At 42.7% G+C, this 288,358-nt stretch overlaps 1 protein-coding gene across 2 annotated transcripts; it reads left to right on the top strand.

Annotated features, from left to right (window-relative positions):
- The first annotated feature begins 86,062 nt into the window (after positions 1 to 86,062).
- LOC126279089 (carboxylesterase 5A-like) lies at positions 86,063 to 281,204 on the top strand. Of its 2 annotated transcripts, none has more exons than XM_049979552.1 (13): positions 86,063 to 86,170; positions 121,481 to 121,582; positions 140,778 to 140,939; positions 148,430 to 148,627; positions 165,196 to 165,340; positions 180,939 to 181,124; positions 206,920 to 207,119; positions 226,459 to 226,633; positions 234,654 to 234,734; positions 234,819 to 234,919; positions 258,332 to 258,449; positions 261,159 to 261,279; positions 280,293 to 281,204. In XM_049979552.1, the coding sequence occupies exons 2-13, from the start codon at positions 121,553 to 121,555 to the stop codon at positions 280,528 to 280,530; spliced, it is 1,755 nt and encodes a 584-aa protein (XP_049835509.1). In that variant the 5' UTR covers positions 86,063 to 86,170; positions 121,481 to 121,552; the 3' UTR covers positions 280,531 to 281,204. The 2 variants fall into 2 exon arrangements, with proteins under 2 accessions (XP_049835509.1, XP_049835510.1); XM_049979553.1 differs by lacking the exon at positions 86,063 to 86,170 and adding an exon at positions 92,703 to 92,753.
- The last annotated feature ends 7,154 nt before the right edge of the window (positions 281,205 to 288,358 follow it).

Genomic DNA, 288,358 nt, shown 5'->3' with positions numbered 1-288,358 from the left:
CCTGATGTTAAGTATCTCTCTGTTCTCATTTCTACTACTTCTCATTACCTTCGTCTTTTTCCGATTTACTCTCAAACCATACTGGGTACTCTTTAGACTGTTCATTCCGTTCAGCAGATCATTTAATTCTTCTTCACTGTCACTCCGGATAGCAATGTCATCAGCGAATCGTATCATTGATATCCTTTCACCTTGTATTTTAATTCCACTCCTGAACCTTTCTTTTATTTCCATCATTGCTTCCTCGATGTACAGATTGAAGAGTAGGGGCGAAAGGCTACAGAATTGTCTTACACCCTTCTTAATACTAGCACTTCGTTCTTGATCGTCCACTCTTCTTATTCCCTCTCGGTTGTTGTACATATTGTATATGGGCCGTCTCTCCCTATAGCTTACCCTTACTTTTTTCAGAATCTCGAACAGCTTGCACCATTTTATATTGTCGAACGCTTTTTCCAGGTCGACAGATCCGATGAACGTGTCTTGATTTTTCTTTAGCCTTGCTTCCATTATTAGCCGTAACGTCAGAATTGCCTCTCTCGTGCCTTTACTTTTTCTAAAGCCAAACTGATCGTCACCTAGCGCATTCTCAATTTTCTTTTCCATTCTTCTCTATATTATTTTTGTAAGCAGCTTCGATGTATGAGCTGTTAAGCTGATTGTGCGATAATTCTCGCACTTGTCAGCTCTTGGTATGACATATGCATGGAAATACACTCCTGGAAATGGAAAAAAGAACACATTGACACCGGTGTGTCAGACCCACCATACTTGCTCCGGACACTGCGAGAGGTCTGTACAAGCAATGATCACACGCACGGCACAGCGGATACACCAGGAACCGCGGTGTTGGCCGTCGATTGGCGCTAGCTGCGCAGCATTTGTGCACCGCCGCCGTCAGTGTCAGCCAGTTTGCCGTGGCATAAGGAGCTCCATCACAGTCTTTATGACTGGTAGCATGCCGCGACAGCGTGGACGTGAACCGTATGTGCAGTTGACGGACTTTGAGCGAGGGCGTATAGTGGACATGCGGGAGGCCGGGTGGACGTACCGCCGAATTGCTCAACAAGTGGGGCGTGAGGTCTCCACAGTACATCGATGTTGTCGCCAGTGGTCGGCGGAAGGTGCACGTGCCCGTCGACCTGGGACCGGACCGCAGCGACGCACGGATGCACGCCAAGACCGTAGGATCCTACGCAGTACCGTAGGGGACCGCACCGCCACTTCCCAGCAAATTAGGAACACTGTCGCTCCTGGGGTATCGGCGAGGACCATTCGCAACCGTCTCCATGAAGCTGGGCTACGGTCCCGCACACCTTTAGGCCGTCTTCCGCTCACGCCCCAACATCGTGCAGCCCGCCTCCAGTGGTGTCGCGAAAGGCGTGAATGGAGGGACGAATGGAAACGTGTCGTCTTCAGCGATGAGAGTCGCTTCTGCCTTGGTGCCAATGATGGTCGTGTGCGTGTTTGGCGCCGTGCAGGTGAGCGCCACAATCAGGACTGCATACGACCGAGGCACACAGGGCCAACACCCGGCATCATGGTGTGGGGAGCGATCTCCTACACTGGCCGTACACCTCTGGTGATCGTCGAGGGGACACTGAATAGTGCACGGTACATCCAAACCGTCATCGAACCCATCGTTCTACCATTCCTAGACCGGTAAGGGAACTTGCTGTTCCAACAGGACAATGCACGTCCGCATGTATCCCGTGCCACCCAACGTGCTCTAGAAGGTGTAAGTCAACTATCCTGGCCAGCAAGATCTCCGGATCTGTCCCCCATAGAGCATGTTTGGGACTGGATGAAGCGTCGTCTCACGCGGTCTGCACGTCCAGCACGAACGCTGGTCCAACTGGGGCGCCAGGTAGAAATGGCATGGCAAGCCGTTCCACAGGACTACATCCAGCATCCCTACGATCGTCTCCATGGGAGAATAGCAGCCTGCATTGCTGCGAATGGTGGATATACACTGTACTAGTGCCGACATTGTGCATGCTCTGTTGCCTGTGTCTATGTGCCTGTGGTTCTGTCAGTGTGATCATGTGATGTATCTGACTCCAGCAATGTGTCAATAAAGTTTCCCCTTCCTGGGACAATGAATTCACGGTGTTCTTATTTCAATTTCCAGGAGTGTAGATCTATGGCTGCGCAGTCGATCCACACGGTGATATCAATGTATCACTGCGAGATGCGCCGTCGAGGCGTCTTTGTGATTTTACTACAGAAATTGCCGGATTCCATGATTTGTCCAAGCTGAAGGCGCTATCTCTATTGATTAAATTCGTTGCCAACGGAATTTTAATTGCTTCCTTCACTATTGAGTCCGTGAAAGATGAAGTGGAGACTAAAATTTCGATGTTATCAATACAGTGCTCTGCCACCGCAGATTTATTAGGTTGTAAGTGCCGGGTGTACCTGCGGTGCTCTGTGCGTATCTCCTGGAAAGTACGTGATTCCAGCGCCTTCTTCTCGAAGTCCTCCATAAAAAAGTTGGCCATTAAGGGCGACAATGGACTACCCATCCTGACATCGTGAGTGTGTTCATAAAATTCGTTACTGAACAAAAAATGTATCGAGGACAAAGCATGTCCTTTGTCACCTTTGGTGGCTAACATTTTTATCGTGGACTTCGAGAAGAAGGCGCTGGAATCTGCTATCTTGAAGCTTACAGTGCTTTGGAGATATGCTGACGACACGTTTGTAGTATGGCCCCATGGAGAAGAAAAGTTAAAAGAATTTTTAGATCAACTGAATTCCATCCACAGACAAATTCAGTTCACGGTGGAAATCCAAAAAGATGAATACCTTCCATTTTTGGATGTGCTGGTACGGCGCAAAATTGATTGCACTTTGGGACACGCAGTGTATCGAAAACCCACCCATACGGATTTATTTTTAATCCCAAATAGCTGCCACCATCCTTCACAGACGATGAGTGTACTCAGAATCCTAGTTGACGAGAGCAGTCTGGAGGACTACCTTCTACCTGAGAAGAGTTTTTGAGGTCAACGGGTACTCTCAAAATCAGATACGCAAGGCGCTAAAATGAAACCATATGTGGTTATAAGAAAACCAGAAGAAGACAAGGAAACTTTTAAATGGATTTCTTTTCTGCCATATGTGGGAAGCCTATCTTCAAAAATACAACGGATCCGCAGAAAGCATAATGTGAACATGATTTTTCGCCCTCCACTCCTGGGTTCCGTTAAATACGATATATTGCTTGGGAATCCTGGGGTTTATAAGATTCCCTGTGAATGCTGCCGTTCATACATCGGACAGACGACACGTACTGTCCAGGAAAGATGCACAGAGCACCGGAGCTACACCCGGCTCTTACAACCTAATAATTCTGCAGCGGCAGAGCACTGTATTGACACTGGGCACTCTGTGGTATAGATAACGTCGAAATTTCAGTCTCCACTTCATCTTTCTGGGATTCAGTAGTGAATGAAGCAATTGAAATTGGGTTGGCTAAAAAAAATGGCTCTGAGCACTATGGAATTTAACATCTGAGGTCATCACACACATCCATGTCCGAGGCAGGATCCGAACCTGCGACCGTAGCAGTAGCGCGGTTCCGGACTGAAGCGCCTAGAACCGCTCGGCCACCGTGGCCAGCAATTGGGTTGGCGACGAAAGGATAACGTCTTCATCTTGGACGAATCATGGAATCCGGCAACTTCTGCAATAAAATCACAAAGACGTGACGGTGCAGCTCGCAGTCATACAGTGATATCACCGTGCGGATCGACTGCGCACCCATAGATCTATTTCCATGCATATGTCATACCTCGTTGGTGCCGATTAACGTCTCTGGCGCTTGGTGTATCTGTGGGCGCGTGCGCAGTGGTGTTGCCCACGGGTTTAAAAGGATGGAGCAAGTGCCGGAGCGTCAGTGACCTCGGTTCACCCTGTAGATTGCTGTACGCTATTCAGCCGAATTATTAGAAGAAGTCGAATTTATGCGGCTGCACACCAGAATTTTTATGGATCAATATCAGTGCACTCATCACAGAATTTACCGCAGAATATTTATGCACCTCTGTTTTTCTTGATTACAGAAACGAACTGAACTGTATCACGCGTTGCGTTTCGTAGGTATCAACAATCTTACATGTAGTACATAAGAACTTCATACGATATTGTAATTACCATGCAAAGTTACTTTTGACAGGCATCGTAATCCGAATAACACAGGCATTGCCATATCTAATTTATCTGATGATACTGGGCAAGTGATTTTCAAGTACAACGTCTGATCAGTACGGGAATATACATAATGGATGGACGAGTACACCTCGTAGACGCATCGTTGACGACATATGGTGGTTTGGGTCGGACCGTGAGTCGGGCACGGGTAGCCAAATGATAAGCCGACCGCTCGCGATAAATGGAAGACCAGGGTTCAAGCCCCTGTCCGGCACAAATTTTCATTGTCGCCATTCCATTCTACAGCTGATGGTTGGTCTTTATTCGCTATTGCGTATTCATTACGAACTACAACGTCATTCCTGCAACTCGTTTCAAGCAAGCTATTTAACGCATTTGCAAATATATGATTAATGTTTCATTTCATTACTTTACAGTTTAGATTTATATAGAACTAAATAGTTAGAGGCCTTAACTGATATCTTGTACTAACGTACGTTATAAAAACAGCGAAGAGATGTGTCTACAGTTTAGGCAAAAGTTGTGTGTGTATGAATCAACTACGCTGTTTATAAATGTGAAAATGCATAAATAAGTAGAAGCAAGAAGATATAAGTATAGCCTCTTTTACAGCACGTCCTATGTCTTAAATTTTTCATTTATGCTACTGGTAAAATCTTCAAGGAAATAGTACTGAGGAATCGCTATTATCTACACATCACGAATGGCACAACAACGTGAACCATTTTATTATACTGAAAAATGTAAAATGTTCTTTGGTGATCTAGGATTTCCATGGAAGGAATATACCCAGAAATTGTTTGTGGTTTCCCTCTTTATCATCTTTAAACTTGTGTACGTAACAACCTAGTCGTTTCCTGGATACCTTTTACGTTCTAAGGTACCCTATCCAACCTTATGCAGAACTTAAAGTTTTATTCATACATGGCGGTTCTTCTAAAACTGTGCTGTAGCTGATATAAATCCAGAATTAAAAAGGAAAGACAAATGGGAACAATGAACCCCCACTGATAGAGGAGATGTATATCAGAACCACTGATTGCAAGTACTTAACTACCGTATATTACATTTTCACTCTCACCGTAAGTATGTTCACCCAAATAGAAGGCCACCATGGAAACGTATTGCTCTAGGTTGTAAGCAAGCGGGTGCACAGCAGGTCAGCGGCCAGGGAAGGCTGCCCCAGGAGAACTTGTTGGAAGCAGCTACCGGCAGCTCTGAGGTCCAGCCTTATGCAATCAGACAGGTCTCCACTTTGAGGTAGGTAGCCCTGGGTACTGGAGGCTGCGATTCACGATACAAATGCTGTACCCATGCTGCTGGATCACCAGTAGAGCCTGTTTTAACAACCCGGAGCTGGAAGGAGGAGATGTGCCATTTTTGGCATGGCCCTGAAGAAGGTTTTTCTGAATAGAACCTCAGAAAGCAGTGACTGCTATATGATGCGTCATTCCTTTCGACACATCGAAATTAAACTCATAACCAGTTTGTAGTTGCCAAACACTTCTTTATTACAAACACATGCTGGTGATGAAATCAAGAATAGCACGACTATAACAAAAGGCACCAGACCTACAGAACCAGCAGCAGTACTCACATTGGAACATAAATGCATTTAAATGTGACAGACCACGATCTCTCAAAATTTAGTCACGCAATTTTCGCTAATGAAAAAAAAAACTGAAAACCCCATTAATAAAATTTAACTGACATAACTGAATGCTTCATGATTGACATAGGAACTGGCTTGCATATCAAATACTAAGCTGCTTCCATGGACTGATTTTCATCAACTGTAACAAATTAAAAGTATTATCAGATCAATGCACTCGACTAAGTTCCTCTTTAGTATTACTCACAGATACAAACTTCACAAACATTTCACGGCCAGAATATAATAATAGGATATTATGGAGCCGTTACTATTTTTACGTTGAAAATTAGTGATGGACGCGAGCAGACCGAGAGGCGCTACCAGATAGAGGAGATTCACGGACCAGAAGATAAAATGGAACTATACTCAACTTTGGGCTACAATTAAGCTTCCAGAAAACCAGAACGCTCCACCGGAAAGATGTAACTGCGGGACACTAACAACGTAACCACAGACACTGATCCAGGTCCTTAAATTTCCCTCTTCCACCATGATACTCCGATCGGAGTTTGTACCACTGCCAAATATCTGAAACATAAACACATCAGTGGCAAACAACATTCTGGCGCATCAGATAGACAAACATACCTGCACAACTGGCACCAGTGAACACAAGCGGGACTAACCTACGTGACCACTTGCCCAGTAACGGTTCTTAAAGTTTGATTAGCCAATGCACTAGAACAAAGAAATAAATAATAACACAGGAACAGGAAATAGGAAAATTATTTCGGCAGGCTTCTAAACGCCAGGCACAGACTTACGCACTGTTTGGCATAACCTCTAGCTACGCACTAAGCAAAGCTTCATGCCTGTTTTTTGTCCCCTTAAATACCATCGACATATCAGGCGCCCAGACGAAGTACAGTGACAAATAACTGAACCAACCAACATAGTTTTCAGTGCACTCATGTATTGAATTGACGTGAACAGGACCCATCAAGAAACAATTCGACGACTCCAGTTCGTTCACTTTCAGTAACATCTAACAGACGCAAGGAAGTCTGTCCCTCAGATCTCCAGGAAATCCCAGTCACCATCGGCAGCGGATCTGCATTCAAACGGTGAAACACGCCGCAGCTGCTGCCCACGCTCCTTCGTTGTTTGGACTCGGCCACTCGCCAGCGCCACACGTCACTGTCGCTCACACAGCTGATACCCGGACGCAAGCCCCATCAGAGAGCGCGCGCCGCAGTTAAATAGCCATCCGCCAAAGCTGCGAAGAAAACAAGCAGGCATCGAAAATCGACTCAAGACGATCGGGATGACAATCTATGGAGACTGTTGCCAGCAGCGAACCAGCTTACTATAGATAACATCTGAAAGTGGAGTGAGAACCAAGACGGTAGGGCACCTTTGAGGGAGTTGTGTGCTATCGGGCTCAGGCACTGCCTGGCAAATATTTTTAAGACATTGTCATAGCTGCAATGACTGAGTAAAATAAATAATTAACAAGTCAGAGAGAGAAATACGACTGTGCGACAGAGGTCCAACTTAATAGGCCTTAGGGAGAGAGAGAGAGAGAGAGAGAGAGAGAGAGAGAGAGAGAGAGAGAGAGAGAGAGAGAGGAGGAGGAGGACACAATTTTTCAGGCCCTTGTGTTATGTAGTGTGTTACTGGAGAACTACCTGAAACGACACTCAAGGGAGGGGACCAGTTTCTTTTAAAATATCTTTTCACTGATCGGTACTCATCATATCCATTGTTCAAATACTCAAAATGATGTGACGAACGAAAAACGCTTGGATGTGAATCTTCCGTTCACTAAGAAGATGGCAGACGATTTCTTCTTCTCTGGCAGGACTCTGCTCCACTATACTTAATTCCGTACACTGAGCTGAGCTTCTCTGCAGCCATATGCCTTTCTACGCAGATGAGCTGGTGAATTAGAAATTTTCTGGCTGATCTGAATACAGATCTGGGTGATCTGATCACAGACGGAAATTGTTGATATAGAACCAATGAGTGATTTACCAACCACTTCTGCATCCACCTGTAGATTAATATGGTGATGGTTCAAATTGCTCTGAGCACTATGGGACTCAACTGCTATGGTCATTAGTCCCCTAGAACTTAGAACTACTTAAACCTAACTAACCTAAGGACATCACACACATCCATGCCCGAGGCAGGATTCGAACCTGCGACCGTAGCAGTCAAACGGTTCCGGACTGCGCGCCTAGAACCGCGAGACCACCGCGGCCGGCGATTAATATGGTGAGATCCAGCCACAACAGTGACACGAATTGTAGGGAAAGTCATTTTTATGTAAATGGAAGGGATATCACTGCTGTGACATTAAGCAGTATCAGCGGCGAAAATGTGTACCGGACGGGGATTCGAACCTGGAATCTCCTGATTACTAGCAAGTGCGGTAACCACTTCGCCATCCGGGACACAGCGTTATCGCAACTACACGGACTGTCTCGGAATGCCTCACGACTGATCCACATTCCCAACGAGCGCCACCTATTAGCACTCCCTGTCGTCCGCAGCTCGTGGTCGTGCGGTAGCGTTCTCGCTTCCCACGCCCGGGTTTGATTCGTGGCGGGATCAGGGGTTTCCTCTGCCTCGTGACGACTGGGTGTTGTGTGATGTCCTTAGGTTAGTTAGGCTTAAGTAGCTCTGTTCTAGGGGACTGATGACCATAGATGTTACGTCCCATAGTGCTCAGAGCCATTTGAGCAGTCCCTGTCCATTATACACCCGATCACTACTCAGATTCCCATAGGAAGTCGGACGTATTTGTGATCCATTGCCCAGCTAGATTTATCAAGTATCTTGACTGAGTGATGACTGCTCTTTCGGACATGTTATTTTTAACGAGTTTCAAAAATTTGGAGCATTATTCTGAAGTCTTGCTTGCAGTTTAACGATCAATATGGTTTCCACCCTGCCCATAGGTGCAAGTGCATACAGTTCTACACTCCTGGAAATGGAAAAAAGAACACATTGACACCGGTGTGTCAGACCCACCATACTTGCTCCGGACACTGCGAGAAGGCTGTACAAGCAATGATCACACGCACGGCACAGCGGACACACCAGGAACCGCGGTGTTGGCCGTCGAATGGCGCTAGCTGCGCAGCATTTGTAAACCTCCGCCGTCAGTGTCAGCCAGTTTGCCGTGGCATACGGAGCTCCATCGCAGTCTTTAACACTGGTAGCATGCCGCGACAGCGTGGACGTGAACCGTATGTGCAGTTGACGGACTTTGAGCGAGGGCGTATAGTGGGCATGCGGGAGGCCGGGTGGACGTACCGCCGAATTGCTCAACACGTGGGGCGTGAGGTCTCCACAGTACATCGATGTTGTCGCCAGTGGTCAGCGGAAGGTGCACGTGCCCGTCGACCTGGGAGCGGACAGCGACGCACGGATGCACGCCAAGACCGTAGGATCCTACGCAGTGCCGTAGGGGACCCCACCGCCACTTCCCCTGCAAATTAGGGACACTGTTGCTCATGGGGTATCGGCGAGGACCATTCGCAACCGTCTCCATGAAGATGGGCTACGGTCCCGCACACCGTTAGGCCATCTTCCGCTCACGCCCCAACATCGTGCAGCCCGCCTCCAGTGGTGTCGTGACAGGCGTGAATGGAGGGACGAATGGAGACGTGTCGTCTTCAGCGATGAGAGTCGCTTCTGCCTTGGTGCCAATGATGGTCGTATGCGTGTTTGGCGCCGTGCAGGTGAGCGCCACAATCAGGACTGCATACGACCGAGGCACACAGGGCCAACACCCGGCATCATGGTGTGGGGAGCGATCTCCTACACCGGCCGTACACCTCTGGTGATCGTCGAGGGGACACTGAATAGTGCACGGTACATCCAAACTGTCATCTAACCCATCGTTCTACCATTCCTACACCGGCAAGGGAACTTGCTTTTTCAACAGGACAACGCACGTCCGCATGTATCCCGTGCCACCCAACGTGCTCTAGAAGGTGTAAGTCAACTACCCTGGCCAGCAAGATCTCCGGATCTGTCCTCCATTGAACATGTTTGGGACTGGATGAAGCGTCGTCTCACGCGGTCTGCACGTCCAGCATGAACGCTGGTCCAACTGAGGCGCCAGGTGGAAATGGCATGGCAAGCCGTTCCACAGGACTACATCCAGCATCTCTACGATCGTCTCCATGGGAGAATAGCAGCCCGCATTGCTGCGAAAGGTGGTTATACACTGTACTAGTGCCGACATTGTGCATGCTCTGTTGCCTGTGTCTATGTGCCTGTGGTTCTGTCAGTGTGACCATGTGATGTATCTGACCCCAGGAATGTGTCAATAAAGTTTCCCCTTCCTGTGACATTGAATTCACGGTGTTCTTATTTCAATTTCCAGCAGTGTATTACGCCATCCGCCTGTTAGTGCTAACCTTTCTGTGGTGTTACCTCCAGACACCACACCTATAGGTGGTAGCCTTTAAATCGGCCGCGGTCCGTTAGCATACGTCGGACCCGCGTGTCTCCACTATCAGTAATTGCAGACCTAGCGACGTCACACGGCAGGTCTAGTCTAGAGAGACTCCCTAGCACTCGCCCAAATTGTACAGCCACTTTGCTATGGATAGTTCACTGTCTACATACGCTCAGATATGCAGAGCCGACAGTTTAGCATAGCCTTCAGCTACGTCATTTGCTACGACCTAGCAAGGAGCCATTTCAGTTATTATAATTACTATCTTCAAGAATGTATTCTGAACAGATAATATTGTGAATAATGTTCCGTCAAGAGCGACGTTCATCATTAATGGATTAAAGTTAAGTATCAAACTAATTACGTCTCCTTTCTGAATTCTCATTCCTTGTCATGTTCCAGTCCTCACGTCAGTGTCGTTCTTCCCTTCTCATGCCATCCTGCGTGAGCTAAAACGCATGCATTTCGGCCTCCACACGTAACACGGTGTTGGCTCTTCTGCTATCACAAAAATTTCGACATACGATATGACTTCATAAATATAATTGTTGTGTACTGATATACGTTTATTACAATCACATCCCAGACCCCATAAATAGCATTTTCAAAGCGTTAATATTTGTCAGATCATTTATCATGCACTTTAAGTGACAAACTGAATTGCCTGTGATTTTTGTTTAAATTCGTATGTAGCTAATTTCTTCTTCATTATTTTGGAGTGCCCCCCCCCCCCCCTCCCCATGAACCATGGACCTTGTCGTTGGTTGGGAGGCTTGCGATACAGATAGGTACAACCACAACGGAGGGGTATCTATTGAGAGGCCAGACAAACGTGTGGTTCCTGAAAAGGGGCAGCAGCCTTTTCAGTAGTTGCAAGGGCAACAGTATGGATGATTGACTGATCTGGCTTTGTAACAATAACCAAAACGGCCTTGCTGTGATGGTACTGCGAACGGCTGAAAGCAAGGGGAAACTACGGCCGTAATTTTTCCCGAGGGCATGCAGCTTTACTGTATGATTAAATGATGATGGCGTTCGCTTGGGTAAAATATTCCGGAGGTAAAATAGTCCCCTATTCGGATCACCGGGCGGGGACTGCTCAAGAGGATGCCGTTGTCAGGAGAAAGAAAACTGGCGTTCTACGGATCGGAGCGTGGAATGTCAGATCCCTTAATCTGGCAGGTAGGTTAGAAAATTTAAAAAGCGAAATGGATAGGTTAAAGTTAGATATAGTGGGAATTAGTGAAGTTCGGTGGCAGGAGGAACAAGATTTCTGGTCAGGTGACTACAGGGTTATAAACACAAAATCAAATAAGGGAAATACAGGAGTAGGTCTAATAATGAATAGGAAAATAGGAATGCGGCTAAGCTACTACAAACAGTATAGTGAACGCATTATTGTGGCCAAGATAGATACGAAGCCCACACCTACTACAGTAGTACAAGTTTGTATGCCAACTAGCTCTGCAGATGACGAAGAAATGTATGATGAAATAAAAGAAATTATTCTCATAGTGAAGGGAGACAAAAATTTAATAGTCATGGGTGACTGGAATTCGAGTGTAGGAAAAGGGAGAGAAGGAAACGTAGTAGGTGAATATGAATTGGGGCTAAGAAATGAAAGAGGAAGCCGCCTGGTAGAATTTTTCACAGAGCACAACTTAATCATAGGTAACACTTGGTTTCAGAATCATGAAAGGAGATTGTATACATGGAAGAACCCTGGAGATACTAAAAGGTATCAGATAGATTATATAATGGTAAGACAGATATTTAGGAACCAGGTTTTAAATTGTAAGACATTTCCAGGGTCTGATGTGGACTCTGACCACAATCTATTGGTTATGACCTGTAGATTAAAACTGAAGAAGCTGCAAATAGGTGGGAATTTAAGGAGATGGGACCTACATAAACTGAAAGAACCAGAGGTTGTACAGAGTTTCAGGGAGAGCAAAAGGGAACAACTGACAGAAATGGGGGAAAGAAATACAGTAGAAGAAGAATGGGTAGCTTTGGCGGATGAAGTAGTGAAGGCGGCAGAGGATCAAGTAGGTAAAAAGACGAGGGCTAGTAGAAATCCTTGGGTAACAGAAGAAATATTGAATTTAATTGATGAAAGTAGAAAATATAAAAAACGTAGTAAATGAAGCAGGCAAAAAGGAATACAAACGTCTCAAAAACGAGATCGACAGGAAGCGCAAAATGGCTAAGCAGGGATGGCTAGAGGATAAATGTAAGGATGTAGAGGCTTATCCCACTAGGGGTAAGATGAATACTGCCTACAGGATAATTAAAGAGACCTTTGGAGAAAAGAGAACCACTTGTATGAATATCAAGGGTTCAGATGGAAACTCAGTTCTAAGCAAAGACGGGAAAGCAGGAAGGTGGAAGGAGTATATAGAGGGTCTATACAAGGGCGATGCACTTCAGGACAATATTATGGAAATGGAAGAGGATGTAGATGAAGATGAAATGGGAGATACCATACTGCGTGAAGAGTTTGACAGAGAACTAAAAGACCTGAGACGAAACAAGGCCCCTGGAGTAGACAACATTCCATTAGAATTACTGACGGCCTTGGGAGAGCCAGTCCTGACAAAACTGTACCATCTGGTGAGCAAGATGTATGAAAAAGGCGAAATACCCTCAGACTTCAAGAAGAATATAATAATTCCAATCCCAAAAAAAGCAGGTGTTGTCAGATGTGAAAATTACCGAACAATCAGTTTAATAATCCACAGCTGCAAAATACTAACACGAATTCTTTACAGACGAATCAAAAAACTAGTAGAAGGCGACCTCTGGGATGATCAGTTTGGATTCCGTAGAAATACTTGAACACGTGAGCAATACTGACCTTAAAACGTACCTTAGAAGAAAGATTAAGGAAAGGCAAACCTACGTTTCTAGCATTTGTAGACTTAGAGAAAGCTTTTTACAATGTTGACTGGAATACTCTATTTCAAATTCTAAAGGTGGCAGGGGTAAAATATAGGGAGCGAAAGGCTATTTACAATTTGTACGGAAACCAGATGGCAGTTATAAGAGTCGTGGGACATGAAAGGGAAGCAGTGGTTGGGAAGGGAGTAAGACAGGGTTGCAGCCTCTTCCAGATATTATTCAGTCTGTATATTGAGCAAGCAGTAAAGGAAACAAAAGAAAAATTCGGAGTAGGTATTAAAATCAATGGAGAAGAAATAAAAACTTTGAGGTTCGCCGATGACATTGTAATTCTGTCAGAGACAGCAAAGGACTTGGAAGAGCAGTTGAACGGAATGAACAGTGTCTTGAAAGGAGGATATAAGATGAACATCAACAAAAGCAAAACGAGAATAATGGAACGTAGTCGAATTAAGTCGGGTGATGCAGAGGGAATTAGATTAGGAAATGAGACACTTAAAGTAGTAAAGCAGTTTTGCTATTTGGAGAGCAAAATAACTGATGATGGTCGAAGTAGAGAGGATATAAAAAGTAGACTGGCAATGGCAAGGAAAGTGTTTCTGAAGAAGAGAAATTTGTTAACATCGAGTATGGATTTAAGTGTCAGGAAGTCATTTCTGAAAGTAATTGTATGGAGTGTAGTGATGTATGGGAGTGAAACGTGGACGATAAATAGTTTGGACAAGGAGAGAATAGAAGCATTCGAAATGTGGTGCTGCAGAAGAATGCTGAAGATTAGATGGGTAGATCACATAACTAATCAGGAAGTATTGAATGGGATTGGGGAGAAGAGAAGTTTGTGGCACAACTTGACCAGAAGAAGGGATCGGTTGGTAGGACATGTTCTGAGGCATCAAGGGATCACCAATTTAGTATTGGAGGGCAGCGTGGAAGGGGAAAAATCGTAGAGGGAGACCAAGAGATGAATACACTAAGCAGATTCAGAAGGATGTAGGTTGCAGTAGGTACTGGGAGATGAAGAAGCTTGCACAGGATAGAGTAGCATGGAGAGCTGCATCAAACCAGTCTCAGGACTGAAGGCAACACCAACAACAACATTTTGGAGTGGAAAATATTATGTCAGATAAATAGGGCCATTTTGCTTGTCATTAGTTAACATCCAAACATTATAGCCTCATATTTTGTATTATAATGTTCTAATGTACAGTATTCTAACTAGAAGCCGCTGTGAATGAGATGTATACGGATGAAGGGTGGTTGTTCATTAACCGGTTGTGCTTTCTTCAACAGGGTATACAACTTACTCACTGGAAAATATACACTCAAGTCTTTAATTACTACGCAGTCTCTTCGAGCTACGACACCTAATGAAATGCCAGTAGAAACCAAGCCTTTCATTTACGGCACCCGTTTAATAGTTTCACTGTACTGCAAAAACCGCTATTCATTTGACCCTTTAACCCCTGTTCTAATTAACCTTTGCTTTGCGCTGACGAGTAGGTCACAAGTCGCCCACGACTTGTGTGTATTTGTTATGTTCAGGCAATTCACTGTCATCAGCTGTGCACGTACAGTGATTAATTAGCAAGTAAACCTATGGTAGAAAATTTAATGCATGTGACTGTACGTATCAGCTTTCTATCACTACCCTCAACTGAATTACGGATGATTTACATTATTTCTGCTTGGTCCCCTGCTGAATGACGTGAAGATGTGTATCATCTAACACTGCTCCTATATAATGCAAGATGCCACGCTGCAAAATATGATATTGATCGCTCAGGTTTCTGGAGGAAACTTCGTTATAGTTTTTACTATTAGCCCCTGAACACTGTTGCTCTCTATAAAATTTCAATAATAATTTGAAATTTCATATGGACATTGTTCAAAGGAAAGTGTATTTAGACTGTAACTTGTACACATTTCCCCGACGAATATTTATAAAATAAATCTCTAACATATAACCTCATAGAGAGTTAATAGCATGTACAACATAGGAGAAAGTGTTGGGAGAAATGTACTTAGGAACAAATGGTATTTCCTCGTTGATGTTTATATCTTGTGACTGAATTGAGAGACCCTTGAAGGAATGCACACTAAAAATCGCCATTAAGCAATTTCCGGAATTTTACTACCGTTTTTGTTGTTATGGGACATGAGATTGTGTTTTGTGCAAACTGAAGTGATATCAGGTGTTCCCCAGGGAAGCGTCCTGGGACCTCTGCTGTTCCTGATCTATATAAATGACCTGGGTGAAAATCTGAGCAGTTCTCTTAGATTGTTCGCAGATGATGCTGTAATTTACCGTCGAGTAAGGTCATCCGAAGACCAGTATCAGTTGCAAAGCGATTTAGAAAAGATTGCTGTATGGTGTGTCAGGTGGCAGTTGACGCTAAATAACGAAAAGTGTGAGGTGATCCACATGAGTTCCAAAAGAAATCCGTTGGAATTCGATTACTCGATAAATAGTACAATTCTCAAGGCTGTCAATTCAGCTAAGTACCTGGGTGTTAAAATTACGAACAACTTCAGTTGGAAGGACCACATAGATAATATTGTCGGGAAGGCGAGCCAAAGGTTGCGTTTCATTGGCAGGACACTTAGAAGATGCAACAAGTCCACTAAAGAGACAGCTTACACTACACTCGTTCGTCCTCCGTTAGAATATTGCTGCGCGGTGTGGGATCCTTACCAGGTGGGACTGACGGAGGACATCGAAAGGGTGCAAAAAAGGGCAGCTCGTTTAGTATTATCACGTTATAGGGGAGAGAGTGTGGCAGATATGATACACGAGTTGGGATGGAAGTCACTACAGCATAGACGTTTTTCGTCGCGGCGAGACCTTCTTACGAAATTTCAGTCACCAACTTTCTCTTCCGAATGCGAAAATATTTTGTTGAGCCGAACCTACATAGGTAGGAATGATCATCAAAATAAAATAAGAGAAATCAGAGCTCGAACAGAAAGGTTTAGGTGTTCGTTTTTCCCGCTCGCTGTTCGGGAGTGGAATAGTAGAGAGATAGTATGATTGCGTTCGATGAACCCTCTGCCAAGCACTTAAATGTGAATTGCAGAGTAGTCATGTAGATGTAGATGTAGATGTTTGCAAATATAACGAGTTCTACATATTAAATTGCTGTGTAATATATTAAAGCAATTTGGTGGATAGTGTTAATTCTTCAGTTACAGAGCTTTATGGTGAATAAAATTGTGTGCATTTTTTAAAGATAGTTACACAACGTGTGGACTGTTATGTCGTACTTCTTCGATTGTGCACCTTATACCATGAAACGGAAAGATTTCTTCCATGGAAAACATGGTATTTGCAAGGATACTCAGCTTTTTTAATGCCTTAACAACTTTTCCTATCTTAAAATGTTTTAACATAGTAGCTGGCTTTTCATAGTACTTCGTTCCAGTTTGATTTCATTTACTGATTATTCGTGTGCAGTAGAGTAATAACACACAGACCATTATAAACAGTACTGCCAAGATTTTCTTGATTGCAACACTGTTCAATTTGATTAGAATATTTGTTCCTAGGCACATGAAACTTGTAACAGTTTTTCACATTTGGAAAAATGTTACTTTTCAGCAGTATTTTTTATAACTTCAGAGACAGACTGCAACATACATAAAGAGAATGCTGTCTCTTCAAACTGGAATAAGAAGGTGTATTAAACTTCCACCAAAGAGAAGAAAGTTTTGAAATTTATGGCATACTAAATAGTTATGACATACTAATATTCATTCCTCCTCAAATTCACAAAGTAGGACAGAGTTAAGGAATTTTACCAGGAAGGTTAGAGAATGAAATTGTTAAATTCCTTTACGAGAAAGATGATAGGAATGATTTCAATTATTACCGACCTTTCAAACTGTCGACGTCATAAATTTTTAGCTTTAGATAAGGTAATACAGTTTAGTATAGTATCCAACACTAAGAGTAAAGACATATTTAATAAACGATGCTATGGGTTGCAAATGGGTTCTCAACTGACATTAATATTTACGTATTCAATCACCAAATTTTACAAGAACGGTATAACCATATGGGACATGTTATAATTGCCTGAGACTTGTCATTCACAATATTATGTTAAAAAAACGGAGGTATTACGAACTCTATAAACATGTTGTTCACATCATACTTAATAAAGTGAATTCGTAATTAACAGACTAGAGTAGTACTTCATTCGTGAGAGAATAATGCTGCTAATGAAATCAATCAACATTTATCTAAAAAATGCCTGAGAGGTAGGAAAACTAAATTCAACAGTCCTTGGTTAGACATTTGTGTAGTTTTAAGCAATTAACGCGGTTGGAAACCTGAGAACATTTTATTCACTAAACTATCGTGTTGCATGACGACGTACGACGGCTGACAAAACCAACCAACCACCTAAACAATTCCCTTCCACCCGATCAACAGCACGACAGCCAAAAGTATCAATGTAGACGAGGATCGCAGCACGATTATGTCTTAATAACTGGCGTATAAACACGGTGAAGTCACAATGAACACTCAAAAGAGAAAAGTGAACAACACCAAGCTGTCGAACTACACGCTGTGCCGGACAGCATCAACACGGCGAGGAAAACTCATTGCTACGAAACTACGCTAACGACCAGGGCAGGTAACCGAAACGATAACGGCCACAAGGCAGAAGATACCGCTGGTGCACTTCGCTAATAAATTATAACCATTTCAAATATTAAACACCATACAGGGAGACAGCTGCAAAATTATGCCTACTCCAACACACCATCAAATTGCTGCTTATGGGGACAGTCTAGGATGCAACAACCAGCATCAACGAAGAGATGTCACAACGGTTGAGCTCTCACGACAGGTTCCCTGATTGCTCAGCTGCAGTATGCAGGTGCGGTGGGTGACGAACTTAGCAGTTCTCCCAGCTAGTGCCACCAACCCCCAGCGCGCGTGCACGCCGTCAACGGCCCCGGCTTGATCAGCCGCCGCAGAGACTTCCTCGCCGCTCCGCCGCAACCGACTAACTGCCCTACACACCAGGACACGGAAATATAACTGCCACACCAAAGAAGTTATAGCAGTACTAGTATCGATAAACGCTGCTGCTGTCACTGACGGAGGCAAGTGAGCAACTCGTTCAAATAGTAACTGAAGGAGGAATAAGACACCACTCGATGGTGACAAAATGCCCAAATGGAAAAACGGCATTAAGGCGAGCCGACCACGGCTCACCCTGCAGTAATTCGACACTGTTAACGGCCTTAAAACTACACTCGGGTCAGTATCGTACGATTTCTGACGCCTTAAGTTTTCTTTGTAGCAACCACGTGTGCTCTTGAGGGATTGCTGTTTTTCATGAACAGATCACTATCCCCATCCGGATGAACATTCTGACTCCTCTGTAATTGTTCTGTTTACTTGGATATAGTGATGTTATCCTACGAGGGGCGTTCAACAAGTGATGCAACACGTTCGTTATTCTGAAAGTAGATTGGTTTTATTCAGGACTCCAGTACACCATACTAAATCTCATTCTTTTGGCTACAAAACAACGCGTCTTAACAAATTTTCTTTTCGCCATCTTAATGCGAGGGCTGTAAACCACCATATACCCGCATGGTACCACTCTACTGCTCGACGTCGGAGACAACGGAGTGCAGAGTATGTAAACGTCCCATCACCAAAGTATTGCTCTCACGGAGCGCATACGTTGTTGGGGCAAAGAGGTGGGAGAAGGAATGTGGGAGATTCTGGCTGCAGTATGATGGGGAAGAAGAGTCCAATGAAGTTTTGTGAACTCTTCGAGAGTGCACAGATTTCTGTGATGCCTTGCGTTGTCATGGAGAAGTAGAAGTTCGTTTGCATTTTTGTGTCAATTAGCACACAGAAGTCATTTTTTTCATTTTCTTGAGGGTAACACATTATACACTATTGGCCATTAACTTTACTACACCAAGAAGAAATGCAGATGATAAACGGGTTTTCATTGGACAAATGTATTATACTAGAACTGAGATGTGTTTACATTTTCACGCAGTTTGGGTGCATAGATCCTGAGAAATCAGTACCCCGGACAACTACCTCTGACCGTAATAACGGCGTTGATACCCCTGGGCATTGAGTCAAGCAGAGCTGGGATGGCGTGTACAGGTACAGCTACCCATGCAGCTTCAACACGATACCACAGCTCATCAAGAGTAGTGACTGGCGTAGTGCAACGAGCCACTTGCTCGGCCAACATTGACCAGACGTTTCCATTTCGTGAGAGATCTGCACAATGTGCTGTCCAGGGCAGCATTCGAACGTTTTCTGTATCCAGAATGGCCCGTACAGGGCCTGTAACATGCGGTCGTACATTATCCTTCTGAAATTCAGGGTTTCGGAGGGATCGAATGAAGGGTAGTGCCACGGGTCGTAACACATCTGAAATGTAACGTCCACTGTTCAAAGTGCCGTCAATGCGAACAAGAGGTGACCGAGACGTGTAACCAATGGCAGCCCATACCATCACGCCGGCTGATAGTCCAGTATGGCGATGACGAATACGCGCATCCAATGTGCGTTCACCGCGATGTCGCAAAACACGTATGCGACCATCATGATGCTGTAAACAGAACCGGGATTCATCCGAAAAAATGACGTTTTGTCATTCGTGCACCAGGGTTCGTCGCTGAGTACATTATCGCAGGCGCTCCTGTCTGTGATGCAGCGTCAAGGGTAACCTCAGCCATGGTCTCCGAGCTGATAGTCCATGCTGCTAGAAACGTCGTCGAACTGTTCGTGCAGATGGCTGTTGTCTTTCAAACGTCCCCATCCGTTACAGCAATGCGTATAAGATCCCTGTCATATCGACTGCTAGTGATGCGAGGCCGTTGGGATCGAGCAGGGCCTTCCGTATTACCCTCCTGAACGCACCGATTCCAGATTCTGCCAACAGTCATCGAATCTCGACAAACACGAGCAGCAATGTCGCGATAGAATAAACCGCAATCCTGATAGGCTACATTCCGACCTTTATCAAAGTCGGAAACGTGATGGTACGAATTTCTCCTCCTTACAGTAGGCATCTCAACAACGCTCCACCAGGCGTCGCCGGTCAACTGCTGTTTGTGTCTGAAAAATCGGTTCGAAACTTTCCTCATGTCAGCAAGTTGTAGGTGTCGCCACCGGCACCAACCTTGTGTGGATGCTCTGAAAAGCTAATCATTTGCATGTCACAGCATCTTCTTCCTTTTGGTTACATTTCGCGTCTGTAACACGTCATCCTCGTGGTGTAGCAATTTTAATGGCCAGTAGTGTATCATGTTTAGATACGAGCGACACAAATCGCCTAGCCAGGCACAGGCTGAATCGACTCCAGTATAAAATCAGCAGGACAAAAGCACGCGCAGGAAGCGAACTTGTCACAATTACCACTCCCACAGCGGGGAGGGAGACCTGTCTTTACGAATGCAGCTTGGTCTGAAGGAACGAATTAAAAGTAGCTCACAGAGCATACAAAGCTGCCGTGGGATGAAAAACTTGGAAAAACTCTGACCTGCCAGGAGATGCGCGGATGACGACGACCCTCCGCTTGCCTCCAGAAATGGCCGGCCGAAGGAGTAATGCGTCCACTTCCGTTTCCGGCGCACGTCCCTCATGTGCGGAAGACGCTATGCCAGACCAACGTGGAAGTCACACGGGAGTTAGGACAAACTCTCCACACATGTATTGTCCGTCCTGCTTCACTGGCTGCCTCCCTCTGAAAACGGCCGCAACGGCACTGCGGCATACGTGTCATTCTCCGTTAGCACCAAAGAGTGTGTTCCAGGAGACGTGATACGAACAATTGATTACGCAACGGTTCAGACAGCAATTCTATTGAAATGGAAACAACAATAATGAAAGGCCGATTATGCCTGTATCAATAGTGATTCTGGGTAACACACTTATTCACTTTATATTCTTCAGTTAATTTTAATGTGTCTACGAACTGTGACTATTGTCATAGCGAAAACCAAAATAATTATCTGTGCTGTGGTATAGTTCCCACACCGAAAGCGATAGTTAAAGAGGCTTAGAGGTGGTGGATGTTGGTTGTTCAGTTAATGGCGATTGCTTATAGTGACAGGGAAGGAAATTAATTCTATTTATGGTGGCGGAGGCGTTTGGTTTGGGTATCAGAAAGTTCAGTTGAGTTTTCTTGCCGCCAAGATCGAGTTACTCCGACAGGAACTTCTTTTTCTTATTGTGTGAATAAGGGCGAATATTCTGTTTATTTATCTTTATATGTAGCTACTCTTAGCAAGAGGCTATTGTGGTTCATATTGTAAAAGATTAAGAAAAGGCAAACCTACGTTTCTAGCATTTGTAGACGTAGAAAAAGCTTTTGACATTTTTGGCTGGAATACTCTCTTTGAAATTCTGAAGGTGGCAGGGGTAAAATACAGGGAGCGAAGGGCTATTTACAATTTGTACGGAAGCCAGATGGTAGTTACAAGAGTCGAGGGGCATGAAAGGGAGGCAGTGGTTGGGAAGGGAGTGAGACAGGGTTGTAGCCTCTCCCCGATGTTATTCAGTCTGTATATTGAGCAAGCAGTAAAGGAAACAAAAGAAAAATTTGGAGTAGGTATTAAAATCAATGGAGAAGAAATAAAAACTTTGAGGTTCGCCGATGACATTGTAATTCTCTCAGAGACAGCAAAGGACTTGGAAGAGCAGTTGAACGGAATGGAGAGTGTCTTGAAAGGAGGATATAAGATGAACATCAACAAAAGCAAAACGAGGACAATGGAATGTAGTCAAATTAAATCGGGCGATGCTGAGGGAATTAGATTAGGAAATGAGATACTTGAAGTAGTAAAGGAGTTTTGCTATTTGGAGAGTAAAATAGCTGATGATGGTCGAAGTAGAGAGGATATAAAACGTAGACTGGCAATGGCGAGGAAAGTGTTTCTGAAGAAGAGAAATTTTTTAACATCGAGTATGGATTTAAGTGTCAGGAAGTCATTTCTGAAAGTATTTTTATGGAGCGTAGCCATGTATGGAAGTGAAACATGGTTGATAAATTGTTTGGACTAGAAGAGAATAGAAGCTTTCGAAATGTGGTGCTACAGAAGAATGCTGAAGATTATATGGGTAGATCACATAACTAATTAGGAGGTATTGAATAGAATTGGGGAGAAGAGGAGTTTGTGGCACAACTTGACAAAAAGAAGGGCCCGGTTGGTAGGACATGTTCTGAGTCATCAAGGGATCACTAATTTAGCATTGGAGGGCAGCGTGGAGGGTACCAATCGTAGAGGGAGACCAAGAGATACACTAAGCAGATTCAGAAGGATGTAGGCTGCAGTACGTACTGGGAGATGAAGGAGCTTGCACAGGATAGAGTAGCATGGAGAGCTGCATCAAACCAGTCTCAGGACTGAAGACCACAACAACAACATTGGAAAAAACACCGTTATTATGCTTCTAAAGCAACGTAATGATATTTCACGTATCATCAGGGGATACATTTTATAGTTGCGTGGTAAGTCACTGTGAAACGCGTTCCTACGTTTGTATTTCAACGTTACCGCTATATTCTTCTGTCACAAATTTATAATTTTTTATCTTTTCTTTTCGAATACCTAAAGCTAAGTCGATATCTGTTACACGTGTCGATTTGCGCACTATGTCTTCATTTCTTTTTAATGAGTTGTTATTATCTAAGCGTATGGCGACTTGCTAGATGACCAATCGAATGACTTCTCGGTCTGGGGCGAGTCTGCATCCGGTTGACAGGACTGTGGGGACCAGTGGACGTATCCGTCTTTCAGTCAGGCTGGGCTCCATTAGGAATCGTTGTGCTCAGAGAGTCGGAAATGATTGTAATCACGGATGAACACAGCGCAACGTCGCGTATCAACTTTTATTTTATTGCAGATTCAACTAGAATTTAGCTGCATCATAGCCATTGTCAGTGAATTCAGAAGAGACTCATATACACACAGAAAGCACGTACCAAGGTTAATTTAACTAACAAGAATACTCATTAGTAGAACATCCACTTGCAATTACAAGCTAATCACCATTTTACCTACTATGTCTACAGTCTTGACGTGCATTAGTCACCGTCAGCTGACCTTCTGTAACACGTAATTTGTGCTATAAATGCCATGTGGCACTCGAAATGGCGTCAGGAGGACGATTACAGAGTTCAAAGTAAGTGATACGATCGATAAACACTAATTGACATTCTTATCACCCCTTTTCGTTCCAGGCATGTGACACAGATATTTCAGAATCTGGCATCTGAAAGTGCAAAAGCAAATTGTTACGTTTCTATGATTAGTTGGTTACCTGAAAGTGCATAATAATGATAATGATAAATCGGCATCGGAAAATGCATTTCTCAGTACCTCATATTTCTTACCGTATCTGTCATTATTATTTAATTTTGTTTCATTTCGTTACTGTTATCTGTATCCTGTACGTAAATATCAACTCTAGGAGTATCTCTTCAGCCATATTATGAATCAACAGATTGCTCAAAATTAAAATTTTTAGAATAGAATGGTGCCTTCCGTAAACATGTTTTTCTTCACAACTCACACATACCTCTGTCAAATCACATTTAATGTTTGCGTTACATGATATTCGTATATTTAATGTATTACGGTCATTATATTCACAACACATTAAAGACATATGTACCGTAATAGCACTGGCTGGCTCCGTGGTCTGAGACGACTTGTCATACACTGCGCGGATCCTACCGACGTAGGTTCGAGTCCTCCGTCGGACATGGGTGTGTGTCTTGTGCTTAGCGTAAGATAGTTTAAGTTATTTTGGGCAGTGTTTAAGTCTAGGAACCGATGACCACAGCAGTTTGATGCATTAGGAATTCTTGCATATTTGATTTTAATTGTCTGTTGTTATCAGTGCAGGCGATTTTTTTTTTTACAATTTGTCGTCTGCTACTATTAATGATTTGTCTATAATTCATTACTTATACTGAATGCGAGTGTTGGGAGTAAAATGAGACAATAGTTGATTCTAGTGCTATGTAAGGTTACTGGAACTATTTACATCTTACAACTTACTGTCAGTGTTATTTTCACCATCGTTTAACTTTTGCACTTGTTTTCAAAAAGTTTTCTTATTATGCCTGTGAGCATCTGTTACATGTGATGGGCTTCGGAAATTGGCTAGTGTATATATGGGGAAGAGAGGGGACAGGTGTATCTTATTTGTCTCTGCTATAACTTACACGGGAAGTTTCTTGATAAGAAATAATGAGACACAGCTAAGCAAGAACCAGACTTTATTAAAACCACGGTAGAGGAATTTAATAACGAAGGAAAAAATCATCTCGCTAAAAAATAAAATAAAACTTCTCAGACATTAACAGGCGTACGTTTGGAACACACAGTGAATAAACGTAATGGGATGTGTCGACTGTGCCAGTGATAATGTCCGCAGCTCGTGGTCGTGCGGTAGCGTTCTCGCTTCCCGCGTCCGGGTTCCCGGGTTCGATTCCCGGCGGGGTCAGGGATTTTCTCTTCCTCGTGATGGCCGGGTATTGTGTGATGCCCGTAGGTTAGTTAGGTTTAAGTAGTTCTAAGTTCTAGGGGACTGGTGACCATAGATGTTAAGTCCCATAGTGCTCAGAGCCATTTGAACTATTTGAGCCAGAATAATCTCAAACGATGGAGGCCGAGCGTTTCGTGTAGTTGACCGAAACGTTCGTCTCAGTTTATATCTGGAAAGTCGTAATTCCCGGGCTCTGACTGATGGGCTGCTAAGAGCCGGTGCATGATATGGACCTGATATCCGGTGGAGAGAAGCCGCCGACCGATCTTTTTTTTTCTTTATTTTATTTTATTTATTTTCATTTTTATTTTTAATTATTTTATCCAGGTTGTGGTACAGCGTCACCGGTGTAGAGCGGGCTAACTGTGTTGGTGGTGGAGTAATGTTTTTCTAGTTTACAGTGACAATATCATTGCCGACGATTTGGCTTGCGCCGTCCTATGCAGGCGAGGCGCGGAGGAATTCTGCACGCGTTGCACTGCGGAGAAAAGAGATCCATGCCACGGAGGACCTCTGGTGGCATTTGTCCTACCGTCTGCCGTCCATGCTGTGATCGATGCAATCCGAGGAGGCAGCGCCTTGCGTATATGCAAACTGCTGATGCTTTAGTGTCTGAGGGGTTGCCGATCCCTGTACGTGACCGGGGCGTACATGCCATTTCTACCTTCTCTACGGGGTCGGCTTGGCAGCTAGAAGTCTCTTCCTAAAAACAGAACTAATTCCCTTTTGCCTCGGTGGATGAGGGAGGATGGCAAGTGAACACTTGGGTTGGAATTCGGATCAATGATGTCGAGTTTGCTTCATCGACAATTATAGGATTTGTTTTTAACACCAGCATTAGTTGCAGAGCGTATAGATAGTAAAGAGTCCAAGAACGCCTGAGACTTGTTGTGGGTTCATAAGATAAAGTGATGTTGAATACCTGTCATCGCTAATGAGAGTAATTTCACCGCTGTGCAGCATCGTGATAAATACCTCCATCCTCTCGTCCATCTCCACAGTATACATTTTGTGGTTTTCTGTCAAACTGCGTGATGAGAGAGCCTTTCGCTATTTCATAGCAAGTTAAAAACAACCTTGTAATTGTAAAAATTCCTCGACTATACCATGCTCAAGCTGCCGATAAAGGTATTCCTCCCCTTCTTTCTACGGTGAATATCACCCCAGAACCTGTAAAGTAATAGAAGTATCTAATATTATATGAATTTGTGTTGCACGTCTTCTAAATTACATTCACTTTCTGGAAATTTATTTGCAATTCCACATTCTCCTTTGCCTTTCCTTTTCATCCATTTTATGAAAAAATTAATAGATATAATAATAACACTCGGCATTATTTCAGTTTATTGGCATAGTAACTAACGTTACAATTGAACAAAGATAAATGAATGTGGACTCGATCCCACGACAGGCTGATGGCCGTTCTGCACTCTCTCCGCTGCACCAACTTCTAACTTCTCTACGGAAACTACGCCAACATGAAAGGCTCTAGCCTCCTACCCCCCCCCCCCCCTCTTGCCAAATACTATTTTCTTCTAAGGCCTTGGTCATCTAGCTCCCACTTTGGTCACTTTCGTTTGTGGCTAAGCCCTGCATATTCCATCAATTGAAACGAAATTGACCTTGACGAATAAGAGCGGTGCCCTAGTAAGGCCATGTCGGTGAACTCGACTGTCTTCTTCCCACAGTAGACATTGCTCCATGGCGATGTGTTGTCTAATAGCAGAGCTACTGGTCTCACGCCGGCCACGTCGTCCGTGAACGTGGCGGGTTCTTCGGTGGACAGGCCGTTGCTCCTCCACAGATGAGCTACGGTGAACTTTGAGGCTCCAACTGCAACTGGCCACTAAGCCGTAGAGTGGGGTATATATCCTGATTAGCCCTGTGATACAAAGCTGCAGACTGCATGTTCCGCGCGTTTGCTGGCTTGCAGCTTAGTTCACTTTAGGCTGGCTACCACTGTAGGAGGCCGCTCGAGTTGTCCGTGCACTCACTCCTCTTTGGATGTAGCCTGTTCTGTGCAGACGGCCTTGCTAGAGGTAAGGCTAGCTTATCGTGGTGTTACGACCACACAACTCGCGGTCACAACAGCACTCTTGCTCTTTTTTTTTCATTTACACGCCAGATAATACGTTATTCTATTATAATATTGGTCTTATTTGATCTTTGAAGGCACATCCTTAAACTTTGTTTCGTAAATTCTTCACTACCTTCTTCAACAATGTCATTGTTCTGTTAACTTCCTTAAAGTCCAAAATTCACTTCTGTGTTTTCAAATATGTCTAGCCAGTAGTTTGGAAAATGTTAACATTGTAACTTTCCGTATTTTGTAATTCATTGATCTGTGTATTATGCCACAAATCATTTCTACATATTTAAGGAGATGTTTACTATCTTTGGCCCGAAAAAAGCATGTTCCATGTTCCTTGAGAACGTTTTCTCGGGATGTGTTATAGATATTAATGTCAAAGTTGGTCAAAATGTTTACTGACATTTCCTCTACAAACTGGAATTTTTTTCGGCCATAAATGTCGAAAAGCAAAGATGGAAGTGCCGTCAGAACGAAACAAAATTTCGATGTAGACCTCCACACGCGGTGTGTCACATGTCAGCCGGCTCGCTTGAAATCAAAATTGAGTTGACGTTAGCGAAGTATATAAGATTCTTTAGGAGCTGTACCTCGCTTAAGTCATTTGAACCATGGGAAACGAAATGGCGGCCATTTGAAAAAAATTAGGTTTTTTCATCGATTTTTCTACTTCGTCGGCCAAGTAAAAATATTGATAGTTGATGGATCGGAATAAAAGTGGTAGAACTCCTAGACAATTTAGTTAATTTCTTTGGAAACAAAGAATCACAGCAATCGGTTCAGTAGATTTGAAGTTACCACACCGCACGATAAAAAGAACGCCATTTCAAGAAAAACGCTTTTGAAGTTTTGACTACGTATAAATTCAATGTTATGCAACTTACGTTCAACCGTTTAATCTACTATTCCGGGTACGTAAACTAGTCCCTCCTCTTCCTCATAGAGGGTGTTCTGCTCGATCTGGGCCATCCTAAGCTGCTCCAGAGCCGCTCGTACGGCCGGTGACAAGCGGCTTTCGGCTGCTTGAATCCGGTGGTCGTCCGAATGCTTGGCGAACTGCGTCGAAGAAAGTCCCAAGGTGACGTCCATCGTTGTCATGGTCTTCACAATCGCTGAATACCCTTCGTTGAAGCTTCTCACTGCCAGGAAAGTCGCAATCTCCACGGTCTACGCAACAGAATGCCAATGCTTGGGGGGCTAACATCCAAACACGGGGATTTAAACTTTAATTTTAATTTTGTGTTTCATCCCAAGCACCGGTACAATAACTCGTCCTCTGAAAGAAAAAAAAACTTGTGCGTGATTTCAGGCAGGTGCTGTTTTTTGTTCAACCGCGAGTAACAAAGATTTCCGTTGCGAATTCGGAAAAACCGTTTCAGGGGTGGATTCGAAACATTTTTATGGATCCAAAAATGCAATTAAAAATCGATTTCTTGAACCAAAAGATAGTAAACCTTCACTTAATTTATTAGTAAGACCGTTTTCATTCTCACAGTTTATGTCACAGCGTAAAAGCTGCAAATGCCGGGATGGTTCCTTTGAAAGGGCACGGCCGGCTTCCTTCCCCGTCCTTCCCTTATCCGATGAGACCGATGACCTCACTGTCTGGTCTCCTCCCCCAAACAATACAATCCAATCCTAAAAGCTGAAGATGTGATATCTGTTCTGTTGATAGCTCATTTGGCCATATTTTGGAGTTACCTAGAATTTACCCTTTGAACGCTATTACTTAATATCTTTAACTGAAATTTTAATATGCTATTTGTTACATATTTGATTCATGTGATGTATTTCTACTGGAGGCAATTTCTATCATTTCGGTAACTAATTGATCATCATCAAAGGGCAGAGTATTTGTGTGCGTATGTGTGCGTGTGTATGTTTGTATCCTGGTATTCATTTGACATGTTGTTCAGCTTCCAGTTATCGCTGGCTAACGATGTCGTCTATGTTGAAGCAGCGGAAAAGTGCTCTTATTGGCACATAAAATATGCTAATCTGTTCTTGTTTATTTAGAAGTCTCTGACTGAAAAGTAAGGTACGAACTGCTTCATTCGGTTTCCTTCAGCACCTTTAAAATTTTTTCCCAAATATTTTGGCATGCGAGCGTAATCACACTCTTTTCAACATGCAGTTAACCACTATCTCCTACAGGCTCCCATAAGCCGTAACGTGCTCACACCCATTAGTCTATTGCTTAATTTTCTCATACCCATCCACATCCACATGCCCATTCACACTCACTCATTCAGCCCAACTCATTGTCACTATCTCCTGTACCACAACTTTAGAATCTTTCGTTCTGTTCTACTACTGCTGTCTCCTTTCTCTGTGACTGTCTCTGTCTTGCTCCTTCTTAATCTCCTATCTCATTCATTAATTCATTTCTCTTCTCACTGTCACTATTTGTTTCTTCCTCATGTCATGTCATAGACTGCCTGTTAGTATCACTGGCTCTCAACCACTTCCAGTTTCTCGTTCTCTCTATTCTCTCACTGACGTGGCACGATCTCCTCCACTCCTTTCCTAGCACTGTTCTTTCACTATCAACTACTGTGTCACTCTCTTTCACCCACATTGTCATTGCCTCCTTCGCTCTTTCTATACCACAACCACTGTCTACTATTTAGCGGTATTTATCCCTTTTCAGACACTTTCCCGATACCACTGTCTCCATCTCTCTCAGCATAAAAAAGCTTGTACATGTTTACATGCCAAAGCCACTGGGAACATTTTTAAAGGTGCTGAGGACGGTAGAATCAGGCAGCTAGTAAACTCACATTTCAGTCAGAGCCTTACTGATAAACAGGAACGTATTTGCATTTTTTCCGGCAGGAGCATTTTTCCGCTGGTTCCAGTCTTTACCCTGTTGCAGTATACTATGCCATTCATATGAAACGAAATATATTGGAGAATAAAATTTTGATAATTTACTTACGTAAAACTGAAATAACGAAAAACTAATTTTACATATCAGACCGGATTGTAGGTGTAAAAAAAAACCCTTATGATAATAACGGAGACACCTTTCAGCATATTTCTCCGAGATACATCGCTTTATAAACTATGTTTCCCCCTCACAACGGATTTTACGTTGGTATTTTACGTGTAGAAGTAGTGTAATTTTGAACATCAGTATCATGAAAACCAATAAATATATGAAGAAAATTTTCAAGGTGGGTCGAGATTGGTATCTTAGGAACACATAGTAAAAATTCAAGCCATTTTCTGTGCATAGCTATGATGGAATCGGATGATCGGTTTTGGTACGAAAAATGGTGAAAGAATGGCTTTTTTTTAGATTTTGTAAAGGAATAGCCCAAGAACGAATTAAATCTCCAAAGGCCCACCACAGACCATATCAAATGCAAAAGGAACCAACTTATTTGCTCCATTTGCTTAAAATGGCATAAGTGTGTAAATTCGTACGCTGAACCTGTGCAGTATGTTAGTAACAATGAGGTTAACTTTCGTTCGTTATATGCATGGTCGCTAGTCCAAGGTTTAGCCAAAACCGACGTCTCTATCACCAACCCAGACTTGAGGTACGTGCACTGGGAGAGTCCCATTTTTATGTGCGGTGATTTGTAACGTATTGTTAAGCATGCTGTTGCATGTGCACCGATATAGTAGGCATACAGACTTCAATTGCGGCAACCGCTGTCAGATTTCAAAATTTTGAGTGAAATGATCAGCACTGGATGTAGAAAGTTTTTTATTAAATGTCACGACGGTTTTTCGTCAATTAAAGATACCTCGTCTCATGGGGAGTGGCTCCAAGGCAATTACCTTAAGGCGATGACTTGTTAAAAAGAATGTTTCTCACCTAAGGATGCGTCTTTAATTGATGCGAAACCGATCGCCATTATTAATAAAAAATATTCTACAGCCGGTGTTCATCATTTCATTCAAAAGACACACTGGTCAGCGAGAACATTATTACACCTACCTAATAGCCGGTATGTCCACCTTTGGCACGGAGAACTGCGGCGTCACGTGAATGCCTGGAAGCAATGAGACCTTGGCAGGTCGCTGGAGGAAATTGGCACCACATCTGCACTGACAACTCTGAAGCCACGTTCAATCACATCGCAGATGTGTTCGATCGGGTTCACATCTGGCGAGTTCGGGGGCTAGTACATCTATTCGAACTCGCCACTGTGTTCCTCGAACCACCCCATTACACTACTGGCCTTATATAATGTGGCGCATTATCTTGTTGAAAAATGCAGCTTCCGTCTAGAAACGTGATTAGATTAGATTAGATTAGATTAGATTAGAGATTAGATTAATACGTGTTCCATAGATCATGAATACGACACTTCGTAATGATGTGCAACGTGTCAGGTTAATAAAAGATGTCTGTACAAGATATTACATTACACAAAATATTGCGTGACACTAATGTTTAAGTTTTTTCCCTTCATTTATATCTAGAAATTCAGTCATTGAGTAGAAGGAGTTGTCACCTAGAAAATCTTTTAATTTATTTTTAAATTTTAGTTGGCTATCTATTAGGCTTTTGATGCTGTTTGGTAGATGACCAAAGACTTTTGTGGCAGCATAATTTACCCCTTTCTGTGCCAAAGTCAGATTTAACCCTGCATAGTGAAGATCATCCTTTCTCCTGGTCTTATAGCTATGTACACTGCTATTACATTTGAACTGGGTTGGATTATTAACAACAAATTTCATAAGTGAATATATATTCCGTGAGGTTGCTGTGAGGATCCCTAGATCCTTAAATAGATGTCTGCAGGATGACCGTGGCTGGGCTCCAGCAATTATTCTGATTACACGTTTTTGAGCAATGAATACTTATCTACTCAACGATGAATTACCCCAGAATATGATGCCATACGAAAGCAGTGAATGAAAGTAGGCGTAGTAAGTTAATTTACTGAGATTCTTATCACCAAAATTTGCAATAACCCTAATAGCATACGTAGCTGAACTCAGACGTTCAGCAGACCATCAATGTGTTGCTTCCAGTTGTTGGTTTTTGGATATTGTTACTACACTTGTATCATCAGCTAAAAGAACTAACTTTGCATCTTCATCAATGTGGAATGGTAAGTCATTAATGTATATCAAGAACAGTAAAGGACCTAAGACCGAACCCTGTGGGGCCCCGTACTTGATTTAGCCCCCCCCCCCCCAGTTTGAGGAATCAGCTGTTATTTTAACATTACATGAATCACTTATTTCAACTTTCTGCGTTCTTCCAGTTAAGTATGAATTAAACCATTTGTGCACTACCCCACTAAAACCATAATTATTTAGCTTATCTGAAAGAATTCCATGATTTACACAATCGAAAGCCTTTGAGAGATCACAAAAAATACCAATGAGCAATGTCCACTTATTCAGAGCATTTAATACTCGATCAGTAAAGCGTATATAGCATTTTCTGTTGAAAAGCCTTTCTGAAAACTAAACTGACATTTTGTTAGTACTTTATTTTTACAAATAATGGAGGCTACTCTTGAATACATTACTTTCTCAAAAAATTTTGATAGTGCTGTCAGAAGAAAGATTGGGCAGTAGTTGTTGACATCCGACGTATCCCCCTTTTTTGCGATGGTTTTACAATGGCATATTTCAGTCTTTCGGGAAAAACACCCTGCTCCAAAGAGCTATTTCATACGTGGCTAAGAATCCTACTTATCTGTCGGGAACAAGCTTTAAGTACCTTGCTGGAAATGCCATCAATTCCGTAAGAGCTTTTACTTTTCAGTGAGTTTATTATTTTACTGATTTCAGGGGGAGTGGTTGGTGGAATTACAGTTGTTTCAAACTGCACAGGAATGGCCTCTTCTATTAGTAGCCTTGCCTCTTCTAATGAAGATCTCGATCCTATTTTCTCCACAACATTTAAAAAATGATTTTTGAAAATATTTACAATTTGTGATTGTTTGTTAGTACACTTATCATTCAGTTTTATGGCACTAAAGTCTTCCTGTGCTCTTGGTTGCCCTGTTTCCCTTTCAATAATATTTCAAATGTCTTTAATTTTATTATCAGAGTTACTGATCTCAGACACGATACACATGCTTCTGGACTTTTTAATAACTTTACTTAGTACCGCACCATACTTTTTATAACAGTGAACAATTTCGGGATCAGTACTCCCTCTTGCTGTTAGATACAGTTCTCTTTTACGGTTGCAATTTATTCTTATTCCTTTAGTTAGCCAAGGTTTTTTATATTTTTTTCTTGGGATTATGTTTAACTATTTTCTTGGGAAAATAATTTTCAAATACCGTTAAAAATGTATCTTGAAATAAGTTATATTTAAAGTTTGCATCGGGTTCTTTATACACTTCATTCCAGTCTAGCTGCTGTAGGCTTTCACTAAAGTTTGCAATATTTATATTGCTAATTGAACGCACTGCTTTGAAAGGCTGATTTGATATACTGCATGGAGCTATGTCATGTACTGTAAATAGCCATGAAGGAGTGTACGTGGCCTGCAAGTAGTGTACGATACACTTTGGCCGTCACAGTGCCTTGCACTAGCTCCATTGCACCCATGGATGTTCACGTGAATGTTCAGCAGAGCATAATGGTGCCTTCGCCACTTGTCTCCATCCCGCTGTTCAGGTATCCAGGAGCTGTTCCTGCATAGGACGACGGATTTGCGCCCTCATACCGGCATTATGAAGAAAATATCGGTATCGATCAGACCAAGCAACACTCTGCCACTGCGCCAACGCCGAGTGCCGATGGTGACCTGCCCATTTTGGCCGTAGCTGCCGATGTCGTGGTGTTAACGTTGGCACGTCCATGGGTCTTCGAATGCAGAGAACCATTATGTTCAGACACACTTGTACTCTGCGCAGCTTTAAAGTCTTATGTTAGTTGCACCAAAGTTCAACAACTCTCGTGCTTTACCGGTCTGAGCAGCATACGACACCCTTCATCTTTTAATGCTGAGTGGTCGCCCAGCGCCACGGCACCTGCACGTGGTTTCACTTTGGTTTTGCCACGTACTGAAAACACTCTCCACTGCATTCCTCCAACACCGGAGAAGTTTTACGGTTTCAGGAATGCTCATGCCGAGCCTCAGGCCATCCCAAACTGCTCTCGGTCGAGTTAAGGAAGATCGAGCTATGATGACGGCCAAGCATTGTTGTACACTGGTTGCAGACCACGTACACTCCTTCCCCATTCAACATTCGGAGAGCACGCAAACCGATTCAACATGTGCCCTGCGTGTACCTTGCCAGCAGTCATTCCTCGCCAGGTGATTCTGCTATCGCGGGTTTACATTGATAGGAGATGCGTGGTCAAATGTTCTGGCTAATCAGTGTACGGTAGGCAACATGCAACGTCCTTGTCGCACTCATCTATCGATCTTTATTGGTTCTGTCTCCTTTTCCCTGTATTTATTATAATTTTTATGTGATAGTAGAGTAAATATCACGTACAACAGCGTTTTAGCACGTCGTTTCAAAGCTCGCTTCTGTTTACTGTATCGAAATATTAATACCCAGGTAGTATTCACATTGCTTTTCGGTTAAGTGGCACGCAACTGTGGCGTTATCACTACAAGATTGTCCCTTTCTAAAGCCAATTTGTTCTACCATTAGGAGGGCGTCAGCTAATTTTCTCATTCTATTGTGAACATGTAGAGCTTGTAACAAGCATTTAGCAGGCTCATTCCTCTGTAGTTGTCACGGACATTTCTTTCCAAATTTCCCCCACGCTGGCATCACCTCTGCTGTCTCCCACAATCCAGATAACATACACATTTTATTTTTGATTCTATTTTATTTTTGTTCCAGAGTGAAGTCGTGCTTTCATTCCCTTCCCACACGAATTCACTAATATGCAGGATGTGTACAACTATTTATGGAAGCTTCGACGCTAAGAAATCGGAAGAGATTTTGATAAACGCATAAGAATTATCATTTAATGTTTCCGCGAGTATGTGGCTCCCACAATAATTAATCGTTGCAACATACCACTTTTCCTGAAGATGGTGTAAACTGTACAAATCAGACTCAGTATACAGGACAACTCCCATATGCATATGACTCTGAGTTGGGTTGGCAGCATTGGCGGAGATCGCACACGCTTGAATATTAAGCTCGTGAAGATAAGTAATTAATTCTATAATAACTGTCAATTAAAATAATATTACACTGTAACAAAATTAATTAGAGTGTGTTTTATATTACCTATTGAACGTTTTTCTCGTTTAAAAGTATTTTTCGAAAAAAAAGCACAACTTAAGGGCCGGTTTCAGCATACTTTAGACGTATGTTTACTTACAAATTTAAGACATTTCCTTAAATATTAAGTGAAAAATTTAAGTTTATTTTTCGTTACACTTATATTTGCTAGTGCCGCATCTACTCGAGCAATTTAAGATTTTAACTCCTTTCAAAACGCGTAAAGTAAGTATCGTCCATACACGATCTTAGGCCATATTTTTCGGGTATATAAGTTTTGATTTTTTAACGTTAGTTTAACTACATTAAGTTTCTATGTTAATAGTACATACGTATTTTAGTGTTCCACATAACTTAAGTGACTTACGTGATCTGTAGTTAATAGAATATTACTGTTGTTGCCTAGATAAATGTTGCAAAAATATTGTAAACAACCATGAGCGAGAGGTGTTTGAGCTGCCGTTGGAAAGTCAGTTGTGGCAGATGGTTCCACTGGGGTAAATGTGGTGGCATGGGAATCGGGGAAGTAAATGGGTCGCTTCCACGGTATTGCAGATTATGCTCAAGGAATAGGAAAATAGCAGAATAGGAATGTAAGATTAGAGCCCTTCAGGCCCAACTGGATAGTGCTAGGGAGGAGCTGATGAGGTTAAGGGGGGGGGGGGGGGAGAAGAGTTATGACAGGTGGGAAGTGGTAGCAAGGAACAGAGGCTACAGAAAGAGAACAGTGTCTGACAGTTTCATCATTGGCACAAAGAATAGATTACCCTTGCTACCTCAGTCAACTGAGGAAGACCCTCAAGTAGGTGTAAGTGTAGTTAGCAGTCCACAGACTTTCACTAGGAAACCAACTGTTGCAAAAAAGCAGAAACTAGGAGAAAAGTTCTGTTGTTAGGTAGTAGCCATGAAAGAGGTGTGGGCCAGATCCTGCAGGAAAAATTAGGTGACTGGTGCCAGGTCACAAGTATTTCCAAACCCAGTGCATGTCTTCGCCAAGTGGTAGAGGATATATGATCACTGTGCAAGGGTTATACAAAGCAGGATCATGTTCTGATAGTGGGTTTAGTGGGAAATTGCGATGATAGAACACAACATTCCATTGGAACTACTGACGGCCTTGGGAGAGCCAGTCCTGACAAAACACTACCATCTGGTGAGCAAGATGTATGAAACTGGCGAAATACCCTCAAGAAGAATATAATAATTCCAATCCCAAAGAAAGCAGGTGTTGTCAGATGTGAAAACTCCCGAACAATCACTTTAATAAGCCACAGCTGCATAATACTAACACGAATTCTTTAGAGACTAATCGATAAACTACTAGAAGCCGACCTCGGGGAAGATCAGTTTGGATTCCGTAGAAACACTGGAACACGTGAGGCAATACTGACCCTACGACTTATCTTAGAAGAAAGATTAAGGAAAGTCAAACCTATGTTTCTAGCATTTGTAGACTTAGAGAAAGCTTTTGACATTATTGACTGGAATATTCTCTTTCAAATTCTAAAGGTAGCAGGGGTAAAATACAGGGAGCGAAAGGCTATTTAGAATTTCTACAGAAACCAGATGGCAGTTATAAGAGTCGCGGGGCATGAAATGGAAGCAGTGGTTGGGAAGGGAGTGAGACAGGGCTGTTGCCTCTCCACAATGTTATTCAATCTGTATATTAAGCAAGCACTAAAGGAAACAAAAGAAAAATTTGGAGTAGGTATTAAAATCAAAGGGGAAGAAATAAAAACTCTGAGGTTTGCCGATGACATTGTAATTCTGTCAGAGACAGCAAAGGACTTGGAAGAGCAGCTGAATGGAATGGACAGTGTCTTGAAAGGAAGATATAAGATGAACATCAACAAAAGCAAAAAGAGGATAATTGAATATAGTCGAATTAAGACGCGTGGTGCTGAGGGAATTAGATCAGGAAATGAGACACAAAGTAGTAAAGGAGTTTTCCTATTTGGGGAGCAAAATAACTGATTATGGTCGAAGTAGAGAGGATATAAAACGTAGACTGGCAATGGCAAGGAAAGCGTTTCTGAAGAAGAGAAATTTGTTAACATCGAGTATAGATTTAAGTGTCAGGAAGTCATTTCTGAAAGTATTTGTAAGGAGTGTAGCTATCTATGGAAGCGAAACATGGACGATAAATAGTTTCGACAAATGTGGTGCTACAGAAGAATGCTGAAGATTAGATGGGTAGATCACATAACTAATTCAGAATTATTGAATAGGATTGGGGAGAAGAGAAGTTTGTGCACAACTTGACCAGAAGAAGGGATCGGTTGGTAGGGCATGTTCTGAGGCATCAAGGTATCACCAATTTGGTATTGGAGGGCAGCGTGGAGTGCAAAAATCGTATAGGGAGACCAAAAGATGAATACACTAAGCAGATTCAGAAGGCTGTAGGTTGCAGTAGGTACTGGGAGATGAAGAAGCTTGCATAGGATAGAGTAGCATGGAGAGCTGCATCAAACCAGTCTCAGGACTGAAGACCGCTACAACAACAGGGATCAGGGCTACAATATTGAGTGTGATCTGGTAAAAATAGCATCTGCAACAAATCATACAATTGTTGGCTTTGTTCCTGTTTTCAAGCGGTATAATCGTCCCCAACTGAACAGCTCTGTGAGGAGGGTCAATATAGAGCTTGATCAGGGTGTAAGGCACAGGTTTCGTTCCTGTTGACGGTATTGGTAGGGGGGACTTCACAACACATGGCCTGCATCTGAATAGGAAAGGGAAGTGGAATCTGGCTGGGATGAAAGCAAAATCTTTAAGGGAGGGGACACTCAAACTCATGGGTGTACTTTTTTAGGCTATGATCAGTGCCCAATCATCCTACATTGATTGAAATTAACCTTAAAGAGAAGTTCAGACAGGCAGGTACTGGAATGTGAAAGTATTACAAGATTCTCATAAATGTACAATAAAAAATAATTATTGTGTCACAAAATTCACATAAAAGCACAGTGAAAAATAATGTTAAATTATTGCATTAGAATATGAAGGGATTAAAAATAAAGTACATGAGCTTCTTGTTTGTTTGGATTTAGAAACTGAGGGTGGAATAGATGTACTTTGCCTGTCTGAACATCATATAGTCACAGGTCTGGAAATGGTAAATGTGGGTGGATATAAGCTTTCAGCACATGTAAGTACGTAGAGACACTATGGTGAGAGGAGAAGTTGCTATATATGTTACAATTTTTCATAGTGTGAAAAATTTGGAAACTAAAACTTTTTGCATAGAGTAACATATAGAACCATGTGCATGTCAGCTTAAACTAAATAATGGCACTTTTATAATTGTAGCGATGTATAGGTCCCCACTGGAAAATTTTCAACTATTTTTGAAAAACTTGTATTCATTCGTACGATCTCTGTAAGACAAAGAAAAGCAAATTATTGTTTGCGGGGATTTCAATGTAGATTTTCTTAAAGATTTCGATAGATAGCTTGATATTGAAGTATTACTTGGTTCTTTCAATTTGACATCAGTGATTGATTTTCCTACCCAGGTGGTACAGGAAAGCAGCACACTGATAGATAATGTACTCATAGACCAAGATAAATTTAATCAAACAAAAACTTTTCTTGTTAAGAATGGTCTGTCTGATCATTACGCACAGTTAGTTACAGTATATGATATAGCTCAAATACAGTAACGCATAACAATCCACGGAAATAGTGTGTTCAATTAATGACTTCACAATTCAAAATTTTAGATAAAGCTTGCAACATTTCAAATGGTTCAAATGGCTCTGAGCACGATTGGACTTAACATCTGTGGTCATCAGTCCCCTAGAACTTAGAACTACTTAAACCTAACTAACCTAAGGACATACACACATCCATGCCCGAAGCAGGATTTGAACCTGGGACCGTAGCAGTCACGTGGTCCCAGACTGAGTGCCTAGAACCGCTAGACCACCGCAGCCGGCTCCAACAGTTAAACTGGATGAGGTGTACAGCAAACATGATGCTAATTTAAAATTTAACCTATTTCATGATACCTTTGGGAGTAGATTTGAAAACAGTTTCAGAAAGAAAACAGTTTCAGAAAGAAAACAGTAAAATATAATTGTAAGCAACCAGGAAAAAAACCATGACTTACTAAAGGGATAAAAATATCTTGTAAACAGAAAAGGGAAATGCGTCTTACAGCTAGGAGGAGTAATGTTGCAGAGACAGTGAAACATTATAAAAACAACTGCACAGTATAAAGAAAAGTTATTAAAAAGTCCGGAAGTATGTCCATTATGTCTGAGATTAGCACATTTGATAATAAGATTAAAACAATTTGGAATATTGTTAAAAGGGAAACAGGGCAACTGAGAGGACAGCGAGACTGTATTTCTATCAAAACCACTGAAAAGTTTTTTAACAAGAGGTCAAAGGTAGAAAATATTATTAATAATGATTTCTTAACTGTTGCAGAGAAAATAGGATCCAACTATACATTAGAAAATACAATTCGGTATGTGGAAGAGGCAGTACCTATGCAATTTAATAAAATTGAAATTAAACCCATCTCTCCTACTGAAATTAGGAAAATAATAAATTCATTCAAAAATAAAGCTCACATGGTACTGATGCCATTTACAACACAGTACTAAAAGCTTGTTCCCGACAAATAATTAGAACTCTCAGCCACATATGTAGTAGGCAATGAAACAGTGCATTTTTCCAATAGACTGAAATACAATATTGTTAAACCATTGCATAAAAAGGGGATACATCTGATGCTAACAACTACCACCCAGTCTCTCTTCTGACAGCTTTATCTAAAATTCTTGAAAATTAATATATTAAAGAGTAGCATCTCATATTTGTAAAAATGAATTACTAACAAAATGTCAATTTGGTTTACAGAAAGGCTTATCAACAGAAAATGCTACATAGGCTTTCACTGATCAAATATTAAATGCATTGAGTATCTGAACATCACCCACTGGGATATTTTGTGATCTCTCTAAGGCTTTTGATTGTGTGAATCATGAAAGCTTAGCTTAAGTATTGTATAAGTGGGACATTGCGCAAGTTGTTTAATTCATACTTAACTGGAAGAATGCAGAAGGTTGAAATTAATGGTACAGAAAGTCTGCAAAAACCTGAAGGGCCCTGCAACTGGGGAGGTATCAAGAATAATTTCCCACAGAGCTCAGTCTTGGGTCCCTTATTGTTCTTAATATACATGAACGACTTGTCACTCTATATTCATGAAGATACAAAGCTATTTCTTCTTGCTGATGAGACAAGTATAATAATCACACCCAACAAGCAAAAATCAGCTGAGGAAATGGAAAATAATGTCTTTCAGAAAATTATTAAGTGGTTCTCTGCATATTTTGAGAAAACACAATTTATACAATTGCATACAGTAAATGGCATAACACCATTGATAAATACAGACTATAAGAGAAGTCTGTGGCTAAGGCAGACTACTCAAAATTTCTGGGTGTGTGTATTGATGAGAATTGGAAGAAACACATCGATGATCTGCTGAAACAGTTAGGTTCAGCTACTTTCTATTAACGTTATTGCAAATTTTGATGATAAACATATCAGTAAATTAGCCTACTAAGACTGTTTTCATTCACTGTTTTCATACAGCATGTTTTTATTCACTCCGTTCATATGACATCATATTTTGTGGCAATTCGTCATTAAGAGAGAATATATTCACTGCACTAAAGAGTGTAATCAGAATAATAGGTGGAGCACACTCAAGATCACCTTGCAGACCTTTATTTAAGCAAATTGGAATATTCTCAGTACCTTCGAAATACGCATATTCACTTATGAAATTTGTCTTTAATAACCTATCCTAGTTCAAAAATAACAGCGAAGTGCATAGCTACAACACTAGAAGAAAGAATGATCTTCACCATTCTGGATTAAATCTCACTTTGGCACAGAAAGGGTTAAATTTTGCTGCCCCAAAACTCTTTGGTCATTTACCAAATAGTATTAAAAGTCTGACAGATAGCCAACCTAAATGCAAAAGCAGAAAAAAAGAATTTCTGAATGAAAACTCCTTCCACTCAATAAATGAATTCTTAGATATGAAGTAGTAAATGTGAAAGTGACAATTTCGACTTCATTACGAAATTTCGTATTATGATCTATGGAACAAGGATTAATGTATGTATGTATGTATGTGTGTATGTATGAGATTAAGGTATTTCCATGACACCTAATAATTCTAATTTTCACCTTCATTAGTCTTCCAGAATATTTGCTGTTACGTTGTAGTTAAATATGGAACAAGCTGAAGACGATCCCCTGTAATTATGAACGCTTTGGAAATATGCTGTTAAATCACGGTAGTGCCACATGCACTAAGATATATTGGATGCGAATAGACGACGTATTGTAACAAAATGCGTTATGTGTCCTGGAACTTGCCTGTAATTTTGTAGCAGTATAGCAGTAATATACACACATCAACTCCTGAAGATCGAATTGACTCTAGATGTTGTATCACAGACACAGTCCCTATGATTGTACAGAGATGTCACTAAACCCGCCCAAAGATGTAAACAACCATGCATGAGCAGCGGCTATTAGACGTAGGGGGTCCGACAGCCGATCATTTCCAGTCATTCTACCAAGAAGGAGGTATACTGCTATTGTTGTCTGTAGTTCAACCATGCCCAGACGTTCAACACCGCCTTTCGATGGGGTCTGCATTGTTACTTTGTGCCAGGAAGGACTCTCAACAATGGAAGTGTCGTCACGGAGTGAACCAAAGCGATGTTGTTCGGACGTGGAGGAGATACAAAGAGACAAGAACTGTCGATGAAATGCATCGCTCAGACCACCCTAGGGCTACTACTGCAGGGGATGACCGCTACATACGGATTACGGCTCGGAGAAACCCTGACAGCAACGGCGCTGTTGGTCATGGAAGGCGCCGTAACGGCTCTATGGTACGTGAGTGCCATCCTCCGACCGATAGTGCAACCATATCGTCAGCATATTGGCGACGCATTCGTCTTCATGGACGACAGTTCTCGCCCCCATCGTGCACATCTTGTGAGTGACCTCCTGAGGGATAACGATATCGCTCGACTGGAGTGGCCAGTATGTCATCCACACATGAACCTGGGATAGATTGGAACGGACTGTTTATGGACCCACCAACCACTCTGAGGGATCTACGCCGAAATGCCGTTGAGGAGTGGGACACTCTGGACCAACAGTGCCTTGCTTAAGTTGTGGACAGTATGCCACGATGAATACAGGCATGCATCAGTGCAAGAGGGCTTGCTACTGGGTATTAGAGGTACCGGTCTGGACCACCACCTCTGAATGTCTCGCTGTATGGTGGTACAATACGCAATGTGTGGTTTTCATGAACAATAAAAAGGGCGGAAATGATGTTTATGTTGATCTCTATTCCAATTTTTTCTACACAGGTTGCGGAACTCTTGGAACCGATGTGAAGCAATTTTTTTTTATTTGTGTATTAGCCTAATTTCTTTTTCATTTAAATACGTGGAAGACGCTACTTAGAAATTGAAGTGCGACCCAAAACCACACTGACTTCAAGTCCGAACTAAAGCGATTCTACTACTGTTCACGTAGCTACTGTTTTATTACATGTAAATCATCTTCTTCCATTTGCCCCATGTTCTCTTCTGCTTAATTTACCGATCTGATTCACTGTTTGTCCTCGTGGATTAGTTATGGTTCCAGTGTTTATGTCATTTCTAACAGTTCCTCGTTACTGTTGCTGCTTCCTCGCCAAAAACGTAATCTATATTAATGTAAAAGTTATTTTGTCTGTTGTATATTATTTCCGCTACACAAATAACAATCATTATCGTTAATGTTATTACTTTCATCGCTGTTGTTATATTTAATATTGTTACTGTCTTAGTATCTTACTTACTAACAACATAATTAGCTGTTTTCAGTGTAATATCAAGAAGAAAAATGGTCAGGTGTAAGGGAGGGATTTAAGGGCCTTGAGTTGGTACGCTGCTGGCGCCAGTCTCCATCGATTGTCATGCCGATCGTTGTGAGTCGATTTTCGATGCCTGCTTGTTGTTTTCGTATCTTTGGCGGATGGCTGTTTAACTGCGGTGCGCGCGCTCTGCAGAGGCTTGCGTTCGGGCATCAGCTGTGTGAGCGACAGTGACGTGTGGCGCTGGCGAGTGGCCGAGTCGGTACGACGAAGCAGTGTGGGCAGCTGCAGCGGCGGGTTTAGCCCTTTGAATTCAGATCCGCTGCCGACAGTGATTGGGATTTCCTTGAGACTTGAAGGACAGATTTCCTTTGAGTCTGTTACCTGTTACTCAAAGTGGATGAACTGGAGTTGTCGAATTGTTCCTTGGTGAGTTCTGTTCACGTTAATTGAATACCCGGATGCATTGGGAACTATCTTGATTCTTTCTCATACTTGTTACTGTATTTGATCTGGCTGCCTGATATGTTCATGGTATTTAAAGGAGTACTGGCTACGCACAACAAACAGACGTGAAGCCGTGTTTACTGCGTAGATAGAGGTCAGGCCAAGTAGTACATAAGCCTGACGTTCAAGAGCGGGCCGAAATATTTTTTCCCATTTCCCTTTTTTATGTTATTATTTTATTTGTTGGTTCTAGAGAACTGGATAATCAAATGTTAAGAGCCGTTACTGGGCAAGTGGTCACGTAGGTTAGTTCTGGTTGGTTTCATTTGTGCCATGTATAATGAAAGGTTTATTTATATCCAGTTGGGCAGATATGTTTTGTGTATCCGATGCGCCAGTATGTTGTCTGAAGCTGATGTGTTTATGGTTCAGATAACTGGCAGTGGTCAACGCTAGCAAACTTCGATCGGGGTATCACGGTGGAAGAGGGAAATTTAAGAACCGGGATCGGTGTCTATGGTTACGTTGTTAGTGTCCTGCAATTCCATATTTCCGGTGGAGCGTTGTGGTTTGCTGGAAGCTTAATTGTGACTCAAAGTTGAGAGTAGTTCCACTTTACCTTCTGGTCCGTGAGTCTCCTGTATCTAGTAGAACCTTTCGTCTGCTCGCGTCCATCACTAAATTTCAACGTAAAATTGGAACGGCTCCATTTTAAAACTATTTAATATGTTATTATTATATTCTGGCCACGAAATGTATGTGAACCTCGTACCCATAAGTAATACTAAAGAGAAGCTTGGTTGAGTCTATTAATCTGATAAGACTCTTAATTTGCTACAATTTCTTAAGATCAGTCCATGGAAGATGTCTTAGTTGTTGGAAGCAGTTTTAGAACTTGATATGAGTTATGTGAAAGCCAGTTTCTGTGTAAATCATGAAGCATTCAGTTATGTGAGTTAAATGTGGTTAATGGTGGTTTTATGAACATTGTTTTAATTAGTGAAAATTGGTTGAATAAATTATGGAAGATCTATCTCACTTAAATGCATTAATGTTTAATCTGAGCTCTGCTGCTGGTTATGTAGGGCAGGTGCCTTTATTATAATCGTTGTTACTGTTGGTTTCATTAACAGTGTGTGCTTGTAACAAAGAAGTATATGGCAGCTACAAACTGGTTATGTGTTTAATTTCGATGTGTCGAAAGGAATAACACATCAGGCCTAATCCTCCCTGGTGAAACAAATCCACAAAAATAAAAGTAATGCGAAATTTCATGCGCGATACATGCTGCATTGCTAGGTAACTGATTGCAATATAGTAGTCCTATTTATGTAGAAGCTGCTAATTTCTGGTTGCTGCTTGTTCCTATTGCAACAATTTGCTGCTCTCTATGTCAAAGTATAACGAACAGCTGCAGCTAAATAAGAAATGGGGATCAAATTTGCCTTCGGAAGTAACCTCAAGATGTAAAGCTGATGTTTTAGATGATCTTTTTTTTTTCTTTTACAGTCAACTAACAGTGAGGCAGATGTTAGCTTCTTCTACCACTGCACATGCCGAACACAAAATAAGTGAACCAACCTTTATTTCAGAAATTAATTTGAAAACTCCAGAGGTGTTACAGAAATATTATCATGTGTCTGTTACACAGAGTGCTTATAATAGATTATGGAACGTACTCTGTGTGGATATCTGTGGTCATCATGTGTGTTCACCTCCTATGTAAAGAATCTCTCGCACAACATCAGTCCTCCCCACACTGTGATGCTTCGCGCTGAATTGCGCCAGCAGTTTCAGAATCTGCAGCGACAGGGAGCACGAGGAAACCGACGATGCGGCGGAAACCACCAGCCGTCCTCCGTGTTAGGCACCCCGACTTCTAGAGGAGCCACCATGTAGCACTTCGTCTCCGAAGCAGGGGTGAGTGACTGCTGCTGCTCTTCTTTCTTCTGAAATACATTACATAAATATTCAATAGAGCAGGAAATTGACATCAGGAAGAATAAAAATTTGACGTACGACGGGTCCATTATGTGAAATAATGGATTTAAATGGCTTATCCTTCGGAAATTAAACTTAAATCGGCCAATTAAACAAAACAGTTATTGACTACTAGAACAGCAAGTCACCTCAATCAACTGTTCACTGTTTCTGATTTGGCCCCACTATCAATGGTTACTGTGATCTAGGGTAGCGTCTTTGACTTGTTACCAGAAGTGTTCTGGATCTCGGGTTCATTTCCAGCCACTGCACAGACACTCAGTACAAATCATAGGCAACGATAGCGGAAAGCTTGCCGTAATAGGAGTCACCCTCGTTCTGCCAAAGGCCTCGATTAGAATAATAAAACTAAAAACGTTTGTATTCTTTCATTTATTGGGCCGTAAACAATGAGCTGCACCTCATTGTCATAAGCCACTGCAATCAGTAAGAAGTAGCCAATGATCACAGAAGAAAGAACCAAAGAACCATAAGACTGCTGTGCAGTACATACGTATTTGCCCAATGAATATGAACTAGGACGTCTTCGAGGAAACTGCTCACGGCACGTGTTTGTCCTACGATACAATCTGCAACGTTGGACAAGATTGGAGGCACAAGAACTGATTCGGTCAAGTACTGCAAGAAGCAACACCGAGAATACCATGGAATCCCTCTGTTTAATTGAAGAAAAATTCCCACCCTTGAACAAGACACCAGCAACGAGGCGCCTTGCATCGGTTCGAGCGGCTTCCCCCGTCGGAGGTTCGAGTCCTCCCTCGGGCACAGGTGTGTGTGTTGTCCTTAGCGTAAGTTAGTTTGAGTTACATTAAGTAGTCTGTAAGCCCAGGGATCGATTACCTCAGCAGTTTGATCCCATAGGAACTTACCAGAAACTTCCAAATTTCCACGAGAAAGGCACGCAAGAATTCAGACAACGACAAAAGGATAAAACCGATCAAGACCTGTCTGCAACCACTGTCCAGAGAAATAGCTACACAGTCCATGAGATTTCTACTCAACAGCAAGAAAGCGAAATAGACACGGAAAATGAAAACTCCTTCTTGTTCTCATCCAGACCAAAAGAAGAAGAAACGGTCGTTAGAAAAGGGGAGTTCCAGCTCCGAAGAGGACCCTGAATAAAAATCGACACACATACCAACGAAACAGAAGTTCATGAGTGTTACAGCAATACAGGGTGGACCCGGATTCGGATGGATATTCCAGTGGACACAGATAGTTTTCAGTCCCGACACCATTCGTAACGAGCCCCTTGAGCCGCTCACAACGTGAAAGTAAACAGCAACCAATACAGGAAAAAAACATGCCAGGCGACAACAGAGGAACAGCTGCGTGACGTCACAGCAGGTAGGAATGGAACACGTAAACAGGATGTTGAAGTACTAAATTGTACGGAAACAGCTTCCAGTATCACCACACGATGTGCTAAGCACACAGTTAACGCAGCAGAGTGAAGTATTAGCGACCAGAAAGCTATAAAATTTCAAGGTGTTGAGAAGACGTCAAAAGTGAAAGAAAAACGAAATTTAAATGAGGCACTTCTGTGAAATAAGAAAGATGCGGAAAGAAGAAATGGAAAGAGAGGCTACTGGAAACGAATCGGGACAAGTCAGTTAAACAGAGAAATATGAATGTACCCAACTACACGCACTTGTCTCTGCTGTCAGTCACGAGAATAGACAGAACTAATACCACAACAGGAATAAATGTATGGATCTATGAAGAGATCTCAGTCAGCTTCCCGGTTGGCCATACATTTTTCGTTAAAATAAAAGCTCTGCTGCGGCCCAACGAAATACGAAAGAGATACTGGAAATTAAACTGCTGCCTGCTTCTGTCTGAGCAGGCAAAAACAAAGGTTATCGAGAGTTATCGAACGTGGGTTCATTGGAAATATCAAATGTGTGTGGATTCCTAAGTGACCAAACTGAGAAGGTCGTCGGTCCCTAGACTTACACACTACTTAAAGTAACTACAGGGTGTTTCAAAAATGACCGGTATGTTTGAAACGGCAATACAAACTAAACGAGCAGCGATAGAAATACATCGTTTGTTGCAATATGCTTGGGACAACAGTACATTTTCAGGCGGACAAACTTTCGAAATTACAGTAGTTACAATTGTCAACAACAGATGGCGCTGCGGTCTGGGAAACTCTATAGTACGATATTTTCCACATATCCACCATGCTTAGCAATAATATGGAGTAGCCTCTGAATGAAATTACCCGAAACCTTTGACAACGTGTCTGGCGGAATGGCTTCACATGCAGATGAGATGTACTGCTTCATCTGTTCAATTGTTTCTGGATTCTGGCGGTACACCTGGTCTTTCAAGTGTTCCCACAGAAAGAAGTCACAGGGGTTCATTTCTGGCGAATAGGGAGGCCAATCCACGCCGCCTCCTGTATGTTTCGGATAGTCCAAAGCAATCATACGATTATCGAAATATTCATTCAGGAAATTAAAGACGTCGGCCGTGCGATGTGGCTGGGCACCATCTTGCATAAACCACGAGGTGTTCGCAGTGTCGTCTTAGGCAGTTTGTACCGCCACAAATTCACGAAGAATGTCCAGATAGCGTGATGCAGTAATCGTTTCGGATCTGATAAATGGGCCAATGATTCCTTTGGAAGAAATGGCGGCCCAGACCAGAACTTTTTGAGGATGCAGGGACGATGGGACTGCAACATGGGGCTTTTCGGTTCCCCATATGCGCCAGTTCTGTTTATTGACGAAGCCGTCCAGGTAAAAATAAGCTTCGTCAGTAAACCAAATGCTGCCCACATGCATATTGCTGTCATCAATCCTGTGCACTATATCATTAGCGAATGTCTCTCGTGCAGCAATGGTAGCGGCACTTGAATTTTGTATGGATAGAGGTGTAAATTCTGGCGCATGAGACGATACGTGGACGTTGGCGTCATTTGGACCGCAGCTGCAACACGGCGAACGGAAACCCGACGCCGCTCCTGGATCACCTGCTGCACTAGCTGGGCGTTGCCCTCTGTGGTTGCCGTACGCAGTCGCCCTACCTTTCCAGCACGTTCATCCGTCACGTTCCCAGTCCGTTGAAATTTTTCAAACAGATCCTTTATTGTATCTCTTTTCGGTCCTTTGGTTGCATTTAAACCTCCTTTGAAAACTTCGTCTTGTTGCAACAACACTGTGTTCTAGGCGGTGGAATTCCAACACCAGAAAAATCCTCTGTTCTAAGGAATAAACCCTGTTGTCCACATCACACTTGCACGTTGTGAACAGCACACACTTACAGCAGAAAGACGACGTACAAAATGGCGCACCCACAGACTGCGTTGTCTTCTATATCTTTCACATCACTTGCAGCGCCATCTGTTGTTGAAAATTGTAACTATTGTAATTTCGAAAGTTTGTCCGCCTGAAAATGTACTGTTGTCCCAAGCATATTGCAACAAACGGTGTATTTCTATCGCTGCTCGTTTAGTTTTTATCGCCGTTTCAAATATACCGGTCATTTTTGAAACACCCTGTAAGAACAATACACACACCCATGCCTGAGGGAGGACTCGAACCTCCGGTGGGAGGATCCGCACAATTCGTGACATGGCGCCTCTAGCCGCGCGGCCACTTTCCGCTGCCGGGTTCAATGGAAGCGGTTGTTTAGTAGCTTTCTTGAATGGTGGGATAAAATGATCATGGAATTCGTGAACTGTACAGAAACGTGGCGTAAAGGGTTAGGTACACTACAAGGAAAAACATAGAATTTTATGAGATGATTGTTCGAGAACTCCGATAAAAAGTGGATAACTTCGAAGAGGGTCTCTGAAAGGGAGAAATTAAAAAATAGCATCGTAGAACTACGGAAAAAATAACTCGAAGGTAATATAATCACTTGAAAAGACGAGGGATATATTCCAAACCAACAATGGCACATCTATCACCTCATTAGAGAACGGGAACTGTCCAGACAGAAATTTATCTGAAATATAACATCCTGTGGCGGGAACGATACTGCTAGTGTGGAAGATATTAAGGATCATTTCAGGAGACAGTTCCGAGAAGAACCATGAGGTGCTACCAAAGACAAAAAATTTGATACGAAAATGCACGACTTCCCTTATGAGCAAAACTGTCGCTGTGTGATAGAGACGATATCCGAAGAACAAATTACAGGCATTATAAAACACTTACAAAGAAATAAAAGTGCTGGGTTCGACAGCATACAGGATGAATTTTAAAAAGTCTTTTGATCAGTTATCTAAGAGGAATTCACGGACCTCATGAAAGATAAACGAAGAATGGGTCGAATATATTCAGCAAATGAACCGAAAATTTTATTTCTTATACCCAAAACTTCGAGACCAAGAAGAATAACTGTTTATAGTTCAATAACTTTATTATATGCTGAGTCAAAAATAATACCTATGATAGAAGCAAGACAGTCTCTTCCAGAGATAATCGGACCTGGTCGAACGTGTAGTGTTCCCAACAGGAAGATTATTGTCGGACTTTGCTCTCCCAGTATTTCTTTGTATTACAAAAAATTGAAGCTAAATGTATGAAATTGGTGTTTCACTTCTAAGTGAGATGTATGTTAGGGTATGAAAGTTTCTATAGAAATATCACCAAGCCAACGCAAAAGGTATCATTAACAATAACTTTGAACTCCGGCTACCATAACTGCTTTATGGTTAGCAATACATTCGAAAGAAAACGTTTCTATGCTCTTAATTAACGTGATAATTTACAATGTGCCACAATTTGTGGAAAACATAAAAATTCGATGAGAGGAGAAATAAAAGAAAAAAACGTCGAGGACGATATAATCTATGCGAGTGAAGCAGCCAGCACTAAGATAGTTTTTAATATACAGCTCTCATTGTGTGGTTCAAGTTTTAAGTTTTTGTTTCCTTAATAGAAAATATGTCAGTACCACCTCTTATTTACAGTGATATAATTAGTGATGTAGGGGGCAACTTCTGTTAATTAAACCCAACAATCCTGGTACAACAGCATTGCTTAGATTACTTTTTGACACAAAAAGCAGCTTTCGAAGTAGTAGACGCATATTAAGTCCGGTATCTAGTTTGACTGAAAAGGTGATTTTTTAATTAATGTCGATTGAATCATTATTAAAATGTGTCAGTTAAATTCTAAATACGCCGACAAAATATTGTGTCAGATTTGTACTACTCTAGGAAAACACGGTTGTTTTTTGGCGTTTTTGAAGTGACTGTTGTTTTTGAGTCTTTTTCTACATCTGCGTCTACGTCTACATGATTACTCTGCAGTTAATGCTTAAACGTCTGACAGTGAGTTCATCGACCTACTTTCCAATTTTTTGAACTGACTGTTGCTTTTATGTGTTTTTCTGCCATCTGCATGTACATGGCGTCTCTGCAATTCATGGTTAGGTGCATGGCAGTGCGTTCATCAAACCACTTTCAGACTGTGACTCTGCAGTCCCACTCCAGAACAACAGCTGGGAAAACCGGATAGTTATGCATTTCCATGCAAGTTCTGATTTCTCTTATCTGATTACAATGATAATTCCTTATTACAGTTTTAGCATGCCTCTTGTCTTTAAAAAAGTCTTTAAATTGATTTAAATGTCACTGTATGTGCCCAGTTAAGTTTCTGATGCGTGTTACCATTAGTTTGAGCACATTATTTTATGCACAGCTAAAAAGCTTTTAAGAGATGTCTTATTTTATTAAAAGCCTATACCGCAAGATTACGAAATTTTACTCTCAAAATCTATTGATGTAAGGAATATTATTATTATTATTATTATTATTTTTTTTTTACATTTTCATCATACTTAAATCTTTGCCTCGCAGTGTTAATAACACAGAAATTTGTAACTATAACCTTTGGTTTTGAGGGTCATTCTTCTAAATTTGCTGATTTATGTGTAACATTGTAATCTTAATAAACTGTAATTCAAATGTGCATTTACGAATGATATTTAACCTCAATTTATCCTCCCTAGTAGAGGCATATTGTGGAATCTGATAACTGGTAGCAGCACATGGTTCCCTTTGGTGGTACAGTTTGTGATTGAACGTCTTTCTCACATATCTGGTACGGTTAGCAATTAAAGTGAAATTGTTGTTTCGTCAGAATCTAATGGTATAGTGGTTTCCAGGCGCACTTTGAGGAAAGGTGGAGTCTCGAGCGTTGATGGGGGTTGCCTCGTTGAAGAAGGCACTGCTACAATACGAAATGCGCAATCGGGTCCGGCAGGGAAAGCGACGTAGCAGAGGGCAACCGCCCTTCCAGCTCAGGTAACCGTTAAATTGTGAGTAGCGTCCTTGCGTGCTGCCCTGCTTCTCTGTCTGATAAGAAGAAAAACATCGCCATGTTAGAAGGTAGTTGCCCCTCCTGAGCACAAATATATCGGCGTAAGTGTTAAATGACCTACACTACTGGCCATTAAAGTTGCTACACCAAGAAGATGACGTGCTACAGACACGAAATTTAACCGACAAGACGAACATGCTGTAATATGCAAATGATAAGCTTATCACTGCATTCACACAAGGTTCTCGACTGTGACGACATCTACAACGTGCTGACATGAGGAAAGTTTCCAACCGATTTCTCATACACAAACAGGTGCTCTCGTTGGTCGAGATCCAATGACTGTTAGCAGAATATGGAATCAGTGTGTTCAGGAGGGTAATACGGAACGCCGTGCTGGATCCCAATGGCCTCGTATCACTAGCAGTCGAGATGACAGGTATCTTATCGGCATGGATCGTGCTCCCACGTCTCCACCCCTGAGTCACCAGATGGGGACATTTGCAAGACAATAACCATCTGCACGAACAGTTATACAACGTTTGCAGCAGCATCAACTATCAGCTCGGAGACCATGGCTGCGATTACCCTTGACGCTGCGATGGCGTACTCAACGACGAACCTGGGTGCACGAATGGCAAAACATCATTTTTTCGGATGAATCTAGGTTCTGTTTACAGCATCGTGCTGCTCGCATCCGTGTTTGGCGACATCGCGGTGAACGCACATTGGAAGCGTGTAATCGTCATCGCCATACTGGCGTATCACCCAGCGCGATGGTATGGGGTGGCATTGGTTACACGTCTCCTTCACCTCTTGCTCGCACTGACGCCACTTTGAACAGTGGACGTTACATTTCAGATGTGTTACGACCCGTGGCTCTACCCTTCAGCCGGCCGTGGTGGCCGAGCGGTTCTAGGCGCTTCAGTCCGGAACCGCGCAACTGCTACGGTCGCAGGTTCGAATCCTGCCTCGGGCACGGATGTGTGTTATTTCCTTAGGTTTAAGTAGTTTTAAGTTCTAGGGAACTGATGATGTTAGATGTAAAGTCCCATAGTGCTCAGAGCCATTTGAGCTATTTCTACCCTTCATTCGATCCCTGCGAAACTCTACATTTCAGCAGGATAATGCACGACCGCATGTTGCAGGTCCTGTACGGGCCTTTCTGGATACAGTAAATGTTCGACTGCTGCCCTTGCCAGCACATTCTCCAGATCTTTCACCAATTCAAAACGTCTGGTCAGTGGTGGCCGAGCAACTGTCTCGTCACAATACGCCAGTCGCTACTCTTGATGAACTGTGGAATCGTGTTGAAGCTGCATGGGTAGTTGTACTTGTACATGCCATCCAAGCTCTGTTTGACAATTCCCAGCCGTATGAAGGCCGTTACTACTGCCAGAGGTAGTTGTTCTGGGTACTGATTTCTCACGATCTATGCACCCAGATTGCGTGAAGATGTAATCATACGTCAGTTCTAGTATAATATATTTGTCCAATGAATACCCGTTTATCGTCTGCATTTCTTCTTGGTGTAGCAATTTTAATGGCCAGTAGTGTATTTTTTCATCCACGTGGGAGAGCTAAGGAGGGGAGCCTCAGACCTGCAGGCAGCAGTTGAGGTTAATGAATTAGATTTAAGTCATTTGTTGCAGATCAAACTGAGTGCCTTCGTATATTGTGGGAAATCTGGTGGCAGTAGAAGGGATAGTACACCTTTATTGGAAAATTCAGAACGTTTCTACACTACTGGAAGGTGATGTGGAAATAGTGAGTTACGTCATTTTGCGAAATTACCTGTTCCCTGTTGAAAGGTACGGAGTAGCATACTATCGACTCAGTGCAACGTTTGGTGCAATTTTTGTGGGTTTTGGTAAATTTAGAGACGCTGGTTAATGTATTTAGTGTTCTGGGGTGGGGGGTGGGGGGTTAGTATTTGAAATGCTATACACACTTTTTCGCAATTCATTTGACGATATGGTTAGTGTTGTACTGTCGAAGCTGGGGAGTTGCGCAGCAGGATTCTGAGGGAGAAGTTCTCAGTTAGGGGTGAGAATGACTTGTCCAATCGGTAAGTCTTCCATGTTCAGTCTCGTGGAGATCAGTTGACGGAATAAATTCGAGAGGTTCGGTTGACATCAGTTGCCTCTGACGTACAGCTGTCAGTCCGAAACAGTGGCCATTATCGTGCACGGTATGAAGCCGGAGGACCACTGTCGTACGCTATTCGCGGGAAGCCATCCTCTATAACGATTTAGATCGTTTGGTCAGCAGTATAGAAGGAATTACACAAGCCGATAGGAGGCGGGGATGGGAAGAAAACCTTGTTATGCACAGTGATGATTCTGCCCTTTTGCAGTGTTAGCCACAATACGTGATGTTGGTATCGCTGTGAACAGCCAGGCCACCTTGCTCCAGATTTTTCGGTGGAAGAAACAGTCGAACAGCTGACACCAAGAGAACTTCAGCCAGTTCGTATCTCGCACACTGCTGAAGACCTGTAATAAGGTTAGGGGTATCACTAGTAACTCTTTACCCTTTGCGTGCGCTAACCTCAATCGTAAACCAGTATGCAAATTACTAGATTCAGGCAGTAGTATTTCATTGCAGAATTATAAATGGTACGTTAGGTACTGACCAATTTGTAAATGCCCTAAATTGCAATCCATCAGGTGCACTTGCATTGCTACTAACTGTCAACAGCTAGTTGCGCTCCTCTTGTAGCACTGGAGAGTTTTCTGGGCCTTGGAGGTGTCAGTAGTGAAGGGTTTGAGTACCATTTTCCTGTTAGGCTGCGATTTTGTGAAAAAGACTGGATTAATTCTGGATTATTCGTGTGGGGTTTTCTACTTCAAGCTTTGTCCTTCGATTACGTTCCACTTATGTAGGAAAGGTGATTTTTTTGGGCTTTTAATGTGTATTTTGTTATCAGGGTGGCTATGTAGTCTATCACTTGTCCGGAGAAGAAACTCATGAGTTACTCAAGTTTTTGCAACAGCTTCTGGAGGTCTTCAGACAAGTAGTTGATTATAAGGATTTGAATCGGAAGGTAGTTTTGGAGTCCATACCCTTGACTGAATTACATGTTGTTTTACTTGGTACTCTGGAGCGCGATATTTTGCCAAGCTGGACCTAAATCAAGCTTTTTGCCAGATATTACTGGTACAGGAATCTAAGATGGCGATGGTATTTACCATGTATTGCAACTTAATGAGTCTAAAAGGGTGTCTTTTTGGTTGTCAACCGAGCAGCCGTTTTATCTGGGCTTATCGATTCAGTGTTCGCTGATATTAAGTTCCAGCTTATTTATATTTACTTGAATGATGTCGTGGTGTATAGTACGTCTATCCTGAACATGTAGCTGAAACTGATTGTGTAATACTTAACATACTTTTGGAGTATTTTCTCACTGAAGTGAGGTTATCCTCTTCTCTAGAGGCGGTGTTTCGTGTTACTAGCAGGATATCTCCTGAGGACGAGAATTCCTTTATGGTTTTCATAAAATATCTTGCATGACTATAGATAATTTAATGACAAAATTACTATTTATTTATTTACTGTCATGTCAGAAGCACTAAGTCAGTTTATACATTGTGTCATCAGAAACTGGCAACACCGCATGGAGTTTTGTCGCCCTCATTATGTATTTCATGGTGCTTGTGGCTGGAGATGAAGAACGCAGGAGTAAATGTTAGCCAGTCTGTACAGCACCATATTCTGAAACAAAGTCACTCAGTAGGAAGGCACCATTTCTCCAGGTTGATACTGCATCTCATGGTTCTAGAGCCTAGTCTTTTCAGAGCCTTCCATGTTATCCAACTCTGCAGTTACTAAGAAGATATTTTTTAGTTTTATCCGAGGAAGTACTGGCTGATGGCCATGTAAAGGGTCGGCTTCCGGACTCATATCCGTGCTTTCCTGGCATCTAATAGCTATGTCGCATCTAATTTCAGGAGGTCCTCTGCCAGCAAGAGAGTGGAATTTTTTTAAGGATGTGGGTCTTAAACAACCAGCGTTAATGCGCTAGGTCTCATTAAGCGCCACATTTATGTTTCTGCTATGGCTGGACTGTATCATGCGAGTATGCATATTCACACAGCACACAATGCGAAAGGGCCATTTTTCACAGTGCACCGTTGAGTTCTCCAAGTGATTGTGAACTGTCAGTTTCTGCGGTATGTTGTTTCTGGTTGACACTCCCTTCGTCATGTTTAGGTAGCATTTGTTATTTGTAAGCATATGGTCCAGAGTCACTGGTAGATATTTCGTGTCAGACAGTGCTCAAGAGTAATTCCTTCCTTGACGATTTGTAGGGTCTTAGTTCCTGTTTGTTGCTGAGGCGGAATACACAGGTCTAAGTTTTGACAAGATTCAGCTACAGGTAATTCTAGATACATTAGGTGGAAAATTCTTGCAGGTCATTAGACGTTATTTAATTAGTATTGAGATCTACCGATTACTATATGCCATTTTATAGCGCCCCCAGTAGTGGAGGCCTGAATCCACAACTCCCAAAGATATACTTACAGTAGTTCCGGTGTTACAAATAACAGAGAGACGCCTCAATATACCTCTACTAAGGAGGACAAGGAAGTCCTGGGAAATGTGAATGGAACATCATTTGTTAAAGTACATTTGAATCATAATTTATTAAGATTACAAGATTCCACATAAATCAGCAAATTTAAAAGGATGGCCCCCAAAAACCAAAGTATTTAGATACAAAATTCTATTGTATGAGCACTACAAGGAAAAGATTTAGGCATGATGAAATTTAACAAATATTATTTATATCAATGAATATTTCAGATTAAAATTACATAACCTTAACGGTACAGGTTTTCAGTAAAATCAAATAACTCTTAAGAGATTTTAGCAGTGCATGGAATAATGTACAAAAGCTCGCAGTAACACCCAACTGAATCTTGACTGGGCGTATCTATTGACATTTAAATCAATTTAGAGAATGTTTTAAGAAAAGACATATGCAAGAATTGAAATAAGAAATTTTTACAAAATATTCTGAGCTACCCTCTGGTATTGCAATTGGTTTGCACCAGGTGGTACAACCTGTGACATTGCACAAGAACGTGATCAAGTGGGCCAAATTAACTTGTTCTAAAACATACACAAGTGTATTATTCCAATCACAATAAAATTAACACGCGCTTTAATGTAGCGTGGCAACAAAGAGCTGAATGTCACACTCTAGGGTTTACACACATTTGTGGATTAGCTGCACCCCTTCCTTCAATACTACCCTGTTTTACAACATAAGAAATGGCAAATAGAACTTTTCTGCTACCAAATGATATATCAGAGAGTTACAATAAGTTTACACAATGTTGCTTCATTTAGAACAAGTAGTATTTTTTTGATTGGAAGACCCACACTAACGGTCTTAAATAAACTATCCCATTAATACTCAGAGAGTCCAAGCTGGGCCAACTCCATAAGACTGGGTACACGAACACAGGTGGAGCGTTAAAGGTCAAACTAAACTTTACGTTGCTCGCAATGGCAGAATTTACTGAATGTAAGGTCATATTTCCTTCCCACTTGTCTCATCAAAGCATCAAGGCAATGAACAGCAAGCATATAATTAGAAGGAAGTTTTACCATGGGAGAATGAACCTTATCAAACAAATCAAATGATTTGAAAAGTAAGATGATAACTAGTGGTTTTCGGCTTCTTTCACAGGTCCACTAGTTAACGAGCATTACCCAAGTTAGTGCACCTTGCAAGACACTCAACTGGTGCAACGTGTCGTAATTGCAATAACAACAGTGCTCCTTTACTGCTAAATGCAAGCAGCAACTTCCAGCTCCTCACTGGCTTTTAACGGAGAGACGTAAATATGGAGTCTATGGTTCTGCGGCGGCACGTAGAGTAGAACTCTGGCACAGATAGCGGTTTGCAGCACCAGTCCATAGACCGTATTCGATCAAAGCCCTCTTCCAGTCGCTTGAGTTTCGTGTTTTGCAGTACTGAGCGCCAAATTAGCCATGGCAAGGAACCGTCCCACTTACCTTGAACTTCCACGTGATATATAAGCAGCGCTGTCCTGAGATTTAAAGTAAATCTTTTCGCTAAGGATGGATAGGGAAAATATACTTCCGAAACCCCCAAGAAGTAAACGCTGGACCATTACAGCTCACCAGAACATTGAGAGGCACAATGAGTGTAAGTTTGTTACCCAGATACTTAATACTGACATCCGCCATAACCCCTCTACTCGGCAGTAACCATTCAAACAGAGAAAAGGCACCGACCACCACGAAGATGTATCTGTGATCTGCTTGAGTGCGAGGCATCAGTCCGACATCATCAATAAATAAATGCTCTGTTGGGCGCTCGGCCCCTAAAACTGACTCAAGATAACACCGGAACACAGATGGGACCAGCGCCCTTAGAGGGTAAAATTTTTATTGTCTGTCCGTTTTAGTACGCAAACGAAGGATGCCCTTCATTAGTTGACACCCTGCTACATCCTCGCCGATTTTTTATTTTTTTTGGTCATCAGTCTACTGACTGGTTTGATGGAGCCCGCCACGAATTCCTTTCCTGTGCTAACCTCTACATCTCAGAGTAGCACTTGCAAACTACGTCCTCAATTATTTACTTGACGTATTCCAATCTCTGTCTTCCTCTACAGTTTTTGCCCTCTACAGCTCCCTCTAGTACCATGGAAGTCATTCCCTCATGTCTTAGCAGATGTCCTATCATCCTGTCCCTTCTCCTTATCAGTGTTTTCCACATATTCCTTTCCTTTCCGATTCTGCGTAGAACCTCCTCATTCCTTACCTTATCAGTCCACCTAATTTTCAACATTCGTCTATAGCAACACATCTCAAATGGTTCGATTCTCTTCTGTTCTGGTTTTCCCACAGTCCATGTTTCACTACCATAGAATGCTGTACTCCAGACGTAGATCCTCAGAAATTTTTTCCGCAAATTAAGGCCGGTATTTGATATTAGTAGACTTCTCTTGGCCAGAAATGCCTTTTTTGCCATAGCGAGTCTGCTTTTGATGTCCTCCTTGCTCCGTCCGTCATTGGTTATTTTACTGCCTAGGTAGCAGAATTCCTTAACTTCATTGACTTCGTGACCATCAATCCTGATGTTAAGTTTCTCGCTGTTCTCATTTCTATTACTTCTCATTACCTTCGTCTTTCTCCGATTTACTCTCAGACCATACTGTGTACTCATTAGACTGTTTATTCCGTTCAGCAGGTCATTTAATTCTTCTTCACTTTCACTCAGGATAGCAATGTCATCAGCGAATCGTATCACTGATATCCTACCACCTTGTATTTTAATTCCACTCCTGAACCTTTCTTTTATTTCCATCATTGCTTTCTCGATGTACAGATTGAAGAGTAGGGGCGAAAGGCTACATACTTGTCTTACTCCCTTCTTAGTAATAGCACTTCGTTCTTGATCGTCCACTCTTATTATTCCCTCTTGCTTGTTGTACATATTGTATATGACCCGTTCTCCCTATAGCTTACCCCAACTTTTTTCAGAATCTCGAACAGCTTGCACCGTTTTATATTGTCGAACGCTTTTTCCAGGCCGACAAATCCTATGAACGTGTCTTGATTTTTCTTTAGCCTTGATTCTATTCTTCTGTTTCTTCTTCTATCACATCAGACAAATCTTCACCCTCATAGAGGCTTTCAATGTATTCTTTCCACCTATCTGCTCTCTGCTCTGCATTTAACAGTGGAATTTCCGTTGCACTCTTAATGTTACCACCGTTGCTTTTAATGTCACCAAAGGTTGTTTTGACTTTCCTGTATGCTGAGTCTGTCCTTCCGACAATCATATCTTTTTCGATGTCTTCACATTTTTCCTGCAGCCATTTCGTCTTAGCTTCCCTGCATTTCCTATTTATTTCATTCCTCAGCGACTTGTATTTCTTTATTCCTGATTTTCCCGGAACATGTTTGTACTTCCTCCTTTCATCAATCAACTGAAGTATTTCTTCTGTTACCCATGGTTTCTTCGCAGCTACCTTCTTTGTACCTATGTTTTCCTACCCAACTTTTGTGATGGCCCTTTTTAGAGACGTCCATTCCTCTTCAACTGTGCTGCCTACTGCGTTATTCCTTATTGTTGTATCTATAGCGTTAGAGAACTTCAAACGTATCTCGTCATTCCTTAGAACTTCCGTATCCCACTTCTTAGCGTATTGATTCTTCCTGACTAATGTCTTGAACTTCAGCCTACTCTTCATCACTACTATATTGTGATCTGAGTCTATATCTGCTACTGGGTACGCCTTACAGTCCAGTATCTGATTTCGGAATCTCTGTCTGACCATCATATAATCTAATTTAAATCTTCCCGTATCTCCTGGCCTTTTCCAAGTATACCTCCTCCTCTTGTGATTCTTGAACAGGGTATTCGCTATTACTAGCTGAAACTTGTTACAAAACTCAATTAGTCTTTCTCCTCTTTCATTCCTTGTCCCAAAGCCCATATTCTCCTGTAACCTTTCCTTCTCCTCCTTCCCCTACAACTGTATTCCAGTCGCCCATGACTATTAGACTTTCTTCCCCCTTTACATACTGCATTACCCTTTCAATATCCTCATACACTTTCTCTGTCTGTTCATCTTCAGCTTGCGACGTCGGCATGTATACCTGAACTATCGTTGTCGGTGTTGGTCTGCTGTCGACTCTGATTAGAACAACCCAGTCACTAACCTGTTCACAGTATCACACCCTCTGCCCTACCTTCCTATTCATAACGAATCCTATACCTGTTATACCATTTTCTGCTGCTGTTGATATTACCCGATACTCATCTGACCAGAAACCCTTGTCTTCCTTCACTTCACTTCACTGACCCCTACTATATCTAAATTGAGCCTTTGCATTTCCCTTTTCAGATTTTCTAGCTTCCCTACCACGTTCAAGCTTCTGACATTCCACGCCCCAACTCGTAGAACATTATCCTTTCGCTGATTATTCAATCTTTTTCTCATGGTAACCTCCCCCTTGGCAGTCCCCTCCCGGAGATCCGAATGGGGGACTATTCCGGAATCTTTTGCCAATGGAGAGATCATCATGACACTTCTTCAACTACAGGCCACATGTTATGTGGATGCTCGTTACGTGTCTTTAATGCAGTGGTTTCCATTGCCTTCTGCATCCTCATGTCGTTGATCATTGCTGATTCTTCCGCCTTTAAGGGCAATTTCCCATACCTAGGACAAGAGAGTGCCCTGAACCTCTATCCGCTCCTCCGCCCTCTTTGACAAGGCCTTTGGCAGAATGAGGCTGACTTCTTATGCCGGAAGCTTTCGGCCGCCAATGCTGATTATTTATCAAAGTTTAGGCAGTGGCGGGGATCGAACCCGGGACAGAAGACGTTTTGATTATGAATCAAAGACGCTACTCCTAGACCACGGGACCTTTAATAACCCAAACTTGGCATCCTGTTCCTGCAGTTCCCCTAAGTCATCAACTTCTCCCCCAGCCTGGGTCTTCGAAGGAGGCGGACTTTTCGTTTTCGAACATCCGACTAAGGGCGTCCGGCATCGGCTGATATGCTTGACAGAGGACTTGAATGCCAAGATTCGTACTGCTCACGAGCGATACGCCCAATTTTCCAAGGAAGTGCCAGCACCCATGTGAGGGCTTGATTGTCCATTTCGGGGGTAAATTCACAGTGATAGAGGTAGAACTTATATTTTGCCTTTGGCAAACAACACAGCAGAGGCCTGAATCTAATTGGCAGAATATCTGCTCTCACTAGGAGTTAACGATTATGAGGCATAGGTCACAGATGGAAGCTCCCCATTCATCTCTTATAACAATATACTTGAAAACTCAGAGCTAGACGCAACAGTCTGGACAATAAAAGTTTCGTCATAATCTGGGACAGTAAGCATGCGGGCGTTACTTAACACAGTCTTCAGACCACAGAAGGCTATTTTCTGGCTCTCACATTATTTAAAAGGATGTGCCTTCCGACATAACAAGGTCGTAGGAGCCACAAGTTCCGCAAACCTATGTCTGAACTTAAGCAAAAATATTATCATACCCACGAACCGAGTTATTCCTTTCATGGCAGTGGGTTGTTGGAAATTACGAGGGTTGTTTTTTAAGTAAGGGCCGTTTTTATTTTTTAAAAAATACAAATATTTCTGTAAAAAAACTTTTATTTTCTGATTCTACACACTTTTATCTATTTTTCTACATAGTTGCCTTGTTTATGTAAGCACTTGTCATACCGTACAACTAAGTTTTTAATTCACTCTTCATAGAATTCGGTCGCCTGCTCCGACAGCCAAGAGTTCACGGCCGCTTTCACTTCATCGTAGTCATTGAAGCGCTGTCCGCCAAGATGGTGTTTCACGTACCGGAAAAGGTGAAAATCGCCAGGAGCAAGGTCGAGTCTGTATGGTGCATGGTCCAAAACTTCCCAGCCAAAAGAATCAATCAAATCCCGAGTCTTTTGAGAGGTGTGAGGCCTAGCGTTATCATGCAGTAGCAAAACTCCTTTTGTCAGCAAGCCGCTCCTTTTGTTTTGAATTGCTCTGCGGAGCTTCTTTAGAGTTGCACAGTAGGCATCAGAGTTGATTGTCGTTCCTCGTGGCATAAAGTCTACTAGCAAAACACCGCGCAGGTCCCAAAACACAGTTGCCATAATCTTGCGCTTTGACAGCGTCTGTTTGGCTTTGACCTTGACGGGTGAGGTTGTGTGTCGCTATTCCATCGATTGTCGTTTCTTTCGGGAGTGACAATTTGACTCAACATGTCATCCCCTTCTTCCTCGTAACGAATCAAAAAGTCCAACGAAATGGCAAATCTCTTCCCTTTGTGGTCCTCTGTGAGGAGTCTGGGTACCCACTGAGAACACAGTTTCTTAAAGTTTAGGATTTCAGGCACAATTTTGTACAAAACCGATCTTGAAACTTGTGGAAATTCCAAAGAAAGAGTGGAAATTGTGAATCTTCTGTTCTCACGAATTTTTGCTTAGACTGCAGCCACCAAATCATCAGTGATGACAGAGGGCCTGCCTGAGCGTTCTTCGTCATGGACGTTTTGACGGCTTTTTTAAACTCTCTAACCCATTGACGCACTTTACCTTCACTCATTGCATTCAAGCCATAAACTTCTGTTAACTGACGATGAATTTATGCAGCTGATAGACTTCTCGCGGTCAAAAAACGTATTACTGACCGTATCTCACACGCGGCGGGCGATTCAATAATCGCAAACATTATAAACCAGCACAGCGATGCGTACACGTCAGCTACAGAGCTGCAACTTGCATCAGTGTGAACTGGAAGGATGCCGGCAAGTGGCGCGGTGTCTTGTTGCAGCGTCCGTGCGAACTAGCGGACTATTCGCGCGAACGGACCTTACTTAAAAAACAACCCTCGTATGTATAGCTCGAGTTCTTGAATGATCAGTTCTCACCCCACTGACTGATACAATATGCCCCAGAAAGGAAATTTCTTGACGTGCCAGATTAACCATGAAAAGTTTTCAGTGTGAGTCCCGCCTCCCCTAACCGTGACAGTACTTGACGAAGATAGATGTTGATGATTAAATCCCGCAGATCTATCGAAGTTTGTGGATTTTGACTGCTACGGTTCACTCACTAGCGCTAACAGACCCATACACTTTCTACAGGATTAAGATCAGATGATTTAGCGGAGCAGTCGGTGTGTCGTAGGACACCTGAATGTCAGTCAAACGAAGAGCTTATGTATGCATGCCTGTGAATATATGCGTTCAGCCCTGGAGGACGATCCCACAGTGCACTCATCAAGGGAATGTAGAAGGAATGGAACATTTGGTCTCTGAGAACTTTGAAATTAACACCCTGGTTCATAATGACAGTCATCTGTGTGCAGTCCTAAGCATCGACTGCACACCGACCAGTGCAGCGTCACGGCCGACCGCTGTGACCGAGCAGTTCTAGACTCTTCAGCGCCAACGGATAAAGTGGGCTGTGCCACACGTCCAGTAAGACAGAGCTCAGCGCCCCTGTCAACGCTGATTTAACCAGTCCCCCATCGCTGATCGGTCCCAGTTCGGTCGCAGTCTTCGAGGGCATCAGTAGTGAGAAATAGGAAGACAGTACTGAGCCTGCGTTCTGCGAGTAGTAATAGGGAGTAGAGTACTCGTAAGTAGGACGCACAGGAAGCACTGAAAGTTAATTATTGTTTCTTCCCTTTTCAGAAATAAAATGTTATACACGGTGGTCCATTGATCGTGACCGGGCCAAATATCTCACGAAATAAGTGTCAAACGAAAAAACTACAAAGAACGAAACTTGCCTAGCTTGAAGGGGGTAACCAGACGGCGCTATGGTTGGCCCGCTAGGTGGCGCTGCCATAGGTCAAACGGAAATCAACTGCGTTTTTTAAAAATAGGAATCCACATTTTATTACATATTCGTGTAGTACGTAAAGAAATATGAATGTTTTAGTTGGACCACTTTTTTCGCTTTGTGATAGATGGCGCTGTAATAGTCACAAACGTATGAGTACGTCGTATCACGTAACATTCCGCCAGTGCTGACGGTATTTGCTTCGTGATACATTACCCGTGTTAAAATAGACAGTTTACCAATTGCGTAAAAGGTCGATATCGTGTTGATGTATGGCTATTGTGATCAAAATACCCAACGGGCGTGTCCTATGTATGCTGCTCGGTATACTGGACGATATCATCCAAGTGTCCGGACCGTTCGGAGGATAGTTTCGTTATTTAAGACAACAAGAAGTGTTGAGCAACATATGAACCGTCAACCACGACCTGCAACAAATGATGATGCCCAAGTATGTGTTTTAGCTGCTGTCGCGGCTAATCTGCACATTAGGAGCTGACCACCTGCGCGAGAATCGGGAATCTCAAAAACGTCGGTGTTGAGAACGCTACATCAACATCGATTGCACCCGTACCATACGTCTATGCACCACGTATTGCATGGCGACGACTTTGAACACCGTGTACAGTTCTGCCACTGGGCACAAGAGAAATCACGGGAAGATGACAGATTTTTCGCACGCTTTCTATTTAGCGACGAAGCGTCATTCACCAACTGCGGTAACGTAAGCCGGCACAATATGCACTATTGGGCAACCGAAAGTACACGATGGCTGCGACAAGTGGAACATCAGCGAACTTGGCGGGTTAATATATGGTGCGTCATTATGGGAGGAAGGATAATTGGCCCCCTTTTATCGATGGCAATCTAAATGGTGCAATGTATGCTGATTTCCTACGTAATGTTCTACCGATGTTACTACAAGATGTTTCACTGCATGACAGAATGGCGATGTACTTCCAACGTGATGGATGTCCAGCACATAGCTCGCGTGCTGTTGAAGCGGTATTGAATAGCATATTTGATGGCAGGAGGATTGGTCGTCGAAGCACCATACCATGGCCCGCACGTTCACCGGATCTGACGTTCCCGGATTTCTTTCTGTGGAGAAAGTTGAAGGATATTTGCTATGGTGATCCACCGACAACGCCTGACAACATCCGTCAGCGCATTGTCAATGCACGTGCGAACATTACGGAAGGCGAACTACTTGCTGTTGAGAGGAATGTCGTTACACGTATTGCCAAATGCACTGAGGTTGACGAACATCTTTTTGAGTATTTATTGCATTAGTGTGATTTTTACAGGTAATCAGCAAGCGTTCGCACAAGTGATTAGTTCACAAAGGTACATGTATCACATTGGAACAACTGAAATAAAATGTTCAAACGTACCTACGTTTTGTATTTTAATTTAAAAAACCTACCTGTTACCAACTGTTCGTCTAAAATTGTGAGTCATATGTTTGTGACTCTTACAGCGCCATCTATCACAAAGCGAAAAAAGTGGTTCAACTAAAACATTCATATTTCTTTACGTACTACACGAATATGTAATTACAAATGGGGGTTCCTACTTCAAAATAAACGCAGTTGATATCCGTTTGACCAATGCCAGCGCAGTCTAGCGGGCAAACCAAAGCACCATCTGGTTTCCCCCTTCAAGCTAGACAATTTTCGTTCTTTGTAGTTTTTTCGTTTGACGCTTATTTCGTAAAATATTTGGCCCTGTCACTATCAGTGAACCACCCTTTATTAATCAGCATATGATATCTACAGATTCCTGCCACCGGCCATCGCAACTTCTCTCCTTCCATGTTTGTGTCGGTGCTGACTCCTACAGTAGACGGCACGACATCTGACGACGAGGAATCCAGAACGTACGCTGCCTCCTCTCTACATCGTTCCGTCACAGAACGTCACTAACATTTCTATCTTTCCTTTCAGAGAAGCATTGCTTGCACACTAGCCGGCACCTTTCCACTATTTATTTGAGTTCTTTAACATAGTTTTGTTGAGGCGTTCCTCTCATTAAAATGGCTTCTAACCCGCCTTCTATACCATCTGCACCTCTGCCTCCAGTTGCTGCTGGCTTTGATCTAATGCAGTTTATTCAGTTTCAGAACCAACATATGTCGTAACTCATAGCGGCACTCCAAAAGCTCATTAATCGACAAGTCGCTGCTGCATCAACGACGCCACAACAGCCAGCCACATCCAAGGCAGAGTATCCATGCAATCCACCGCTCCGAGCTTTCTGTGCCCAGCAAAGAGCAATGGTTTGGGTACTACGCTCAGTTCGACGTTCGTTGTGCTACATATCAAGTGCAAGGTACTGTGAAACTTTCTTATTTCTTGTCAACGGCCGGCACAGGAGTTTATCGCCTTGTACAGAAGTTATTCCCGACTATAAGGTTGGACTTGCTAGATTTCGAAGAGTTAGTTTCTGCCCTTACTGAGTATTATAAGGGTCAGGCACAGGTTATTAGAGCTCTTTACAAGTTCTCCCGATTGCGGAAAATGTGAAAACAGACATATCGTCAGTGGGTAATTGAACTTCAGGATTCGATACGACACTTTCGTTTTCAGTGTATCTGTGGGCTGTACTGTAGTGACGCAAAGATTCGTGATGCAATTTACGTCCAGTGTGCCAGACAATAGGATTCGTGAACTAATTCTCAAACATTTTGATCCTGCTTTGAGACAAGTGTCACAAATTATTGAACACCCGGGTAGTGTCATGGAAAATCTTGGGGGTAGCTGCCTTCTGCAGTGTAACGCAAAGTGACAAACAGGTCTGTCCTACGACAGACGAACGCCCGCAAACGGGCCAACGAGTCGTGAACAAGTGTCAACGCTTGTTTCTGCTGTGAAATCATGTTCCCGCTGCTTTTTCACGCATAAAAGACGAAACTACCCTCCGCCGAACGCGACTTACATTGCTTTGTTTGTGTACAGTCTGTGTATTTGCAACAGAAGAAGAACTCCGCCCACGATCGTTCTCGTAAGCGCGGAACACCTTCTCACTCAGTGAATGTATTTTCTCCTAAACCAGCTACCGGCAATAGTAATGACCAAATTCAGGATGTCCTTCACCCCGCCCAAGTGCTGTGCAATAACAGTCAATCAAACTATTTGTGAGCTTAGTCATTTCCGAACGCTGTGTGTGACTTCAGTTATACGCTGGTGCCTCCGTTACGTTTCTAAATCGTGCCACTTATGTACAGTTAGGCGCGCCATAGTTGATAAAATCTTGCATGCAACTTCGTACGTATAGTGGTCAGGACATTCCAGTGCTTAGTACAAGTAGTTCGCGTTCCACATTCCAGTCTCATATCTGAACGGCGCCATTTAAACTTTTGCGTACGCAAGACTGTGAAAATATTTTTGGGTTATATTCTTTTCATTTGTTTGGTCTTCATTTGCTTTCAGTTTCTGCTTCCAATTCAAAAGACAGTGTTATGCAACTCATTGAGGAGTCTCTTGATTCATATTCTGAAGGACTTGGCAGAGCAAATAATTTTGTGGCGCACGTTACACTGAAGGACAATGTGCAACCTAAGTGTTTTCGGGCGCGTCCTGTCCTTCATGCTCTTAGACACGAAGTGCCAAGTGAACTTAAGGAATGGGAAGACAATGTTATTATTGCTCCTATCCTGTCTAGGCAACGGGCTTCTCCCTTAATCATCTTACCATAGCCTTCTGGAATACTTCGTCTTTGCGTTGACTGTAAATCCATTGTGAATCCACAGATAATAATCGATACTTATCCTCAGCCTTACCTTGAGGAATTAACGGACAGGCTTGGTACAGATCGCTATTTTTCAGAAATTGACTTACGCGATGGATATTTGCAAATTTCGCCCCAAGAAGTGTTTGTGGTCAACACACATTTAGGTTTGTTCAAATTTTTGCGCTTACACTTTAGCAGCGCTTCTGCGACTGCCATATTCCAACACTACTTAGAATAGCCCCCTGCAAAAGTTCTCTTCTGTTTAAATTACTTGGACCATATTGTGGTGTCAGGGCGTGAACCTGAGGAACATATCAGCACCTTTCGTACGCTTTTACAAGTACTTTCAGCTGCAGGCTTGAATTGTTGCCTGGATAAATGTACCTTTCTTCAAGCTGAAATTCAGTACTTAGACCATGTTCTAAATAGCCAAGGTATTCATCCATTCACTCATATTTACTGAGCATCCGAGAGCTGCTTGCTCAGCGGAACATGACGGAATTGCAGTCAGTTCTAGGAGAGTTGATATACACTACTTGATCAAAAGTATCCGGACACCCCCAAAAACATACGTTTTTTCATATTAGGTGCATTATGCTGCCACGTACTCCATATCAGCAACCTCGGTAGTCATTAGAGAGAGCAGAATGGGGCGCTCCGCGGAACTCACGGACTTCGAATGTGGTCAGGTGATTGGGTTTCACTTGTGTCATTCGTCTGTACGCGAGATTTCCAGGCTCCTAAACATCCCTAGGTCCACTGTTTCAGATGTGATAGTGAAATGGAAATGTGAAGAGGCACGTACAGCACAAAAGCGTACAGGCCGACCTCGTCTGTCGACTGACAGAGACCGCCAACAGTTGAAGAGGATCATAATGTGTAATAGGCAGACATCTATCCAGAGCATCACAAAGGAAATGCAAACTGCATCAGAATCCACTGCAAGTACTATGAAAGTTAGGTGGGAGGTGAGAAAACTTGGATTTCATGGTCGAGCGGCTGCTCATAAGCCACACAGCACACCGGTAAATGCCAAACGACACCTCGTTTGATGTAAGGAGCGTAAATATTGTACGACTGAGCAGTGGGAAAACGTTTTGTGAAGTGAAAAATTATGGTACAGAATGTGGTGATACGATGGCAGGGTGTGGGTATAGCCCGGTGAATGTCATCTGCCAGCGTGTGTAGTGCCAACAGTAAAATTCGGACGCGATGATGTTATGGTGTGGTCGTGTTTTTCATGGAGAGAGCTTGCACTTCTTGTTTTTTTGCGTGGCACTATCACAACACAGGCCTTCATTGATATTTTAAGCACCTTGTTGCTTCCCACTGTTGAAGAGCAATTCGGGGATGGCGACTGCGTCTTTGAACACGTTCGAGCACCCGTTTGTATTGCAAGATCTATGGCGGAGTGGCTACACAACAACAACATCCCTGTGATGGGCTGACCTGCAACAGAGTCCTGACCTGAATTATATTATGTAGAACTCCCTTGGGATGCTTAGAACGCCGACTTCGTGACAGATCTCACCGAATGACATTGATACATCTCCTCAGTGCAGCACTCGGTGAAGAGTGAGCTGCCATTCCGCAATAAACTTTCCAGCACCTGCCCGTTAAAGTGGAAGCTGTCATCAAGGCTAAGAGCCTGCGAACTCCATACAGAATTGCAGCAGTACCGATGGACTTGTAAATCATTTTCAGCCCCATGTCCGGATACCTTCGACCACATAATGTGTTCTATCCGGTGTATACCCAACACAGCCCAGTTCGCGGCTCCGTTGTGTCATTTATCCGGAAGAGTGTGCCTTTTGTTTGGTCCAGAGAGTATCAGGATGCAATGGAGAGACTTCAAATACCTTGTGAGTGACAGATGCCTTGTTAATTTCGATCGCGCTAAGCCTATGGTTTTGGCAGTGGACGTTTCTTCATACAGAATCGGACCTGTGCTCTGGCACAGATTTGGCTCGTAGCACAGGCGACTGCTTCCGCTTCCAAGTTATTGACCAAGACTCGATGTAACTATTCGCAAATCCAGAAGAAAGCGCTGTCTATTATCTACGGCGTGACAAAGTTTCACCATTATCTACACTCCTGGAGATGGAAAAAAAACACATTGACACCGGTGCGTCAGACCCACCATACTTGCTCCGGACACTGCGAGAGGGCTGTACAAGCAATGATCACACGCACGGCACAGCGGACACACCAGGAACCGCGGTGTTGACCGTCGAATGGCGCTAGCTGCGCAGCATTTGTGCACCGCCGCCGTCAGTGTCAGCCAGTTTGCCGTGGCGTACGGAGCTCCATCGCAGTCTTTAACACTGGTAGCATGCCGCGACAGCGTGGACGTGAACCGTATGTGCAGTTGACGGACTTTGAGCGAGGGCGTATAGTGGGCATGCGGGAGGCCGGGTGGACGTACCGCCGAATTGCTCAACACGTGGGGCGTGAGGTCTCCACAGTACATCGATGTTGTCGCCAGTGGTCGGCGGAAGGTGCACGTGCCCGTCGTCCTGGGTCGGACCGCAGCGACGCACGGATGCACGCCAAGAACGTAGCATCCTAAGCAGTGCCGTAGGGGACCGCACCTCCACTTCCCAGCAAATTAGGGACACTTTTGCTCCTGGGGTATCGGCGAGGACCATTCGCAACCGTCTCCATGAAGCTGGGCTACGGTGACGCACACCGTTAGGCCGTCTTCCGCTCACGCCCCAACATGGTGCAGCCCGCCTCCAGTGGTGTCGCGACAGGCGTGAATGGAGGGACGAATGGAGACGTGTCGTCTTCAGCGATGAGAGTCGCTTCTGCCTTGTGCCAATGATGGTCGTATGCGTGTTTGGCGCCGTGCAGGTGAGCGCCACAATCAAGACTGCATACGACCGAGGCACATAGGGCCAACACCCGGCATCGTGGTGTGGGGAGCGATCTCCTACACTGGCCGTACACCTCTGGTGATCGTCGAGGGGACACTGAATAGTGCACGGTACATCCAAACCGTCATCGAACCCATCGTTCTACCATTCCTAGACCGGCAAGGGAACTTGCTGTTCCAACAGGACAATGCACGTCCGCATGTATCCCGTGCCACCCAACGTGCTCTAGAAGGTGTAAGTCAACTACCCTGGCCAGCAAGATCTCCGGATGTGTCCCCCATTGAGCATGTTTGGGACTGGATGAAGCGTCGTCTCACGCGGTCTGCACGTCCAGCACGAACGCTGATCCAACTGAGGCGCCAGGTGGAAATGGCATGGCAAGCCGTTCCACAGGACTACATCCAGCATCTCTACGATCGTCTCCATGGGAGAATAGCAGCCTGCATTGCTGCGAAAGGTGGATATACACTGTACTAGTGCCGACATTGTGCATGCTGTGTTGCCTGTGTCTATGTGCCTGTGGTTCTGTCAGTGTGATCATGTGATGTATCTGACCCCAGGAATGTGTCAATAAAGTTTCCCCTTCCTGGGACAATGAATTCACGGTGTTCTTATTTCTATTTCCATGAGTGTATTTGGTCTGGAGTTTACCTAGTGACGGACCATAAGCCACATCAGTTTTTTCCATCTGCCCAAACCTGTTCTGTCACGCACTGATCGAAAACTTCAATACTGCCCTTCGTTATTGTCACAATATCAGTATGAAATGTTTCACCATCTCACGTCCAAGCATGCAAATCCTCTGACGCCCTTTCTCTCCTCCTTATTGGCCCTGATTCCGAATTCGATGCTACTACCGCATCTCGTTGTTAGATCGATGTGCAGCGCACTGAACGTTACAGACTTTTCCATTGCACTATTGGAAAATTGCTCATGCCACAGAAGCAGACCCGGACTTGAAGCTTTTCTTGCAGTAAGCCCGTACATCGTGACCTCGTTAACTGAACAACATTCAGAATTATTTTGTGCGCCGATAGTTTGTTCGTCGACATAGTTTCTTCGTCCAGCACGATGTGGTTTTATTGTAAAATGACCCTGGAGTTTCGAGTATGCTTATTCGTGAAGTGTTTGAAAAATATGTGCTGCCCGTGCCCCACTAAGGATAATGGGGAATCGTACGCAGAGCATTTAGTTGGCTCTGAGCACTATGGGACTTAACATCTATGGTAATTAGTCCCCTAGAACTCAGAAGTACTTAAACCTAACTAACCTAAGGACAACACACAACACCCAGCCATCACGAGGCAGAGAAAATCCCTGACCCCGCCGGGACTCGAACCCGAGAATCCGTGCGCAGGAAGCGAGAACGCTACTGCACGACCACGAGATGCGGACAAGCATTTAGTGCATCGGCACAGTACTTGGCCGAGCACGGACGCCGGCATTGAACATATGACGTCACAGTATCGCGCTTGTGCTGTCTCAATTTCCGTCGCAACAACTGCCTACTGACTTTGCTAGTTTGTTCTGGACTACTCGTTGGCTTATTGTTGTGGACTATTTTAGCAAATATCCGTTATTAGTGCCAATGACCTCGGCTACATCGCGCAGTACTCTTTACGCTTTGCCATCTTTTTCTGGTTGGAAGGCTTGCCTAGAGTGTTAGTTACAGACAACGAACCACAGTTTACGGCTCAGGACTTTGAACAGTTTTGTATAGCTAATGGTATGACTGGATTCTGGTTTCTTAGGACAGAGTGGATCTGGTTATGGTTTTGGAGAGGGCCGTAATCAGTTACTGTTAGTTGGACAAAACACACAAACTTTTATTTTCCTAAGAACCACTTTACTACACATTGCCTTGAAAGGATGAAATTAAAACAATACGGCTGAAGGCATACCTCCTGAGCTGAAGGCTCAAAACCACACCAAAAACCAAAATGGCTGAATTCCTGTACACAAGTTATAAAAATTGCTTTAAAGAACACACATGGCTTAAGGCCTTCCTTATAAACATATTTCACGTAAATGATCGGATGAAGGCCACACACTGGACATTGAACAATTCAGGACTTAGGGCCTGGACAATAAGAATTTCAGATAGAACGAACTTTCAAAATTTTAATTATTAAGCAAATCAATCTTCAAACTTTAATTTAAGTCAACTGGAGGCCTTGTCTTATAATTAAAACAAGCTAAATTAATATAAGGCTGAAGGCCTTGCACAGTACATCAGACTAAAATGAAAATCACAATTGAAAACCAACAGAACAGTGGTGCTCAGATGTGTTTCAAGGGTCGGCCCGAGGAGTTAGCTGTAACCTACGGTGAGGTGAGACAGCCAGCCAACATTACGGTTAAATAATTAGATGGCGACCCGACCGAGGTACGGCTCAAAGACCGACCAACAACCTAATCAATTCACACCTGTCCGACGAACGATACGACAACGGAAAATATCAGTCGAGGACGAAGATACCAGCCGCACTATGTCCTCCAAATTGGCGTCTAAAAAGAGCCAAGACACAATAACCACTCTTAAGAAAAAAAAGGTATGAACAAACAACTAAAAGGCGCTGGGCAGCATCAATACAGCGAGGAAAGGCACACTGCCGGAAAACTGCGCTGACGATCAGTGCAGCTAACTGGGGCGTTAACGGGGAAAATGGCAGAAAATGCAGCTTGTGCACTTCACTGATAAGTAACTACCAATTTAATAGTTAAAAACCACACAGGAAGACGGCTACAACATACCGTACATTGCTGCTAGCCGGAATGGCCCAGGGAGCAACATCTCACAATGAATGAAGACATGTCACAGCAGTTGAGGTTTCATAACAGGTTAACTCATCACCCAATTTCAGTGTCCAGGTTCGATGGGCAACAAACTACACTCCTGGAAATTGAAATAAGAACACCGTGAATTCATTGTCCCAGGAAGGGGAAACTTTATTGACACATTCCTGGGGTCAGATACATCACATGATCACACTGACAGAACCACAGGCACATAGACACAGGCAACACAGCATGCACAATGTCGGCACTAGTACAGTGTATATCCACCTTTCACAGCAATGCAGGCTGCTATTCTCCCATGGAGACGATCGTAGAGATGCTGGATGTAGTCCTGTGGAACGGCTTGCCATGCCATTTCCACCTGGCGCCTCAGTTGGACCAGCGTTCGTGCTGGACGTGCAGACCGCGTGAGACGACGCTTCATCTAGTCCGAAACATGCTCAATGGGGGACAGATCCGGAGATCTTGCTGGCCAGGGTAGTTGACTTACACCTTCTAGAGCACGTTGGGTGGCACGGGATACATGCGGACGTGCATTGTCCTGTTGGAACAGCAAGTTCCCTTGCCGGTCTAGGAATGGTAGAATGATGGGTTCGATGACGGTTTGGATGTACCGTGCACTATTCAGTGTCCCCTCGACACCAGAGGTGTACGGCCAGAGTAGGAGATCGCTCCTCACTCCATGATGCCGGGTGTTGGCCCTGTGTGCCTCGGTCGTATGCAGTCCTGATTGTGGCGCTCACCTGCACGGCGCCAAACACGCATACGACCATCATTGGCACAAGGCAGAAGCGACTCTCATCGCTGAAGACGACACGTCTCCATTCGTCCCTCCATTCACGCCTGTCGCGACGCCACTGGAGGCGGGCTGCACCATGTTGGGGCGTGAGCGGAAGACGGCCTAACGGTGTGCGTCACCGTAGCCCAGCTTCATGGAGACGGTTGCGAATGGTCCTCGCCGATACCCCAGGAGCAAAAGTGTCCCTAATTTGCTGGGAAGTGGCGGTGCGGTCCCCTACGGCACTGCGTAGGATCCTACGGTCTTGGCGTGCATCCGTGCGTCGCTGCGGTCCGGTCCCAGGTCGACGGGCACGTGCACCTTCCACTGACCACTGGCGACAACATCGATGTACTGTGGAGACCTCACGCCCCACGTGTTGAGCCATTCGGCGGTACGTCCACCCGGCCTCCCGCATGCCCACTATACGCCCTCGCTCAAAGTCCGTCAACTGCACATACGGTTCACGTCCACGCTGTCGCGGCATGCTACCAGTGTTAAAGACTGCGATGGAGCTCTGTATGTCACGGCAAACTGGCTGACACTGACGGCGGCGGTGCACAAATGTTGCGCAGCTAGCGCCATTCGACGGCCAACACCGCGGTTCCTGGTGTGTCCGCTGTGCTGTGCCTGTGATCATTGCTTGTACAGCCCTCTCTCAGTGTCCGGAGCAAGTATGGTGGGTCTGACACACCGGTGTCAATGTGTTCTTTTTTCCATTTCCAGGAGTGTATGTAGTTTTCGTAGCTAGCGCCTCGCAATCCGACGGGCGTGCACGCCGCTAGCAGTCCCTGCCTGACCCTGCCCTGGAGAGACTTCCTAGCTGCTCTGTCCTAACCGACCGACTCAATCCAGACTTCAGACGGCATTAAAATAACTACGCAAGCTACACATGGTTTCGCGAAACACTTCCGCAAACAACTCGAACTAAAACCAGTCACTGTGGAACAACTAGGAGGAATCACAAGTAGACACACGCAGAAGAGCCGGAAGTGGTTGGCGACCACCGACACGTCGTCTGATGTCCAATGAGAAGACTGACTGAACGACCAACCAAGGTCGTGCCCACTCAGGTCATGTGTGCCGGCAACGGTTGGGCGAGTCATGGCTGTCCGGACCTCTCTGCTGCTCCAACTCCAAAGAACTCCCGACACACGACAACCCGGAAATACTAGCGGTCGCGCCAAAAATCGTACACTGTGCTCTTATCGATAAAAGCTTCTGCTGTGTAACGTGCGCGTGGGGCACACAATACTCCTTAAAGCCTGTACTATGGTAAGTGAACGGGCTTGACCTCATGAGAAAGGATCTTAGTATAGATAACGACCGCGTGCACCTGAATGGTGGCAAATCAGACTTACACCCACTCTGTAAATACAATGATCCGTCAAGTAAGTCCAAAATGCAACTACACGTCAGGATGGACAAAAAGCAACACAGAAGATGCTACCATTTTGTTAATAATACGGTCGCCAGTCTAATTAGGCATTAATTGAGTTTATTCCCTGTATAAGTTGGCAGATATTCGTGCAAAGTAACAAGTGGTAAGACTGCATAATATAATAGAACTTTAGAACCAGAAAATCTACTGAAATGATAGTTTCACGTTCTGTAGTGATATGGAAAAACCATGAATACATAACACTTCACTATAATGGGTACTATAAAACTTCGTACTGTCTATTGATCTGATTAAAATCGGGCATAGATTACCCTAGAAATAACACTTTCGCGCCACACACAAAATATCAATTTTGATAAAGATAAAACACTGATAAATTTTGACTTATATATTGATTTTAACCAATGTGGAACACTTCAGAATTGAAATGAATTAAAGGGGGGGGGGCACTGAAACTGTTACGATCACTATATTGAAAAAATTGATTACTGAAATTATCATGCGTTCGAGATTTCCAGTGTACGAGTTACTACTATTCTTATCTTATTTACTTCTCATGTAAATACCTTTATATCTGTCTCGAAATAATTAAACTTCATTACTATATCAATATTAAATTTATCTTTCAACTTCGTTAGACCTTCGTTATTCATTTACTAGTTCATTAACAAAACAGTTCTTTAAACACTATTCTAACATAACTAGGTCTGCAAGTAATTATTATTAACACAAAATTTAATTTTTCATTTCGGGACACTCGGATTGCAGAACATTTGGAAAGGACCCTGTCTAGGTTAGTTGTGAAGATAATTACATGAGGGAAAAGTTCTGATAAAAATTAGGTTATTATTGAACAGTTCACTCTATGGTCCATACAAATACAGTACTAAAAGTTTCAACCTGCTTGTATCGATGCGGCGGTTGGCGGGCGGCGAGATAGCGAGACTCAGAGCGCACCTACAACCACAGCTATGGCTCTTGACGTATCGGCAGTGTAATTCTTCTTAGCGTCGCAATACTTTTCCATTTAGTGCCTATCGACTTTTGCCATGCTGTGTGGGCGTTGGATCAGCATACCCGAGGCTTAGTGAAGCTACGTCTTCCAGGAGAGCCTCCTCACTGCAGAAGGTGTTGCTCAGACCAATGGCAGACTCCAACTACTGCTGCTGAGCCCGTTGTGCGTGAAGTGCCCGTGTACATTTTGCCGCGCTCGCCTGCCATCCACCTTTTACCGCTCCCTTACAGACAGGATATTAACCAGAGGTTTTGCATTCTACATATCCTAACACATTGCCTACGTATGGACCAGACGCACAGTTACAATTTTAAATATCTTACAACTGTTTCAAAGTTTGTTACATTTCAATTCATTTACAATATTGCTTGACATTTGACATAAACATTAATCTTCACATTGAAACTTGTTTACAGTTTTCTTAACACAATGGCATGAAACAGAAAACAAATGAAATCAGAACAACAATTACACTAGTTTATCGAAAAAATCAGATGGAGAAAAAATTACTTGTATGTACAATAGTACAGCGCCATTGTTGTTGTTACAGCTGCCACTCACGGGCAGGCATACCAGAAACTTAGTGACGCCAGAAAATCGAATAAGGAACCAGACGAGAGTACCGGCAATCCCAGATGTCAAGCAATAACGGCACGAACACGAGCCGCAGACGGCTCAACGACTGACCTTAGCAGCGCTCCCTTTCTTCCTCAGTAGAACGGAAAAGCTGTGTGCACGTTCAAGCAACAGATGAATAATCAATGTGCTTCCCCCATACGGGAGCAAGCCCTGACGCTCTTTCTCGCAACGTACCGCTCACTGCCCGCGGCGGTCCGTCGCCGGCGGAGCTTCTACACGGGCGGCACGACTGCACACGGCTTCAGTTGATACACCCACCACCGGCCAGTGTGGCCGAGCGGTTCTAGGCGCTTCAGTCTGGAACCAAGCGACCGATGCGGTTGCAGGTTCTAATCCTGTCTCGGACATGGATGTGTGTTATGACCTTAGGTTGGTTAGGTTTAAGTAGTTCTAAGTTCTAGGTGACTGATGACCTCAGACGTTAAGTCCCATAGTGCTCAGAGCCATATGAACCATTTTTGATGCACCCACCGCAGTGCACGGCGCCCTCCAGATTCCCATCCTATGCGGCTGGTCCCGGCAGAGGTACGAGTCCACCCTCGGGGATGGGTGTGTGTGTTTGTCCTTAGGATAATTTAGGGACTGATGACCTTAGCAGTTAAGTCCCATAAGATTTCACACATTTGAACATTCCCATCCTACCGGTACCTTGGGGCCGGCGCAGCTCATCCCGGGGGCCTTCTAGGGCACCGCCTGCGGAACCGATGGAGTTGGACCCATCGTCTTCGCTGCCGAAACAGCTGTAACTTTCTGGCCCTCGTTCCTGTGCCTGCCTTGAACCCAGCGCCGCCGCCGCCGTCGTCGTCGTATTAATACCCGTCGCCGTCATCGTCGCCCTCTCCGTTTTTCGTGAGACCGTCTCAGGAAGATGGTGGCCACTATAATATTGACGTTCCCCTCTGAGCTCTTGACGGATGTCTCGACGGGGCTGGGGCCTCGTCGTTGGTCATAGTTGTGGCTCCTGATTCCTCACACCACTCACATTCCTGCCTCCCTCATCCCCCCCCCCCCCCATTGGCTCTCTACACGCCAATGGTGCACCATTTTGGCGATGGGGGGAGGGGGGGGGGAGTAATGTGCAATCCTAAAGCATCGATGGACACGAACCAACTCAGTACCGCGTAACGGCAAGATGCCGATCCGAGCGCCAATGGAAACAGCGGGCAGCGCCACAGTTCCAGGAGATGGTACACTCCTGGAAATTGAAATAAGAACACCGTGTATTCATTGTCCCAGGAAGGGGAAACTTTATTGACATATTCCTGGGGTCAGATACATCACATGATCACACTGACAGAACCACAGGCACATAGAGACAGACAACAGAGCATGCACAATGTCGGCACTAGTACAGTGTATATCCACCTTTCGCACCAATGCAGGCTGCTATTCTCCCATGGAGACGATCGTAGAGATGCTGGATGTAGTCCTGTGGAACGGCTTGCCATGCCATTTCCACCTGGCGTCTCAGTTGGACCAGCGTTCGTGCTGGACGTGCAGACCGCGTGAGACGACACTTCATCCAGTAGCAAACATGCTCAATGGTGGACAGATCCGGAGATCTTGCTGGCCAGGGTAGTTGACTTACACCTTCTAGAGCACGTTGGGTGGCACGGGATACATGCGGACGTGCATTGTCCTGTTGGAACAGCAAGTTTCCTTGCCGGTCTAGGAATGGTAGAACGATGGGTTCGATGACGGTTTGGATGCACCATGCATTATTCAGTGTCCCCTCGACGATCACCAGAGGTGTACGGCCAGTGTAGGAGATCGCTCCCCACACCATGATGCCGGGTGTTGGCCCTGTGTGCCTCGGTCGTATACAGTCCTGATTGTGGCGCTCACCTGCACGTCGCCAAACTCGCATACGACCATCATTGGCACCAAGGCAGAAGCGACTCTCATCGCTGAAGACGACACGTGTCCATTCGTCCCTCCATTCACGCCTGTCGCGACACCACTGGAGGCGGGCTGCACGATGTTGGGGCGTGGGCGGAAGACGGCCTAACGGTGTGCGGGACCGTAGCCCAGCTTCATGGAGACGGTTGCGAATGGTCCTCGCCGACACCCCAGGAGCAACAGTGTCCCTAATTTGCTGGGAAGTGGCGGTGTGGTCCCCTACGGCACTGTGTAGGATCCTACGGTCTTGGCGTGCATCTGTGCGTCGCTGCGGTCCGGTCCCAGTTCGACGGGCACATGCACCTTCCGCCGACCACTGGCGACAACATCGATGTACTGTGGAGACCTCACGCCCCACGTGTTGAGCAATTCGGCGGTACTTCCACCCGGCCTCCCGCATGCCCACTATACGCCCTCGCTCAAAGTACGTCACCTGCACATACGGTTCAGGTCCACGCTGTCGCGGCATGCTACCAGTGTTAAAGACTGCGAAGGAGCTCCGTATGCCACGGCAAACTGGCTGACACTGACGGCGGCGGTGCACAAATGCTGCGCAGCTAGCGCCATTCGACGGCCAACACCGCGGTTCCTGGTGAGTCCGCTGTGCCGTGCGTGTGATCATTGCTTGTACAGCCCTCTCGCAGTGTCCGGAGCAAGTATGGTGGGTCTGACACACCGGTGTCAATGTGTTCTTTTTTCCATTTGCAGGAGTGTGTTTTCATGTATGAGGCACAGTGAGCACAGGAAGTTAAGTGTTGTTTCTTCCCTTTTATAAATAAAGTGTTATGTTAATCAGCATATAATACGTACAGATCATTCTGGATTCCTCCCATCAGCCATTACAATTTCTCACCTTCCTTGTCTGGCGGAATCGGTTTATAGTATTTCGTGATTTTGATTACTTATAAATGATATTTCATGTACATCAAAAAATATAAAACCAGTAACCTATTGTCAGTGAAACAATTCGTTTGATCTCAAAAATGATTATCCCGGCTAATACGTTGTGTTGAAATGTTGTCTGTAAAGTCGTGTGAGTGGCACTAAATTACATATCATTTATCAGATTTTACACAACTGTTACTTAACACGGAAGCACTTTTCTCTAGCAAAAGGAACATTTAGTCACAAAATACTATCTGCGCACAACGCTGACGTGTTTCTCCTATTAAAATATTTCATGTAAATCGTCAGAAATAATTAGGCTTCATAGATCAGCAAATAATAAATTGATACTACATAACGTGCTGTGAACACTATTTTTAAACATTCAGTCTAAGTTTAATTCTGTCTTTTAAAGTAGATTCTGAACCACCGGTGCACATTTATTTCCATTCATTTATTTCTAACAACTTTAATGTTTGATAAAATTCTGGATTCAAAACTGCTGCGGAGATATTTTTGCTAAGATGGCGGCAGACAGACGATAGTCAATTTGTTTATTGTTATTTTCGAATTATGTTATCAAGGTAATATATTTAGATAAAACTCTTTAAGCTTTAAATCTATACTCTTTAGCACTTAAAAACATTTTCAATGATAAATACCGACACATTTTTTATACCAGCTACTAGTGAACTCCGCCTAAGTTACTAGCGCTAACGGCTGCGCTCCTAATTACGGAGCTGAAACTTAACACTTAAAACATTAATTAAATTGGATTGCATTTGAAATAAATAAAAATCTACTTCTAGACAATAGCGACCCTATTTTTCAAATAATAATTACCAATATATAATTACAGGTTTTCTCTCTACAGACCTCATACGTCTCACGTCCGAACAGTTCATCCGTTAGCACAGGAAGAACAATTGAACCACAATTATCACAGATAACAAAAAAAAGATTATAATTATCTTTGTCCATAAGTGTCGTTCTCTGATAACAGTTTTAATTCACACATAGAACATAGTGTCGTGGATATAACATTTGTTTGTGTGGGTGTTGACTGCCGCAGTAGCCAACACAACCTGAATGAGACGTCCCAACTCACAGTACGAAAAACAGCCATGATACGTCAAAGAATCACCTGTGGCATGCTGTATGGACCACACTACACTCCTCCAATTATAAATCGTCAATTTGTTGTGCCGTATGGTCCACTGAACTAGTGCAACCTTATATGCCGCTGTGAGCAGTCGCATTATACAAAGTACACAACCCAATGCAGTCCGTAGAAGTATTCGCTCGGAAATTGTTCCAGGTGAACTGAATTCACTGGCATCTGAAATTCTTGTTGCGTTTGAGACCCACGCTGATTAACAAGAACCTGTCGGTTGGGATTTTATTTACTACTCCTGATTTTACGCGTATTGTATGGCTGCCAATGGTACAGCACTCCTCGACAAACAAGCAAATCGAGCAGCTTCGTTCACGGCATTGTCGTGCGCATGTCCAGACACGATAGTTCGCCGGCCGCTATGACCGAACGGTTCTAGGCACTTCAGTCCGGAACCGCACTGTTGCTACGATCGCAGGTTCAAATCCGGCCTCGGGCATGGATATGTGTCATGTCCTTAGGTTAGTTAGGTTTAAGTTATTCTAAGTCTAGGGGACTGATGACCTCATATGTTATGTCCCATATTGCTTAGAGCCATTTGAATCATTTGAAGACACGATAGTTCCTTTCTGCTTTGCTGTCACGTGTCCGTGTCCACTCATTTTACTCTGCAGATTTCGTGCAACCGACTGGCACGTGAGAAGGATGACAAAAAGTATTCTACATCCAGAACAGATTCCATTGGTCTCTTAATCGTCCGCTATGATTTTCAAAGTAATCGTATATAATTCTTGATGCAAAATAATGGTAAGATCATGTAACCTTCTCTCCAAAGAACACAAAGTGTAAGTAGGCTGTTTAGGTCTTTATGCTGGTAACGCCACGTAGCGCTCTGTATGAAAATAACTGACAGTGCTGTGTGCAGTCTTTGGCTGGTTGGCATTGTTGGAATATTTACTATTGTAATGTTGTGCAGTTGGATGTGAACAGCGCGTAGAGTTGCGCAGTTGGAGGTGAGCCGCCAGCAGTGGGGGATGTGGGGAGGGACGTGGCACACTTTTCAGAGCGGACGATCTGGACGTGGATCCGTCAGAAAAAAAAAAAAATTGTAAGATTGGATGTCATGAACTGATATGTATATTATGAGTTTTGACCACTATTATGGTAAATACATCGTTGGTTCTCCATCAAAATCTCTCATTTGCTAACTATGCCTATCAGTAGTTAGTGCCTGCAGTAGTTTGAATCTTTTATTTAGCTGGCAGTATTGGCGCTCGCTGTATTGCAGTTATTCGAGTAACGAAGATTTTTGTGAGGTAAGTGATTCATGAAAGGTATAGATTATTGTTAGTCAGGGCCATTCTTTTGTGTGGATTATTGAAAGTCAGATTGCATTGCACTAAAAATATTGTGTGTCAGTTTAGTGTTGATCAGAGTAAGTAAAGAGAGAAATGTCTTAGTACGTTCAGTTTTGCTCAGATGTTTGAAAATCAAATAACGTAGAGGTTTACCAGCACAGTAATTGATAAATTTTTCTAAGGGGAGGTTTGATATGGGTCCTACATCCCCCACTGCGGGCTGGTCACCTCCACCTGCGCAACACTACGCGCTGTTCACATTCAACTGCCCAACACTGCAATAGCAAATATTCCAACAATGCCAACCAGCAACAGATTGCACACAACACGGTCAGTGATATTGACGCAGAGCGCTACGTGGCGTTATCAACATAAAAACCTAAACAACCTACTTACAAAAGACTTTACAACACTTAAATGTGGTGAATCTGATGGGTGCGGGGAGATGAGACAATTCATCCTCGTGGTCACAAAACGAGTTCTGACGATGTGTGTTATGTGAACAGGGGCATCTCGTCTTAGAACACAGCTTCACCACTAAGGAACAAACGTTGCACCATGGAATGGACCTGATCGGCAAAAACGGTCACATAATCCCAGACAGTAATCCGATCTTGCTGGAACCCCAACTATGTTCCACGCATGGGACGGCCAGACGTCGGAAACAGTGTGAAACAAGTCTCAACCGACCGAATAACTTCCTTCTATTCCAGCAAGGTCCATGCTTTATGTTCCCGGCACCAAGAGTTTCTGTTACGGGCATTTTGATCACTGACGAGTGGTTTTGGATTTCGAGCTCGCCCTGCAACTCCAAGACTATGGAGCACTCTACATCTACATCTACGTGATTACTCTGCTATTAACAATTAAGTACCTGGCAAAGGGTTTAATGAAGCACTTTCAAGCTGTCTCTCTACCGTCCACTCTCGAACGGCGCGCGGGAAAAACGAGCACTTAAATTTTTCTGTGCCAGTCCCGTTTTCTGTTATTTTATCGTGATGATCATTTCTCCCTGTGTAGGTGGGTGCCAACAGAATGTTTTCGCAATCGGATGAGAAAACTGATGATTGAAATTTCATGAGAAGATCCCGTCGTAACGAAAAACGCCTTTGTTTTAATGATTACCACTCCAATTCACGTATCATATCTATGGCACTAACTTCCCTATCTCGCGATAATTCAAAACGAGCCGCCCTTCTTTGTACTTTTTCGACGTCATCCGTCAGTCCCACCTGCTGTGAATCCCACACCGCACAGCAACACTCGAGAATATGGCGGACAAGCGTGGTGTAAGTGTTCTGAAATGGATCGCACTCTTTTGTTTGCTATACCCACAAATTATTGTGTAACAGTGTAGTTTCAATGTTTACACTGTTCACGAGTATGACATTGAAGCCGGCTGTGACTTTTGTGACAGACTTGCTCCTGTTTTTTTTGTCACATTCCGTTTCAACGACCGGCTGTCACGATCACTCACAACATACTTCAGATCGCTTTGTGACTTAGCGGATTACGTTTTCTCCTCATTCCCTGCGTGTGGTATAGATCTTCGATAGGGCCTCTTGAAACAAAATACACTTCGTCTACCTTGGTTAGAGAAGCACTCACCATACGACCATCAACAATTTGTCCTCGTTCGAACTGACCTAACTCTGACGTAATGCACTCGCACCTACACGGTACACTGTTATGGCCACGATTGACACATGCAACTTACTGAGGGCGTTGTACCGGTGCGCTTTTTTTGTGAAGTACAATAGCGGAACCTTGAGGTTTGTTAGCGTCTGCACTTATTTTTAAGCATTAATTTATCGCCGTGTTTCGAAAACTTTGTCCAACCCCAGGACATATCACTTTATTGCAATATCATATGTCTCCGTTTGAGTTGCCATTTCTACATCACCTGCGAAGCTCCAAAGTAACACGTGTTCTCTTTTGTAATGGTGGTCAACTTTTTTCTGTTGAGCTGCGTCGTAAACCTACAAAATAAAAACAGAAAATACACTACTCGCCATTAAAATTGCTACACCAAGAAGAAATGCAGATGATAAACGGGTATTCATTGGACAAATATATTATACTACAACTGACATGTGATTACATTTTCACGCAATTTGGATGCATAGATCCTGAGAAATCAGTACCAAGAACAAGCACCTCTGGCTGTAATAACGGCCTTGATACGCCTCGCCATTGAGTCAAACAGACCTTGGATGGTGTGTACAGGTACAGGTACAGCTACCCATGCAGCTTCAACTCGATTCCACAGTTCATCAAGAGTAGTGACTGGCGTATTGTGACGAACCAGTTGCTTGGCAACCATTGACAAGACGTTTTCAATTGGTGAGAGATCTGGAGAATGTGCTGGCCAGGGAAGCAGTCGAACATTTTGTGTATCCAGAAACGCCCGTACAGGACGTGCAACATGCGGTCGTGCATTATCCTGCTGAAATGTAGGGTTTTGCAGGGATCGAATGAAGGGTCGGGCTACATCTGAAATCTAACGTCCCCTGTTCAAAGTGCCGTCAGTGCGAACAAGAGCTGACCGCGACGTGTAACCAATGGCACCCCATACCATCACGCCGGGTGATACGACAGTATGGCGATGACGAATACACGCTTCCAATGTGCGTTCACCGCGATGTCGCCAAACACGGATTCGACCATCATGATGCTGTAAACAGAACCTGGATTCAGCTGAAAAAAATGACGTTTTGCCAGTTGTGCACCCAGGTTCGTCGTTGAGTACACCATCGCAGGCGTTCCTGTCTGTGATGCAGCGTCAAGGGTAACCGCACCCATGGTCTCCGAGCCGATAGTCCATGCTGCTGCAAACGTCGTCGAACTGTTCGTGCAAATGGTTGTTGTCTTGCAAACGTCCCCATCTCTTGACTCAGGGATCGAGACGTGGCTGCACGATCCGTTACAGCCATGCGGATAAAATGCCTGTCATCTCGACTGCTAGTGACACGAGGCCGTTGGGATGCAGCCCCCGATTCCATATTCTGCTAACAGTCATTGTATCTCCACCAATGCGAGCAGCAATGGCGCTATACGATAAGCCGTAATCGCGATAGGCTACAATCCGACGTTTATCGAAGTCGGAAACGTGATGGTACGCATTTCTCCTCCTTACACGAGGTATCACAACAACGTTTCACCAGACAACGCCGGTCAGCTGCTGTTTGTGTATGAGAAATCGGTTGGAAACATTCATCATGTCAGCACGTTGTAGGTGTCGCCACCGGCGCCAACCTTGTGCAAGTGCTCTGAAAAGCTAATCATTTGCGTATCACATGATCTTCTTCCTGCCGGTTAAATTTCGCGTTTGTAGCACGTAATCTTCGTGGTGTACCAATTTTAATGGCCTGTAGTGTAAAATGTACTTCGAGCAGGTTGTCTCATGTGGAATAGCAGAGAGTCTATTTCCATCAGATCAGCTAACGACTGTTCAACGTACGATGGTGGGAGAGATACTCCAAATCAGTGCACAGCTTAATAGCGGCAAAACTGTAGCGGTACGGCGCGCCTGCTGGCGTTCCACAACCCGCTTAGCAGAGTTGCGTTGCGTAACCTACGGAGGGCGATTACGGAGTTGTTTGAGCAGAGACAGCAAACAGGCCCATGACTGTGTGACGGAGTCTCCGCTATCAGCGGCAGTCGCAGCGCTTTCGTTAAACCGCAGTCCGCATCTCTCACGCGCCGGACGTCGCCACACTCTTCGCAGGTGAGCAGAAGTTAACTTTCCATGACATTCTCCATCGTTTTAGGAGGAGATTTTCTAGTGGTGCCGTAGCTGGCAAAGTATTTTCCTAGTTGAAAGTGAAGAAATAAAAAATAAATGAAACTATACCTAGAAATGGTAGTGATGGAACTGCTATTTACAGAGAAGGTTCCTCCCTTCTTCTTCTACTGTATTAGTTTTTTTTCCGTTTTGTAATGTGACTTTTTCAGTATCAGGCTTTCACTTCATTCAATCAGCAGGGCTTTCAGGAATCATTTTCGATCCTTATGCCTCTGGCATTTATGACATCAAACGTTTCATATAGTTCGATTATCTGTTACAAATCTAATCTTCTCCCTCCGTCTCCCCCTCCCCCCCCCCTCTCTATCTCTGTCTTCCCTTATGATTCTTGGACTCTGAAGCTGCTGCACGCCCGCACCCATGTCTTCTCTTTTTCACATGTACTGGCCCACATACGAAACTTATAACGTACTAAACACACAGATACAACACTTCAACCTCAAACAATGTTGTGTAAAGGTAGTGTTACATTCAGTGTTAGTTTGTTTGTTTACTTTGTTTACCAGTTGCACAAGGACTTTCATTTGCTTATAAGTGAATAATACCAGTAACGTGGACCCCTTTCGTGTTTCATAAATTAAGCAAATATCTGACCGTGCTTTTCGGCTGTTGCCGATATTCATAGGGAGATTATTGTGGATTATATTTGCGTCTCTTACGGCAACATTTTTACACAAATGTACCCTATACTTTTTGCTTGTAGTATACGATAACTTGCGACATTGTTATAGTGGTATAGCTTACAACGTCAACGGTTGCAAAAATAGCCATAAGATGTGATGAATGTGTGACGTAAATCTGTCTCCCGGGCCTTAAACAGTTATGCAATGTTTATAGAGAAATGGGCTGAAAATATATTGTTTCTCTTGAAAAAGAAAATGTTGTTCCATAATATCTAGATAAAAAGATGCATCCATCGGTCAGGAAACTAAAATACTCCCACAACTCCATACTGTCATTACCTCTAAAAGCCACGATATTCTGAATCGTTCATGAAATATTGGGCCTTTCAACAGGTTATGATTACTGCTAGTAATCATAATTGTAATGTTGTGGAGCACGTCATTTCAACAGTTGCAATCATTTCGCTCTTCGTCTTAATATGCGTGACTGCTTCTCATTTCATGAATGCCTGGTTTTACTTCAGAACTCTTCTATACAAAACAAACACTCCTCAAGAGGGAAAAACTTAATCTAAACGTTAATTTAAATTTCATTTTTGATTTTCCACGAATTATAAGCAACAGATTTCATTAGAGGACTTACTGATGTGACGCTGTTAGTAGTCTTTGTAGTACCGTGCGCATTTGACTCCCACGCAGGGTGATAATTACTTTCTCTCGTGAAATAAATGTTATGTTTGCCACATTGTGTAGTTAATCAAAACGTATACACCATCAACGAATGCAACTTTTCATAAAGGTTCTGTCATTAATTCAGTAGTACTTTAATCAGAATTCTAGAACGCACTTTGTTTCGCATATGAACAAGAACCTGATACTATCCCATTACAATATCAGCTGTAACACTTCTTTAAAATTTCTGGGAATATTACTATGAAGCACCATAAATTTGTACTTTTACCGGATGTAGGCTGTGAGGAACGAGAAAAATGAACTACATTTGTTGGGAGACTTGCGGGAACGTACGGTGCATCGGCATGGGGAACTATATAAATGGGCGGCTAATTGTAAAACCCTGCTGCAACGGGTAGATACCTTGTGAAGTAGGCAAAGAAGCAGATATCGAGCGGGGGAACCTTGTTGGATGCATTTAGAGAATCATACTGAAAAAGAAAGTGCAAATTTCTACTGCATTCATTGAATAGTAAATACAAGGAGTGTAGCATAATATTAATTACGGCGTTTATCGAATCATACAGTCATGTCCCACTAGATCAATACATCAGATTTGTAAGACATCTCTTACTTAAAATTTTCTGAATCGGCAGAAGATTAGTGAATATCTTATGTGCTAGTCCCCGTAACGTTGGACCCAATGAATTGTAATGATGTAAGGTGGCACGAAGAAAATAACTGGAAGTAATCTGCTGTCATTTCAGCTGTTAATTGTACGGTGAAGAACATTCGTGACCTCTAAAAGAGGAAATCTATCTCACAGGCACTTGCCCGTGCTTTAATAGCCGTATAGTAAGTTATGTCTGAGTCGTACAACACGACCTTTACCGATGTAAGGAGCTTCTGAGCTGTTGGGTCTACAGTGCGTTTCAGGTAACTTGCGACTTTTGACAGTTCTGTACTGAGCGAGAGCAAGGAAGCGTAGTTGCAGGCGTGTGCGCAACACGTCACCAGGTGACAGTAAACCCAGACCTACTCGCTGCGGAAGCTCGCAGTTTCGCTTGCTGCATGAACAGCAAGCGGGCAAGCCTGCAATTTTTCACAAACGATTTTAAAGAAACTATTCAGTAGTTAATTCTGATTCTCGCACATCTTACAGCGTAAATTGTCAGCTTCGTGATGAACTGCCTATCATTTCGTTAATGGTCATGATTATTGTGATATTTCAGTATTAGGTAAGATACTGCAAGAAATTCTTGAAGTTTGCAGTGAAAAATAGGGGGCGCTATGAATTTGCGTTTGGTGTGTGATAGGTCATATGTTGATGCATATGGAAAGCACACACCATGTTGAATTATCCTTTAAACTTGGAAGGCTATGACTGTTTCTCTACAATTTAGAGAAATTGAATGTATGTGAACCACTACATCACGAATGCGTGCGCCAGCGCAAAAGCAGGAATAAAATATTCATAAATTCCTCGCATTTTGCAAACGGTCTGAAGTACTGAAACAAGCTTTTGGCAAATGATAGCTCACAAAGTGGAGGATATTTTACTTTATGATTAATATGCAGAACATCCATACCAAACGTGATGATAAGGATAGTACAGATTTTTTTCTTGAAATAATGTAATTTATGAGAACCATGGCGCGTTGGTGGAACCAGAATTGCTGTGGGTTTTGTAACAAGTGAAGATGTTAACGTTTATTTTTAATTCTGAGATGGGCTTTTTCTAAACTACTCACTTTTCTTCCCCTCAGTTGTTGGTTGAATAATAACTTATGGTGTTTCTGGATTAAGTCGCAAGTTCCATTGCGTTAGAATATTAATGAGATGAGCTTTTGTAATCTCTGCTGTGTTTCGGCAACACATGGGAACAAGAGAAGCTACGTATTGCTCAAAACTTCTCATAGTCCTTGTTGAATCCATGTCTCCTCAACAAGCTTCATGGTATGGCTTACAACTCGAGAACCTGGAGTAACATTTGCAATGGCTTCTTTTATCAGCATTTCAATCTCACCGGGCGTAAACGTCTTGTGGTTTTGTCTCACATTAATTTTAGCTTAGGCCCATACAATCCCAGTCGGACTAAAATGAGAGTGATATGCAAGGAGCCTGATTAAACTATGTCCTTAACTGTCAGCCAGTTTTTCGACCTGCTAGGTTGCCTTGTATAATACGACAGGTCCCATTAATTTCACTTTACGTGGTAGATTCAGCATTACCAGTGGAACGCTTCTTTGTATAAGGAGCAAAATATCCACCTTCCTCCGCTGCATTGTTATAGCTTTATCCATAACAATAGAGTGGTATGGCACAGAGTCTATTATTGTTGTGGAATTCAGAGAAATATCTTGTAGCAGAAACATATCTTCCTAGCCACTGAATATCACCTATAACTATCGCTTTTATAGCGTATCTCGCTTTCAGACGTGATGCGCAGTTATTATTAATGCAACACCAACACAAGAAAGCTGTTCACAATACTTGAGGACTGCAGAACACTTCGATGCCAGAAAACAACCACTTCACAATGAGAGCTGACGAACATGGATGCGTGACTCCTTGTGTTATTGTTTACCCACGGCCTAGGAACAGGAGCGCATTTACAGCCTAACCGCTGAATGCTTGGAGGGAAAGCTGGCTCGCCAATGGTTTTACCTGGGCAGAGGCGTCACGTCCCCTCTAGTGAGCCAAAGTCGCAACTAATTTTCAACGCACTTATAAAACCCCAGATGATCTGTTGATGGACTACATATTTAAGAACATAGGAGCGGCCAATACAGGCAAATTAAATATTCACTACTGGCCATTAATATCGGTACACCACGAAGTTGACGTGCTACAGACGCGAAAGTTAACCGAGAGGAAGACGATGCAAATGATTAGCTTTTCAGAGCATTCACACAAGGTTGGCGCCGGTGGCGACACCTACAACGTGCAGACATGAGGAAAGTTTCCAACCGATTTCTCATACACAAACAGCAGTTGACCGGCGTTGCCTGGTGAAACGTTGTTGTGATGCCTCGTGTAAGGAGAAGAAATGCGTACCATCTCGTTTCAACTTGGATAAAGGTCGGATTGTAGCCTATCGTGATTGCGGTTTATCGTATCGCTTCATTGCTGCTCGCGTTGGTCGAGATCCAATGAGTGTTAGAAGAATATGAAGTCGGTGGGTTCAGGAGGGTAATATGGAACGCCATGCTGGATCCCAACGTGAAAATGTAATCACATGTCAGTTCTAGTATAACATATTTGTCCAATGAATACCCATTTATCATCTGCATTTCTTCTTGGTGTAGCAATTTTAATGGCCAGCAGTGTATCTATGAAGTATGAAAAAGTGAGATGTTGCCACAAAATAAAAAGAACTGCAATATGGAGACACACAAGCAAAGGGGGGAAAAAATCTTGTGTGAACTTATTTCGCTACTGAGGAAGAGAATGAATCTGCAGTTTTATATTAGACAAATCGGTCCGTTACGACGTATCAGCGGTTTCTTATCTCATAAATCCCACGCGTGACTACGTTCTTGTTTTGGCATACTGTCCTGGTCATGCATCTCGTCTGCTGTCGAGTAACGTTATAAATGATATCAGAGCTACTGTCTCCACTAGAGAACTAATTGCTTGCTCTTGTCTTTTGTGCAGCTATAATCGTTTTATAAAGGAATTTTAAGATTATTTTTCAACATCATAACAGAAACCGGATATCTGCGAGTAGGACGTGCCCTCTGAAAGTTATTAACAGATTCAGTTATGAATCTAGATAATTAGCCTATAGTTTGTGATGAATGAATTTGCGAGGTCAAAATACGCGACATGCATGGCTCCACTGACTTAGAAGCTTAAATTTTTACAGCTCCAAGGGACCGCAGTATTTGCTCGGGTAAGGGTCTTAAGAGAACGGACGGATAGACGGACAACAAACTTGATCCTATAAAGTTTCCGGATAATGGTCTTAAGAGAACGGACAGGTAGACGGACAACAAATTTGATCCTATAGAGTTTCCATTTTTACCGATTGAGGAAAGGGACTCGAAATCGCCAGTGGGCTTATAGAAACTAGTACACGTACCATTAGATCATTCTGCGCAATTAACTTTATTTACCAACATTGGTAGTTAGTACATTACAAATTCGTACAAAATTAGCAACATTTAATGATTGCTACCACTAACAGCTACTGCTGTAACTTAATTTATCTTTCACACTAGACCTTGAGGATGAAAATAGATCAGGTGCACACCTGAGAATATGCAGCATGCACTACATAAATGAGATTAGAAAAAATGGTTACAGGCAGGACATAATGCCATTTGATGTTAAATATGTATCCAGTAAACTTGTTGCTCACTAGCTATAAAAAAGTATATCCTACTTTCGTCTCAATATTGCCCTAAAGTTGATTAATGGAATTTGATTGTCTCAGGATGTTCATCATAGAGACTATTTTAAATAGTATTAACTTTTTTTTCTCTCTCCTAATTCACGCAGAATTTTCTTCTAACTATCTACTTTGTTTTTATGCACTCTACAGGCATCTTGAGATCTCTTTTTAAGATGACATTCTTGCAATATTCTAACATTCTCGAGTTTTAGTCTTCTGACTTGTCATTCCGTTCTGTATTCTTTAAACTCTTAATTTTTCTTTATAACCCTTAATTCAGGTATGAGGAACTTGCCTTGTATCTCATCTATAAACATTTATAGGCAGAAGATGCAACTATCTTCATAATACTGATTCGAGATTATTGGTGGTCATATATTGTCGCATCGTTGTACCACAGCCTTATAAAAGTTACTTGATAATCCATTTTTCCACTACCGTTTGTTTTAGAACGTCATTTGTTTTAGTGCGTCAATCAGCTTCGTTGCTATAAATCATTCGCTGGTTAAGAAAAGAGTATGTACAAAAAAAGTTGAATTCACTTAATTTAATTTTTGACTAAATATTCATCTGAGCGCGAAGAACATTGAATATTACTTAATACCAATGTTTCTCTTGAAATTTTTGTGCAACATTCTCTTTTCAAACTACATTGGTTTCAAATAGTAACTAACCAGTTTTATAAATTTCTTTGTATGCTTAGGATCGCATTATATGTCTCGTTAATTTTTCATAACATATTACCCAGACGAAAACAGGAAGTTGTCAGTGAGGGAGGGAGCCAACAGGACGTACAGCGGAGCTTGTTCACCAGGTATCGAGTTAGGACAGTCACACCTGAAAATAAATTCCGATTTGGCTGTTTACACAAGTATGTGACCAATCTACGTGTCTACAAAGATTCTGTCACAGAAAGAAGTGTAAAAGATACTATGTCCCTAGCCAAATTGTGGACCTAATTTACTCCATTATTCCTGATTCATGTCTATAGACCGTTTTTGCTCATTTTCTTACCCATTTGCTTCTTGCTAAATCCATTACGTGGCTCTAAGCCTTCTCTTTTACCAAAAAATGCTGTTAATGAGAGTTCCAGTTGACTAAATAACCCACTTCGGTGCACCTTCTTATGTAGCGCAACCTCCATATTGCATGATTGCTCATTTAAACCCAAAGTCTGATTATTTGTTAGTTTTTTAACCACACACCGCGAAGATCTATTTACGGATGAATGCCTAGACAATCGAAGAGATTAAAACTGGTCCTATCATCTATAGACATGGTATGTATCCGCATCACTGATCAGGAAATTAATGTTAGATAATATAGATATGGTGAGACAATATAATCCTCTGCAGAAGTAAAATCGCCAAAACTGACGTCCCTACATGACGAACAATTTCCATCCACAGCATCACATGGTGTCATTCTAAAAAGACTTCGTGAAAGGAACCAATGACCCGTTGCCCGAAATACGAATCTCTAAACTAACTCCGTACTTAAGTTTTCTAAGAACTTGAGATCAGTTACCGAACAATTACCAAGCTCTCTGAAAATCTGTTGTACAACACATTACTAAAGATGTAGTTAACAAACCAAAATTTATTGAAATACAGTACAGATGATAGTTTAACTGCTAAAAGGCAATTTTAAGAGAGTGTTGACACTTAGAAAATGGATAAAACGCTGGACAGATGACACGTAATAGTTCAAGAAACACATTAACGATGCAGCTGATAATGGAATTCGCTTTGTGTCATCTGAAATTTCCATGACGCATTAACGTAAAATTCAGAAGCACACTAATAACAGTTATGTACCTTAATCCGTGCACCATATCTAGTGTAACGTTTCCCAGTGGCAAATTTACTAAAACGTAATACTCATGAAGCGGCTCAAAGTTTTGTCACTGTCATCTGTTACAGTCCTTGTGATCCCGGTCTGCACTTGGTACTTGGTACTTCGAACTTTGCACACTTCTTCCAGCTCAACCCGGAATCACAATTCCGCTACCCGCATCTAGTCCCTCTTTTATCTTTCTCCACTAAGCTGATAGCTTTAGCTTCAAGTTTAAAGTCCTGCCGACAGCGGTGTTATTAGCTGCAGACTAAAGATAAGTGTCTCTGAGTTTGCACTGTTCAGAAGCGAGCAGTTTATTTCTGTGGCAGATTCGATTTTTCTGCGTCTATCACTGAAGCGTCGAGTGTCTGTCACCGATTGAGGCCACAGGATAGTCTATGGACGTCCTGTGAAAAATTGTATCTGGAATCGTAGAGTCCTGTTGAGATTCGGAAAGAGAAATATATCGTTATTTAAATGAAATAACTTAGTTTCTAATAGTGTGCAGGAAGTTTCGGAAGAGAGTTGTCGTGAGTTTAAAAGATAATAGTTTGAGGAATTTTGAAATGTAAACAAAGTCAATGGCTTCCAAGGTACAGTTACTCGTAACTAGCGTTATTTGTAGTGTTGATAACTCGAATGCACACATAACTTAGGTAGATAAGCGCACATTCCTTTTGAAATGAATCATTCCCTTCTTGCTGGTCAGGGTTACAAAGATTCGAGCAAATAGCTAGCATAGTTCTCCTTCTTCTCTGTAATGTCACGTGCATCTACAAAAGCATATTATGCTTGGTAACCTCAATCTAGATGCAACGGCTTGTGCTATAGAGTAATGAAGATTCTTTTCTTAACGAAGGACACATAGACAGAGCCGTGTACAGTATTTTACAGTATATCATTTTTAGTAGTATTGTCTGTAGTCCACTAGCAATAAGATATGATACTTACACATTCCACGTCACCAGTGATAGGTCGTCTCAATGGAGCTATCCTAAGTACTGAATAATTACTGTATGCATTATTTCGTACACGCTAGTCGTCGGGAATCTAACTTTTGTGAGCCCTATTGGATTTTGTAGCGTTAGAGAAGAAACCTGAATGAAAGCATTTCTCTCATTTAAAATGATTAGGTATGCACTAAAGAAAAACCTGGCTACAACAATTAATAGCAGAAGAGCATCGGTCTAAGGAGCTTATAAACGCAGTAAGCTGTAGTATGTGTTACCATCAAAATAAAAAGAAAATTGTGAGTAAAACAAAACAACGAACAGCTAGTTAATTTTCTGTCGAAGGTACAATCTACACTGTAAGTTGTGGCTTGTCGCGGCTGGAAATGGTACAGTTAATAAAATATTCCGGCTGTTACACCACGGTCGAGTGGATTTCCCATTCAAACCCAACGTCTAGTCCTCATTTGCGGAAAACATTTTCAATGGGGACCAGAGCCTCTTTGAGTATTCGCTTCACATGCTGGATCGCTACTGACTGCAGCAAAATTCCTTTCGCGTGCTCTCGCACAGTGTCATGACGTCACATGCTTTGCAATCCCGACCGCGTTTATCCGTTGTCAGCTGCCGTCGTCCCCTTCTGCTATTACGCCATGGCGCACGGTGTAATGGTTCTTTATTTACGTGACCATTACGGCACTCTAGCCCCAGTTCTCGACACCTGTAATATCGTACTACATTTCTGCGAAGCAACCGGCATATTTTTGTGACAATATTCACATTTGGTTTTATTGATGTATAGGTACTCCGATGTATCGACATATTACGGTGATATGGTTCTTGTGTGTGTTCATTTCTGTGAGACTGTCATAATCTTTGACTTACTTGTAACCGTTTTGGCACGAATGCGCACAGAGCAGTATTTGTTTCACTTCGTAGAAGTTAAGTTGTTATTTCGCTCTGTAAAAGAACAGTCAAGTCTTTTGTTTGGTTAAAGTGGAAATTAAATATATGAAGATTGATACAAAGCTGTTTTCTTGATGAGGTGACAATTAAGATGAAGTATATGTGAATTTACAAGAAGTTTAATGTGGATCGTGAACACCAAGTCAAAAATTATTTCTACCATACCATTGTTCTGATCTGGGATTGTTTGATCGTTAAGAATTTCCTGAAAAACGCATTTGTTAGGTCTTCAAATACTGCTAAAATACAGATCTGGAACTTCTAGCAGTCAAAGTGGAAACACCCTAGAATCAACAAGATGAGCCATAACAACTTCGACGAACTCTACGTGGGAATCCATTCAAGATAAGTGCCAAAATTAATGACTTTTCTTATAGTGACTTCACTATTTCCATTCTGACGATACCATCCACAGTTAATAACTTTGTTGTTGCCCGATAAAGCGAACATAGGCTGCGTGAGTAACATTATTAATCTGATTTCCAACCTACTTTGCAAATGGTGGTATTGTTAGAAAGGCTAGCATCCTCAGCTGCAGATATCATTCAATTTCACCCTCTCCTGCTTCCGACTGATATTCCTGTGGTGTTTAACAATTTCTATGGCCTTCCTGTACAGCCTCAACGGCATTATTAAAAAAGTTTCAGTTTATCATGGATGAGGAGGAAGGAGGAATATTAAACTTTCTTTATGTGTTAGTTTTCAAGAAAGAAGATGGTATCTTAGGCCACACAGTTTACCGAAAACACACGTACACAGAACGTTACCTATACTGGAATTCGAACCAACACAAACTACGCAGCGATACTTGACAAAAACTTTGGCAGGACAAGGAACGCCTCTGAGCCAGAGCTGCTTCACGCGGAATTAAAATACCTTACCATGCATTGCTCGAGAATAGTTATTAGTCTGTTGCAGTAGAAACAGCATTACACAGCCCCGCAGAAGTCACAGCTATGTGGAAGCGCCTGTAAAATTGATGGATTCCGTGCCTTTCGCTAAGCACGCATCGGAAATATCTTGATAAAATGGAACATCACGATAATCTACAAATCTACTTAGAAGATACAGAATTACCTAAAATTGGTAAAAGATGCTCGCAGACCGCTGGAAACAGCAATGGTCAAAGAAAAAGACTAGAAAAGAACAAGGACAGCTGCATAACGGTAGAAATTGAGAAATAAGCTGTTGTGGAACATGCTTTGCAGCCATGTTCATTTTGATAGGACTCAAGCACTGACAGTCACAAGCAGATACGATGAAAGGCTAAACACAGAGGCCATAGAGGATGTTAAGTGGAGACAGGTGCGAAATCGGCTAAAAAAATCGAAATTTCTTTGATGGTCATTTCAAATGCTTTCTAGTTTTCTTTGTAAAATGAGCTTGGTTTCATGCAAATCTGATGATAATTTTCGGAGATATGGTCAGTTTTACAATACATTGTACGTCAGGTGCCACACCCATTTTCGTGTTACTGTAATACTTTGTGTATAGGACCTCGTGGTATGTCCTTGTGATGTTGGTATCTTTTACATTTCAATGGTTTTCCAGACTGTAATCAGGGTGACAATTGAACGTCATTTGACAAGAGACGGTGATCACTGTTTTTATTTACACGCATGAATTGCTGTTGTGATTCATTTCTGCAAAGGAAATGCCACGAATAAGGAAGTTTTCACCAAAGACAATATTCAGGGGAAAGCAATAACAGGTAATAAAAGCAACAAACAAGAAGAATGTCTGCCTTCATGTACTTCAAACAAGCAGCCCGTAAGTGCATCAAGAATGAAATTGAAAGTAACTTAGTTCTGTGTTTGACTGTCACATAAGCTTTCAAAACAGAAAAAACTCTGGAAATATTATAATTGACTTGAAGATACGCGATTTTTAGTTTATAATGAAGTCATTGGTTCAGCTGTCAGTGAGATGTGTAACTTGTCAATGAAAGAAGTAGCTCAGCAAGCGAAAAATGAAAACACCGTAATTCCAAACACATAACAGCTTGTTTTGGTGGTTCATGGCAGAAACAAGGGCGCACATCTCTCAATGGCATCGTTTCTGTCACATCTTCCTTCATTGGGAAAGTTTTAGATGTAGAAGTGATGACTAAATTTTGCTTTGTTTGTCGAAATGACCCAGGAGCAAAACATATCTGTGAAAAAAATTATAGTGGACCAAGTGAGTGTATGGAGGTGGCTGGAGTACGAAAAATATTTCAACGCGCTGCCAGTGCAAGAGGTGACATGTACACGAAATATTTCGGTGATGGCGACACTAAAGTCTTCGCATAAATCTGTGAAGAGAATTAATATGGGCCTGATATTCAGATTAAAAAAAAAAAAAAACTAGAACGCATAGTACATGTTCAGAAAAGCTTCTAAAGGAAAAGGCAGGAAATAAATTAGAAGATGTAGAAACACTTGGAGGAAAAGAACGTCTTACAAACTGCAAAATAGACAAGCTGCCAATTTACTATGTGTTAGACATAAGAAGGAACTGTAATGATTTGGAAAATGTGAGAAGACTGTATGGGCAGTATTTTTTCATAACGTATGAAGTGATGAAGACCCACCACACATCCTTTGGCCAAAAGGTCCTGAAATTTGGTGCAAATATAATCGAGCTTTATGTTCTGGTGAAAATTATAAACACAAACACTCTTTACCTCTAGCAGTTATGAGTGCAATAAAACCTATATTTAGGAACTCGGCTAGTACCGATCTACTCAAGAAGTGCTTACATGGAAAAACTCAAAATCTGAATGAAAGTTTGAACTCTGTAATTTGGAATCGCCTACAGAAAACGGTCTTTGTACACCAAGGAAATTTAAAATTTGGGGTATCAGACGCTGTTTTGTGTTTTAATGATGAAACATCAAGAAAAATTGACGTACTGGAGAGACTTGGAGTAAATGCAGATGCAAACACTAGACTGGCGTTGCGCAATACTGACTTTTCAAGAATTCGTAAGGAGGACATAGCTGCTCTCAATTGCACAAAACATGAGAGAAAAAGACGAAGAGGCAATAATAAAAGAAGGCAGGATGCCTACAATTCAGATGATGCTTAATATGGCGCAGAGAAATATTAATTTATGTGCTGTAACAAAAATTTGTGAATAATATACAAATAAACTTTAAACCAAGTTTTCACAAAACTATATTTTTTACCATGTAGGTATCATTATTTCCTGAATGGTTTGTCACGGAACGTTGAAATTCAGTGCAGTTGTTCCAAGGCAACAAATGAACAAACACATGGACATTCAGCATTCGGCGTGTATTTCTTTTGAGGTAGACCAAAATCAATTATAAATTTCATAAAAAAAGAAAGCAAATGTCTGAAAAAAGTCAAGCGGAGTCTACAAATTCGATCTATCTGAATTTGCACTAGATTAAAGGAATTATTACGGAAAATATGCATACCACGTTTCAAGGTTCTATGTTTAATAGTTTGATCAGAAACGGTATCTGAATACCTCGGAAATTTGCATTGCCGGCAAAGGGAAGATGGCTCGACCCTGTCTCCTCTTAAACGCCCCAGGAATTTCAATAGGAAGGAGAAGGGCGTGAAACTGAGTGACATCTGGACTCCAGTGCCCAAAATGTTTGCTGGTTTTGCACCATGTGGTTTATAGCATCAGCAGACGACGACGACCGACAACGGCCAATTGCGTTCGTGTATTCAAAGCATGTGATGTCAAGCTACTGTGCAGGAGCATTCGTAAAAGGAAGGTTCCTGCAGTCAGAAGCGAGTCAAGCTATGAATCGGGGACTTACAGAAGCTACAATCCCCCATGAAAGAGTCCTCCGCAGTTGGGGACGAATTATTGGGTTTTAATTTGAAATGTATTCGACCACGGCATAACGGCTTGGAATATTGTATTAACTGTGACAATCTACGTTACTGACTGTTTCAAACAGCTGTAACTTGGAAAACACTGAGAATGGCATCATTATAAGACACTTCTCGGTTGTAGTACATCCTGTCGTAAGTTAACGTATGTTTATTGTGTACAGAAATACTGTGCATGTGCAATGCGAGTGTTAGCTGCGCGATATTACTTAAGCATAGCTTCATACACTACTTAGCTAATAAAATGCAAGAAAACTCGGTAATTATCTCGTAAGGGACACAATCAAATCGTCATTTAAAACTACAATAGTGAAGTGTGCGACATGTGCTGACATAAGATTACTAAGCGCATGCCAGAGACCACTTATGGTCTCGGAAGTTTTGTCTTTAAACGTATCAACTTTAGATCCTAGAAACACCACAGTCTTTAACATATTGCTTATCTGTATTAACAATATTCGAAATTCAAATGGTACACTGCAAATTTTGTGCATCTTCTCCGAAATGTGAAAAGTCCTGGTACGATAAAGAAAACTTGTCACACGAAAAAGAACGACATTGCAGAATCACTAAGTAACGTATGATGACCTACCAAGGGTCGTAGATGTCGCATTTAAGAGAATTTAGTACAACTTTATAGATGTGACCAGTGTGTATAAGTTGCCTGATGAGCAACAGTGCTGACCTATGACCACTGGACTGATCTCTCTGGAGAACGCTACATTTATGCCCTACGCGACTTCACGTATAGGGCACGTAGTCTCATCTCTGTTAAATGTTCGCAGGATACGTAGTCTTGCACTAAATGAGGATGCCCGTGATATACTTGTAGGTTTCTGTGTGCAGCTCAGAATTGAATAACTGGGACGCACTCGTAAAATGCCGTATGTGTTCTGAGCTGTAGTGGCATGCCTTTACCAATGATCTTTCGGTTAGAATGCTGAAGTTAAGCACTGTCAGGCTTGGCTAGCGCCGTCCGGGTTTGCTGAGCGAGTGCTGTTGGTAAGCGGGTGGCACTCAGCCCTTGGGAGGCCACTTGAGGAGACCCTTGACTGAGAAATAGCGGCACCGATCACGAAAACTGACGAAGGCCGGGAGAGCTGTGTGGTGACCACATGCCCTTCCGTATCCGCATCCGGTGACGCTCAAGGGCTCAGAATGACACGGCGGCCCGTCGGTACATTTGGGCCTAGAGGGCCTGTTCGAACGGTGTTCTTTTCTTTTCCATACTTTCGATGTCTGTGCTGTGAAATTAACGTCGTGGTACGATATCTCCTCTTTCGAGGAAGGCCATTCTAGATACATCACTAGGAGCACCGGTTCTCTGAAGAGTGGTCAGCCAGTGGCTTGAGCTGCCGATCCTCTGGAGATGACCGTGTTGCAGTTGTCCTTAGCATCTACACTGAAGTGCCAAAGAAACTGGTACACCTGCCTAATATCGCGTATGGCCCCTGCAACACGACGTGGCATGGATCTACTAACGCCTGAAGTAGTGGTGGAGGAAATTGACACCGTGAGTCTTGCAGGGCTGTCCAGAAATCCGTAAGGCTACGAGGGATGGAGATCTTTTCTGAACAGCACGTTGCAAGGCATACCAGATATACTCAATAATATTCATATCTGAAGAGTTTGGTGGCCAGTGTAAGTGTTTAAACTCAGAAGCCACTCTATAGCAATTATGGCGTGTGGTGTGTCGCATTGTCCTGCTGGAATTGCCCAAGTCTGTCAGAGTGCACATCGACATAACGGATGCAGGTTATCAGACAGGATGCATACGTACGTGTCACCTGTCAGAGTCCCATACCACTCCAACTGCACACGCCCCACACCATTACAAAGACTGCACCAGCTTGAACAGTTCCCTGTTGACACGTATGGTCCATGGATTCATGAGGTTGTTTCCATACCCGTTAACGTCCACCAGCTCGACACAATTTGAAACGAGATTTGTCCATAGGCAACAAGTTTCCAGTCATCAACAGTCCATTGTCTGTGTTGACGGGCTCAGGCGAGGGGTAAAGCTTTGTGTCGTGCAGTCAGCAGAAGTACACGAGTGGATTTTCGGTTCAGGTAGCCCATACCGATGATGTCTCTTTGAATGGTTTGAACGTTGACACCTGTTGATGGCCCAACATTGGAATCTGCAGCAATTTGAGGAAGGGTTGCACTTCCGTCGCATTGAACGATTCTCTTCAGACGTTGGTCTTGTTCTTGCAGGATATTTTACCCGTCGCAGCTTTGACGGAGATTTAATGTTTTACCATATTCCTGATATTCGCGGTAAACTCGTGAAATGGTCGTACAGGACAATCCCACTTCATCACTGCCATGGAGATGTTGTGTCCCATTGACTGTGCGCTGTCTACAACATCACGTTAGAACTCACTTCAGTGTTGATAACCTTGCATTGTAGTAGCAGTAACCTACCAAACAACTGCGCCAAACACTTGTCTTATATAGGCGTTGCCGACAGCAGCAAAGTATTGTGCGGGTTTACATATCTCTGTATTTGAATATTCATGCCAATACCAGTTCCTTTCGCCCTTCACTGTATAACCTTCACTACTCAATGTAAATTTGTGAATAACTTTCCTGCGTAATTTTACTTGACTGTAGGCTGCAAATTGTCTGTATTCCTCTGCATTTATTTTTATTTCTACTACGACATTGACAATAGGTTTCTTGCTTAATATAGCATTTAAATCTCCACTGATAGTGAGTTTGTCACTCTCAATACATTTGCATATTGCATATTGTAGTAGTTTATAAAATCGATTTCTTTCATATCTTTTCATTTCTTCTAGACCGCAAAGCGCCATCGCTGCCATATGCCCTCGCTGCACTTTAAATCGTGATGTTGCCAATCTTTCGTTTCTATAGGAATAACTAATTTCTTGTTGGAAATTTGATCAGTCAATATGGAAATTTCGCACCGAACTCTTTCTTTCTGCTATACTCTACAACATGCCATGGTGTACTGGTTCAAATCTATACGTCTTTTTCTTCTTCTAACACTTGCTATTTCGTGTTTATAACCCTCACTTTCCAGTTATAGAGTGAAAGCACATTGGAAGCGTGTATTCGTCATCGCCATACTGGCGTATCACCCGGCGTGATAGTATGGGGTGCCATTGGTTACACGTCTCGATCAGCACTTGTTCGCGTTGACGGCACTCTGAACAGTGGACGTTACATTTCAGATGTGTTACGACTCGTGGCTCTACCCTTCATTCGATCCCTGCGAAACCCAACATTATAGCAGGATAATTCACGACTGCATGTTGCAGGTCCTGTCCGGGCCTCTCTGGATACAGAAAATGTTCGACTGCTGCCCTGGCCAACACATTCTCCAGATCTCTCACCAATTGAAAATGCCTTGTCAATGGTGGCCGAGCAACTGCCTCGTCACAATACGCCAGTCACTAGTCTTGATGAACTGTGGTATCGTGCTGAAGCTGCATGGGCAGCTGTACCCGTACACGCCATCCAAGCTGTGTTTGACTCAATGCCCAGGCGTATCAAGGCCGTTATTACGATCAGAGGTGGTTGTTCTGGGTACTGATTTCTCAGGATCTATGCTCCCAAATAGCTTGAAAATGTAATCACATGTCAGTTCCAGTATAATATATTTGTCCAATGTATTTCCGTTCATCATCTGCATTTCTTCTTGGTGTAGCAGTTTTAGTACCCAGTAGTGTAACATTTAATGCTGTAAGTTCTTTGGTGGTGCTGATTTATATACAATGAGAGCAGTGTTCTTGATTGCAAAAAACAGTCCCGAATGCTGATACACTTATAACTGAACATTAGTAAAGTGTCGGCACACGGGACGAGACAGTTAAAGTTGACGTGCATGTCGATGTGCTGTACAACGTCAAGGGAGGCAGCGCCGTCGGGACTCAGGACGATCTGGCTAACATGATATTGCCCTCTCAGAGCACCCGGCGGCCATTGTAAGCGTTATTTGGCTCGTAAACCACACAGTTTACCCACGAAAATTGACACTCATGAAACTGCTGCTTTAGCTCTATTAAAACGCACATTTTCTCCCTTGTCGATATGCTTGTATGTTTTCTGCGGTATTCATTAATAAAAACTTCAGTTTCCGTGAATATGTAATAATATATATATATATGTAGATGGTATCTGTTCTTTCGGACATTTCTTACGGGAATCGGCAGTAAAGTCTCGAGTAATGGCTATGATGGGCTCGGCACAATGAATATAGTACGGGACAGTAAGTTGCGAATTTGGGTCCCACGGGAGGCGTGCCAGAAATGGTTCAAATTACTCTGAGCACTAAGGGCCTTAACATCTGAGGTCATCAGTCCCCTAAAACTTAGAACTACTTAAACCTAACTAACCTAAGGACATCACAGACATCCATGCGCGAGGCAGGATTCGAAACTGCGACCGTAGCGGTCACGCGGTTCCAGACTGAAGCGCCTAGAACCGCTCGGGCACCTCGGCCGGCGGCGTGCCACGGTTACGTCCCTTCAGTCCTCGGTGGCTCAGATCGATAGAGTGTCTGACATGCAAGTAGGAGATCCCGGGTTCGAGTACCGGTCGGGGCACACATTTTCATCTGTCCCCGTTGACTTATATCAACGAGTGTATGCAGCTAGGGGTACCCATTTCATTGTAATACGTAATAAGACAAAAAACTAACAATACACGTCCAGTCAGCAAGGATATCAGCTTAGAAAAGTACACTAAATCGAAAAAACTCCCTCCTGCCCGAGAACGCACTTATATTTACATAACATAAAGTATTACGGAAATTATTTCTGTTAATTTCGTAAGAAAAGTCTCAAAACCTTTTATAAAACGTGAAGACGAAAAAACATGCAGATAAGACAAGACTCGAACCCTCTACAGTCTTATCTGCTATTTTCTAATGTGGTGCCTCTACTCACAACATTTTTAATCCCAGGAAAACAGTAACAAAAGTGACTGAGTGCTGTGAAATGATATACATAACGTGACAGTTAACTATAGTCATCAATTACGGCATTCATAGAATGATGAATGATATTCAATCGTTAACAGTAGCACATGGACACAAATTTAACTACGTCCTCAGTTCGAAAGACATCTTCACTGTCATATCCAACTGGAGGTAGTTCAGCATCCACATTTTCTTCCTCTGCTACGCCCAGACTCCAATTAATCATTCAGTTAGTCCTTGGTGTATGCTCTTTAGTCTACTCCAGTGTCAACTATAGGGACAGCGCTCTCGAACTGCAGTATATAAAAGTCCTTCACTGCCTAGCCGTTCTTGTCAGATTCAGCCTTCTAACGTTATTCTTAGGTAGTTCAAGATTTTCCTCTGCAGCAGGCACCAGATGTTTGCCGCCATATTCTTTTATCTACTGCATTACTTATTTACTTTTCGTATGTGACTTGTGGAGGGGGGGGGGGGGGGCTAGGGTAGAGAACGCGCAGCAGAAGTAGTGGGGCCTTAGCGCGGCATTGCTAGTGCCTCGTGATGCAATCCATCCTCCTCCGTGAGGAGGCCACGTATCCTTAACGTATGCACATTCTGTTGAAGACACTTCGGAGGCTATTACCATATTTCTTATTGTGGTCCGAATACTTGCGTGCTTCTTTTTAGTATTAAGTTTTCATATACATTTTGTATACAAGATGTTCATCACTTCACAATGAGCGACAATGTATTTCTGTAGGCTTTAATCGCCGAAGAGTTATTAATTTATGTTTAATTATTCTTCAACGTTCCGTTGCCTTATACTGCCTTATAATGGCTCACTCTCGAACATTCGAGCTACAACGCGATAATAACTAAATATGAAAATTCCTTAAGGTGTTTTATTGGAACAAATCCTGCTAATAATGATTTGTTCCCGTGACATTCAATGTGCTGGTGCTTAGAAACAGCATATATTCCTGGGGTATAGGGTATGACATAAAACCCATCGAATATGTGCTTCTGCTGAAACGACAAATACAAGATGGCGTCTAGCTTTCTGCTTGTAACACAGCGTTCTTTCTTCCTGTAGCTTCTACTTTACGTGACAGGTCGGCGAAATATCGCAGACCTTAAAATAACATAACAAGCATAAAATAACGTAACAAACGCGTGACGACATGGTTTCTCGGTATGAAATAGCAGAAAGTGACGTCACAAAACTCGTAGAGCGCCCGTCATTGTTAGCTAACTCGTTCCGTGTACCGACGGCTTAACGTTTAGTAGTATCATGCTTTCGTTTATTTATTGTCCTCACTGCAGTCTTCTGTACTAATGTTGATAAATCCGTCGATGCACTCGATCTGGGGAAAAAGACTGAGTGCGGCTGCTTAAAAAGATGCACCAGACAGCCAGAGTAGCGGGCATTGCAATCACGTCAATTCCACCTGCCCATATCAGTACCGCGTCCTCTGGTGGCGTGCATGTGTGGCGCCACCCATGGGAGACAGAGAGGTGCAAAGGGGGTCTCACACGGTGGAGCGCTGGCGAGAAGTTCAAAAGTGCCGTCTTCTTTGTAGCTGCGAATGGCTGGGTGTGATCGACTTCACAGCTTTTGCCACTAAAAACTGGAGTTGAAAGCTCACAAGGACATACTGAGGGAAACCTGCCGCCGTTGGATAAGCAGCTGCAGCAGCAAGTCGTATAACCCTAGCTTACTTATTTGTTACATAGTTTAATTAATTTCTTTGCGTGTTTTTGGGTACTTGCATTGTTTAATTCATATATTTCGGGCGTATTATAGTATTTGAGGGTTGTAGCATCGCGCCTTAGTACCTGAATAGTGCAAATTTGCGTAGTCGTCTGTCTTCTGGTTTTGTTGTGAACGGCCAGTGTCGGTTGGCCAGTCAGTGTGCTCCCTGCCGCCGTTGGATAAGCAGCTGCAGCAGCAAGTCGTATAACCCTAGCTTACTTATTTGTTACATAGTTTAATTAATTTCTTTGCGTGTTTTTGGGTACTTGCATTGTTTAATTCATATATTTCGGGCGTATTATAGTATTTGACAGTTGTAGCATCGCGCTTTAGTGTTTACTTCGTAGATTCTTATTTAAATTGCGTGTGAGTTTCGTATAGGAGGTGAAATTTCGAGTTTTAGTTACTGTAATCGTAAATTCAGCAGATTGTAGCGCAGTAGTTAGGCATTTGTACAGGTTAGTTGATACATTCTTTGCGTGTTCCGCTTGCGTTATCTAGGCACCGACTCGTGTTTCAGTAACTGTTGTTAAACATCGATTAGAATGGACAGGGACTGCGATTGCTGTGTTCGGATGAGGGCTGACTTGGCATCCCTTCGCTCACAGCTGCAATCGGCGCTGACTTCGGTCGCGCAGCTTGAGGCTGTTGCCAATGGGCACCACTGTGGGGAGCCGGACTCGGGTATCACGGGGATGTCAACCTCATCCCGTCTGTCCCCAGATCGGTCTGCCGCTGTGGTTGCCCCGGTTGCTGCCCGCAGTGGGGCTGAGCCCTCGCCTGTGGTTGATTGGGAGGTCGTTCCAAGGCGTGGCAGGCAGCGAAAGGCGTCCCCGGAAGCTGATCAGAAAGCCTCCCCGGTGCGTCTGACAAACCGGTTTCAGGCACTGTCTCTGGCTGAGCCAGATGCAGCTGCCTGCCCTGTTTCAGAGGATCATTCTCAGCCTTCAAGGTCCGGGCAATCGCAGAGGTTGGGCTTACTGGTAGTTGGGAGCTCCAATGTTAGGCGCGTAATGGGGCCCCTTAGGGATATGGCGGCTAAGGAGGGGAAGAAATCCAGTGCGCACTCCGTGTGCATTCCGGGAGGAGTCATTCCTGATGTGGAAAGGGTCCTTCCGGATGCCATGAAGAGCACAGGGTGCAGCCAGCTGCAGGTGGTGGCACATGTCGGCACTAATGACGTGTGTCGCTTTGGATCTGAGGAAATTCTCTCTGGATTCCAGCGGCTATCTGATTTGGTGAAGGCTGCCGGTCTTGCTTACGAGATGAAGGCAGAGCTCACCATCTGCAGCATCGTTGACAGAACCGACTGCGGACCTTTGGTGCAGAGCCGGGTGGAGAGTCTGAATCAGAGGCTCAGACGGTTTTGCGACCGTATTGGCTGCAGATTCCTTGACTTGCGCCATAGGGTGGTGGGGTTTCGGGTTCCGCTGAATAGGTCAGGAGTTCACTACACTCAGCTGGCGGCTACACGGGTAGCGGAGGCTGTGTGGCGTGGACTGGGCGGTTTTTTAGGTTAGAAGGCCTCGGGAAAGTGCGGGATGCGCTGCAATGTCAAAGGGTGCTTGGCAATTACAGGACGTGCTTGGATCAAGGAACAGTCGGAATTATAGTTGTAAACTGTTGTAGTTGCGCTGGAAAAGTCCCTGAGCTTCAAGCGCTAATAGAAAGCACAGAAGCTGATATCGTTATAGGTACAGAAAGCTGGCTAAAGCCTGAAATAAGTTCTGCAGAAATTTTTACGAAGTCTCAGACGGTGTTCAGGAAAGATAGATTAGGCAGAATTGGTGGTGGAGTGTTGGTGTCTGTCAGTAGTGGTTTATCTTGTAGTGAAGTCGAAGTAGATACTCCGTGCGAATTGGTGTGGGTGGAGGTTATACTTAACAGCCGAATTAAGTTAATAATTGGCTCCTTCTACCGACCCCCAGACTCCGATGATACAGTTGCGGAACAGTTCAGAGAAAGTTTGAGTCTCGTAACAAATAAATACCCCACTCATACGGTTATAGTTGGTGGGGACTTCAACCTACCCTCGGTATGTTGGCAAAAATACTTGTTCAAAACCGGTGGTAGGCACAAAACGTCTTCCGAGATTGTCCTAAATGCATTCTCCGAAAATTATTTAGAGCAATTAGTCCACGAACCCACGCGAATTGTAAATGGTTGCGAAAACACACTTGACCTCTTGGCCACAAACAATCCAGAGCTGATAGAGAGCATCATGACTGATACAGGGATTAGTGATCACAAGGTCATTGTAGCTAGGCTCAATACCATTTCTTGCAAATCCATCAGAAACAAACGCAAAATAATTTTATTTAAAAAAGCGGATAAAGTGCCACTAAAAGCCTTCCTAAAAGACAATTTCCATTCCTTCCGAACTGACTATGCGAATGTAGACGAGATGTGACTCAAATTCAAAGATATAGTAGCAACAGCAATTGAGATATTCATACCTCATAAATTGGTAAGAGATGGAACGGATCCCCCGTGGTACACAAAAAAGGTCCGAACGCTGTTGCAGAGGCAACGGAAAAAGCATGCGAAGTTCAGAAGAACGCGAAATCCTGAAGATGGGCTAAAATTTACAGACGCGCGAAATTTGGCACGTACTTCGATGCGAGATGCCTTTAATAGGTTCCACAACGAAACATTGTCTCGAAATTTGGTAGAAAATCCGAAGAAATTCTGGTCGTATGTAATGTACACAAGTGGCAAGACGCAGTCAATACCTTCGCTGCGCAGTGCCGATGGTACTGTTATCGACGACTGCGCCGCTAAAGCGGAGTTATTGAACGCAGTTTTCCGAAATTCCTTCACCAGGGAAGACGAATGGAATATTCCAGAATTTGAAACACGAACATCTGGTAGCATGAGTTTCTTAGGAGTAGATACCTTAGGGGTTGCGAAGCAACTCAAATCGCTTGATACGGGCAAGTCTTCAGGTCCAGATTGTATACCGATTAGGTTCCTTTCAGATTACGCTGATACTACAGCTCCCTACTTAGCACTCATATACAACCGCTCGCTCACCGATAGATCTGTACCTACAGATTGGAAAATTGCGCAGGTCGCACCAGTGTTCAAAAAGGGTAGTAGGAGTAATCCATTTAACTACAGACCTATATCATTGACGTCGGTTTGCAGTAGGGTTTTGGAGCATATACTGTATTCAAACATTATGAATCACCTCGAAGGGAATGATCTATTGACACGTAATCAGCATGGCTTCAGAAAACATCGCTCTTGTGCAACGCAGCTAGCTCTTTATTCGCACGAAGTAATGGCCGCTATCGACAGGGGATCTCAAGTTGATTCCGTATTTCTAGATTTCAGGAAAGCTTTTGACACCGTTCCTCACAAGCGGCTTTTAATCAAGCTGCGGAGCTATGGGGTATCGTCTCAGTTGTGCGACTGGATTCGTGATTTCCTGTCAGGAAGGTCGCAGTTCGTAGTAATAGACGGCAAATCATCGAGTAAAACTGAAGTGATATCAGGTGTTCCCCAGGGAAGCGTCCTGGGACCTCTACTGTTCCTGATCTATATAAATGACCTGGGTGACAATCTGAGCAGTTCTCTTAGGTTGTTCGCAGATGATGCTGTAATTTACCGTCTAGTAAGGTCATCCGAAGACCAGTATCAGCTGCAAAGCGATTTAGAAAAGATTGCTGTATTGTGTGTCAGGTGGCAGTTGACGCTAAATAACGAAAAGTGTGAGATGATCCACATGAGTTCCAAAAGAAATCCGTTGGAATTCGATTACTCGATAAATAGTACAATTCTCAAGGCTGTCAATTCAACTAAGTACCTGGGTGTTAAAATTACAAACAACTTCAGTTGGAAGGACCACATAGATAATATTGTCGGGAAGGCGAGCCAAAGGTTGCGTTTCATTGGCAGGACACTTAGAAGATGCAACAAGTCCACTAAAGAGACAGCTTACACTACACTCGTTCGTCCTCTGTTAGAATATTGCTGCGCGGTGTGGAATCCTTACCAGGTGGGATTGACGAAGGACATCGAGAGGGTGCAAAGAAGGGCAGCTCGTTTTGTATTATCGCGTTATAGGGGAGAGAGTGTGGCAGATATGATACACGAGTTGGGATGGAAGTCATTACAGCATAGACGTTTTTCGTCGCGGCGAGACCTTTTTCGAAATTTCAGTCACCAACTTTCTCTTCCGAATGCGAAAATATTTTGTTGAGCCCAACCTACATAGGTAGGAATGATCATCAAAATAAAACAAGAGAAATCAGAGCTCGAACAGAAAGGTTTAGGTGTTCGTTTTTCCCGTTCGCTGTTCGGGAGTGGAATAGTAGAGAGATAGTATGATCGTGGTTCGATGAACCCTCTGCCAAGCACTTAAATGTGAATTGCAGAGTAGTCATGTAGATGTAGATGTATCTGAGTAAGCCAGAATAAGCAACTAAGTTGCTGCGGACGAGATATGATAGTTTCACAGCAGGTTTTCACGAAAAAAAGTCACAGCAATTAGAGTGGTCTGTGATTTATTCTGAAACAGTACACTGAGAATGAATGTTACAATGTTAATGTGCGAGACTTTTTGTCAAAACAATCTCTCAGTCAGTAATCTGCAGAGCACGTCATTGGCGTATAGGCGTGGCAGCGTGTGACAACCCTCCACTTGAAAGAACACTGTAATGTGTGCTGTTGTTAGCTGACTCCCCTCTGTGTTGATTGAGTGTAATGATTATGGTGTCGCCACTCTTACCAGATCTTCTATTCATGTTCTACCGATATTTTATTATAAGATCATAGAATTTCCTGAAAATTGACGGAAATAATCAAGAAAGTAAAAAAATTAAGCCACGACAAATGAAACTTCTAGTAGCAGTAAAGGACTTAGTGAAGCATAGATATTTACGAATGAAGTAATTATGTGCTTTTGATGAATTTGAAATAAAAGCAGCATAAAAATAACCAAAAGGGAGAGAAAATGTTGAAAAGTGCGTACTCAGAAATGGTTCAAATAGCTCTAAGCACTATGGGACTTAACATCTGAGGTCATCAGTCCCCTACACTTAGAACTACTTAAACCTAACTAACCTAAGGACATCACACACATCCAAGCCCGAGGCAGGATTCGAACCTGAGGCCGTAGCAGCAACACGGTTCCGAACTGAAGCGCCTAGAACCGCTCGGTCACAGCGGCTGGCGTGTGCGTAGTGAATCGTCCTCTTTCAAAATCGCACAGTGCGAACCTTAATGAAAAAGACAGCAAGGGACAGTGGGGGAAGATGAGTACCACAATAGGCAGGTGTAGAAGGAGGATCTTTTTTTTCAGTTATCAGTCTTCTGACGGATTTGATGCAACCTGTCAGTAAATCGTCTCGTATGCTAGCTTTTCCATCACGCAGTGGGATTTGAAACATAAGTCCTTAATTATTTACTGAGTGTATTCCAATCTCTGTCTTCCTCTATACCTTTTAGCCACTATAGCTCCATATAGTACCATGGAAGTTACTCCCTGATGTCTTAACAGGCATCCTATCATCCTATCCCTTCTTGTCACTGTTTTTCATACATTCCTCCTTATTCCTTATTTTATCAGACCACAGAATTTTAAACATTCTTCTGTAGCAGCATATCTCAAATTCTTCGATTTTCTTCTGTTCCAGTTTTGCCACAGTCCACGTCTCACTATTATAGAGTGCTTTACAGAAGACGTACACTCTCAGAAAGTTTTCCCTGAATCAAGACCTACAGTTGACAGTAGTAGACTTCCATTGGCCCGGAATGCCCGTTCTGGCTGTGTTACTCTGCTAGTTGTGTCCTCCTTGCCCCGTCCATCATGGATTATTTTGCTGCCTAGGTAGCAGGATTCCTCTACTTAGTCTATTTTTCGATGAGCTATTCAAATGTTAAGCCTCACCCTGTTTTCATTTCGGCTACTTCTCATTACTTTCGTCTTTCTTTCATTCACTCTCAATCCGTAATCTGTACTCACTGGACTGTTGATTTCATTCAACACATCCTGTACTTCTTCTTCACTTTCACTGATAACAGAAATATTATCAGCAAATCTTATCATTTATATCCTTTCCATTCTTTTGTATATTATTCCTGCCAGTAATTTGGACACATGAGCTGTTCAGCGGATTGTGCGATGATTCTTTCACTTGTCGGCTCCTCTGAACTGTGTGGATGATGTTTTTCGGAAAGTCTGAAGACATTGCGCCATTGTCATGTATTTTACTCACCAACGTGACTAATCGTTTTGTTGTCACTTCCCCCAATTATTTTAGAAATCCTGATGGAATTGTATCTATATTTTTAGCCTTATTTGATTTTTGTCCTCCAAAGTTCTTTTTAAATCCGATTCTAGTACTGAATCCTCTCTTCTCCCATTCAATCATCTCACAAGACATGTCCTCCCCACGACAGAGGTCGTCAATGCACTCTTATGACCTATCGGCTCACTCTTCTGTGTTCAATAGTCCAATTCCCATGTCACTCTTAATGCTACCTCCCTTACTTTTCATTTCACTGGCCTTTTCTATGTGCTTACTCACTTCTTCCAGCTACCACTTCTTTTTAGATTTCTCCACACTTTTCATGTACCGATATCGCCTTAGCTTTTCTGCACCTCCTACTTATTTCATTTTCAAGTGACTTGTCTTTCTGTATTACTTAATTCCCAGGAACATTTCTATACATCCTCCTTTCGTCCATCAGCTGAAGTATTTCTTCTGTTAGCCATGGTTTCTTCGCAGTTACCTTCCCTGTACCTAGGTTTTTCTTGGTAACTACCATAACTGCTCTTTATGATTCCTTCACCTCAGAGAACATTCCTTAGTGCTTTCGTAGCCCAGTTCTTTGCACACTAATTGTTTCTGACTAGGCTCTTTAAAGTTCAACCTACTCTCGATCATTATTAAATTGAGATCTAAGTCTATATATGCTCCTGGGTACGCCTTGAAATCCTAAATTTTATTTTCGGATCCCTGCCTGGCCACGATGTAATCTAACTGAAATCTTCTGGTACCTTCCGCCCTTTTCCAAGTATACCTCCATCTGTTGTGATTCTTGAACAGAGTATTCATCATTACCATCTCAAATTTACATTCAAAACTCAATTAGTGTTCATGCACTCTCATTTCTATTATCGAGTCCATATTCTCCTGTAATCTTTTCCTCTGCTCCCCTTACTATGACATTCCAATCACCCACGACTATTAGACTCACATCTCCCGTTACATACTGAATAACCCGTTCATACCCAAATAGACTTTTCCTACCTCTTCATCTTCTGCTTTTGACGTGTCGGTATAGATACCTGAACTATTGTTGCAGGTGTTGGTTTACTGTCGATTCTGACTAGTGTCTTTAACGTTCTGTCTACTCCTGATCACTACTAAATTGTGATGTGAGTCTATGTCTTCTCCTGGATAGAACCCTATCACTGACCTGTCCATAGCAACTTAACCTCTGTTCTACTTTCCCAGTCATAAGAAATACTACTCTGTTACACCAAAGGCCTGCTGCTGTTGTTATTACCCTACAACTTGACCAGAAATCCGTATCTTCTTTCCATTTTTCGCTTGCTCCCATTATATCTAGAATGAGCTTTAACATTTACATTTTCAGATTTTCTAGATGCCCTGCCACATTCAAACTTCTGACACTCCACACCGTGATTTGTAGCTGGTTAGTCAATCCTTACTCATAGAAACCCTGCCACGTTCAAACTTCTAACACTCCACACCATGATTTGTAGCTGGTTAGTCAATCCTTACTCATAGTCACCCTCCCCTTCGCAGTACTCTCCTGCTACTGGATCTGAAGAGAGAACATTTCAAATGTATTAGTTTGCAATAACGAAAACCATTAACATAACGTTCTTATTTAAATGTATCATAGTTAGAAGTGACAGCGAGAATGAAAAAGAAACCACACATTTTCACAGCACAGCATATTTTTTCTCACAGACAGTTTTTACATATACACTGTGCATTTTTAATATACATAGACAATATATATATATATATATATATATATATATATATATATATATATATATATATATATATATCCGCCTTAATTTGTGTTAGACTATCGTGTAAAAATTCGAAGTAAGTTTGGCAAGTAATTTCGAGGTGTTTTCTGACACCTTTCCCTATTATATTGTGAATGTATAATTCTAGTTTATATACATTATAAATATGGATCTCATGTCGTTTCAAATGTTGAAACATCCCCTTTGAACAATTATACATAACTGTGCTTAAACTGACACACAATATTTTTAGCGCAACGCAATCTGACTTTCAAAAATCCCTACAAAAGAATGTCCCTGACTAACATTAACCTATACCTTTCACATATCACTTACCTCACAAAAATCTTGGTTACTCGAACTACTGTAATACAGCGAGCACCACTACTGCCAGCTAAATAAAAGATTCAAACTATAGAAGGCACTAACTACTGACAGGCATAGTTAGCAAATGAAAGATTTTGATAGAGAACAAACAATGTATTTACCTTAATAGTCATAATATATATAGCAGTTCATGACATCCAGTCTTACAAATTTCAAAACTCCGCCATCTCTCTCCTCACGTCCACCACTACTGGCGGCTCACCTCCAACTGCGCAATGCTACGCGCTGTTAGCATCCAGCTGCCGCTGCCCAACACTACAATGGCAGACAACAATGCAAACCAGCCACAGACTGCACACGGCACAGCCGGTGATTTTCAGAGCACGTGGCGGCGGCGTTACTAATAAATAAACCTAAACAGCCTAGTTACATAGCACCCATGCTCCCCACAAAAAATTTTATAAATAGTTTTGGACAGTGGCCAATACAGATTTGAAAAAATTTTTCATAATTACAATAACAAAGAAATGAAATGGATACACTTATAGATACAATGTTTGTCAAAAGCTAAAATTTTCCCACAGTCCATAAAGACAGTCCTGATCGTTCATCACAGTAAAATAGCAGTGTTTTTGCTCAGTGTCTGAGCAGTAAAAGAAAATGCACACGGAAGTAGTGGATTTCCATGCAGTCTTGAAGAAGTAGTGTTGTCCTTCCAATGGAAAGACATGTTGACAGGTAATGGGCCACAACAGAGCAAACCCACAGCAGAGTCAGTCGAAGTTTTGAAGAATATTGGTAGGTAGGTCATCAAAGAGCAGACCCACTGTAGTCCTGGTAGACAGTATGGTATTGGTGGGTCATCAAAGGTCCAGACCACCTGCAGTCCTTGTAGAAAACGCCAGCAGCCAACTGCTGCGACTGTGCAGGTGCACAGTCACAATCGAAGAGTCTTGCAGAGAATATAGCAAGTTCATAAACCACCACTTGTGCACTCACAGAGTTTTTGGAATTGACCTTCGCACCAGCAATGCTGTTAACCAGTCCCTTGCTGAATTATTAACACACATACAAACACTAACAGTCTGTACTTCTCACATATTGTCCATATACTATGACCAACAGAAATGTGTGCTGTGAAATGTATCTTACAAGTTACTTAATTTGATGAACTGGTGTCAATTACAATTTTATAACATGAGAATACAATAACAAAGGTACAAAATATATCATTAAAGAACATAATAGTACAGATAACATTTCCAGTAATACAGGCTTTGCAAAAGAATCGAAATAACAAATACATCAGTGTTACAAAAATTACGACATAAGTACATACATAAAAGATCAGAATAACTTGTGAAACATCAACTTCACACATGAGCGTTAGAACAAAACAGAATAAATAATATGTAAATATCTTCACAAAGTAAATAACATATATTTAATGCAAATTATATTTGAGGATAACAGTATTGCTCATCATAGTGAATGTAGCTTAGTATTATAAGAGAAAAAATTCTATGAAACAGTACACAGAGACAGGAAGAAAATAAATACACAAGGGTACGCAAACACATAGTGGGATAACACAAAAGTAAAGGACAGGGTTTGTTTTCAGGGTAACATTTGGTACTGCAGTTCAACCCAAAACTTCATACCATAGATCGTCCCTCTTATTTCAACATTTTCTCCAGCCAAAAAAAAATCCTATCCAAGCATGCTTTCTGTATTCTGTACTCATCCACTTTGAAAAATAGTTTTTCTCCACTGTACACAACTTTTTTGGCCAAACCATTTTCTTATAGCTTCTCAATGCTTTTCTTCCAATTCATCATAGTTAGTTTCTTATATACTCTACCCCCTCTTAAGCTAACTTAAACCTACTGAGCTCAGATGCTAAACTAAGGGACGAGGCAATGCAGCAGCACAAAACAAATTAACACAAGCAGCAATGACCCAAAAAAATGGAAATTGGTAAAGCAATTGCAATATTACAACTAATACAAGGCGCTGTGCAGCGAACAAGAAAAATAAATCCCTAGTAAAACTGGCTTAACAGAGTAACACAAAGTGAAATTCAGTAACACTATGCCTGGCAAACAGCAGCAGCAAATGCAATAACTTATATCTAAACATGACAAACCTCAAGTAGAATAAATATTACAGTAAATACAACAATGCAGAAAAGGGAAATGTCTATTCACATATTAATATCTATGTCATTAAAGTGGTGAACCACAAAACTAATTCTACAAAAGATATTACCAAGTAGTTGAAAAGAAAATTAAGTATGCAGTAACTGTTATTAATCCCTTCTTATTGTTCTTTCCTTTCCATGTGCTCCTTTTTCGAAGAACTTGGATCATAAAATGTTTATTTAATAGATCTGTTGACAGAAAGTATTCACATTAGCAAATCCATTTAATTTTATTTTATAAAACCAATGCTGCAACATAGCTGGAAGCCAGATATCAAATGAAATAAGCAACTATGAAAGGAAAAGCATAAAAATATCATTCAATAGTCATGTGACATTTCATAAGTTAATACAAATTCTCTAACCTCTCGTAGAAAGACGCTTGTCATTATCAGGTGTGCAGATGTAAGAAAGTATCTTTACACGTAACGAGTGGGTCGTTTTTGCGATGCTTTCTACAAAGGAATGTCAATAGCGAGGATAATGGCCTCCTTTTTTTTCACCTAATGGCTTTCTTTTGTCAGGTGCTGTCGCGCAGCTGGCTGCCTACGACGCATTACGTGCAGTTGGTCACTTAACTGTTTTTACGACGCCAGTTTCCGCTACAGTGGCAGTCTCATATAAAAAAATTCACAGGTCAAGAATTTGCGTTACACATCTGTAGAAACAAAATCGTAGTGATATAACAGTGTCCAAAAAATTTTCGTCGGCATTGTAATACATTCACGCATTTACATACATTTCATAACTCTTAAAGTACGATTCTTGGTTTCCAACAACCTTTTTCACAAACCAGAGTCCCTAACCACTACTCATAATTCCTTACCTTATTCGTCGACACTTCTTCAATATTTCATCATAACAGATACGTAGCATAATCAAATAACTCATATAGCATCAGCTTATTGATCATAAACATACCGGAACAGCGTAATACACATCGTCATCATAACATCATAAAACCTCAGCCGAATCTCAAAATCGTCGTAGCTTCCTCCAAGAATTTCAAAACGTAAAAAAATTCTCTGCTCATGTCAAAAGTGTCATCTGCCTCAAACGTACTTTAAAAATCATGATCTCATACCAAATACATCATTCAAAGCTCTCATAGTATCACAATGGTTCCGAAAAAATATGAACATTTCACAAAGTACAGACAAATACAATTTCATAAGTGTGACGTTATCCAACGGTGTAATTACGTCAAAATGTGTCACTGACGTAGTAAAAAGGTGTTTGTTTCTCTGTCAAATAACCAGATAGCTGTGTAATTTATGTGTTAGAGAAATATGGTACCGATGTGTAAAGTTTTATAAGCAAATACCATATTAGCTAGGGCTCCTTGTGCTCGCCAAACACATGGTACAAAAAGTAGGCGTGTACCTCCCTGAGGATTAATGTAATTATATCCTCAGGTGTTACAGATTACAGCAATGGAATGTAATGTATCACGGAAAACGTCTGTATCATTGTACTTCAAATATCTTCAAAAATAAATGTTTTAAGTACAAAATTAATCACTCAAATACGTGTACTGTAGCGCTAAACTGTGCGTCGTGTTGTAAGATAATCTCTGTGGAAGTGTCGTAGTTAACGTCCTCGAAAGCTAAGTTCTGCAGAAGTCAATGTACTTACCTCATGATACACAAAAGTGAAATGTTTTGCGTATAGATATCATAGTTACTACGCTTATTGCCCTAATGAAGTAAGTACCGTACTGTAACGTATTGTTGTGCTACAGAAAAGGCTGTCTCATTGTAGCTATACCACAAAGTTACTACTAAAATATGCTTTCCTTTCCAGAAGAATCCACAAAACTGTGCAGATATAAAACAGAAACACCGCAAAAGCAACATTGTAAATTGACACTCATTAGTAGCGTCGTGATAAAATCGTGTAGCTGTCACATAAACTAACAACTGTGTCATCTGGTATCTCTCAGAAAGTACTTTAAATCCAGAATGTATTTTCAAGTAAATCAAAATGTTGCATTAAAATCTCATTAGCAGTACCGGTACATGTTCTGAGTATGTTAGCCTTACAGTCGTTACGTAATCGTGCAACTAACAAGCAAGAATATACATATACAATAACACTGTGTCGTCTGTTCACTATAACAATGTACTCGTAAATACGGTCTAAATATATTCCCTTTGAAAAATTATACATAACTATGCTTAAACCGACACACAATATTTTTAGCGCAACGCAATCTGACTTTCAAAAATCCCTACAAAAGAATGGCCCTGACTAACACTAACCTATACCTTTCACATATCACTTACCTCACAAAACTCTTGGTTATTCGAACTACTGCAATACAGCGAGCACCACTACTGCCAGCTAAATAAAAGATTCAAAATATGGAAGGCACTAACTACTGATAGGCATAGTTAGCAAATGAAAGATTTTGATAGAGAACAAACAATGTATTTACCTTAATAGTCATAATATATATAGCAGTTCATGACATCCAGTCTTACAAATTTCAAAACTCCGCCATCTCTCTCCCCACGTCCACCACTGCTGGCGGCTAACTTCCAATTACGCAACGCTGCGCGCTGTTAGCATCCAGCTGCCACTGCCCAACACTACAATGGCAGACAACAATGCACACCAGCCACAGACTGCAAACGGCACAGCCAATAATTTTCATATAGAGCGCTACGTGGCGGCGGCGTTACCAACCAAAAAAACCTAAACAGCCTACTTACAATGTTTATTAGAGCAAGTAAACTGGTCAACAGCATTTCGAGATTTTTGCTAAAAATGTATCCCCTTTGTATTAATATGTGTTCACATATCATACGTATTCAAATAGTGCAGCTTATATGCTTCTAAACTTTTATAAGGACATCGTTTTAATATTTGATGTAATTCGGTTAACATGTTTTAGAGAGATTTGCTATCAATGTTTTCCTTTACGTATTATACACTGAAGAGCCAAAGTAACTGGTACACCTGCCTAATATCATGTAGGGCCCCTGTGAGCACACAGAAGTACCACAACACAACGTGGCATGGACTCGTTTAATGTCTGGAGTAGTGCTAGAGGGAAGTGACACCGTGAATCCTGCAGGACTGTCCACAAACCCGTAAGAATACGAGACTGTGGAGATCTCTTCTAAACAGCACATTGCAAGCCATTCCGGATAGTTTCAATAATGTTCATGCCTGGGAAGTCTGGTGGACAGCGGAAGTGTTTAGACTCAGGAGAGTGTCTCTGGCTCCACTCTGTAGCAATACTGGACGTATTGTCCTGCTGGAATTGCCCAAGTCTGTCGGAATGCACGATGGACATGAATGGATGCAGGTGATCAGACAGGGTGCTTACGTATATGTCACTCGTCAGAATAGTGTGTAGACGCATCAGGGATCCCATATCACTCTAACTACACACCATTACAGAGGCTCCACCAGCTTGAACAGTCCCCTGCTGACATGCAGGGTTCATGGATTCATGAGGTTGTCTCCATACTCATTACGTCCACCAGCTCGATACAATTTGAAACGAGACTCGTCGTACCAGTCAACCTGTTTCCAGTCATCGATAGTCCAATGTCGTAGTTGACTGTCCCAGGCGAGGAGTAAACCTTTGTGTCGTGCAATTATCAAGGGTACACGAGTGTTCCTTCGGCTCCGAAAGCCCATATCGATGATGTTCCGTTGAATCGTTCACACGCTGACACTTCTTGATGGCCCAGCATTGAAATCTGCATTAATTTGCGGAAGGGTTGCACATCTGTCACGTTGAACGATTCTCCTCAGTCATCGTCTGTGCCATTCCTGCAGGATTTTTTTCCGGCCGCATTGACGTCGGAGACTTGATGTTTTACAGGCTTCGTGATATTCATGGTACATCAGTGAAATGGTTGTACTGAAGTATCCCCCCCCCCCCCTACACCGTCATCTCGGAGGTGATGTGTCGCATCGCTCGTGCGCCGACTATAACACCACGTTCAAACTCACTTAAATCTTGATAACCTGCACTGTAGCAGCATTAATCGACCTAACAACTGCGACAGACATTTCTTATGTTATATAGGGGTTGCCGACTGCAGCGCTGCATTCTGACTGTTTACGTACCTCCATATTTGAATATGTATGTCTATACCAGTTTCTTTGTCGCTTCAGTGGATATATATATATATATATATATATATATATATATATATATATATATATATATATATATATATATATATATATATATATATATATATATTTGACTGACATTGTATATATATATATATATATATATATATATATATATATATATATATATATATATATATATATATACGATGTCGGTCAAAATGTTTGTTACAGGATCGTGTAAAAACTTGAAGTAAATTGGTTCAGAACTTTTGAAGTTTTAAGATTGTTGTTAACAATGGTAGGCGAAAAGTTGTCTTTATGTTGTTGTATAACAAGTAATAGCCGGCCACTGTGGCCGAGCGGTTCTAGGCGCTTCAGTCCGCAACCGCGCGACTGCTATTGTCAGGTTAGTTAGGTTTAAGTAGTTCTAAGTGCTAGGGGACTGATGACCTCAGATGTTAAGTCCCATAGTGCTCAGAGCCATTTGAACCATTTTAATAACAAGTAATATTGGATGAGTTACTGTAATTTTCATTTATTTTACACTTAAACAAAACCTTTTTTCTCTCTTGAACTTTCTAACATTATTCCATTGTTTCTTCTAATGTTACAGGGTGGCATAAGCGTTTTCATTATCAAATTATTTTAATTCGTCGTTCCATCAAGTCCACGGCTCCTTACTGGAATGAAGAAAACCCTGGTGAAATTTATAATGGTGAGTATTTGCTTCAAACCTGTTCTATTTCAAGAAGAAAGAATTTATTCTACATCAATTAAAAACTCTAGCTACTTTCACAACGTCTTTTATCTCCCAAACACAATGAAAATGTATAATAACTGCGACAGAAGAAAGGGAGCATTGCGAGATCGCATCAGAGGACCACATGCGAACAATAGTAGTAGTAGGTGAATAACAAAACAAAGTCAGAAAGCGCAATAAAGAATCTGATACTACTTGAAATAGAATCTTCACTGCTCCATGCCAGAGACTTGAACTTAATCCATTGGTTCAAGGCATATTTGCCACACTGTTTTGAACATTCCAGTTACGTTTGCGTATCTCTCGGTTCAGTCTCCCTTGTCAAAACAAGTGTGAACTTATATGCCACGTATTCAGAGGGAAAATAGGAATGGTAATGTAACTGGTAAAGAAAATAAGTGTAGAAACAGCATGTGTTTAGAAGATTTGTTTACTGTAGTAGATCGCAGTGTTGTTAGGCAAATACTGTAGGGATACATAAAGGAAGAGCACAACTTTTCAATACACTACACCGATGAAATAGTGGAGGTCTTTATGCCGGCTGTATTTCGTAGAAGTGTTGGCGATCGACTGTGATTCCAGGCACGGCTGATTTTGGATTTCGTCTTGTACAGAATGCAACAGAATAGGACACTGGAAAATAAAGCTCGACGTTCGATACCTCAGGTAGCAAATACAAGTGTGTATGAGGTAAGCATTGGTTCAAACTTCTGTTATAGGATACGACTATGATTTCTGGAAACATGTACGACATCCGACTGACTGAACGGCGTGTTGAGCTTCAGGTATCATATTGTAGCCTCTGTATTGTAAATTCTGAACCCAACAGAGACTGCAAACTTTGTAAAGGAATTTGTACAAGACAAAATTTGGATTCTTTTTAGTAATGCGTCGCTAGAGATAGGAAGAATGTCTCGCGCTGCGTTGATGTACTTGTGGAAAATTCTAGCACATCTTACAGGGATCAACGTCTTTTCCTATTAGTCTGCTGATTAGGCACCTCGAACAGCAGCATAGAGCGCAAGTCCCGTTAATACACTGCCCCCCCAAAAAAGTGACGCACGCAGAAGACATGTAACTTCGTATATGTACACAGCATTGGAGGGTCCCTAAATTGTTGGAGTTACAATTCCTTCTGACAGGTATAATGACAACTAGAGTAAATTAGTGTTGTTTCTGTTTATTGTTTCCATGCCTGGTAGGATCTGTACGAGGAGCGAACAGGGTCTTATGCTGAGTGGTCATAGTGAAGGCCACAGAGATAACGCTTACTCGTGTTAAGACAGCGTCAGTGTGTTCAGAAAAAGTCTCGTGGGTCTCCATTTGGCCGGCATGTCGGATCGTGCATAATCTAGATCTGTGGTGTGTTTTGGATGTTACGGAGTCCTGGTGTTGGACTGTGGTGCAAAGTGAGGACTAATAAATGACACGATGGCTGCATTGTGCAACCGGAGTATCGTAACACCTTCACATCTGCACCTGCCACGCTACAGATACATCTACACTGATGAGACATAGAAACTGGTATAGGCATGCGTATTCAAATAAATGGATATGTAAACAGGCAGAATACGGCCCTGCGGTCGGCAACGCTTACATAATACTACTGTCTGCCGAAGTTGTTAGATCGTTTACTGCTGCTACAATGGTAGGTTATCAAGATTTAAGTGAGTCTGAACGTGGTGGTGTAGTCGGCGCAATAGCGATGGGACACAACATTTCCGAAGTAGAGATGAAGTGCTGATTTTCCCGTACGACCATTTCACTAGTAGACTGCCAATACGAGGAATCCGGTAAAACATCGAATCTCCTACATCAATGTGGCCGAAAAAGGGTCCTGCAAGAGCGGGACCATCGACGACTGAAGATAATCGTTCAACGTGACAGAAGTACAACCCTTTTGCAAATTGCTGCAGATTTCAATACTTCCACATACTGTAGCAGGTTTCAACGCTGGGCCATCAACCATCTAACGAAACATCATCGATATGGGCTATTGGAGCCGAAGGCACACTCATGTGCCCTTGATGTCTGCACTACACAAAGGTTTACTCCTCGCCTGGCACCGTCAACTCCGACAATGGACTATTGATGACTGGAAACATGTTTATTGGTTTAACGAATCTCGTTTCAAACTGTATCGAGCTGGCAGACGTGATTTGTATGGAGACAACCTCATGAATCCATTAACCCTGCATGTCAGCAGGGGACTGTTCAACCTGGTGGAGGCTCTGTAATGGTGTGAGGTGTGTGTAGTTGGAGTGATATGGGATTCCTGATACGTTTAGATACGAGTCTGAAGCGTGACACGTACGTAAACTCCCTGCCTGGTCTCCTGCATCCATTCATGTCGATCGAGCATCCGACTGACTTGGGCAGTTCCAGCAGGACTGAGCGACCACCCACACGTCCAGTATTGTACAGAGTGGAGCCAGAGATACTCATCTGAGCCTAAACTTTTCCGATGTCCACCAGACTCCGTAGACATGAACGTTATTGAGTATATCTGGGATGACTTGCAACGTGCTGTTCAGAAGAGATCTCCACCCCCTTGAACTCTTACAGATTTATGGACAGCCCTGCACGATTCACCATGTCAGTTCCCTCCAGTTGCTTCATACATTAGTCGAGTCCATGTCACGTCTTGTTGCGGCAGTTCTGCGTGCTCGCGTGGGCCCTATACTGTATTAGGCGAGTGTACCAGTTTCATTGGCTCTTCAGTGTATATGTAGGCAGACACTCCGCAAATCCCGCACCATGCGTTGCGGATGATACCATTTACCACTACTAGTCATTTGCTTTCCTGATCCACTTGCAAATGTAGGTAGGCTGTTTAGGTTTTCTTATTGGTAACGTCACGTAGCGCTCGGTATGAAAAATCACTGGCTATGCTGTGCGCAATCTGTGTTTAGTTTGCATTGTTGTCTGCCATTGTAGTGTTGGGCAGCGGCAGCTGGATGTGAACAGCGCTTAGCGTTGCACAGTTGGAGGTGAGCCGCCAGCAGTGGTGGATATATATATATATATATATATATATATATATATATATATATATATATATATATATATATTTATTATGACTATTAAGGTAAATACATTGTTTGTTCTCTATTAAAATATTTCATTTGCTAACTGTGCCCATCAGTAGTTAGTGACTTCCGTAGTTTGAATCTTTTAGTTAGCAGGCAGTAGTGGCGCTAGCTGTATTGCAGTAGTTCGAGTAACGAAGATTTTTGTGAGGTAAGTGATTTGTGAAACATATAGGTTAATGTTAGTCAGGGCCATTCTCTTGTAGGGATTATTGAAAGTCAGATTGCGTTGCGCTAAAAACTATTGTGTGTCAGTTTAAGCACAGTCGTGTATAATTGTTCAAAGAGGACGTTTCACATAGACCAGTCTTATATAATTGTTCTAAGGGGACGTTTCACAAATAGAGCGAGGGTAAAACGTCTGTCTTATGCCTCCGTACTTGTTCTAATTTCCCATCTCTTATCGTCGTGGTCCTTGTGCGGAATGTATGCCGGCGTGGTAGACTCATCCAGCAGTCAGCTTCAAATGCCGGTTCTCTAAACTTCCTAAATAATTCTTCTCGAAAAGAACGTCGCCTTCGCTCCAGGGGCTCCCATTTGAGTTCCCGAAGCATCTCCGTAGCAGTTACGTGCTGCTCGAACCTTTTGGTAACAAATGTAGCAGCCCGCCTCTGGACTGCTTCCATGTCCTCCTTGAATCCGTTCTTATCCTATATGCGGTCTCCTCTACAAATGAAGCACACTTTTCTAAAATCGTCCCAGTAAACCGAAGTCGGCCGTTAGCCTTCCCTACCACAGCCCTCACATAGTCGTTTATTTCCTGTCACTTTACATTGTTACGCCCAGATATTTAAACGACGCGACTGTGTGAAGCAGGGCACTACTAATGCTGCATCCGGACATCACGAGTATGTTTTTCACACTCATCCGAGTTAACTCATATTTTCCAATTTTATAGGTAGCTGCCATTCATCACACCAAATAGAAATATAGTCTGAGTCATCTTGTATCTCCCTGCAGTTACTCGACTGTTAATCATTCAAAATACGAATATGATCAAGGATCCTGCAGCAAACCGAAGTTACGGATACTGATCTGTAATTTTGCGATAAATGCAAGCTAGGTAGGGGGTCACTGCCGTAGAGTCTTGTATCTTTCTTTCTTTCTTTCACTGGTGCCATGTCCCGAGCTGACGCGGGGTCGGCATTGTTAGGAACGGATTTGGCAAGGTTAGCGGAAAGGAGTGGCCGATGCTCTTCCTGACGCCACCCCATACTCCCTGGGACAGAATTAGTGTACCCCTGATGTCTGTGTCTAGTGTAAGTCATGGAATAGTGCGAACATGTTCAGATGTCTGCGAGTCGTATAACTGAGGCGGAACGTGGAGACCAACCTGGTATTCACCTAGTGGGATGCGGAAAACCGCCTAATAACCACATCCAGGATGGCCGGCACACCGACCGACGTCAGGAATCCGCCGGGCGGATTCGATCCGCGGCCGGTGCGGCTACCCAAGTCCAGGAAGCAGCGCATTAGCGCTCTCAGCTAACCTGAAGGGTAGGTCAGTGCCGTAGAGTACTCTTTGTAAAATCGAATAGGCGCTCCATCCGGACCTGGTGACTTATTAACTTTCAAATATTTCGGTTGTTCCAATACGTCAGGGATTCTTATTCCTGCGTCGTCCATACGGGAGGCTGTCTAATGGTCAAACGACGGTATGTTTCTACAGTTCTCCTCCGTGAACTATTTCTTAAGCGCGAAGTTTAAAACTTCAGCTTTCGTTTTGCTGTCTTCAAATGCCAAACCAGACGGGTCAACACGGGACTGAATGGAATTCTTAGACCCGCTTAGCGACATTACATAGGACCAGAATTTTCTCAAGTTCTCTGTCAGATCTTTTGCTAGGATATGACGGTGGAAGATATATATTTCGCGCATACATGTTTCGACAGACGCAAAAATCACTATTAACCTTTGCTTGTCGTCATTTGTGCGTTGCATTCTGAATTGACCAGAGTGGAACAGCTTCTGCTTCCTCAGCATCTTCCAAATTTCGTTATAAAACCATGATGGACCTTTTCCATCCTTAGTCTCCTTACTAGCCAGGTAACTCTTCAGACCAAGATTTACAATCTGCTTGAACTTTGCCCATAATCCCTGTACTTCCATGGGACTAGAACTAAGTGACGTCTGTTCACTGTCTAAGTGAGATGCTAATAACTGATTGTATGCTCTCTCTATCAGGAGCACTGTCCTAGCCATCTTGACTTATTTACTAATTTTCGTAACCATAGTTGCTATAATGGCATAATGAGGGCTAACCCCCGTTCCTGTACTGATTTTCGATAATATCCGGCCTATTTCTAGCTACAGGTTCTACGCTATTTCCACTACCTGTGGGCTGCCGAGCTAGCTGCTCTAGACAGTTTTCAGAAAAGTCTTCAAAAGTAACTCGCACGACTGTCTATCTGTATCCCCGGCAATGAATCCATAGACATCCCAGTCTATACTTGGTAGGTTAACATCGTCTCCAACTAGTATCTGGGTGTTTACATGCTACTGATCGTACCATAGTCTTCCTTCCAGTGACACTATAGAACTGTCACAGTGGAATCGGGTGGCCGGTAAAAAAATCCAGCAATTAATCTGGCTTCACCGAGATGTGTTATACGCGACCAGAGAACTTCGCTGTCGAAACTCGAGCCCGACCTCTATAGCGAACATAATACTGTCGACTTCAAAGGAACACTCACCCTCCTATAACCTTTAATCTGTCTTTCCAATACATCTTCCACGACTTGTTATATGTCTCAGAGCTTTCCACCGTGGATTTCAGTCAGCTCTCGGCCCAAGAATAATTTTAGTGTTAGAGCTTTCCTGGAAGTCACGTAATGGACTCCACCAAACACTTTGTGTCATTCCTCTCCATTAGTCGGAGACCAGCAGCCACCGGACTAGGGAATTACCACTCCATTGCGTAAGCTGTCGTTAACGACACAACACAAAACAGCTGCGTCTGAAGAGGTGTCGTGACCGGGAAATACGTCTGTTGATGCATGGCATTCCATCATGTTCAGCTATGGATCACGGTTATGCACAAACCCAGGTGACCTTCGTCGGCGAATATAGTAGCGACCTTGGATGATGTACCATTGTTCCAATGATTAGGAGAGGGACAGCGGTGTTACTTGTGGCGTCATGGTGTGTGGAGGAATTGCGTATGACAAGACCAGGGCTTTTAATGAGCGAGAGAACTCTGATGGTACATTGGTACGTCACGGACATCTTTGCGTCCTCATGTGTTATCTCTCATGTGGCAGGATCGTGGTGGTGCCATTTTTCAAGACGATAACGCCCATTCAGAAATTGCACCTGTGTCTATGAACTGTCTGCATGATGCTGAGTAACCCTCCAGGCCAGTAAGATTTCTGATCTGTCCCCAACAGAACATGAGTGTGACGTCAACTGCATCTCAGTGCCCGTATGCTGAATATCAAGGACCTATTACAGCACTTGTGAGCAAACCTCAATCAGAAGAGGATGTAACAGCTTTATGACACCCTTCGCGACCAAATCAAAGCATGCATCCTGCACACAGGAGGGTACAAACGTCATAGTGCTTACGAGGCTCATAATATCAATTTCTTCCTCAATTTTACTCGATTTTGTAAGCACTGCAGTAAGATCACATACCCTCTAAACCCCTGAAGTTTCGTTTCTTTCTTTCTTTATAGTTCCCTCACTTTTTTTGTCGGTCACTGTATTTCAACAATTCTTGACGTTCAGGAGTCGTAATCAATTTAATATAAACTCAAATGAAACAGTGTGGCATGTAGTATGACAGTGATACGGAACACAAATCTTAAACCTTTTCCCTCGAGTTTTTGAAGTCTCTTCAGCATTAATATAGATACAATTAAACTGTCGAGTTCACACTCTGTCACTCAGTTTGTTGCCACAGATAACTTCGTCATTTCTCTATACACCGTCTTCTTCCTCATCTGCTTATTTCTCTTCATCGTCTTGGTACAAAAAGCTGAGTCTTCCCACTGCAGCCACTGCTTCCCCTGCTCAATAGTCTTCATAGTCTCGTATCAAGAATATCTCACCTCGCTCAATGGGAACATCTCGGTATTGTCTTTTGTTACGTAGATCTTGGCTTCGAAACACTTTCAGCAGTCCTTTCTTCTTTCCTATTCATTTTAGAACCACGTCATTCCTTTTTTTATCCATCCAGCTAGCTTCCGTCTGCTTTGCTAACGCCCAGGCTTCATGTCCGTACGGCAGGACACCCAATATAAATGTCTTTATAAACCATTTCTAGGCGTGGTGTTTGATGTGCTTGTTCAGCGGAATGTTCTTATTTTGGACGGCGCTCACGGCCAGTGCTAGTCTCCAGTTCATTGAGGCATCAGTTGTTTTCCTCCGTGCTACTGCCCAGACAGAGAGATTATGTTACTTTATCGAATTGCTCACTGTTTATTTTTGACACTACTGCAACGTCGTCGGTAAATCTAATGCAGCGAATATGTATATCGTTAATTTTAATTTAAATCCTCTTTGTTTTCATTGTTGGTATTGTCTTCTCTATGATAGTACCGAGCGTGGTGCCGAAGTGGTTAGCACAATGGACTCGCTTTTGGGAGGACGACGGTTGAAATCTGCGTCCGGCTACTCTGATTTATATCTCCCGTGATTTCCATAAATCGCTTCAGGCGAACGCAGGGATGGTTTATGCGACAGCACACGGCCGATTTGCTTGCCCATCCTTCCCTAATCCGAACTTTTACACTGTCTCTAATGATCTCGTTGTCGAAGGGGCGTTAAACACCAGTCTACTCCTCTTTCCACGATCGTATTAGTTTAGTAAGGTTACAGCTGGCATTCCTGTCTCACTCCCATTCAGATTGTTGGGTCTTTTTTGCTGCTATTAATAACCATTTCAGTACTTTGCATTGTTTCTAATACTGATTCCTAACCAGCCTTGTGTAATGCAACAATTTCACTTTTTGTGAAGTCTGGTAGTGTAATAGCCTCTTCATAATATTTAGATACAACAGTATACAGTTTACAGTTGATGTTGTCACTACTGTTTTCTAGTAGCTCTGCAACGATTTCAAATATACAAGTTGTTATTTAGGTTTTAATATGCATAATGAATAAAAAATTGTAATATGAGCAAGAGTGCTGATTGCGCAGTTTATTTAGGTAGCAAGGACACCGTGCATGGGGGCTTAATTAAATAAAATGCTAATAATTTTAATTTTAATCGCTGTTTGTCCGATTACGCAGTCTCGTAACCGGTTGGCCCTGAATAATATTAGTATTTGCTTCGCAATCTGACTGCATAGAATAACAACAAAGAATGAAAGGAAATTTCCATTAACACAATTAATTAATTAAGTCCCCAGCTACTATAAAAGCTACGAAACAACAAAGTACAAATGTAACTGTTCTGTGTGTGTAAGTGTGATACGACGTACACATCTGGCACGGTTCTACCTCAATAAGACAAGATGTTTTAAACACGATTTACACTGAAGTACTTAAAAAAAAACAGAAATACTATAATTGCATACAGAAACCAGAATCACAGTCTAATACAAAAACACGAGCCAGATGCTTTGTTGACTGAACTTGTGACCAAGAGGCATTGTTACATAGGACATTAAAAATAAAAAATTATCTTTACCTTTATATATATTGACAAAAAATACACTTTGATGATTACAACATCCCCAATCGAATAACGTATGGTGTCTTGCCCAACAGAACAACTAGTACTCTATCGACGTCTCAACAAGCACAGATCACCACTACCTCAGAACTACCACTGCACTCACCAACTTCTCAGCGGCAACTGCCAGTAGACGCGGCTGAATAATACTCTTTGGCGCAATCTCTGGCGCTGTGACTCAGTGTAGCCACCTCTCAACCGTTCTCCTCTAAAGCTCGAAGCAACCTCATTCCAAGGAAATAAATGTTATATCTGAAATGACGACGTCTTGGATCATAACCTCAGACTGCAGAAGATAGTCGTAAGTGGTTTTATTTAGGAACAACCGTAGCATTCACTTCACTAGAAATGGGCGAATTGACGGAAACGTTATGGCTGAGAGTGTGGCGAACGTGTAGAACACGCTATGTTCGTTCCTGTGGCAATCGATTTCCTGCATTCCATAGAGTTAAGGAGAGTAACTCTCCGTCACCCCCCCCCCCCCCCAACTCACCTACTGCACCAGATTCGTTCGGTATGGTGGTTAAAATGTTCGGTGCCTGGTACCAGATCGCACGCAATCGACGAGGTGTAATGACAGTGGCGAGGGACCATAGCAAATTTCTTTGAGTTAAACAGCCACTGTTCTGCTGCAGAATGTGGTGAAGGATATGGTCCCTAAAACAAAACGCAATATTCATCATATCACACCAACTGGTGAAGACGTATCCCGGACGGAAGCAAATGTGGCACTCTAACATCTTCGGCGTCGTTGGTGCTACATTGTCGTTGCGTTTTGGATATTTCCAGTAGGGTGTATTCACCTAGATTGGCAAAACAGCCGAAGCCTTGCTCTGTGTTAGATGAATATTGCAGCCAAAGAGCAATGCCGTCCTCGACTGAACCATATATAGCACCACGTCCTGCCTCATACGGCTGACGTGAGTTGAGCGGAAAGTGTTAAGGAAAGTCACGCGCGTACAGATAAGTGCCAAGAAAATTCAAGCGCGTGCATATCTTTGAAACTTTACTCGGAATATGTTGGCCGTGTAGTGTAAGGTCCATGAGAGTTACATGATGTTACTCGTTTTTTTTTTAATTTTGTTTACGATATAACTGACAAGTTCAACTGTACACGATAGCATCTCCTTATCTGCGTTACAATCTAATCCGACAGACTATTCACAGCAGCACTTACAGTCTGTCTCTTCAATTATTCGCCGTCGCCTCAATTGTTTCCAATCTCTGTTTTCCTCTGCAGTGTTTACATTCTGGAACTACCTCTAGTATCGTCGAAGTTATACGCTTATGTCTTAATACATGTCATGTCATCCTTTTTCTTCTTGTTAATACTTTCCTTTCTTCGAGGAGAACCCTTATCTTATCAGTCCACCTGATTCTCAACATTCGTCTGTAACACCACATCTCTGGCGCTTAGATTGTGTCCTATTCTGGCTATCCTACAAGCCATGATTCACTATCATACAACGATGTCCTCCAAATCCACATTCTCAGATATTTCTTCCTTATATTAAGGGTTATGTTTGATACTTGTGTATCTTTTGGCCACAAATCTCTTCTTTCTGTGCTAATCAGCTTTTGATGTCCTCCAGATTGTTCCGCCATGCGTTAGTTTACTTCTAAGATAGCTTCGTTAACTGCATCTAATTAGTGTCCATCAGTCCTGTTTTGTTAACTTTCCCTCTGTTCTTATGTACGCTACTTATCATTACTATCGTCTTTCTTCAGTTTACTCTCAATTAATATACATTTAATGTTCAGTCCATTCAGCATAACTTGTAATTTTTCATCATCTTCACTGACAATACCAGTTTCACCCACGAATCACTGATATCGTTGACCCTGAATTTTAATCACGCTTTTGAATCATTCTTCTGTATCCGTTCTTCTTTGCTGCGTAGATTGAAGAGCGGGGATGGAAAACTGCATACATGTCTTACCGCCTTTTTACTCCGAGCATTTCGGTCTTGGCCTTCATGTCTTACTGTTCCCTCTTCGTTCTTGTACATATTGCATGTAACATGTAACTCGTTTTTCCCTATAGCTTACTCCCTTTTTCTTTGAATTTTTAACTTCTTGCAACATTTAACATTGTCTAACACTTTTTCTAATTCGACAATTCTGTGAAGGTGTCTCGACTTTTCTTCCGTCTTCATCCATTATCAAGCGGAACGTCAATGGCTTCCCCCTGGTGCCTTTACCTTACCTAAAATTAAACGTCATCATCGAACAGTTCATCAGTTTCTTTTTCCACTCGTCTGCACATTATGCTTGTCATAATCTTGGATGCGTGAGTTGTTAAGTTGATTGTGCGACAGCTGTCACAATTATCTGCTCTTGTTATCTTTAGAATTGTTGATGATATTTCTCAGAATGTCTCGTCGTATGTCGCCATTCTAATACAGTCTCCACACTAACCTGAACACCTATTTGGTTGCCGCTTCCGACAATAATTCTAGAACGTCTGATGCAGTGTTACCTATCCTTATTTAATTCCAAGTCATCATCTGTTACATTCTGACTCTAATATTGATTTTCTAGTCTCTTCCATTTCCTCTTCTACCACGTTATTGGATGATTCCTCCCCTCCCCCCCCCCCCCCCTCATTGACCCACTGTGTACTCTTTCCACATACCCGATCTCTCCTCTTCGTTTATCAGTAGAATCCACATTGTATTCTCGATGTGTATTCTGACGAACATTTCTTGTTTCATTTCTTCATATCTTTCCTGTAACCATTGGTCTTGCCTATCCTGCACCTCGAATTTACTTCATTCCTGTGTTAAGTAGGTCTGTCTGTCACTGAACATTTTTCTACTTCGTCCTTTCGTCGATAAGTTATAGTACTTAATCTTACCTTCAGTTATCTTCTAAGCACCTGTGTTTGTCTTTTCAACATCTGTGAGTACTCTTTCTATAAATATCCATTCTTCTTCAACTGAACTGTGTCCTGTGGTATTTCTCATCGCGGTATCCACATCTTTAGCTAGTTTAAAATGCATCTCAACATTTTTTCGGTACTTTAGTATCCCACTTCTTTACACACTGATTCTTCCGCAGATTTTCTTATATTTCAGTACAATCTTGATTATTACTTACTTGGAGTTGGGTGTCTGCTGTTGGGTGCGCTTTGGATTGTAAGGCATAACCAAAAACAGTACAAAACCTTCAGTATACACCCGATATGCGGAGCACCTGACAACATATCTGGTAGCATTTCGTCCATTTTTATATACAGGCTGAAGACACTTTTTAAGTTCACTGGATTACTGACAACGACCTACATTGTGCTTAGATTCGAGATCCAATAGTTACTACAAGTTATGTTCATTCAGCTCGCACTGAAATGATGTGATTTCTGCTACAAGACCATACGCTGGTCCACGAGTTGCAAAGTTGTTTGGCGACCCTGGTCCGAACTGAGCTAGAGACGATACTTATAATAGGCAGAACCTCAGACTACTGAAAGATTGACCGCGCAGTGATTTAAGAGCTCATTGATGCTAAACTATGGTGGGGTCTGAACGGCCACTTTGATAACTATAGTTAGCTACTGACTGCAATTTGGGTAGTTGCAGTAAGTGTGAACTTGTATAGCGCTCAAGTGACAACAAGACAACAACAGGCCATACTCTACTCGTTTTCGGAAGACGTCTCAAGCACTGGACTTTTACACTGTAATGGGAATTCTACTGTTAAATGCAGAGGCGAGAGCAGATAGGCAGAACAAGAACACTGAGTGCCTCTATGTGGGGAAAGACTTGTCTAAGTCAACAGAAGAAGAAACAACAGTCATTAGGCAAGAGATAAGGTATCCAGCATTAGAATCAGAACTCAGGAGAGCTATTCAAGAAACATCAAATAAAGTGTACCCCCCGCCCTTCAGTGTGACTGCAAACAATGCCAGATTCTGTTAAAGACGACCTGGGTCCTATGGAGACCAGTATATCCTATAAAATTGCGTGGCAGCGTTCGCACAGTTGAAGACAGCTGCAATTAACATAGACGTCACACCCGACTGGTGCAGCCAGAAATGTCTGTTGTTGCTAAACCTGTCTTGACACGGGACGTACGATGAAGTACGGCGAGACAAAGACCATTTCATCCACCTCCATGTACTGGGACTCCATGGTTAAAAAACTCCATGTACTGGGACGCCATGGTTAAAAAGCAATCGAAGTACATGTGCCGGCCGAGGTGGCATAGCGGTTCTAGGCGCTACAGTCTGGAACAGCGCGACCACTACGGTCGCGGGTTCGAATCCTGCCTCGGACATGGATGTGTGTTATGTCCTTAGGTTAGTAAGGTTTAAGTAGTTCTAAGTTCTAGGTGACTAATGACCACAGCAGTTGAGTCCCATAGTGCTCAGAGCCATTTTGAACCATTTCTGAAGTACATGTGAGTGACGGCCTCGTGACTAGAAACAGGGGATTTCAACTTAGCAAGGTAGGGGAGTAGACTTGGCGGTAGTAAGGCATCATCGGCCGCAGACGAGCGAATCCAACGAATAAAAAACATGGAAATCGAAACTGGGAGATTTAAATTGGGCACTAACACTGCACGCATGCGTCCTGGCCCGCAAACTACGATTCGTCTACGACGACGTTTTCGTCTCATCCCTTGGATCCTACTGTTTCCTAGCAAGCCAGCACGTATGGTGTTGAGCCACTGCAACAACATGACAATAAGCGCTTAAAGAAGACTAGCTGCTGTCCCATTGATATATTGTGCAGCTTTCACAACATTATCTGACGCGTGGCCTATGACGAACTGAAGCAGTTAATACCTCAGAAATGCTCTAAGCAGCGAAAACCTTTGCTCTTTACAGACGATAGGCTGCAAAAAGTGTGGCAGTTACAAAGCGACCAGCAATAAACGTCAGCACCTTGTAAATCATATTTAAAACATTCTAGATATATGTTTTCAAAACCATTGTTCTAGGTCACATTTTCGCAAAAGTATAAACAGGAATTATTTCGTATCTCAGTTATGTAATTGGAACTTGGTAGTCAAAGAAGGCAGGATTCGGTTACGATAGTGGACAGGGCCGTAATCAGTTACTATTGGTTCCCTTTTGCAATTACACACATTTATTTTAAAACAGTAATTTAAGACCCAGCAATAAATAAAGATATCGCACCTTATTAATGAAGGAATAAACAACTGTGTAACTAATAGTGCTTTCAGTGAGTTACAATTTACCAAATGAACATAAAGCCGGCCACGATGGTCTCGCGGTTCTAGGCGCGCAGTCCGGAACCGTGCAACTGCTACGGTCGCAGGTTCGAATCCTGCCTCGGGCATGGATGTGTGTGATGTCCTTAGGTTAGTTAGGTTTAAGTAGTTCTAAGTTCTAGGGGACTGATGGCCACAGCTGTCAAGTCCCGTAGTGCTCAGAGCCATTTGAACCATTTTGAACATAAAATAAAACATAGCAAATAATGTTTTAAAAACAAGGCAATGTGATCCAAATTATAATTTGAAGGCAAATAACCACAGTCAAGGCTGAAGGACTTTAACACCAAGAACAGCAATTACAAAAAAACCTAACAAACATACTGTAAAGCAGCAGTTCAATAGCAAAGGTTAATTTAAAAAAGACAGGCAACTGATTACCAAACGGGTGAGACAAAATGATGGTAAACTTGTTAGCACAACCACTTAAACCTGCTATAAGGCCAAGAATGGCAATTACATAAAAAATAGAAAAAATTACAGTAGACAGCAAATGCTACAGCAAGGGTTAATTTAAAAGGACAAGCAACTGATCACCAAACAGGTGAGACAAAATGATGGTAAACTTCGTAGCACAATCATTTAAACTTGCTTGAACCCAAGAATTGAAATTATATAAAAAAGTTAAAAACATACTGTAAAACAGCAATTATAAAAATAAAACATAAGGGCCAGTCACAGGCGGTGCACCAGGAATCGACTTCTGAGTAGGTTAAGCAAAAAACACTTTCGCGAGCGATGAGATAGACAGCCAAGAGCTGCATTCACTTCACAAACTGGCTACTCAGGCTAGTGGCAGTCTAATGAATGAATAATGATAATCTTACTGAGGCTACCTGACGTCCAATAAACCAAATACAAAGATGTAAAAATACGCCAGAGCCGGAACTGGCGGTCTGGACTCCGCCCACAGAATACTGCGCTTAGAGCACCTGGAACGAGAAGGGAATCACTGCAATCAGAGTAGAAGAATCAACAACCAACATACAGCCAACAAAGCTGTGAAAACGACTCGGCTCACCGGACAGAAGCGGCAAGGAGAGGAACCGTACACAGCCGTTACATACACTAAACCCCAGGGCAGGTAACTGGGGCGTTAGCGGCCACGAGGCAGAGAAAATACCGCTGGTTGTACTTAACAAATAGTAACAAACTGAACGCAATAAATAGTAATTTTAAGTCCAGGAAAGCTAATCAGATCCGTTGGAGAATCGCAAGATCTCACAATGGTGGAGGTTTCTATACTTGAATCCAAATGCACTCGACTTAAAACATGCAAGATCCGGTTTACGAGGAGGTCGTGCACCCTCGTGACCACAGCCCTTCAATTCTGCACTCCATGCGCTCCGTCAGCGGTTCCGGAGTGTTCCCGCGCTGCGCGCACCTGGCTCCTCCTGAGTCCCCCTACCGAACTGCACACTCACACGATCCGGAAGAACAACAACGTCGCCCCAATGATAGGGCCGTAGTTACTATATATCGATAACCGCCGCTACTGCACTAGCGGACAGGCAACTCTTGCGAAATCATGTAGCGCCAGATAACACGAGAAGAAGACAAACAACCTCAACCATGTCAACTAAACGATACGGTCTGGCCTAAAAAAGAGGACAGAGACCTACAACAGCACCAACGCGAGTTGCAACACAGCTTAGTAATACACACTCCTGGAAATTGAAATAAGAACACCGTGAATTCATTGTCCCAGGAAGGCGAAACTTTATTGACACATTCCTGGGGTCAGATACATCACATGGTCACACTGACAGAACCACAGGCACATAGACACAGGCAACACAGCATGCACAATGTCGGCACTAGTACAGTGTATATCCACCTTTCGCAGCAATGCAGGCTGCTATTCTCCCATGGAGACGATCGTAGAGATGCTGGATGTAGTCCTGTGGAACGGCTTGCCATGCTATTTCCACCTGGCGCCTCAGTTGGACCAGAGTTCGTGCTGGACGTGCAGACCGCGTGAGACGACGCTTCATCCAGTCCCAAACATGCTCAATGGGGGACAGATCCGGAGATCTTGCTGGCCAGGGTAGTTGACTTACACCTTCTAGAGCACGTTATGTGGCACGGGATACATGCGGACGTGCATTTTCCTGTTGGAACAGCAAGTTCCCTTGCCGGTCTAGGAATGGTAGAACGATGGGTTCGATGACGGTTTGGATGTACCGTGCACTATTCAGTGTCCCCTCGACGATCACCAGAGGTGTACGGCCAGTGTAGGAGATCGCTCCCAACACCATGATGCCGGGTGTTGGCCCTGTGTGCCTCGGTCGTATGCAGTCCTGATTGTGGCGCTCACCTGCACGGCGCCAAACACGCATACGACCATCATTGGCACCAAGGCAGAAACGACTCTCATCGCTGAAGACGACACGTCTCCATTCGTCCCTCCATTCACGCCTGTCGCGACGCCACTGGAGGCGGGCTGCACGATGTTGGGGCGTGAGCGGAAGACGGCCTAACGGCGTGCGGGACCGTAGCCCAGCTTCATGGAGACGGTTGCGAATGGTCCTCGCCGATACCCCAGGAGCAACAGTGTCCCTAATTTGCTGGGAAGTGGCGGTGCGGTCCCCTACGGCACTGCGTAGGATCCTACGGTCTTGGCACGCATCCGTGCATCGCTGCGGTCCGATCCCAGGTCGACGGGCACGTGCACCTTCCGCCGACCACTGGCGACAACATCGATGTACTGTGGAGACCTCATGCCCCACGTGTTGAGCAATTCGGCGGTACGTCCACCCGGCCTCCCGCATGCCCACTATACGCCCTCGCTCAAAGTGTGTCAACTGCACATACGGTTCACGTCTACGCTGTCGCGGCATGCTACCAGTGTTAAAGACTGCGATGGAGCTCCGTATGCCACGGCAAACTGGCTGACACTGACGGCGGCGGTGCACAAATACTGCGCAGCTAGCGCCATTCGATGGCCAACACCGCGGTTCCTGGTGTGTCCGCTGTGCCGTGCGTGTGATCATTGCTTGTACAGCCCTCTCGCAGTGTCCGGAGCAAGTATGGTGGGTCTGACACACCGGTGTCAATTTCTTTTTTCCATTTCCAGGAGTGTATGTCAATAAATACACAATGCAGAAAAAAAGTCACAAGGGGTTGTACGATATAAACGGAAGTTAGTAGGTTTGTTTCTACATCTGAAAGACGATGTCTCTTTCAGTTTCACAAGTAGCGCCAATATGAGGATGAAAATCAGGTTTGCTTTAAATACACGCTGTACATGAATGTCAGGTATCTTTGAGACTGAACGTGGTGAGTTAAATATTATTCAAGAATGCCCTTAACGCTACAAAGACGCCATTATCAGCACCTCACTGAGATTGAACGAGGTAGTATAATAGCGTTACGAGGAGGTGCATTTTACTTCTGCGATGCTGCAGGAAGACGTGGGAGGAATGTAGCCACTTTCATGATTGTGGCAGCGGTGCTCACGAGAATGTACAGTCGCAAGAAAACCGGGCTCTGGACCACCACGTGGCACTACCGAAAGGGAGGACCATCGTGTTCAGTGTATTAGTGTAGCTCATCGTACTGCAGCTGCAGCAGCAATTTCAGGAGCAGTTGGCGCCACAGTGACAAAACGAACAGGTACAAATCGATTATAGAAATAATTCAAAGGCAAGATCGCTTAAATACTGTTTACTGGAAAACTGGTTTCACCACACTAAACGTGTCATCATCGGATGTGTGAAGATATATCATGACAGGTTTGGGGGAGGGCTTACATGAGTTACACTTTATACATTACTATTCGTACAGTACCTCGTACCTGAATGTAGATTAACATTTAGAAACCATTTGGATGTAACGATACGTGAAGCAGACCGGCTGATCTAAAATCATTGTCACAAAAAACAGAAAACAACTGCTCTCAGGGTCATACTTTTCCATAATATATGTAAAACCGAAGCCACAAGATGTACTATTTGGTACACGACCGCTGCTCGACTAACAGCGGTCGGTATCACAGAGCCCTATTGCACGCTGGTTTACCTGCTGCGGTTCTAGTGGTTCACAGCTGGCCACAAGATAGTGCTGTCCAAGCAGTGCACACACAGTCCCACGGTATAACCACTCATTGATACAACAATACAGCTTTATTATTACTGATAATCAAATACCCATGCAAAGAACACTTTCTCATACACTTACTGTGCATAATATATATACTTTGCATACTACACATAATGTATATACTGCACTTACGTCAATTACAAAGTAAAAACATCCGAAGCAAGGGCATTATCCACATTAGCGCCATACAAAACTATATATTACTCATATATGGAAGTCAAGAATATACTCATAGTAAGCTGTTCATAACATTACTTAGATACACAGTGACGAGTGATTAAAACCTGTATGCTGGACTTTACCTGCCTAGGCACTAAGGCCTTAGGTATTGTAAGCGCTAAAAAATACTAACTTGCTCTCACCATTTATCATTTATACACTCATTATGAAAGTACGGACCGACTATGAAAACCTGCATAGGGACATGAAATTAAGGAATGCCCGGTCAGAAACTAACCGAGGAGGCACGGGAACAGAAGGGGGGGGGGGGGAGGGGGGGGGAGACAGACAGACAGACAGACAGACATGTGCACCAAGATGCTCAGCCACTCCATGTACGCTCCCATCGGCATGTCACTCGTTTCGTCCATTCAACTCACCGAATGGGAAATAATGGAAAACAATACCAAGAAAATACCCATTCGATTACCTCAACGGCAGCTCCGAACCAGACGCCCTGTAGCGTGCGTTCCGTTTGCCCCAAAGCACAGCCATTTGCGATTTCAGTGGCGTCAAGAGAGACGTCATTGGAAGGCGCGCTGGTATAGTGGTCAGCACATCTGTCTAGTAACAATGAAACACAGTTTCGGATCCCGGTGTGGCAAAAAATTTCGGCCTGTACCAGTGACATAAATCAGTGGCCACACACAACTAATGTCTTGTGTCTTGATGTACCTGAACAGTGACAGTTCCTTCTGGGACACCCTGCACATGCCTCATCAGTCCTCACCAAGTGTCTCACGGCATTAATTTTGCACTACAATATGGGTTGCACAACTAATGTTACCTAAACCTTAATATCTGGCTGATGATGCACTTGTTGTGGCAGGTGCTGGCGGCGGCCGCCCCCACACCGGGGGTGGAGGTGCAGCTGGCAGACGGCAGCCGCCTCCTGGGCGTCACCAGCTTCTCCTCCAGGACCCGACGGCCGATCCACGAGTTTCGCGGTGTGCCCTTTGCCAGGGCACCAGGGGGCTCACACCGCTTCCAGGTAAGTCTGCATATCTTCCGAGGTAGTGACTGACCCGGTAGGGAGAATATTACACCACGACGTATGACACATGACACGATGGCCGTGAATCGTGCATCTTCTATTGGACGACACCAGGAATGCATTCATAGTTGATACCGCGCTCAACCTCTTCCTTCCAGCAATCGAAGATATTTTGTAACCTCCCAACAGATTAAATTATTTCCCTAACTTCGCAATAAAAATCTGATTAATCTCGCAATAAAAATGTGACCTATATACAGGATGTTACAAAAAAGTACGGCCAAACTTTCAGAAAACATTCCTCGCACACAAAGAAAGAAAATATGTTATGTGGACATGTGTCCGGAAACGCTTACTTTCCATGCTAGAGCTCATTTTATTACTTCTCTTCAAATCACATTAATCATGGAATGGAAAACATAGCAACAGAACATACCAGCGTGAATTCAAACACTTTGTTACAGGAAATGTTCAAAATGTCCTCCGTTAGCGAGGATACATGCATCTAGCCTTCGTCGCATGGATGCGCTGATGCAGCCATGGAGAAAAGCGTATTGTATCACAGCCGTCCACAATGCGAACACGAAGAGTGTCTACATTTGGTACCGGGGTTGCGTAGACAAGAGCTTTCAAATGCCCACATGAATGAAAGTCAAGAGGGTTGAGGTCAGGAGAGCGTGGAGGTCATGGAACTGCTCCGCCTCTACCAATCCATCGGTCACCGAATCTGTTGCTGAGAAGCGTACGAACACTTCGACTAAAATGTGCAGGAGCTCCATCTTGCATGAACCACATGTTGTGTCGTACTTGTAAAGGCACATATTCTAGTAGAGTATCTCGTATGAAATCATGATAACGTGCTCCATTGAGCGTAGGTGGAAGAACATGGGGTCCTATCAACACATCACCAACAACGCCTGCCCAAACGTTCACAGAAAATCTGTGTTGATGACGTGATTGCACAATTGCGTCCGAATTCTCGTCAGCCCACACTTGTTCATTGCGAAAATTTACAAATTGATCACATTGGAATGAAGCCTCATCCGTAAAGAGAACATTTGTACTGAAATGAGAATTGACACATTGTTGGATGAACGATTCGCAGTAGTGTACTCGTGGAGGCCAATCAGCTACTGATAGTGCCTGCACACGCTGTACATGGTACGGAAACAACTGGTTCTCCCGTAGCGCTCTCCATAAAGTGACGTGGTCACCGTTAACTTGTACAGCAGCAACTTTTCTGAAGCTGACATTAGGGTTATCGTCAACTGCACGAAGAATTGCCTCGTCCATTGCAGGTGTCCTCGTCGTTCTAGGTCTTCCCTAGTCGCGAGTCATGGGTTGGAATGTTCCGTGCTCCCTAAGACGCCGATCAATTGCTTAGAAAGTCATCCTGTCGGGACACCTTCGTTCTGGAAATCTGTCTCGATACAAACGTACCGCGCCACGACTATTGCCCCGTGCTAATCCATACATCAAATGGGCCTCTGCCAACTCCGCGTTTGTAAACATTGCACTGACTGCGAAACAAAGTTCGTGATGAACACTAACCTGTTGATGCTACGTACTGATGCGTTTGATGCTAGTACTGTACAGCAATGAGTCGCATGTCAACACAAGCACCGAAGTCAGCATTACTTTTCTTCAATTGGGCCAACTGGCGGTGAATCGAGGATGTGCAGTACATACTCACGAAACTAAAATGACCTCTAACATGGAAATTAAGCGTTTCCGGACACATGTCCACATAACATCTCTTCTTTATTTGTGTGTGAGGAATGTTTCCTGAAAGTTTGGCCGTACCTTTTTGTAACACCCTGAATATATATAACCTTTCAATAATTAACTGACTGTGAATCAAATGTGGTAAATCTGGACATCAGCAATGCTTCGTCATGGCTCTCAAAAGTCATTCTGAATAAACTGAAAATCTTTACCTCAATTACGTCGCCGGATAACGCGTATATATCTGCTCCTACAAGAAATTTTTCTAGCACAGCCCAGTGCAACGCTGGCCACTAGATTTTGTTTTGTATGAAAGACAACCGATTTTATTCACAATTGCCGTGACTATGGATAGGAGTAATTAGTAAAAACTTTAAATTCAGATGAATGAGTGTCAAAAGTTATCTTTATAAGGAATATTGTTATTGAAAAATTATTTACATGTGATTTTGCTATAACAGTAGTTGCAAATTACATATGCTCGCGGCAATAAATAATAATAATTTTTGCTTTTACTTTATACTACATCGCTCAGGCACCGTCATCGTTCTCCACGGCCGGCCTTGGTAATCCTATACAGGACACAAGGGCTCTCTGTGAGCTATACAACCCGACAACTGCTCTCTAAGAGCGACCTGGCCCAGACGCCTGACTGCGAGCTACTACTCCTACTACTGCTGCCGACACTGCTCTCTGGTCTGCGATTCTATTGTAGTTTACATTTCGCAGGCAGCGCGTGAGCATTCCATGGAAGTTATATCTGCTCGAGTACCCTTGCAAATAAATTTCTTAGTCATGGACCTCTTACAGTTTGTTTGTTAAACTATCGGTTTGAATCACTATCATCATCATCACCAGATTGACATAAAAAGAGAAATTGTGTATATTTACGAAAAATTGTATGTAATAGAAGACTATCAGCTATTGTAAGTGGTATCGTGAGGTACATAATCTGGAAGGTTAGCACCATACCTATTGTCGTAGAGTTAACAGAGGAAGTCAATGAAATGTATAACCACGATCGTTATGTACAGTAAAATTATGATAAAATGCCAAACACTCATGACGTGTAATATTGACCTCTCGCTGGCGTACTGCGCTTACTGCAGCACAAACACAGATGTGAAAGCCGGGAAGGGGTGGTCGTGGCCGCAGACACTTGTCGCTGGCTGGAGGCTATTTGCAACGGCGTGATACCAAGTCTTAAGTACGATCTTACAAATTCTAGATAAAACTATATCGGATACATTAGAGTACAATTAAAGAAAGCACTAGAATTTTAACATGGGTCCAAAGAGAAATATTAGTTTAAATTTTAGAAGGTAGTTGCAAGTAAGTGCCTGTGAAATATTCAGTACAGTAAAGTTAATTGGCAGCGGCATGGAAAAAGGTAAAGAGGTTACAGACATAGCGGGCATACCTACAACTGATCCAAGAAACCAGGGGTGGCGCGGAGCCAGATATAAATACAAATAACAAAAGCTCAAGAACCTTAAGCAAAGGTGTCATAGCGACATGTAATTTAAAATTATAAAAGCTGTTTCCTAGTTGATACCTGTGAAGTGCACAGTGCACACTTAATCGAACATAGCAAAACACGACAAAAAGGCTGGGGCATCAGCAGGCTCTTTAAATCCGGGACAAGGAAACCCGGGCAGCACGAGGGTGTACAAACAAAGGTCCACTAGCAAATAAGAACTACAACAGTCTCTCATGTAAAGAAAAGTAGGCTTTGCATTTAAATTCATTCTGTTCATTAAGTAGTTTAGATGGGGGTTGTTTCCTTTTCCCATAAATCTCTATTTCTTTCAAAACTTTTAATAGGCAACGCTTAGGCGTAGTGTGTACAATCAGCATATTGTAGTGTAGTAACTATCTATGCCTACATCTACATAGATGCTCTGCAAATCACATTTAAGTGCCTGGTGGAGGGTACATCGAACCACCTTCACAATTCTCTATTATTCCAATCTCGCACAGCGCGCAGGAAGAACGAACACTTATATCTTTCCGTACGAGCTCTAATTTCCCTTATTTTATCGTGGTGATCGTTTCTCCCTATGTAGGTCGGTGTCAACAAAATATTTTCGCATTCGAAGGAGAAAGTTCTGATTGGAATTTCGTGAGAAGATTCCGTCGCAACGAAAAACGCCTTTCATTTAATGATGTCCAGCCCAAATCCTGTGTCATTTCTGTGACACTGTCTCCCATATTTCGCGATAGTACAAAACGTGCTGCCCTTCTTTGAACTTTTTCGATGTGCTCCGTCAGTCCTATCTGGTACGGATCCCACACCGCGAAGCAGTATTCCAAAACAGGACGGACAAGCTTAGTGTAGGCAGTCTTCTCAGTAGATCTGTTACATTTTATAAGTGTCCTGCCAATAAAACACAATCTTTAGTTAGCCTTCGCCATAGCATTTTCTGTGTGTTCCTGGCAATTTAAGCTGTTTGTAATTGTAATACCTAGGTATTTAGATGAATTTACGGCTTTTAGATTAGACTGATTTATCGTGTAAACGAAGTTTAACGAATTCCTTTTAGCACTCATGTGGTTGACCTCTCACTTTACGTTATTTACGGTAAACTGCCAACTTTCTCACCATTCAGATATCTTTTCTAAATGGTTTTGCAATTTACTTTGGTCTTCTGATGACTTTATTAGACGATAAATGACAGCGTCATCTGCGAGCAACCTAAGACGGCTGCTCAGATTGTCCTCAAACCGTTTATATAGATAAGGACCAGTAAAGTGCCTATAACACTACCTTCTGTTTTACTCGATGACTTTCCGTCAATTACTACGAATTGTGACCTCTCTGAGAGGAAATCCCAAACACAGTCACATAACTGAGACGATATTCCATAAGCACGCAATTTCGCTACAAGTGTCAAAAGCCTTCCTGAAATCCAGAAATACGGAATCGATCTGAAATTCCTTGTCAATAGCACTCAACATTTATTGTGAATAAAGAGCTAGCTGTGTTTCACAGGAACCATGTTTTCTAAACGAATGTTGACTGTGCGTCAATAGACAGTTTTCTTCGAGGTGATTCATAATGTTTGAACACAATATCTGTTCCAAAATCCTGCTGCATATCGATTCTAACGATATGGGCCTATAATTTAGTGGATTATTCCTACTACCTTTCTTCAGTATTGGTGCAACCCGTGCAACTTTACAGTCTTTGTTTACGGATCTTTCGTCGAGCGAACAGTTGTATATGATGGTTAAGTATAGAGCTAATGCATCAGCATACTCCGAAAGGAACCTAATTGGTATACAGTGTGGACCACAAGACTTGCTTTTATTGATTTAAGTTGCTTCATTACTGCGAGGATATTTACTTCTATGTTACTCATGTTGGCAGCTGTTCTCGATTCGAATTCTGGAATATTTTACTTCGTATTCATTGGTTAAGGAATTTCGGAAGGTTATGTTTAGTAACCCTGCTTTGGCAACACTCCATTTGATATTATCTGCATCGCTATCAATGTCGTTGTAGGAAAGCTGGACAGGAGTAGAAGCGATTTGTGCCAAAGTAACAATCCTTGTGTTTATCCAAATGTATAAACACTCAGCGCAAATGGTGCAACAAGGAATAAAGTTCAGCTACTACAACAGTAACAATGATGGTGATGGAGCCAAGATTATGTGGCTTCTGTGTAGCTTCATGAAGCTAGCACAAGAGGGTTAGTCGCTGCCGCCAGACATACTATATAGGGGCAGCAGAGGGCGCTCGTGGTACAGAGCCGCTAGACTCGTGGCTCAGCAGGTGTGCTCCATGGGGTCTGCTGGAACCCGCACAAACATTATCGGCGTCTCACACAAAGTAGCAGTTTTACTGCCAATACTCGTAATAGGGGAGGGGATCGATATGTGATACCACAAATTTGTCCGTTATATATCATCGAAAGGAATTTCTTTTTACTGCTCCCTGTTTTGTGCGGTTCTGAGTGTTTGTAATGCTCGTTTTTCCTTTATTTTGTTATACACACGTTTGATAAACCTTTCTAAGTACCCGCTTACCTTGACTATTTGTATTAATGAATTCAGTTCCGTACTTGCTTCTCGATTATCTAATTCCATGGATAGGTCAGAAACTATGGAAGTAAAGAAGGAGTCCTTTTACCATACTCATTTGCAAGATTTAGCTTGAATAATGTTGCCTGTGTCCGTAGCTTCTTGGATCCATTTCGGTATGTCCGCTGTGCCTTTGAATTTTTTGCCTTTCGAGATGCTGCTGTCAGTTTATTTTACTGCATATATCACAGAAATATATTTGCGGCAACCTTTTGTAATTTGAACTAATACTTCTGTTTGGACACATATTAAAACTCTAGCTTATTTCTTAACTGTATTTAAATGTATCCGATTCAGTTTTATGCAGAATGTCTATACTCATTATCGTGACAGTTTTACAAACTATTTTCGGCCAGCGACATCTTCCGGCCACGCCCCGTCAGCTGTTTGTACCGTAGTTGTCAGCAATGACACGACATTATAGATAATGAGTGTGTAGTATTTTATCATGATTTTATTCTGTGTGATGATACCATTCATTTTATGGTTATACATTGTTTTCACTTACTCTGTTAACTTCATGAAGACAGCTCACATTATTTGATAGCCTACTATTAAGTAGATTTTTCCATAGATCTGCACATTTTCTCTTTTTAAACTAATGTGAAGATTCTCATAATGACTGAAACAGGCAATTGAATGAACAAATATTGCCAGTCAGTGTCTGTTGCGGTATTTAAAAATTTTGATACAATATGATTCGTCTGTATTAGTTTGAGACATATTTTGTTATTCTGAGCGCTGAGTTATTCGGTAGTTGCTTATACTGTAGACCGTCTGGATTGGTTATAAGTGTTAATAAAGTGAATTATATTTGCTTAAGAAGTTACGCCAACACAACTTCCCAACCATTTATCATTTGGTTCCTGTGCCACACCACAAACGCCATGCAAACTGCTCAGTTATGATGGGGGAGGGGGGGGGGGGAGCATCTGTCATCTTAAGCAACTTTCACCAAGCTGTGCATAGTTCTTCGCCCTCTCTCTCACGTATGACAGCCAAGTGAACCGCTAAAGGACAAGTTATGTGCTTGGAATACTCTATCACTTACCCGCTTCTGATGATGATACTAGCCGAAACATGTTAAAGGAAAAAAATACATTAAACAAAAAATCTCAGTGAAGAAATGATAAGCAGACAGTCAGTTGCAAAATGGAAGTTTCAATAAGACCCGTTGACCATGGGTTCAAGACTTCTTCAGAAGGATATTAAGGACAACTTGTTCTGACAATTTTTAATGTTATGTCCAGGTTTTGTGATGTGCACACGTAAAAATTTTAAAATGTTGTGCATGGCTGGAGCAGCAACCGTAGGGTGAAATTTTCGTGAAGAAATAATAAGCTGCCCAGGTCTGAAAGGCTGCTTCTGTTTACAGGGATATGTCGTAGGAAATTCTAAAAAGGTGCTGACACTGCTGTCCTTCCGAAGAAGATTTGAAAACACTGCCAAAGGAGTTTAAATACAGTTTCCATTTTGCAACTGATTCGCTGTTTACTATTGCTTCACGAAGATTTCATCCTACAGTTGCTGTCTAGCTGTGTACAAGATTTTGAAATGCAAATTCGTTACGCGATCTAGACAGCATTACTTGTAAAATTCATAATGAATGATCGTGGACTTATGCTTTCCCTTCTGGACTCTCCATCGTTGACAGTGCGTGTCTTCCCCATCTGTTGCAGCTGCCACGTCCAGTGGAACCACTGGGAGAGTTCAACGCCAATTGGTTCGGCCCGCTGTGTCCGCAGGCGCTATCCTCGAGGGAGATGGAGATCCCGTGGTTCACGTGGCCGGACGCAGGCACGCTGGCGGCCGTGCGCAACCTCTCTGCCGCGGAAGACCCCGAGGACTGCCTACACCTCAACGTCTACACTCCAAAGGTGCCTCTCGCAACTGGCCCTGCTCTTCAGTCACATGTCCGGTCAGGCCATTCTTAACCAACATATCTCTGTGTCCAAACCGTGTTAAAAAGCAGTTAAAACTCCATCTTTCGAAGATTAGTGCCGTAAGGAGATAAAAGGAGATGGACAGATCTTTCTGTCACGTCTTAAGGTTGTTAATGGCACCAAGACGCTTACGAAATTGTAAGGTATTTTTAAATTATCTCCGTCGGTGCTACAGAAACCAGCTTGCAGTGTGCGGAGCAGAGTAGTTTACGGTGTTACGTTTACTTAGCTACAGATTTTTAATTCGGGTTTTAAATTTATAGTGCCGGCCGCGGTGGTCTCGCGGTTCTAGGCGCGCAATCCGGAACCGTACGACTGCTACGGTCGCAGGTTCGAATCCTGCCTCGGACATGGATGTGTGTGATGTCCTTAGGTTAGTTAGGTTTAAGTAGTTCTAAGTTCTAGGGGACTGATGACCACAGTAGTTCAGTCCCATAGTTCTCAGAGCCATTTGAACCATTTTTTAAATTTATAGTGTCTAACCAAAAAAAAAAAGCGTCTCCTTCGCCAGAGAAGTTCAACAACTCTGTTTTATACAATATCTGTTCCAGACCAAGCTGCTTTTTACCAGTATATGTAGTCAATGAATGAAAACTGATTTAATAAAATGTTATTGCTGCAGTTTATTTTGTTAACAGCACGAATGACAAAAGATTGGAGAAAAGCAGGGTTAGCATATTAACAGATAATGTTCGCCTCAGATCGGCAGGGAATATATATGCTCGGAAAGAGTTTGAAGAGCTTGTAAGGGTGTTGAGGCGGAATTTGTGCTGAGAAGTAACTCTTAAGAGAAAAATTCGATACGTTTTTCAGTTTCCCGGTTAGCCAGTTAGCCAGAGTTTGCTAAGATATGGTAATTGCCGGACATTTGTGGGTCCATACGTTATACCTTGTCGAAATGCACTCTACCGCTTGAAATGTATCTTTTTCGGAACTGATGAATTTAAAATTGGCGAGGAAAAGCTACGTTTCATCTGTTTGAGAAACTCAAAAGAAAAACACGTTTGGCGACACCGTCCTTGGCAGGCTGTTTGAATCTTCTCTGCGGTGACTTGACTGCCTAACTAGGAAACGGCGCAACGTACCGAATTTTTTCTTAAAAATTATTTTTCAGCACAGCGTCCATTGGAACACTCTTACAAACATTTCGGACTGTTTCTGACCGTATACAGGGTGAGTCAGGAGGAGAGGTACAGGCTCTAAGGGGTGATGGTATGAGTGAATATGAACAAGGAACTTCATATGGACATTTTCCCTATAGCGAATGGTTTCCGAGGTACAACATTTGTAATAATATTTCCTTACTTACTTTCTGCGTTATTCAGACATTATCATTGTTCACAACGTAGACGGTAGTATAGAGGAAGCTGAGACGAACAGTTTGATATAGGATACTCATGTTCTATCAAGGCGGAAAACTACTTCAAATTGGGCTACAAAGAGTACCTAAGGTACAGCGCATGCGCATCGTACCAGATTTTCAGTATCTTCACGCTGTCTCTGAACAAACTGTAAGCCCTAGAGAAATATGAGTAGGTCCTGTTTTTGTAGAAAACTGTATGTAGTTTAATTTTGTATCGAGAAATGTTTTCGCTGGAGGGTGCAGGGTTCGAGTGATTCAAGGAATCGTACAAAAGGGATATTACATGTCTTCTATTCGCAGTAGGGCATACGTCCGTATGAAGTTTCTCGTTCAGAATAGTATATCACCCCTCAAGGAATGTATTTTTCCTCCTGACTGAGCATGTATGCAGGGTGATTCTTACTAACATTTAGAAACCCCCAAGCGACGTAGATGATCTGAGATGAGTAATTTCATAGCAGACGCATGGGGTCGCAAATTTCGGGAGATACCCAAAACGTGAATGACAAATGCTGAACATGTGCCGTCGCCAGGTGATCCACCTCACACCAAGTGCAATAGTTTGACTTTCTAATGCAACTCTCGCTGGTAGGGGGCCGGTGCTACAAACCGCTCCGCTAGCCTGCTATGTTTTCACAAATTAAACCGATCGATAGTAATACTGGATAACCTCTATTACGAGCACCAATGTATCACATCGCATAATGAAAGAACGAAACCAGAGTAGCCTAGCGGAGCGACGTGTAGCACTGCCCACCTACAGGCGAGGGTAGGAGCGTCATCATGTGAAGTTATACGTTTAACTTTTGAAATCCACTTTTGGGGTATTTCCCGACATTTGCGATCTCTTGTGTCTCATATCAAATAATTCGTTTCAGCGCCCTCTACGTCTCTTAGGGGTTTTTTAAACTTTAATAACAATTACTTTGCATAAAAACTTCCAAATATTCACAGTAATAAAATTTTCTCCTCGCATGTAATACTGTCAATTCCTTTACAACATCGATCAGCACGTCCAGTTAAAACATTCTGTAAACTCCTCCTCTAAGTTAACAGCATGACAAAATCAGTCGTTGAAAATATTCGTGGCTATAGCAGTTCATCTCTACACTACCCGCAGATACTGTTGTGGCGGAACCGGTTTATAGTATTTCGTGAGTTTAATTGCTTATAAATGATATTTCAGGTACATCACAAAAATATAAAGCCAGTTACGAATTGTCAGCGTAACAATTCATTTGATCTCAAAAATGATTACCCCAGCTAATATTTGTCACTCTGCTAAAAAAATCTCCACTTGACGTTGTGTAGAAAAGTCGTGTGCGTAGCACTAAATAACATATCATTTATCAGATTTTACGCAACTTTTACTTAAGCAAAAGGAACATTAGTCACAAAATACTACCCGCAAACAGCACTGACGTATGTCTCCTATTAAACTTTTTCATGTAAATCGTCCGAAATAATTAGGCTTCATACATCAGCAAATAAGAAATTAACATTACGTAACATGATGTGTGTTGTGGTTGGCAGGAGAGCCAACCTCTGGGTACTAAAGGAGGCCGAAATGCACGCGTTTAGCTCATGCAGGCTGGCGTGCGGTCTGGAACATGAAAAGGGAGTTAGAATTGAGAAAAACGGACGTAGCAGATGGAATACTTAACTTTAATCCATTAATAACGAACGTTGCTCTTTATGGTACATGAGTCACAATATCAATACTACGGATACTGGCGCCTTACTTGGTCGTAGCAAATAACGTAGCTGAAGACTATGCTAACTGTCGTCTCGGCCAATGAGAGCGTAGAACTCAGTGAACCATCGCTAGCAAAGTCGGCTGTACAACTGGGGCGAGTGCTAGGAAGTCTCTCTAGACCTGCCGTGTGGCGGCGCTCGGTCTGCAGTCACTGAAAGTGGCGACATGCGGGTCCGACGTATATTAACGGACCGCGGCCGATTCAAAGGCTACCACCTAGCAAGTGTGGTGTCTGGCGGTGACACCACACTGTGAGCTCTATTTTTAAAGATTCAATCTGAGTTGAATTCTGTCTTTTGCAGTAGATTTTGGAACACCAGTGCACATTTACTTCCATTCATTTATATCTAACAATATTTATAATTGTTAAAATTCTCGATTCAAAACTGCCGCGGAGGTATTTTTGTTAAGATGGCGGCAGACAGACAATAGTCAATTTGTCTAATGTTATTGTCAATTCCTTTCGTATCAAGTTAATATGTTTGGATAAAAGTCCTTAACCCTTTTTATCTCTATTCTGTAGCATTTAAAGTTATTCTCAATGAAAAATTCTTCATATTTTTTATACCAGCCACTAGTAAACCCCGCTGTAAGTTACTAGCGCTAATGGCTGCGCTCCTAATTGCGGAGCTGAAAATTAACACTTAAAAACATTAATTAGATTGTATTTCAATTGAAATTAATAAAAATCCAAGTCTAGACAATAGCGACTCCATTTTTCAAATAATAATTAACAATATCGATACAGGCTTTCTCTTTACAGACCTCACACGTCTCACGTCCGAACCGCTCATCTGACAGAACGGGAAGTACAATTGAACCACAACTATCACAGATAACAAAAAAAGATTATAATTGTCGTTGTCTATGAATGTATTTCTCTGATAATCGTTTTAATTCAAACAGAAATTAAATTATTACCGAAATAATGAAATAATTATCGTCATTTTTACACGATACAGTCTTTTTATACGAATCATCGATAATATTTGTTGAAGTTTGTACACATAGTTCATTTTAACATCTTGTGGCTAGAACATAATGTCGTGGATATCACGCTGTTAAAGTTCACAGGTATAAGCGGCAACAACTTGCGGTCAACATTCACTCGTATCGTAATTCTACAACATCACATCAATAACTACAACTTATACCTTTCGATTTTACGCAGTAATTACTGAGCAGGTAGTACGGGGACGATACCCGACGCTATGCAGCCGGTGGCAAGGTCCTGGGCACGGCTTGATGTTCTGAGGCTTTACGTATTCTCTCGCTGATCAGTCACTTCATGAAAGAAGTACACTTTTTATGGTTACCAAAGACACACAATTCACAACGTAATGAAACTTGACTAAAATTTGTCGAACATACGTTAGGTCAGCTACTATGAGAAACGAGTGTCAAAAAGTTTGAGACCCTACAACTAGCAGTACCATCGTTTCATTTCTTTCTCGGCCCATTTTCAAACAGTGCATACAGGAATGATGACTATCGGTAGAGCACCGTAGGATTTAATTCACTGATGTTCAATTCACGTTCATTTCGAGACGTATATGTACAAGGAACATAAGATCACGGCATTTAAATCATTAAGCTTTTCAGCCGTTTTCCTGTTGCTTTTGCTACTGGAGTTTGAAAAATTCACTGATTTTCCACTCGTGTTTACTTAAAGACGAGTATGTACAAGGAATATATCCTCAAGGTGTTTCAAGCTTCAAGCTTCTCCGCCACGCACAGTGCTTTCTTTGTTGAGTCTGCCACTGGATTTTGATGTGCACCCCTGTCGTGCTCTTGCGCTTACTAAACAAACAAGTAAAGAAACGCGCCCCTCTGCTGTGGAATATCACTGTCTCCTCTATTAATCTCATCTGAAAAAGCTACGGAGTCACGAGCAATATCCAAGAACCAATCAATCGACTGTTTCTTAAGCTATCTGTTTCAAGGGTGACTTGTACTTCAAACAAACCTTACACCATTTTTCAGGCTGCCGTCTGTTTTTGCTACTACTACTTTTATTTCTTAGTACCACGTAACACGATTCACATGTACACTACAACATATATTACGGATGTTACTGCTTGCACTGATTAATTAGCTAATTGCACAATCGAACAATGCTGTTTACAAATGCAAGTCTTTTCACCAGCTGTCGATTGTCTGTATGTCTTTCTGGATTAAACTAAACTTTTTGTCGTTGCAGCTTTATACCCAAGCAGACTGGCATGGCTCTCTCCGGCAGCTCAAAAGAAGTTCTGTACCATCTACATAGCGAAAATGAGTGGACATAGATTCAGGAAGAGACAGGAATTATATATATATATATATATATATATATATATATATATATATATATATATATATATATATATATATATATGTTCTTTCGGACATGTCCGGAAGTACCGATACCATCTTCATATAAATATATAGTTACACCATAGTTATAGTTATAGCTCGTAGTAACCGGCCATTTGACCATCTTCTTCTTCTGTGCGGATGCACAAACAGTGCCCGAACTCTTACGAGAATCGGCAAAAAGCAACGAGTAATGAGTATAAAGGGCAGGGGCACTATGAATATTGTGCGGGACAATAATTTGGGAATGTGGGTCTCACGGGAGGCGTACAAGAGTTACGTCCCTGCAGTCGCACTATCCTCTGTGTGCTCGGTGGCTCAGATGGATAGAACATCTGCCATGTAAGCAGGAGATCCCGGGTTCGAGTCCCAGTCGGGCACAGATTTTCATCTGTCCCCGTCGGCTTATATCAACACCTGTATGCAGCTAGGGGTTTTCATTTCATTGTAACTAATAAACTACTTTACCGGGAGAAAAACCAAAGTAATGGTACTCAGTTGAAACGCGATTATCTGTAAAAACAAATTCTGTTGTTTTGTAACAAGCAAATAACGTGTTGTTGCTCCATCAGCATTGCAAGACGCTTGAAACCCCCTTGGCATACAAGACAGTCTGCACTTTGCCACTCTGCTGTGCTGGTCCCCCGGAAGTCACCCAGTGTGTTAGAGCGGATTCTGTAATGAAGCACGTTGTTTCAACTGGTTTCAAACGTACATCAGCGAGGCCGTGTCACTAGATATCGCTTTCCATGTTATTCTGGTCCCCTTGAGGAAGATGTTCACGTATGAAGCGCGGCTTATTTCTGTTGTATAGTCTTGAAAGAGGAATTCGTGGTCGAAATGTTGGCTGTAGTGCTGCACAACACGCTGGAGGTGCCAGTCCCGATATTGCACAGACGTTACCCTCTATAACGATGAGGGATGTCCGTCAAACCAAACCATGGTTGATCCCAGGCCTTGAGAGAAGGCTACCTGCATGCCTTTCAATTATAATCATCAAGCGACAGACGAAACGTGCACTCGTCGGTGAAGATGATGCCACGATAATGTTCCCTTGTCCACTTTCTAAGTGAACCATGATGTAGGAGGGTCTGTACCGTTGTTCATAATGGAGGCCCAGATCCCTAATTGATCGTGTGGAGACGCCTGCGAACTGTATGACAGGCACGTTTCTCCTCGTAGCTTCCAAATAGACAGCGCGTGTGTCACGTTTTGCCTACGAGCCATTCTTTGTACATAGCTAATACAGCGTTGTTATTTATCGAGAGTGACCACTACGAGGCAGTTCGCCTATAGTGTTAGAGTTCGAATGCCGTAGTTGTGGTGCATACTAATCTTACGTCTTCCCCTGCCTTTCAGCACTTCTAGCCCTAAAGTGGCCGGCCGCGGTGGCCGAGCGGTTCTAGGCGCTGCAGTCCGGAACCGCGCTGCTGCTCCAGTCTCAGGTTCGAATCCTGCCTCAGGCATGGATGTTTGTGATGTCCTTATATTGAAGTAGTTCTACGTCTAGGGGACTGATAACCTCAGATGTTGAGTCCCATAGTGCTCAGAGCCATTTGAACCATTTTTGAAACCTAAAGTGACTACGTAAGCACCGCCTAAACTTGATCTGAACCATGCGAGGATGTTGACATATTGGATAGTGTAACCGTGTCGTTCTAGTTAACCCCACTGACAATACGGGTTTGGACTTACCTCCATTACAGCCGTAAATCAATACTGAGAAAGGGTTTTTTCCATAAAAGGAATGTAATTTGTGAAAGCGGTGAAAAACTTTTCGTGAAAATAGTAACGGTGCTATAACATTTCCTTGAGGTATACCCGTAATTGCTTTTAGAGCCACTAAGAACATGTTCTGAGGCATCAAGGGATCACAAATTTAGCATTGGAGGGCAGCGTGGAGGGTAAAAGTCGTAGAGGGAGACCAAGAGATGAATACACTAAACATATTCAGAAGGATGTAGGTTGCAGTAAGTACAGGGAGATGAAGAAGCTTGCACAGGATAGAGTAGCATGGAGAGCTGCATCAAACCAGTCTCAGGACTGAAGACCACAACAACAACAAGAACGACGTCTTCTGTCTGCTGGAAAGTTATGTATCAATCCTTATTCCAAAAGCTTGTACTTCGTTCTCTCGGTTATAAAGATTTCCAGTAGTAAAGAAATGGAGCACCGTTATCTACTGGCGTCTAGATACCATGGATAAGCATATGGAACTAAGTTAACTCAAAATCAATTTTCGCAGAATATGTATTGATTCTTACAGTTAAGCTTTTCTCTCTCCAGAAAGATAAAATTCTCGTGCCACCAGATGTTGCAGTTTAATTAATCTTTTCGATTGCGTCATAATATCTCTTGATATATCTGTCATTTATGAGACAGTGGTTGAAACGAAAGAAGAAAACCGAGCAAGGTGTGGTTAGCTTATTGGACTCGCATTCGGGAAGACGATGGTTCAATCCCGCGTCCGGCCTCCTGATTTAGGTTTTCCGTGATTTCCCTAAATCGCTCTAGGCAAATGCCGGGATGGTTCCTTTGAAAGGCCACGGCCGAGTTCCTTCCCCTTACTTCCCTAATCCGATGAGACCGATGACCTCGCTGTTTGGTCTCTTCCCGAAACAATCCCCCAAAAGAAGAAAAACAATTTACTTCGTAATGAAGAGATTTCAAAACGATTTATGTATTTTTTTCCATTTCAGCGTCATCCTCGAACCTCGCAACACCAAAGCAAAAAAACCAATAGTTAGCAGAATGAAAACAACGGAACCATTCTTGGAATATCGGTCACAGATTTGGGGCCTACTTTAGCAGGCGACCGGTGTGGCCGAGCGGTTCCAGTCGCGTCAGTCTGAGACCGAGTGACCGCTACGGTCGCAGGTTCGAATCCTGCTTCGGGCATGGATGTGTGTGATGTCCTGAGGTTAGTTAGGTGTAAGTAGTTCTAGGTTCTAGGTGACTAATGACCTCAAATGTTAATTCCCATAGTGCTCAGAGCCTACTTTACACTTCAAGAAAATAGTGTACATCTCAGGATGGATGTAACATACTCATGATTATTTGTGAGAAGTTATACCTGTGCGTGGAAAAGAAGACATCTAATTCGCCGATTCGTTTCTCTATAGCTTGCACAGTGCTTGGGGTGGTATCCACTAACTTTTGTGATTGTCACCTATCAGAGAGCACGGCTTACGAAAGCCATCTGTTCCGGTGAGGAGGGTCATCATCATAAAAATGTTTCACGGAGTATGCAGTACATTTCGCTAGGACGTCTCAGCGAATCCTTTCTCTCATGAATAAAAGTTCCGCAGTCCCGCAAGAATAATCCAGGGAGCTGTGAAATGATTGAGTGGCGCATTCAGCCCCTCCAACTTCTAAGCGTCCGCCGCAGAATTGAACATCGGCTTGCAGTTCTGACGTACGTGAGCAATGAGAGATGTGCTCCCTCCAAGAACAAAATAAATACCTCTGGAGTCATTATTATTGTCAGAGAAATTTTGTGCCATTCGTGCTCAGTGTCTAGTATTAAGTTAGAGGAAGAAACTGTTAATAAAGGGAACCCATTTGTCAGAGGCTCAGGAGCAATATTTTGTGGCTGGAAATCATAACAGTGTCACTCATTCAGTAATTATAAATTCAACATTTTTACTTACTTCAATGTATCAATACCGTTGATACTGCTGAGGACAAATCTTTCCCTCTAGTGATTTATACGATATTATTTCCATCGTTTTGGAGGGCAGATTCAGGAATAAATACACCCCTGGAAATGGAAAAAAGAACACGTTGACACCGGTGTGTCAGACCCACCATACTTGCTCCGGACACTGCGAGAGGGCTGTACAAGCAATGATCACACGCACGGCACAGAGGACACACCAGGAACAGCGGTGTCGGCCGTCGAATGGCGCTAGCTGCGCAGTATTTGTGCACAGCCGCCGTCAGTGTCAGCCAGTTTGCCGTGGCATACGGAGCTCCATCGCAGTCTTTAACACTGGTAGCATGCCGCGACAGCGTGGATGTGAACCGTATGTGCAGTTGACGGACTTTGAGCGAGGGCGTATAGTGGGCATGCGGGAGGCCGGGTGGACGTGCCGCCGAATTCCTCAACACGTGGGGCGTGAGGTCTCCACAGTACATCGATGTTGGTCGGCGAAAGGTGCACGTGCCCGTCGACCTGGGACCGGACCGCAGCGACGCACGGATGCACGCCAAGACCGTAGGATCCTACGCAGTGCCGTAGGAGACCGCACCGCCACTTTCCAGCAAATTAGGGACACTGTTGCTCCTGGGGTATCGGCGGGGACCATTCGCAACCGTATCCATGAAGCTGGGCTACGGTGACGCACACCGTTAGGCCGTCTTCCGCTCACGCCCCAACATCGTGCAGCCCGCCTCCAGTGGTGTCGTGACAGGCGTGAATGGAGGGACGAATGGAGACGTGTCGTCTTCAGCGATGAGAGTCGCTTCTGCCTTGGTGCCAATGATGGTCGTATGCGTGTTTGGCGCCGTGCAGGTGAGCGCCACAATCAGGACTGCATACGACCTAGGCACACAGGGCCAACACCCGGCATCATGGTGTGGGGAGCGATCTCCTACACTGGCCGTACACCTCTGGTGGTCGTCGAGGGGACACTGTATAGTGCACAGTACATCCAAACCGTCATCGAACCCATCGTCCTAGACCGGCAAGGGAACTTGCTGTTCCAACAGGACAATGCACGTCGCATGTATCCCGTGCCACCCAACGTGCTCTAGAAGGTGTAAGTCAACTACCCTGGCCAGCAAGATCTCCGGATCTGTCACCCATTGAGCATGTTTGGGACTGGATGAAGCGTCGTCTCACGCGGTCTGCACGCCCAGCACGAACGCTGGTCCAACTGAAGGCGCCAGGTGGAAATGGCATGGCAAGCCGTTTCACAGGACTACATCCAGCATCTCTACGATCGTCTCCATGGGAGAATAGCAGCCTGCATTTCAGCGAAAGGTGGATGTACACTGTACTAGTGCCGACGTTGTGCATGCTCTGTTGCCTGTGTCTATGTGCCTGTGGTTCTGTCAGTGTGATCATGTGATGTATCTGACCCCAGGAATGTGTCAATAAAGTTTCCCCTTCCTGGGACAATGAATTCACGGTGTTCTTATTTCAATTTCCAGGAATGTAAATGAACGTGGTATTCTCTGCGAGTCTAGCGTGCATGTATCATAGGAAAGGCATTCTCAGAGTGCATTTCCACTTGAACTTTGACGAGCTCGCAAGCTTCCAATGATTCTTTAAATCCTAAATGTCAATCTCAAGGATCTGGTGCTCAAAAGCACTTTAAATTTTCTATTTACGCCCACCAGCAATTATTTGATCACGTTACGCTATTATGGCGCCGCGTAGTGCTCATTTCAGTTTCAGAACGTGTCCTGAATTTGTGTCTCCGAAAGTCTACACTTTATTTCTGACGACGGAGATGGCGAATATAATTTAGAGACTGAGTTTTAACAAAGTTTTCTGCAAATATATCTTAGAACGTTTTTTTTTTTTTTTTGCAAGTTAATACTGGTAACAGTATCTAATTTTCATTTATGAGACGGACATAGATCACAAGATTTAGACAATGTGACACGGATTTTGTGAATGATGAAGCCAGTCACGATTATTTCTCGGAGCAGTGGTTGTGAACCTATTCTTTTTTACGTGACATTCACTATTCTATGCACGTGGCTAAACTGTTTCTCTTTTTATCCCTGCGGAGGCATAGTATCTGCTTGGAACTGAATCACTGTCAAAGTTTCTCTGCCAGTTTCAGAGGGCACGATCGTCGTACTGGGTAACTAATACTGAAGCTTAAAAGAATTTACAGCATCATATTAGGCGAATACAAAATCAGTAACTTCAGGTAATACAACCGTGACTTAATCACTGCTATTACATCTTAATATAAGTTACATCCTCAATACAAAAATTCGGCGTCAGTTGATCCCTGACAGTTGCAGCGAGTAGGGCGCGGGAGCTGCCAGGGCCTACCTCTAGCGATAACGTAAGGCGATTTTCTAACCATCTCTGTGGCAACGCCTCATTGTTGTCACTGCACTGTACATGGTTACTGTTTCCGCCTGCAGCCGTTAGCGCTTCGCAAATGAAAGCGGACAACACCGCTACGAGCTGCCAGGGAACGTAATTACACCTTCTTACATATAGGCAGACCACTATTTCGTGTTATATCAGAAGTAGGTGTTAACGCTGGGAGCCGACGCATAATTACTGTGTGACAACAGTGACTAATTTACGGATTTATTATATAATGATAGTCATTTTATATTCGCCTAGTATGATACCAAAAATTTTTAAAGTGGCTGAAGGCGCATCATTTTAAGAACAATACAACTACAATAAATTTTCAGCAGGCAGAAGGCACACAGCGTTATCTTGAAAGAACTTCATAAGTAAGAACCTTAAAGCTTAAAACGGGTGAGGGCACATGTTACAAAAAAAGACAATACAACTAAAATGAATAGGCAGAAGGCCCAATCTCCTTCTTCAGACAATGTAAGACTTGCCCAATTTAGAAAAACTTACTTTTACAACAGCTGAAGGCCTTTGATTTAAAAAAACACTATTACAACCATACAAATTAGAACCATCGGCTATGAGCCATTAAAAATACACAATTAAACGCGAACAAGAAAGGCGGCATAGGCAACGGCGCTCAGAAGTTTCCAAGGGGCTCGGTCTGGCCTTGAAATCTTAACGTTCGCTTAGGTGAGACAAGAAGTCGGCCCAACATACTCGAACCGCAGGCAGCACAACCAAGAGACAGTCAGGGACCCACCGACAAGACGACTTGCTAACCACCGACCACTATACTAGAATTCCAAAGCCAAAACGTTACAGACATAGCCGCCCACAACCAAAAATACATTAAGCTGTCAAAAACTACACACCATGTTGAATACCGGCACCAGGCGAGGAAAGGACACCGCCTGAATTTACGTCAGCGACCAGGGCAGGTAACTGGAACACTAACGGCCACAAGGCAGAAAATTCCGCAGGTGCACTTGAATTTCAAACTGACAAATATAGTTAATTCCACCACATGGCTGCTAAATCTTCACCAACTACAACACTCGCTGTTGCTCCCAGGAATACCACCAACAGCGAACCACCAACAAAGGAGACAACATCAACAGACGTGGCTTCGGTAAATCAATCACCATTCAACTTTCATGTCCTTGGTCGGTGAGTCACGAACCTCGTAGAACTCTGAACAGCCCCCACATGCTCCGATACTTCATAGAGAACGCCAGTGGGCCCGGCTGAATGCACCGCGAGGGAACTTGGTAGCTGATCTGCTCCAACTGACCGACTGACTGCACACCGCCAAGCCGGAACTATAAGCACCAGACCGAAGATGGTATATGGTGCCGATACCGATACACACCTCTGCTGCCACACGTAGAAAGAGGAAGAACCACGGCACAACCACAATATCCACGGGAAACCAAACGCAAAGTAGCAGCCAATTTTTAAAACGACGCATAAGCCAGGGTCAGCATAGCTCAGTATTCTGTTTTATCTGAACATTAGTATACATTCCCGCAACACCAAACTCACGCAATCGTGGAAATCACATTATCGAACAATTACTATTTCCCAAGTATGACGACATGTGTACTCAGGCACACATTAACCACTTTTGCATGGAGGGCAACTAGTCAGCCCATAACATTCAAGCAAGCTCTAAATTAGATGGCTGTTTTGCCTGATTCATACAACGTACGACAGACTGCTACCACCAATGGATTCCTAGAGACACAACCCTCGTCGCATTAAATCCGCAAGTGCACTTTCCTACTTTCAAAGGCACCAGAAAAAAGCCTGTTAGCCTGAGATACTTGTATATACATGCACCGTATGACAGCAGCGATTAATATCAACGTGCACTACTCGGCATGCCGCGCGGAGTGGCCGTGCGGGTGTAGGCGCCGTGTCACGGACTGCAGAGTCCTCTCTCGGGCATGGTGTTTATGTCATTAGACACGATAGTTTTATGTAGTGTTTAAGTCTAGGGACCGATGACCTCCGCAGTTTATTCCCTTAAGAATTCACACACATTTGAACATTTTCTACTCGGCATAGCCGCTGATATCAGCTGACCACCGCTTCGACACTAGGAACTGGCCCAGTTGGCAAAGCTGGTCTGCCGCTCCAGGAAAACCGCCGCCAGGGCTCGCCACAAGCGTAACTACCCCGTACCAAAACGAGGCGTATAATGAGCATATTTATGTAGGAGATCCGTGAAATCTATTGAATCTCTTTGAAGTACGCTGCACTGTTGTCGCTTTCAGAAAGTGTTGCAAATGTTTAAAATGGTTCTGAGCACTATGGGACTTAACATCTGAGGTCATCAGTCCCCTGTTGTTGTTGTTGTGGTCTTCAGTCCTGAGACTGGTTTGATGCAGCTCTCCATGCTACTCTATTTTGTGCAAGCTTCTTCATCTCCCAGTACCTACTGCAACCTACATCCTTCTGAATCTGCTTAGTGTATTTATCTCTTGGTCTCCCTCTACGATTTTTACCCTCCAAACTGCCCTCCAATACTAAACTGGTGCTCGCATGACGGCTCAGAACATGTCCTACCAATCGATCCCTTCTTCTGGTCACGTTGTGCCACAAACTTCTCTTGTCCCCAATCCTATTCAATACTTCCTCATTAGTTATGTGATCTACCCATCTAATCTTAACCATTCTTCTGTAGCACCACATTTAGAAAGCTTCTATCCTCTACTTCTCCAAACTATTTATCGCCCATGTTTCACGTCCTTATGGCTACACTCCACACAAATGCTTTCAGAAATGACTTCCTGACACTTAAATCTATACTCGATGTTAACAAATTTCTCTTCTTCCGAAATGCTTTTCTTGCCATTGCCAGTCTACATTTTATATCCCCTCTACTTCGACCATCATCAGTTATTTTGCTCCCCAAATAGCAAGACTCCTTCACTACTTTAAGTGTTTCATTTCCTAATCTAATTCCCTCAGCATCACCCAACTTAATTCGACTACATTCCATTATCCACGTTTTGCTTTTGTTGATGTTCATCTTATATCCTCCTTTCAAGACACTGTCCATTCCATTTAACTGTTCTTCCAACTCCTTTGCTGTCTCTGACAGAATTACGATGTCATCGGCGAACCTCGAAGTTTTTATTTCTTCTCCATGGATTTTAATACCTACTCCGAATTTTTCTTTTGTTTCCTTCACTGCTTGCTCAATATACAGATTGAATAACATTGGGGAGAGGCAACAACCCTGTCTCACTCCCTTCCCAACGACTGCTTCCATTTTATACCCCACGACTCTTATAAGTGCCATCTGGTTTCTGTACATATTGTAAATAGCCTTTCGCTCCCTGTATTTTACCCCTGCCACCTTCAGAATTTCAAAGAGAGCATTCCAATCAACATTGTCAAAAGCTTTCTCTAAGTCTACAAATGCTAGAAACGTAGGTTTGCCTTTCCTTAGTCTTTCTTCTAAGATGAGTCGTAAGGTAAGTATTGCCTCACGTGTTCCAGTATTTCTACGGAACCCAAAGTGATCTTCCCCGAGATTGGCTTCTACTAGTTTTTCGATTCGTCTGTAAAGAATTCGTGTTAGTATTTTGCAGCTGTGGCTTATTAAACTGACCGTTCGGTAATTTTCATATCTGTCAACACCTGCTTTCTTTTGGACTGGAATTATTATATTCTTCTTGAAATCTGAAGGTGTTTCGCCTGTTTCATACATCTTGCTCACCAGATGGTAGAGTTTTGTCAGGACTGGCTCTCCCAAGGCCGTCAGTAGTTCTACTTCCACCTTTCTGCTTTCCCTTCTTTGCTTAGAACTGGGTTTCCATCCGAGCTCTTGATGTTCATACAAGTGGTTCTCTTTTCCCCAAAGGTCTCTTTAATTTTCCTGTAGGCAGTATCTATCTTACTCCTAGTGAGATAACCCTCTACATCCTTACATTTGTCCTCTAGCCATCCCTGCTTAGCCATTTTGCACTTCCTGTCGATTTCATTTTTGAGACGTTTGTATTCCTTTTTGCCTGCTTCATTTACTACATTTCCATATTTTCTCCTTTCATCAATTAAATTCACTATTTCTTCTGTTACCCTTGGATTTCTACTAGCCCTCGTCTTTTTACCTACTTGATCCTCTGCTGCCTTCACTACTTCATCCCTCAAAGCTACCCATTCTTCTTCTACTGTATTTCTTTCCCCCATTCCTATCAATTGTTCCTCTTGTGCTCTCCCTGAAACTCTGTACAACCTCTGGTTCTTTCAGTTTATCCAGGTCCCATCTCCTTAAATTCCCACCTTTTTGCAGTTTCTTCAGTTTTAATCTACAGGTCATAACCAATAGATTGCGGTCAGAGTCCACATCTGCCCCTAGAAATGTCTTTCAATTTAAAACCTGGTTCCTAAATCTCTGTCTTACCATTATATAATCTATCTGATACGTTTTAGTATCTCCAGGGTTCTTCCAAGTATACAACCTTCTTTCATGATTCTTAAACCTATTGTTAGCAATGATTAAGTTATGCTCTGTGCAAAATTCCACCAAGCGGCTTCCTCTTTCATTTCTTAGCCGCAATCCTTATTCACCTACTACGTTTCCTTCTCTCCCTTTTCCTACACTCGAATTCCAGTCACCCATGACTCCATGACTATTAAATTTTCGTCTCCCTTCACTATCTGAATAATTTCTTTTATTTCACCATACATTTCTCCAATTCCGTCCCCTACAAATTGGAAATAATTAAACCTAACTAACCTAGGGACATCACATACATCCATGCCCGAGGCAGGGTTCGAACATGCGAGAGTAGTGGTCACGTGGTTCCAGACTGAAGTGCCTACAACCGCTTGGCCACTCTCGCCGGCTGAAAGTCTTGCCTTCTGCAGCATTCTACGTGATTTGGCTTACCCTTTCCCCACATGGCCGCCCGTACTGTGCTTTGGTGACTGGTGACTGGGAGGCGCGTTTTGTGTTGCAGGTGGACAGCTCCGCCCGCCTGCCGGTGTTTGTGTTCGTGCACGGCGGCTCCTTCACGGTGGGGTCGTCGCTGGTGGCGCGGCCTGGCTTCCTGCTCGACCACGACGTGGTCATGGTCGTGCCTGAATATCGCCTCGGTGCCCTGGGTAAGACGAAAGTCTCCAACCATCTTCTTGGGCTAGGACAGTTAGCAGTAACAGTAGCTTCGATTTAGCTGTCACGAGAATTATTGTCTCCACTTTAAATAACTCAAGAATAAATATTTATTATGTATCTACATCTACATGACTACTCTGCAATTCACATTTAAGTGCTTGGCAGAGGGTTCATCGAACCACAATCATACTATCTATCTACTATTCCACTCCCGAACAGCGAGCGGGAAAAACGAACACCTAAACCTTTCTGTTCGAGCTCTGATTTCTCTTATTTTATTTTGATGATCATTCCTACCTATGTAGGTTGGGCTCAACAAAATATTTTCGCATTCGGAAGAGAAAGTTGGTGACTGAAATTTCGTAGAAAGGTCTCGCCGCGACGAAAAACGTATATATATATATATATATATATATATATATATATATATATATATATATATGTGTGTGTGTGTGTGTGTGTATTTGATAATACTACTAGTTATCCGGCTGAAATTAGAAAGTGTAGCTGCTTCTAGGGATCAGCAACCAAGAGAGCAACGTATATATATATATATATATATATATATATATATATATATATATATATATATATGTGTGTGTGTGTATTTGATAATACTACTAGTTATCCGGCTGAAATTAGAAAGTGTAGCTGCTTCTAGGGATCAGCAACCAAGAGAGCTGAGGTGTATTCGGTATCAGTATGTAACGAAGGTGACTTCCCCGTTACTCCATAGTACTCAGAAACAAATCATGTCACAAGCTGTACCTGAGGTTTAGTATGTGATCCACAGCCGACGTCTTACGGAGTGCTACTGCAGTGACACTCAAACTGGAGATGTTCGTTTCCATTCCAGACAGTAATACAATTTAAATTTGCTGTCTGCAAACACTATATGCCTCCTAGTACCAGAAACAGTACTTTTTTGTCTTAAAAAAGTTTGAGGGTACTCCGGCATTGGATATAATGCAGCGAAAATTACTTATAACTGAAGCATGGGATACCATCCGTCTGCTTTTCGCCATGATTTCATCAGCATCATCATGTAGCGGGATTGTAGAGACAGCTATCTGTTGCTCGGCGTTTGAGCGTACACATATCCGTTTGGCACTACCATCGCCCTCTATTAGCTTGAAACAGTCAATGACATCGCTTTTCGCAACAAAAACTGCACTGATATCATTCGTATTGCAATTACCAACACAAAAAAATGAAATAAAAAATTTACGCCCGTGAAATAAATCTTTGGCACTCTTCCAAGTTCTCAAGATCGTAAAAAAAGTTATTTTGTCGATGAATAACTTTAGGGGTACGCATCGCCGAGCGTTCCCCCAGAAAAACAGCACTCACTAAAATAAACAGAGCAGACCAAGAAAAGTTCTCCGCAAAATATTTCATGCACCTTAAGAGAGACAACCCAACTTCCACCTTCCACACACAGGACTCATGACGTAGTTTGCTAACTTACACTGCATGCAATATTTTTTTAGAGTCAGCATTATTTTGCCTGCCATGTGTATAATTAGTTATTTATCATTTAATTTATAGACCACTGATAATGCTTGATGTGATTATATGAATGTGTTTGATTAGAAACGAAATAAATATTCAGTAGCAACTGCGGATGAGTTGGAGCAAATACCACAATTTTATTCTACCATGTTTCGGTTACAGACATATGATTTTTTCCCATCGGTTGATTTGAAAATTTACTGCCAGATTACATGAGAGAGTTCCAGTACCCATCCCGACGAAAGTACATCTCCTTTCGGTTATCTTTCGTATGCTGATAGTATGCTCTACTGATTAATCTATTACCGTCGTCTGAACGCGCTAACAACTAGTAGGTTAGAGTCTGAGTGTGTTTCTAAATCATCTACATCTACATTTATACTCCGCAAGCCACCCAACGGTGTGTGGCGGAGGGCACTTTACGTGCCACTGTCATTACCTCTCTTTCCTGTTCCAGTCTCGTATGGTTCGCGGGAAGAACGTCTGTCTGAAAGCCTCCGTCCGCCCTCTAATCTCTCTAATTTTACATTCCTGATCTCCTTGGGAGGTATAAGTAGGGGGAAGCAATATATTCGATACCTCATCCAGAAACGCACCCTCTCGAATCCTGGCGAGCAAGCTACACCGCGATGCAGAGCGCCTCTCTTGCAGAGTTTGCCACTTGAGTTTGTTAAACATGTCCGTCACGCTATCACGCTTACCAAATAACCCTGTGACGAAACGCGCCGCTCTTCTTTGGATCTTATCTACCTCCTCCGTCAACCCGATCTGGTACGGATCCCACACTGATGAGCAATACTCAAGTATAGGTCGAACGAGTGTTTTGTAAGCCACCTTCTTTGTTGATGGACTACATTTTCTAAGGACTCTCCCAATGAATCTCAATCTGGTACCCGCCTTACCAACAATTAATTTTATATGATCATTCCACTTCAAATCGTTCCGCACGCATACTCCCAGATATTTTACAGAAGTAACTGCTACCAGTGTTTGTTCCGCTATCATATAATCATACAATAAAGGATCCTTCTTCCTATGTATTCGCAATGCATTACATTTGTCTATGTTAAGGTTCAGTTGCCACTCCCTGCACCAACTGCCTATCCGGTGCAGATCTTCCTGCATTTCGCTACAATTTTCTAATGCTGCAACTCTCTGTATACTACAGCATTATCCGCTAAAAGCCGCATGGAACTTCCGACACTATCTACTAGGTCATTTATATATATTGTGAAAAGCAATGGTCCCATAACACTACCCTGTGGAACACCAGAGATTACTTTAGCGTCTGTAGACGTCTCTCCATTGATAACAACATACTATGTTCAGTTTGCTAAAAACTCTTCAATCTAGCCACACAGCTAGTCTGATATTCCGTAGGCTCTTACTTTGTTTATCAGGCGACAGTGCGGAACTGTATCGAACGCCTTCCGGAAGTCAAGAAAAATAGCATCTACCTGGGAGCCTGTGTCTAATATTTTGGTCTCATGCACAAATAAAGCGAGTTGGGTCTCACACGACCGCTGTTTCCGGAATCCATGGATTCTGGGTTTCCAAGAACGACATGATACTCGAGCAAAAAACATGTTTTAAAATTCTACAACAGATCGACGTTAGAGATATAGGTCTATAATTTTGCGCATCTGCTCGACGACCCTTCTTGAACACTGGGACAACCTGTGCTCTTTTCCAATCATTTGGAACCTTCCGTTCCTCTAGAGACTTGCGGTACAAGGCTGTTAGAAGGGGTGCAAGTTCTTTCGCGTACTCTGTGTAGAATCGAACTGGTATCATGCAGCGGCTGACTGCCACACTAGCTCCCATGCCTTTGTATCTAAGACCGCAACAGTTCTGGGTAAAGTTTCTAAAGATACTCGAACGCCCGTGTGCCGAGAAAGAATAAGTCCGTGTCCCGTCAGCCCAATATGGATTTTCTGTGGTTTGCCTGATTGGAGTTTAACACAGCTGAACTCGTAGTGGAATGTGCTTCTACTTCCATGTCTGCGTCTCCAGTGTCCGTCACGCAGAACTCTTTATGTTCCCTTTCTTCCGCCATCCAACAATCTAGGCCAAATTATGTCACTTGATTATTGCTGTTGATGCAGAATATTATTGTTGAGCCAATCTTGCTGCTTCCACTGCAGATTCATTCGCTGATCCCATTCCAGCATCGTTGATTATCTTCACCAGGATAATTTGTCGTAATATTTTTAGTCACTTTGTACACTGGTTTATACTACCATAAGATTTTCAACTCTATTTCAAAACCATCTCGTCTTCCGTTGCTATCTAACTAATGAGTAAGCAGCGAGGGCGGTAAATGAAGGCCTTGTTTATAGATCTTAAAGTGACTGTTCTTTGTACACCCCATATTACCACATTTGCTTCTAAACATTATTAACTGCCTGCGGTTTCACATTATTGTCACTCAATTTCAAAAATGTATCATTTTAACATGCAAGTAAGTGAGGACGCCGGTAATTAAAGACCTTGTTATAGACCTTTATGCGACTGTGCTTTGCATACAACCATATTAGCTTGGAAGTATTTTTATGTATCCATCGATTTCCATGGTTTATTGATTTTCAAAATAATTCTGAACATTTTACTAAGTTATTTATTTCCTTATATATTGTGCCTCTCCTGCCATTTCAAACTTTTCAGTGATCTTGTAAACTCGTACGATTTCATTTAGGTTTAAGAACTATAATTCGCTCACCTTGTTTCTAAAGTTATTGATCATAATACAACGGCAACAAATGGAGTATCACTGACATATTATTCCTGTATTACAGACATTCAAATTTCTACACTTTCCAGTTCATGTTCCTAAGAAATCTCTGTTTTCTCATAACATTTCCATTCTGTTTCTGTTTTCTAATAACGAGGTAGGGGATTAGTACACATATGGACGTGATTGTACAATAGGACGCTGTCATGAGAATATTAACACACAGCATCTTCCACTAGAAATGGTAACTTCGTATGACACTGTTGGCTTGGATATCGCAAGGGGTGGCTTTAGTCGACTCTCAGGAAGGATGTTCTTCATCCGCAACACTCAAATTTTCTTGCGGATGCGTGGGCATTGTGTCGTATGTGTCTTTGTAGCGTGTATGTGAGTTTCATAGGTTATTGTCAGTGCAGTTTCACGTTTGTGGTGTGTTATCAGGAGAGAAGGGAACAGGTGAAACTCGGTTCAGACTATTATCCTACTTCTCTCCAGCAATCCAGCAGCACCAAGGTGGCAGCTCAACTCAACGGCGCCATCCTACGGACCGTTCACCGGCAACAGTGTTGCATATCCACATTTCTTGAGGCAATGCGGAAAGCTTCGGTATTTAATCTAGGACTTTTTGCAAAGACGGCGATCAATAATATGGCGCTACCAACTATCCTCCAATTGTTAGCCAAATACTGGCCTTGAAAATTCCATGCACCACCAGAATTCGAATCGGTTTACCACAGAGGCGACAGCTACCGCACCGGCGAGCGTCAGAGACGTCGGCTAAGGAGGCGTGACCGAGTTATACAGCTGTGTATGATTAATACCGTATTTTCAGTTCTCATCTGAGCCACCCTGCTGCTCATAAGCACTCCATAATCTTCTGATTCCTAGAAACTTTGTCAGCTTCTCTCTGAATTCCGGATGGAAATGATTCTGTCGCTAATCAGAGTGAGGCAGAAAATCATAAAACACTAAAAGACGGCGTGGATTTTAATGTTGCTCTTCCCGAATACGAAGGCGTAATGTTAAAAACGGCATCAACACTCTTGGTTGTGGAAGAACTAAAGTAAGTGTTAAGACACTATTCTCTCTGTCGGAAAGTTCCAGATTCAAATCCTTGACCACCTAACGAATTTAATCTTTCGATGGTACCTTTCATTCCATAGGCCTTGCGCAATTTTAGCAAGTGCTCTTTCCCTGGTGACCTTTGAAACAGCGGACTCTAAAGAAATTTCCTTCATTTATCTCGTCTGGTAGCTACACGAAAACATAATCTCGCAGCGCTGTTGGCTGTCACACGGCGTACGTTCCGTTCTGTACTGGCAATGGCAAACAATGCCCGTGTAATGCTGCTTCCAAACGTGGTTGCTAATTAGAAAGCCGTAACAGGTAGATTGCAGCACATCTGTCGAGAGTTGAAGTTCCCACGTAAGTACTGTCTACGACCTAACTCTACTTGTAATATGTGTGTCAGCAATAAGCAACGAATACAAATAAACATTTGAAGGACCGGCGAGTGTCAGTTGTGTTATGCAGAAACTTATGCTAGTAAATTTAGGTCATTTTAGACCCAACGGAAGACATTCAAAAAATTAAACTTTTCTGGGAGCATAAAGCAAAGATAATCACAGCATCAATTTGTAACACGTAAAAACGCACAGTTCAAAATAATGAAAATACAAAATCGTGGAAAGACTAGCTGTGGCTGAAGAGCATGTAAACAGATTTGTGGTTGATTGTCAGTGCTATTTAACTTAAACGAAAAACAATGGAAAACGTTCTATGTGGAATTACCCAGATCGTAAATAAATGCACAAAATCACAGGTACAGGCATTACACACGACAAAGAGAATCAGTGAATAGTGGAAGTTGGTGAAACTCAGCTGATCAATAGTGCGTTATAGGGAGGAGACGCAATGCAACACATTTACCCTTTAAAATTTATAGTTTCTTTTACCATCTCTGTTGCACATTTATTTTTATGAAATGGTTAGTTTGGATTAAGAATACAATATTCTAATGTGTAATTCCATAGAGATACGTCGAGTTGCTTACGCAAACGCGCAGATTTGAAACTGGTCAAGTTTTATCGAAACTAGTCATGTCATAGAATAAAAGTACAACGGAGACGTCAAAATAAACGACAAATTTTAAATATCAGCACTGCTGCGGAACATCTAGCGACGAATATACCGATAACAAAGATGTATTCAACCAGTTGAAATGGTACCACAATAAGCTAGAGTAAACTTTTCAATATTATTGATGTAGCCGATCCGGCTACTGTAACGGACAAAATAAACTAGATAAGTAGATATGTGGCATTTTGGGACTTGAAACGTTCATGTGCAATGACATATACACAGTATAACATCTGCACACAGGAAGCATGGGAATATGTAACAAGGAGAACGTCGACAAGAAGATTGTCATAGGAAAACTATTCCCCGAAATTCGAAACGAATGTTCATGAAAAATACCTGAAAAATGATTGCAAGAAACATATCTCTCTTGGAAATCTGGGCAATAAATAAAAGTCGACAATGAAGTACATCTGGCCTAAATCTTAAAACAGAGATGAAACGTACTGAAAATATCGCTCACGAAGTGTCAGAGGCTTCAAGCTCTTTATTCACGAAAGAGATACTAGAAGATAGCAGATAAATTATCAAGTGGTAAGACAGAGATTTAGGAACCAGGTTATAAATTGTAAGACATTTCCAGGGGCAGATGTGGGCTCTGACCACAATCTATGACCTGTAGATTAAAACTGAAGAAACTGCAAATAGGTGGGAATTTGAGGAGATGGGACCTGGATAAACTGAAGGAGCCAGAGATTGTAGAGAGTTTCAGGAAGAGCATAAAGGAACAATTGACAAGAATGGGGGAAAGAAATACAGTACAAGAAGAATGGATAGCTTTGAGGGATGAAGTGGTGAAGGCAGCAGAGGATCAAGTAGGTAAAAAGACGAGGGCTAGTAGAAATCCTTGGCTGACAGAAGAAATACTGAATTTAATTGATGAAAGGAGAAAATTAATACTGCAGTAAATGAAGCAGGCAAAAAGGAATACAAAGGTCTCAAAAATGAGATTGACAGGAAGTGCAAAATGGCTAATCTGGCATGCCTAGAGGACAAATGTAAGGATGTAGAGGCTTATCACACTAGGAGTAAGATAGATACTGCCTACAGGAAAATTAAAGAGACCTTTGGAGAAAAGGGAACCACTTGTATGAATATTAAGGGCTCAGATGGAAGCCCGGTTCTGAGCAAAGAAGGTAAAGCAGAACGGTGGAAGAAGTATATAGAGGAACTATGCAAGGGCGATGTTTTTGACGACAATATTATGGAAATGGAAGAGGATGTAGATGAAGATGAAATGGGAGATACTATACTGCGTGAAGAGTTTGACAGAGCACTGAAAGTCGAAACAAGCCCCCGGGAGTAGACAACAATCCATTAGAACTACTGACAGCATTGGGAGAGCCAGTCCTGACAAATCTCTACCATCTGGTGAACAAAATGTACGAGACAGGCGAAATACCTTCAGACTTCAAGAGGAATAGAATAATTCTAATCCCAAAGAAAACAGACGTTGACAGATGTGAAAATTACCGAACTGTCAGTTTAATAAGTCACGGCTGCAAAATACTTACGCGAATTCTGTACAGACGAATGCAAAAACTGGTAGAAGCCGACCTCGGGGAATATCAGTTTGGTTTCCGTAGAAATACGGGAACACGTGAGGCAATACTTACCCTACGACTTATCTTAGAAGCTAGATTAAGAAAAGTCAAACCTACGTTTCTAGTATTTGTAGACTTAGATAAAGCTTTTGACAATGTTGACTGGAATAATCTCTTTCAAATTCTGAAGGTGACAGGGGTAAAATACAGGGAGCGAAAGGCTATTTACAATTTGTACAGAAACCAGATGGCAGTTGTAAGAGTCGAGGGACATGAAAGGGAAGCAGTGGTTGGGAAGGGAGTGAGACAGGGTTGTAGCCTCTCCCAGATGTTATTCACTCTGTCTATTGAGCAAGCAGTAAAGGAAACAAAAGAAAAATTCGGAGTAGGTATTAAAATCCATGGAGAAGAAATAAAAACTTTAAGGTTCACCGATGACATTGTAATTCTGTCAGAGACAGCAAAGGACTTGGATGAGCAGTCGAACGGAATGGAAATTGTCTTGAAGGGCGGATATAAGATAAACACCAACAAAAGCAAAACGAGGATAATGGAGTGTAGTCGAATTAAGTCGGGTGATACTGAGGGAATTAGATTAGGAAATGAGACAATTAAAGTGGTAGAGGAGTTTTGCTATTTGGGAAGCAAAATAACTGATGATGGTCGAAGTAGAGAGTATATAAAATGTAGACTGGCAATGGCAAGGAAAGCGTTACTGAAGAAGAGAAATTCGTTAACATCGAGTATAGATTTAAATGTCAGAAAGTCATTTCTGAAAGTATTTCTATGGAATGTAGCCATGTATGGAAGTGAAACATGGACGATAAGTAGATTAGACAAGAAGAGAATAGAAGCCTTTGAAATGTGGTGCTACAGAAGAATGCTGAAGATTAGATGGGTAGACCACGTTACTAATGAGGAAGTATTGAACAGGATTGGGAGAAGAATGGTTTGTGGCACAACTTGACAAGAAGAAGGGATCGGTTGGTAGGACATGTTCTGAGGCATCAAGGGATCACAAATTTAGTATTGGAGGGCAGCGTGAAGAGTAAAAATCGTAGAGGGTGACCAAGAGATGAATACTCTAAACATATTCTGAAGGATGTAGGCTGCAGTACGTATTGGGAGATGAAGAAGCTTGCACAGGATAGAGAAGCATGGGGAGCTGCATCAGACCAGTCTCAGGACTGAAGACCACAACAACAACAACATTCACGAAACAGTTTATAATCGGAGGATTGGAAATGGGCTTCGAATATACCAACACGAAAATTTGATGTAATAAAATAATGACCCTATGACCTTACCAACAGCAAGTTTCAGAACATGGAATTTTTAACAACAGGTGCATCCCATCGATCGTACTGGTATTGTATTTACCGGATACATTACAACACTTTCCAAAATTATGTACTTAAGATTTAGATACAAAACTGTAACCACAATATGTCTTTCGGAAAGAGAGGAGCACCAGTGGTTATTTACAACCCAGTAATGTACATTGATACCAATCTCTGAAATAATAATTTATCATCCACACTGTCAGGATTGTTTCCCTTTCGCAACACAAAAATTTTCAGTTTTCTTTACATGGAAACGCCGAACGTAACCAATTAGTTAGATTTTGTCGACAAAGTTTAGATTTAAGACTCGAGCTACTACTTTGGACAGCAGATGCCTTCGGTTCGACTTGTTGATCATATCCACCTGAGATCAGAACAAATGTTAATTTATTTGGTGCTGTAACTCGGGATGTAACTGGCTAAAGTGTTTTTATCAATATTTTGACGATCTGGAATTTGAAAGCGCGCGCTAAAAGCGAGTTACAGCGGCAATGGCACAGTCTATTATCAATGAGGAGTGTAGAGTTTCTTTCGATATACAGGCCAGTAATAATGTGGAACTAGTCGAAGCAACATGGTAGATTTGCGATGGAGTGCAGTTTTTGTTATAGCGTCTTCGTCGTGGGCGTGCAGTGTGCATTTAGTTAGTATTTCTTTCACGATGCCCAATTCCTGCCGTGGCACAATATCGTAATTCGTGCTAAACATACGTTTCCTGCCAGTGCGACAACTCGAAAGTAAATTGGCCCAGAGAAAACCGCCCGAACTACCAAGAACATCGAACGTGTGCGCCACGCGGGAGTAGCCGAGCGGTCTGGGGCGCTGCAGTCATGGACTGTGCGCCTGGTACCGGCGGAGGTTCGAGTCCTTCTTCAGGCGTAGGTGTGTGTGTTTGTCTTTAGGATAATTTACGTTAAGTAATGTGTAAGCTTATGGACTGATGACCTTAGCACTTAAGTCCCATATGATTTTACACACCATTGAACATTTGAACGTGTACGAAGCAGACTACAGGCTAGCCCACGTCGTTCGTTACGAAATCGTCCCCAAGCGACCGACCGAGAAGCTTGCAACAGTTAAGACATCGAATTCACGACAAAATTTCCTGAATTCCCCGAGCAGGTACCAAAGATGAAATCAAACCCTAGGTGGAACGCCTCGAGTATTGTGCAGCCGCGAATAGGCGTCATTTGCCCGATAGTAAACTTGGATAGATGACCGCTGTGACCGAGCGGTTCTAGGCGCTTCAGTCTGGAACCGCGCAACCGCTATGGTCGCAAGTTCGAATCCTCTCTCGGGAATGGATGTGTGTGATGTCCTTAGGTTAGTTCGGTTTAAGTATTTCTAAATTCTAGGGGACTGATGACCTCAGATATTAAGTCCCATAGTGCTCAGAGCCATTTGAACCATGTAACTTTTGCAAAATATACAACTTCCTTTCGCAATTAGTTTGACTGCTATTCACATTTGAAATACTATTGACTGATAGCCGGTGTATTAGAAGAACGAAGTTTTATTTTCCGCAAGCCGTACACGATATCTAATGCAAAATTGTTTTCGGTACATGGCCTACTCTCAACTGTTGAACAATCAAAGGACTTGCAATATTTCATTATACTCACACAATCATTTTCAGTAATTTAACCATTTCAAAGCTAGGGCACTTTATTACAGATTCAGATATTATTTGACTTAAGGTGAATCGCAATTATTTGTTGTTTTTACGTTAATAGCTACTCCTCAATCTCACCCAGAGGAACAGGAGACGCCATGTCATTAGGATGCGGCGAGGAGGCGCACGCCAATGGCCTTGCCGCATTGGTAACACCAGTTCCCGTCAGATCACCGAAGTTAAGCGCTGTCGGGCTTGGCTAGCACATGGATAGAAGCCCGTCTGTTCTGCCGAGAGCTGTTGGCAAGCGGAGTGCATTCAGCCTTTGTGAGGCAAATTGAGGAGCTACTTGATTGAGAAGTAGCGCCTCCGGTCACGAAAACTAACAACGGCCGGGAGAGAGGTGTGCTGACCACACGACCCTCCATATCCGCATCCAGGGACGCCTGAAGTATGAGGAGGACACGGCGGTCGGGCTGCACCTTTAGGGTCTTTTGAGGTCTATTCGGACGTACCTCAGTTTATTCCATGGAGGGGTACTGTATCAGTATACCGTTCGCCCGGCCGTTATCAAGTTCCATGCCTGAAAGCCGCAACTTCTCATTCAAGCTGCTCCCAAGCTCGTTCCAGCCTTCCCACATAGGAAAGACTCCTGACAGTATCGGGGAATGAACCTGGTCCATCCACTTGACAATCAGACGTCCTGGCTTCTGAGCTACGGTGGCGGACTTTTTACAGAATTCTGGAGCCATAAAGTCTCTCTCAGATTTCATCGATTTTCAGTTTGCAGATATTTTCATCTTTTAAAGTTACGAAATAATTTTTTTTTTTTTTACAGGAATAGACCCGTATTGACTATAAACCCATAACCGGTAACAAAGGGTGGGCAAACAAAAACTAAATGGGAAAATATATCGTGAATCTTAAGACACTTTATTCTCACCCAGGATACTTGCCTATTTTAAAGTGCGCGAAATATTTTCCGGGAGTGTTTTGCACTGATCAGCAGAACGTCATGGCACTTGAAATACTATCAGTATAAACCAGTTCAGGTTGCAGCAGTGTCACCTGGCGAGTAATGACTGCTAGTCGAAGACATGCATGGCGCATGTAGCATCAAAGAGCGTGCTGTCTGTGCTTAGAGTGGGGAAGGAGCACGATCTATCTGAGACTGATCTAGAGCAGACTGATGACTCGAAGGCTCGGCACGAACATTTCGAAAACTGCACGACTTGAGTGTTCGAGGAGTACTGTGGTGAGTGTCTTCAAAACATGTCGAAACCAAAGTGAAGAAACGTCCAGACATACCAATGGGAGGAAGCCGACCACCCAAGCTATTAACACCGCGGCTCATTGGCAACTAAGACTGAAATGGGCACTTGACCTTCGGCATTTGACGTTGCCTAGTCTGATGACTACCGATATCTTCTTCATCATAGCGATGGGAGGGCGCGAAGCCGTCGTCTTCCAGGGGAACAGCTCCTTGACACCTGCACTGCGGGATGGATATAAGCTTGCAGCTTCAACACGATACCACAGTTCATCAAGAGTAGTGACTGGCGTATTATGACGAGCCAGTTGTTTCTCTTCCAGCATTGACCAGACTTTTTCAGTTAGTGAGAGATCTGGAGACTGTGCTGGTCAGGGCAGCATTCGAACATTTTCTGTATCCAGAAAGGCCCGTACAGAACCTGCAATGCGCGGTCGTGCTATATCCTGCTCAAATGTAGGGTTTCGCAGGGATCAAATGAAGTGTAGGGTCCCAACACATCTGAAATGTGACGTCCACTGTTCTAAGTGCCGTCAATGCGAACAATAGGTGACCGAGACGTGTAACCAATGGCACCCCATACCATCAAGCCGGGTGACACGCCAATATGGCGATGACGAATACTCGCTTCCAATGTGCGTTCAACGCGATGTCACCAAACACTGGTGCGACCGCAATGATGCTGTAAACAGACCCTGGATTCAGCTGAAAAAAAAAGGACGTTTTGTCATTCGTGCACCCAGGTTCGTCGTTGAGTACACCATCGCAGGCGCTCCTGTCTGTGATGCAGCGTCAAGGGTAACCGCAGCCATGGTCTACGAGCTGATTGTCCATGCTGCTGCAAACGTCGTCGAACTGTTCGTGCAAATGGTTGAAGTCTTGCAAACGTCCCCATCTGTTGACTCAGGGATCGACGCGTGGCTGCACAATCCGTTACAGCCATGCGGATAAGATGCCTGTCATCTCGACTGCTAGTGATACGAGGCCGTTGGGATCCAGAACGACGTTCCATATTACCCTCCTGAACCCACCGACTCCATATTCTTCTAATAGTCATTGGATCTCGACCAACGCGAGCAGCAATGAAGCAATACCGTAAACCGCAACAATCCGCTACAATCCGACCTTTATCCAACGTGATGGTACGCATTTCTTCTCCTTACACGAGGCATCACAACAACGTTTCACCAGGCAACGCCGGTCAACTGCTGTTGGTGTATGAGAAATCGGTTGGAAACTTTCCTCACGTCAGAACGTAGCAGGTGACGCCACCGGCGCCAACTGTGTGTGAATGCTCTGAAAAGCTAATCATTTGCATATCACATCATCTTCTTCCTGTCAGTTAAACTTCGTGTCTGCAGCACGTCACCTTCGTGGTGTAGCAATTTCAATGGTCAGGAGTGTATATGGCTCGAGATACCTTTCCGAGGCTCAAACGTATATGAGGTATACATGCAGTTGAAGGGACGAATGAAAATGTTTACCAAGGCCGGGATTCGAGCCTGATTCTTGTGCTCAAGAGGCAGCTGTGTTTACCACTATCAATATTGACCTTGTCCGACTGGACGGACTACTCTAACACTCTTCCAATATGGTTGGAGAGCCAATGCAATGCTGTTCGAGTTTAGGGGTATACCAAGTGGGTTGCAGTGTGGATGGAAATTTGATTTTGGAGGGAGGCGTGGAACGGTAGACCGTCAAAGCCACTCTGCTGTCATCTACATCTACATCTACATCCATATACCGCAAGCCACCTGACGGTGTGTGGCGGAGGGTACCTTGAGTACCTCTATCGGTTCTCTCTTCTATTCCCGTCTCGTATTGTTCGTGGAAAGAAGGATTGTCGCTATGCCTCTGTGTGGGCTCTAATCTCTCTGATTTTATACTCATGGTCTCTTCTTGAGATATACGTAGGAGGGAGCAGTATACTGCTTCACTGTTCAGTGAAGGTCTGTATGTTCTCGAAACTTCAACAAAAGCCCGTACCGAGCTAATGAGCGTCTCTTCTGCAGAGTCTTCCACTGGAGTTTATCTGTAATCTCTGTAACACTTTCGCGATTACTAAAGGATCCTGTAACGAAGCGCGCTGCTCTCCGTTGGGTCTTCTCTATCTCTTCTAGTAGCCCTATCTGGTACCGATCCCACACTGCTGAGCAGTATTCAAGCAGCGAGCAAACAAGCGTACTGTAACCTACTTCCTTTGTTTTCGGATTGCAATTCCTTAGGATTCTTCCAATGAATCTCAGTCTGGCATCTGCTTTACTGACGATCAACTTTATATGATCATTCCATTTTAAATCACTCCCAGATAATTTATGGAATTAACTGCTTCCAGTTGCTGACTTGCTATATTGTAGCTACATGATAAGGGAGCTTTCTTTCTATGTATTCGGAGCACATTACAATTGTCTACATTGAGATTCAATTGCCATTCCCTGCACCATGCGTCAATTCGCTGCAGATCCTCCTGCATTTCAGTACTATTTTCCACTGTTACAACCTCTTGATATACCACAGCATCATCCGCAAAAAGCCTCAGTGAGCTTCCGATGTCATTCACAAGGTCATTTATGTATATTGTGAATAGCAACTGTCCTACGACAGTCTCCTGCGGCACACCTGAAATCACTCTTACTTCGGAAGACTTCTCTCCATTGAGAATGACATGCTGCATTCTGTTATCTAGGAACACTTCAGTCCAATTACACAATTGGTCTGATAGTCCATATGCTCTTACTTTGCTCATTAAACGACTGTGGGGAACTGTGTCAAACGCCTTGCGGAAGTCAAGGAACACGGCATCTACCTGCGAACCTGTGTCAATGGCACTCTGAGTCTCGTGGACGAATAGCGCGAGCTGGGTTTCACACGACCGTCTTTTTCGAAACCCATGCTGATTCCTACAAAGTAGATTCCTAGTCTCCAGAAAAGTCATTACACTCGAACATAATACGTGTTCTAAAATTCTACAACTGATCGACGTTAGAGACATAGCTCTATAGTTCTGCACATCTGTTCGGCGTTAATTCTTGAAAACGGAGATGACCTGCGCCCTTTTCTAATCCTTTGGAACGCTACGCTCTTCTAGAGACCTACGGTACACCGCTGCAAGAAGGGGGGCAAGTTCCTTCGAGTACTCTGTGTAAAATTGAACTGGTATCCCATCAGGCCCAGCCGGCTTTCCTCTTTTGAGCGATTTTAATTGTTTCTCTATCTCTCTGTCGTCTATTTCGATATCAACGGTTTTGTCATCTCATAGTTGTAGAGCATCTGCCCATGTGTTGTAGATCCGGGTTCCAATACCGATCGTGGTAGAAATTTTTATTTATCACTTCAGTCTGCTTAAAAACAGTTGGCCTATGTTTGAAAACAATCTAGACATAAATGTTTGATTGGCTCTTCACTGATGTGTGAAACCGAAACACTTCTTGCTCCAGGGTTCCTGTTTCTGGAGACAGAGGACGCTCCGGGCAACCTGGCGCTGTGGGACGTGGTTGAGGCCCTTCGCTGGACGCAGAAGAACGTGGCCATGTTCGGGGGTGACCCCTCCAGGATCACGCTGGGCGGCAACAGCGCCGGCGGCGCACTCTCTGAGCTGCTGGCCATCAGCCCAGTGGCAGACGGTCTGTACATACACAGGACTATTTATTTGCCTACTTATTTTTATTTGCTGCGTAATCCATATAACCATCTGAAAGCCAAAAAATTAAAAGAAGAAAAGAAAATTTTTATGGCCAACGTCTAGATATATGATAGCTCCTATATTCCATTAATTAGACAACTAACATTCGTAATTGCGATAATGAATTGGTATACGGTAGTTGCATTTATTTAAAATTTGTGTTTACGTTGTTGTTTGACAACCCAATAATAACTGAATGAATGGAAGTTCTCTTACTGTTTTTTGCACCTGTTTCTATTCTTTTTGTTTCTTCATTTTCCTTCTGAATTACAAGGACCATACAGAGAGCAGCAAAGAAACATGGCTGCTAACAAGCAGAATAGTACAAAATGATGAAGTTAGTATAAAAACACACTCTTGCAGTAAAATAAAAGTTTAATTAGAGTAACGCCAGACACAATATTAAGAAAACAGTCTCAATCGCGATTTTTTATTTAATTAAGTGCCGACCGGTTTCAGCCCATCACAGGGGCAATCTTCAGAACGAACATATGGTCGACAGCTGGTGGCATCACGTCTACCGAGGTCTCCTGCCACACATCAATCGTCGTGACGCCACCAGCATTCGATCATATGTTCGCCCTGAAGATTGCCCCTGTGATGGGCTGAAACCGGTCGGCACTAAATAAATAAAAAACCGCGATTAAGACTGTTTTCTTAATACTGAGTTAATTTATAGCAATCGCTGTTTCTCCAGAACCATGTTGCCATCTAACGCCAGACAGCCTACGTTAGTGATGACAATAATATTGGACCAATATTACAAACAGCACTATACAGCAGCAGGATGACATACATACATGTGGTCTTATAAAAAATACAAAACATTAAAGGGCAAACACCGTACATTATACAATAAGTACAACAATAGCTGAAGAAGAGAACTGCAAGTAACATCATATAACAATGTGAGGATTATAGCATACAGATTGACGTACTTATAATAAAGGAAAAACCCAAAATGTCAAACACTATACAACCAGCCACAACTAACCACAATAGTGCCAGTAGAACAGTGGCTTAAAATGCACAATAGGGCAACAGTGAAAAAGGTAATGTGCAAATAGAGGTCAGCACGAGAATTAAAACTCAAAATTACACACCCGATTACGAACCGGGTTGAAAATGAAGACCTCGCCAATTCATAAATTAAATTTGGATGCTGGTGGTTTTCAAACAGTCTGTGAGCAAGCTGTATTTATCAAAACGGTGGAGTGAAACAGGAACACTGCTGGGGAGGGGGTAACTTCTCGCAACCAGTTTTCTATACAAGTCAGACTGTGCAGTCGTGTACATGGAACACGCCAATAAGATATGGTTAAGATGCGCTACTGCCATTGTGTCTTTATCGCAGCGTCCATACGTGATGATGATCACACATGGCGTCTACGAAGCTGCACCGAGGCGAACCATGGTCGAGAAGAGATAGTCGATTGTATGGCCGCCAGGTAGCCACTCTTAGACTGCTGAGACATGCCATTTACAGTTTCAAGCGGGATAACTCTTACTACCTAATCTAAATGATATAAATTATGCAGCAAACTGAAGATATCCTTCTGAAAGACAGTGTGAGGAAAGGAAAAATACAAAATTTGTAGAGAGGCGGTTAAGTTTCGATTGCAACAGCCACGGGTTGTGGCCTTGGAATTTTCGTCGATTCTACACCCGCAGCCTCTCTCTGACATTCTATTGCAGTTTCCATGCCTATGAGGGTCTTGCAGGTGTGGCCGAGTCTCTGAAGCTATACGGCCTTTGTTCTACATAGAGGACTGTTGTTAGTACTATGGAACGGTAGGCTCAATTGTAACGTTACATCAGAAATTTGTGTAGAGTACAAAAGTGTTTGGTGGAGCAAAGTGTTAGCACAAAATGTAGTAAGGATTAGACCGTATTGTTCGTCAAATTTTCTACATGGCTGCACGTTCAGAGACCGTGAATAATTACAATTAAAAGAAAACAGCCCTCGGTCACTAATTTTTAACGAATTAACTGGGTTTCGACATTGCTACGAGTGTCTTCCTCAGAATTTACACCAAAGAATGGTCTATAACATGGTCACAGAACTATGACCAAAAACCTATGATACAAATTATAAGTACGGAATTATCGTGAAAGACTGGCAGTACTTATAGAGGGTGGCGCAAGGGAACGGGAAATTTTGAACGTTACAGTTGGCAGCACTGTAGCGCCGGCAGACGTTCGAAACTTTTCACAATTGATGTGAACGCATTGCCATTTAGCAATCATGGAGAACTGGACTGGTGCGGAACGTGCAGTAGCTGTGAGAGCGTTTTACAAAAATGGTGATAGTGCGACTGCCGCGCAGAGAACATTTCGACAGCGTTACCAGCTTGGACGTCATGGACGTGTCCTATCTGCGCAAGCGATTACAACATGGGTGATTAATTTTGAAGAAACAGGGTCTGTCTGGAAAAGAAACCTCCAGGTGGCATTCCAACGGTACGTACCCGAGAGAACATTGCAGCTGCTAGAGCTGCAATCGAGAGACGTCCTCGGCGCTCCGTTCGACAGCGTGCATCTTCGCTAGGGATTAAGCGACGAAGCTTACAAAGAATACTGCACGAATTAGACTTCCATCCCTATAAGTTGCAAATTGTGCAACACTTACATGAATGAAACCCAGCGTCACGTATGGAGTTTAGTAGCCAGATATTGGATAAAATCAACGAGAACGCGAATTTCCTTGGTAATTTATGGATATCAGACGAAGCCCATTTCCACCTGAACGGATTCATGAAAAAAACAGAATTTTCGTTATTGCGCACAGGACCATCCTTGTGAGTTTCACCAGCGACCACTACATAGAGGCAAGGTCACAATATGATGTGCTGTATCATGCCATGGTGTTATCGGCCCTTATTTTTTTTGAACGTGAGGATGGTAGTGCAGTGACAGTAACATCCGCTTGATGTGTTGAAATGCTTCAAACATTCTTTACACCAACACTGTACGAGCTTAATTTTAACGTCGAAAACATGTGGTTTCAGCAGGACGGAGCCACGTCACACACTGCTCGACAATCGATGGCAGCAGTTCGTCAATTGTTTGGAAGACGCATTATTTCACGTAACGGTGCCATTACATGGCCTGGGAGATCCCCTGATCTTAGTGTGTGCGACTTCTTCCTGTAGGGATATCTTAAAGGCAGGGTGTACCGTACACGTCCTGCAACAATTCATGAACTGAAGGAGAACAGTGGAAACGAAATCACTGGCATTCCCCAAGATTTGCTACACCGCGGATTCCACAGTTTTCATAACAGGCTGTTAGAGTGTGAACGCCGAATGGGAGCACATCTTTCTGATGTCATCTTTAAAAAGTAGACACTTTTGGACATTTTGGTTGTAAAGACATAATGAATAACGGCATACTGAATACATTCACTTTCGTTAATAAATTACTAGTTCTATGAATTTATTCATGGAAATGACGTTATTTCGAAATTTCCCGTTTCCGTGCGATACCCTGCATGTCATTTATAAAATAAAAAAAAAATGCTAAAACGGCATTAATCACAAAGATATTTAAGATAAAAATCTTATGGCGAGTCACTAAGGGCTGCTCATTACTTGCGTGGCGCAGGTTGTAAACGGACTGATAATTCCGAACTTATAATTTTTATCATACGTTTCTAGTCATAGTTCTGTGACCATGTTATAGACCATTCTTTGGTGTAAATTCTGAGGAAGATACTCCAAGCAGTTTCGAAACCCGGTTAATTCGTTAAAAATAGTGACCGAGGGATGTTTTCTTTTAATTGTATTGTTTGTTATGTTTCCAAATGCAAACGATGCTAAAAACAATTAGTACCGTAAGAAGCACTAGAAAAATCTATCTCTTATATAAACCTTTTCGCCGTGTTGTATTTACGTTATTGTCACTGAACTTCGCCAAACGTATCTTTCTTCCTTTTACTGCCATTACGCCATGTATGAGAGGTGTCGTTTAATTTGAAACGTCCCCTTGGAAAAATTATACACGACTGTGGTTAAACTGACACACAATATTTTTAGCGCAACGCAATCTGACTTTCAAAAATCCCTACAAAAGAAAAATGGCCCTGACTAACATTAACCGATACGTTTCACAAATCATTTACCTCACAAAAATCTTGGTTACTCGAACTACTGCAATACAGCGAGCGCCACTACTGCCAGTTAAATAAAAGATTCAAACTACTGAAGGCACTAACTACTGATAGGCATAGTTAGCAAATGAAAGATTTTGGTAGAGAACAAACAATGTATATACCTTAATAGTGTTCAAAGGTCATAATATATATAGCAGTTCATGACATTCATTCTTAAAAATTTCAAATCTCCGCCACCTCTCTCCCCACATCCACCACTGCTGGCGGCTCACCTCCAACTGCGCAACGCTACGTGCTGTTAACATCCGGCTGCCCAACAATACAATGGCGAGTATTGCAACAATGCCAACCAGCCACTGACTGCACACAGCACAGTCAGTGATTTTCATACAGAGCGCTACATGGCGTTACCAATATAAAAAACCTAAACAGCCTAATTACATAGCCCCCATGCTCCCCACAAAAACTTTTAAAAATTGTTTTGGGCACTGGCCAATACAGATTTGAAATTTTTTTTTCATAAGTATGATTACAATAACATAGAAATCAAATGCGCACACTTATTGATACAATGTTGGTCAAAAGCTAAAATTTTCTCACAGTCCATCAAGACAGTCCTGGTCATTCATCACAGTAAAATAGCAATGTTTTTTTCAAAGATTGAGCAATAAAAGAAAATGCACTGGGAAGTAGTGGATTTCTAGGCAGTATTGAAGAAGTAGTGTTGTCCTTCCAACGGAAAGACAGTGCTGACTCTTGACATGCAGCCAGGTAATGGGCCACAACTGAGCAAACCCACTGCAGAGTCAGTCGAAGTTGAAGACTATTGGCAGGTAGGTCATCACAGAGCAGCCCCACTGTAGTCCTGGTAGAGATTATGGTATTGGTGGGCCACCAGAGGTGGAGACCCACTGCAGTCCTTGTAGAAATAATGGTATTGGTGGGCCACCGAAGGTGCAGACCCACTTCAGTCCTTGTAGAGATGCCCAGCAACCATCTGTTGCGACTGTGCAGGTGCACAATCACCATCGAAGAGTCTTGCAGAGAATATAGCAAGTCCATCAACCACCACTTGTGCAAGCACAAAGTTTTTGGAATTGTCCTTAGAACCAGCAATGCTGTTAACCAGTGTCTTGCTGAATTATAAACACACATGCAAACACTAACATTCCCTACTTTCCACATATTGTCATATAGTATGACCAACAGAAACGTGTGCAGTGAAATGTAACTTACAAGTTACTTAATTTGATGAAATGTTATCAATTACAATTTTATAACATCACAATACAATAACAAAGGTACAGAAAACATCACTAAAAAACATAATAATACAGATACCATTTGTTGTAATACAGGCTTTACAAAACAATAGAAATAACATATACATCAGTGTTACAGGAATTATGACATAAGTACATACATAAAAGATGAGAATAACTTTTGAAACAGCAACTTCACACATGAGAATTAAAACAAAACAGAATAAATAATGTCTAAACATATTTATGAAGTAAATAACATATTATTAATGTTAATTATATTTGAGGATAACAATATTCCTCCTCATAGTGAATGTAGCTTAATACTAGAAAAATTCTACGACATAGATCTTATTAGCTAAACACATAAAGACAGGAAAAACACAAATACACAAGAGTACACGAACACATAGAAGAATAAACCAGGAGGAAAGGACAGGGTTTGTTTTCAGTGTAACATTCGGTACTGCAGTCCAACCCAAAACTGCATTCCAAGGACCTTTTGACTTATTTCAACATTTGATTCCACCAAAAATTCCTATCCAAGCATGATTTCTGTATTTATATGTTCACACATTTCTTACCTCATCATTTATTTCCAAGAAAATCCTACCTATACCAGCTTTCTGTACATTTTTTGTATAACTTCTCAATGCATTTCTTCCAATTCATCAAAACTCGTTCTCTCATATAGTCGTCTACCCCCTCTTAAGCTAACTTAAATTTACTGAGCTCAGATGCTAAATTAAGGGACGAGGCAATGCAGCAGCACAAAACAATTAACACAAACAGAAATGACAAAAATGGAAATTGTCGAAGTAAGCAGAGCAGTAGCAAATGCAATGACTTATATCTTAACATTACAAAGCTCAAGGAGAAAAAATATTACAGTAAAAATAGCCATGTTTAATACCTATGTCTTAACTTAATACTAGAGTGATACATCACAAAAACTTACTCTGCGAGAAAGTTACCAAGTCGTTAAAAAAATTAATTATACGGTTCCTGTGAGAGGAAGTGTCAATTTGTGTTCCTCCTTTTTTTCAAAAGGACATCATTAAATTATTCTTTACTGGGTCTGTAGACAGAAAATAGTTATATTAATATATGTATTAAATTTTATTTTAACCAATGGTGCAGTGCAGCAAGAAACTAGATATTAAACAAAATGAGCAAATATATATATAAAGCAACATATGAAACGTCATTCACTACGCAAATGGCGTCTCCAAAGGCAAAAAAATTCTCTCAACTAGAAAGACAATAGATGTAAAATGTTTCTCATAATTTAATTTGGCATTTTAGTAAATATCATAAATTAAGAGCTCCACAGTATCATCATATGTTCTCAAGGTTGAGGGTGTCGTATTTGTGATGCTTTCTACAAAGGAATGTCAATAGCGAGGGTAATGGGCTCTTCTTTTTTTTCACCTGTGCCTCTTAAAGGCACACACTAATGGCTTGTTTCCAGGTGGCTGTCGCGCAGCTGCGTGCCTATGACGCATTACGTGCATGTGGTCACTTAACTTTCTTGCCGAAATATTTACGACACCAGTTTCCACTACAGTGGCAGTCTCATATAAAAAATTTTACAGGTCAAGAATTTGCGTTACATATCTGTAGAAACAAAATCCTATTGATATAAGTGTCCAAAACAACTTCGTCGGTGTTGTAATACATTAACGCATTTACATAATTTCATAACTCTTAAAGTACGATTATTGGTTTCCAACCACCTTTTTCACAAACCAGAGTCCCTAACCACTACTCGTTATTCCTTACCTTATTCGTCGACACTTCTTCAATATTTCATCATAACAGATATGTAGCATAATCAAATAACTCATATAACATCAGCTTATTGATCATAAACATAACGCAACAGCATAATACACATAGTCATCGTAATAATAACATCATAACACCTCAGTCAACTTCTCAAAATCGACGTAGCTTCCTTCTATAATTTCAAAACCTAAAAAAATTCTCTGCTCATGTCAAAAGTGTCATCTACCTCAAACATACTTTAAAAATCACGATCTCGTGCCAAATACGTCATTCAAAGCTCTCATAGTATCACAATGGTTCCCAAAAAGTATGAACAGCTCACAAAGTACTGACAAAAAACAATTTCATAAGTGTGAAGTTATCCACCTGCGTAATTGTGTAAACATGTGTCACTGACGTAGTAAAAAGATGTTTGTTTCTCTGTCAAATAATCACATAGCTGTGTAATTCTGTGTTAGAGAAATATGGTACCGATGTGTAAAATTGTATAAGCAAATACCGTATTAGCTAAGGCTCCTTGTGCTTGGCAAAGACATGATACACAAAGTAAGCGTGTACCCTCCTGAGGATTAATGTAATTATATCCTCAGGTGCCCGCATCTCGTGGTCGTGCGGCAGCATTCTTGCTTCCCAAGCCCGGGTTCCCGGGTTCGATTCCCGGTGGGGTCAGGGATTTTCTCTGCCTCGTGATGGCTGGGTGTTGTGTGATGTCCTTAGGTTAGTTAGATTTAAGTACTTCTAAGTTCTAGGGGACTGATGACCATAGATGTTAAGTCCCATAGTGCTCAGAGCCATTTAACCATTTATCCTCAGGTGTTACAGATTTCAGCAATGGAATGAAATGTATCATGGAATATCTTTGTATCATTGTACTTCAAATACCTTTAAAATAAATGTTTTAAGTACAAAATTAATCACTCAAATACGTGTACTGTAGCGCTAAACTGTGCGTCTTGTTGCAAGATAATCTCTGTGGAAGTGTCGTGGTTATCGTCCTCCGAAAGCTAAGTATCATTGGTAAGTCAATGTACTTAGATCATGATAAACAAAAGCGAAATGCAATGCATATAGATATCGTAGTTATTACGTACAGTACCGTGATCAAGAAAGTATTACACTGTAACGTATTGTTGTGCTACAAAAAAGGCTGTCTCGTTGTAGCTATACCAGAAATGTTACTCCTAAAACATGTTTTACTTTCCAGAAGAATTCAGGAATACTGTGCAGATATAAAACAGAACAGAGCAAAAGCAATAATATAAATTGTGTCACTCATTAGTAGCGTCGTGATATAATCGTGTAGTGGTCAAATAAACTAACCACTGTGTCATCTGGTATCTCTTAGAAAGTACTTTAAATCCAGAATGTATTTTCAAGTAAACCAAAATGTTGCATTAAAATCTCATTAGCAGTACCGGTACATGTTCTAAGTACGTGAGCCTCATAGTCGTTACGTAATCGTGCAACTAACAAGCAAGAGTGTACACATACAATAACACTCTGTTGTCTGCTCACTATAACAATGCATTCGTAATTACTGTCTAAATAAGTTGCCCATGTTCTAGACTGGATATTTAACTTCAAACATTGTTGCAAAGTAACAGTTTCATAGTCTGACAAAGCATACTAGAAATGTGAAGTGATAAGTTGTATGGCAAAGACAAAGTTAAAAAAACAGATTATCTCTCAATAAACGGTTCTACATGTGAAATGTGGTGCAATCCTTTAACCTTCCTAGTACGCAGAGTTTCAACTTCAAAGTAATTATCATGTTGTATACGTCGATAAGGAATGCTAAAATTTTTCTCAAGGTTAGCGTCTATGTTATTTTTCGCTGAGCCAGCCGACGCACGTGGCTGCCTGCGGTGCGAGTCATTGTCTGTCTCTTTGTTGGCGCCCGTTGTTATTGGGATTTGGAGGTCTAACTTCTACAAATTCACCTTGTCGAGAGGGTCTGTTCTGTTTGAATCCCGCCAGTTCTGATAAAATTCAGGTCTGTCGCTATGATTATATCGTCTGTCGTCATGTCGGTGGATTCCATAATTTCTTTCTTGTCGGTCACATGGTGGAGAATTTCTCCCTGAATCGTAACTGCGCGCTGAACTGTTGCGTCTGAAGTTATTTCGTCTCCCGTGATAATAATTGTTTTGGTTTTCATATTTTCTGTTTCTATGGTTATATCCGTCATACTCATTACTACGGCAGTGCGATCTTTCTCTTTAACTATTATTCTGCCAACGGTTGTCATACGGGTGGTGTCTGTTTTGGTCACGATTTGCGTTGTAAGAATGGCCTTGTCGTGTCCAGTTATTATTTCTGTCATCGAGGAATTGTGACGGATGTGACCTGTTATTGTTGTGTTCCTGTTTTTGCGTCCCGAGATTGTCAGTGTCGATTTCCAATTCTTGTAACAGACCCTGAAAAGCTTCAATGTCGTCTTTGCAACGTCCTGCCAAAATAATATGTCGTAAATGTTCAGGTAGTGTGATTAAGCAAATGAGGATGAGTTCTGAGGGGCTTTATGGGTTCGACAGGTACTGATTTCACAAGACTGGAAAATTCAGATTGTTCGAAATGTTTCATCGTTATGATGCTATGTTTTACTCGGTCCTGAGTAGCTTGAAACCAATATGCTGATAGGAAGGCATGACGAAATTCTCCTTCACTGTGACAATCATGAATGACCGTTCGCATTCTTACAACTAGTTCATTCTCTAAGTAGCCAACATAAATTCTAATCTGTGCTCTAATAACCAGTTGGCAGGAAAACAATGAGAGAATTGATAGAGCCTCGTTTGTGGATGAATGTCGTTGCAAGAAAATGTTTTGAATTTACGTGTAGTAATTAACAGCTTATAGTCAAAATCATCGTGTCGGCGAGTAGCATATCGGTCATTGTTACGTCGTGTCGGCGGTTCCATCTCAAAATTCGGTGTACTTTGCCAATTTCTTTCATAATTTCCGAAATGCCCTGTGTTATTATTTTGTGGCTTTTCCGTATTTCTATGTCCTTCTTCCCATATTGGAGCGCGAGTGTCCTCTGAAATATGTAATTTTTGTATTACTTGTGCCAACTGATCTTCTACTTCCCGGATTTCTCTTTTGTACTGTGTATTGATTTGATTTTGATTTTGTTTGAATTTTCTAATTTGTTCATACTCTTCTGTGTCAGTGAAAGCTACTGGTCTTTTGTCATTCAGATCATCATCTACCTTTGTAGATAAGTTAGTGAACTGATCCGAAAGTTCGGCTACTTTCTCCGAATATGAACACATTTCCTCAGTGTGTTTTTCTGAACGAAGTTTCAGGCGTCCATTTGTGTTGAAATCGAATCTACTGTGTCCTTTAAGTTTTCCTGAGTTCTTGCAAGTTGCGTAACCGAATCGGTGGATCAACTGAGTCCATTTTAGCTTGCAAGGTGTCGTGATTTTCAGGAACAATAGTTTGCAGTTCTTTTATGGCTGCTTCGTGATTCTGTAATGCATTTTCATGCCGCGACAAAATAGGTTGAAAATGCTCACAAATTTGTGTTTTTACTTCATTACAGATTTTTGACATTTCGATTCAATGTCATGTAACTCAGTAGTTAAATCTTCACGTGTTTGTTCAAGTGTGGTGTGTAACTTCCGAAGATTTTGTTCCATTGTGTCTAACTGTTGCTGTGTTTGTCCCTGGTGTTGTTCCATTGTGTCTAACTTTTGAAGCTTTTACTGTGTTTGTCTCTGATTTTGTTCCATTGTGTCTAACTGTTGCTGTGTTTGTCTCTGATTTTGTTCCATTGTGTCTAACTTTTGAAGCTTTTGCTGTGTTTGTCTCTGATTTTGTTTCATTTGTTGCATTAATTGCAATAATAATGTATTAGTGTCTGGAATCTGTTTTTGGCAGTGCATTTTCACCGGCAACATTCGCATTTTGACAAACAGTAAACGTGTCTTGACTCATTTCAGAAAACGGTGAGGATCCAAAACCTAAGTCTACAGTATTTGCAATATTGTGTTCTGTCATTTCGGATTCCTGTGGAGAGCTGTTGCCGACCGATCGATCCATAATGGTTCCCTGTTCACTAATTGTTTCACTGCCTACATCATTATTTGCAGCCCGCTCCATTTCCCTATGCACAATTGCCAAATTACTACTTTGAAAATTAGTTAATTCATTACATGGTGGAGCTAACACACTGCTTTCGTCTTCACTGTCATTTCTCAGTTTACTTTGGAGCCTAGTGTTACGTTTTTCACACGCCATTACTGTCACAATATTTCACACGATAACACAGAAAAGCACAATTTGAAGAGCAAAAATAAGAGGACACATTAACATAGCACTGAAAATAACATCTAGTTAATTGAAAGCGAAGCTGCGAAATTCATGGTGCAAATCTACATGCATGCCACAACTCTTGTACTGTACAAAAATGAAAAACTACAACTACAAAGGAAATTCTCTCTATAATTACGCGTTAGCAATAAACAATAGCTACACTAATTACACAAACTACAAGAAAAAATCATAAGATTCCCGTGAGGTATCCTCGGCTAAGGGTCGACATATGAAACGTCCCCTAGAAAAATTATACACGACTGTGCCTAAACTGACACACAATATTTTTTGCGCAACGCAATCTGACTTTCAAAAACCCCTACAAAAAAATGGCTCTGACTAACGTTAACCTATATGTTTCACAAATGACTTACCTCACAAAAATCTTCTTACTCGAACTACTGCAATTCAGCGAGCGCCACTACTGCCAGCTAAATAAAAGATTCAAGCTACTGAAGGCACTAACTACTGATAGGCATAGTTAGCAAATGAAAGATTATGATAGAGAACAAACATTGTATTTACCTTAATAGTGTTCAAAAGTCATAATATATATAGCAGTTCAGGACATCCATTCTTAGAAATTTCAAAACTCCGCCATCTCTCTCCACACATCCACCACTGCTGGCGGCTCACCTCCAACTGCGCAACGCTACGCGCTGTTAACATCCAGCTGCCCAACGCTACAATGGCGAGTATTAAAACAATGCCAACCAGCCGCTGACCGCACACAGCACAGCCTGTGATTTTCATACAGAGCGCTACGTGGTGTTATCAACATAAAAAACCTAAACAGCCTACTTACAAATTCACCGGATATGGCAATGTTTGTGGTAGAGGATGGCCGGGGGCCTCACTTGTCGCCACTCCTTCCTCACCCCTGAACCCCAAATAACTTCCCCCCCTCCCACCAACAGCATCCCACAACCGCCACCAACATCACCGCCACCAACAGCCCTGCCACTGTAACACAAACTGAAGCGGGATATGGTTACCAGGCTTCACCCACGATGATATCGAACTATTGCACAGGCCGCGCTCGTTAATCCGTAGGCGGATTCGAGCCGGGAACGACACGCCTTACCGAATCTCGGAAGCAGTGTGCTAACGTGTGGTGCCATCCGGGCGGGTACAACTTGGCCAAACATATAACATGCAGTATATCGTAATTTGGTCTTGTAGGTTAGGAATAATTTTCGCCGACACCTTCATACATCTTCATCTTCATCACACTGCGCAAGGCACCTAACGCTGTGTGACATAGAGTTCTTGTACAACTAACTGAGCACTTCAACCCTGTTCCACTCGCGAAGAGTGCGTGAGAAGAATTATTGTTAGTTAGCCTCAGTATAGGCTCTAATTCCTCGAATTTTCTCCTCGTGGTCATTACGCGAGACGTATGAGGAAGGAAGTAATGTGTTGCCCGACCCTTCCCGGAAAGTATTCTCCCGAAATTTCTTGGTGATGGATAACGCCTCTCTTGTAACGCCTGCCAATGGAGTTTGTTGAGCATCTGCGTAACGCTCGTGCTCCGGCTAAACGAGCGCGTGACGAAATGCGCCGCTCTCCGTTGAATCTTCTATCTCTCTCTGTTATCAATCTTACCTAGTACTGATCCCAGACAGATGAACAATACTCAAGAATCGATCAGACAAGCGGTTTATAATCCAATTACTTAGTGGATGATTTAAATTTCCTTAAGATTCTTCCTATTATTCTGTCATCTGCTTTTCCCGCTATTTCTTTTATGTGGCCATTCCACTTAAGGTCGCTCTGCATAGTTAGTCCTACATATTTTACGGTACCTACTGTTTCCAGTGATCTGTCATCAACAGCGTAGCTCTGGGTTTCTCCTGGCGTATACAACTTTCAAATAACTTCCGGGAATTCAGCCAGGTAACACTTTCAGCGACCGCCGATATTTCGGCGGGAGAACACCCCGCCATTTTAAGGAAAACTGCAACGGACATGAGGCGTGCATGCAAATTTGATACCTCGGTTCTCAGACAGAAGCAGGAAAGATAACACACACACACACACTGAACACTAGTGCCACCAAAGATGACCAAAGTCAGAGCTATCGATAGTGAGACTATGAACTCGCAGGTGAGGTAGCATTGACTCTGTCCCTCTGTTTTTTGACAAGGGAGAGAGCCGGATTCCAAACAGAGTTTAAACAGAAACCTCCATCCCTGTTAACGAGGTTGCTCGCTAATTTAATCTCAACTGCCTCCCTATTAACACTGTCCCAATGGCTGGGCGTGCATGCCAATATCTCGGTGTTATTATATAACATGGGGTAACCAGTATCCAAGCAATGTTCGGCAATAGCTGATCTATTTGGCTGCTGTAATCGTGTGTGCCGTTTATGCTCAGTACATCGGTCGTCCACGGTTTTGATAGTTTGACCAATATATGCCATGCCGCATCTACAAGGAATACGATATACACCCGCCTTACGCAGTCCAAGATCATCCTTAGTGGAACTCAAAAGTGCTCTAATTTTAGATGAAGGTCGGAGGTATTAAATTTGCATGTATGCTGCATGTCCGTTGCAGTTTGCCTTGAAAATGGCGGGGTGTTCTCCCGCCGAAATATCGACGGTCGCTGAAAGTGTTACCTGGCTGAATTCCCGGAAGTTATTTGAAAAAAAAAAAAAAAAAGAAAACAGCGTAGCTGTAAAGCAATGGATTTCTTTTTCTATGTATGCACAATATGTTACATTTATTTACGTTCAGGGTCAACTGCCAGTACCTACACCATTCATCAATTCTCTGGAGAACATTCTGCAAATCGTTACTGTCTTCTGGCATTACTACATAGTGACAGACAGCCTGATGCATCATCTGCGAACAGCCGACACTTTCTACTACATCATTTTTATATATTGTAAACAGTAACGGCCCTATCACACTTCCAGGGGGTACTTCGGAAATTACTTTTACATCTATTTTGTTCCGTTAAGAGCGTCGTGTTGCGTTCTATTTTGAAGGTCGTCTTGAAGCCTGTCGAAAATCTGCAACGATACTCGATAATCTCGATTTTTTTTTACACTAAACGGCAATGAGGGACTGTGTCCAGTGCCTTCCTGAAGTCAAGGAACGCGGCATCAACCCGAAGCACCGTCGTCTACGACGTTCTGGATCTTACTGTTATTAACATATGACAAAAATATACAGTTCCCAAAATCTATTTGACACTCTCCTGATATGGGAACAGCACGTCTTGTTTGGTTGTTTGAGTAGCTTTAAGTGTAAGTGTTGCTGACGATGCGGACGCCGGCCTGTGAAAGAATAAGTCTCAGAGTTGTAATATGTCATTACCGTGCACTCCCATTTCTCTTGAATTCACTGTAGGCTGTGTATCCTCGCTTGGCACACTTTACTCTCTGGGGAGACACATTTCCTTCTATTCTACTAACAACCTGTTTGAAACTACATCTGTGCCGTGCGATTCTAGGCTACGGTTCCACCGCTACGGTCGCAGGTTCGAATCCTGCCTTTGGTATAGATGTATGTGGTGTCCTTAGGCTAGTTAGATTTCATTAGTTCTAAGTTCTAGGCGACTGATGACTTCAGAAGTTAAGTCGCATAGTGCTCAGAGCCATCTGAACCATTTGAACTACATCTGTAAGATCGCAAATCATATGCCATTATTCGGCTACCTTTATAGTCCTATACAGATCTACTACTGACCGAATGTTCTGTTTGTGTTGAATGATGTGCAGTCATGGAGTGTGTTCTGGAGTAATTTCGTCTTCAGACTCGCAAACGCTACTCTTCCAGAGCTTGAATCGTGCAAGATGAGTGGGACAAGGAACATGACCGGTCAAAAGATGCTGAATGCCCCGACTGGATTGGGATGATGCGTTTCCAAACTTTCCTGTATGTCAAGTCAGTAAGAGTAATCTCGTTGGCTTTTATCAGCTATTGATGCTATCAGTTCTCCACCGATCAGTTTTTTTTCTCTTCTGGACATTTTCGACAGTTCCTTCTTTTAAACCAGTATGAAGCATCTTTGTTCCTAATACTGCTGTCTGTCATGTATATTTCGAAAACCACATATCATAACTCATCTGGATTGACTCAGAACGTACTAGGTAGCACACCGCTCAGTCCTTGACGCGCAGCTACTGTATGTCTCTCCATATCTCGAGTCGATACACCGAAGCCCTGACCCTGAAGCTGACTACTGTTGCGAATAAGGAGCTGTGGTATGCATGCATCGCGGAACCTGGTAGACTAAAACTGGCAGTTCCTGTACTTGTTGTTTCATGCATTTTTCGAAGCTTTACATACTGCCGCTGGGTGATCTCTGCGAGTAATATTGACATCAATATTTATCCCTAGCAATTTAAAGGTCGACTTCGTAGCTATGTATTCCCTGATTTCAGTCTTGGATTTCTAGTTCCTGAATCGGAATTTAAAAGAGCTTTCGAGGACTTACGGTCAAATAAGGCAGAAGGGATAGATAACATTCCATCAGAATTTCTAAAATCATTAGGGTAAGTAGCAACAAAACGACTATTCACGTTGGCGTGTAGAATACATGAGTCGGGCGACATACCATCTTACTTTCGGAAAAGCATCATCCACAAAATTCAGAAGACGGCAAGAGCTGACAAGTGCGAGAATTATCGAACAATCAGCTTAACAGCTCATGCATCGAAGCTGCTTACAAGAATAATATACAAAAGAATGGAAAAGAAAATTGAGAATGCGCTAGGTAACGATCAGTTTGGCTTTAGGAAAAGTAAAGGCACGAGAGAGGCAATTCTGACGTTACGGCTAATAATGGAAGCAAGGCTAAAGAAAAATCAAGATACGTTCATAGAAATTGTCGACCTGGAAAAAGCGTTCGACAATATAAAATGGTGCAAGCTGTTGAAGATTCTGAAAAAAGTAGGGGTAAGCTATAGGGAGAGACAGGTCATATACAATATGTACAGCAACCAAGAGGGAATAATAAGAGTGGACGATCAAGAATGAAGTGCTCGTATTAAGAAAGGAGTAAGACAAGGCTGTAGCCTTTCGCCCCTACTCTTCAATCTGTACATCGAGGAAGCAATGATGGAAATAAAAGAAAGGTTCAGATGTGGAATTAAAATACAAGGTGAAAGGATTTCAATGATACGATACGCTGATGACATTGCTATCCTGAGTGAAAGTGAAGAAGAATTAAATGAGCTGCTGAACGGAATGAACAGTCTAATGAGTACACAGTATGGTTTGAGAGTGAATCAGAGAAAGACGAAGGTAATGAGAAGTAGTAGAAATGAGAACAGTGAGAAACTTAACATCAGGACTGATGGTCACGAAGTCAATGAAGTTAAGGAATTCTGCTACCTAGGAAGTAAAATAACCAATGACGGACGGAGCAAGGAGGACATCAAAAGCAGATTCGCTATGGCAAAAAAGGCTTTTCTGGCCAAGAGAAGTCTACTAATATCAAATACCGGCCTTAATTTGAGGAAGAAATTTCTGAGGATGTACGTCTGGAGTACATCATTGTACGGTAGTGAAACATGGACTGTGGGAATACCGGAACAGAAGAGAATCGAAGCATTTGAGATGTGATGCTATAGACGAATGTTGAAAATTAGGTGGACTGATAAGGTAAGGAATGAGGAGGTTCTACGCAGAATCGGAGAGGAAAAGAATATGTGGAAAACACTGATAAGGAGAAGGGACAGGATGATAGGACATCTGCTAAGACATGAGGAAATGACTTCCATGGTACTAGAGGGAGCTGTAGAGGGCAAAAACTGTAGAGGAAGACAGAGATTGGAATACGTCAAGCAAATAATTGAGGACGTAGGTTGCAAGTGCTACTCTGAGATGAAGAGGTTAGCAGAGGAAAGGAATTCTTGGCGGGCCGCATCAAACCAGTCAGTAGACTGATGACAGAGAAAAAAAATCTTCCTTTAAAATAATGAGCCGTGGCGGCTTCTGTCATATCGATTTCCTCCAAAGATCGTACCTTTTCTATGCTCGTGATGCGGTCGCTAGGTGGTGCGCACGTGATAGGTTATGAACCGAGAGAACGTGCTGCGTGAGGTACATTTAGTTAAGAGGTAGTGGATACGAGACGTAACCTTTGCGGCGAATACTGTCGCTATGAACAGGTCCGTTCGGGTCGGCACCGGCTGCATTGGGCGCGTTTGGGGATGAGTTGCATAGTGAAGAAGTTTGGTAGTCGTTGCCGATGATAAACTGTTGGAGATCCCGATTCGTGACACACCTTTCCGATGCTGTTAGATACGGAATTCAACTGACGTAATAAGGTTATATCATTGTATTTACGTAATTCGTTAGAGACACATTTTCTGCCCTCCGTGTTGCAAGTGTGATGAACCTGAGACTACTGACTGGTTGTTTCTCAGTTACGAAACTCAGTGCACAGTTTATCTTGTGGTTCGCCGCTACGGAACTTGTGCCATTCTGACTGAAGTAATTAGTGTTGACGTCTGATTGTGTCAGTATTGTGGTTTACCATTTAAACCATGGGGCTTACTGTGTATTATTTCTTAATCTTAACGTTTAGTCTGATTCAGAAACACTGTGTATCACTGAACACAGCGATGCACTAATGTATGTTGGTTCCGCCATATCGTTTTGCGGAGTCTTCAATGTTTGAGTCCATCAAGGACGTGTAATTATTATAAGGCTAATTTATCATTTTATGCCTTTCCTTGGAGGCAGTGACAATTTGTTTAAAGCGTTTTGGTACTAATTTTACGTTGTTTTACTTCATATTGTTCTAAGTGCACTGCTTTGAGTTGCTGATTTATTTTTCAATAGATTCCAAGAAAGGAGAACATTCGAACAATCGCCGACCCAAACAGCTTAACTTATAATGCTTTGGGTCGACTGATGTAGTGTGAATAACTGAAGAGCTAGTGGTAGGTTTCCTATAAATATCGAAACATGCCTTATTAACCAGTTGGAGGGATAAATACACTCCTGGAAATTGAAATAAGAACACCGTGAATTCATTGTCCCAGGAAGGGAAAACTTTATTGACACATTCCTGGGGTCAGATACATCACATGATCACACTGACAGAACCACAGGCACATAGACACAGGCAACAGAGCATGCACAATGTCGGCACTAGTACAGTGTATATCCACCTTTCGCAGCAATGCAGGCTGCTATTCTCCCATGGAGACGATCGTAGAGATGCTGGATGTAGTCCTGTGGAACGTCTTGCCATGCTATTTCCACCTGGCGCCTCAGTTGGACCAGCGTTCGTGCTGGACGTGCAGACCGCGTGAGACGACGCTTCATCCAGTCCCAAACATGCTCAATGGGGGACAGATCCGGAGATCATGCTGGCCAGGGTAGTTGACTTACACCTTCTAGAGCACGTAGGGTGGCACGGAATGCATGCGGACGTGCATGGTCCTGTTGGAACAGCAAGTTCCCTTGCCGGTCTAGGAATGGTAGAACGATGGGTTCGATGACGGTTTGGATGTACCGTGCACTATTCAGTGTCCACTCGACGATCACCAGAGGTGTACGGCCAGTGTAGGAGATCGCTCCCCACACCATGATGCCGGGTGTTGGCCCTGTGTGCCTCGGTCGTATGCAGTCCTGATGATGGCGCTCACCTGCACGGCGCCAAACACGCATACGACCATCATTGGCACCAAGGCAGAAGCGACTCTCATCGCTGAAGACGACACGTCTCCATTCGTCCCTCCATTCACGCCTGTCGCGACACCACTGGAGGCGGGCTGCACGATGTTGGGGCGTGAGCGGAAGACGGCCTAACGGTGTGCTGGACTGTAGCCCAGCTTCATGGAGACGGTAGCGAATGGTCCTCGCCGATACCCCAGGAGCAACAGTGTCCCTAATTTGCTGGGAAGTGGCGGTGCGGTCCCCTACGGCACTGCGAAGGATCCTACGGTCTTGGGGTGCATCCGTGCGTCGCTGCGGTCCGGTCCCAGGTCGAAGGGCACGTGCACCTTCCGCCGACCACTGGCGACAACATCGATGTACTGTGGAGACCTCAAGCCCCACGTGTTGAGCAATTCGGCGGTAAGTCCACCCGGCCTCCCGCATGCCCACTCTACGCCCTCGCTCAAAGTCCGTCAGCTGCACATAAGGCCAACACCGCGGTTCATGGTGTGTCCGCTGTGCCGTGCGTGTGATCATTGCTTGTACAGCCCTCTCGCAGTGTCCGGAGCAAGTATGGTGGGTCTGACACACCGGTGTCAATGTGTTCTTTTTTCCATTTCCAGGAGTGTATATAGCTCATTCGGAAGGATTATATATTGACACTCGTCAAGCTGCGCCTTAAGGACTTTATCGTACGCGAATATGGGCTCGAATCCTAACGCATGGATGCCATTTTCCGCAAAAAAATTTTAATACATTTTCAGTATAATCCTTGCTATAGAGCAACACTTCAGTGTTCCCTATGTCTGCCGGTACCACAGTAGTTTCTCCCTGATTAAGCTTTATGACGATCGTTCTAAGGGCTTTCTTTTCAGATGAGAGGACAGATTTATTAATTGCATTACGTATGATACTGCTAGCTTTGGCACTAAGTTGAAGTTTCACTTCTGTTTTCGGTGAGGGCTTTATCATTCAACACCAGTCGAACTTGATATTTCGGGCCCTTGTGCAGCAGCCTAGCTTTATAACTGTCAGACTTCATATCAGTGAGGTTCAGAAACGGTTCTGAAAAATAAAAGCTGGGTGCCTCGCGTTTTTCACCCAATCTCTCATCTGGTGATTGCGGGACTTCCTGTACACTTGTCAGAGGTACTCGAGTGGCTTTACCCCGTGAGTTTTTCTTTTGTTACGCTCTTTTCACAACTCAGGTCGCAGTTTCCCAGTTGCTTTATTTAACTGACTACGTAGCTTTGCAGCTGATTCTTGACTCACAAATTTGTACTGAAGAAACTTGATTCTCCCTCCACATGTCTGATGACGCTCCTGAGAGAGTGAAACGCTTCACAAATTACATAAGTAAAAAACCACTAATTTGCAAACGAGACTGCCTATTTTTTCTTGAACGTCTCATGATGTTACTGTACCATTAGCGGTAAGATGGAGTGGTATAATTATCATCAAAAAAAGTAGTGGCTTAAGGTGTGGTTTTTCTGGCCGTTGAAGGTGGCTTCATTCCGTATGGATGTTACTTCCAACCAGAAAGCCAAGTTGAAATACAAGTGATAGAGAGTGGCACCTCTAAAGGCTCAAAGTTGAAGATGTACGTAATACAAATGGAAGAAATAGGGGTACATCATCTACTTTGGATGACCCAGAGAGACTGTCATAGCAGCCACTCTCCATTAAGTACAATGAAAAGAGTAACAGAAAGAAGTGTGCTGTAACTGGAATGTAAAGGGAGACTTATTACTACCGCAATACATATTACAGAAAACCAGGACTCCATCCGTGTGAATTCTTCGGAAACTACCACACCTTGAAAAATGTTGGGTCTAACTGACGAAATACAAGAAATGAGAGAAAAAATATGACTTGCCCAGTGTTATAATGTGTGTGTAATTCTTGTTACAGTTTTGTTAGCCGTGGCATAATTTTATTGTATCTAATGTATGTTATCTTCAGTGCAGACGCATTACAGAGTAAAAAAAATCGAGCGGAAAGGGGTAAAGGTAATTTTGGGAGTACTCCAAGGCAGTGCTACGGGTCTACTACCATTTACAGTTTATATGAATCATGTAGAGGATATAGATGGGAGCCCCGTGAGACTACTCGAGGACGACACTATTGTTTATAAAGACTTCGCCTCGCGAGAAGACAGTGGAAAAGTGCAGGAAAGAATGCAGAAGGCTGACGATAGGTGCACGGATTGGCGGTAATGCGCATAAATAGACGGAGTGGCCCTATACTGCTCGATTACACTATCACAGACAAATCACTACAAACAGTAAGAATCGTAAAATGCCTAGGAATAACCACCCTGAGCGACCTAAAGTCAAGTGTACAGATAAAACAAATAGTAGGAAAATTAATTGCCAGGTTGGAATTCACTAAGAGAATCTTAAGGAAATGTAGTTCATCCACGAAAGAAATGGCTTACAAAGCTTTCGACCGGCGCTTGAGTACTGTTCATCGTTCTCGGACCTTCGACAAGTAGATTTAATAGGACGTAGGTGAGTCGTCACATAACAGTCTATTTCTCGTCACATTGTTACGGAGATGCTCAACAAACAGTAATTAAAGACGCTACAGGAGAATTGCTGTGCATCACAGATAGGTCTACTATTGAAATTTCGGGAGCAATAAGGCAACACCCCTCACGAGTCTCGGAAGATAGTCACGATCAGAAAATTAGTGAAATTACGTCTCATACGGAGCTTTACCGACAGTCGTTCTCATGCGGTCCATGCATGCACTAAGAAAAAAAGGGGAGAGGTGGGAGTGAAGGAGATAAGTGATGTAAGAAGTAGGTACTATCTACTACACACCATAAGGTGGCTTCCAGTGACAATTATCATGATACAATTATCATCATATACCTCCTAACATTCCGTAGAAATGTTGGAACAAGTGAGGCAATACTGACCCTACGACGTATCCCAGAAAATAGATTAAGGAAAGGCAAACCTACGTTTCTAGCATTTGTAGACTTAGAGGAAGCTTTTGACAATGTTGACTGGAATACTCTCAAATGCTAAAATACAGGGAGCGAAAGGCTATTTCCAATTTGTACAGAACCCAGATGGCAGGTATAAGAGTCGTGGGGCATGAAAGGGAAGCAGTGGTTGGGAAGGGAGTGAGACAGGGTTGTAGCCTATCCCCGATGTTATTCAATCTGTGTACTGAGCAAGCAATAAAGGAAACAAACGGAAACTTTTGATTAGGAATTAAAATCCATGGAGAAGAAACAAAAGCTTTGAAGTTCGCCGATGACATTGTAATTCTGTCAGAGATAGCAAAGGACCTGGAAGAGCAGCTGAACGGAATGGAGAGTGTATTGAAAGGAGGATGTAAGATGAACATCAACAAAAGCAAAACGAGGATAATGAAATGTAGTCGAATTAAATCGGGTAATGCTGGGGGTGTTAGATAGGAAATGCAACGCTTAAATTAGTAAGTGGGATTTGCTATTTAAAGAGCAATATAACTGATGATGGTTGAAGTAGGGAGGATATAAAATGTAGACTGGCAATGGCAAGAAAAGCGTTTCTGAAGAAGAGAAATTTGTTAGCATCGAGTATAGATTTAAGTGTTAGGAAGTCGTTTCTGAAAGTATTTTTATGGAGTGTAGCGATGTATGGAAGTGAAACATGGACGATAAATAGTTTGGATAAGAGGAGAACAGAAGCTTTCTAAATGTGGTGCTACAGAAGAATGCTGAAGATTAAAGGGTAGATCACATAACTAATGAGGAGATATTGAATAGAATTGGGGAGAAGAGTAATATGTGGAACAACTTGACTAGAAGAAGGGATCAGTTCGTAGGAAATATTTTGAGGCTACATCAAGGGATCACCAATTTCGTATTGGAGGGCAGCGTGGAGGGTGAAAATCGTAGTGGGAGACCAAGAGATGAATACACTAAACAGATTCAGAAGGATGTAGGTTGCAGTAGGTACTGCGAGATGAAGATGCTTGCACAGGATAGAGTAGCATGGAGAGCTGCATCAAACCAGTCTGAGGACTGACGACCACAACTTCATATCGGGGCTTCTTCTGCGTGGCATAGTGCTGCAACTCGTCGTGGCATGGACTCAACAAGCCGTTGAGCCTACGCTGCGTCTGAAGCAGTCTATAATTGTGAAAGTGCTGCCGGAGCAGGATTTTGGGCACCAACTGACATCTTTGATTATGTCTCATAAATGTCAGATGGGATTCATGCCAGGCAAATTCAATGGGCATTAATTCGCTTGAATTGTCCACAGTGTACTTCACACCAGTCACGAACAATTATGGCCCAGTGCCATGACATCGTTTTTTTCGGAACTTGCTGTCCTCGAATACTTGAAAATAGTTCCTAAGCATCCGAAGATAACCATTTTCCGTCAATGATCGGTTCATTTGGACCAGAGAACCCATTCCATTCCATGTAAACATAACCCACACCATTATGGATTGTCCATAAGCTTGCACAGTGCCTTGTTGACAGCTTGGGTTCATGGCTTCCTGGGATCTGCGCCACACTCGAACCCTACCATCAGTTCTTACCAACTGAAATCGGGACTCAACTGACCAGTTCACAGCTTCCCATTCTTGTAGCGTCCAACCATTACGGCACAATCCCAAGAGAGGCGCTGCAGGCGATATTATGCTCTTAACAAAGGCACTCGCATCGGTCGTCTGCTGCCATAGTCCATTAACGCAAAATTTCGACCCACTGTCCAAAGGGGTACGTTCGTCGTACTTTCTTTTTCTTTCTTTTGCTGGTGCCTTGTCCCGCGGCTTCGCAGGGTTGGCACAGTGAGGAACGGATTTGGCAAGGTTAGATTTAATTGGATGTCAAATGCCCTTCCTGCTGCCACCCTGTACTCCCAGGACGCCATTAGTGTACCCCAGCTGCCTGTGTCTAGTGTAATCCATGAAATAGTGAAAACATGTTCAAATGTCTGCGAGTCGTGTAACTGAGGACGAACGTGGGGAACAGCCCGGTATTCACCTATTGGGATGTGGAATACCGCCTAAAAACCACATCCAGGCTGGACGACACACCGGCCGCCGTCGGTAACCCGCTGAGTGGATTCAATCCGTGGCCGGTGCCTACTCGAGTCCAGGAAGCAGCGCAGTAGGGCTCTCGGGTAACCCGGCGGGTGGGTACGTTCGCCGTACGTCCCACATATATTTGTGCGGTTATTTCACGCAGAATTCCTTGTCTGTTAACATTGACAACTCTACACAAACGCCGCTGCTCTCTGTCGTTCAAATAATTCTAATGGCTCTGAGCACTATGGGACTTAACATCTAAGGTCATCAGTCCCCTAAACCTAACTAACCTAAGGACATCACACACATCCATGTCCGACGCAGAATTCGAACCTGCGACCGTAGTGGTCACGCGGTTCCAGGCTGAAGCGCCTAGAACCGCACGGCCACACCGGCCGGCGCTGTCTGTTGTTATATGAATGCCGTCGGCCGCTGCTTTATCCATGATGAGAGATAATGTCTGAAATTTGGTACTTTCGGCACACTCTTTACACTATGGATTTCAGAGTGATGCATTCCCTAACGGGAATGTTCCATGCTTCTACCTCCATCTACCACTTTTGATTCAAAGACCGTTAATTACCGGGCGCGCTGCCATAGTGACGTCGGAAACCTTTTCACATGAGTCACCCGAGTGCATATGACAGCTCCGCCATGCACTTCCCTCTTACAACTCGTTTACGCGATCTTACCGCCATCTGTGTCTTTCCATATAGTTATCTCAAGACTTTTGTCAGCTCAGAGTAATTCATACACGAAACGAGAGGCTTACCAAACCCGTGTTCGAGAGATTCTCCAGTATTTATCATCGGCCTAGGAGTCATACCAAATAGCAGTTATATAACAGTTAGAGAATATCCAAGGAAGAACGACGGGTTTCGTCAACGCGGCGGTTACTCGGTGCGACAGCATTACAAGAATTCTCATGCTACAAGAGAGCCTTTTTCATAATTGAGAGGTTTTTAACTGAAGTTTCGATTGTGTACTTTCCTAGAAGAGTCGGGATGCATATTGTTTCCTGCCATATTCATAACAAAGAGAAAATTAGAGTAATTAGATTTTATTCGGTGCTTTAAGGAGTTATTCTTCACACATTATTCGTGAGTGAAACAGAAGAAAAAAAAGGGCGGAGGGGAGTGATCCGGAGATAGTGGCATGAGAAGTACCTACGTCATATATCGTGACATGCGAGGTACTGATGTAAGTGTCGCCGTATGGTAGCCACCCAGAAGAAACCGACATTGTACACTGTTTGAGACATCCAAGAAAGTCCGCCTTTGGTAGCTGATTGGTTAGGGCGACGTAATGTCATCCCTAACGATCCGGGTTCGATTTCCAGCTCGGTCGGAGATTTTCTCCGCTCAGGGACTGGATGTTGTGTTGTCCTTATCATCATCACTTCATCCCCATCGACACGTAAGTCGCAGAAGTGGAGTCATCTCGAAAGACTTGCATTAGGCGAACGGTGTATCCGACGGAAGGCCCTAGCCATATCCTACGAAACACTATATTTAGTTTGAGAATGATGGATATAATGTCAACTACGGAAAACGTAGCCCGAATCCGAGATGAACTAAACTCTGATGTCTTTTCCAGGACTGTTCCAACAGGTGATAACGGTGAGCGGCACGGCGCATGCGCCGTGGTCGCTGGTGGCGGGGCACAGGGCGTCGGCGGCGGCGCGGCGCGTCGCGGCGTTCGCCGGCTGTAACTCCTCCGACGCCGCCTCCGCCGTCGTCGCCTGTCTGCGCAACAGGACGCTCAACAACATCACCATAGCCTACCGGCAGCTCTGCGTACGTAATCGCTGTCAAATATGAGTGTGTGTGTGTGTGTGTGTGTGTGTGTGTGTGTATGAGTGTGTGTGTAAGCACTCAAAGTAATTAAAACGTGGGAGGCCCAGAAGTTAGTAGTTTGTACACTATTCTCCATTAACTCTTCTTATCTGAATTTCTGCCGCCTGTATCTAGGTGAAGGAGATCGCCAACCTACTGGAGTGATGAACTCATTGCTACTGTCGAAGCCAGAAGTGCGTTCCATTTGTTGGCGGCCTTCGCGTGTATGTTCTTCTGTTTTGAATTTCCCAGCTCTGGCTGATGTTCAGCCGAGAGGTTCTTCGTTGGTATACTCTGTTCTTTTTCCTTGTGTTAACCATACGTTACATTTGTACTTCCTTTACAAATAGCTTTACACTGGAAGAGTGCAGTCATTTGCAGATCTCACAAAACGCGTTACCTCGGCTTGCAGCTACATTCTTCCATAAGTTAAAACACCAAAGCGGTGAATGAAAGTTTGTGTCAAGGCCGGGAATCGAACCCCGGTCTCCTGCTTACTAAGAAGATGCGTTATCCACTACTCCATATTAACACAGTGGTTCAACCAACAGCACGGGTCACCACGGCACGCCTCCCTCCTCGATCTAAATGCTGCTGCCCCAGCCTACTTTAAATTCCCCCTCATAGAACTCCCGATGCACTCCATGTTCTGAAATAGACTACTGGCCATTAAACTTGCTACACCACGAACGATGCTGTGATTTGCAAATGATTAGCTTTTCAGAGCTTTCACACAAGATTGGCGCCGGTGGCGACACCTACAACGTGTTGACATGAGGAAAGTTTCCAACTGATTTCTCATACACAAACAGCAGTTGACCGGCAGTGCCTGGTAAAACGTTGATATGATGCTTCGTGTAGGGAGGAGTAATGCGTACCATCACGTTGCCGACTTTGATAATTGCGGTGTATCGTGTCGCGACATTGCTGCACTCGTTGGTCGAGATCCAATGACTGTTAGCAAAATTTGAAGTCGTTGGGTTCAGGAGGGTAATACGGGGTAATACGGAACGCCGTGCTGGATCCCAACGGCCTCGTATCACTAGCAGTCGAGATGACAGGCATTTTATCCGCAAAGCTGTAACGGATCATGCAGCGACTTCTCGATCCCTGAGTCAACAGATGGGAACGTCTGCAAGACAATAACCATCTGCACGAACACTTCGACGACGTTTGCAGCAGCATGGACTATCAGCTCGAAGACAGTGAGTGCGGTTACCCTTGACGCTGCATCACAGACAGGAGCGCCTGCGATGGTGTACTCCACGACGAACCTGGGTGCACGAATAGCAAAACGTCATTTTTTTCGGATGAATACAGGTTCTGTTTACAGCATCCGTGTGTGGCGACATCGCGGTGAAGGTACATTGGAAGCGTGTATTCGTCATCGCCATACTGGCGTATCACCCGGCGTGATGGTATGGGGTGCCGTTGGTTACACTTCTTGTCACCTCTTTTCGCACTGATGTCACTTTGAACAATGGACGTTACATTTCAGATGTGTTGCGACCCGTGGTTCTACCCTTCATTCGATCCCTGCGATACCCTACATTTCAGCAGGATAATGCACAAACCGCATGTGCAGGTCCTGTACAGGCCTTTCTGTATCTCTCACCAACTGAAAACGTCTGGTCAATGTTGGCCGAGCAACTGGCTCGTCACAATACGCCAGACACTACTCTTGATGAACTGTGGTATCTTGTTGAAGCTGCATGAGCTGCTGTACCTGTACACGCCATCCAAGCTCTGTTTGATTGAATGCCCAGGCGTATCAAGGCCGTTATTACGACCAGAGGTAGTTGTTCTAGGAACTGGTTTCTAAGGATCTATGCACCCAAATTGCGTAAAAATGTAATGAAATGTCAGTTCTAGTATAATATATTTGTCCAATGAATATCCGTTTATCATTTGCATTTCATCTTGATGTAGCAATTCTAATGGCCAGTAGTGTAGCACCTCAGCATCGAACTTATATGGGGGATCCAGCCTGAAACCCAGGTGCATGTACTCATACATGCAGGAGGATCTGCAGCGAATTGACGCATGCTGCACGGAATGGCAATTGAATCTCAATGTAGCGAAGTGTAATGTGATGCGAATACATAGAAAGATAGGTCCCTTATCGTTTAGCTACAAAATAGCAGGTCAGCAACTGGAAGCAGTTAATTCCATAAATTATCTGGGAGTACGCATTAGGAGTGATTTAAAATGGAATGATCATATAAAGTTGATCGTCGGTAAAGCAGATGCCAGACTAAGATTCATTGGAAGAATCCTAAGGAAATGCAATCCGACAACAAAGGAAGTAGGTTACAGTACGCTTGTTCGCCCAATGCATGAGTACTGCTCAGCAGTGTGGGATCCGCACCAGGTAGGGTTGATAGAAGAGATAGATAAGATCCAACGGAGAGCAGCGCGCTTCGTTACAGGATCATTTAGTAATTGCGAAAGCGTTACGGAGATGATATATAAACTCCAGTGGAAGACTCTGCAGGAGAGACGCTCAGTAGCTCGGTACGGGCTTTTGTTAAAGTTTCGAGAACATACCTTCACCGAAGAGTCAAGCAGTATATTGCTCCCTCCTACGTATATCTCGCGAAGAGACCATGAGGACAAAATCAGAGAGATTAGAGCCCACACAGAAGCATACCGACAATCCTTCTTTCCACGTACAATACGAGACTGGAATAGAAGGGAGAACCGAAAGAGGTACTCAGGGTACCCTCCGCCATACACCGTCAGGTGGCTTGCGGAGTACGGATGTAGATGTAGATGTAGATACAAATGAAATGAAAGAATTTCAGAGATTTCACTGGTCTCATACTGTGAAAGGGGGAATTTAAAGTAGGCTGGGGCTGTAGTGAGAATTTGGACAAAGGAGGAAAGCGTGCCAGAGTAACCCGTGCTGTTGATTGAACCGCAGTGCCGAACTGTCTTAGTCGCTGACACACCTGTATCGTAAGCATGAAACCCAGATTCGTTTCGCGGCGTTGGTCCAAATTTTCACCCCTCGCTTCAGTCTATATAGATAAAAATTGTATCAATATTAGACTAAAAAGTCTCTGAACTTGGGTCGTTTCATTTCTATAAGTACCGGCACCTGGGTTTCAGTTTGGATACCCCTTTACGTTGGATGCTGTGGTGCTATTCCAGAACATGGAGAGCCTTGGAAATTCTGTTCCTGTGTAAAGGGTAATTTAAAGTACACCTTGGCAGGAGCAAGAATTTGGATCGAGGAGGGAGGTGTGCCTTGATATTGTGTGCAGTTTTCTGAACCGCTATTCGAAAGTGTCTTAGTGGCTAACGCACTGCCTAAAAAGGAGGAGGCAAGGGTTCGATTCCCCGCCTTGGTACAAATTTTCACTTGCCGCTTCAGTCTATATATATATATATATATATATATATATATATATACATACAGTCATACCTCTATGAGACCAGTAAATTCTGTGAAGTCGTGTCGTTTTATTTACTTTAAAATGGGTTGAGTACTTTTTCTGGAAATTAGTCCTTGGTACAAATGCTCAAATGTGTGTCAATACCTAAGGGACCAAACTTCTGAGGTCGTCGGTCTCTAGACTGACAAACTACTTAAACTAACTTATGCTAAAAACAACACACACACCCATGCCCGAAGGAGGACTCGAACCTCCGGCGGTAGGGGCCTCGCAGTCCGTGACATGCCGCCTCAAACCGGGCGGCCTCTCCGCGCGGCTTTGTTCCTTGAATTCCCTTCTATTTTTTCGCAGCTTTTTTGTGTGGACCGCCAAAGAAATGTATATAACTATCAGTTTAAATCATGTTTATTTTTAGGATACACGTAAAATATGGGAGAGATTGCCACAGATAGAAAAGCAATTTGAAGAGGCAATCATTAAAACACTGCTGGTTTCCGTTTCGGAGAGATCTTTTCACGAACTTCTATCATCAAAATTCTGCTCCGAATCAGAAAATATTTTGTTGCTGCCGACATACATAGGCAGGGAAACCGCTGCTCTCACGAAAGGATTTAATAGTTCATTTTTCCATCGCGCTTTTCGAGAGTGCGAAGGTAGTGGAAAAGTTTTAAGATGGTTCGATGAACCCTCTGCCAGGAACTTAATTGTGAATACTAATTTAGTGATGACAATGTATATCAGGTTTTAATGCTGATATTTATTCCAACAAAACGACTATATACGTTGGTGTGTGGAATGTATGAGAATGGCGGTATAGCATCAGACTTTCGCAAAAATATCATCCACACAATTCCGAAGATTGAAAGAGCCGACAAGTGCGAGAATTATCTCACACTCAGTTTGGTAGCACATGCATCCGAGCTGTTTACAAGAATAGTATACAGAAGAATGGAAAAGAGGCGTGAGAACGTATTAGATGACGATCAGTTTAGCTTTAGGAAAGATAAAAGTAGCAGAGATGCAATTCTGACATTGCAGTTGATAGTGGAACAAGGACCAAAGAAAAATCAAGACACGTTCATAGAATTTATTGACCTGGAAAAAGCATTCGATAGTGTAAAGCGGTGCAAGATGTTTGAAACTCCGAGAAAAATAGGGGAAAACCATAGGAAAAGAGGGTAATATACAATATGTACAAGAGCGAAGGGGGAATAATACGAGTGGAAGACCAAGTACAAAGTGGTTGCTCGAATTAAAAAGGGTGTAAGACAGGTATCTAGTCTTGTACTCCTACTGTTCAGAAGAACCAATGACGGAAATAAAATAAACGTTCCTGGATTCAATTAAAATTCAAAGTGAAATGATATCAATGATAAAATTCACTAATAACATTACCATGCTTACTGAATGTAGAAAGGCAAATAGTATGTGCTGAATGGAATGAACAATCTAATGAGTACAATCCATGGATTGAGAGTAAAAAGAAGAAAGATGAAAGTAATGAGGGCAGAAATGAGAATAGTGAGAAACTGAACATAACGACTGGTGAGCAGGAAGTACATGAAGTTAAGGAATTCTGCTACCTAGGCAGTAAAATACATGACGGACGGAGCAAGGACGACATAAAAAGCAGTCTAGCACTGACAGAAAGGGCATTCCTGGCCAAGATAAGTCTACTACTATCAAACATAGGGCTTACTTTGAGGCACAAATTTCTGAAAATATACGTTTCGAGCACAGCATTCGTATGGTAATGAAACGTGGACTGTGGGAAAACCAGAAAAGAAGAACGTTGAAGCATTGGAGATGTGGTGCTACAGAAGAATGTTGAAAGTCAGGTAGACTGATAAGGTACGGTATGAGAAGCTCTTCGCAGAATCGGTGAGGAAAGGAATACATGGAAAGCACTAACAAGAAGAAGAAGAAGGGACAGGATGATAGAACATTTGTTAAGAGATCAGGGAATAACATCATTGATGCTAGAGGGAGCTGTAGACAGTAAAAAAAGTAGAGGAAGACAGAAAGTTGAATACAGCCGGCAAGTAATTGAGGGCGTAGGCTGCAAGCGCTACTCCGAGATGAAGAAGTAGGGACAGCAGAGGAATTTACGGTGGGCCACATCAACCAAGTTAGAAGATTGATGAAAAAAAGCACTTATTTCAAAATGACATCATTCTGTGTAGTTTTTAATGTTGCTGGAATTTTCCTCTTTAATGTTATAATGTCTGCTTTATTCCTAGTGATAGGTGACTGTTGCTACGTACATATTATGTTTGGTATGTTCGATAGGAAGAAAAGTTGTTGAAGATTTCTTTTATTATAAAATGCCGGGATTGTAGTGTGTGTGTGTGTGTATGTGTGTGTGGTGTGTGTGTGTGTTTCACACACCTGCTTATGTGGGAAAATTCTGACTGTTCGTGACGTCGCTAAGCGTTTCAGAGCTGACATTTTGGTGCAAGAAAGTAGCAGAAGATGTCAAGGAATGATTGCGATGTACCAGCAGCACCACATCGTTAATGATCGGTGACAACGTTATCGGATGCTCTGGAGCTCTGTTTACAGTACTTCTACATTGTCATTACGTCGAGTGTTTGGATTTAGATAAGGTGTAGAAATATCTGTATGCTGAGTTGAGTGCCGTATCTGCTGATAATTCCTGTCAGTCACTGAACTGCCTTACAAGTAGCCAGATAATCCTTAGATGCGATACTGTTGGAGATCTGTACAGTCATCGCAATACTAAGACAAACAACATTGTTGTAATCTGGTCGTCAGGGAGAAACAGGAATCGGCAACGATTGTGGATGGGGCCGTAATCAGCTTCTGTTGGTTACAGTAAACACATACACTTTATTTGAAGAAATAACTTTCAACAATCATTTTAAAAGATTTTACTACTCTGACGGCTGAAGGCCTTACTATGAAAGACTTCAAAATTTCTTTTTTGTGGCTGACGGCCACAAGAAACTACAGAATACTCAATAGCTGAAAGCCTGAATTACAAGTGAGGAAGCAGTTACACATTAACAAACACTTAAACAATTAAAACTGTAACAAGCTGAAGGCCTTATTAAGAAAGCATTGCAAATTATTTGTCGCCTGAAGGCCACATGCAATTTCAGAATACTCAACGGCTGAAGGCCTGAACTACAAGTGAGGACGGCAATTATACGTTAAAAATACTAAACCTTTTTAAACAATTTTAACAAACTGTAACAAGGTATAGTGACGGTTGAAGGCCTTATCAAGACAGAATTGAAATTTATTTGTCGGCCGGAGGCCACAAGCAATGTTACAAACAATTAACGGCTGAAGACCTGATTAAGAAAGGATTCAAAATTATTTGGTGGCTGAAAGCCACAAGCAGTTTCAGAATACTCAATGGCTGAAGGCCTGAACTGTAAGTAAGGAAGGCAATAACATGTTAAAAATACTAAAACCCTTTTAAAACAAATTTAACGCACCGTAACAGGCTGTAGTGAAGGCTGAAGGCCTTAATAAGACAGAACTGAAAATAATTCGTCGGCTGAAAGCCACAAGCGATGTTAAGAACAATTAACTGCTGAAGGCCTGAATTACATGTGAGGAAGGCAATCGCACATTATAACATTAGCGTAAATTTTAAACAATAATGACAACTTGACAAGTAAGATGGAATGATCGACAAGCAGTGCTCCCTGGATCGACCTGAGGATGATGACTACAGATGTGTAAGCGGTGAGACAGGCAGCCGAGAGTAATGTTCACCTAAGACGGGCATCTCAGACTAGAGACGGTTTAAACGCCGACCAACCTTCTTAGCAAATCCACCTAACGCCAGATAACCAGTACAACACGGGCACAATTCAGGAGAGAGCGAAATGACAGACAGCACTGCATACCCAGAATCCGGTGTTTAAAACACCATAAGGCAGAAAGAACCACTATAACCCAGGTAGACAAGGAAAACAACTATCCATGCCCCAATGAAGAAAGGTGTCAAATTACAAGGCAAGCCAGACAGCATCGGCAAGACGAGGAAAAGTACACTGCCGCAAAATACGCTAACCTCCAGGGCAGGTAACTGTGGCGTTAGCGGCCACTAGGCAGTAAGATACCGCTGGTTGCACTTCAGTAATAATAACAGTAAATCCAAACTAACATCAAGCCGTAGAAGGAGGCTAATAGCTTCTGCCAAACTGACAGACTCCACTTGTTGCGTATGGTCCCACCGACCCTGGGAGCAGCAACACGCAAACAACTGCGAGTTCTCAAACAGTGGAGGTTTCAGTAATGGACACGTTTCACTCAACTTCAAAGGTCCTGGGTTCGGTCGTCGGCTACAGCCCCTCGATCCGACAGTGTCTGCACGCCACCAGTGGTCCCGGCCTGCCCTCGCGCTGCAGACCTCCTCGCTGCTATGTCAAAAGCACCCACTGCCTGACACAAACGGCTACCCGGAAGTACTATCCGTGGCACCAAAGATAGTACCACATTACTGGCTATCGATAACCGCTGCTGCTGCCGCTCGTGGACAAACAGTACTAGCAAACTCAGTGGAGCCATTAACACAAGAAGGAAACGAGACGCCACTGCTGCTATTACAATACGGCAAGTTATGAACGGCTCATCAGTTACATTTCAAACTCTGTCAACTTTGAATGGTCATTATGATATATTGCGGTAAACTGCAGTTAAAGACCTGCAGTGTTAGCTGCCTATCTTTTAAAAGTGCAGCAAGATTAATGACTTACTAGATCCGCAGACGTACATGAAGCTGAGTAAAGACCCGAGTGATAAAGTTCTTTGAACGGTTACGCGGTTAATTAAGAAGTCCTCTATCGAACAGAACGTTCAGAAAAGTCTGTTCAATTCAGTTGCGCTGCCACCAAGACCCTATGGCTTGCCGAAGGTTCATAAACAACTTGTTCCTCTGAGACCTATAGTGAGTGCCATTGGTTCGCCCACCTATTCTATTGCCAAGTTTTTGACAACGCTATTACGGCCGCATGTGGGACGATCGGACTCCTATATCAAGAATTCTGCACATTTCATCAGTAAATTAAGCGGCATAGTGGTCCAGCCGGAGGACATGTTAGTCAGTTTCGACGTGGCATCGCTATTTACTATGGTTCCTCTCAATGAGGTGTTGCAACAGCTGAATAGAAGTTTTCCTCCCGACATTGCAGAACTATTTAAATATTGCCTTACGACCACATATTTCAAATGGAACGATGAGTTCTACGAACAGACTGATGGCGTGGCAGTGGGGAGCCCCTTAAGCCCGGTTATAGCTAACTTTTTCATGGAAAAATTCGAGGCGCAGGCTCTAGAAACTGCCAACAAAAAACCGAATATCTGGTTCCGCTACGTAGATGATACGTTTGTGTTGTGGAGGCATGGCAGAGAGGAACTAGGCCGTTTTCACAAACATCTAAACGGTATTAATCCGAAGATTCAGTTTACCATGGACGAGGAGGCAGAAGGGAGACTAAATTTTCTGGATGTGCTAGTTTACAAGAAACAGGATGGTAGTTTAGGCCATACAGTTTACCGGAAACCCACGCACACGGATCGTTATCTACACCGGGATTCGAACCACCACCCACAACAAAAGCGAGGCATAATAAAAACGTTGGCGGATAGAGCGAGGAACATCTGTGAACCTGGGCTACTGGATACGGAACTGGAACACCTCACTGATGCATTACTCAGGAATGGTTACTCGGCTGCTGAGATAAAAAGAGCGTTAAGACCGCCGCGTGAAAATCATAGCAATGCACAAGCGCTTGCAAAATCGAAAGTTTTCCTGCCTTTTATTAAGGACGTCACTGACCGCATAGGGAAAATATTGAAAAAACGGAATATCGCGGTGATTTACAAACCTACCCGGAAGATACAAGAACACCTGAGATTGGCTAAGGTTGCTCGTAAACCGCTGGAAAAAGCAGGAATTTACAGGATCCCGTGTAGTTGTGGGGAGGTATATGTGGGTACCACAAAAAGAACGGTCAAAAAACGACTAGAAGAGCACAAGGGCAATTGTAGAAGGGGAGAGATTGATAGATCAGCTGTTGCGGAACACGCTTTGCAGTCAGGAGACCACCACATTTATTTTGATAGAACTCAAGTACTGGCAGCCACAAGCGGATATCATGAAAGGCTTTACAGAGAGGCTATAGAGATTATGAAACACCCCAGGAATTTTAATAGGAAGGAGGAGGGCGTGAAATTGAATGACATCTGGATGCCGGTGCTGAAGAAGATGTGTACCAGTCTTCCGCCATGGGATGATAGCAACAGCGGACGGCGGCAACCGACAACGGCCAATTGCGCTCGCGTATTCAAAACATGTGACGTTACGCCTATGCGCGGGAGCATGCGAAAACAAAAATTTGCTGCAGTCAGTAGTGAGACAGTGTGTGTTTCGGAAGTTAACAGAAGCCACGAACCCCCTTGAAGATGTCCTCCGCAGATGGGGACGAAACGTTGGGTTACAATGCGAAATCCATCAGACCACGGCATAATAGCCCGGAAAAGAATTTTATTAATCATGACAGTTCCGGCCGTGAAAGTTTACATTTTACAGTAAGCGATCTGTAGGATAACGGCTATCACGCCTATGAGATGTTGCAGTTACTCAGCAAATAACTTTCGAAATCTAAACTGTGGTGTGACATTATCACTGAAGTAGCTTTGGGCTCGACTGAACACAGTCACAAGTCAGATACGAGGAAGGTATGCCCCGCCAGTTACGATTGGACCTCCATTTCATGGAAATCGGGCACAGTGATTCTATTGCAAATTTCATTTCTACTAGGACACATACAACTCTCTTAGCGATACGGCAATTGTTTTGAAAAGTTCCGAAGGAAAAAAATATGGCTATTGATTATGAAACGATTGTTAGCTATGAAGCAAACCGGTGCAGGTATCTCAAATACACTAACGGAATTTGGGAACACGGTTGCCTCATCACCCAAAAGAGACAAATACACTTTGGTGAAAAAAGTCATGTGACATCTCCTAATTTCGTGTCAGACCTCGACATGGAATGGACTCAAGAAGTCGATGGAAATCCTATCGAGTATTATTGAACTAAGCTCCCTCTATAGCCGTTCGAAACAGCAAATGTGTTGCCACTGTAGGACGTTGTGCACTAACAGACCTCTTGCTAATATCTCAGAAATATTCGATGGAATTCATGTAGCCCGACCTGGCTGACAAATCATTCAGTCAAAGTGTCAAGAATGTTTTTTGAAGCAATAGTGGACAATTGCGGCCCGGTGACACGAGATCATAGCTTGGGAACATGCAGTCCATGAATGGCTGTAAATGGTCTCCAAGTAACCGAACATACACATTTCCGTGAAATGATCGCTTCAACTGGGCCAGGGGGCCTAGTAGATTTCATGTAAAAACTGACCACCAGCTTGCACACTGCCTTTGTTGATAACTTGGGTCTATGGTTCAAACGGCTCTGAGCACTATGGGACTTATCTTCTGAGGTCATTAGTCCCCTAGAACTTAGAACTACTTCAACGTAACTAACCTAATGACATCACACACATCCATTCCCGAGGCAGGATTCGAACCTGCAACCGTAGCGGTAGCGTGATTCCAGCCTGTAGCGCCTAGAACCGCTCGGCCACCCTGGCCGGCTGGGTCTATGGATTCGTGCGGTATGCACCACTCTCGATCCCTACTATCACCTCTTACCAACTGAAATCAGGAGTCATCTGACCAGGCCAGGGTTTTCCAGTCGTCTATGGTTCAACCTATACGGTCACGAGCCTGGGAAAGCCTCTGCAAGCGATGTTGTGCTGTTAGCAAAGGCACTCGAGTCGGTCGTCTACTGCCATAGCCCATAAAAGCCAGTCATAATGGATACGTTCTTAGTACGTCCCACATTGATTTCTGTTTTTATTTCTCGCCGGATACCTGGATTTTAAGACTGGAAACTATACGCAAACCTAGTTGCTCTCGATCGTTAAGTAAAGGCTGTCGGCCTCTTTCTTGTCCACACTGAGAGGTAGCACCTGAAATCTGGTTTTCTCGGCACACTCCTGACACTGTGGACATCAGGATATTGAAATCCCTAGCAATTTCCGAAATGGGATGTCCCATGTGTCTAGCTCCAACTACCACTCTGTGTTCAAATTCTGTTTATTCCCGTAGTGCTGTCATAATCATGTCTAACTCCTTTACACAGGAAGTACCTCAGTACAAATGACAGATTTACCGATGCACTGCCCTTTTGTATCTTGTGTACGTGATACTACAGCCAACTGTATCCCATTACTTGTCACATTAGCGTTTTGTGTGTTTCACAAAGTCGTCTTGTATGAGTCATTTGGCTCCCACATGCTTGTAATGAGTTCAAAAATGACATTTAATCATCGTAGTTAACATGCAAATCATGTCACAGTCACAAATAAACAAGAAACGATTAATATAAGAAACTTCCACGTTTGTTATAATATCATCAATTGAAAAGTAAATCTCGGCTGTAATTTGACTGGGCGTAGACATGACAGTAACTGCGAAAGTATGGAAGGAATTAAATGACTCCTGTCACCACTCGACTGCATTCGTTACGGGCGAAACCACGAACGGTAGATGCAAGGGCAGGGTGACATGTTGATTTCTCCTCGTCGTTTGTATGGCATTTTGACGAAGTCGGCAGCTTTAACTTTCCGTGTTCTACAGCTGTGCACCAACGACCGACGTCCTCACCAGCTTAACCAGTTCCATCTTTCCACGTTAGCTGAATTAATCCCTCAGGTTCAGTGTGCTTGCTGTCCAACGCAGTGTCTTAGTCTCGTGTTATTGCCCATCTCTAAGACACGGTGTTAAGCATGTGGAGATGTTTAAAGGTTCATGTATCAGATTGCAATGAATCATAACTTCAAGGCGGAGCGGCATTGAATATGAGGTGCAACAATACAGTAATAAGACTGATGTGAAAAAACTGTTGCTTACCGTTTTAGTCAAGATTGGTGTTGTCTCCAAAGTAGTTCCCTTCTGATTGCACTCTTTTTTCAGCGATTCTGCCATTGATTGTAACATTTGTGGAACTCCTCTTCTGTAATATCCTCCAAGACCCTCGTCACAGTTTTTTGGACATCTTGTTTTGTATGAAAATGGTGTCCCTTGACCGCCGTTTAGACTCCTGGAAATAGAAAAAAGTCGCACAGAGCGATATCTGGTGAATATGGTGGCTGTGCTAGTACTGAAAATTGTTTTGAGGTTAAAAATTGCTGTACTGACAGATAGTATGGGATGGCGCATTATCGTGATGCAGAATCCAATTATCAGCATTGCTGGTACGGACACGTAGAACTCTTTTACGAAGTCTTTCTAAAATATCTTTGTTGTAATATTGGTTAACTGGTTGTCCAGTAGGCACCCACTCTTTATGAACAATTCTCATGGAAAATAAGAAGAACACAAGGAAGCATTTTACTTATGACTTTGACATGCGAGCTTTCTTTGGTCTGGGTGATCCCTTTGAGCACCATCGCGAACTGTGGCGTTTTGTCTCTGGATCATACTGAAAAATCCAACTTTCATCACCAGTGGTAACACGGCTCAACAATTCTGCATTGATTTCCGTTTCCTGTAACAGATCGGCTCCCACATTTTTCCGTGTTTCTCGCTGTTGTGGTGTGACATCTTTAGGGACCATTTTTGCACAAATCCTTCTCCTACCAAGATCTTCAGTTATTCTTAGACTAACCGTTTTTCGATTGATGTTCAGTTCTTCTGCAATAATTTTCACCGATAATCTTCGTTCAGATCGTACGGGTTCACGCACCCTGGCCAAGTTGACATCCGCCTGTGAGGTTGATGGTCGTCCACTGCGGTCTTCATCTTCAGCATTCGTTCTGCCTTCACCAAACATTTTAAGCCAACGAAAAACTTGAGCTCTTGACATAACCTCCTCTCCAAAAGCCTTCCGAAGCTTACTGTAAGTTGTTGTAGCGTTTTCTCCCAATTTAACGCAAAAAGAAATGGCATATCATTGCGCAATATTATGCGATTCCATTTCCTTGATGAGAGACACAAACACGTGTTAAATTATTACAGCACAACTCACGACTGGGCAGTTGCATCGATGTGCCCCTTGGACTAGAAGCAGCTTATACACCAAGGTCAAAGATATTGTGCCTACGCAAGTCTGCAGAGTTGCCACATGTTGCAAAGAAAATCAGTCTCATTACTTTATTGTATCACCTCGTATATCACAAAATGCCAATAAACATCAGAGTCAAACTTCCCAAGTATGAATGCCTACGAAGACAAAACTTACTGTTTCTTCTGATGCCTCTGAATGACTGCTCACCAGCTCTCCACTCTACCCTCACTATCTCTTTACTAATAGACTGTCTTACTGTTTGCTCACTGACTGACTGATTGTCTATGAGCAGCCTGCCTATGTCACTTCACTGGATAAATATCCACTGAATCCTCCCATTTGGAAGATTCTGTCCTCCAGGGCGCTGAATTTTCCTTCCTTTTTTACTTTGCCATTGGAGGGTTCAATCTGCAATCTCACCAACTGGCTGATGTATGTTGTGTAAATACACCTCACAATCTTCGCCCAGCATGAAAATTTCTGATCTTGCCGAGGCCTGCCTGTGACCCAGGAACTTCCACCTCATTCTCAGGTTATTCCTTAGTATAGCAGTTTCCAGCTAATAACAAATTGGTAGAAATTGCATCACATTTTTGTCTACATTTTGGAGTTGTCTAGAAAGCAGCCACTTGTTTCTAACGGGAGTGCCTGTGTGTTGCTCAAGTTTCCCCACGTGCGTTAAGGCGTGACAACGGTCCAAAAAAGACACATGAAAACAGATGTAGGAATAGAACAACTAAAACAAATTAAAATATTTGTAAAGTAAGAATTTAGGAGATGCGTGAAGCAGGGGAAGCACCAAAGCAGAATAAGCAAGATGTTCTTTCTGATAAGAGCTCTAAAAAATTCTGTACAATGAGAGCATTTCGATAGATGTATCTGAAAGTGTACATCGTCAGCTTAACTTTCTTGGAATTAAAAACTGGGCGCTAAAGAGAAGGATAGAACGAAAGTGGTAGCACATGAAGAGTAAAGCTAATTGTAAGCTGTCAAAATATGTACACGTGTAATACAAGGAAAAATGGTTGGTTCCGACAAGCACCCATCTCAAAAATTTAAATCGAAGTTTATCTGCATAGGAAGCCACAGGTGAAGATATTATTATGTGTAGATAAAGATTTTTGAACGAAATAACACAAGAGTATGCACAGGTACAGTTACTCCTTCCGTCTTCCCTTGCCACGCAGAAGCATAGACTACATAAGTAGGTAACCCCAGAAGATCCCACACAGCGAGGAATTAACAACAAAATGATCTGGTAGGTAATAGCACTAGGTATAGTTTTGAAGTATATTACTGAAGGAAGTGCTTCGAACCACAAGGATATCATTACTACTGCAGAACAAAAATTAAAAGACAAAATGAAATGACAAACATATGTTGTAGCCTACTTACGAAATGATACACAGGATCATAGACAATTCGATGATAAATGTCAAAAGAAGCCGAATGAAAACGTAATTGCAAAGATACGGGAAGAAATAAAATAACATACGCTACAGGCATAACTAACACTTGGCACGAGAACATTAAATTGAGCTGAGAGACTCTCAGTTCAGAGGTCGCAAGCAAAGGGCGATATAAAAAATAATCAGTCCTTTTAGTGACTAATGATCTATAATTGACGAAAGTGTTTCCTGAACTGCTATCGAAGTGCCTAACGTTGACGCTGCTATCCAAGTGGGCCATCACCAGTCGGGTGCGACGCTTGTCATGACATACAGGTTGATGCTCTCACGTTGTCGTCCTGGAATGGAGGTCGGTGGGCGTACTATTTGCAGACTTCTTGTCACAGCCTTCTCTTCTTTGCCGTTCCCGACTGGCGTGCCCACGCTTGATTTTACGCCGTAGCACTAAGAGTACATGACATAGAAGACAAGTGGCACGATTACGGTGACGTTATACAAGACAAGGGTTGGTGTGGCACATAATGCACTAGAAAAAAGTTGTGTGTGTGGAAGCCGAAGTCCAAGGAATTATTCGGAGTGTTACAAAGGTCACTCAATTTTTAATACGATAATTGTAATGGTATCGTTGTCAATGTTGCTCTGAGTCCCAGGTTAAATACTATCGAGTGCTTAGGATTTGAATAGAAATTATCACTTGTAATCGTTATTCCGTTAACGGTTGTGTCAAAATAGCGGGGAAAAAGAAGGAGTTTCACGACACCCTATTGCTCATTGAGTGACAAACTGCTCCCAAATGAAGGAGAAATTAACAATGATCAATGACGCTACACTGTGTAAGGCATTACACGTTTGGGGGTTGAATGAAATGGTACGGAAAGATGCTTCTAACCCCTAGTGCCACGAGGTAAAAGATCCTCTTATAATGCTCGCGTCCGACGAGCGAATTCGGCTACAGTAACTCACATTGTGCGCGACTTGCAGATGCTTTATCTGAATGTTAGTTACAACGGTAGCTGCGTTTGCTAACAATACTTCGGGTATACATACGTACGCCACAAGCAGAAGATGATGAGGTAGTATACGAAGGCAATGAACGGCGATGGTAGCAATTTAGATAGTATACGTCCTACGTCGCTAGATTAATGCTGCTGGTTATAACGTTCTTGCAGTGGAAAATGTGGTTATAGTTTGAGGTGTTAATCGTATGAAAATTACAAAATGCTTTTATTTGGCTACGACTTTTTAACATTAAGAGATGTTTTCAGTCTCCTTGAGTGAATGGTATTTTAACTTTTCATGGTTATTATATTTTAGAATAAGATATGTAGAGTAAAGTTTATGCTCGGCGCCTATAGGTACCTTAACACATTTTAAACGATGAATTCCTATCACCAATTGTCAGTTATCTTCTACTTCGTGTAATGTAAACGATTCACTTCTCGAAGAAGACAACGTTATTGGAGTTGTCATTGTGGTCTTTACTCCGAGAACTCTGATGCTGATCTCCACACTATGCAAGCATCTTGATATACTATTAAATATTGAAACCTTCATCTATTTGAACCTGCTAATTGCATTTATTCCAAGGTCTCGTTCTACAATTTGTAACCCCCGTCTCAATCACATTGTTCTACATGACAAACTGACGATTCCTTGATGCCTCAGTGCAATTAACGGATGCCTACTTCTAGTGAAGATGTACCATAAATTTCTTTCTTACCCAAATACCTTGTCATTAGTTACGCAATCTACCTATCCGCTCTTCAGTATTCTTCTGCAGGGCACGTTTCAAGAGCTATTGTATACCGTGTGATCAAAAAGTCAGTATAAAATTGAAAACTGAATAAACCACGGAATAATGTAGATAGGGAGGTACAAATTGACATACATGCTTGGAATGACATGTGGTTTTACTAGAACAAAAAAAAAAAAATACAAAAATTAAAAAATGTCCGACTGTTGGCGCTTCATCTGATCAGAATATAACAAAGTAAGACAAAGCAAAGATGATGTTCTTTACAGGAAATGCTCAATATGCCCACCATAATTCCTCAACAATAGCTGTAGTCGAGGAATAATATTGTGAACAGAACTGTAAAGCATGTCCCGAGTTATGGTGAGGCATTGGCGTCGGATGTTGTCTTTCAGTATCCCTAGAGATGTCGGTCGATCACGATACACTTGCGACGTCAGGTGACCCCAAAGCACGGAGTGAGGTCTGGGGACCAGGGAGGCCAAGCATGACGAAAGTGTCGGCTGAGCACACGATCACCAAACGACGTGCGCAAGAGATCTATAACGCGTCTAGCACTATGGGGTCCTTTTTTATTTGGTTCTAATAAAACCCCATGTCATTCCAAGCATGTGTGTCAATTTTACCTCTCTGTCTACATTATTGCATGGTTCATTAAGTTTTCAAATTTATACTGACTTTTGATCACCCGGAAATTACGTGAAATGCTGGACGCCCACGTTTCATTTTCGTACAGAGAAACGTTCAAGATTAATGCGTTCAAAAAGGACTTCCACATAGTTTTATATTCTAAAAGAGCAACACTCCAGGCAAATACCTACATAAAAGACAGTTGCTACACCAAGAAGAAATGCAGATGATAAACGGGCATTCATTGGACAAATATATTATACTAGAACTGACATGTGATTACATTTTCACGCAGTTTGGGTGCATGGATTCTGAGAAATCACTACCCACAAGAGCCACCTCTGGCCGTTATAACGGCCTTGATACGCCTGCGCATTCAGTCAAACAGAGCTCGGAAGACGTGTACAGGTACAGATGCCCATGCAGTTTCAACACGATACCAGTTCATCAAGGGTGTTGACTGGCGTATTGTGACGAGCCAGTTGCTCGTCCACCATTGACCAGATGTTTTCAGTTGGTGCGAGGTCAGGAGAATGTGTCGGCCAGGGCAGTAGTTGAACATTTTCTGTATCCCGAAAGCCCGGTACAGAACCTGCAACATGCGGTCGTGCGTTGTCCTGCTGAAATGTACGGTTTCGCAGGGATCGAATGAAGGGTAGAGCCACGGGTCGTAAAACATATGAAATACAACGTCCACTGTTCAAAGTGCCGTCAATGCAAACAAGAGGTGACCGAGACGTGTAACCAATGGCACACCATACCATCACGCCGGGTGATACGCCAGTATGGCTATGACGAATACACGCTTCCAATGTGCAGTCACCGCGATGTCGCCAAACACGGATGCGGCGGTAATGATGCTGTAAACAGAACCTGGATTTATCCGAAAAACGACCTTTTGCTATTCGTGCACCCAGGTTAGTCGTTGAGTATACCATCGCAGGCGCTCCCGTCGGTGATGCAGCGTCAAGGGTAACGGCAGCCATTGTGTCCGAGCTGATAGTCCATGCTGCTGCATACGTCGGCGAACTGTTCGTGCAGATGGTTGTTGTCTTGCAATCGTCCCCATATGTTGACTTAAGGATTGAGACGTGGCTGCACGATCCGTTACAGCCATGCGGATAAGATGCCTCTTGGATCACGGCATTTCGTATTACCCTCCTGAACCCACCGATTCCATATTCTGCTAACAGCCATTGGATCTTGACCAACGCGAGGAGCAATGTCGCAATACGATAAACCGCAATCGCGATAGGCTACTGTCCGGCCTTTACCGAAGTAGGAAACGTGATGGTACGCATTTCTCCTCCTTAGACGAGGCATCACAACAACGTTTCACCAGGCAACGCCGGTCAACTGCTGTTTGTATATGAGAAATCGGTTCGAAACTTCCCTCATATCAGCACGTTGTAGTTGTCGCTACCTGTGCCAACATCGTGTGAATGCTCTGAAAGTTAAATATTTGCATATCACAGCATCTTCTTCAAAAAAATGTTCAAATGGCTCTGAGCACTATGGAACTTAACATCTTAGGTCATCAGTCTCCTAGAACTTAGAACTACTTAAACCTAACTAACCTAAGGACATCACACACATATATGCCCGAGGCAGGATTCGGACCTGCGACCGTAGCAGTCCCGAGGTTCCAGAATGAAGCGCCTACACCGCACGGCCACCGCGGCCGGCCATCTTCTTCATGTCGGTTATATTTGGCGTCTGTAGCACGTCGTTTTCTTGTTGTAGCAATTTTAATGGCGAGTAGTGTAAGTTTTAGGGTAAATGTTTCCTTGCATTTTGTTAAAAGATGACATTATCGGCGTCGGATCTTCGGCGTAAGGCCACAGAAGTAACGGTAATACAGTACGAGAGACCAAACGGGTCACTTGCAATTTTTTATTGTGTCCTCCAACAGCAACAGTCGTTTTCGTCGCACCTTAATGAGACGAGCCGCACAGCATGAGATAAGGCGAGCGCGTGGCTTCTTCCTCCACAGGCAGCGGACTCTTCCGAGTGTTCGGCGGCGGCGGCCGCGGTGGTGCAGGGTTCGTGGCTGTCGGCGCCGCTGCTCGAGAGGCGACCCGTCGACGCCTGCGAGGCTGGCGCAGGGTACAAACCGCGGCCCGCCCTGGGCGGCGTCACCAAGCACGACGGATACTACTTTGCTCGCGGTCAGTGCCCGGCACGCACAAGTGCCTTCTCTATACAGGGTTGTCTATTGTTTGTGACCGGGCCAAGTATCTCACGAAATAAGCAAAAAAAAAAAAAAAAAAAAAAAAAAAAAAAAAAAAAAAAAAAAACTGCAAAGAACGAAACTCGTCTAGCGCTATGGTTGGCCTGCCAGATGGAGCTGACATAGGTCAAACGGATATCAACTGCGGTTTTTTAAATAGGAACCCCCATTTATTATTTCATATTCGTGTAGTACGTAAAGAAATACGAATGTTTTACTCGGACCACTTTCTTCGTTTTGTGGTAGATGGCGCTGTAATAGTCACAACCACATGGCTCACAATTTTGGACGAACAGTTGGTAACAGGTAGGATTTTTAAATTAAAATACAGAACGTAGGTACGATTGAACATTTTATTTTAGTTGCTACAATGTGACATATATACCTTTGTGATCTTATAATTTCTGAGAACGCATGGTGTTGCAGCGTGATTACCTGCAAGTACTACATTAACGCAATAAATTCTCAAAATGATGTCCCTCAACCTCAATGCATTTGGCAATTCGTGTAACGACAGTCCTCTCAACACCGAGTAGTTCGCCTTTAGTAATGTTCGCACATGCATTGACAATGCGCTGACGCATGCTGTCAGGCTTTGTCGGTGGATCACGACAGTAAATATCCTTCAATTTTCCCCACAGAAAGAAATCCGGAGACGTCAGATCCGGTGAGCGTGCGGGCCATGGTATGGTGCTTCGACGACCAATCCACCTGTCATGAAATATGCTATTCCATACCGCTTCAACTGCACGCGAGCTATGTGCCTGACATCCATCATGTTGGACGTACATCGCCATTCTGTCATGCCGTGAAACATCATGTAGTAACGTCGGTAGAACATTACGTAGGAAATCAGCATACATTGCAGCATTTACATCGCCTTCGATAAAATGGGGGTCATTTATCCTTCCTCCCATAATGTCGCACACACGCCAAGGTCGCTGATGTTCCACTTGTCGCAGCCATCGTGGATTTTCCGTTGCCCAGTAGTGCATATTATGCCGGTTTACGCTACCGCTGTTGGTGAAGGACGCTTCGTTGCTAAATAGAACGCCTGCAAAAAATCTGCATCGTCCCGTAATTTCTCTTGTGCCCAGTGACAGAACTGTACACAATGTTCAAAGTCGTCGCCATGCAATTAGTGGTGTCTAGAAATATGGTACGGATGCAATCGATGTTGATGGAGAATTCTCAACACCGAAGTTTTTGAGATTCCCGATTCTCGTTCAGTTTGTGTCCTACTGATGTGCGGATTAGCCGCGACAGCTGCTAAAACACCTACTTGGGCATCATCATTTGTTGCAGGTCCTGTTTTCTTAAATAACGTAACTACCCTGCGAACGATCCGGATACTTGGATGATGTCGGCCACGATACCTAGGAGCATACATAGCACACCCCCGTTGGGTATTTTGATCGCAATAGCCATACATCAACACGATATCGACCTTTTCTGCAATTGGTAAACGGTCCATTTTAACACGGGTAATGTATCACTAAGCAAATACCGTTCACACTGGCGGAATGTTACGTGATACCACGTACTTATACGTTTGTGACTATTACAGTGCCATCTATCACCTAGCGAAGAAACATATTACCTTACGGACTACACGAGTAATAAAAAAATGGGGGTTCCTATTTTAAAAAACGCAGTTGATATCTTTTTGACCTATGGAAGCGCCATCTAGCGGGCCAACCATAGCGCCGTATGGTTTCCCCCTTCAAGCTAGACGAGTTCAATTCTTTGTAGTTTTTTCGTTTGATACTTATTTCGAGAGATATTTGGCCCGGTCACTGACAATGGACCACCCTGTATAATCTCATTTGCCTCTCATAGAACTGTAACTCCAGTTATTATGGTTTATTTGCCAGTAACATTTCCAACTCTTGTAACAAATAATGTTATCAATTAATGTTTATTCATACTTATGTACAGTACAATTTTTATACGTCTTTTGCCTATTATGGGACGGTAACTTCAGTGACTTACGGTTTTCATGCCATTAATAGTCCTGAATTATTGTAATAGACTATTTTCTATAATAATCTCAGTGAACACTTACTGGTGTTAAGTCGGTATCACTCCGCCGGCGCATGCGCGCGACCACCAGCTGAGCTCGCTGCGTCGCTGCCCGAGGCGCCCCGTTACTTCTCAGAGCCCGAGGCCCACCTGTCTGTCTGGCCCGTTGGTGTGGCAGAACATTAGTACAAGTGTCGCGGTCTTATGACTGTGTGCTGTAGTACTAACATTTTAAGTTTGACACGGCCAACATCTGGCATATTTTAATTTTATGTTGTGACGTTTCTGAAGCAACAGCCTTGCCCCAGTGGATGCACCGATATCCTTGAGATCACCGAAGTTAAGCGCTGTCGGGCGTGTTCGGTGCTTGGATTGGTGACCATCCAGGCCGCCATGTGCTGTTGCCATTTTTCGGGGTGCCCTCAGCCTCGTGATGGCAACTGAGGAGCTACTCGAGCGAATAGTGGCGGCTTCGGTCAAGAATACCATCACAACGACCGGGAGAGCGGTGTGCTGACCCCACGCCCCTCCTATCTGCATCCTCCACTGAGTACGACACGACGGTCGGATGGTCCCGGTAGGCCACTCGTGGTCTGCAGGCGAAGTGCTTTTATTGTGACAACTCTAAAGATGGTCACATTATTATAGCCGAAACCCAGGTAAAGTTTCTTTGCTTATCCAACTGGATGCTGAAATTTAATATAATCACACAATTATAGTTGTGATGACTTCGATTTATCCTCGATATGTTGGCGAATATATATTTTTAAATCTGATGGTACACGTGAGACGTCATCCGGAATTGTGCTAAGCACATTATCTGAAAATTATTGCCAACAATTAGTTCATGTGTTTATTCGCATAACAGACGGTTGTGAAAACAAACTTGACCTCTAAGCGACAAATAATCCTGATCTAATAACGACCATCAAAAGGGATACAGGGATTACTGAACACATGGTTGTCTACCAAAGTAAACTAAAACCATATCTTCTCAAAAAAGAAGATAAAAATTTACTTGACGCCCTCCTGAGAGAGAAATGTAAGTGTTGACCAGATGTAGCTTGAATTTAAAGAAATAGCATCGACAGCAGTTGAACTACTTATGCCAGATACATTAGCAAACGAATAAGCTGATCCCCTATGGTACACAAAACGGGGAAGAACGCTGTTGCGGAAACAACGAGAAAAGCATGCCATAATTAAAGGGACGCAAAATACTCAGGATTGTCGGACTTTTACAGAAGCACGAAATTTAGCGCGGACATCAGTGCGAGATGTTTATGATAGTTTCCACTACAAAACTATGTTTCCAAACGTGGCAGAAAATCCAAAGAAATTCTCATCGTATGTAAAGTATGCTAGCGGCGAGGCACAGTCAATGTCCTGTCTGATCAATTTCAATGATAATACTACCGATGCCTGCGCTGCTTCGCATTCGGGAGGACGACGGTTCAATCTCGCGTCCGGCCATCCTGATTTAGGTTTTCCGTGATTTCCCTAAATCGCTCCAGGCAAATGCCGCGATGGTTCCTTTGACAGGGCACGACCGACTTCCTTCCCCGTTCTTCCCAAATCCGATGAGACCGATGACCACACTGTCTGGTGTCCTTCCCCAAACAACCCAACCCCATCTGCGCTGCTAAAGCAAAGTTACTAAACACAGCCTTCCGTAATTCTTTCACCTAAGAAGACTAAGTACATATTCCAGAATTCGAATCAAGAACAGCTGCCAACGTGAGTGGCTTAGTAGTAGATATCCTACGAGTACTGAAGAAATTCTTTCGGTCCAGATTGTATGCAAATTAGGTATGTTTCAGAGTATGCTGAAGTAATCACTCCGTACTTGACAATCATATACAGCCACTTACTCGAAGAAAGATCCGTATTCAATGAATGCAAAGTTGCAGAGGCCACGCCAATATTCAAGAAAGGCAATAGGATCAATTTACTAAATTTCAGGCCTCTATCATTAACGACGAGATACAGCAGGATTTTTGTGTGCTTAACTGTGAGGCAGAGATTTGGAGAAATTCACAAAAAAAGTTTCAGATGAAGTCAGAAGCGTTAAATTTGATATATTAAAAAAAGGGAGATTTTGAAAGTGATGAAAGTGAAAAGACAGCCTGCTTCAACAGAAATATTGAAACCTATTTAGTGTGAACGACATAACGATGAAATGAAAGTTTAATGTGATCTCGCTTCCAAACAGCACACTAGAAAAAACGAGACAGAATTTACAGAAATGAGGGAGGCCATTTCCGAGATTGGGAATAGGAACTATAGTTTGGAAAATACTGTCAAACGTAAGAGCTTCTCGGGATTACCGGTGGAAATGTATGTAATGGTCAGAAAGAGATAAATGGAGAGGGCTAGTGCCTACTTCAAAAGGGAAAATTTAAATTGATAGGGTGATGCTCCAGATAGCCAGGAATTATTGTATTGCTCTAAGAATAAAAAGCGTGAAGTAATAGAAGCTTTTAGAATAATCCCACAATACAACAAGAGGACTGGAGAAAGCATGAAAAATAATGTCAGAAAATAAGCAGTGAACGGAAGCATTTAGACAATCCAAGTTCTTATCGGATTATATACATTATAACAAAAGATGTGGGTTGATAAGGCATAACGACAGTCTATAGTTTTAACAATGTCAAAAATGTGTTGTGCTCTATGTGACCGCTCTCAGGAACAATTTCAGAACATTCACGTATGCTTGCACACTTAGGAATTCACATAGAAATGAAATAAACACTGTCAGAAAATTAGCACTGTTTCCAAAATTATTCAGCTTCTCAAGTATTATGATGATGATCAAAGCTATATCATTGTTATTTCAATAAAGAAATCTATTCTTTTCTATTTATTTACTCTTTTTAATATTAATGACCAATTAACGGATTTCTACGTTGTTAACTTGGTATAACTGATGTTTGTTAAAATACTGCACCAACGATTTTTATTGCGAGTTACTTAAAATACATTTTCAAAATAATGTTTCTGCTGCCCTGAATAAGCGGATTAAGATATTATTACTGTTCTTCCTGCGTGATCAACACGGTATTGGAAAGGAAACTGGTACTTTTGAATTCTGAAGGCTAGGTATTATTTCCACGTTTATTCTAACCAAAACTGGTATTAAATAAAAGACGTTACAACGGAACAGTACAGTAAAACTTTAATAGAGTAAGGCGTGTAACAGACCTGGTACTGATCCTTGTGGGACCACTGAAACTGGGTACCTCCTTTTGACGTGTTTCGATTCGAACTCAACGGAAAATCGGAAACTACTGACGTGATGATGGAATCAATGAAAGAAAAGACACCGTCGAAGAGCCCTTTTATTTGCTATTTTAACAGTTTAGGAGCTGCGAAGGTAAAGCTAGTGGTACCAGGAAACAACAACACCAACGTTCCTCACACATAATTGTATGTCTCTATAACGAGAGGTTATACTTCGTTCTTGGAGTGAGTAATGAAACAGTCACTGACGTTCGACGACTCACAACTCGCTTCAGACCGAAACCCTGTGCTACTGCTTCTCTGCTAGTGCCATTGTAACTGTATTGGGTGGAATTCACATGAACTAAAAAGTTCATGCCGGTGTATGATTTGTAAAAAAAATTTCTGGGGTACCTTTGTAAATAAATATTTCATAAAATTCGGCTCTACACTTCGTTAGGGATTGCAACGAACGTATGACACCAGTAAAACGACTTGGTGGCGAATGTTACGGATCTACATCGACATCTACATTTATACTCCGCAAGCCACCCAACGGTTTGTGGCGGAGGGCACTTTATGTGCCACTGTCATTAACTCCCTTTCCGGTTCCAGTCGCGTATGGTTCGCGGGAAGAACGACTGCCGGAAAGCCTCCGTGCACGCTCGAATCTTTCTAATTTTACATTCGTGATCTCCTCGGCAGGTATAAGTAGGGGGAAGCTATATATTCGATACCTCATCCAGAAACGCACCCCTCGAAACGTGGACAGCGAGCTACACCGCGATGCAGAGCGCCTCTCTTGGAGAGTCTGCCACTTGAGTTTGCTAAACATCTCCGTAACGCTATCACGCTTACCAAATAACCCTGTGACGAAACGCGCCTTTCTTCTTTGGATCTTCTCTATCTCCTCTGTCAACCCGACCTGGCACGGATCCCACACCGATGAGCAATACTCAAGTATAGGTCGAACGAGTGTTTTGTAAGCCACCTCCTTTGTTGATGGACTACATTTTCTATGGACTCTCCCAATGAATCTCCAACCTGGCATCCGCCTTACCAACAATTAATTTTATATGATCATTCCACTTGAAATCCATGCTCCCAGATATTTTACAGAAGTAAATGCTACCAGTGTTTGTTCCGCTATCACATAATCATACAATAAAGGCTCCTTCTTTCTATGTATTCGCAATGCATTACATTTGTCTATGTTAAGGGTCGGTTGCCACTCCCTGCACCAAGTGCCTATCCGCTGCAGATCTTCCTGCATTTCGCTGCACTTTTCTAATGCTGCAACTTCTCTGTATACTACAGCATCATCCGCGAAAAGCCGCATGGAACTTCCGACATTATCTACTAGGGCATTTATATATATTGTGAAAAGCAATGGTTCCATAACACTCCACTGTGGCACGCCAGAGGTTGCTTTATCGTCTGTAGACGTCTCTCAATTGAGAACAACATGCTGTGTTCTGTTTGCTAAAAACTCTTCAATCCAGCCACACATCTGGTCTGATATTCCGTAGGCTCTTACTTTGTTTATCAGGCGACAGTGCGGAACTGTATCGAACGCCTTCCGGAAGTCAAGGAAAATGGCCTCTACCTGGGAGCCTGTATCTAATATATTTCCGGAATAAATGTTGATTCCTACAGAGTAGATTCTGGGTTTCCAGGAATGACATGATACGCGAGCAAAAAACATGTTCTAAAATTCTACAGCAGATCGATGTCAGAGATATAGGCCTATAGTTTTGCGCATCTGCTCGACGACCCTTCTTAAAAATTGGAACTACCTGTGCTCTTTGCCCGTTGATGACCTCAGAAAGAAAATAACATCTGGTCGCCTTATTTGCGATGACACCTCACAGCACATGAACACAAATGATGTTCTAGTGTACATGATTTCAGTTAAGCGTTAAAAATGTGGTATTTCTCATCAAACCTCATTATCGCAATTTGTCTTTATTACACTAATGATAATAAAAATAGCGTTAATACCAGCAGTGTCTACGGAGTAATGTGTAGCATGGTGTTAGTTACAGTCAAAACAGAAAATCAAATATTAAACATGCATTTTTTATATTTTCGCTTCTTAATTAACGACTTCTGTCGACGAAGAAATATAACCTATGGCTCAAATTGTTAACACGTGCATTTTTCGAAATTTTCCTCGACAAGTCGCTCATTCACCTGAACTCTCATTCTACGTACGCATTTCGTTCCCATACTGACGTAGGAATAAAATCTTCAATGCGGTGGGAAAAGACGTAGCATCTTTCAACGATTGCTATTACTTGTTGTTACCCCATGTTCGAATGTCGACAATACCAAGATTTCTGTCTGCACTTGGTAACACAACTAAGCGACGACTAATGTCCCAAACAAGCTTAACCCTTACAATCAAGTTTCTTCATAATCAGTCTGAATGTAAATTGGTAAAACGCAATATTTCATCAGACTTACTATCTGAATTCCTGACGACTCCTTCAACACTCGCTACAAAATTATAGCGAGATTTATGTAAACAAAATTTACAATGAGGTAGTTTGACAACTCATGGACGTCTCTGGAGCTATGCAACACCATGAGCAAAGGCCAAAGCTTGTCACAAAGTCGCTCTCGACAAGAAATCTAAAATTCAGTGACACTAGTCAAATACTTCAGAAGGTGCAGCAGTTTATTATTTTGTTCTGTTATGGTTTTTTTTCCAGATGTGGAAAAGGTGGGAGCAGATACGACAACACCAGGCGGCCTCCGTCTCTATCTGGAGTATTATTTCCGCAAAGCATTCAGTAAGTAGCAGAGTTACCACTTGTAAATAACGAAGAGTTAAATTATGCTGTCATCATGGTACAAGGTGTCGGCATACTTTTCAGATGTGGACTACAACCCTGTCATCTCCAGCGGAATGCGCGAGCTCTTCTTCAAGCCTCAGGGACAAAACAAGACTGCCAACTTGACCATCAGTCTTACAGACGTAAGTAACGATAAGACTGATTGTAATTCCGAGGAAAGGGGCTCATTGCCGATTCCCTAGGATACGAAAGATACTCTTGCAAGTCACATTTTCTTGCTCCTTATTTAAGTAAGTCGCGACTTTTTTTCTTATTATTATTTCCTACGCCGGTATGTGACTAATAGCAAAGATTTGCTTCATGTACATTATAATTCAAACAGCCAAATTACCGGGACAAAACTACTTTAGTACACAGACGCCAAACGTAATCAGGAAAGGAGAGAATCTGACAGAGAAGTTTCACCTACAAACTGGAAATTCTTGATTTGAGTGGGTACCTGAGTAAGATACAACAAACTGTAATCCATCAGGTGCCGCTAGAGAGGCTTTTTCCACTATATGTTGTGTAAATGCTAACAAATTTATTGACATCTAGCATGTGAATGCATGGAGTCTGTTCTTTCGGACATGTCTGTAGGAACAGACACCTACCAGAATCCGCAGCTGTGAAACATAATTGAGACGTGGGACTTGGGGAAAGCAGGAAAAGGTGTGGACGGGGCCGAATCAGTGACATTTGATAAGCCCATACACTTTATTCAAGTAATAATTTTTTGAAAACAATCAATTATTAAGGGAGAATTAAAAATTATATGTAGGCTGAACTCCACAAGCAATACTTCAGAACAATTAGCGGCTACAAGTGAAGAAGACAACTACAAGTTGAAAATAACAAAATAATTTTTGAAAGGATCATTTAAATAATCGACTGTAACTCAAGCTACACTGACGGCTGAAGGCCTTGTTAAGAAGAACTCAAATTATTTGTCAGCTGAAGGCCACAAGCATAGGAATAATTTAAACAAAATATTATTTTTAAACAATTGCCACAATCAGACAAAATAAAAAAGGGAGTGATCCACAGACAGTGCTTATAGGACCGACCTGAGAAAAGTACCTACAGCTGCGTCAGCGGTGAGACAGGCACCCAAGAGTTATGCTCACATAACAGGATGGCAACTCAAAGTAGGGACAGTTTAAATGCCGATCAATCCTCTTTCCAAATCCACGTAACGTGCTATAACCAGTACAACGATGGAACAATTCAAGCGAGGGCGAAGTGACAGGCAGAATCCGGTGTTTAAAACATCGAAAGGCAGAAGGAACCATTATAACCAAGGTAGACAAAAGAAACCACAATCCACACCGCACTCAAGGACGCTGTCGAACTACATGTCATGGTGGACACCATCGGCAAGACGAGGAAAAGTACACTGTCGCAAAAATACGCTAACCTCCAGGGCACGTAACTGGGGCGTTAGCAGCCACTAGGCAGTAGAATACCGCTGGTTGCACTTCACCAAATAATAATACAAAATTCAATAACTAATAACAGGCAGTAGACGGTGGCTAATAGATTCTGCCAACTCGACACACTCCACTTGCTGCTGTTCATCTCAAGGCGACCCTCGCAGCTGCAACGCACGAACAAACAGCGTGATCCCAATAATGGAGGCTTCACTACTGGATTAATGTTCACTAAACTCAAATTTATGGGACCGGTGGACAACGAGGTTGTCGCCCTCGCAACTACAGCCCCTCAATCCGGTAATGCCTGCGTGCCGCCAGCGGTCCCGCCATGTGCTAGTGCTGCCGGACCTCTCTCCTGTTTGCTCCCAACCGAACTATCGACACACCCAACCCAGAAAACAATTCACGTCCTTCCAAAGATAGTACGGGTACTAGATATCGATAAATGCTACTGCTGCGACTTGTAGACAGACAACGCTAGCAAACGTAGTGGCGCCAGTAAACAGAAGAAGAAAACGAGACGCCACTATCCCTATTACAGGGTGCCAACCTATCAACGGCACCAACGCGAACCGCACACAGCTCAATTATCTGTAAATTGAACGGGATCACAGCTGTTAACTGCAGCTGGATATTAAGCGGAATCAGCGGCGGCGAGCGAAAATGTATACCGGAGCGGGATTCGAACACGGGATCTCCCGCTTACGAGGCAGTGATTAAAGCAACTGTTAGTAAGCAGCACATCCCGGGTTGGAATCTCGTTTCGGTACACACGGTCGCTCGAGGCCGCTGATTCCGCGTAGTGTCCCGCTGCTGTTGACGGCAATGATCCCCCTTTAATTTACACGTTATTGACTTCTTCCGACCATGATCTTAATTAATAGCCTATACATTAATATAAGGAGCAATCAAATGGAAATGAGACACATGGGAAAAAGTAAGTAAACTGTTTAATTTTTCCAAAGTAATCGCCGTAAATATTAGCACATTTATCTCACTGTGAGATAAGACCGTCACTGTCTCGATGGAAAAATGTTAGTTGTTGCCTATGGAACCGTGATTGTGCCCAGGCGTACATCTCTTCCTTCGAAGCGAAGCAACGGCCACGAATATCTTTCTTCGGGGCTCCAAAGATACGCAAATCGTATGGAGAGATATCGAGACTGTACGCGAGATGTGGCAGGGCTTCCCAGTGAAACTCTTACAGAGTGGCAGAAACAAAGTGGGCAGCATGTGGGCTATCATTATCATGCAAGAGAATGGTGCTGTCCGTCAGCTTTCCTGTGAGTTTGCACTTGATGGCGCCCTTCAATTTTTGCGAAATGCGCACGTACCGCAGTGCTTTAAGTGTGCCGCCGTGTTTCGGGAAACAAATATTCAACGGGCCCTTGCTTTCAAAGAAAAAGGCCATCCTGACTTTCCCGAAGCTGGCGTGCCTGGTGTTCGACTCAGCTGCAGTTGTTTTACGGGTAAACCGTAGCACATCAACCACACAGTCGCAATCTCTCCCGATGCCAGTTCAATATTTTTGGAGCCCCGAGGAAAGACATTCGTAGTTGTCGGTTATCTTAAAACGCAGAGTTGCACGCCTGGGTACAATCATGGATCCATAGGCAGCTGCAAACTTCTTTCCGTGAAGGTACTGACCGTAGTGTCTTAGTGGGTTAAATGCATTAACGGTTATGACGATTACTTTCCAAATAATAAACATTTTACTTACATTCTCTCCCATATGCGTCACTTTCATTTGATGGCGTCTTATATCAACAGTACTGAGCCGTGCTGCGGCTCGAGTTGGTACTGTTTGTAGGTTTCTGTCCTCTGCTGGAGGCCAGACCGTATCATTTGGTTGACGTCGTCTTCTCGTGTTGACTGGCGCTTCTTCTTTTCGCAAGCATTGCTTGTCCACTAGTGGCAGCAGCGGCGGTTATCGATATGTAGTAAGAGTCGCCCTATCTTTGGAGCGACGTCGTGGTTCTTCTGGTTCGTGTCCGTGTGCAGTTCACTTGGGGATGCAGGAGGAGCCAGGTCCGCGCAGTGCGAGAACACGCCGGGACCACTGGAGGCGTGCATGGACTGCCGGATCGGAGGCCTGTGATCACGAGGGTGCACGACCTCGTCGGAAACCGGATCCTGCAAGCTTTAAGTTGAGTGGATTTGGATTCAAGTAGAGAAACCTCCACCTTTGTGAGATCTTGCGTTTCTCCAGTGACTTGGGTCCGTTTTTCTGCTCGTAGTGTTGCCGAGATGAAGAGCAGCGAGTGGAGTGCTTGGGGAAGGCCGATCTGATTAGGTTTCCCGGACTTTTAATTACTATTCATTGCATTCAGTTTGATACCGTGTTTTAAGTTCAACCAGCGGTATTTTTCCTCGCTCGTGGCCGCTAACGCCCCAGGCACCTGCCCTGAGGGTTATTATATGTAACAGCAGTGTACGTTTCGTCGCCTTGCCGCTGCTGTCCAAGTGAGGCCTGTAGTTTTGACAGCTTTTTTGATTGTAGGTTGGTTGGCGACTCTTCTACTCTGGTGGTAGTGATTTCTTTCTCATTCCGGGCGCTCTAAGCACAGTATTCTGCTGGTGGAGTTCAGAGTGACAGTTCCAGCAATGGCGTATTTTTACATCTTTGCATTTCTTTACATCCAGCGATACAAGTTGCCTGTACAAAACTATAGTCATCACCTTACAAGTTGCCTGTACGAAACTATAGTCACCACCATTAAAGTCGTCCAGTCCCTTTCTTGCACCATAGCGCACGATTTGTTTATGTACCTGTGGGAGCCGGCCGTTGTGGCCGAGCGGGTCTAGGCCCTGCAGTTCGGTCACAGGTTCGAATCCTGCCTCGGGCATGGATGTGTGCGATGTCCTAAGGTTAGTTAGGTTTAGGTAGTTCTAAGTCTAAGAGGACTGATGACCTCAGATGTTAAGTCCCATAGTGCTTAGAGCCATTTGAACCAATATTTTTTTTTTTCTGTGCGTCTTCTGAAAATAATGTTCGACTCAAAGCTACGTAACAAACGTAAAAACGGTGGTCTTCAGAACATCGCAACCGGCAAGGGACCATAGACAAACGTCACCTCTCGTCAAAGATAGACGGTCTCAAATCAACAGGAATGACTTTTCAGTGAATATAGATCCATCACAACAAATTTCCATGCCAATGTTGCGACGGGGGCTGCAGTGGATATTTGGTGCCGGGCATATGGCGAAACGGAATCGCTCTAGAGTGTGAAACTAAGGTGCATGTTTTCAATTGGCCAAACAAACAGAAACTTGACAGTAACTCTCTGGAAGCGAAGAGCGTCGCACGACGGGTCAGAATTTTGACTCTGTTCTAGTGATACAAGGTATCAACTGCAGTTACGGCCAAATGGGACGTTTATTACCCATTTTGGGGAGGGTGTAATCCAAGCCGGAGTTCTCTCTTTTTTTTTCCTTTCGGACTTTTTGCACCATCACTTGGACAAAATCAATTACGTTACTGTGAACACTGACCAGAATTTTTAGTGTAGCATTCTCGGTGATAGAATGATGCCCTTACGTTTACATCTTCTTGACCAGAGCACTGTCAAAAATCCCGCCTTCCACGACTAGAACAGAAGCGTTCATAGGACTGCACGCGTGATTTCGTTGCGACAGACACTGAGGCGCCTTATCGCATCTCAACTTACCAGTCAAATCACCCGATCTTAACCAACTGATAATCATTGGAACTATTTGGAACAGAGGGCAAAACTTAGTAGTCAACGGAAACGGGAGATTGGTAGCTCTGCGGGATCTGACCGTTGATGAGTAGCTTCAACTGGATACACCATAATTGAAGAACGTTGTGTCATCTCTTCCTCGCTAAATTGCAGCTCTTATCAAGACTAGTGGCAGCTTAATAAAGCATTAGCGAGGTGTCTGCTTGTGGTGACTAATTCTTTCTCCAAGGTGCCTGAGTGAAATTTTCTGTTCACAATAAGTAATGCAAGAAAATAGTTAAGAGAAACATTTTGGTGTTATACTAAATAAAATAATCTAGTAATAGAATGCCGACTCCTTCGAAATTTTCCATTGTCACGTTATAGTCATAATCTTACGAAACAACTGAGTGTTTGCGATGCTGCAAGTATCCGATGTTCACTTGGTCCTTCCTCTCACATATAACCAGTAGGTTACGTTCCTTTTATTTCATCCACTTCTCAGAAAAAAAAAACTACTGCCTAAGTTTTTCTTTTTTTCGTCATTATCAATCTTTCAGTCTGTAGAACTCAATATTGCGATTGTAGTCATTTCTGTAATTGGATCTATTTCTTCATTTCTACATAATTAGAGACTGCATTAAGTGAATCTCCTTTTAAAAATGCCAGCCGTTGTCATCCTCGGGCTGCTTCTCCTTGTAATATCCCTCCTCTGTTATTTAGAAGAAACTGGTTGTGGTCATATTTTATGAGCAATGCATTAGTTTTTCCTTCTCTCCATTGTTCTCCCAGCTGGCTTTTCTTCACAAATTCTTTGCACGACTCCCTCGTTTGGGCTTTTATCTATCCACTATATCTTTAACACCCATCTGGTGCACCGTATTTCCAATGTTTCAAAGGTTTCACTTTTGCCTATTTTCCATATCTCGTAGCCACACAGTACTGCGTTCCAAATGCAGCATTTAACAATCTTTTTCCTCACTTTATTTATGTTCTTTGAATAAAACCTTTTCCTTTCATCGATGAACGTTTCTTTTGCTTCTCTAATTGTTAGCTGTATTTCTTCTTTGTTTCCTCGTATTCCCTTATGCTGTCAAGATTCCTAAATGTTTGTATGATCCTGTTTCTCTAATTCTGACGTTATTTCTTCTGGTTCCTTGTGGCACACGATTATTTCTGACTTTTTCTGTTAATTTCCGTTTTATACTTACCGCTATACTATATCCGTAATTTCTAAAATTCTTTATACATTTCTTTTATCTGGAGCTATCACAGCCATGTCATCCACAAAACTAAGCAAAATATCTGTCATTCGAATACTTATTTTCTTCAGTGTCCTTTCTACCTCCTAATCATCGAACCTCACCTTCCGACCTAGGCGTCTCAGAAGTTAATATTGAAAAAATTGCTTCGTGACGTCTTTTTAAGAGAATTTGATATCTGTGATCTTCCTGTTGGACTCTGCAGACAGACTGTTGTTGCACATACTCGAATGGTAACCACGCTCTGAGTACAGTTGAGGTACCACAAGAGAAAACACCGTTTTGTAAAGCTCGGTCAAGTGACTATGATACAGCACCACTGGACAACAGAACCATGTATGGAGATTAAGAGTATGCATCCGTAGCCCAGTAAACAACAGCACTTCCTTTAATCTACTGTGCTCGAAAAGCCACTATGCTGCTAGGCTTTGGCCGGCCTTGGTGGCCGAGCGGTTCTAGGTGCTTCAGTTAGGAACCGCGCGACTGCTATTGTCGCAGGTTCGAATCCTGCATCGGGCATGGATGTGTGTGATGTCCTTAGGTTAGTTAGGTTTAAGTAGTTCTAGGTTCTAGGGGACTGATGACCCCAGGTGTTAATTCCCATAGTACTCAGAGATATTTGATTTTCTGCTAGTCTTTGCGTCCTGTTCACACACTCACACACGGACCCAATAACACACGTGTACAGGGGAAATAGAGTGAAATGAAAGGCAAACTGAGAATGGTGCCAAACGCTTTGCAAGCCTCCCTCAACGAGAATGAGTCGCGTCGACTTTTCCGCCGGTGCTGCATATTTTGCCATGCTCCGACGCAAGAGCGGAGATCAGAACAACGAAACGGCGCAACTGTTGTGTAGACAGACTTCAGATGGGTGTGAAAATAGTCGTAACGCCTTAACGAATTTCTTTCTACTGCCAATGATCATCTTAAAGATGGCGTGCGGCAGAGATTCGCCACCAAGGGTTGTTACATTTGAATATGGTACCACTGATGACTTCACTTAGGCAAGTGTTTCATAAAGTGCTGGTACGTTTCTTTCTGTGTGTTTTCCACCATTAATGTGTTGAAGGATGGTAGAATCTAAGCTCTAACTTGTAAATAAAGCACTTCCTGACCCTTGTGCACATAACGTACTTTATTCTTCTACATGCGAGGAGTTTGTCTTGAAAGTTTGACCATACTCATTTGTTACACTGTTATATTTCATGCAACCGAAGACAGATAACTCATCGTACATCGTCCATTCGAGGATCGGATGATTTAAGCTGGGTTACATATACTGAGATGAAGTTTTATTAACCTACCCTGTATCTTTCGCCTATGTATTTTGCGTATGTACTTGTGCAAGACTTAATGCGCCATGTCTTATGATCTCAATGACTACACGGTGATTGTCTGCCTGTAGCAGGCATCAGACTGTTTTTGTTATTTTTCAGCACTAAAAACTTTGACGTTAATGAGCCGCCCTCGCTACCGGCACCTCAGATTCCGCTTGTTGTGCGCTGCAGGAAAATACTCAACATTAAACGCCACCGCTTATAACTAATAACAGCTATCAGACCTAACGCGTTCCTGACAAACCAACTGATTGTGCGCGCGGACAATACCTAAATAATGAAATGAAATGAAATGTCCGTATGGCATTGTTGGCCGGGATGTCCCATTCGGGTTCAGCCGCCAAGTACAAGTCTTATTTCAGTCGCGCCACACTGGGCGACATGCGACCGATAATGAGAATAATGATGAGGAGAACACAACACCAAAAGTTTCATAAAAGACTGGAAGAACACAGCAAAAGCGCTAGAGCGCAGTGAAAGATGACAGCCGCGTAATTACGAGTTTGTATCAAGTACAACTAGATTTAACAATCCAGATATCATTATCTTGGCAATAGCGTGCAGAAAACAGACACAGTCCCACACTCAAGTACTAAATTTATAAGCACGCATCTGACGCCATTGAAACAGTGTTAGACGTTATTACTCACTATGTATAACAGGATACAACGATTTTCCTTTTATTCAAAAGCGGTTTAAGGGAGGTGCTCTGGTGCAGTGCACCTTAGAAAATGTTTTTAAATGAATTAGTTTCTTAGATGGGATATCGCTGCAAAATAAATTAATACTGGAATACAGGTGATTTCAATGTAATGATTATTGCACTCTACTAGACAAGAGATGAACAGGATCATAAACCTGAGCGGTCACATCATATCTGAATCTATTGACTGGTGTGGACTTAGCTTCCTGATGGGATCGTACCAACGTCAACGTTGTATCGCCGTGGACGCGATGCAGATGTTGTGGTCGGCGCCTTCATTTCGCCTAAACAAACCATCGTGGACTTAACTGGTATTGGTTTTGACATGATATACAAAGCAATGAGCGGACTTGCCAGGCTCATCATAGCGTTCAATTCCACTCAATCACACACGTCCGCCTAGCAGAGAAGTTGGAAGCGATCTACTCCGCCCAACCCTAGTTCTCTGTCCTTGCCAGTAAAATATGTTCCCAGCGCACAAATATTTAAGCTTTACGCTTCAGTTACTAAAACTTTCATTATTCCTATGTTTACGTGAAATGTAAATCTTTCTTCATACGGATTTGAACGCCAATATGATTCACTAGGCACAGAGGACCCGTAGCCATTAAATTCCGAATAAAAATTATCAGCAATGACGGCAGAAGGCTACCAGCTTAAGGGGACCACACCGTGGTTCAGGTCGAAAAATATCGATTTTCGGTTTTCATCATATTTCGATAGTTTAAGGTTTTATTTAAGAACTCTAAAAAGGATTTTGCTGAAATAAGTTTTTTTCGAGCACTTAAAGACCATTCTCCTACCAAGTGTGTTTATGTGCCACGCCCTCTTTTCTGTTACCCACTTTTCTGCATATATTTTAGATCATTATATCCCCTACATTGCACGTTAGGGATTTTTTTTATTCCCGAGTGTGTCGGCTATCCTTGGAATGCAAGGGTCGGTATTCTTTTGTTTCTGCTGTTTGTAAACAACACGCTTTCAAACACGCAGTTAGTTTTGTTCAAGTGTGATTGCGAGTAGTTGTTATACTTACGCTTGCAGTGGTTCTTTGCGTGTGTTTTGTTGTGTTTATTGAAGATGAAGAAACGTAAAGGTATTTTCAAGAAACGACAATTTAAAGGAAACAGGTGTAGAAAGCCTTCTACAGGGTGATTCAGAAATGCATGTAAATATTTTAAGGGTGTATTTGTGAGGTAAATATAAGACAAAAATGTTCTATAAATGTTTTTCCATAAACGTTTAATTCCAGAGTTATCGTTAAAATACGAAAGTCATGTCCGTATCAAAACGACGTCAGTGCAAGCAGCAGGATGCCATATTCTGGTATGTAATGCACATACGTATCTCCCAACAGTTGATTCGAAACTGCATGAATAGTGTTTGTTTGTGTTTGCAATTGCTGTTTACTCCTACTGTACAGAAGATGGCGCTGATGTTGTTGGTAACGGAAACGTACTTCCTGTCGTTCATTTATCGTCGGAAGGCTACAGGTTTCGTGCACATGATGTACTCAAACAGTGAGTATGCTGATATGCACCTTGTGTATGGTGCAGCAGATGGAAACGCACTTGCAGCAAGACGAAGGTACAGTGAGCTGTTTCCAAGACGACGGTTACCAAGTCATCAGACGTTTGTATCTGTGAACAGACGTATGCGGGAGTATGGCATTCGTCCTGGGCCACATTCAGGTGGACCACTTGAGCATGCAGTGAACGTCGAGGAACATGTTTTGGACCTGGTAGACCAAGATCCAGCCATCAGTACGAGACAAATTAGTGCAGCTGTACGACTTCCACAATCTACTGTATGGCGGCTGCTTCGGAGACAACAGTTGCATCCATTTCACCTGCACAAAGTGCACGAATTGACACCTGCAGACTATCCTCGCCGTCAGCAATTCTGTCAGTGGTTACAAGAGCGTCATTTGAATGATCCAATGTTCATTCGGCGGATATTATTCACAGATGAGGCCATGTTTACTCGTGCGGGTGTAATCAATTCGCATAATATGCACCAGTGGGCTGTCGAGAATCCTGGCGCGAGAATTGTGCGTGGATATCAACATCAATTCTCCATAAACATTTGGTGTGGTATTGTGGGGAATGACTTACTCGGACCTCATGTTCTACCTCCAAGTCTGACTGGGCACGCTTACCGCGAATTTTTGGAGGGGGAATTGCCTGGATTGTTACAGGATGTCCCTCTTGCAACACGAGCCACCTTGTGGTTTATGCACGATGGTGCTCCTGCCCATTACAGCCGCAACGTAAGGGCGTACCTCAATGATGCGTATCCACATCGATGGATAGGTCGCGGAGGACCAATTGCTTGGCCAGCCAGATCACCTGACCTGAACCCTTTAGACTTTTATTTATGGGGCCGACTAAAGACATTGGTGTATTCTTCTGCAGTACCGAACAGAGGAGTGCTACAACAAAGAATTGAAGGTGGTTGTGAAATTATTCGTGGAGAGTTGAACGGACTGTGTAATGTGCAGAGATCATTGCGGCGACGAGCACGGGTCTGTCTGCAAGTTCAAGGACAGCATTTTGAACATGCATTGCATTAAGATTTGTGCAAATACAGTACAGTACAGTCTGTAAATTCTTCACGTATTTTCCTTAGTTATTTTGCATTGATTTAGTTCAATCAACAGGAACTAAAGTAATACAGTATTCGCGAGGAATTGTTTCAGTTTGTTACGTCACGTTTATTTACCAGTTTGCGTTTTTAGTCCAAATACACTGTAATTAAACTGTAAATACTTTACATTGTATTGAATGTATTACCATGTTTTGTTCATAACTCTGTAATAAGCCAAGTATAGCAAAAATTGTATAGAACATTTTTGTCTTATATTTACCTCACAAATACACCCTTAAAATATTTACATGCATTTTTGAATCACCCTGTATATAAGAGGTTATGTCGCCTGGCAACGATGTTTCTAATTGTAATTCTTCAACAAGTGAATCATCAAAGAAGCTCTCAAAATTTCAAGAGAGTTCAACGAATTTACCGTAGGTGACAAGGGGTGCAGTAACAGAATTACATATTTAAGAAGATTATCAGATGTAATTTCTAAATTTGTACAATGTAGACAGTGTGGTGAGTCACAGAATGCGAACATTTGTGAGCGTGCCAGTGGCAGAAAAGTTCTAGCAATTGTTTTGGATTTAATTTGCACTAAATGCTCAGCTGTGATTTCATTTATGAGCTCTTCAATATCAGATGCAAGTGGCCCTTATGAAATCAATACTAGATTACTTTATGCCTTACGCTCCATTGGGAAGGGCATGGCTGAAGGGAGAACATAGTGTTCAGTAATGATCTTCTTTTTTTCTTTTTTTGTCATGAATTCTTTCCTGTGCTAACCTCTTTATCTCAGAGTAGCACTTGCAACCTACGTCCTCAATTATTTGCTTGACGTATTCCAATCTCTGTCTTCCTCTACAGTTTTTGCCCTCTACAGCTCCCTCTAGTACCATGGAAGCCATTCCTTCATGTTATAGCAGATGTCCTATCATCCTGTCCCTTCTCCTTACCAGTGTTTTCCACACATTCCTTTCCTCTCCGATTCTGCGTAGAGCCTCCTCATTCCTTACCTTATCAGCCCACCAAATTTTCAACATTCGTCTATAACACCACATCTCAAATGCTTCGATACTCTTTTGTTCCGGTATTCCCACACTCCATGTTGCACTACCATACAATGCTGTACTCCAGACGTACATCCTCAGAAATTTCTTCCTCAAATTAAGGCCAGTATTTGATATTAGTAGACTTCTCTTGGCCAGAAATGCCTTTTTTTGACAGAGCGAATCTGCTTTTGATGTCCTCCTTGTTCCGTCCGTCATTGGTTATTTTACTGCCTAGGTAGCAGAATTCCTTAACTTCATTGACTTCGTGACCATCAATCCCGATGTTAAGTTTCTCGCTGTTCTCATTTCTACTACTTCTCATTACCTTCGTCTTTCTCCGATTTACTCTCAAACCATACTGTGTACTCATTAGACTGTTCATTCCGTTCAGCAGATCATTTAATTCTTCTTCACTTTCACTCACGATAGCAATGTCATCAGCGAATCGTATCATTGATGTCCTTTCACCTTGTATTTTAATTTCACTCCTGAATCTTCTTTTATTTCCATCATTGCTTCCTCGATGTACAGATTGAAGAGTAGGGGCGAAAGGCTACAGCCTTGTCTTAGACCCTTCTTAATACGAGCACTTCGTTCTTGATCGTCCACTCTTATTATTCCCTCTTGGTTGTTGTACATATTGTATATGACCCTTCTCTCCATATAGCTTATCCCTACTTTTTCAGAATCTCTTACGGCTTGCACAATTTTATATTGTCAAACGCTTTTTCCAGGTCGACAAATCCTATGAACGTGTCTTGGTTTTTCTTTAGCCTTGCTTCCATTATTAACCGTAACGTCAGAATTGCCTCTCTCGTGCCTTTACTTTTCCTAAAGCCAAACTGATCGCCACCTAGCGCATTCTAAATTTTCTTTTCCATTCTTCTGTATATTATTCTTGAAAGCAGCTTCGATGCATGAGCTGTTAAGCTGATTGTGCGATAATTCTCGCACTTGTCAGCTCTTGCCGTCTTCGGAATTGTGTGGATGATGCTTTTCCGAAAGTCAAATGGTATGTCGCCAGCCTCATATATTCTATACACCAACGTGAATAGTCGTTTCTGTTGCTACTTCCCCTAATGATTTTAGAAATTCTGATGGAATGTTATCTATCCCTTCTGCCTTATTTGACCGTAAGTCTTCCAAAGCTCTTTTAAATTCCGACTCTAATACTGGATCCCCTTTCTCTTCTAAATCGACTCCTGTTTCTTCTTCTATCACATCAGACAAATCTTCACCCTCATAGAGGCTTTCAATGTATTCTTTCCACCTATCTGCTCTCCCCTCTGCACTTAACAGTGGAATTCATGTTGTACTCTTAATGTTACCTCCGTTGCTTTTAATGTCACCAAAGGTTGTTTTGACTTTCCTGTATGCTGAGTCTGTCCTTCTGACAATCATATCTTTTTCGATGTCTTCATATTTTTCCTGCAGCTGTTTCGTCTTAGCTTCCCTGCACTTCCTATTTATTTCATTCCTCAGCGACTTGTATTTCTGTATTCCTGATTTTCCCGGAACATGTTTGTACTTCCTCCTTTCATCAATCAACTGAAGTATTTCTTCTGTTACCCATGGTTTCTTCGCAGCTACCTTCTTGGTACCTATATTTTCCTTCCCAACTTCTGTGATGGTCCTTTTTAGAGACGTCAATTCCTCTTCAACTGTGTTGCCTACTGCGCTATTCCTTATTGCTGTATCTATACCGTTAGAGAACTTCAAACGTATCTCGTCATTCCTTAGAACTTCCGTATCCCACTTCTTAGCGTATTGATTCTTCCTGACTAATGTCTTGAACTTCAGCCTACTCTTCATCACTACTATATTGTGATCTGAGTCTATATCTGCTCCTGGGTACGCCTTACAATCCAGTATCTGATTTCGGAATCTCTGTCTGACCATGATATAATCTAATTGAAATCTTCCCATATCTCCCGGTATTTTCCAAGTATACCTCCTTCTCCTGTGATTCTTGAACAGGGTATTCGCTATTACTACCTGAAACTTGTTACAGAACTCAATTAGTCTTTCTCCTCTTTCATTCCTTGTCCCAAGCCCATATTCTCCTGTAACCTTTTCTTCTACTCCTTCCCCTAAAACTGCATTCCAGTCGCTCATGACTATTAGATTTTCTCCCCCTTTACATACTGTATTACCCTTTCAATATTCTCATACACTTTCTCTATCTGTTCATCTTCAGCTTGCGACGGCGGCGTGTATACCTGAACTATCGTTGTCGGTCTTGGTCTGCTGTCGATTCTGATTAGAACAACCCGGTCACTGAACTGTTCACAGTAACACACCCTCTGCCCTACCTTCCTATTCATAACGAATCCTACACCTGTTATACCATTTTCTGCTTCTGTTGATATTACCCGATACTCATCTGACCAGAAATCCTTGTCTTCCTTCCACTTCACTTCACTGACCCCTACTATATCTAGATTGAGCGTTTGCATTTCCCTTTTCAGATTTTCTAGTTTCCCTATCACGTTCAAGCTTCTGACATTGCACGCTCCGACTCGTAGAACATAATCCTTTCGATGATTATTCAATCTTTTTCTCATGGTAACCTCCTCCTTGGCAGTCCCCTCTCGGAGATCCGAATGGGGCACTATTCCGGAATCTTTTGCCAATGGAGAGATCATCATGACCCTTCTTCAACTGCCGGCCACATGTCCTGTGATACACGTTACGTGTCTTTAATGCAGTGGTTTCCATTGCCTTCTGCATCCTCATGTCGTTGATCATTGCTGATTCTTCCGCCTTTAGGGGCAATTTCCCACCCCTAGGACGAGAGAGTGCCCTGAACCTCTATCCGCTCCTCCGCCCTCTTTGACAAGGCCGTTGGCAGAATGAGGCTGACTTCATATGACGGAAGTCTTCGGCCGCCAATGCTGATTACTTATCAAAATTTAGGCAGTGGCGGGGATCGAACCCCCCTAGACCACGGGTACAACCACCAAATAAATTTGAAACACTGGCTGGCATATTACAGAAAGCTGTATGCGAGCTTAGTGAGGAAAGTATGAAACTGGCTGTAAGGGAAGTAGTGGAAGAGAATGATGGATGTTCGGATGTTGCAGTTGCACTTGGTGGAAGTTGGCAGAAAAGAGGACATACTTCTCTGAATGGAGCAGTGACTGCCGCGAGTTTATACACCGGTAAAGTGTTAGATGTGGTGATAATGTCTATATGTTGCAAATGTTGTAAAGTCAATGAACATTAAGAACACAACTGTGTGGCTGATTTTAGAGGAACAAGTAGTGGTATGGAAGTTCATGGAGTACAACAAATATTTCATCGCTCCGTTGTAACAAGAGGCGTACGGTACACCAAATATTTGGGCGATGTTGACAGTATTGCATATAACAATACAGTGAAGTCTAAGCCATATGGAGACCCATTATTAGCAAAATAGAATGTGTAGGCCATGTTCAAAAACCTTTGGGAACAAGGCTGAGAAAACTAACTGTTGATATGAGAGGAAAAAATTAGAAGATAGGAAGTTGTTGACCGGACAACAGGGTAGGCTAACTAAAACTGATATAGAAAACTTGCAGGTATACTTTGGGCAAGCAATTAGGAGAAATAAAGAAAATCTGGAGGCATTGAAGAGAGATGTTTGGGCCTTATAGTTCCATAAGTCCTCTACTGATGATAAGCCATGTCATCGGTTGTGTCCATCAGGAGAAAATTCGTGGTGCAAACACAATAGGGCTCAGGCAACTGGAGAATCTTATTCTCACCAGCATTCTCTTCCTGCTGCTGTTATTACAGCAACTAAACCTATTTTGAGAGACTTCCCTCATCCTTACCTTCTAAGGAAATGTCTGTATGGGCAGACACAGAACCCAAATGAATGTTTCAACAGCATAATTTGGAACCGCCTTCCTAAAACTGTATTAGTAGGCATGCATACAATGAAACTAAGAGTTCATGATGCAGTTATTGCAATCGAAAATGATATGATCGTTTGGAGGACTGACTCAGCATATAGGAAAGTCAAAACAGACTTCTGTGAAATTAAGAGTGCAATGGGATAACCACAGTTAATTGCAGAGGAGAGAACGCGTAGGTGGAATGAGTTCAAGCCTGTATGAGGGGGAGGACTTGTGTGATGGAGAAGAAACTGGAGTCGATATGGAAAACATGGAGGGTGCACAAGTAGAGACTAAATTCTAAAGAGTAGTGGAATGAATGCAAAATGGACAGATAATATCCCACCGGAAATTAAAAAATCATTGGCACAAGTTGCAACCGAACAACTATTCAGCTTGGTGTGTAGAATCTACGACATTGGCAACATACTTACAGACTATCAGAAAAATATCAACCACACAATTCCGAAGAGAGCAAGGGAAGATAAGTGCCAGAATTACCTCCCAATCATATTAACAGTTTATGCATCCAAGCTGCTGACAAGAATGGTATACAGAAGGAAGGAAACATGGAGTATATACAATATATAAAAGAACCAACATGAAACAATAAGACTGGACTAAAAGAACGAAGTGCTCGTTTTGGTGTAAGATAGGGATGCAGTCTTTCGTCCCTACCGTTCAATCTGCACATCGAAGAAACAATAACGGCAATAAAAAAGGATTCAAGAGCTGTGGAAAGGTATCACTGATAAGATTCGCTGATGAGATTACCATCCTCTGTGAAAGTGCAGAAGAATTACAGGATATTCTGAGTGGAGCGAACAGTTTACCGAGTACAAAATATGGAATGAGCGTAAACGGGAAAAAGAGAGAACTAATGAGAAGTAGCAGAAATGAGAAAAGCGATAAACTTAACATTAATGCTGATGATCACGAAGTAAGGGAAATTAAGGGATTCTGCTGCCTTGGAAGCAAAACAATGAATAACGGCCGAAGCTATGAGGACGTAAAAAGAAGACTAGCACAGGCAAAGAGAAGTCTACTGGTATCAAACATAAACCTCAGTTTCAAGAGGACATTACTGAGAATGTACGTGTGGAAGACAGTATTGTATGGCAACAAATGAAGCACAGTGGAAAAACCAGAACGGAAGAGAATGGAAGTGTTTAAGTTGTGATGCTACAGAGGAATGTCGGAAATTTGGCGGACTAGTAAGGTAAGCAATCGGGAGATTTTCCACAGAATCGTCAAAGAAGAAAACGTGTGGAAAACATTGACAGGAAGTGACAGGATGATAGGACATGTATTAATACCTCAGGGAATAACCTCCACAGTACTGGAGAGAACTGAAGAAGAGAAAACAACTCTAGGGGAAAGCAAATGTTGAAATGCATATAACAACTAACTTACGACGTAGAGTACAAGTAACACTGTAAAAATGTAGGTGTGATCGTTTTGGAGGTGGTGCGCCTTTGTCTTCCTCTGACTACTTATCCAACTGTAGGATTACCTACAGATTAACATGGGCTTAGAACCACAGTACGAACATTCACTTTTTTAATAGTATGAAATCGTTACCGTAGGTATTAATTCTTCCTCAGAAATCGTAATGTCACATTAATCTTCTTCTCTTAATCTATCCTAGATGGTAGTTTGGGAAGTCATACACTAAATCATCTATTTTGCTTAGTATCGTTAGGAAATGGTTTATTTACGATAGGATGATGATGCAGGTAATGAAGACTCGGAGTTGTCAATTACGGGTAACCAAGTATACTTATTAATTTTTTCGTGTCTGTTACACGAACACTTGACAGTGGAATTACATAATCCATGAATATAGTGGGCCACAACTTCAATAAACATAATCACAATGAAAATCTTAATCAGCGGTGCTGCACGATTAAGGACATCTGACGTCATGCGACCACAGTAATCAATTAATTCAGTAAAGAACCTGACAAATATAAATATTATATGCTGACTAATCCGAAACACTATTAACTGCTTAGTAACGTGTTGTTTCACTTTCGTAACGTAGTACAAGACCGATTTTGCGTGGCATTGGTTCGACACGTCCTTGATAGGTTTGGTGAAATATGTGGCACCAGGTGCCCATGCACAGGACACACAATTCCAGTAAATCATCTGTTTGTGGTTTGTGGCTTCAGAGCTGGCGCCCGACATCGTTTCAGATGGGTCTCATCGAGTTCATAAGGGGCAAATTAGGCAGCCAAGATATCAGCGTGTATCAAGACTTTGGTCTTGTAACCCGAACAGTACCTTGCTGGATGATGCCATCACTGTCAGGGAACACAGCAGGCGTGAGTGGGTGCAAAGTTTGCACAATAATGTTCACGTAGCCCAAAAGCAGACATGACGCCTTGAATTACTACGATTGGTCCAACGTAAACCGAAGTTAATGTCCCCCACCTGCAAGCATCCATGGTGCTGCGCTTGTTTCGATAAGCCTGGATGGCGACTTACCTGTTCCATTGAACCATGATCCCGTACCGAATACTCGTGGTCATTGCAGTCGTATTCTGGCTTTTCGTTAGTCAACATGGGAAGATATAAAGGTAGTGTGCCGCGGAGCACCATGAGATATAGGCGCTGAACGGTGAGCTCCCTGCACCAGTATTGCAGTATGTCGTCGGCTCTGCCGCATATGGCCCCTATTCAGAGCGAGCGAGCCTCTGGTCTCCACGTTCTGTGATGAGACGTGGATGTCCGGCACCTCGTCGACAACTGTTGGTGTTACTGTCCTTCAACAACTTTCAACAGTAGCATGCGAACAGCAAGTCAATTTCGCCGTTTCCACGATGCTCGACCCTAAGTGCTGGGCCATAATCATATGCACTTATATATGTGGCTTTCCCCATGTGGTCAGCACACTGGACTCACACGGTTTCCCTAAATCACTCCAAACAAATATCGGGATGGTTTCTTAGAAAGTGCACGGCCGACTTCCCCCCAAGCTTGATATAATCCGAGTTTGTGTTCTGTCTGTAATAATCTCGATGTCAACGGGATTTTAAACCCAAGCTTCCTTCCTTTACTTTCCTAATATCTAAATAGTGCTCGACAGTATGGGATTGATAGAGGAAGCAGAGAAGATCCCAAGAAGGGATACGCGTTTCGTTACACGTTCATTTTGTGTGCACGATAGTGTCACGGAGATATTCAACCAACTCCATTGCCATACGCTGCAAGAGAAATATTTTGCATGAGGGCGTGATTTACTGTTAAAGTTCTGAGAGCGTAATTTCCTAGAACAGATAACAAATATATTGCGTTCTCTTACAGACACACATCAAAAAAGTTTTGCATCACCTTGGTTCCCAGAACTCCTGAAGATAGACGTTGACTGTGGATATTGTATCACAGTCACAGTCCGTTTGACTGTTCAGAGACATCACTAAACCCGCTCAAAGGTGTAAACAACCAAGAACGAGCAGCGCCCATTAGACGGAGGGGTCCGACAGCTGAACAGTTACAGTCATTCCATCGAGAACGAGGTACACGGCTCGTGCCTAGACGGTCAATACCGCGGTTCGATAGCGTCCTTATTGTTACTTTGTATCAGGAAGGACTCTCAACAAGGGAAGGGTCCAGTCGTCTCGGAGTGAACCAAAGCGATTTTGTTCGGACATGGAGGAGATACAGAGAGACAAGAACTGCCGATAACATGCTTCGCTCAGGCCGCCCAAGGGCTACTACTGCAGTGGATGACCGTGATCTACGGATTATTGCTTGGATGGAACCTGACGGCAACGCCACAATGTTGAATAATCCTTTTCGTGCAACCACAGGACGTCGTGTTACGACTCAAAATGTGCGTAGTGATGCGCAACTTCACTCCCGACGTCCATGGCTGCAACCACGACACCATGCAGCGCGGTACAAATGGGCCCAACAACATGCCGAATGGACCGCTCAAGATTGCATCACGTTCCCTTCATCGATAAGTGTCGCATATGCCTTCAGCCAGGAAATCGTGGGAGACGTGTTTGGAGGCAGCTCGCCTTGGACACACTATCCAGCGAGTGCAGCAAGGTGGAGGTTCCCTACTGTTTTGGGGTGTCATTCTGTGGGGCTGACGTACGGCGCTGGTGGTCATGGAAGGCACCGTATCGACTGTACGATACGTGGATGTCATCCTCCGACCGATATTGCAACCACATTGGCAGCGTATTGCCGAGGTATTCGTCTTCACGGTCCACAATTCGCGCCTCCGTCGTGTACATGTTGTGAATGACTTCTTTCAGGATAACGACTAGAGTGTCCAGCATGTTCTCCAGACATGAACCCTATCGGTCATGCCTGGGATAGATTGAAAAGGGCTGTTTATGGACGACGTGACCCAACAACCACTCTGAGGAATTTACGCCGAATCGCCCTTGAGGAGTGGGACAATCTGGACCAACAGTGCCTTGATGAACTTGCGGATAGTATGCCACGACGAATACAGGCATGCATCATGCTACTGGGTACAGCCTTCTGGACCATTACCTCTAAAAGTCTGGCTGTGTGGTGGTACAACATGGAGTGTGTGATTTTCGTGAGCACTAAAAAGGGCGGAAATGATGTTTATGTTGATCTCTATTCGAATTTTCTATACAAGTGCCGGAACTCTCGGAACCGAGGCGATGCAAAACTTATTTTGATGAGTGTCTACATCTCGAAAATATCGTATAGATAAAATTAGAGAAATTCCAGACCATCCGGTCCTTACCGGCAATCGGTCTTGCCACGAAACATTCCCGAAGTGAACAGAACGGAGAGGGAGTGACTATGGTAGACGAAGTACCGTCCACCACACACGCAGGCTATCTTGATGTTTATAGATGTAGATGAAGAAGTAGATTAGCAATCCTTGTCGTCGCTAGAATGATTCCCCAATCACCTCTGCTCCGCTTTCATCATTCTTTACTCTGTCGTGTGTCGCGACGGCACCAGGGGCATTGCATACTGCTATAATACATGGTGTAGAGATTAGATTAAATTAGATTAATACTTGTTCCATAGATCATGATTACGACACTTCGTAATGATGAGGAACGTGTCAGGTTAATAAAAGATGTCTGTACAAGATATTACATTACACAAAATATTGCATGACACTAATGTTTAAGTTGTTGTTGTTGTTTTTTTTTTCAGCCATTGAGTAGAAGAAGTTGTCATCTAGAAATTATTTTAATTTATTTTTAAATGTTAGTTGGCTATCTGTCAGGCTTTTGATGCTGTTTCTTCTGTGGCAGCACAATTTACCCCTTCCTGTGCCAAGGTCAGATTTAACCCTGCATAGTGAAGATCATCCTTTCTCCTGGTGTTATAGCTATGCACACTGCTATTACTTTTGAACTGGGTTGGATTATTAACAACAAATTTCATAAGTGAACATACATACTGTGAGGTTACTGTGAGGATCCCTACATCCTTCAATAGATGTCTGCAGCATGACCGTGGGTGGGCTCCAGCAATTATTCTGATTACACGTTTTTGAGCAATGAATACTTTTCTACTCAACGATGAATTACCCAGAATATGATGCCATATGAAAGCATGACTACAAAAATATAGAAAACATTGAGATTACAACTACATCAGGAGACAAGAAGAATCGCATTCCAGTGAAGAGTGTTGCAGCGCACGCCCTCGTCGATGGACCTTGAGTTTTTCTCGGATGTTCACTTAATTTTATCTTGGATATAAACGACACATTTGCTCATCGTAATGGATGGTTCACTGTTGCCATAGTGAGAGGTGGTAGTGGAGTTTCTAGTGTACCTGGACTTGAAAGTTTTAATGATAGAGATGTAATTGCCTATTGTACCTATCAAATGTTTGAATTTGCAAATAAAGACTTTGGTAAATCTGCTTATGATTCTACCTCTCCACTTGTATTGTATACAAGTAACAAAACAAAACTCAATCCTAATGAATCTGTATTGGGCACAGTAAGCTAATTTACTAAGATTCTTATCACCAAAATCTGCAATAACCGTAATAGCATATGTAGCTGAACTCAGACGTTTCAGCAGACCATCAATGTGATGCTTCCAGTTTAACCTCTCATCAATGGACACACCTAAAAATTTTGAAAATTCTACCTTAGCTACAGACTTCCGTTCAAAGTCTATATTTATGACTGGAGTTGTGCCATTTACTGTACGCAACTGTATATACTGTGTTTTATCAAAATTTAAAGAGAGTCCGTTTGCTGAGAACCACTTAATAATTTTGTGAAAAACATAATTTATAATTATATCACTTACTTCTTAGTTTTTGGATGTTATTACTATACTTGTATCATGAGCAGTGTTTCCATAAGAGCATTCAAAAATTTGACAGGACATAGAGAATGCTCTAGTGAACAATTTCAGGTAGGAACCTGGTGTCGGAGAACCTAGCTTAAGGAGATCATAGAAATGAAATCACATTACTGGGAACTTTCTTATTTATATTTGTTACTGTTAGCTCCAAATTCCATCACTGACAAAATGAGCGTACCATTTGTATTGTATTTTACAAAATGTGTTGAAGCTGACGAACATCAACCTCTATTCAAGCATGACATCGGCAAACAAGATTCTGACGCACTCTAACAAATACCTCTGCGTGTTTCGAACCACAGCACACTCAGCTATAACTCTGGCAACTTACTCCATGTCCGTCTCCACTGGAGTCTTATACACAAGTGACTTTAGATATCGCCATAAGAAGTAACAAAAGGGCTTCAGGTCAGGCGACCTTGCAGGCCATGAAATAGGACCTCCCTTTCGAATCCCGCGACCAATAAATACAACATCATGACTTCCTAGTAATCGGGCCCGTCCTCCTTGTTTCCTTGCAGAAATAAAGAATGCACATGTGGGCAAACATCACAGTGCGTGTAAACCCGTACGAATGTTAGTTGTAAATAAGCTGGAAAACAGTATTTCTAGACAAAGCAGTTGGACAAGTTTACTTCCATATCTCCTTAAGTTGGCTTCTCCCATCCAAGGTTCCCTGCCTCAAATTGTTCAGTTGAGCATTCCCTATGTCCTGTTACATTTTTGCACCTCTTACGGAAGCCCACTGTATATTTAGGCACATGAATGTATATATGTGTGGGGGTATAGGATCCTCGCAAGCAGAATAAGTAATAAGTAATTAAAAATAATAGGCCAGATTGTGAACCGAACTCCAGACATTTTCGTATGCAGTGTGACATCAAAACGCATATCCACTCATCAATAAACAATTATGTAATACAGGTGCATGTGTAATCAGTTTACATATTTTGGCCATATGAGTTACCATCACGCAAGCCAGCCCCATCTGGTGAATACTGTGAAACTACGCACGCTTGTTAAGTTATAGAGTCGGAAAGATAGAAAAAAAAATTTTTAATCCAAGTATTCAATCACAACGGACACTGTTGTCTTTGACGTTTACACTCAAACAGATCATTTCCAAAACGCTTTTAAATATTAATCTCAAAAATTAGCAGACAGCTCTGCAACAATCTGAAAAATAAAACGCATTTAAGAATATACTGAACTATTGGAGATGTGTGCTTATGCCTCTGTCGACACTCTCACTGCAGCCGCACTTCTTTTCACACTTGCAGTTCATTGGTGCTACGCAATTCAAGGGACCCCTGATGACGTCAGCGGATTGCAACACGCTGCACGGCGGCAAGAGCTACCTGTACACCTACAGCCACCGCTCCAGTTTCAGCGTGCCAGGTGAGCGCCTAACAAACTACTTTTTAATAGAAGGTTGTCCCCTTCGTTGCGTTATCCCGATCTCTTTACAGCTAGGTTCTCACATGGTAAATTCTGCCACGCTGTCTGTAATTGGTTAGATTAAAAACACTGTCACTTCGTGATCTTCACTAGTGAGCGGTTTCGGTTGTGGAGGCATGATGAAGAATGTGTAGTCCTTTCAAGCGGAAGTGACTGTATTACATTTAAAAATGTATAAATGTAGGAACATCCAAACGGTAACACAATTGGCCTACTTCTCATTGACGGGTTATACTGTACCAATCTGGAAATAGCTGGTCAGTCAAAACTGTACTGATCACAAAATAAAATGTATTTCAATTCACCCATCGAAATCCAATGTAGAAGACCGTTATCATGAAAATGTTTTGACTGTTAAATACTTTCCATCTCAAATATTGTTGAGTTTCTTTGATCATTTTTGATATCGTGCTTCCAGATGAAACAATTAGAACTGAGGGCACCTTACTCAGCGGAGAACTAATTCTTTCATCAGGTCACGAGAACCAAGGGACGCCCACCCACTATTGACTCATTATCTGCACGAGGCTTCGTTGGCAAACCGTATTGTTGAGACAAAGTGAGGAAACAAAGTAGTAGCAAGCTTAAATAGAGGTAGAGGACTCCTTAAGAAACATAATGATTGAGACCGGCGTAGCTAATTACCGGTTGTTAGACTGCGTGTGAATCCTCTCCACACGTTTTCATTTTCTTGCCTCCCACGCCTTCAGTCGAACTGTAAGCGCGTGTAGACTGACAACCGTTACTTCATTCAGGTTATAACACCAAAAAACGCCTTGTCAAATTAGTGACGCAGAAACATTTTAATTAAAAATATTCCGAATTCTTTGATGAACCGAAGTGCTTTAAAATTTCATTTTTTCTTTCTTTTTTGTGATCTTATTACAGTGTTTAAAAGCCAAGCTGCTATACTCGTTTTTAATACTATTGGTTGTTCGCAAATATTTTGATCTTCATTGTGATTTGCAAAGGAATGAATAAACACGTAAGATTATAATATAATAACACTATATAATTTTATGGATTTATAGTTTTAGCTTGACGATGCCCACTATGGACAAAACGTTAGTTATTGTTATTCTGAAGAAGGCTGGGTTATCCCGAATGAAACCTAGATAAATTCTAGGTAAACGGTGCAACTGAGGCTGATGATTATTAAAATTAAAATTAATAAACTTATCACCAAAACTGCTAACAACGTTCTTTCCATTATTCTTCCTGACTTTATTAAGTACTTTGTGTCCTAGGTAGTCGTATACTTATTCTGCAGTATTAAAAAAAATGTCACGACTTTTTATCAAAGGCTGTTGCTATAGCATTTTTATTTCGGTAATTCTTTTGAAGGAACGATGGCTCTCGCAACAGCTTATTTAACGGCAGCAACAATTTCCTGTCACCGACACACTTCCTGGTTACTCACGTTTTACTAACCAAAGAGCAGTGGAAGGCGTATTTCGGTAGCAATCTGTGTTTCTGGCTGTAAGAAGAGGAAATCGTAACTTACTCTGTCGAGAAATTTCTTATTTGACTAATTTATGGTAGTTGAAAGTATTGTAATCAAACGCTATAATATTGTGTTCCTCATCAGATGACAGAGCGGGGTAGCGCAGTGGTTGGCACAATGGACTCGCATTCGGGAGGACGACTGTTCAATCCCGCGTCCGGCCATCCTGTTTTAGGTTTTCGTTGCTTTCCCTAAATCGCTTCAAGCAAATGAAACGATGGTTCCTTTGACAAAGGACACGGCCTATTTCCTTCCCCGTCCTTCCCTAATATGAGCTTGTGCTCTAAGGTTCTCGTTGTCGACGGGACTTTAAACACTAATCTCCTCCTCTCCCTCTTTACCAGATGCTAGTTAACGTCTATTGATTGCCTGATCACGTTTACCATATCCTTCTCTGTACTGAAAAAACACCAAACTTAGGTGCAGTGGAGGACAAGATAATGATCATCGATGCAGAGAGGACCATGTATTCGAAGTTGCAAATACTAACGACCATCAGCTGTGGAATGTAATGATTACAATGAAAATTTGTGCTGGACCGAGACTCGAAACCAGATTCCCCACATTAAGCGAGCGACAGCCTAAAGAACCTTGGCTATCCGTGTACGACTCACGGAGAAACCCAAAGTTACATACGCAGTCGTTCCACCATCACAACCTCTACTTGTTCTACTCTTTAAGTAATTCCCGTACAGGGGACACAATTAAAATGGAGGTCGCTTCCAGCTACTGGCAGATACAAACGATATTGCACTTCCTGGGTTGTTAATAAGCTCCACTCTATGTTCTTTTAGACATGGATACATATCCGAATGTACATTGCATCGTACTTCTTAACAACGCAGGCAGTGATTCCTTAAAGACATGTCGTATGAATTCCACGTTAAACTGTATTTCCCCTTCCCATGGTAGTAGGGTTATAGGGTAGGTTAAAGATAGACGTGTCACCTAAGCGTCGTGGAACTGAATGATTGCACGTGGCCATTGACCCACAAGCAGTTATTATTATTATTAATATTATATACAGTCTCCTCTTAAAAGCTACTACATATATGTTGATATTAACATAGGAAGTTTAAAATGTTTATCATCGTCACATGAAACCTTACAAGAGAGCATGAAGTTTCGGTTTGTATTGTTCACAGCCATTGAACATGCGATGGATCTGGTGTACCTCTTCCCTAGATTGGACTACAATCTTACGAAAGAAGAAGACAAAGTTTCTCAGAGGATGGTGCACCTGTTTGCTAATTTCATTATTTATGGGTAAGTACAGCCTCATCCGAATTCTTATCCACACGTCGATGCTAGAATGCACAACAAAATTACAGGATCACTTTCTCAGAATTCCGTAACTGTCTCCCACTGCGACGCCTACGTTTGAAATTTGGCTCAAAGTTGCCTGCAATCATTTTCTGTAATGACACCCTACTACGTCATCCTTGGGGTCGAAGACGCTACAAATGGCAAGATATCGACTCGTGAAAAAAGGGCCATAACTCAGAAGTTCATGTGAGATGTTATGTGGGTTAATGATGGCACATTGGCACCAATTTACACCACAATTATGCCCAATGGCTCTGTGGACGTGTCACACCTTGGGAAGGACATCACAGCCTTTCTTACCCACATATCATCCCTTCTTTTGACGACCCTAGCAACTAATGGTTAGGCAATCCATTCGACAATACACTGATGGGGTTTGCCTACATTCAAGTGCTTGAGCAGCTACCAGACTGATTTGGCGTCGGAATTTCTGACATGTATATTCTTAAAGTGCTGTCCAAAAGTGCTTATGTGGCACTGAGGATGTTGTCGATCTGGGGGCCTCAGAGGGGCACTTTGACGTTTTATTCACGAACATGTTAGTGGTTCAGCCACTCATGATCATGCCAGAGAATAGTTCAAAGCGGTAGGGCTGAAGAAGCATTATCGCCCTTTGCTGCTTCGGCTCACGTTCAAAGTTCATCGAATGTTCTTGAACGATCCCTCGTGGTATCACCTTGTACACCAGAGCCAAAATTGTGGTCGCTCTCCTAAAGGGGTCAGATCGAGCTCAGTGTTGTTGCAGCTCCATAATGTCCTCAGAATTGATTTGAATTGCCCAGACGTAACAGCAGTGAAAAGTTGTTAAGCACATAGTTCTGTTGCTCATGGTAATGCGAATTGTCGTTTTCGACTGTGAAATGTGTTGGAATCATCGCCCCAAGGGCAGGGATGGTTTCATGACGCCGTTTATGCCACGCCCTGAGGCACTTTCGTGTCGGTAATGAGTTTCAGTGTGTCTAAAACGTTTTCCTCGGCTACCCATTAGTAAAAGGCGTGACTCGGACAGTTCTGACATCAGTCGACAGAGGCGTTAAAACGGTAAGGCGAGATGTGGATAAAAGAGGATGTTACGGCTATCCCATCATGTGACACGTCCATGGTGGTGTTCGGTAGAACTGTGGTGTAATTTAGTGTCTGTGTGATTTCATTAGCCCACCTGACATCTCACAAGAACGTCTGAGCAGTAACCTTATTTTCGAATGTGATGTCACCTTGCCGTCTGAAGCGTCCCGAACCCAGAGGGTGATGTCGCAGGGTGCCACGCTTTCGCACCATTACAGAAAAAAGTTGCAGCCAACTTTAAGTCAATGTTCAAACTTGCGCACTGCAGTGGGAAGCAGAGGTTTCGAATAGGTGATGCTTTGTGTTATGTAGTTTATCTTGAAACATGGGGTTGCAGCTATTCAGAATCAGATGGATGGTTGTATTGGTGGACAGACTTCTGTACACTGTTCATACACTCGTACCCCTGAGCTCTGGGTTCTGCAACAGACAGACATGAAATCAACATGGAAACATGTGGTGTATAAGGCGTATGTTAAATAGATCGTTTGCAACAGTCTATGATGGCAGAGATCTTGGGTCTAGTGATACACATTGTGTGTCGTACTGGAAATGTAGTCATCTCCGGCAGGCTGCAAGTCGTATACCATTTGTTTTATTACTACTTTCAGTCATCAGACGCTAGCATTGTGGGATTCTTTTTTTCCTCCTGTAGTGGCCACTCGTCATACTGTGAGTGTCTGGATACATCAGTCGGTACAGCAGTTGTCGTGGAAGAGTAAAATTTTCTGGACTCGAGCCCCAGTCCGACACGTAATTATAATCCACCAAGAAGTTTAAGCACATTAATTGTTTCAAGATTCTCTCGTCAAAGGTGTCTTGTGACTAACAATGAAACACCATGGCACAAGTAAAGCATTTGGATGAGCACAGGTTGCTGCGTCATTGAGAGAGAACATTCTGACCTTAGTCAACTGATCGGTATTGCAGAGCTGCATGTCGCCCTTGCTTCATTTCACTGCAGTGCAGAATTTTCCAGCAGACAGGAAATATTTAGCTGGTATATGACTAAGCTTGTCTACCCACAATCAAGTACCTGCATCCTTATCTTGCTTTACAATCTTTAGAACAACCGACCATCACAGTAAATGTCCTGGTCAGCTCCCTTTTGTGTGGTAATCGATGTCATTAACATCTCGCTCTTGAGGTCAGCTGATGATGATTGTATTTAATAATTACAAAATAATTATACTTACGTGTACCATTAGATTTTAATAATGAATGAACGGATTAGGATCATCAGACGCAGGAATATAAACTGATTACATTTCAATAGTTTGTTCAAAGCCTAATTCATGCATTTCGCCATTGTTATCGCTAACGTGTGGGGCTGCGGATTATCCTGGTGAAGAGCAAATTTTTGCGTGTCAGCCTTGGTTTCTCTCAGTCAACGCAATTTTGATACGGTCCACCAATGAAGCATAATATGGCACAGTTATGATTCTGTCTTTCTTCAAGTAATCTGTGAAGGATATTCCTTAGGAATCCCAAAAACAGTGGCCATCACCTTACCTTATGAGAAACGGTCCTAGCGTTCTTCGGCGTACTTTGATCAGCCTTTGTCCATGGCTCTGACTGCCGTTGTCATTCTGGTGTCTAATAATGGGTCCAGGTTTCATCAAAGGTCACAATTTGGCGCAAAAAGTGTCATAAATTGGCGGAAAAGGTCTTGCAAATTTCGATTGAGCGTCGCTACACATTGTTTTGAAATGTGGTAAGCTTTTGGTCGACTGTGAACAGTCACGGTACTCACGTCGCACACTGCTTCTTCATAGCCAAATCTCCACGCAGAATGCTATTGACAATCCTACAATCCCAGAAAAGTGAGAATGTTTATTCGCCGGTCCTGCGTTAAAATATCACGGATTTTGTCCAAGGCTCCCTTTGCGATGTCTTAACTGGACGGCCAGAGCGCACTTCGTCTTAGATGCATGTCCGACCACGTTTAATTTGATTAACCCAGAAGTAAATGTTTTTTAATGACGGTGCAGAGTCGGCGTGAACTTCACTCAATCCCGTTTTGATTTGTACACCAGTCCAACCGTTCAAAGGCAAATGTTTAATAACAGCTCCAAGCTCGGTTTTCAGCATTTTCAATCGCGCTAAACACACAAACCATTCCAGACGACTATCAACAACGAGCTCTTCATTGTGCATTGTTGAAATTATGATTGGAATAATCAAGTTCACCAACTACGAATTGCCAAAGAAAATGTACCATTCGTTCATGGCATTTTATTGGACTTATGGAAAGTACTCTCGTAGATTACATTACAATAACTGAATTTTTACAAACAGTAGCATTTCACTATTGCTACTTGTTGCACTTTACAATAAACCATTATAAAAGAGTTAATATCTCTCTGTCGTTGACAGATTTGGAAAATGCAGAAAAATTAATCATGTTAACGACATTTCAGGTCCGCCTCTTCTACAGCAATGGCAGGGGTCAGTTGTTCGTGTGCTGTAGTTCAATTCATTTCCCAGATGATGTGTGGCCTGTAGGCAGCGATAGACCTCTGACGCTACGTGCTAGGGAGGGAGGAAAGCACGCCCGTTTTTCTGTACGTCGATGGGAGGGGGGTAGGGGGGAGGGGGGGAGGAATGTACACGTTTGTAGTACTTGGGAAAGTATGGAGGCTGCGGCTGTGGTGATCACTGCCGTCACAATGACACCCACCGACAGTGACTGCACTCGGATGCAACATCTTGAGCAAGCTTAGAGCGCAAATTAAAGTGTCTCACACCAGGCAGTCCAGTGAGGTGTCTGAAGCCTGGCAGTGATATATCCCCTACAACGAGAATCTCTCCACTCGCGATCTGGGAAATCCCAGTTGTCCCTGGCCTTTCATCTGACTGGCCAGCCATAATCCTTACCTGACTTTGCTATTCTATAACACCAACTTTCTTCACCCAAAAAAACACACACACACACACACACACACACACACACATGAAGAAAGTTGCTTTTTAAAAGCATACCTGTGTTACATTGAATTACATTTAGTTAGTCCAATCTGTAGAAAACCGTGTCATGTCGAGTTGTTTTTTATTTCTCTTCAACCAGGACCTCCATAGCGCAAATTTCTTCGTACACGTAGTGAACCCACAACTGAGGCATGGTCCACATCCTACCTTCTAGGCACCAAAATAGCATTTTCTACGGCAACTTTCTCATAATGTTATACTCTCCTAGAAATTGAAATAAGAACACCGTGAATTCATTGTCCCAGGAAGGGGAAACTTTATTGACACATTCCTGGGGTCAGATACATCACATGATCACACTGACAGAACCACAGGCACATAGGCACAGGCAACAGAGCATGCACAATGTCGGCACTAGTACAGTGTATAACCACCTTTCGCAGCAATACAGGCTGCTATTCTCCCATGGAGACGATCGTAGAGATGCTGGATGTAGTCCTGTGGAACGGCTTGCCATGCCATTTCCACCTGGCGCCTCAGTTGGACCAGCGTTCGTGCTGGACGTGCAGACCGCGTGAGACGACGCTTCATCCAGTCCCAAACATGCTCAATGGGGGACAGATCCGGAGATCTTGCTGGCCAGGGTAGTTGACTTACACCTTCTAGAGCACGTTGGGTGGCACGGGATACATGCGGACATGCATTGTCCTGTTGGAACAGCAAGTTCCCTTGCCGGTCTAGGAATGGTAGAACGATGGTTTCGATGACGGTTTGGATGTACCGTGCACTATTCAGTGTCCCCTCGACGATCACCAAAGGTGTACGGCCAGTGTAGGAGATCGCTCCCCACACCATGATGCCGACTTTGGCCCAGTGTGCCTCGGTCGTATGCAGTTCTGACTGTGGCGCTCACCTGCACGGCGCCAAACACGCATACGACCATCATTGGCACCAAGGCAGAAGCGACTCTCATCGCTGTAGACGACACGTCTCCATTCGTCCCTCCATTCACGCCTGTCGCGACACCACTGGACGCGGGCTGCACGATGTTGGTGCGTGAGCGGAAGACGGCCTAACGACGTGCGGGACCGTAGCCCAGCTTCATGGAGACGGTTGCGAATGGTCCTCGGCGATAACCCAGGAGCAACAGTGTCCCTAATTTGCTGGGAAGTGGCGGTGCGGCTCCCTACGGCACTGCGTAGGATCCTACGGTCTTGACGTGCATCCGTGCGTCGCTGCGGTCCGGTCCCAGGTCGACGGGCACGTGCACCTTCCGCCGACCACTGGCGACAACATCGATGTACTGTGGAGACCTCACGCCCCACGTGTTGAGCAATTCGGCGGTACGTCCACCCGGCCTCCCGCATGCCCACTATACGCCCTCGCTCAAAGTCCGTCAACTGCACATACGGTTCACGTCCACGCTGTCGCGGCATGCTACCAGTGTTAAAGACTGCGATGGAGCTCCGTATGCCACGGCAAACTGGCTGACACTGACGGCGGCGGTGCACAAATGCTGCGCAGCTAGCGCCATTCGACGGCCAACACCGCGGTTCCTGGTGTGTCCGCTGTGCCGTGCGTGTGATCATTGCTTGTACAGCCCTCTCGCAGTGTCCGGAGCAAGTACGGTGGGTCTGACACACCGGTGTCAATGTGTTATTTTTTCCATTTCCAGGAGTGTATGTTCCAGGCAGCTACTTGTACCCTCTAACTGGCTCATCAAAATACCGTGTTTTAGTGGCTTAAAACGGTTTAGTAACCCTCTGTACGAACACCCCTGAATTAATTGCACTATCTGACTCAGCACAGATGGTGAATAACCCACCGTGAAAAGTCGTAAATCAGTCCCTATTGCTCTGTTCATGGAGCTGTCGCTGCTTCATGTGGAGGGTGAGTCACGATGTATGTTTATCTGGATAGCCCCTGAGACAAACCGCACAGTATGAAAATCGTGATATCACTAGAACGACTGAGTTTCCGACTTTCCTAAAACGGTGAAAAGGGGTCATTTTGACCCCACATAAAATATTTTCGTATTTGTCTTAGACAAGTACTTTTTTAGTTTTTGTTAATCCATACTTTATTTCTAATTATCACAACAATTATTTACATTTATAAATAGTAATAACTAATTTATCTGGAGAACAATGTATTATACAAATTTAGTGTTGCTACTGCTAACACATTTCTTAACTGTAGATTTTAATTTATTAACTATTCATACAACCTTCTAGGCACATTTAGTATATTTGGTCCATTTTATCTCACATGTGTTTTACAAACAGTTCTGTATTACTCTTCACTCAAGTCATTTGAAGCTGCTAGACGCACATAGCATAGGTGACTTATGTTTTACGCGCACATTGGCTGCACAGGCCTTTGTGGCGCTTTAGACAGTTTTCGCTGGTCTTCTTACCTTGGCAGAGGCTGATTTGGCACATCCTCTGCTTTCTGGTTATTTTCATATCCTCTTCCTTTGCCTGATGTTCTTGCTCTTTCGTTCAATTGACCTCATTTGCCAACTGAAGTATGAACTTCTTCCTTTCCAAATTCTTGTTCGTTACTATGATATAGATGACACATGCATTTATTGGCGCCATGTCCAGTATTTCATAGAATACATGCACTGGCCGTCTCTGACATGCAAACATTGTAGTATATTTACAGGTCACTTGATCAACCACGTCCATCCCGTACTTTGTTGCATTGAAGAATAGTTCCAGGTTTTTTCTTTCCTTCCTTGCTAATTGCTACTTCAGTATGCAGCGTACTCAGAAGAATGACATTTTTATTCTTCTTTCCTTGGTATACAGTCTAGGTGCAGTCTGTGATTCCAGTATTGTGCAGTACTGTGGTGGAGTGTATTTCAGCATTCGGCTTCCTTACTTCATCGGGGATTTCACGGCGGATTTTGTTCATTGTACCAACTAATGAAGTTCACTTTTCTTTGAGTTTGTTTAGCAAGCTGAAGAGACGTAAAGAAGTAGTCTGTGGCCACATTGCTTCCTTGATTCACAAATGGCTCCATGACACGCAGAACGACTTGCTCTCCAATTGGCTGTTTTTCTCTATGCGTATCCTCTTTGCCGAGTTAGGGGAAAGCATTACATATATACTTTGTGGTTACATCAACAGCCAACCGGAATTTGAGACCATCTTTGTTTGGTTTGTTGGACATGAACTGAGTAAACCTTCATCTTGCTTTGTGTGGTAACAAAAATGGTTCAAATGGCTCTGAGCACTAAGAGACTTAACTTCTTTGGTCATCAGTCCCCTAGAACTTAGAACTAATTAAACCTAAATAACCTAAGGACATCACACACATCTGTGACCGATGCAGGATTCGAACCTGCGACCGTAGCGGTCTTGCGGTTCTAGACTGTAGCGTCTAGAACCACTCGATAACTCGGCCGGCTGTGTGGTAACAGTTTCTAGTCAATGGTTATATTTTCTCCAGGCAGTAAGCGCGAATGTTGTTTTCAATGAACTTTCCCCAAATTTCAGATAAAAGAGCGAATTTATTGGCTGCCAGGCGTTCAGCCCAGGTTGATTTTTTCATTAGAACGGAGATATCCGAGAATCTCCATGAATCTGTCCTTTGACATAATGTCCTGAATGAAAGAAAGTCTCCAAGAGTGCTACCAGAGATCATCCTCAGACTTAACATTTGTGCACAATACACCCCAAACATACATAACGGCTATCAGTTTCTCCAGTTCCTCAAGTGACACAATCCAGCCATTGTTTTCTTAGTACTTTTCCAGCATTTGATTCTGTGTATTTCTTCATGAGACGTAGCATTGCTTCATCAAAAATAAGATGGAAGGCACTGATGTCAGAGCTGTCTGCTCATAGGCAAGCATAAGCACTGGGACCTCCTCTCTCCTTCAGAACATTCACAGCTGGCCACCTTCCAGAAGATGAATAATTTCCAGTCTCCCACACGGTTCCATCCCTTGCATTCACCTTTGTAGACGCTTCCAACTGTACCTGCTGTGATGAAAGAGGTGATTTATGTATATCAACATCTGAATCTTCTTCCACTGTCTTCATGTTCATTTTCATCAGCGAAGTCAATTTCCGATTCGGAATTCTCTAAGAGATGTAACACTTCTTCATCAGAAAGTCCACGCTGACGATTTATGTTCGAAAACGTGTTTCACAGACAAAGACTGTCTGAGTGACACAACATAAGCTATGGAGGACTGGAATGTACACGTTCCAAGTTGCAACAATAAGGAGCAACTGCTCTGCGTTGCTGCTCACTGTTGCCACTATATTGTTGGATAATTTATTTATGTTCAGGAGAGAAATTACAGTGGGGTCAAATTGACCCCTTACACCATTCTAAGTATACTGAATGAAATGGCGAAGAAAATTAAAATATTTTGTAAATACTAAAACATCTTCAGAAAGAGAAGAAAAAATTAGAAAAGGTAGTAAATAAAATGGGCATTACAATGAACGAAAAACGTATGACAGGGGTCATTTTGACCCCTTCCACCGTTGAAGTGATATGCTGCATAATGCAGCAGAACCAAGTTCTCGTCCACCGAAGCATCAAGCTGCGCGCTTTTTCTAGGGTGCTGTGACTTCTGAGGTCTCAATAGACGCACGCTCTAACGACATGTGAATGTGTTTCACGATGTGAACTTATCTGACTTCCATCTGGTAAACGATAATGGACGACGCGAATACAGAGTAACAAGGTCGCTGCTCAGTCTTCAATCTGTCAGACTTGGGATGCTCTAGACTGAAGGACCACATACTTAACACAACCACTGCAAACGATTACTCCATCTCCAGATGGTACCTGAAGTATAATGAGACGCATTAGCACATAGCATGCTGGACCTCCCGCTCTGCAATTTGAGAGACGACGTTCGTCCTGTATTATGGTGAGAGGACTGTGCACCCTTGCCGATCTCTTGGGTGATAGTGTGAGGACACCTGTAAGTAAGCACTACCGCCGTATTTCATGCTTCACATGAGGATCTTTTATGCAGTCTTTCTTCTCCCCACCCCAAAGACTAGCATTAACGCAAATCTATATGTTAATCTATACTCAGACTATTCATCTCTGTGTAACTACTGCTAACTACGCCCACATGAAGTTCCCTACTGCAGTCAGACTTTGGTCACTCACACAGAGTTTCAGCTTAATATACTACTACCAATAAATAATAAACTTACTAACGGATGGTGAGAGAACAGCAATCGAACACGTTGAAACCCTGAAGGACTATTCAGAGAAAGTGGGTCTGCAAATATCTTTCCTAAGGCCTCCTGAGTTCGTCACCACAAATACTGACACCTAAAGCCTGACTAGAAAATACAGTCCATATCAATAGAGTCCCATATTTTAAATACTTAAGTGAAGTCCTTGAACTTAAGGGACGAGAGAAAATTGCACAAAACATTCGCCTCCAAAAATTAGAGTGATCCTCTGGAAGAACCTACAAGGTGTGCAAAAAGAAATGCTTGTCCACAATCACTAAAATTAGGCACTATAATACAGTATTAAAACCTGATGTATTGTATGCCAGTCAAAACCCTGCCATTCCAAATAGAAGGTGGCCTAGAAAACTTATTAAAGGGAGAACGTAAATTCAACAGAAAGATACAAGGGCCAAAAAAAAAAGGAAGAGAACTATAGACTACAACCTCGCCAAACAAGACTTACGCAGAAAATTACTAAATACATATAAGGACTTAAAACTATACCCTGGATACAAGAGGGCAAAAAGGACTTACTAAAAGTTCAAATACATTATCCAAATATTTTGGACAGAAAGGTATTTAAGCAGAAAGTTGACAGATGGGAAGTTAAGCCAGAGAACGAAGCAACAAAGAATGCAGGAACAAAATGGACAGAGGAAGGGAAGAGAGCCCATGCTGAAAAAATTGAGAGCAGTGTGCAAAAAAAAAACGAAAAAGAATCAAGAAGCTTTGCATGATCCAACAGGGTCTAATCGCACACAATAATAATAATAATAATAAAGAATATTATTATTATTTAAAATCCTAAATAAAATTTGCCAATGTTCGTTACATTGCATTATACATTTTTAACTTGTTACCTTCAAATATGCCAACTTTGCTTCAGCATACAAAAAATATATGTTATGTGAGTACGACACGAATATCAGTCTGTGACCACCGAAAAGTATGAGTATCTACATTGAGATTACCTATGCAATCAAACCATCTACATTACTTTAAGCTTTGTATTAAAGATTTTTTATTTCTATCTGACACAGATATACGAGAAATCGCCCGTGGTTCAGTAATTGGCATATATCCAATTGATAACGCAATTATAACTCTACAAAAGGCTGTTGGAAACTGTAGTAAATGAGGCTGGTTAAATCTGTTGTTTGAACTCAGTTATAATCGTTGTAAACTTACCGAGGATCTCGATATTAGTTTGTACGTGGCGTTTCCAACACTTACTTCGCACATAACAGTTTTCTGCGACTGCCGTTGGTGTGCCATTTATGCCCTCTTTAATGTATGTGCTTGGAAATTTGTAGTATATTTCAGTAGTTTGTTTTCGCATCTTTCAAGTGATAAAAAGGCATGCTTTCAGACACATATAGTACGTAACGTAACTCAGTCAGTCACTCAGAATGACAGTTGTTGGAAGTTTCTTGCTTCAGTATCCAAAGAGCTTATAATGAACAAGTTTAACTCCATGTCCTAACCTGATCCTCACTTCTTCCGCTGTGGTCAAGACATATGGTGGTCAGAAACAGTCTCAAAATCTTCTAAATGTGTAAGTGTGTTCCAGGGTAGGTTATGTTGAAAAATAATAGTTCAGAAGTAATTCTTTATGTTACGCCCTTTCCGGGATGGTTAGCACTGAAGTTACCCATTAAGGGCGCACGAATTCTAGCTGCCCGCCAGACAGAATTAGTGCCAGTTGTTCTTATAGCGTAGATAATAGCATACGAGGCTGTTTAGCCTTTCGATGGGGTCCTACCCTTGATGCCGTTCCTTGTCCAGTTTTGCTTCGCTCTCTTGTTTGGTTTTAAGAAACAAATCGAAGCGCATGTCTGGCGACACCATCTCTGACGGACCGCTTGAATCTGCAACGACCTGGTTAGCTAACATAATTGCTAATTAATTCGGAAAAGACGCAGCGTATGGAATTTCTTTCTTAAGAATTATTTTGCCACAAACCCTATCCTGAAACACCCTGTCAAGCTTTTCAGACTGTTTCTGACCACACTGTATATACGCTGAAGCGCCAATGAAACTGGTATAGGCATGCGTATTCAAATACAGAGATATGTAAACAGGCAGATTACGGCACTGCTGTGGGCAATGCCCATATAAGACAACAAGTGTCTGGCGCAATTGTTACATCGGTTGCTTTTGCTGCAATGGCAGATTATCAAGATTTTACTGAGTTTGAACGAGGTGTTATAGTCGGCGCACGAGCGATGGGACACAGCATCTCAGAGGTAGCAATGAAGTGGGGGGTTTTCCCGTACGGCCAATTCACGAGTGTCTCGTGAATATCAGGAATCCGGTAAAACATAAATCTCCGATATCGCTGCGACCGAAAAAGATCCTACAAGACCGGGACCAACGACAACTGAATAGAATTGTTCAACGTGACAGAAGTGTAACCCTTATTCAAGTTGCTGCAGGTTTCAGTGCTGGCCCATCCACAAGTGTCAGGGTGCGAACCATACAACGAAATATCATCGATATGATTTTCCGAGCCGAAGGCCCACTCGTCTGCCCTTGGTGACAACACGACACAAAGCTTTACGCCTCGCCTCGCCTGAGCCCGTCGACACTGACATTGGACTGTTGATGACTGGAAACATGTTGCTTGATTGGATGGGGCTCATTTCAAATTGTATGGAGTGGAAGCATGTGTAAGGGTATGGAGACATCCTCATGAATCCCTTGACCCCGAATATTAGCAGGGGTCTGTTGAAGCTGGTGGAGGCTCTGTAATGGTGTGAAGCATGTGTAGTTGGAGGGATATGGGATCCATGATACGTCTAAAAACGACTGACATGTGACACGTAGGTAAACATTCTGTCAGATCACCTGCATCCAGTCATGCCCATTGCGCATTCCGACGAACTTGGGCGATTACAGCAGGTCAATGCTACACCTTACACGTCCGGAATTGATACATCGTGGCTCCAGGAACGCCCCAAACTCCCCAGACCTGAACATTATACAGTATATCTCGAACGCGTTGCAACGTGCTGTTCAGAAGAGATCTCCACTCCCTCATACTCTTACGGATTTATGGACAGCCCTGCAGTTCCCTCCAGCACTACGTCAGTGTCCAAGCCACGTCGTGTTGCGCTGTTTGTCTCTCTTCCCCCCTTCTCTCTATCTATTCCACCATCCCTGTCCATCTCGGCTACCTCTCTGCGCTCTCCCCTCTTCCACCCCTCACTCTTTACTCCCACTTCGCCCCTCTCCATGTGCAACACCTCTTCCCCATCTTTCCATTTACTTTTACATCTTTTTCTGTCTGCCTTCTCTCCCATCTGTCCATGACATCTTCCCAGCTCTCTCTGTCCACCCCATCACCATTCCACCCCAATGGTAGGTTTGAGGTTTTTACCCCCACAGTATTTATTTCCAGGTAATAAGCAATATGTGTATCAAGACTGGTTCGTCTTGCACGAGGGGCTTTTAGAGATGGTCAACATATGTTCATGTACCTGCGTTACACACATACACTCCTGGAAATTGAAATAAGAACACCGTGTATTCATTGTCCCATGAAGGGGAAACTTTATTGACACATTCCTGGGGTCAGATACATCACATGATCACACTGACAGAACCACAGGCACATAGACACAGGCAACAGAGCATGCACAATGTCGGCACTAGTACAGTGTATAACCACCTTTCGCAGCAATGCAGGCTGCTATTCTCCCATGGAGACGATCGTAGAGATGCTGGATGTAGTCCTGTGGAACGGCTTGCCATGCCATTTCCACCTGGCGCCTCAGTTGGACCAGCGTTCGTGCTGGACGTGCAGACCGCGTGAGACGACGACGCTTCATCCAGTCCCAAACATGCTCAATGAGGGACAGATCCGGAGATCTTGCTGGCCAGGGTAGTTGACTTACACCTTCTAGAGCACGTTGGGTGGCACGGGATACATGCTGACGTGCATTGTCCTGTTGGAACAGCAAGTTCCCTTGCCGGTCTAGGAATGGTAGAACGATGGGTTCGATGACGGTTTGGATGTACCGTGCACTATTCAATGTCCCCTCGACGATCACCAGAGGTATACGGCCAGTGTAGGAGATCGCTCCCCACACCATGATGCCGGGTGTTGGCCCTGTGTGCCTCGGTCGTATGCAGTCCTGATTGTGGCGCTCAGCTGCACGGCGCCAAACACGCATACGACCATCATTGGCACCAAGGCAGAAGCGACTCTCATCGCTGAAGACGACACATCTCCATTCGTCCCTCCATTCACGCCTGTCGCGACACCACTGGAGGCGGGCTGCACGATGTTGGGGCGTGAGCGGAAGACGGTCTAACGGTGTGCGGGACCGTAGCCCAGCTTCATGGAGGCGGTTGCGAATGGTCCTCGCCGATACCCCAGGAGCAACAGTGTCCCTAATTTGCTGGGAAGTGGCGGTGCGGTCCCCTACGGCACTACGTAGGATCCAACGGTCTTGGCGTGCATCCGTGCGTCGCTGCGGTCCGGTCCCAGGTTGACGGGCACGTGCACCTTCCGCCGACCACTGGCGACAACATCGATGTACTGTGGAGACCTCACGCCCCACGTGTTGAGCAATTCGGCGGTACGTCACCCGGCCTCCCGCATGCCCACTATACGCCCTCGCTCAGAGTCCGTCAACTGCACATACGGTTCACGTCCACGCTGTCGCGGCATGCTACCAGTGTTAAAGACTGCGATGGAGCTCCGTATGCCACGCAAACTGGCTGACACTGACGGCGGCGGTGCACAAATGCTGCGCAGCTAGCGCCATTCGACGGCCAACACCGCGGTTCGTGGTGTGTCCGCTGTGCCGTGCGTGTGATCATTGCTCGTACAGCCCTCTCGCAGTGTCCGGAGCAAGTGTGGTGGGTCTGACACACCGGTGTCAATGTGTTCTTTTTTCCATTTCCAGGAGTGTATATATGTGGCTCAGTGCTGTTTCGCAGTAGACGACCCATGTGGGGATGTTAAATTTATCTGTGGTATTCAGCCGTGTTGCTTGATCTTAGGTCCCAAAAGACGTCGACAAAATTATTGGCTGGCAGAAGTGGTCATTCTCGGCACCTGATTGTCACGACGAATACCGAAAACAATATACAAATTACAATTCCTCCTTTTAAAAGTATTCCAAATCATCTACATACAGTAAATAAAAAAGCAACAGGTCGTTTTGAACATTTTTGCGTCACACCTTCTCATCCACACCCCAACCTTAGTGGCACTATTAATCTTACTGCCATAGTATTTCTATGCAAATAATAAGCCATGTACCTATCAAATTGTGTTGAAATTGCTGTAGAAGTTCCTGGGTTATGCTTCAGTGTTTTCCTATTTTCTTTCCGATCCCAATAAGGTTTAGACTGTTCTTCACCCCACAGTGCTACTTTCCAGGTATCATGTGATAACTGCTCCAAATTTTGTTGAAAGCGATGCAGTAGTTTACGAGGAGAAGTTGAACATACATACACTTTTATAAGACACGCATATTCTCACTGCTAATTAGCACATGCCACATATGTCTGCCAATAAGGGTTTGAGGTATAATTTTGTAGCTATTCGGCAGTTTTAATCAGCATATTAATTTTGGTTGTAATATATTTTTCAATGGCGATGTGCGTAACACCCAAACTGCGTTGATTATAGCGCTAATTTTATAATTTCATTCCTAAACTGCGTTGCCTGCGTTACTGGAATTGTTAAACAAAAAAATTATTTTAGCACTGAAGGTTTATGTGAATATTGCTAAACTGTTTGATGAAATTTTTGAATTGTCTGTTCTTTGAAATGATATTTCGTCAAATATGTGAAAATTCCTACTTTTTCCAAAATATTTAGCAGGCGGCTTTTTTAGGAGAGTATGCGATTGAAAGGCATTCTGTTGTGTGTAAAGTGTATATAATATATGTTATCTAAGCTATACTACTACATAAAGACGATTTATGGTTTGATTTAGTTACCAAAAATCCGATAGTATTCTTCACCAATTTACTTCATATTTTAAATGATACTCTAATAAACTTTCAGAGGGACATAGGCGCACTGTTTTTCTAGTATATTTATGCAGGGTGTATCAAAAACAATCATCCGGTTTGCTGAGTCTCTATTTCTGAAACTAATAAATATATGCAATGAATGTAGTTTTTTGACGAATGGGGGCTCAAAACGATTTTTTTTTTTTTGCATACCTTTCCATGGGTGTTCAGAATTCCACCTTGAGATGCACGGCATATGTCAATGCGGTATTGAAATTGTTCCCACACTGCAGCGAGCATGTCTTGAGTTACAGGTTCCGCAGCTGTTGTTATGCGATGTCTCAGTTCATTCACTGTTGTCGGTAAGAGGGGCACATAAACAGAGTATTTTATTAACCCCCACAAGAAATAATCACATACAGTCAGGACAGGTGACCTTGGAGACCAGTAATGTAAGGCTGAACCATTTGGTCCAGTGCGACCGATCCAACGTTCAGTTATCCTTTTACTTAAAAATTCCCGCTCTTCCAGATGCCAGTGCGGCAGTACCCGATCCTGTTGGTGAATGAAGTCGTTCGAATCAGTCTCCAATTGTGGGGAAATAAAAGTTCTAAAAGTATTTAGAGGTGTGTGCTTCCTGTAACAGTATTCTTGGCAAAGAAAAATGTGCCACACAGCGTGTCCCGTGAAACTGCACAAAACACATTAAATTTTGAGGAGTCCCTCTCATTTTGTACAACTTCATGTGGTTTTTCCGTGCCCCATATTCTCACATTATGACGATTCACTTTTTCATTTAAATGGAGTGTAAATGGAAATTTGTGGCAAGGACTATGGGACCAAACTGCTGAGGTCATCGGTCCCTAGGCTTATGCACTACTTAATCTAACTTAAACTAACTTACGCTAAGGACAACACACACAGCAATTCCCGAGGGAGGACGCGAACCTCCGACTGGGGGAGCCGCTCGAGCCGTGACAAGACGCCGCAGACCGCACGGCTACCTCGCGCAGCCAAAATGGAGTGTTGCCTCGTCACTAAACACTAAGCGTGGAAAGTAACTTCGTCCTCCATCTTGCCAAGAACGAAATTACAAAACTTCACACGTTGTTGCTTGTCACCTTCACGGACAGCTTGTAGTAGCTGAATTTTCTATGGTTTCGTGTGTAAACGTCGACGCAACACAAGCCAGATGGACATCGGGGGCATGTTGAGCTGTCGAGATGCACGACGAACGGATTTCTGGGGACTCCTAGTAAAACTATGGCTAATGCGTTCGACGTCTGTGCCGGACATTCGGAGACGGGTCTGTGATTTGCTTTTACACTAACAGCGGGTTTGTGGGGTTTGTTGATACTATCGTCTTATGCTCTGTGCTACTGGAGGATCCACACCGTATCTAGTACGAAAGTCTCGCTGAACAGTTATTACTGACCAGCACTGCGCGAAACGTAGAAACTAAGCGCTTTCTGTTCCCCCGACACCATTTTTACTAGAACTGAAGTGGGGGTACACTGCTGCTACCTAGCGGGAACCATGCAAATCTTTCTTCAACAGCACATATCTCAAATAACATAACAGTTACGATTTTTTAAAAATCGGATGCTTCTTTTTGATACACCCTGTGTACACTGAGGGTGTTACCGTAAGAGCGTGCAACAAAAATTTAACAGGACATACAGAATGCTGAACAATCTGTGACGGGGAACCTGGGATCGGAGAAGCCAGCTTAAGGAGATACGGGAGTAGACTTGTCTACCGCTACGTCTAGCTTTACTGTTTTCCATCTTATTTACAGTTAACATGCATACGAAATGGTTCTAATGGCTCTGAGCACTATGGGACTTAACATCTACGGTCATCAGTCCCCTAGAGCTTAGAACTACTTAAACCTAACTAACCTAAGGACAACACACAACACCCAGCCATCACGACGCAGAGAAAATCCCTGACCCCGCCGGGAATCGAACCTGGGAACCCGGGCGCGGGAAGCGAGAACCCTACCGCGCGTCACCAGACGCGGGCAACATGCATACGAGTTTACTCTTACTATGCTGTTTATATGCATACCCATTCTTTATTTCCTGTAAGGAACCGAGGAATACGAGCCTGATTGCTAGGAAGTCATGACGTATGTTTTGTTTATTCACTTGTCCGAGACAGAACGAGCTATGAATCAGCGACGGGGCCATTCATTACTCAGTGTTGTATACAGAAGTATAGTACAGTACGATGGAGCAGTACCGGAGAAGTGTATCCTGGTCGCTAAATCGGAAGGGGAGGTCCTACTCCATGTCCTGCGATGTCACGTGACCTGAATCCGTTTGATTATTAGCTATGGCGATACCTAAACCTCTTTTGTGTGAGACCTAAGGGGTTACGGAGATGGAATTAGTTGCCAAAATTGTAGCTGCCTGTGATGTGATTCCAAACACAAAAGGCATATTTCTCAGGGTGCGTCAGGATTTTGTACGCCAATGTCTTGCTTTCCAATGACGTTGATGACCGTAAGTTTCAGCAGATTTATTAAGATACCGTACAAATGATTCGTTCATTGTGTCAGTGATGGTAGTGCTGTTAACTAATGTAACTAAAAGACTGCAAAATATTGTGATTTTTTTCCTGTTATCTTCGTGAGCTGGTTTCTCCGAGCATAGTTTCCCTGCCTCAAATTGTCCAGTGGAGCATAGTAAAAATACCAAAGAGTTTTTGACCAATTTATTTCAAAATTTTGCATGAGTCACTAATAAACATTCTTACAGACATTGGCTGTATATTTTTAAATATGTGGAATCAATAAGTATATGTGTTTAGTATATAAGTGGGACAAACTTTCTATAAATTATTGAACCTTTTACTTCAAATTGTTGTGGGATACTCTACCAATATTCAGACGAGTATAGAATATACATTTTTTTAGAAAAGAATGTAAACATTTTCTGCTTAAACCGAATATGAGGAAAAATAACACTGTGGTGGTAAAGGTGCGGTTTCGTTTTATTCTCTTCAGTCAGTTTTAACTTATATATCTGGGTCTTTAAAGCATTAGGCAAATTGTTTCTTCCACACATATTCTTTCCTCTTATATGCAAATTCTATACGCAACAGCGTGTTGTTTAGTTTTCTCTCTTGAGTCGGTTTTCAGAGGGAAGGTGAAGGTTTTATTTATGGCTTATCAACTTACGATCAGAATAATACTATGGAAACTGAATCACCCGAAACTTTTCAGTCCTACCCCTTTACACATTAAAACTATAAGAAATATTGTCATTGAAGCTACTATCCTCACAATTCTAGCAGGTGCAGAGGTCTCTCCTGTACCTCTTGTATTAACGATCTCCTTTGATTTATCCATTCATTTTAAGCGATATTAGTTTCTAATCAAGGGTTTCTTTGCACAAACAATAAACAACGCTCATAGTCAAAGAAGGACGAGAACAGTAGACGGACTGAGATGAGGAAGAGGTAGAAAATGGACAGAGAAAGGTGCAAGGCGGAGACAGACAGAGAGAGTAGTGAGGAGGGAGTGGTGAGGGATTTGGGTGGACAATGAGAGGAAAAGGAGGATAAGATGGACAAAGAGAAGGGGAAGAGAGGGAGACGGACAAAGTCAGGGGTAGGAGGAGATGAGTCGAGAGAGGTGGGAGGATACACAAGTCCATAGTTATTTAGCAATTGTGAAGCATTGCTGGGTTTGGTAGTATATAACATAAATATACAAAAACATGACATGTTTTCACCTATTGAAGTTTCGTTTCTTTCCGCAGGGATCCATCATCCAACAAGAGTAAAGTAGACAACGTCCCCACGTGGAAGTCATACACGCCGGAGCGACAGGAGTTCCTGCGCATTGACTGGCCGTTCCGGGCTGAGGAGCAGTTCGAGAAAGAGTTCACCGTGACACTCAGGGAGGGTCTGAACGCTGCAGCACTACGCCTGAACAGTCCTCTTCTCGTGGGTCTCGGGGCTGCTGTTGCCACGGTTACACGACTACACAGCTTCTAAACAGCGGCCAGACATTCGCTGAACAGTAACTGATCGGCAACTGAACTCCAAATGAACAGTGACTGGACATTAAGAGTAGCTGAACAGTAACTGGAAAGTGGCTGAACAGTGTTTGGAAGCGGCTGAACACTATGTGGAAGGTGGCTGAACAGTAACTGAACAGAGGCTAAATATTAACTGAACAGCAGCAGGCCGTAACTGAACGGTGGCTGAACCTATGTACTTTTCTGTTATCGTCATTCAAATACTAGCCACATTGCATGTCTGAATTCTGCGAGACTGACTTCAGATTTCATAACCCAGAATTTGTGCATCAATGCATCCCATTTGACATCGATGTCACTTTACTTGTGTGAAAGAGTTTATTGGTCTGTCACAAAATCCTAGTTTACTGTCTGAAAAGTACTACTTGATGTATTGGTTACTCACAATATCCAGAGGTCTGATCCACTCAACTTGTGACGTCACCATCTAGACTATTTCATCAATGCAGTTTTCATCTTCTAATATTGTTATTGAGTTCTTTATCCCGTTAACAAGTTCTCCTTCCTTGATGCTGTCGGAAGCCTGAATTTGATTAATCAAAGATAAGAATCTAATCACTGCAACATAGTACTTAATCATAATAATTGTGTACTTGGTTGTTACAGCAAAATATAGTGAGGCGAAGTTCATTGCATCTAGTAACAGCAATATCATGCAACCTATTACTGAATGTCCTAAATGTATTATAACAAGTTAACAGCGTACGTCGAGAATGGAAGCAAATTTATGCTTCTTCGCCGATGTGTTTACCTGACTATAAAGGCACAAGTTTCTAAACCATGCCATAGATGCAAGTACTATAGGTCTAAGATGATAATGAATGGGGCAGAAATTTACGTATCTTTATAGGTAACATTTTCAAATACATCGTAAATTGCCTTTTGTTATGACTCCTGTGTTTTGAACGGGTTTATAGTCAGGCACCCTGAAACTTGCCGAGGCATGTCAGTGGCAGTCCTAACAGATAGTGTTATGTCCAACAGTGACAGCCAGCTATACAGTCTGGAACACAGCACTGTATGGTGCCGGAACACGGACTATGGAAAACCGCAAAAGAAGAGAATCGAAGGATTTGAGATGTGGTGTTATAGAAGAATTTTGAAAATTAGGCGAACTGATAAGGTAAGGAATAAGGAAGTTCGGCACAGAATCAGTGTCATGTGCACTACTGTTTCATAGTTATTAAAATCAGAGGAACTCTTTCGATACGTCAGTAAGGGATACATCAGCGGATGTTATCCGGAACGGTCCGCTTTCTCCTTACAAGTAACTCCCTTGAACATATTGATTTCGCTAACATCTCAGGTAGGTGAGGTAGGGTGCTATGCGACCAATTTCAGGCATATATTTTTATTTATATGATTACTTATTTTTAGTCACCCGACTTCGACTGGTCTCAAACGGTCCACCGCGAATTCTTCTCCTGCACCAAACTTTCCATCTCAGAATAGCAATTATAGCCTACGTCGTCAATTATTTGCTTAACGTATTCCAATCTTTATCTTTCTCTACACGTTTCACTCTCTGCAGCTCCCACTAGCACTATGCAATTAACCTTAACAGATTTCATATGGTCCTGCCCCTTCGAGTTGTCAATGTTTACCTTATATTCCTTTCCTCGTTGACTCCAAGCACCATGCAGGCTATTTTCTGATGTGCTACAGTCCAATCACTTCTTCTTGCAAGTATTTTCTATACGCTTCCTTCTTCGCTGATTCTACAGAGAACTTCCTTATTCCTTAACCTTATGAGTCCACCTAATTTTCAAAATTTTTCTGCAACGTCACATCTCAAGTGCTTCGCTACTCTTTTTTCCTGTTTTTCCAGAGTCCATTTTACAGTAACATACAGTGCTGTCCTCCAGACACACAATCTCAGAAATTTCTTCCTCAAACTAAGGCCCATGTACGATACCAGAGCACTTCTCGTGGCCAGGAATGGCCTCTTTGTCAGTCCTAGTCTGTTTTTAATGTCCTTATTGCGTCGCCCGCATGGGCTTTTGCTTCCAAAATGGAGGAATTCCTGAACTTCGTCTACTTCGTGATCCCCTATTCTCATATTAAGTTTCGCATTGTTTCTCATTTTGCTACTTCTTATTATCTGGGCCTTTCTTCGATTTACAATGAATTCACATTCTAAACGCATCAGACTGTTCATTCCATTCAACAGATCCCTCACTTTCTTTGAGTATACGAATTTCATCAGTGAATCTTCTCGTTGATATCCTTTCGCCTTGAATTTTAATCCCAACCAAGAACCTTTCTTTTATTTACGGCAGTGTTTCTCCGATGTTTAGATTGAACAGTAGTGGCGTAAGCCTACCTCGCTGTCTTACACCGATTTTAATCCGAGCACTTCCTTCTTTGTCTTCTAGTCTTACTGTTCTATCTATCTTATTGTATATAAACGGGTTTGCCATATCGACAAATCCTATGAACTTGTCTTCAATTTTCTTCAGTTTTGCTTCCATTATCAACGGCTCTCTGGTGGTTTAGGTCCTAAAACCGAGCGGATCGTCATCTATGAAATCCTCAATTCTCTTTCCATTTTTCTTTATATTATTATTGATGCACACGATGTTAAGCTGATGGTGCGGTAGTTATCGCACTTTACCAACGAGAATGGTCACTTTGTTACCTCTTCCTCCAAAGATTTTAGAAATTTTCATGGAACGATATCTATTCCTGCTGCTTTATTTGATTCGAAGTCATTCAAAGCTCTTTTAAATTATGATTATAATAGTTGATCCCCTATGTCTTCCCTGTCGACCCCTGTTCCTAATTCTACGTCATCAGACATGTACTACCACTGACAAAAGCCTTCACTATGCTCTTTCCACCTATCCACGCTCTCCTCGACATTTAATTGTGGGATTTACACTGTAGTCTTAATGTTACCACTTTTGCTTTTAATTTCGAAGAATTTTGTTTCGAATTTCCTATACTCTACGTCAGTCCTTCTAACGATCATTTCTGTTGCGACTTTTTCAGATTTTTCTTGCAGCCATTACGCCTTAGCTTCACTGCTTCCTGTTTATTGGATTCCTAAGGGACCTGTATTTCTATACACCTGAGTTTCCTTGAATTTTTGTGCTTGCTTCTTTCGTTGAAGAACTGAAGAATTTCTTCTGTTACCTTATTTTTCCTCGCACTTACCTTCTTTGTACCTATGTTTTCTCTCCAACTTCTGTGATTCACCTTTTTAGAGGTATCCGTCCTTCTTTGACTGAACTGCCTATAAAGCTATCCACCGAGCAAGGCGGCGCAGTGGTTAGCACACTGGACTCGAATTCGGGAGGACGACGGTTAAATCCCGCGTCCGGCCATCCGAATTTAGGTTTTCCGTGATTTCCCTAAATCGCTCCAGCAAATGCCGGCATGGTTCCTTTGAAAGGGCACAGTCGACTTCCTTCCCCATCCTTCCCTAATCCTATGAGACCGATGACCTCGCTGTTTGGTCTCGTCCCCCAAACAACTCAACTATAAAGCTACCCACTATCTCAATAATTATAGTCTCATAGAACTTCAAGCGTAACTCTTCATTCTTTAGTTTGGGTACTGATTTTTTCTCACCAATCTCAAACTGCAGCCTACTCTCCATACAACAGCTACATATGAACGCAGCTGTAAATCTGAAAAACTTCTTTTGTTGCCGTAGACGCTCACCAACACCGAAGATACTTTATGTCGTGCAGTTCAACATTCGTGTTAACATGTAAGTTTTCGCCTCATGTCTGAAAAACATATTTTGGAATCAGACTGACACTTACGGGAATTAGAACATTTATAAAACATCCTGAAAAATTTTACTAAATGAAAAAGGACGGAGCAAGTGAACAGCTATGCTTCCAGTGCATTCTGTTTGACAGCAACAAATTACGTCAGCAAGTCGGTTCAGTTTGACTATAATGAAATCATGTACCACATATGACGCTTACAAGCAAGGAAATTCGCTTTACGTAAATAGTAATCGTCACTACTAATTTTTGTAAACTGTAAGTTCTGCCAAAATGATGGAATAAATTAAAACTAATGTACAGAATCTATTTCTGTAAGTACCATTTATCGCATCTCCAATCCGTAAACAAGTGACACATTTAAATTTGATTTAGCAGCAGTTGAACAGCTTGTCAATGCACTATCCCACTGGACCAGCAGATACATATTGCACCAATAATTTTTTTACAGAAGTTTAAGTTAGTGGAATCCCATTCGGTTGCATCTATTTATTACTCCTAACACATTTGAATCTCCTATCGGGAAGCAGTCTACAGCGCGAACAATCAAAGAAGGTATCTGTAAATGGTAACCACAAACCAAGGGCCACAGACAATCAGAAAACCGACCATATCAACACCCGAATTTCTGTGGGTACTGTTTGGCCCCTTTCTCTACGATTGATGTTACTAGATTCTATAGTCTACACAACCTGGTAAATAAGAGTAAAATTATTCTTTCAGTTACGAATAATAACTCATATATTCACAGGAATTCATCCCTTCCTTCTCTGGAGCAAATATAAAGAAAGGCAACGTGTAATAAAAGCTATTACAGCGCCACTTCAGTTCACGATAGGTAAGATTATGTAAAACTTTTCGTAGTTTCATACATGAATCAGAGGCTACTAAGACGGTAGTATTTGGAAGGGAAACGTATGATTGCAGACGTAAAAGCTGAAAAAAAACGGGCTGTTTCACGATGGGTTGCTGGATGGTGTACATTCGGATAAAAGGTTTCTCCATTGCGATGGGACGCCATCTCACGTCAGCAGTTCTTCTAGGTATAAGCTGACTGCAGTGTTCGGGGAACTTATGGTTTGGCCCAAATAAGGTGTTAGTCTGTCATCTGATTTCCTAATTTCATAATTCTGGACTTCTTTCTCTGCAGACATATTAAGAAGCTCGTTTAACTATCAATGACTGAGAATTCGACCTCGCCGCAATAGCTGTCGTCGCTGTTCATACAGTCTGGGACGTGTCAGGAGTTGCCGAATGAAACAGAAATCAATAATTCGACGCTGTGTTACTGTAATGAAACTCTTGGGTACCATTCGTGACATAAACAAATTTTAAATGCACTTAGTTGCGTTGACCACGTCCCTTGACAATGTATACGTACGTACACAAGTAAATGATAAAATGAAAAATGTCAAGTGAAGTTAAACGGAAAAAGATTCAGTTCTGACGCCACCTGCTAATTGGGATGCTTGTCATGCTGAACTGGTCAAGGAATTCAGACACCATCTCACTCTAGAACACAGACATGGAATAACAGTAAAGTTCGTTTGATAACGTCTATTCAGATTTATACCTAAGATACTGCCGTTAACCAGAAGAATCTCTAAATTCAAGAAACATAAGATTCTCGGAAAAAAAATTAAATTTAACTTGAATGCAATCAATCCCCAGTAATTTCTAATAGAGCATAGCCGTTTGGAGCAGCGAGCAAAAGGAGCACATCAAGGTATTCACCAACGAAATCAGATGATACGCACGCTAAAGTATGACAGCAAGGTTCCGGGTTAAACATGACCTAAAAGCTTAATACTTGTCAAGAAATTTTAGAAAAGTGCTAAAGGTTGAGTTTGAACGCAAATGATTTAAATGAAAGCAAGTGCACCGGCACCTGACCTAGAGGTCACACACTTAATTAGTATATTTCTCCAAAATTAACAATTAAATAACAAGCGATCAGACGTTCTAGCAACACCAAAATTAACAGCTTCATAATAATCAAGTTCATTAAGAAGTGAGGTAATTCAACATCCGCTGCATGCGAACGCGCTTCGCCGCACCAACAACAGTTACAACTTGCTTAACATCGACTTTCTGTACCAAAGGAAAGGCAGCTCCTGTCAACACAATAAAAGGGAGCAGAAATAATTCACAAATTTCTCTTACCAATTACGCACATGAGACAACCCATTCAAACGAAACACAAGCGGGGAGTGCAATACAAAATTATTTTATGCACCACAAAATCTAAAAGAAGAGTTATTAAAAACATAATTACAGAGAGAAAAAATACTGAGAGAGGCAGAATTTGCACCGCACACAATTTAACTGTATAAAATATGCGTCTCCAGCCGCGGAAAATCAGACCTACAACAACCAGATACACCAGGAGCAGATGACATATCACTGAAGAGATTTAAAGAACTGGCCACACAGCACACCCCTTGCACCAAAACCACATCGTGCGACTCAGTGAAGTCAGTCACCAGGAAAGCTCCAAAACGTACTCACGCGCAGTAAAATCCGGCGAGCTGCTAGGAAATGCAAGTTAACATCGGTCTGAGAGCTGTCTTGCCCCAGTGGTAGGACCCTCTCTCTGTTAGCCGCTATCCACGAGAACGCAGCTACGGCAGTAAACGGCAGGCTGCTTACTAGTTGCCAAACTGATCCGTCCACGTGGCCACAGCCAGCAAGCGGCACGTGCGCCAGCAAGGAGTGCGGCACCGAACCACGGTTCCAGAGTTTGAGAACACTCGAACCGACACTGAGTGAAACTGCGAACCCACTCCCGGCTCTGCTCCTCGACCAACATCACTGTCCCACAACCGATCTTCAATTGAACGAAGACTCAGTCGGTGCGGCCTGCCAGATCGCCAGCCAAGCCCTTTATTCAAAAACGAATACTTACGAGCATGACTCGACCTATTGATTGCGGCACGGCTCAAAAACCATGGGGCTCACACTGAACCTACACCTATACACTCACAAATATACTACATAACACGGATGAAACCTGATAGTCAAGGGAAGGCAGGATTCGGTTACGATTGTGGACGGAGCCGTAATCAGTTACTGTTGGTTGCCTTTTACAGTTACCCACAATTTATTTTAAAATAATAATTCTAGACACAACAACAAATAAAAAACTACCACACGTTATTAATGAAGGAATAAAAAACTGTGTAAATAATAGTACTTTCAGTGAGTTACAATTTAGCAAATCACCATTAAATACAGATGCATCGGATAATGTTTTAAAAGCAAGCCACTGTGATCTGAGCAGGAGGCCTTACATGCGAGGAATGACAGTAAATTAAGAATTGTTTAAAACTCGCTGCTACTTACAAATTACAGGTATTAAAATATTAATGGCAATTTGTCACAAACACAGCAGACGGCATCAGACGCCAGGAATGGCGGTAAATAAGGTTTCAAAGGTTTACTGCGTAAATACAAAAAGCAAATTAGAGTTCTTAGACAAGCGACCACAATCACTGCTGAAAGCCTTACACGCCAGGAATGGCAATAAATTAAGAATTGTTTGAGAACTCGCTGCAATTTACAAAAAAATGGGTTTCAAATGGCTCTGAGCACTATGGGACTCAACTGCTGTGGTCATTAGTCCCCTAGAACTTAGAACTACTTAAACCTAACTAACCAAAGGACATGACACACATCCATGCCCGAGGCAGGATTCGAACCTGCGACCGTAGCAGCCGCACGGTTCCGGACTGCGCGCCTAGAACCGCGAGACCACTGCGGCCGGCTGCAATTTACAACTTACAGATATTGAAATATTAAGTTAAGTCGCGGCAAACACAGCAGAAGGCATCAGACGCCAGGAATGGCCGTAAACAAGGTTTTAAGGCTTACTGCTAAAATTCAAATACCAAATTAGAAATTTTAGGCAAATAACCACAATTGCGGCTGAAGGCCTTACACGCCAGGAACGGCAATAATATAAAAAAAATTTAAACCTTCTGTAAAACAGCAAATACAATAGCAAAAGTTGATTTAAAAAACAAGCAACTGATCCAGGCGGTGCTCCAG

The sequence above is a fragment of the Schistocerca gregaria genome, chromosome 6, assembly GCF_023897955.1.
Source record: "Schistocerca gregaria isolate iqSchGreg1 chromosome 6, iqSchGreg1.2, whole genome shotgun sequence".
Taxonomy (NCBI): Eukaryota; Metazoa; Arthropoda; class Insecta; order Orthoptera; family Acrididae; genus Schistocerca; species Schistocerca gregaria.
The sequence above is the reverse complement of the archived record's forward strand: the minus strand, read 5'-3'. Positions and strand labels throughout refer to the sequence as shown.

Bases quoted from the DNA above. Each gene is read 5' to 3' on its own strand.
- LOC126279089 (XM_049979552.1), top strand. From the start codon at position 121,553: ATGAAGAAAACCCTGGTGAAATTTATAATG. The intron at 140,940-148,429 runs GTAAGTCTGCAT...CATCTGTTGCAG, and splicing joins GGGGCTCACACCGCTTCCAG to CTGCCACGTCCAGTGGAACC. The intron at 261,280-280,292 runs GTAAGTACAGCC...TTCTTTCCGCAG, and splicing joins GCTAATTTCATTATTTATGG to GGATCCATCATCCAACAAGA.